The sequence below is a fragment of the Oncorhynchus nerka genome, linkage group LG8 (genome assembly GCF_034236695.1).
Source record: "Oncorhynchus nerka isolate Pitt River linkage group LG8, Oner_Uvic_2.0, whole genome shotgun sequence".
Classification (NCBI taxonomy): domain Eukaryota; kingdom Metazoa; phylum Chordata; class Actinopteri; order Salmoniformes; family Salmonidae; genus Oncorhynchus; species Oncorhynchus nerka.
In genome coordinates this window covers 35,330,354-35,618,711 of record NC_088403.1, presented here as the reverse complement: position 1 = coordinate 35,618,711, position 288,358 = coordinate 35,330,354, and the positions used below count along the sequence as shown (strand labels likewise).

Genomic DNA, 288,358 nt, shown 5'->3' with positions numbered 1-288,358 from the left:
ACCATCTCCCTCTGTCTCTCTCCTTCTCCCAGTGTGCGAGTGTAACCACCACTCCAGGTCATGTCACTTTGACATGGCTGTGTATCTGTCTACGGGGAACGTGAGTGGAGGAGTGTGTGATGAGTGTCAACACAACACCATGGGGCGTCAGTGTGAGCAGTGCAGACCCTTCTACTACCAGCACCCCGAAAGACACCTGAGAGACCCCAACATCTGTGAACGTATGTCACCGTCTCTCTGTGCCCTATGACAAGGGCCAAGAGTTTGCTGGCCTCACCTATGACCTCTGACCTATCAAGGTCAGAGGTCATACTCTCAACTCTCCCTTTGATCTCTGTCTCTGAACGTAACACTCTTAATGTACTGTTGGAGTCTCTGTTCTCTTCTTTTTCTCCCCTTCGTCGCTCCCTCTCCAATACCCCCCCAAACTCTTTCTGTTTCTGTCTCCTTCAAGTGCCTCATCACTCTCCCTCCTACCCTCCCTGTCCCCTCGCATTCCTTCCTGTCTTTTTCTCTCACTCACCTCCCTCCCTCTCCCCCTGTCTGTAGCGTGTAGCTGTGACCCGACGGGCTCCCTGCAGGGTGGTGTGTGTGACGGCAGGACAGACGTGTCCGCTGGTCTGATAGCAGGACAGTGTCGCTGTAAGACCAGTGTGGAGGGAGAGCGCTGCGACCACTGTAGACAGGGACACTACGGCCTGGGACAGGGACCAAACGGCTGCCTGCGTGAGTCTAACACACACACACACATACACACATTCCTATCTTTTTTTCTCTCATTGTTTATTTGACACATTTGTGTGTGTGTGTGTGTGTTTTTGGCAGAGTGTACCTGTAATCCCCTGGGCACACTGCCTGGAGGAAGCCCATGTGACATGGACACAGGAAACTGCTTCTGCAAACACCTTGTCACCGGCAGGAACTGTGACCGGTGTCTGGTGAGGGACTTACCGACCACATCACTGTGTGTCTGCAGTGTGTGTGTGTGTGTGTGTGTGTGTGTGTGTGTTTATTTATAACTCTATTATTTTGTTCCTGCAGCCGCAACACTGGGGCCTGAGTAATGACATGGACGGCTGCAGACCATGTGACTGCGACCAGGGCGGAGCCGTCAACAATGAGTACGTTTTAACCGATCACATCATGCCTCTACTCATATGATCTAATCACAGCACAACTAGTCTTCATAATTCCACCCCGCCCAAAAATGCATGGTTGCGGAAATGTATTGGATATTCACTAACAATCCGTTTTTCGCATTCTGTTGCTCTCCCTATTTATCTCTTTCCCTATTGTCCCCCCTCTCTCTCCCTCCATCTCTAGTTGTTCTCCGATATCAGGCCAGTGTCAGTGTCGAGAACACATGTTTGGGAGGCGTTGTGACCAGGTGGAGTCAGGATACTACTTCATCGCCTTGGACCACTACACCTACGAGGCTGAGGAAGCCAAGCACGGCCCTGTGAGTGTGTGTGTGTGTGTGTGTGTGTGTTGACCTCTCGCTTTCAGTCTCTCTGCCTTTGTCTTTCGAAATGTGTCATATCTCTCTCTCCCTCCCTCTCTCTCAGGGTGTGACGGTGGTTCCCAGGCCCTATCCTCTGAACCGTAGTCCTACCTGGACAGGGGCAGGGTTTGTCAAGGTACCTGAGGGAGCCCACCTGGAGTTCCACATCAACAACTTACCTGACTCCATGGACTACGACATGCTGATTCGCTACGAACCACAGGTAAAACATGCACGCACACGCACACACACACACACACACACACACACACACACACACACACACACACACACACACACACACACACACGCACACACACACACACACACACGCACACACACACATGTACACAGACACACTTGTCTTGTACAGCTAAACCTAACCCTAACCCATTCTCTTACCCGAACCCTAACCTTAACCCTAACCCTAGCTCCTAACCCTAAACCTGAAATGTACCCTATCTCCTAACCTTAACACCTTCACCTAATTCTAACCCTGACACTAAATGTAACCTTAGCCCTGTGTTGCTGTAGTTGCCGGATCAGTGGGAGCAGGTGGAGATCAGAGTGATACGTCCGTACTCAATGAGAGTGGGGCAGCCAGCCAGTCCATGTGAAAACACGCTTCAAGGAGGAGATCAGCAGTTGGTGTCTCTTCTTCCAGGATCCAGGTAGGTAACCAAGTGACACACATCTCCCTGGTCCCTACAATACACCCTTGCCTCCACCTTCATACACCATCTTCACACACATACACACATGCACACAAACACACATACACACACCGACACACCACCTCTACCGTTTCAACCGTACTCTCCTCTGCGTGTGTGTTTCAGACATGTGCTGCTCCTGAGGCCTGTGTGTCTGGAGAAGGGGCGGAACTACACGGTGCGTCTCAGTCTGCCTCTTTACTCCTCTCTCAGTGACGTCCAAAGCCCCTACACGCTCATCGACTCCGTAAGTAACAGTCACAAACCACGCTCCATACAGTCTGATAAACTGTAGTTTCCACTAGCACACGAGTCATTATGGAAAACATCCCTACAGTAGTCATGTTATAGTCAATGGAGTGTGGAATAAGAGACTTGTACTATCTCTAAGACAAGCCCTCGGCCTTTATCTGTCTCTTCCTTGCTCTCCTCCTACCCTTCCCTCCCCTTCTCTCTCCCTCCTCCCTCTCTCTCCCTGTAGTTGGTGTTGATTCCGCGGGTGCGTGATCTGCTGTTGTTTGAGGGTTCTCAGGGTGAGGGGGCGTGGGATACGTTCCAGAGGTACCGCTGTCTGGAGAGCAGCCAAAGCGTCATCAAGAGCCCCATGACGGACATCTGCAACAACTACATCTTCAGTGTGTCTGCCCTGCTACACCAGGGGGCTATGGGTAGGAGACGGGGCTGTGGGGGGTGCATGTCTATGAGTGCATGTTTTCCGTGAGTCTGTCTGTTTAACATTAATAAACAATAATTTGCTTCCTGAAGCATTCCTAATACTCAAACAGCAACAACAACAACTCTCATTTCTGCATTCCACTCTCTCTCTCTCTCTCTCTCTCTCTCTCTCTCTCTCTCTCTCTCTCTCTCTCTCTCTCTCTCTCTCTCTCTCTCACACACACACACACACATCTTCCCTCCTCCCTCTTCTCCCCTCCCCTATCTTTCCCCCTCTTTTACTCTCTCCCTTGCCCGTTCCCCCTTTCTCCCCCTTTCTGCCCCCTTTCTCCCTCTCCCTGCTCTATAGCGTGCCAGTGTGACTCCCAGGGCTCTCTTAGTGCAGTGTGCGACCCCAGCGGCGGGCAGTGCCAGTGTCGGCCCAATGTGGCAGGCAGGAACTGTGACCGCTGTGCCCCCGCCACCTTCCTGTTCAGCCCCTTAGGATGCAGACGTGAGTGACAGACAAGCATGGGGTCAGGGGTTAGAGGTTAGGCAGAGGGTTATTTTGAGCCTGCGGTTGAAATTCCAACTTCAAAAGTGTGGTATTTTTTTTATCCCTTTCCCACTCTCTTATCTTCCTCTTTGCTCCACCCCTCCTTCCCCTCTCCCTATTACACCCTCCCTTCTCTCCCTCCTCTCTCCCCAGGCTGTGAGTGTAGTCCTACGGGCTCTGTGAACGCTTTCTGCCACGAGGCTACAGGTCAGTGTGAGTGTGTTCCAGGGGCGTCAGGGCGTCAGTGTGCCCACTGCCTGCCAGGCTACTGGGGCTTCCCTCAATGCCAGCCCTGCCAGTGCAACGGCAACAGCGACTACTGCCACCCTCAGACCGGGGAGTGCCAGGGCTGCCGCGCCTTCACCACCGGGCACATGTGTGAAAGGTACTGTGTGAAATTATACCAGATACCATCTTAAAATTAGAGCCAGCTAATATACCACACACCAAACCACAGTGCAGGGCACAGCTGCATATTTCACTGTCATGCTTCCTCTTTATCAGTACCAAGCGCGCGTGTGTGTGTGTGTATGTGAGTGTTTACCTTGCCTCTTATCATGTCTTACCCCGTGCCTACAGGTGTCTGGATGGTTACCATGGCGACCCCGTGTTGGGTTTGGGGGGTCACTGCCGCCCCTGCATGTGTCCCGACGGGCCGGGGAGCGGGCGCCAGTACGCAGACAGCTGCTACCAGACCGCCGACAACTACCAGCTGGTCTGTGCCTGCAGCCCTGGATACAGAGGTTAGACACACACACACACACACACACACACACACACACACACACACACACACGGACACGCGCGCATGCACCCACACACACCACATCACACACAACACGCCATATATTGTTCTCCCAGTCCTAGTACACATTTTCCCTGAAATGACAGAGCTAGCAGAATACCCTCTGCTCCTGGTCATAATGGGCAGGTAGTAACTACAGGGACAGTGAGTGTCTGTGAGAGATCCCACAGATACCGCTCTCACTGGAACAGGAGGCCAGTCCACTGCCTGTAACTGTTTACGACTGTTTACAATTGTTCTATGACTGTTTGATGAGTGTTTACAACCTTGCCATGACTGCAATGTACTACTCGCTGCAGCCAATGGACAGTTCTGCTTTCTTACGGATTAATAACTGTAGGTGTGTGTGTCTGTGTGTCTGTGTGTGTAAACAGTTCGGAATTCACCTTTCCTTCTCTTCCGTAGGAGCCAGGTGTGACGAGTGTGCCCCAGGTCACTATGGTAACCCCCAGGTGCCCAGCGGGCGCTGTCTGCCCTGCCAGTGTAACGACAACATCGACCAGCTGGACCCGGTGTCCTGCGACGCTCGCACAGGTGTCTGCCTCAAATGCCTGCACCATACCGAGGGCTATGGCTGCCAGCGCTGCAAGCTGGGTTACTACGGCAACGCCACCAGCCAGAGCTGCAGGAGTGAGTACAGTTAGACAGTGTGTGTATATATGTAGTGTGTGTGTGTGTGTGTGTATGTGTGTGTAACTGTCATTCTCTCTCTGTAGGGTGTATGTGTTATTCAGTGGGCACAATGTCGGAGGCGTGTCCGTCTCCGGGGGAGTGTCACTGTGACCTGCAGACTGGCCAGTGTCCCTGCCGGCCTAACGTGATTGGCCAGAACTGCGACCGCTGTGCCCTTGATACGTTCAACATTGGAAGCGGAAAGGGCTGCCAGACCTGTGACTGTGACCCAACCCACTCCTTTGGGACGTCGTGCAACGAGGTGAGAGCCACAACTGTCCTCACCCTTACCCGTTCTGCCAGTCACATTCTGTTAAAGGTCCCCAGAGCACACACATCCCTGGGTCGCTCGTCTTTTCAGTTCGCTGCAGCTAGCGCCTGGAACGAGCTGCAACAAAAACACTCAAACTGAACAGTTTTATCTCATTCTCTTCATTCAAAGACTCAATCACGGACACTCTTACTGACGTTTGTGGCTGCTTTGCGTGAAGTATTGTTGTCTCTACCTACTTGCCCTTTGTGCTGTTGTCTGTGCTCAATAATGTTTGTACCATGTTTTGTGCTGCTACCATGTTGTGTTGCTACCATGTTGTTGTCATGTTGTGTTGTCATGTGTTGCTGCCTTGCTATGTTGTTGTCTTAGGTCTCTCATTTTGTTGTGTTGTGTTGTCTCTCTTGCCGTGATGTGTGTTTTGTCCTATATCTATATATATATTTATATTTTTATCCCCCGTCCCCACAGGAGGTCTTTTGCCTTTCGGTAGGCAGTCATTGTAAATAAGAATTTGTTGTTAACTGACTTGCCTAGTTAAATGAAGGTTAAATCAAATAAAATACCCCCATCCTTCCAAAGCAACTCTCACACCCCATGTTGTCACCCAACTCATCTACACACAGCACACACACATTTGGCCATCCTTCCAAAGCAACTCTCACACCCCATGTTGTCACCCAACTCATCTACACACAGCACACACACATTTGGCCAGTGTTACCTGGTGTTGATTTTCAATGAAACATTTTTACACTCAGTGGTGTAAAAGAAACCCAGTGTTGGTGTAAGTTTAACCAAAACCACGCCCCATCTTTATCATATTTCCCAGCATGCTCTATTGCAGGAAGATTTTTAGAATTGTTTGTTTCAATATCTATGTTTTTGCATGTGAATTGATGCTACACGAATATAAATAACATACATTTTCTAACCGAATCCAATCTGTTACTTGGATTTATTTAACCCGTTACTGAAAAGGTTTCTCCAGTTTAGTCACTTTAGCTCAGGGATCATCGACGATGTTTAGCCGTTGGATGTTTTTTTTCTTAAGTGGATGGCCAGGGGGCCGGGAACATAATGACAAATCATTTGCAATAATATTTGACTAAAACAGAAGAATTTCAAAGCTTGCTTTGAATGAATGTGAATATTTTGGAACAGATTTCCAAAATAATAATCACTTTGAGCTGATTTACTGGTGTTTTTACAATATTTTATGTTCAACAATAAAACATTTTTTTAAAAATTGGATCAGAAAACTAGGTGGGCCAAACGTGGGCCGCCAGTTGGGGAACCCTGCTTTATGTCGTCTCATGTCTTAGTCTTCCCAACCCTGGCAGTTATCCTGAGTGCAGGTTACGGGTGAATACAAATTCCAAATGCTGGATATCCCCACTCTGGCTGGATTCCAATAGGAATTACACAACACTTTACCAGCCAGCACAATGTGACTTGCAGGCCTGATGTGGTCTGTATACCACGAGTTTCAATACGCTGTATTAACGTAAACACTTATCTTGACCTGGGATCTTATCCTAGGTCAGCACTCCTACTCTGAAACTCTGTATACAATACAGGCCACTGGCCTTTGTACAGTGTGTAGCAAGAATACCCTCCTCTAACCTGGAGATGGTACACTGAGTGCACGAAACATGATGCTCTTTCCATGACATCGGCTGACCAGGTGAATCCAGGCGAAAGCTATCATCCTTTATTGATGTGACTTGTTGAAACTTCTTCGGGATCGGTGTCCCTTCCACGGGACAGTTGAGCTCATGTAGGCTATAATGCGATTCAAATGAGGTTGTAAGTAACAAGACCATTTCCCAGGACATAGACATATCTGATATGGGCAGAAAACTTACATTCTTGTTCATCTAGCTGCACTGTCCAATTTACAGTAGCTATTACAGTGAAATAATACCATGCTATTGTTTGAGGAGAGGGTACAATTTTGAACATGAAAATGTATTAATAAAGGCACTTCCATCAGTGTAGATGAAAGGGAGGAGGTTAAAGGTTAAAGAAGGATGTGTGTGGGGGGGGGGGGGCAACTCAAAATTAGGAAGGTGTTCTTAATGTTTTGTACACTCAGTGTAAATTGCATGTTCATAATGCTGACATGTTGTCTTGTATTGTCTTGTGTGTTTTCTAGCTGTCAGGGCAGTGCTCGTGCAGGTCAGGTTTCGGGGGAAGAAAATGCAACGAGTGCCGAGATATGTTCTGGGGAGACCCTGAGGTCAAATGTCAAGGTAAGTAACTCTGGCTGGGATTTTGAGTTGCAGTAGAAAGTACAAAGTATGTGTGTGGATTCCTTCCCATGACTGCCTTAAACATCATGAAGCTGAAACATGTGCAACAGGGTATCGAAGAGCGCCATTGCTTCCTCTCCAAGTGGGTCTCTCTCTGAATTTACTGGGGTCTGGAGAAACACTGTTAGAGAGGGGTTCTGTGTGTTTTGCATCGGTCTCTTTGAGTAAGCAGTCTCTCACGGTCTCGTTCTCATGACCGGTGGTTCCCATGAGTGACTGGGCTGGAAGCTGGGTTTTATATATTTTTTTTGCGTTACAGTTTTCTCACAGTGTGTGTTTGTGTGTGTGTGTGTGTGTGTGTGTGTGTGTGTGTTATCAGACTTCAGCGGAGTGGATGTCTCTGGAGATACTGAAGTGGCGTTCATGCTTCCGTGTTGTTTTAACATTGTGTGTAATGCATGAGTCTGTCTCTGTGTGTTTGTGTGCACGTGTGTGCGTGTGTGTGTGTGTGTGTGTGTGCATTCGTGCGTATGTCTGTCCTTGTATCAGTGTGTGCATGTGTGTCACCAGTGTGGTGCTAGTTGGCTCTAAATTACTCCTCCCTGTCTATATCTCTATATGGTCTATTGCCTGCTGAACAACTGACTGATAAACAGGCCAGTTTCAATCAATCACCGCATCTGGAGAAATGTAGGTCTTATAGAAGTTGGCACACCCTCAGAGAGACAGTGAAAGAGAGAGAGTGGAGAGAGGGGGAGATTTTGAGAGTGAAATTCTGGGAATAACTCCTTGGCTCATGTGAGAATCAGAGGCAGATGTTCCCAGCGATCAGAGAAATCCTGTCGTGGTCTTATTCCTGTGGCTTAGGAATTCCTGCAGCATTCCCAAACTGCCTGTAAAGTTAGTCTGGCCTCCTGGCTCTGTCCTCGCCCTATCATCGCTCTGTGTGTATACTGCATGCATGTGTGTGTGTGTATGTGTATGAGTGTGTGTGTGTGTTTGACATAGAGAGATAAAGAGAGACACTTTTGAGGATTGACACATGACCCTCTTAACCCACATCTGGGTTAAGAGGGTCATGCCATGGTCTGATTTAAGAGGTCAGAGGTTAAGGTGACAGGCTTGACGACGGCATCTGTGTGTGTGTGTGTGAATGAAGATGTCACGGCCGTTGGTACAGGCTCAACCCAACCACGTGTGTGGCTGTGATTATCGTGTTATCTGTTGTGTATAGTGGTGTGGTCACTCATGTTACTGTCAGCCGTTCAAGTCATGTTTAGGTTCACTACCGTCACAGTAGGTATCAGTAGTATGTGGTTGTGTTTACAGTGTAACAATAGCGGTTGCAGTCCTAAGCCTGAGCACTCTGGGTCATGGTGACCATATAAGCAGGGCTCAGCCACAAGGGTGTGTGTGTGTGTGTGTGTGTGTGCGTGCGTGTGTGTGTGTGTGTGTGTGTGTGCGTGTGCGTGTGTGTGTGTGTGTGTGTGTGTGTGTGTGTGTGTGTGTGCGTGCGTGTGTGTGTGTGTGTGTGAACTGTCCTCAGATAAAAAAGACTAACTGAGAACAGCCGTTACAGGTGACTAACTCCAAAAGGAATTACACATCACTTTGCAAGCCAGGATAATGTGACTTGCAGGCTGTAAAACAGGAGTTTCAGACCACTGTGTTAGGATGTAACTAGGCCCTCAAAGAAAGGCCTTACGATGTACGCATGTAATGTATTGTCATAAAGAGTTCATTTTACACTGGGAAATATACAAATAATGTAGAATACATGCTCAACTTGAATTGTATGTTCACTCAACCTAAAATTCAAAGTTGAGTGAACATACAATTCAACTTAAGAATATATGTTGGTTCAGCGACACTGAGTGTTCAAGACTCCAAACGTTTGCACTCAGAACAGCCTCAATTCTTCGGGATTCTACAAGGTGTTGGCTGGATGTCCTTTTGGTTCGTGGACCATTCTTGGTACACACGGGGAACTGTTGAGTGTGAAAACCCCAGCAGCGTTGCAGTTCTTGGTACAAACCGGTGCACCTGGCACATACTACCATACCCTGTTCAAAGGCTCTGAAATATTTTGTCTTTAACCATTAACCCTCCGAATGGCACACATGCACAATCCGTGTCTCAATTGTCTCAAGGCTTAAATCCTTCTTCAACCCGTCTCCTCCCCTCCATCTACACGGATTGAAGTGGATTTAACAAGTGACATCAATAAGGGATCATAGTCAGTCTATGTCATGGAAAGAGCAGGTGTTCTTAATGTTTTATACATCAAATGTTGAGCAAACTCACAATCCTATTGCAGCTGGTTGCTTTATGATTGTATGTTGAATATTTTTATTTTTTTGGTGCATCAATCACCTTCTTGAAAAGCTTAGGCAACAGTAATGGCTGCTAACCGCGTATACACACCCTTTCCTGTTCTCCATTCCCCACATTCTTTCACTGTGACTTACTCCATCACTCTATTCCCCGCCTTGTCCTCTCCTCCACTCTAACAGAGGTTAGAGGGCTTGTCTCTGCTGTGCTTCAGACTGGGGGGGGGGGGGGGGGTCAAAATGGTGAGAGTTTATAGGTCACGGCTACCTGTGGGTTTATTTACTCGCAACGCAGGACTGTTGAGACGTTTTTCAATACCTCTGTTTCCCTAGGGGGGGCTTTTAAAGGGCACAGACCTGTTATCATATTACTATGAGTTCCTTTCCTTGTACACTCATTTCCTTTCCATTATCACAACTGTTTTCACCTCAAGTCAACTATAGGTATGTGTGTGTGCTTAACCCTTTTCTCTCTTCTCCTCTTTCCGCTTTCTCTCCCTCCAGCGTGTGACTGTGACCTGCGTGGCATCGCCAGCGAGCAGTGCCACCGTTCGTCCGGCCAGTGTGTGTGTGTGGAGGGTGTGTCTGGGCCCAGGTGTAACCAGTGTGCCAGAGGGTACCATGGGACGTTCCCCGCCTGCGAACGATGCCACCAGTGCTTTGCCGAGTGGGACCGCGTGGTAGGGGAACTGTCCAATCAGACTCAGCGTTTGAAGGATCATGTGACAGAGCTCCAGACCAATGGGGTGACGGCGCCGTACAAAGACACCGTTAGCAGTCTGGAGATTAGTGCAAATGCTATCAGTGCGATAGTAGAGAACAACCCTGCTATACAGAAGATGGAAGATGTACAACAGATGATGCAGCAGGCCACGTATGTACACACAAACACTCACCTGCATACACACATTTACACGTTGAAATGATCTGTTCGGATGCTTGATGTTATGGTCAGTCCATGTCAACTCTAATGAAAATACTATTCTCTCTGTGTGTGTGTGTGTGTGTGTGTGTGTGTGTGTGTGTGTGTGTGTGTGTGTGTGTGTGTGTGTGTGTGTGTGTGTGTGTGTGTGTGTGTGTGTGTAACAGTGAGCTGGTGGCAGACCTGAACGAGAGGCTGAACGTCTCTGAGGATTCCCTGTCCCGTCTCGTTGTCAATGCCAATGACACCGAGGCCAGTCTGGACGCACTGAGAAAGCAGGCCCAAAAGCTAGAGAGAACAGTCACAGACATTCGAGACCACATAAAGACTGTGAAGAACTCTAACATAGAGGGTGAGAGAGGAGGGAGAAAAGAGAGGGTGTACAGTATGCATGATATCATTACTAGTTCTGACACACCCCTGTGCCCTGTGTGTGTGTGTGTGTTTTATTTGTGTATGGCAGGAGCGATGGACACCATCACCAAGGCCCACTTGGAGTCTAAGAGGGCGGAGATCCGTGCCAATCAGACCACCAGTTACCCCGACAACACTTTGGAACAGTCGGCTACACTACGGCGTGAAGCGGAGGCCAGACTGAGCCAGAACCAGGCAGAGTTTGACCTGAGACAACAGAAACACACAGAGAGACTGGAGAGGCTCGCCACAGAGCTCAACACTCTTGACCTATCAGAGCTCAGCAAGCAGGTAAGTCTGACCTATCAGTAGCCAATTATCATCGCACTTCTTCACCATACTGATTTTTGATTGGTCCCTGGTTTTACAGTGCTCTTACCTGATTGGTGTGTGTTCTCTCTGTACAGACATGTGGAGCAGCTGGGGGGGAGGAGGGGTGTGCTGCGTCCCCTGTGGAGGGGTGGGGTGTGTGTCGGAGGACGGCAACCTTCGCTGTGGTGGGGAGGGGTGTGACGGTTTATTCACACAGACACAAAGCACTCTGAAAACAGCCAAGGACTTCGACCAGGAAATCCTCTCCACCCTGCAGGAAGTGGACAAGCTCTCTAGGATGGTGGGAACTGTAGTTTTTTACACTCCAGGCTGAATCCTAACTTGAGATTCACGCATATAACTTTGTGTAACACAGCTGATGTTTGGTTATGATTCAGCCCTACATGAATATAGTCAGGTCATCTTACATGATTATCATAGTAACTAGAGCATAGGATATCTGCTTGCTCCAGCACAAGCATTGGTCTGTTGAGGAGTGTTTACCTTAAGTTAACTCCTGTGGCGCCCTCTAGGTGTGGGAGGTGAAGGTGCGTGCGGACAAGGCCAAGCTGAATGCTCAAGAGGTGCTGCTGAAGTCCAACCAGAGTCGAGATAGAGTGGAACAGAGCAACGAGCAGCTCCGCAGCCTCATCAAGGAGATACGAGGCCTACTCACTAGTGAGTGTACACACATTTTTCAAAGAGCAGGCCTCAATCTTTCAGTGTACTGTACAGACTAACTAAATGATCACTGATTCATAGACAATCAGGGCTCCAGCTCTTCTTTCCTCATGATTGGTTATGCTTGTGATTAGAACTGATTGTAATTGATTGTGGTAGATCCCCTGTGTATGGCTCTTTGAGTCTAATTAGCTCTGTTTCCACTGTGACAGACGACCGTGCCAAAGTGGAGGTTATTGAAGCGGTTTCAAATGAGGTGTTGGCCCTGGAGATGCCCACATCGCCCGAGCAGCTGGAGGCCCTGACCAAGGAGATCAGAGACAGGGTGGGAACCCTCACCAGCGTGGAGGACATCCTCAGTCAGAGTGCCAACGACATACACACTGCAGAGAGGCTGCTGGAGCAGGCCCGCACCGCCAGGTAAGATGCACGCATGCACACACACACACGTACACACGCATGCACACACACACACACACACGTACACACGCATGCACACACACGTGCACACAAATGCACACACACACACAAACACGTACACACAAATGCACACACATAGCATGCACGAACGCAGGCAGACACAAACACATACAGACCCACACACAGGCTAACACACACACACTCCCCAAGCTGACAAGGTAAAAATCTGTCGTTCTGCCCCTCAGCAAGGCAGTCAACCCGCTGTTCCCTGGGCGCTGAAGACGTGGATGTTGATAAAGGCAGCCCTCCGCGCTGCTCTGATTCAGAGGGGTTGGGTTAAATGTGGAAGACACCTTTCAGTTGAAGGCATTCAGTTGCACAACTGACTTTCCCCTTTCCCTAATAAATGCACACAGAGCCACATTGACAAATTCACATACAATCTCCTCTCAGTCAGGAGGTGTCTGAGATGAAGGAGACAGCTGCCCTGGTGAAGGAAACTCTGGAAACGACTGAGCGTGCTCAGAATGCTGCCATCGATGCCGTCAAACAGGCCCACAACAACACCAGGGGAACACTTGACCTCATCACATCTGTAAGTCACCTCTGACCAGGGCTTCAGTTGTGTCTAAGCACACAGGGGCACTTCTCTTGATTGTGGTTTTATTATAGTAGGCTCATGTTTTTAGAGTTTTATTAGGCTCATGTTTTTAGAGTTTTCAGGCTATGCATTGAGAGATATGTGGGAGTTTTGTAGAAATACACATTCCATACAAGGTCTCTAAAAGTGTGTATTGTGTGATGTGTGTGCTTGCATCTGTGTGTGCATGCTTACATAAGTGTGTGTGTGTGTGTGTGTGTGTGTGTGTGTGTGTGTGTGTGTGTGTGTGTGTGTGTGTGTGTGTGTGTGTGTGTGTGTGTGTGTGGGTGGGCTGGTGACTCCTTGTTGGGACAAAAATTTCCCATGTCCCCATGAGAACAAAGGCTATTTTAAGCTTAAGAGTTAGGGTTACAGGTTAAGGTTAGTGTTAGGCGTAAGATTAGGGTTAGGCTAATGGTTAGGGGAAATAGGTTTAGGGAAAATAGGATTTTGAATTGTAGGTCCCCACGAGGATAGAAGACTAATACATGTGTGTGTGTTTGCGCCTGTGCTTGAATACATTTTAACATGTGTTTGTGTGTTTACAGGTGGAGTCGGAGACGGCGGAGTCGGAGCTGCGTCTGAGTAACGCCACACTGCATCTGCTGCAGCTGGAGAGAGACGTGACTCTGCTGAGAGAGAGCAGCCTGGGCACCAGCCACCACACACAGCACACTGAGAGACTGTCTGAGACCGCTAGGCAGGACGCAGAGCAGGCCCTGCAGGTACACACACACACACACACACGCACACACACAGCCAAGAATTTTACCTGCCAACCCATTCTCAATGTGCTTTCTGCTTTCTGCTTTCTGCTTTGTGTGTGTGTGTGTGTGTGTGTGTGTGTGTGTGTGTGTGTGTGTGTGTGTGTGTGTGTGTGTGTGTGTGTGTGTGTGTGTGTGTGTGTGTGTGTGTGTGTGTGTGTTTTATTGCGTGTAGGAGTTTGACTTGGAGGTGAAGGGTAAATACAGTGTTGTGGAGGGCTTGGTAGTGACGAAGGCAGAGGGCGTGTCTGACGCCAGGAAGAGGGCGGAGCTACTGCAGCAGGAGGCCAAGGAGCTGCTCACCCAGTCCAGTGTAAAACTACAGAGATTCAGAGGTAACACACACACGCACACCCACACACGCACACATATGCATACACACACACACAGACACACACACACACACACACGTGTGCTAACACACGACACAAGCATGCACGCACAAGCGTAAATTTACACATGCATGCATATGCACATGCACACATGCACACACGCGTGCACACACACACCTACTCTCTAATGACATCACTGTGTGTTTCCAGAGTTGGAGAGGTCGTATGCGGCCAACCAGCGTACTCTGGAGGCCAAGACAGTTCAGCTGGCCGGGCTGGAGAAAACGGCACGCCAGCTGCTCAATGACATCAGCCAGAAAGTAATGGTCTACAGCACCTGTTCTTAGGGTAACCATGCCAATAGCATCCCTGGCAATGCCTGCCCGGATGTCATACCAGAGATTATGACGATGTCTTCTTTAGTGCCAAAAAGATAATATGACAATCACTCAGGAGAGTCCAAAGACCAAAAGCAGTATTTTACCACTAAGAACCAAGTATTCCATTAAAAAAAACTGTTTCTGTATGAAACGGGTCTCTAAGCCATATAAGCTATTATCACAAGTAATACATGTTTTAACCATAAGAGTGCACATAGATTTCATGATTTTAGATTCTATGGAAATATTTTTTATAATCGTGTCTGTAAAGATATTAAAATGTGTCTGGACCGAAGCATACGAGAGCCTATTCAATTGTATGATACAATTTGTACCCATCAACCTATTGCTGTAATTTCACTTTTTAATATAAAGTAATAAATGCATCTTAAAATTTTTTTGCAAAAAATGCCTAGTCAACATTGCCTAGTTCACCTCACCTAGTTCACCTAAAATGAGATACTTTTGAAATGTACAGTATTTGGTGTTTGCTTTCCCCTAGTGGCAATCTTTCTGCTGCATTTTCATAATCTCTAGGGAGTAGCAAGCACATACACAATTTCAGTTTAGTTTTCCGTTATGGAGTCCAATTCAATTACAGGCAAATGCACTTCCATCACGTTTAACTGTAATAACATGCTATCCACTCTGCCAACTGAAACAACCTTACTCATTCACTGTCATTGTAGGCTTAACTAGACAATCCATTTCCTACATTTGAAAATATAGCCTACCTTCTTATCAATTTGGGCAGTTAGAGTTCTGCTTGTCTTTCTCCTGCCTTTTCTCTTACACCCTCAGTGTCTCTGCCCCCCCCCATCTCTCGCATTATGCAAGGTGATGCAAGGTGATTTGTAGATCAGTGATTCTGAACAGTTCTTTCCTCAGGCTGATCCTGTTGAGCATATGCATAATGAACATCTCTCTCATCCTCCCATGAATCCCTCCTTCCTCTCCGGAGGGTTTCCTCCTCTGTGACCATCACACTGTGTCTCCACCCAGTGACTCAGACTTGCTCTGAGCAAATGAGATACAAATGGCACCAGCAGTGTTCTGCCTGGACCTCTTCATCAAACGAGATTTGGCAGGAAGCAATCAATATGGCGGCCTTCCCTCCCTCTGAAATTAGCTCTTTCCATTTAGTGCTGCAAATCAGTCAGGCATCACTGTTTTCCCTTACATATTAACCCCACTCCAGCATATCTGTGAGATAAATTGCTTTCGAAAGTGGTTCAGCCAGTTCCTTCCCCTGTGTACAGTATTTATGGTACAGTGGTTTGACTGCATGATGTGAATGCTTGTACAATTATATCATTTTTAATACATCACAAAAGTCATACTGCAGTGCAATGCCTCATTCTAGACACATATTCTTTCATCAGCTGGCATGGATGACTCTCCGAAAACCTTATACCATGCCTAACCTCATCATCCATTTGCAGAACAGCTAAATAGAGCTATCCTGTAAAAAAAAACACAGCTGTGCCTTGCAGGCTGGTCAGCCCATCCATCGTACGACAGTAAACAGCCATTGACCTTAACCGGCCCTAACATCACCTTCCTGTTTGGACCATTTGATTAGAAGCCACTTGGCCTTGAGACGGCTACAGCTGCCGGGCGGATAGGAGAATGATGTGGTTCCCATGTAGCTGGTCACGGGGCACTTCTCAATATCAGCATGTGTCTGCAAGTGTGGTAGAGCGTGGTTTTCCTGAATTGATGAGATATTAATTAAATATGACTCCTCCTTCCTCTCTCTCCTTGGCCCATTCCCACTGGGGTCTGAGATGTGTTTACCTTACTTTGTGCCGAGTCATTGTACTGCCGATGACGCCGCTCTGATCTCTCTCGTACACTTACAGCAGGAAGATGGTGAGGAAGCATTTTAGAGCAGCCGCCAGACCACAGAAGGGCTGCAGAGAGGAGAGAGAGAGAGAGAGGGAGAGAGAGGTAGGGAGAGCAAGTTAGAGGGAGAAAGGGAGAGAGAGAGAATCAATCAATCAAATAAACATTTGATTTAATTAGCACTTTTGAAGAAAAAAAAGTTTGTCACAAAGTTCTTCCCAGTAACCCAGTCTGCTCCAAAGACAAGGCAGGTTGTTGCAGAGGAAAGTTGGAGAGGGCTTGGAAGTCAGTCAGGTCACTGTTTCTTTATGATTAAGGTCTATGGCATGGACGACACTTTCCTATGAGGATCCGTTGTAGTTTCTCATGACATGGGTAGGTGTCTGCTGATTTAAACGTGGGATGGCATTGTTGATTAAAATCATTGGACACTGTGCAGAACACACGTATTTTCTGTGTCAGAGCTAGCCATCATACACAATTTGACTCAATACTGGAATGTACAAGGTGCTAAAACATTCAACTATCAATTACTGGATATAGAGAGACTCCTAAATATCATATCCAAATAAAAAAGCAAAAAGCGTGGTTTCCCTCTGCAGTGAATCATTTAAACTAATATGCTCTTTATTAAAGAGTCTCCTCTGGCAGTGGTCTACTATTGATTGATGTGGTAAATCTCAGTGGACACAACAACAACAGCGACAAAAAATGGCAAGTGGGCTGGGTGTCAAAAGGGCTTTGAAATCAAAAGCTGAACTTTGGCAGAAGCTCCAACGTTGCAGTCTGGGTATTAAATCAAAGAGTTGTTGCATTTGAAATATTCAGAATCAATTTAGTGTTTGTTGTTGTTGTCACTGAACTTCTGAACGCTCACTCACAAAGAAATGACAACCCCCTCGGATCAAGCCGTGACTTTGATAAAGGGAGTAAGTCACACTGTGCCTCTTGCATCATACTAATACTATGATCTTGAAACGTTTCAAACCACTGACTTGCTATGAAGCTCAAATGCAATAGACATTGAAACTCTTTGAATGTTTAATAGTTACATTCTAATGCCTCTGTTATCAACCCAACGAGCAATTGATATTTGTATTATGCCTGAAATGAATTAGTCTGCTTATAGGGACAATGATATATTTTACTAAGGGAATCAATGGGAGTCAGCATCTGTGAATGTACTGTGTTTTTCCCTGGAAGGATGAGCAAGGAACTGCTCACTAAATTCGAATTAGCATATACACTTTCCAATATTTAGGCTTTAGTTAATTCAGTCAGCATTGTTTTAATTAATTAAAAAAGTTTCCAATCCAGTCACCCTGGAAAGTTTCCAATATGAGGCAACGTCTTTTCATATAGCCTACTAGAAGAGGTGTTTCCCCAATACAAATAAAACATGTAAATGTTTATAATAACAATCAGGAATTTACGTCATTATTAGTTATTACACAGCACTAAGCAAGGGCATTAAGTTTGAGAGTTAGAGCTTTGACTCATTCAATCCCGGAATGATCATTGAAAGTAGTGGTGAAGTGTACTCTTGTGTGACAGGTTTTCTGGCACTACACGCTTAGAAAAAAAGGTGCTATCTAGAATCAAAAAGGGTTCTGTGGCTGTCCCCATAGGAGAACCCTTTGAAAAACCCTTTTGGTTCCAGGTAGAACCCTTTTGGGTTCCATGTATAACCCTTTTCACAGAGGGTTCGACATGGAACCCCAAAAGAGTTCTACCTGGAACCAAAAAAAAGGTTATCCTATGGGGACAGCTGCAGAAGACTTTTGGAAGCCTTTTTGTCTAAGAGTGTCTGGGATAGGGAGCATTGAGACAGTTAACAAGTATGTTACAATTGTGGATGGCATCATTTTGCAAAGGTAATTGAATTAATATTTGCCATAAAGAGATTGTGGTCTGACTCTGGATAGGCTAAAACACATCGGTGTCCCAAGAATATACATAACAGAAATGATTACTTCTGTCTGAAATCCAAATAATTACTAAGCCTATATACAAGATATATGATTCCAAATTAATATAAATATTTTCTGTGTTTTTTTCTGTGGTGTGTGTGTGTGTGTGTGTGTGTGTGTGTGTGTGTGTGTGTGTGTGTGTGTGTGTGTGTGTGCAAGGAAGTAGGGCTTCCCTGGAAATCAGTAGCCCATAAAACACCTACCTGGAGTCTCTCTTATCACTCAGCACTGGATTTGTCTGAACTGAAAATTCAATACTGCCACATCCTATATTAAATATGAATATTCCACAAGTCAAAGAAATTATGAGGGATGCTATTAAATACCACAAATTAATTGACCAATGAGATAACCAGGAGATCTCAGGAATGGATGCATTTTGCAGCTCCCAGCATGCATTGTGGGATACAAAGGAGACTGGTGGATTCTGAAGCGCGAGCTGGTGAGGATTGTGACACGAGCGCAAGGGGAGCAGCATCCAAACACTTTGTGTTACCAGATACCCAGGTAAACCATTACAGAAAAATGTATTCGGCACGTAGTTCAATGTGGTGCCTCTGTGCATGTATTTTTTAATTATCGGTCCACCGCTCTCAGCTGAAATGGATCATTCACCATACTAACGAAACGGTTACTTCGAGTACGTTAGCGTATTTCAGCCGCTGGTTATATTTATTTGCGCAGGCTAATTAGCGCGTTGCAGTCAGGGCTGTTTGCTTGTGACAGTACACGGGGTACCGGGTAGTCGGTAACGGTGTGCGGCAATAATTTGTTCATTAATATCTTGTGATTTATTGATTGGTTTGGGTTGAAAAGGGAATTCCAGCATGCAGCTAGGACATTGTTACACGCACCTGCGTTCCTAATTGGGCTTATCAATCAGATTTTCTTTGTATTTATTGAATCCCAACCGTCTGCATCAACATATTTGGCATGTTTTATACAACAATTATGTATAGCAAAATGATATGATATACCAAAAGAATGCTATTTTATGCCGAGCGAGTGAACGCACTTGTTGAAAATGTCACGGTTCCGGTTTTCTTTTTCATTCCAAGTTGATAGGAAACATCATGCAGTTTGTCTATTAAGCTACTGAAGGCTGTATGAACATGCTTATATATTTTATCTATAGAATCCTATCCATGTCTATAGATGTTGTCATTGCTGATTTAACTCAACGTTGTGCATGTGCTGTCAGCCTGTGACTGAGTAGATTAGATAGCTAGTGAGCTGTAGCCTGGATTCTCTCTGCCAGTGTTTCCCTTTGATTCTTTAGTCCGTCTGAGAATCCAAAATGTTCAATTGAATTTATTGGCTATGTACCACAGACAAAATCGGTACTAGTGAGTCTTTCTTTAGGCTCTGATCTGGGATTCTTGACAATCAACAGGAAGCCATAATCTGGTGAATAAACACCATTCAATATTGAATAGCTTCTCCTTGAGATAGCTGGGAGTGTTCTGAGTGTTCAGTCTAATGAAGAGCTGTTCATGTTTAATTTGCTGATCTGGATATTTGCCCAATTTAGCTGTTTTTGCAGGAAATCTAGAAATGCTGATGGCTAGTCCTTGTTGCAAATGAAAGTACAATAAGACAAACCTTTTGTGTACTTGCCTGCTGATGGGCCATCTGCAGTAAGTGGAGATCTGAGGTTGACACCTGTTATGTCTTTCTGTGGCTGTGAGGTGATGATGATGCCATGCCTCTGATTGACCCTCTTGAGCCACTGGCATGCAGGGAAAGGCACAGTCCAGCCCATCCCAGCCCCAAACATGCTGTGTAAACCCCTCCATGGATAAGACAAAGACATTGAGCAGGGAATATTAAGCTTTTAATGACGTCATCCATGTCTATGTATTTTATACACACACACACACACACACACACAAAACAAATACATCGCAGTCCATGAAAAACGAATGGAAAATCCTTTAGTTAAGGAGAGAACTGTTGATGTGCATTTAGGTATATTTATGTATCCTCTTCTGCCTCCTAACTGTAGGACTGGTCGCTTATGATGAAGTGGTGAGGGATTGGTTAAGTGGTTTGTGCCTATGGTTGTGTAGCCCTGGCACTGTAGTGGTAGGCTGATAGGCCATCTAAGGTCACCACCCTCTGTGTTCTCTAGGTGGCTGAGAGGTGATGATACAATGAGGGGATTTGGTTAATGCCCCGGGCCTACCCTGGGTGAATCAGGTATCGGGTTAGCGTCGTTTGCATTAATTTTGGAAGCGGGCTGCTTCCCGGGCATGAGCCAGGTTCCCAGTTTTGACTGATGGCGAAGTGATGTAGGTTAAGCATGTGTAGTAATGAGAAATGTGGCTCTACCTCAAAGCACAAGAGGATTTCTGAAATTGTTTCTGTGGTTAGAAACATAAGAGAATACATTATTTTGTTAAAAGATTATTTGAACTCTGACAAATTAAGCTAATTGATTGTACCAAAATTGGCTATTTACATTTATAGGATTCATATAATATTCAATAAATATAATGCCCAACATCCGATTTTGGTGATCTTTTTAGTAATGATTTAAGATGTGAGAATAGAAATAAAAATCCACCCACAGACTTCCCAAATCTTACACCAAAGGCAAGTTCTGTGTTTAACAAGTAGTATGACTCTGTGGCTTGGAGTATTGTTTATTCATACTATGTAATGTATTCTCACTGAATTTTGTGATTGGGTTTTCCCCCCTTCAGAGAAATTAGCCATTAAAGTCGCTTGCATTTCCCCCTATAAATTACTGTGAAGGTACTAGGTTTTGCCAACTAGATACTGCTGTTACTGCTACGCCCTTTCGTCAATTTAGCTAGTTCTCTTGAGTTTATTAAATGGATCACTTTTTTTAAATGCAAATTTGGGTAGAAAACCAATGGCTTTTGCTCATGATGAAAATAGTGTGGTCATCCTCAAGTCAAGCCAGTCCTCCATGAAACCAATTCAGTTTGTCCTCTTAGCAACCTATTGCTTTAATCCAACTGTTCCCCAATAGTCCAGCAAATGGCAGCTGTCTAAGAGGGCTGTCCTTATGGTGCAATTCTCATATGAAGACTTTTCCTACAAGCCCAAAAATGTGATGGAAAATGGGCAAGTGACTTCAATGTTTCGACAATCCTAATAAATTAATACGACTAAACCATTACATACCAGTCACATGTTTTTCAATGAAATTATTAGGACATATCTATGTTTGATTAGTGACATTTATTATTAAACCCAAATCAATACCATTGCAAAACACTATACATAGGGCCCAATAAAATCTGTGTAGCGGCGAATGCAGACATGGAATCATTTAAAATTAAAACAGAATTCAACAATTTAAAAACATGTATTGACCTTATTAGAAATGTATTCATTTGACCAAGTTAATCATAAGACATGAACAACATGCATCAGTGATTTCATATTTTCATGCAACTTTCTGAAATGGCATAGGAATGCACTTGTGTGTTTGCGGTGCACGTGTATGTCTGCCCTTAGTGTAGCATTGATGCTAATGATTGATAACTTTATTCTGGTAGAGATGGAAAGGCTTTCCCAAAAACCTTTTTTAAATTAAATGTTAACTGCAAAGTAGCTTACGCCTACCTGGCAGAATGAAATCATGATTGTTTGCATTAATTCAGTGGCGATTTGTTTTGCGTATTCTGCAATCAGATGAGCTCTACAAAAACATTGCAAACCAAACAACTGTCTATTGCTGGTGCAGACTTGCATTAAAGGGTAACTACACCCAAAAAGAAATTGGATGTAGGATATTATATTTAATGAATATTATATGAATCCTAGAAATTGAAATGGCCAATTTTGGGAAACCATTCAGAACAATCTGCAATAATGGGTGTTACGATTCTTATCTGTGTTTCCACATGTAAAATTGGTAGCTTTAGATAAAGCGTTTTTAATTTGATTATTTTATCAGCCTTCCCAATGAGATGTATGCTTCTGAATGATGCATCATGCTGCCACGTTGACAACATGACCGAGCGGTGTAGATTAGTGTTCAATTTGTGAAGGGCGCTCCTCCCTCACTGCTTTTGCACGTTGACGTCATGGGCCATAGTCCGGTGCACTAAATCACACTCCCTCAATGCTTCTCAGTGGTAGTGACCCTCATGTCTTGTAGAGCTTGTGCCTCATTGCTGCCAAGCCAAGGCTGCATACAGAGAAAGGCCCAGCCCGGCCCAAACATGCTGTGTGATAAGACATTTACATTACATTTAAGTCATTTAGCAGACGCTCTTATCCAGACCTTCAGAAATTGAGCAGGGAATCTTGAGCTGTTACTGACTTTATCCATTACCATCAAGGACGAAAGCATCTATCATAGTCAAAACGTGTACGCTTACGGACAGCAGGTTATTACAATATTGGACCGTTGGCTTTCATACTTTTCAAATTCTCAGCACTACTCAAGCAATTTCTCCAACTGTCAGCACATTCAAGTTGAGTACATGGCGCTGCATTAGTTAGGAAGTTTGTATGATGGTCTCAGGCATGTAGTTACTGTAGGTCACAATGGAAAGCCGGACTATCTCATGTCAGCATCTGTGGACTAGGGATTTGACGAATGTAAACATTTTCTTACTGCCTTTTCTTCCCCCTTTTTAAATGTTAAGAAATTAATAAAATTCCACTTGAATTCACAATGAAGCTGTGCTGCCTGCAACGGTTTGGGTCCCTTTCAGATGGTTAAGCATTGCACCTGTACTTCCATTACTGTACCTCAATTCCACCTCTCTTCTCATTTAACTTCTCAAAGTATTGCCATACAGGATTTAGCTTCCATCGCTTGACTTTCTCTGCGTGTCTTTTGTAGAAATAAACATTAGTTTTTCAGTAAGGAATTTTTGCTTCACATTAACGATTCCAATTTCCTTCAAACGTTTAAATGTTCACACCCCTACTGTGTGGACTATGATTTATGTTTAAGACTGCGTTCACACAGGCAGCCCAATAAGTATCTTTTCCACTAATTGGATTTGGCCAATCTGATCACCTCTTTTGACAATAATTGGGCAAATTGGGCTACCTGTGTAAGTGCAGTCTTAACGCCAGTTACATTTTAAACACATAGTAAACCCAGTCCATTTAATACATTTGTTCATTCAAATGTCTGTATCAAAACAAAAGTACAGTGCATTTGGAAAGTATTCCGACCCCTTGACTTCCACATTTTGTTACATTGACAGCCTTATTCTAAAATGGATTAAAATGTTCTTGGTGGTTCCAAACTTCTTCCATTTTAAGAATGATGGAGGCCACTGTGTTCTGGTGAACCTCCAAAGCTGCATAAATGTTTTGGTCCCCTTCCACAGATCTGTGCCTCGACACAATCCTGTCTCGGAGCTCTACGGACAATTCCTTCAACCACATGGCTTGGTTTTTGCGCTAACATGCACTGTCAACTGTGGGACCTTTTTATATAGACAGGTGTGTGTGCCTTTCCAAATCATGTCCAATCAATAGAATTTACCACAAGTGGACTCCAAGATGTAGAAACATCTCAAGGATGATCAATTGAAACAGGATGCACCTGAGCTCAATTTCGAGTCTCTGAACAAAGGGTCTGAATACTTATGTAAATAAGTTATTTTCTTAGTTATAAATTTGCAAAAAATTCTAGGATCCTATTTTTGCTTTGTCATTATGGGGTATTGTGTATAGACTGAAGAACATATTTTTTATTTAATCAATTTTAGAATAAGGCTGTAACGTAACAAAATGTGGAAAAAGTCAAGGGGTCTGAATACTTTCCGGAATGCACTTTATCCTCTGTTTCCTTATTTTCATGATGACTAATAATAAGGTGGTAAAGGTATTCGGCGAAGATGGCACTAGTGAGAATAAAACAGCTGACTCTTCGTTGGTAACCCTATAGCATGCCATGTGGTTGACGTATCATGATGACTCTCAAATACGGTATGTCATCACACTCTTCTGATCCCGTGCCAAGTTCCTTTTAGACTAGTCATAAAAAAGGAACTGGTTGCTAAGCGACTGCTGTGCCAGTTATCTCACTAAGTACTAGGGGACCAGAAACGTGTGCTACGTACGGGTTGGGTAAGAGTGTGCGCATGTGTAATTTTAAAGTTGGATGAGCTATTAATATAAAGCTGAATTGTTAGAGGGAGGCCCAAACCCCATTGTATCGTTATGCTCTTGCTTTTTAGATTGCTTTTAGATGTGCTGCTGTTAATTCGTTATTAATGGTATTTTTCACATATTGTTACAGGCAATGCAATTCCCATACAACTGTTATCCTCCACAGTGCTTAGGGTCTTTCAAGTCCCAGTCAGCTGTACTCCTACCCACCATCGTGATTTCCCCTCATTTAAGTAATGACCCAATATATATAACGGTCCATATCCCTGATCTCCGACACATTGACCGCCATGAATAATACAAGCTCTGTAATGCCGCTAACATGCTAGATGCACGGAAGGGAAGACGCTCAAGCTCCCTCTGCTCACTGCATGTGCTTTTAATATGGAAAATATGCTCTACCACCCACTTGGAAGCAAGATGGACTTTTCTAGGTTCATATCCCCATCCCTTCACATACGAATTCTGCCAGAACACCTCAGGACTATTTCTGTGAGTCACCTTTACCTTGTGTGGAGGGTATGAGGGCACCATTCCTCTTCAGCAGTGCTACACATCATTCTTCTATGATACTCACTCAAAAGGTCAGAGCTTCTAATCCACCCCAGGTACCCCTTTCACCCATGGCCTGTGGTCCTCTTGGTCTGCCCATCGCCTGACCCTGATGCCATCAACCCTATTATCGTCACCATGCATCAACACAGACCCCCCCTCCCCACGGTCTTTAACATTGCCTTAGTCTAGCATTATCCTGCTGTATCCATTAATTACAGAGGAAAGACTACCGTAACTGCCTTCCCTAGCGCAATGCAAACCATTGCTGCCTGCCTTAGAGGCTAGCCTGGTACTGCACCATCTGTCGTTTACAGAGAAGGCTAAGAGAGAGGTGATCAGTTGGGGCCCTGGGGGGTTTATAAGCCTCACTTCTGCAAGGGCTTGTTGAAACGGTCTGTCTTTAAAGAGAGAAAGGGTTGGCCCCTAAGGCTTTAACAGCATCAGATACTGTATGTGCAGAGGGATGAGAGGAATGTTGCTTTAAGGCTGGTGAGAAAGTGGGGGAATGCACCAGTAGTGGTGTAAAGAAGAGATTGATGAATCTCTGAGGATGGGCTCTAATGGTTTCAGCACCACCGAGAGTGGACAGCTCCCAGAGTAATCTGTCACCTTTCAATGCCCCTATTTGCTTCCGTATTAATTGTATTCAATCTTTTCCTTTATGTCCCTGAAAAGCCAATGGCATTAATGCCGAGCTAAACATGTTCTTTGACACGGTTTGAAAAATGAACAAACATATGTCCTTTGAGGGGCATGTTCTATGCAGTATTCTGCTATAGCAACATATTCTACATGTCGTGTGCAGGCAAGTTGCCATTGAACATTTCACACCCTGGGTGTGCTATGCAGTCTGGTAGGCTGTCTGTGGTCTGAGCTAGTGCCTTTTAGAAAATTTATGTTTTGATTTCCCACAGTTTCTGTCATATCCTTTCCTCACTCCTATTTTTCTCCCACACAATCCAATTCTGTATCCATCAGTGTCTGAGTCCTCAAACCCACCCCATAACACGCCTTATCTCCCCCATACAGCCCCCTTCTTTGACTATAGATGAATATATGTTCTTGAGGCGCATACTCGGTGTCATAACGCAAGCTCTCACTCTAATCAGCACGCCTCTACATCGTCCTCTTAGTCAGTGCAGCCGATCTGAGTGACGTTCTTTTGGATCAAGCCCAGTATCTCACGACCTCCACTCTGTATGCAACTCAGTTTGTTAGCACTTTGATGGTTGGAATCAAAAATGCATTAAGGCCGCTACAGTCTCCTCAAAAAGGTTTGAATTGTGCATCCCTCCCTACATCCTTCATGACATGAGGCTACTCCCTATCCTAGTACTGTACCAACTGTTTAATATGCAGATAGTTAGATTTAAATTTAAAGTTAAAGATTTAAAGTTAGATGGTTAGATTTAAAATGCATGAGGTGATTGGGGGACTCTAAGTAGGCTTGTATAAAGGCCCTCAAGTCCATCCCACCTAGAATCCCCCCTTTAACATGAGCCTATTAGTAGTATCTCTGTTCAATATGCAAAGCCATTGAACAAAGCCCCCCTCCCCACCACCTAAGGCAATAGCTCATGTATGTGTCTGAGGCCGTCACTGTGGTTCCAACAGGGTCCTACTTTAGTTCTTCATCAATGATTGGTCGCTGGCCGGCTGTGTTTTATAGAACAGTGTGTTCCTTTGAGAGCTTAGCTGACATGAGTGACGCTGCCTTCTGCTCCATACTCCTGTTCCAAATGCATTTTATATGGGAAATGTTACAGGAGAATATAGAATTTGCGTGTTGTGCCAGAGGGAAAACAAATTATTGTTCATTATTATAAATTTGTCACAATAATATCTCTCTTCCTTCCTCTGTCTCTCTCTCTCGGATCCCACTGTCTACCCTTGTCCAGCTGGCCTCAACGACCGACCCACCAGTTACCATGAACTACCTACGCAGGCGTCTGTCCGACAGCAGCTTTGTGGCCAACCTCCCCAACGGCTACATGATGGACCTGCAGAGTGGGCCTCGCCCCACCCCGCCCTCTTCCACCTCCAATCCCGCCTCCCCAGCCACAGAGAGGCGAACGCCCCCCAGCCTGCCACCACAGGTCCCGCCCTCGGGCTCGGCCTTAGGCTCGTCCCCGGCCCCGACCCCCGGGGGTTTCCTCAGCTCCTTCTCCAGTGTGGTGAAGACCGCCCAGTTGGCACAGAACGCTGCAGCAGCAGCCAAGGCTTCAGCGGCGGCGGCAGAAGCTGCCAAACCTGTCATACGGAAGCCCAAGATTCTATTGGTCATCGACGACCTGCACACAGACTGGTATGTTTCTCTCCCATAGAAGTGACCACTAAATCAGTATATTACACAAGCCTAGGCTCTATTGCAAGTGTTATTTGATATCACAACTTATTTGAATTGGCATTAAAAGCACTGTGCTTAAAGTGTTTCACATACCCTCTGCTCACTTGGACAGCACATGGAATTTGCCATCAAATAGCTAAAGTCTATTCTTGTATGCAGCATTAGTCATATTAATAAAATTAAACCAGTTCAGAAAGGGAACGGCTGATATGGCACCAGTTAGATGCTAGTAACAATCATGCATTGCATTGGCGGTCTATTTAACCCCCTAGAGTCGATGTCTGTCAAATTAGCCTAATAAAAACATCCCCATAAAGTGTAAGCTAGAGATATCTGTTTTGATGCGTCTAAATTGGAGGTTGACCGATTTAATCGGAATGGCTGATTTAATTGGGGCAGATTTCAAGTTTTAATAAAATTCAGAAAACGGTATTTTTGGACAAAATTATTTTTTATTTTACACCTTTTATTTCATCTTTATTTAACTAGGCAAGTCAGTTAAGAACACATTCTTATTTTCAATCACTGCCTAGGAACGGTGGGTTAACTGCCTCGTTCAGGGGCAGAAGGACAGATTTTCACCTTGTCAGCTCGGGGGATCCAATCTTGCAACCTTACAGTTAACTAGTCCAACATAGTCCAAAATCTGTTCCATGTAGTGAATCTGTTGTTTAATGCGTTTGTATTGGCTAATAGCAGTAAGGCCCCAAAATATTTTGGGGGGATACTTCAAGGGATCTTAAAATTTCAAATCAAATAGCAAAATTATCCTTGTTATGACCTTCTTAGAACAATTCCATATAGGTTAGTAGAACCATCCTCCGCGGGCTTAGACTCTTATGGGTTAAGTCTGACTAGAATATCTCTCTGAACTTGGCCGCTGCCCTCTGCTCTCCATTAAGGTTCTACACTACGGGGAGGCCTGACTGGTCTTGGAATTATTACTAAGTTATGTCCCAGCAGACTATGCTGTCCGTGTGCAGGACTTAAATCTTCTCCTTCTTAAATCTACTCCTTTTTAAAGCCCATCTGGGATCCTAAAATGTCTCATTCCCTTTCATCTTATCGCGTACGCTGTAATTAAGCCGTGCAGAAGAAGCCCTTCATTATCTACTGTAGATTCTCTAGGCTGAGTCAATCACTCTGTTCTCTAAGGAGCTCACTGCAGCTTTATACAGTACACTCTGCCTATGACAACTCTGCAGTGTGTTGTATTTTATTTTGTCCACTGTCTAATTATTTGTAGGAGATGAGATGACTGACACATGTTACTGAGGATGTATTATAGAGCTTTTGAGTTGCAACCACAATGCATTTGTTAATGGTATAATAGTATGAATGTTTCATTGGCCCATGTCTGCACAGAGGACCTAACATTAAATACAAACATACTGGATACAATATCAAAAGAATTGTGATTTTAAGCGTCTCAATTAAACTTGGCCTTGACCTTATCATACACAGTATAGCAGACGTCCCTTGTTTGTACAGTGTAGTGGGCCTTTGTGTTCATATCTGTTTGCCCAGGCACCATGTCCATTTTAAGCTTAGGTCTATAAGTGAACATATTAAGTGCATGTATTCCGGTACAAGTGCTCAGCTGTCAGTGAGAAATCCTTTTCCAAGCATACCATTATGCTTGTGTGTATGGTATCAACCTTGCGTTATTCTCTTTATCGTTTGGCGACGTGTGGAAATGGCTGGTAAAAGGCTGTAATAAATATCGGTCTTGACGTTTTTTTTAATGCATGTTTGATATAAACAGCATTGGCATATTACGATATGAAAACTAAGGTGTTTCATTTTTGGCCACACTGAGGCACTGTAGTCCACCTGCCGCAAGATCACAACCTACATGAGTGCTGGTGTGTTTCTCCACATTCCCTGCATCCCTGTGTGGAGTAACACTGAGTTATGAACAGCAGGTGGCGCTAGCTGATAACCTATTGGAGAACTCAAGAGAATATGTACCTGTGCTGAGCATTGCTCCCTGGGTTACCTCTAACCATTCAATACTACCTGTGAACACGCGTGATCTGCCACCACAATACAGATCTGTTGAAGTGGCACATACATGGTCTTATTCGGCAGGGTAGCCTAGTGGTTAGTGTTGGACTAGTAACCGAAAGGTTGCAAGTTCAAATCCCTGAGCTGACAAGGTACAAATCTGTCAAATCAAATCAAATTTATTTATATAGCCCTTCGTACATCAGCTGATATCTCAAAGTGCTGTACAGAAACCCAGCCTAAAACCCCCAAACAGCAAGCAATGCAGGTGTAGAAGCACGGTGGCTAGGAAAAACTCCCTAGAAAGGCCAAAACCTAGGAAGAAACCTAGAGAGGAACCATGCTATGTGGGGTGGCCAGTTCTCTTCTGGCTGTGCCGGGTGGAGATTATAACAGAACATGGCCAAGATGTTCAAATGTTCATAAATGACCAGCATGGTCGAATAATAATAAGGCAGAACAGTTGAAACTGGAGCAGCAGCACGGCCAGGTGGACTGGGGACAGCAAGGAGTCATCATGTCAGGTAGTCCTGGGGCATGGTCCTAGGGCTCAGGTCCTCCGAGAGAGAGAAGGAGAGAATTAGAGAACGCACACTTAGATTCACACAGGACACCGAATAGGACAGGAGAAGTACTCCAGATATAACAAACTGACCCTAGCCCCCCGACACAAACTACTGCAGCATAAATACTGGAGGCTGTCGTTCTGCCCCTGAACAGGCAGTTAACCCACTGTTCCTAGGCCGTCATTGAAAATAAGAATTTGTTCTTAACTGACTTGCCTAGTTAAATAAAGGTCAAATAAATAATTATTTTGTAATCGTTCCATTTCGAACACATGGGGATGAACTTGTTTACTCAGAATAGAGTGAGCAGTGTACCATCAAAGATTGAGCTTTGTAGTAGCAGCGTGGCCCATTTTCATGTAGACTTACACACTTGGTGTAATTTGTCCCTTGAGGTTCTTCTCTTTTTATCATCTCTTTAAATCACTGTAATTCAGTACAACAGACTTGCCTTGCCATATTGAATCTAAACCTACTTCAATAGCCTGGTCCCAGATGTGGTAGAGTTGGCAAGACAGCGCAAACACATTTGGGACCAGGCTATCATATCTAGGTGGCGTTGGAGTGGAGAATACATTTACATTTACATTTAAGTCATTTAGCAGACGCTACCATTGAGCAATACCCCTGAGAGAGAAGTACAACTAGTAAGAGCCTTTAAATGCTAAATATTTGGCTGCTGCTTTGGCAACGTGTATGGATCATGGTGCCTCTTCTTCCCCCTCACTATTTGTTTAAGACGATGTGAAACATTCAGGCATGCTAGTTTTCTCTCTTCAGGTTAACGTGTGGATGAATTGATTGCAGTGTAGTGCTACTACAGATGTCAGTTCTCTGTGAACCCTCCTGCGACCGTCTGTCTCCATTCTATTCCATGTACTTGGCTGGCGTTGTAGGGGAAACCTAAAGCTCCAGAAGTGTTTAAATGGGCCTCCTTTTCCATTTCCGATTTAGTCATTTTGCAGACACTAAATTTAACAGGGTCTGGTAGAATTGTGTCAACACCATTCTGTCAACTACCACAATAGATGCAGCAGTAGGTGTGCAGATGGTAAACAGGGTTGAAATGAAATGGATGTCTTATTCAACATGAGAAAGTTGACTTCTCTTTATTTTAGTTTAGCACACGTGCTAGGGATGCTATGGAAAGCTTTATAAAACCCTTAAAGTATGGTAATAGATCATGGTTTTAGATGAAATCTAGGGCTTTAAATCTGATTCCCATTTGAAAGGTACAGTAGTTCATGAAAAGTTCACTTTGTGGCTGCCTAAGCTCTCCGATAGTCCTCAGATGCCTTTGTGTTTTTACTGCATCTCCATAAATCAACATTGATCCTATCTCCCGGCACTTTTATTGTTGCTACGGTTGCCAACACAAGTATTTTATCTGGAGCAAAAACCTTTAACACAAACTGATAGCTTGGAGAAGGTTGCCCCGGACCGCAGGCGAACGGCCATGAGATAAATAACCACAATAAAACCTTATGATTACAGGCGTCCATTCCCACCAGGCAACCAGAAAAAGATTTTGTAATTCAGGATCAATGTTTGTCTGATGTTTGGTTTCAAACGCCCAGGTTTCATTTGTAGACTAAATGGGACTAGTGAAATTGGTCAGTTTTCTCGCTTTGTCTCTGTCGGTACCTCAGTGCATTAATCTGGTTTTGATGTGCTTTAATAGCAGGTTAATTCCGTATTAAGGTGAGTTATTGTAACACCATTTGACCAACATCCAAGCCTTGGGATCCTGTGGTGTAATGCAGACAATGACACTTTTCAAAGCTTTAGTGATTCATGATTACCCAAATATCTTAGCCAAGTATGAGAATTACATTTTTATAATTTATGATGCACTGATGGATGGCTTATTAATGGCTGATAGGATCTCTTATCTGAAATGGGTTTGATTTACACTATTACACTAAATACCAATCACTGTTACAACATTTGTGGTAGCTTTACCACAGTCTTTATTTATGTGCCCTGAATTGACATTTTATCATATTTAATAGAATCTCATAGCTGACAGAACATGACTGTAATATTTGTCTCCTCTTGGGAGGTGTTTGCACAGACAGCTGGATTAGAACTAGTAGCTCAGTGCTGTATATCCAAGTTATTAGTGTCTTTAGTTGTGGGTGAGGGTTAGTGTTGGTGAGGGTGTCCCATGTCCATCCATCATTGCCCTCTGCCTCGGGGCCACATTTCCTCCAGAGCATACCAGAGGAGAGGCTGCTGGTCTCCGGGGAAACGCTGGGCTCCCCTGACAGGCCTGGCCTCCAACTCTGACTGGGGCACAATGGTGGTGCACACACACACAGCAGCTTTCACCATCCTCATCACTTTCTCTGCTTCTCACTCATCTCTTTCCTTTCCCTCTTTCTCTCTCTTCACTTCTCATTCTATCTTTCGCAAGCTCTCGATCTCTCACTCCTGTTTTCACCTTTTTTTCTCTCACTGTCTTTTGGAATCTTTCATTCCCAGGATTCCCTCTCCTTTCTCTTGCTTACCGCCTCGTCCCCCTCTCTCACCATATTGCCCTCATCGGACTTGCCATTGGCTCCCTGTCATACCACACCCTTCTAAGAATGCCATGCCACATGACATTCTGCAAGCCAAGAAACTGTCAGTTTGTTGTTTGAATCTGAACAATGTACCGGCTCTTGAATGATCCTATATTAGATTACTCTATCCAACCACTCTTTGGTAAATGCAGTACAATCACTGATGTCATTGTCATATCTGCTGTCAAAGTGAGGGTAATTGTGATGGCTGTGGGAAAAATCTGGCTGTGAGTTCTTATTGTCATATAGCATAACCCATGTTGACTTGTAAGAATGAAGGACAAATTTCAGATTTCGTCTGTCAAAATACACTGCTCAAAAAAATAAAGGGAACACTAAAATAACACATCCTAGCTCTGAATGAATGAAATATTCTTATTAAATACTTTTTTATTCACATAGTTGAATGTGCTGACAACAGAATCACACACATTATCAATGGAAATCAAATTTATCAACCCATGGAGGTCTGGATTTGGAATCACACAAAATTAAAGTGGAAAACCACACTACAGGCTGATCCAACTTTGATGTAATGTCCTTAAAACAAGTCAAAATGAGGCTCAGTAGTGTGTGTGGCCTCCACGTGCCTGTATGACCTCCCTACAACGCCTGGGCATGCTACTGATGAGGTGGCGGATGGTCTCCTGAGGGATCTCCTCCCAGACCTGGACTAAAGCATCCGCCAAATCCTGGACAGTCTGTGGTGCAACGAGGCGTTGGTGGATGGAGCGAGACATGATGTCCCAGATGTGTTCAATTGGATTCAGGTCTGGGGAACGGGCGGGCCAGTCGATAGCATCAATGCCTTCCTCTTGCAGGAACTGCTGACACACTCCAGCCACATGAGGTTGTATTAGGAGGAACCCAGGGCCAACCGCACCAGCATATGGTCTCACAAGGGGTCTGAGGATCTCATCTCGGTACCTAATGGCAGTCGGGCTACCTCTGGCGAGCACATGGAGGGCTGTGCTGCCCCCCCCAAAGAAATGCCACCCCACACCATGACTGACCCACCGCCAAACCGGTCATGCTGGAGGATGTTGCAGGCAGCAGAACGTTCTCCGCGGCATCTCCAGACTCTGTCACGTCTGTCACATGTGCTCAGTGTGAACCTGCTTTCATCTGTGAAGAGCACAGGGCGCCAGTGGCGAATTTGCCAGTCTTGGTGTTCTCTGGCAAATGCCAAACGTCCTGCACGGTGTTGGGCTGTAAGCACAACCCCCACCTGTAGACGTCGGGCCCTCATACCACCCTCATGGAGTCTGTTTCTGAACCTTTGAGCAGATACATGCACATTTGTGGCCTGCTGGAGGTCATTTTGCAGGGCTCTGGCAGTGCTCCTCCTGCTCCTCCTTGCACAAAGGTGGAGGTAGTGGTCCTGCTGCTGGGTTGTTGCCCTCCTATGGCCTCCTCCACGTCTCCTGATGTACTGTCCTGTCTCCTGGTAGCGCCTCCATGCTCTGGACACTACGCTGACAGACACAGCAAACCTTCTTGCCACAGCTCGCATTGATGTGCCATCCTGGATAAGCTGCACTACCTGAGCCACTTGTGTGGGTTGTAGACTCCGTCTCATGCTACCACTAGAGTGAAAGCACCGCCAGCATTCAAAAGTGACCAAAACATCAGCCAGGAAGCATAGGAACTAAGAAGTGGTCTTTGGTCACCACCTGCAGAACCACTCCTTTATTGGGGGTGTCTTGCTAATTGCCTATAATTTCCACCTGTTGTCTATTCCATTTGCACAACAGCATGTGACATTTATTGTCAATCAGTGTTGCTTCCTAAGTGGACAGTTTGATTTCACAGAAGTGTGATTGACTTGGAGTTACATTGTGTTTTAAGTGTTCCCTTTATTTTTTGAGCAGTGTACATTACTCACTTTGGCTTTATGGGAGACTAATGCATGGTAAGTGTCATGGTAAAGATTCTGGATTCCTCTGCATTATGTTTTTGCAATGGGTGTGTGACTGTAAGAGTGAGTGTTTGGGGAGAACATGGGCCAAATCCTGTCTGGGTGTCTACTCTTGGAACCATGCGATGGGCTGCTCACCTCACAACTTTTTAAAGTCCAACTGACTGTACATTTAATTGATCATTTGAAGTGATGACAAGTTGCGCAATGAATTCCTTGGCTTGAAAACATGTAATTCTTAGTACATACGCAAGCCTCCTGGTCTTGCTTAATTTCTCATGCTCTACTACTGTCATGGTGAAGGTAAGTGTGGCCCTGGGTGACAGAGCATTGGTCAGACTTTTTCAAAGGTTCACCGCTAACTAAATGACAAGGAAGTATAACCATGGATCTTATAGTCAACAGCTGGAAAACCTTAAGAAGATCGGTGATGAGATTAACCCCATTTGCGTCTGTTACTGTAAAGCAGCATATGGAAAGCAGGGATATGGGGAATTCTTACCGGTACCCCCTGTATATAGCCTCGCTATCTTTATTTTACTGCTGCTCTTTAATTATTTGTTACATTTATTTGTTATTTTTGTAGGTATTTTTCTTAACCAAAAGACTCATCAATCTCTGATTTATAAATAAGCGGAGTGAGCGAAACAACAGCTCCTCTCTTTCTCGTTGTGTATCTGATGCTGTCTGGACAAACAAAATAGTATGGCATGTCATCTTTTTACCCAGACAGCATCAGATACATGGGCTATATATAGTAAGACAGAGGGGTGCTGTTAAGCTCATTCGGATGCTTTCTCCGGTGAGAGTTTCTTCTCCTGATAGTTGAAGGGGCCATGCCCAGTTGATAATCACCCTGATAATTGCCTCAACTGAACCTAAACTATACCAAAACAACCAATTGAACAGATATAACAACATGAAATAAATGAAGTAAAGTATCATGGGGGAGAAAGGCAGGGAATGGGTGAGTTGATGAGTGAGGGGAAGCTAAAGATAATTATGTAATCACCAATTTATAAATGAGGAACAGGATGGGCATTTATATTGTTTTGATCTATTCTAATCTCAAAATGGTATGTGCGCTATATCAGTACACCGAATCCAAGCTGTCTACTCTGGCCTACTTGGAGTACACAGTGAGAGCGTGCGTCATCTTCAAATGGCAAGAAGACTAAGATGAATGGATGCACATGCTGCATTAGCATTGCTACAAAATCTGACTCTGATGGCGGGGAAGAAATTAATCACAGCATCTCTGATTATTCTTCTGATTCTGAGCCTCCGCCTGAACCTGCACCTCTGAGGTCTAAGCGCAAAAAAAGCCAGAACAGTGCACACTAAGCAGATGCCTGCGCCACCACCAAGTGAAACAGGAGAGAGGGACGGCCTCGTTTGGCTTGAACAAGCAGACGACAATGCTACTGGCCGACTTATCAGCTCAAAATGTCATCATTGAGAGACCAGGCCCTTACATCTCAAGTAAAAAACATTCGCAACGCATTTGCCAGCTTTCCTTGTTTGTGACATGGACATGCTCTAATGAGCTGACAATTTACTGTTTTTGACTTCTGTCATATCGAGCCTTATATTAATTATGATGCCATTATTGCTTTTGTGCTGATTTTCAGTAGTTATCAAGCACACATGGCGCATGTTTAGGCTACTGATGTTTTCATTATTTGACTAAGCGTCTTGGTGGTTTGGGGTATTTCGTTATAGAAAGAAGCTGTTACCACGTCCCAGCACATGCTTTCTGTTTCCTAGTTGTAACAAATGCAGTCTAAGAGTGTTGAATGTTTTTTTTAATAGCAGTGGTCTCCAATGGGTTCATCGCAAGCACCCAATAGCTATTAGCCCAGCTATAAGTAGCTCACCAAATATTTCTGAAAAAAGCAGCGCCATCGTGCTGATTTACGACAATCATTCATATCATACCATTACACAGCATAGGAGTCAAGTCATACATGCCTTTTTTTAAATAAAATCAAGCGTTTTTATTATTATCATGTATAAGGCCGGGCGGTCAGGCCCCGTCTGATTTGGGCTGGGAATGAGAACTCAACCGCAAACTGAGTGTCAGACACCTTAAGCTCCTGGCTACTATCCAATTGAATCCATTTTGACATTATCCCTAGTTAGTTTAAGGCAATTTGAACTAAACGTAACACAATTCATTTCCAGCAATGTTGCCCCTGTGTGTCTGGTGTGTGTGTTTGTCTCAGTCACTTAGCCAGTTAGCGTTAATGATGCCGTAAATTTACCTGGCAGAATTATATAACGATTATTTGTATCAATCGGATTGGTGTTTGTTTCGCGAGCTCTGTCATGACATATACAGCAACACAAACATCTCACAAAATGCACAAACAAAGGGGTGTTACACAAAAAAATATGTTTTGTTTTTTCCCCGCCCTAACATTATTTCTTCTGTAATTTAAGCATTGAAATGGACTCTGAAGCTCCAATTTCATTGATTCTCTAAGAAATCATTGTTAATATTAGAGTGAAAATCTGGAGAAAAAAAATCCCAAACCAAGGAAAATGGAATTCAGGAAAATACAAAGTGCTTATGAAATATTCTGAGTTACTCTGAACATGTTTCATCATTTTAAAAGTAGCTCTTGTGCTAGAAAAGGTTTGAGACCTGTCCAACAGTAACAAACATATATAAAAATGGTATTCTGTTACCCAAGAAGTGATTTTTCCATATAGAAAATGTATTAATCACACTGTTAAAATGTTGCAGCCATAATGACTGCTCATTAGCTTGAAGCGGGTCTATCGAGGCCCAGAGGTTCTATTTTTAATTTTATTTAAAAAATAATAATAATTGTGCAACGTGCGCGCACACAGGTGGTCCTTTAAAATGGATTTTTATTTTTTAAACCCCACTATGGGAATTAAATGTCCTTCCAAGTAATTTGTTCTTGGGCCAGCCATGCAAGAAGTGATTAGTAGAAAGAGCCCGGAACGAATGCGAGAAGCTTGGATGACTTTTTTTTTCTGTCACTGAAAAGACACCAAGAGAAAAATGTGTGAGAACAGAAAATGTGCTATCCCAAAGAGAAGTTTAGAGGCAGTTACTCTAAATCCTTAACAGCCTGAGCGAGCGCGTGCACACACACACCAACAGCTAGCATGTAGCCCTTGACAGATTGATAACCGGCCCAGGCCTGCTAGGGTTGAGAGTTCACCGGCTGGACCCACAGAGTGTTGGCAAAGACACAAGCTATAAACATAAAGCTCTTAACGCCCGAAAGTGTGCACGAGAGGTAGTATATCTGAAATGTCCAGATTAATGTGAATGTCCACCCCCTTCGCTTTTTGAAGTGACACCATCCCCGTCGGTTTCTGCCTCGTTTGTTCCTTGTGTTTTTGTGGGTGTGTGTTTGTTTCAAGGCTGTCTAAAAGTGTCATCAGGTTTCCTGCCTATGGTGGTTGATGATGCCGGTGAAGCCTGATGCCTGGCCTGTAAGGATGTCACGGTTAGGAACAGGAAATTATGTTTTCAGACAGAAAAAGGGCACCACTGTTACTGTTTGTGTACAGGGACATTGAGTCCTATTCAGGGGCATTGAGTTATATCTGTAATATACTTTTGATTTGAGATCCGCCTCCCTTTTCCCCGCTCGCTGTTTCTTGATGAGGTGCCTTAATAGGTGGCAGAGATGATGTTCTGACTGATTATGATGCTCAGCCGGTTTTTAGTCTGGGAAAGTTTGCTTGTATGGTACTATACAAGGACCACAATGCTGTAATCATGGAAACAAATATGTCAATGGTCTCAAGCTATATTGGAAAACTTGACGTTTCAGCCTTCCTCAATCAAATCAAATTTATTTATATAGCCCTTTGTACATCAGCTGATATCTCAAAGTGCTGTACAGAAACTCAGCCTAAAACCTCAAACAGCAAGAAACGCAGGTGGCTAGGAAAAACTCCCTAGAAAGGCCAAAACCTAGGAAGAAACCTAGAGGAACCAGGCTTCTGGCTGTGCCGGGTGGAGATTATAACAGAACATGGCCAAGATGTTCAAATGTTCATAAATGACCAGCAGGGTCAAATAATAATAATCACAGTAGTTGTCGAGGGTGCAGCAAGTCAGCACCTCAGGAATTACACTGGCAATACTATAGTGCCTATAAGAACATTCAATAGTCAAAGATATATAAAATACAAATGGTATAGAGAAATAGTCCTATAAATACTATATTAACAACCTAAAACCTCTTACCTTGGGATATTGAAGTCTCATGTCAAAAGGAACCACCACCTTTCATGTGTTCTGAGCAAGGAACTTAAACGTTAGCTTTTTTACATGGCACATATTACTTTATTCTCCAATACTTTGTTCTTGCACTATTTAAACCAAATTGAATGTTTAATTATTTATTTGAGGCAAAATTGATTTTATTGATGTTTTATATTCAGTTAAAATAAGTGTTAATTCAGTATTGTTGTAATTGTCATTATTACAATTAAATAAAAATAAACAAATCGGACGATTTTTAATCGGTATCGGCTTTTTTGGTCCTCCAATAATCTGTATCGGCGTCGAAAAATCATAATCGGTCGACCTCTACCCCACACCACTAGAGGGATATCTTCAACCACCAACTTACCATCCTGAGACGAGGCCGGGTATAGCCCACAAAGATCTCCGGCACAACCCAAGGGGGGGCGCCAACCCAGACAGGAAGATCACATCAGTGACTCAACACACTCAAGTGACGCACCCCTCCTAGGGACGGCATGAAAGAGCACCAGTAAGCCAGTGACTCAGCCCCTGTAATAGGGTTAGAGGCAGAGAATCCCAGTGGAAAGAGGGGAACCGGCCAGGCAGAGACAGCAAGGGTGGTTCGTTGCTCCAGAGCCTTTCCGTTCACCTTCAAATGAACAGATTATTCTGAGGTTGTTTTGACTGCATACTGTTGTGACTACATACTTTTCTCTGTTGGTGAAAAAAAAGTAATGGTATACACAGGTGGCCACTACAACGGATACCTTTTTCTAATTATACAGAATTTAGGTGATACTGGAGAAGCTATTTTTCTAGTCGTCTCTACACGGGTCATATCAAGCCTGTAGAGAATCTTTTCCTGTCTAGAAACTCACCTAGGCTACTGTGTGGTGAAAGGTTATAAGCTCTGAAAGTTGTGATCTTGTCTCATTAGTGTTTCTCCCATTTCTTTCCTCACAGGGCCAAGTATTTCCGAGGGAAGAAGTTGAACGGGGAGTACGACATCCTGGTGGAGCAGGTTGGTGGCGTTAGAGCTGCAGGGACTGATGACTTCTCCATGTGGCTGGAGATGGCTCAGATGAGGGATTGGGTTATGTTAGCTCAGCTGATTCCCCTCCTGGGTGACTGACTTGACCCACATCTTTCACAATTTTTATTTTTTTTTTACCCCATCATCCACTAGGAATCCAAGCTGTTTATTCAAGAACCATTAGGATAGCATGTGAGAGCTTTAACAGCTGGGTAGCAGCAGGTATTACATACTTATTAGACACTAAGTACAAGGCCTTTTTACTCCCATGCCCCAGTTAGCCTGTTATCATGTTTGCATGCTCTGTGTGTGTGTGTGTGTGTGTGTGTGTGTGTGTGTGTGTGTACAGTATGTACTTGGCTGCCTGATGGAATGTATTTTTATGTACTCGTCTTCTCAGCATTGGATTACATGCAGGGAGGATTTAATGTTTATTGGACTCGTGTCAGAAGCAGTCCCTTACAGTTCTGAGTCAACGCTTTTTATTTTAATCAGAAGCTAGCAATGACCGTAGTTTGATTGATTTCATTCTGCACTGTGTTAAAACATCCTAATGATTTCTCTGATTCTCCCATCAGGTAGCTCTTTTACAAATGTTTTGTCAGACCAACTATCCCCTGAAGTAACCAGTTCATAACCCTGTAGCACAAAAACGGCAGTTTTTTAATGGCATTTATATAAAAGAATATATAAATATATATGAAAATATGCCGTCAGTGCCAATGTATATGCAAAAATACGCAACTGTTTAGACATAGTATTTTCAGTGGGTAGATAACATCTAATTTCCCTCTTAAAATTTTGGCCATACATCCGCAAGCGATTGGGCAGACCGGAGTCGATGTCTTTGAAATTAAGTGGTGGGATTTATTTGGAGAAGGAAAAAGCGAATTACAAAAGACCAGACCAGGGACTTTATACGCTGTCTGTTTGCTCAACACTCTGTTGTTTTCACATCTCATTCTCGGTAATATTGAGACTGTAGCCGGACTAGTGGGGCTTGGAGTTCTGAGTTAAAATCATGTTTTTTTTTTTTAAAGAGATGTGAAATATGGGGGCTCTGCTTTTTTGTAGCAGTTTGTGGCGTTGCTGAGAGCAAACCCAAATAAAAACATGTGGCGGCTCTTAATTAGGACCCTTAAATCAAGAGTGACGGGACCGCTATGGGGGGGGCGCACCCTCAAGCCCCCCAGCCCCAACAACCCTTGTTCTTTTTGCCAGACCCTCTGCTGTTTCCCAGAAGTCCTCCTCGCAGGGTAACAAGTCTGATGCTATTTGCCCACTGCCTCCAACCTTCCCGCCCTACACAGCCCAGCCGGACCCCTCGCCGGTTGTTTGTAGTACATCTAACATAAAGCTCAAGGATGAAGGAAACCCAATCCCTGTGTGAAAAGTTGGATCAATGTGATGGGATGATGAGCCCTTTTTTTTTTTGAAAACAACAGTTAAAAACAGAGCCACCTTGCTCTCTCGCTCTTTTCCTCCCTTTCCTGCATCCTTAGCTTAGCTCTGCAGTGCTGTCTCACTCTGCTCTGAACTCAACTTGTGCCCAACGCCAACCTAGCTAGCTCTCTCCTGCTCTTCACCCAGCTGCTGCCATATAAGGTGCCAGTCTGAGGCACAGGCAGTGTACAGGCTACCCATAGCAGCGTCTGATAGCTGAGGGAGAGAAGGAGGGAGAGGCCTATTGAGGTCTGGTACACTACATGAACAAAAGTATGTGAACACCTGCTTGTCGAACATCTCATTCCAAACTCATGGGCATTAATATGGAGTTTGTCCACCCTTTGCTATAACAGCCTCCACTCTTCTGGGAAGGCTTTCCACTAGATGTTGGAACATTGCTGCGGGGACTTGCTTCCGTTCAGCCGCGAGCATTAGTGAGGTCGGGCACTGATGTTGAGAGATTAGGCCTGACTTGCAGTCGGCTTTCCAATTGATCCCGCAGGTGTTCGATGGAGTTGAGGTCAGGGTTCTTCCACACCGATCTCGACAAACCATTTCTGTATGGACCTCTCTTTGTGCACTGGGGCATTGTCATGCTGAAACAGGAAAGGGCCTTCCCTGACCTGTTGCCGCAAAGTTGGAAGCACAGAATCGTCTAGAATGGCATTGTATGCTGTAGCTTTAATATTTCCCTTCACTGGAACTAAGGGGCCAACCTAAACCTTAACTGCCCCAGACCATTATTCCTCCTCCACCAAACTTTACAGTTGGCACTATGCATTGAGGCAGGTAGTGTTATTTTGGCATCCACAAAACCCAGATTCGTCCGTCGGACTGCCAGATGGTGAAGTGTGATTCATACTCCAGACAACGCGTTTCCACTACTCCAGAGTCCATTTGCGGCGAGCTTTATTGTGCTGACATTGCTTCCACAGGCAGTTTGGAACTCCGTAGTGACTGTTGCAACTGAGGAGAGACACATTTTTACGCACTTCAGCACACTGTGGTCCCATTCTGTGTTTGTGTGGCCTACCACTTCGCAGCTGAGCCGTTGTTCCTCCTACATGTTTCCACTTCACAATAACAGCACTTACAGTTGACCGGGGCAGATCTAGCAGGGCAGAAATTTGACTAACTGATTTGTTGAAAAGGTTGCATCCTATGACGGTGCCACGTTGAAAGTCATTGAGCTCGTCAGTAAGGCCATTCTACTGCCTATGTTTGGTTATGGAGATGACATGGCTGTGTGCTCGATTCTTATACTTGTCAGCAACGTGTGTGGCGGAAATAGCAGAATCCACTCATTTGAAGGGGTGGGCACAAATTTGTGTGTATATATAGATATATATATAGATGTATAGATAGAGATAGATAGAGATATAGATATCTCTCTTGATATGTCCCTTTCCCCAACCCCATTACAATATTTCAGTTGTGAGCATGTTGTCATAAATCACTCCTCCACACGGCCGAGGCCCTGCTTTGAAGGTTTACTTTCTTGAAGCCTTGACATGTATAAAACACTTAAACACAGATTACAAAATGTCTTCAACACACTACATTACACTATGCAGATTACAGAGCTCTGGGCCTTTTTCATATTCAGCTTATAGCTAAGCTCTATATCGGTGTCACCTTGTGCCTGAATAGTCCTTGCATATACTCTTCACGCTCATGTTTCACTGGGTTGCATGAATAGAACTGAGAGCAGTGCATCTATTGCAAGTTTGGTCCCACCTAACATTAATCAAATGCATCATTGTGCTCCCTAAATTTCACAAGTTCCATAAGAATGAGCATCTTCTAGCGTGTGAACAAATCTCCCCCCCATGTCAGTTTTCCAAGCTGCAAGTTCAGTAAGTAAAAAGATGTTGTCTGATTTGCTAGACCTTCTTGAGGCCAGATGTTGCCCTAGGTACCACAGGTATCCTGCCTCATGCCAGATGTTGCCCTAGGTACCACAGGTATCCTGCCTCATGCCAGATGTTGCCCTAGGTACCACAGGTATCCTGCCTCATGCCAGATGTTGCCCTAGGTACCACAGGTATCCTGCCTCATGCCAGATGTTGCCCTAGGTACCACGGGTATCCTGCCTCATGCCAGATGTTGCCCTAGGTACCACAGGTATCCTGCCTCATGCCAGGCACATCCAACTGAACTCGTTCCCAGGGTTTTCATTTGGCACAGATCTGCCTTGAGCTGCTGCCCAGATCCTCATTGACTTACCCTCTAGGAGTCTTATCAATCTCTCAGTAAGTGCTCCAAGATACCCAGCACTTTTTCACTGTGCCCACTCTTATCCTCTACACACTTGTGCTAGGAGATATTGTGTGTGTTCAGTTTGCTGATGTGCTCTAAAGGGGTATACACAGGGCTTATGTTTTTTCCCCGATCTCCCACAGTGCCCGTTTGTCTCTCTTTGAAGTCTATTGGATGTGTGCTGCTTTTCTCTGCTTGGGGTCTAAGCAGTGCCAAGCTGAGGATCTCGATCATGACTTTCAGTTTTATTCCCCGGTGAGTGATGTTTTTTCCCAAGGCTGCTTGCTTGCTTCATCTGCGTCAATGCGACACTAACGTCACAGACATGATTCCAAATGGAATAATAGCCGTCTACTGGGTGCATGTTGGTACTCGACAACCCTTGTTCATGAGTAGAGGAGGGGAGTATTACATTTTACGTAATTGGGCAAATTACGTGATTAGAACGTCCGGGAGGTTCGATTGCGACTGTATAAAAGCCTGTTTCTCTTGGTTCCCATCCACCGTCCAACGAGTTCTAGACGGGTCAGAATGGAAAACATCTGCTCACCAGGCCTATGACCTCAGTGAGGACAGAATTCCTGCTCTGCTCCCCTCCACCTTGTTTTTCCTTACCCTTAGTAATTGTCTCACGTCCCCCCCCGGCAAGAGGTTCAGGGCATCTGTGTTGATGTTGTTACAAGATTGATGTTCAGCACTGGCAAACTGTACAAAGACTCCTGCTGCCCTTTCTTGACCAACTTGAGCAAGTGCAGCTCTGCCCTATATAGGCGATACGAAGGTCGCTATTATGGAAAGGTTGTTGCTCTCCTCAGACTCCTGCCTTACTATGCTGCACACGTTGTTCAGATAAATGAGGTGAAGTGTATCTAGTCCAAGTAAACAAGTCATTTCTGCTGTAGAAAAAACGGCTGTGTTTGGACCCAAAAGAAACCACAAGATGGGTGCCTTCCTTTGCCTACCCCACATCTATTTTTATCACCAGGAGCTATTTTAGGTTTCCCACTCTGACTGTTGCTTTTGTGTGTGTATATATATCGAGAGGGATCTGGTCAGGCTGTTTATTTTACAGGAGATATAATGGGCCCTTTAATGATTGGATGGTAGGGGGGAGGAGCAGGCGGTTAAGGCTAAATGCAGCTCAGACATGAAGGGGTCAGCAGAGAATCCTTTCTGTGAAAGAGGGTTTGCCACAGTTCTAGGAGATTGTTTATCAGTACCCTGTGTACGAAGAGCATGACACCTCATACAGAACTGAATTGTTCTAGAACTGTTGCAGATGTCAATATCAATCACAGGCTTTTTGCCAGCAGAAGCTGGCGGAGTTCGAGTAAAATCACTTATCGCCCTATGAATGTTGGGATAATTCTTTAGATTTGCATGTGGTTTTACTCCAGACCACCAAAGTTCTCGTTTACACGTTTGTCACCTGACCATAGCGAAAGGCATCTTGTGCACCTGAACCTCAATGACACCCATTAGCAGAATTCTAAAAATACTCCCAAGATTTCAGATTAGCGTTGTGTGATGTTAGTGAGGGCCAGAAGGGGAGATGAGGGGGGCATATCTGTGTGTTATGTGCTGTCCACTTGTCCTGGGGCCCTGTGTGTGTGGTACAGTTGGGCAGAGTGCTCTCAGCTGTTCAGAGGGCCTAATAGACTTTAAAATACACAAACACTCTCATACACTAATTCAAATAAAATTGTACTTGTCACATGCCCCAAATACAACAGGTATAGACTTTACAGTAAAATGCTTACTTACAAGCCTTAACCAACAATGGAAAAAATACCTAAAAAATAAGTCACAGATAAAGAGCAGCAGTAAAATAACAATAGTGAGGCTATATAATCAGGGGGTACTGGTACAATGTGCGGGGGCACCGGTTAGTCGAGGAATTTGTGCACAAGTTAGAGTGCACGTGCATAAGATTTGCCCGAGACCGCTACAAGGATGGAACACTACAGAGCCCTGAGAGACTTTAATCAGTTAAATCCTGGAACACTCTTCTTGAGGCCAGGGTAGGGTTTTAACAACAAAACATTTAGGACAGGAGTACTTCAGATCCTGTTCCTCGACTATTAAAAGGTTGTGGTAGACAACTGTTTCCATTATTTGGTGTGAGTCACATTTAGGCACTCTGAGAAGAGTCCTAGAAAGATGGCTTTCTGGCCGGAGTACTTGGTATGTTGGGTACCAGCATCCGACTGTACTACAGCCTCCTGGCACATTTTTAGAAATACTGCAATTGTTCTGCCAACACAGAGATCCACCTTTAAATGACCTCAATGACGATAGCAGTGGCGGTTAGAGGAAGGCAGATTTTGTGCACTGGGGGCAGTTAAAGGGGAGAGAAGGCAGTTCCCATGTGTCCTGTTTTCCTTTCCCAGGGTGAGAGCTGCTCTAACACACAACTGAATCTATTACCCTGATGGTAACCATGGCACTGTCAAACGGCCCCGTGTCCCGGGCACTCTCCCCAGTCACACAAATTTCTCATCCATAACTGTCCCATGACATAGGGCCTCACCCAGCCAGCCAATAGCAGGAGTTGTGGAGCGTTTTTGGTTGTTGCCAGAAACTAGCCCACTCTTCTGGTTTTATCTGGTCTCAGCAAACGTCTGCATCTCTTGAGGGATTGCAATTTGCCAGATTGCAGATCTGTATACTGGAATGTGTGTAGATGTTTGTGTGTTTCTCTGTGCATTTGTGTGTGTCATGTCTTTTAAGAGTCTTTCTTGGCGACGGCAAAGCATTGTGCCGAGCACACAGATGTTTCGTTGAGAGGCGGGTATCAGTGGAGAGGAGCTAAGGAGAGGAAGGGAGCCAGGTTCCAGTGTGTTGTGTCTTTGAGGCACATTGGGAGTGGCGCCTTGCTGTCCTGTAAATAAGATTAGGGCATTTTACTCGCCCCCTGCTCTCTACTCCTCTGTGAGCGCAACACAATAATAAAAAGGGGGTGGGTTCACAGGGGAAAAAAATACTGTTTTCTTAAGTTGGCACATTGTTCTGGAAGACATGCACTCTCATAGTTGTGCTGGCCACAGAGTTGAAAGGAAGGCATTTTTTTATTGAGCATTTTGATTAGGATTCTGGAGTATATTGGTTGCAACAAACTGTACAGAAGACACTGTTTTCTATTCAAATAAATGCAGGCCTTAGCCTGCATCCTTTCCTACTAAGTATCCACTCTGCTGAGACTCATATAGCTGAAGGGCTTTTGCTGGCAATGCTGGTGCACAAATAACAAACACTAGAAGTTAAGGAAAGTTATGGTCTCTTCAGGTTGTGGCCTTTTTCAAGATTGCCACATATCCGTGAGGTTTCAGAATGCTTTTCAGGTTCGAGGACAAGCTCATGTTTCTCCAATACTTCAGAGGCTGAACTCACAATGCCTGAATGGGAACTTTAAGTCATCCATGTTCTGGGGCGTTTTTGTCATCCACGTTCATCGGCCCAAATACAATGCTTACACCGATGGCTTTTGTTTTTCTATTTGCATAGCACATGTTCTAACGACTTTCTGTGGCTTTACTTTGACAAAGTTCGTATTAACACTAGAGCAGCTAAACCATGTCGGTCCCATCTTGTTTGACTACCACGATCTGAATATACAAACATAAAGAACACCTTTCTAATATTGACCTAAACCCCCTGCTTTTGCCCTCAGAATAGACTCAATTCGTCAGGGCATGGACTCTACGAGGTGTCGAAAGCGTTCCACAGGGATACTGGCTTTTAACGTCCTTCTTTTAAAGTCCTTCCTTCATCTACACTGATTGAAGGGGATTTAACAAGTGACATCAATAAGGGATCATAGCTTTCACCAGGTCGGTCTATATCATGGAAAGTTCATAATGTTTTGTACACTTTGTGTACCTTGTTTATTCAGATTGGTGTCTCATTGTTTAACCATATAGCCTTTACGAATAGTGAATTATTGAATTTGGCCCACTACGATCCCATGTACATTCCTCTTATGACAAATGACGATACCACCACGCTCTCTGTAATGTTGTGTTTTGGGGTCAACCAGATCTGCTAAATTTAGATTTTTTTTTCATAGTTGAAAAGGGACAGGACTACACATTGAGAACCCATTAAAATTCCTGCATTAAGTGTCACTCTACATACTTAAAAGTGATCAATCTGACACATGTTACCGCTAGAAGTCTGAGGTCAACATCTTGCTGATCTCTCTAATGGGAGCACCTAGCTAGGACTTGGAGGGCTTAAGACGAGCTCTACTTTGACTTTGTAACATTGGCCTGTAACATCCCACACTGCAGTATAGGGACTGAAACCAATCCTTCTTGACCTTTGACCCCTAACCCTCACCTCACCTTCCATCCTGAGTAGACTGTCCTCCTCAGTGACTGGTCTCCATCTCCACAGCGCTAACATGTTGGAAGCATGTTCACAGTAAAGTAGGGCAGGAATGTTGTATTTTTTCTTTAGGATTCATTTGCTTTTTGGCCCTCAGTGAAGCTAAATCAAATCAAAATGTATTTACCACATGCGCTGAATACAACAAGTGTAGACTTTACCATGAAATGCTTACTTACAAGCCCTTAACCAACAGTGCAGTTAGAAAATATTTACCAAGTAGGCTAAAATAAAAAGTAATAATAAAAAGTAACACTAACGAGGCACCGGTACCAAGTCTGTGTGCGGGGAAACAGGCTAGTTGAGGTAATCTGTACATGTAGGTGGGGGTGAAGTGACTATACATAGGTAACAAACAGTGAGTAGCAGCGGGGGGGGGGGGGTCAGTTAATATAAATTGTCTGGTGCCTATTTTTATGAATTGTTCAGCAGTCTAATGGCTAAGCGGTAGAAGTAGTTAAGTTTTTTTGGTCCTAGACTTGGTGCTCTGGTACCGCTTGCCGTGCGGTAGCAGGGTAAACAGTATAACTTGGGTGACGGGGGTCTCTGACAATTTTATGGGCTTTCTTCTGACACCGCCTATTATGTATGTCTTGGATGGCAGGAAGCTTGGCCCTAGTGATGTAATGGCCATTTTCACTACCCTCTGTAGAGCCTTATGGTCAGATGCCGAGCAGTTGCCATACCAGGCGATGAGGCAACCGGTCAGGATGCTCTCGGTGGTGCAGCTGTAAAACCTTTTGAGGATTTTGGGACCCATGCCAAATTTGTTCAGTCTCCTGGGGGGGGGGGGGGGGGGGTGTTGTCGTCGTCGACTGTCTTTGTATGTTTGGACCATGATAGTTTGTTGGTGATGTGGACACCAAGGAACTTGACACTCTCGACCCGCTCCCTACAGCCCCGTCGATGTTAATGGGGGCCCGTTCGGCCTGCCTTTTCCTGTAGTCCACGATCAGCTCCTTTGTCTTGCTCACATTAAAGGAGGTTGTTGTCCTGGCACCACACTGCCAGTTCTCTGACCTCCCTATATGCCATCTCATTGTCGGTGTTCAGGCCTAACACTGTTGTGTCGTCAGCAAACTTAATGATGGTGTTGGAGTCGTGTTTGGCCACGCAGTTGTGGGTGAACAGGGAATACAGGAGGCGATTAAGCGTGGCAGATGTATTGTTGCCTACTCTTACCACCTGGGGGCGGCTCGTCAGGAAGTCCAGGATCCAGTTGCAGAGGGAGGTGTTTAGTCCGAGTCCTTAGCTTAAGGATGAGCTTTGGGGGCACTATGGTGTTGAACGCTGTGCTGTAGTCAATGAATAGCATTCTCACATAGGTGTTTCTTTTGTCCAAGTGAGAAAGGGTGGTGTGGAGTGCGATTTGAGATTGCATCATCTGTTGGGAAGGTATGCGAATTGGAGTGGGTCTAGGGTGCTGTTATGGTACCAACACCCAAACAAGGTCACCAAGGCCAAAAACAAAGACATGAACCCAGCATATGATCAAAAACAATCCCAAACTGAAATAACTGCAGGGATTTTATTTAATTTTGAAAAAATATGTAATGTGTTTTTAAATGTAGAGTTTAATTCCTTCCTGATTCCTGGTTTAGGACAGCATCATTCATTGGCCAGTCTCTCTGTGGTTCTCAATAATAAATAAGGTGTATTTTATCAGCCCTGACTTTAGCAGACATGCCATACATGGAGAATGTCATGCGTTTGGATATTATGCTCTTGGGTTCACCATGGATGGGGAAAGTGGCTGTCTCAATACCAAGTTTCCCCAAAGGGCCACACCCATTGTGCATGTTCCTGAATGTACTGTGCACTATTTACCCTGCAGCTAAATGTACTAATGGCTAATAATGTATGTGACCTGTGTCTGGGCTGAAGTGGCTGTATGTAGATTTGGAATCTACTATGAATTTATTAAATTTGGGTGCAATACGCGTTTAACACGTGTCCCCTTGCAAGGTGCTGTCCTGAGAACACGGTCAGCAAGTGAGAGACTAAAACCGGATTCATTGGAGCTAAATCTCTGGAGCAAATCTATTTCAAACCTGTAATTACATGAGACAATGGAGGCACTTGTCCCCTAATGCCCCATTCTAGTCCCTCTCTTCTCAGAGCTCTCTTCCAGACAGGCCACGCTGCAGTGTCCCTTCCCCTCCAGAGAGGATCTCTGCTCTGCCTGGGAGTTTGATCAAGTCATTAAGTAGCTGCCTGGGCTCAAGCCTCCCTCCCTGTCACAAGGCCTCTGCTGCCCTGTCCTCTCTGGGAGGCCACAGACAGACTCTGGATAACTTGATTAGTCTCTCTATCGTGAAGCTCTCTCTCCCACCCCACCCATCACAGAGAAATAGTATAGCTAGCTGGTCTGCCATAATATAATAGAGACATATCTAGCTGGTCTGACATAATATAATAGAGACAGTAGATCTAGCTGGTCTGCCATAATATAATAGAGACTGTAGATGTAGCTGGTCTGCCATAATATAGTAGAGAAATAGTATTACCACCCATTGACTTGGGGTTTCTCGTTATAGTAACTCTATTTCTATGGTCCCTCATGCCCCTAGAGAAGGGGTGACTGGAGCTTAAGTGGTAGAGCCTACCACTCACATGACGACAGGTTATCAGTGATGGGTGTTATCTGTTGCAAAGTACTTTGATGTTTCACACTCATATCTAAGCGTGTGTGTGTGGAATGTTTTACTCATATAGTTCAAAGATGTCTTCTTTTTTTTTTACAGAAAGCCAGAAAGGCTTTTTTTGTTAATGTTGAAAGTTAGGACTGTTTTTTTGATGTTTCAGGCCTTATAGACACACATGTAAATTGTGTTTTACAGTAATTTGATACTTCTATCGCCCAGTGAATGTGTATAACTCAGCGTGGCGTTTTTCTCCTTGTTTCACAGGCGGAGTTCTCCGAGATCAACCTGGCTTCGTACATGAACTCTGGGTGTATGATTGATATGCAGGCCATAAGAGGAGGAACCAAAGTGGTCAGGTAAGGTAACAAATAGATGGAGAGAGGCAAAGAGAGCGGCCCCTGTATGTCAGTCAATAGCGCTGTTCTGACGCATTTGCCCACGCATCTTCAGTCTGCCTCAATGGGTCCGGACAATGGCTCCAGTTATTCCCTTCAACAGCCATCAGCTACATTGTAGTTGTGTGTGTGTGTGTGCACATTTGCTTTCAGTCACAAAAAGGGATGTCACAATAGATGATGGAGCCGGTGGGAAATTATATGACAAGGACTGGCTATTACTGTCATGCAAAACATGTCTGTGAATACCTCTGAAAAGAAGTTCAGTATCGAAAGCACCCAACCTTTTTACCTCTGTATCCTTCCTCTCAGCTCAAACACTACTTCTCAGACTTCCAGAATTCCCTCCTCAATTTTGCTCTGTGTTCCATACTACAGCAAGATTCCAAAATGGAATAGTCTTCACACAACTTCTTTACATACCAACTTCTTCCTCTGTGGGCTGTGTTTCTGGTAGTTTGGGAGTTGATGTCAACGCCTGCCTCTCTCTTCCTTCATGTAGCAGGGTTTAAAGGTCCTGATTTAGTCAATTAGATCAGCTAATGAGGTGCATGCTGCTATGGAGCGTCAGACCACTGCTTGTTTCACAGCCTTCTGGGGAATGCACTAGCCTGGTCCCAGATCTGTTTGTGCCGTCTTGCCATCTGCATAACATTGATCTGGGACCAGGCTAGTAATGTACTACTCGGCTCTATGCTGGCATTGCTACGATACTTTATCGCGATAATGAATGTTTTTCTTCTTTACACATCTGAAAAAATGACCTACTGGGTTGGATCTGGCAGTTGTACAGGAAATGTTAAGGAAACATTCTGGCCTTGTGTAGTTTGAAGTTAAGTCAAGGATACACAGTGGCTAGACTAGACGGGTTGTAGGGTTGTGTATCATGCCTTTCTGTCGTAGCTTGTCTGGGAGGTGGATGCCTGCCTGGCTGTCCGTCACTGAGGTTATTGTATTGCTTGCATGTGTTATGTAGTCAATTACCATGGATTGACTGCAATAAAGAGTCAATGCCCACATGAAAAATACTACCGTAATTACTATAGAATTCTGTGGAATACTATACTTCACACCAAGGGCTAATCCCAATTAGTCGACTGTTCAATTGTTTTAGTAGAGCTTTTGGAAACAACTGCTCATTCAAAGGTTTTTTATTTTTACTGTTTTCTACATACATAAATAACACAGAATGAAGTAACCAAGAAAGTGTTATAAAATATATTTTGATTTGTTTATATGAGATTTTTCAAAGTAGCCACCCTTTGCCTTGATGGCAGCTATGCACACTCTTGGCATTCTCTGAACCAGCTTCATGAGGTGGTCACCTGGAATGCATTTCAATTAACAGGTGAGCCTTGTTAAGTTAATTTGTGGAATTGCTTTCCTTTATGTGTTTGAGCCAATCAGTTGTGTTTTGACAAGGTAAGGGTTTTATACAAAATATGGTATTTTAACAAATCGGGCAAATGATTAACGCCTTCCAATAGGAAAAAATAAACAATTTAGTTACGAATTGAACTTTAAATACGTTGACTTTTCACATGGGATGATTTCACTGAACATCAAAAGGGAATATTGAATGATCGCATCTCCCAAAAACTTTCAACATGCATCTGTAAAACGATAGTCTAGAAACTAAAGCTTTGGTTGTCTTCCTCTCAGGCTTCCATCTCTTCACCTTGGACCTCCTCAACGTCAGACTCTGAGGCCTCATCTTCGCTGTCACTTTCCAACCTTGTTGAGGATGGCTTGTCAGGCTCAAAAAGCCTAATTTTCTCAGATGGCCACCAATGTTTCAACCCTTGTATTGGTCAGGCTGTGTGTTCCTAAACGAGGACTAGTTGCGCTCTGAGGCGGCTGATGTTGGTGGGATTTGAAGGGGGATGGAGGCAACAGAGGAAAGAGCCTCAGATCCACAAAGTCCCTTTCACCGGGTGGCTGATGAGATGTTGGCACGACTGCCATATTGCTTCTCCATCCCAAAGCCCTTGCTTGGAAGTGTACTTCGCCAGACTGCCACGAACCTTGCCCTCATCCAGGCCAAGGTGGCGAGACACGGTAGTGATGACTCCATAGGATGCTCTTGCCAGCATACTTGGGGTCCAACATGTGCGCTGTGGCGTGTATGGGCTTCAGGCAGAAGTCTTCACGCTTTTTGATGTATTTCAGAACTGCAGTGTCCTCTGCTTGGAGCAACAGTGAAGTGGGCAGGGCAGTATGGATTTCTTCTCTTACATCTGCAAGCAGAGTCTGAACATCAGACAGGATGGCATTGTCTCCCTCAATCCGTGCAATGGCTGCTGCTATAGGTTTCATGCTGCTTACCACTCTCTCTGAAAATACATAATCCAGGAGGATCCTGGATGGGGCTGTCCATATCGGCAGACTTTGATATGGCCATTTCTTGGAGAGACTCCTTCCTCTCCAGGAGACTGTCAAACATGATGTCAACACCACCCCAACGGGTGTTGCTGGGCAGCTTCAATGTGGTTCTATTATTCTTCTCACTGCTTGGTGAGGTAGCTTGCTGCTATAACTTGATGATGCTTCACATACCTAACCATTTCCTTGGCTCTCTTGTAGTGTGTACCCATTGTTTTCAGTGCCATGATGTTCTTGAGGAGCAGATTGAATGCATGAGCAGCACAGCCAATTGATGTGAGGGTAGGACACCTCCACTTTAGACCAAGCAGCCTTCATGTTTGCCGCATTGTCTGTCACCAGTGCAAATGCCTTCTGTGGTCCAAGGCCATTGACTGCCTTCAGCTCATCTGCAATGTAGAGACCGGTGTGTCTGATATTCCTTGTGTCTGTAGAATACTGGTTGAGATTATGTAGTTAATTATTCCTTGTGTCTGTAGAATACTGGTTGAGATTATGTAGTTAATTATTCCTTCCCCACGAACATTCGACCACCCATCAGAGATGATTGCAATATAGTCTGCTTTCTCTATTTGCTTGACCTTCACTTGAACTCTGTTGACCTTTGCATCCAGTAAATGAATAGATAAACCATGTCTGGTTGGGTGTATGCTGGGCAAAGAACATTCAGAAATCTCTTCCAATACACATTGCCTGTGAGTATCAGATGTGAACCAGTTGCATACACAGCTCGAGCAAGACATTCATCAGCATTTCTCTGACTACTTTCCTACATTGAGTTAAATTAAACTTCTGATTCCAGGAGGACCAAGAGCTGTTGCTATCGATAAGGTGTCTGACCTCGAATAGAAGTAGAGGGACTTTTGTCAGAGGTTGCTTGTTGTGAGCGCTGAGGGAACTTTATGCACTTGGCCAGATTATTCTCCATATTTTGTTGCGTTCTTCACATATGATTTGGCACAATATTTGCAAATGGACACAGCTTTTCCTTCTACATTATCTGCAGTGAAATGTCTCCACACATCAGATGTTTCCTGTGGCATTTTCTTGTAAAGATTGGGAAAAAATGAGTAAAACTAACCCAAATACAATTCCATGTACAGATAAATAGTTAAGCAGTTAGATTAAACAACTCCTTTGTAAGATACATGTTTTAAAATTAAACATGTATGGAAACAGGTGAATTAACACTCAGTTGGCAAGCTATAACCCACATGGTAGCAAAAACTAACAAACAGAAATTGTTAACCAGTTAGAAATTATTTAAACACACTGCTGTAGGCTGCTATTTACTAGTTAACAAAACATAGTTTAAAATGTATTCACCCCACCCAGTATTGTAATCAAAACTTACCAGAATGCAAGTAGTCCTTGGCTCAGACAGTGTAGTAGTGTGGGCTCAATAGCATCTCATTAGTGTGCAAGATCTTGAGAATTATCTGCACATGTGATGGAAGAGTGCACTGTGCATGCAGAGGTTTTCAATTCCATTGCATCAGGGATAGTTTAACAAACTATTCCACAAGACCTAGAATTGCCATAGTGAACCTTTGTGGGTTACACATGTTATAAGCTAACTTTTTTTGATGAATTTAAGCAAAATTCCCCCAATTCTCGAGCTTAACTTCCCATGGAAAAATGCCAGAGAAATTCCGGAAATTTACTGGAAAGTTTCCGACCCTTTGCAAACCCAAGAAACACAAGCGATGGACATCAGGACCGGTGGAAATCTGTCCTTTGGTCTGACGAGTCCAAAAGTTGAGCTTTTTGGATTCAAACTGCCGTGTCTTTGTGAGACGCAGAGTAGGTGATCTCCGCATGTGTGGTTCCCACCGTGAAGCGTGGGGGTGCTTTGCTGGTGACACTGTCAGGGATTTATTTAGAATTTAAGGCACACTTAACAAGCATGGCTACCACAGCATTCTGCAGCGATACGCCATCCCATCTGGTTTGCGCTTAGTGAGACTAATTTATTTTTCAACAGGATAATGACCCAACACACCTCCAAGCTGTATAAGGGCTATTTGACCAAGAAGGAGAGTAATGGAGTGCTGCATCAGATGACCTGACCTCTACAATCACCTGACCTCAACCCAATTGAGATGGTTTTGGATGAGTTAGACCGCAGAGTGAAGGAAAAGCAGCCAACAAGTGCTCAGCATATGTGAGAACTGCTTCAAGTCTGTTGGAAAAGCATTCCAGGGGAAGCTGGTTGAGAGAATGCCAAGAGTGTGCAAAGCTGTCAAGGCAAAGGGTGGCTACTTTGAAGATTCTCAAATTGATTTGTTACTTTTCTTTGGTTACTACATGATTCCATATGTGTTATTTCATAGTATTGATGTCTTTACGATTAATCTACAATGTAGAAAATAGTAAAAATAAAGAAACCCTTGAATGAGTAGGTGTCAACTTTTGATCTGTACTCTTTTTAAATAATATTTATTTATTTGTGCCCATATCAGTGAACTAATAAATTGTGGAGGCCTAGACTAAAAGCCAATATATGCTTGATTTGAAAATGTGGTAGGAGGCTCCATATGGGGGGGTGTGATGCAATTGCGGAGCATGCAGAGGCCAAATCGATCTCCGTACCGTATCGCCATGCGCCTCATAAATGTTGTAATAACGCGGAGGGCTCTGTATAGCTCCATATTGCCTCCATATTGCCATGATTGGTTGATGGTATGTTGGTGGTACATCCTGTATTAACGCAAACTCACTTATTTGACAACAGCTCTGCACTGCTCCGAGAAGTATGAATGACCTGATATCACCGTAAATGCTGCTTGGCCAATGTAGACATCGGATTGACCATGCGCCCAGATGCACATCTCTCTCCCACCAATTTATGCACATTTGTTTCATAACTTCATTTTGTGAATTATTTAATTTTTAGTGTATCAATTCCCCATTTACATATATCACCAGTAATACATTTACCTTTAATTCATATCATTTCTAATCTACAATGTTTGTTACTTTGGTTATGGTAATTTATTTGAATGTATTCAATATTATTCCAGTCTTCCCCTTCTCGTAGAAGTAGGCTACTTGGCCTGTTCACAAACGTAGGCAAATAAATGTGCCTATTTGGGGATCTGATAGTATTTCTGATTTGCCTTACTGCACCACCACTAATGAGCTTTGAAGCTTCTCAGAGTTGTTTTCTTCACCTCAAACAGCAAGCAAACAAAGTCCATTGAGAATAACAGTAGTGCAATATATTTGAAAAATCTTTCCAGCTCTCTCCCTTTTGATAACCACTCAGCGTGAAAGGGTAAAATGTCATGCTCTAGTCCAGTGGAAATAGGACTGCCTGATTTACTTGTCAGTACTTGACTTGGACTGAAATAGGTTCTGGGTATTCATTTTGGGTACTAGTACTGTTTTATGTTTAGGTGCAGGAGCTCCACAACACTTTTGGGGCTAATTGACTTTAAGAGGAACAGGGGCTCAAGCAGTAGAACATTTTGAGGTGCCGGTGCGCCGCTCTGGTGAGCTCCTGCCCAAGTTAATCACTGCTTCTTATCCCTTGCGCAAATAGCTTACAGCTGTCTGTCCTGAGCTCACTGTTGCAAGAAACTGAATATTTTATACAATGTTGCAAGCTTCAGGCAGACACAAGTTGGTTGGTCAAATGTTTAAAGTTGCAGCCAGGCCACATGTCGCCAATGTGATTTTATAGGACATTTATTTTTATCAGGAGATTTCCTACCTGCAGGCTGCAATATTTTTTATTCGTTGGCTTTGTCGGCTATTTTGACATAGTTGGCAATGGCAATAGACGTTACTTTTTAGGGGTTGTATCATTTTCATTTAGATTTGGATAGAATTTTGATTAACCATATGACAATGATTTTGAGCTATGTTATTAAATTAAACTTTCACCAGAATTTGTAAATGAAAACCGTAGCTGGCACACAGACGGTAGAAATTGTAAGATAAATTGGCATTCCACATGAGAAAGGTTGCAAACTCCTCCTGTTGCTTATTACCGGCAACTTCATGAGAGGAATGGCAGAATCTGTTTTGGGGCCAGTAACCGAAAGGTCAGCTTGGGGATTTGATCCAACAACAAGGTAAAAATGTGTCATTCTGCCCCTGAACAAGGCAGTTGTGGCTTGTGGCGGCCAAGCGTTCATAGCGACGTCGCTTTTTGATCCTTTGATGTCGGCTCTTCCTATCATTGTGAAGCAGAATTCACCAAGCGTTGGATTGTTCACCCACTAACAGGGAACGTGAGCTGGGTTTAGACTGTCGTGAGACAGGTTAGTTTTACCCTACTGATGATGTGTTGTTGCAATCATTGTAAATAAGAATTTGTTCTTAACTGACTTGCCTAGTTAAATAAATATATATTTTTTTAAATCTGCAAAAGCCAGCAAGACTGAGAGGAGGATTTTTTTAGTCTTTTTCATCTGGTTATATAGATCTCTGGCGCACTCCTGAGGCATTTGTCTTAGTTCATCAAACTGTAAGATTAAAGCATTTTAAGCTCAATGCAGAGTTGATGTTATTAACACACATAAGGTGTGTCTACAGTATAGTGCCTAGAGAAAGTATTCTGGTCCCTTGACTTTTTCCACGTTTTTTCTAAACTGGATTCAATTGTTTTTCCTCATACACAATACCCCATAATGACAAAGAAAAATGTGATTTTTTTTTTTTTTTTACATGTCACATTTTATAAAAATATAAATAACTGAAATCACATTTTACATAAGTATTCAGACCTTTTACACAATAGTTTTTTGGAAAACCTTTTGGTAGTGATTACAGCTTCGAGTCTTCTTGGGTATGATGCTACAAGCTTGGCACACCTGTAATTTGGGACTTTCTCCCATTCATCTCTGCAGATCCTCTCAAGCTCTGTCATGTTGGATGGGGAGTGGATATTTTTAGGTCTCCCAGACCATGAAAAACTAGATTATCTGGTTTGATGAAACTAAGATTGAACTCTTTGGCCTGAATGCCAAGCATCACGTCTGAAGGAAACCTGGCATTTGGGAGAGGAACTTGAGAGGTTGAGAGGATATGTAGAGGAGAATGGAAGAAACTCCCCAAATGCAGGTGTTCCAAGATCATAGCATCATACCCAAGGCTGTAATTGCTGCCACAGTTGCTTCAACAAAGTACTGAGTAAAGGGTCTTATTTTAATTATGTAAATGTACCAATTTTTTGCTTTGTCATTATGGGTTATTGTGTGTAGATTGAGGGGAATCTTTTTTCTTTTTTTTGGGGATAAGTAACCAAATGTGAAAAGTCTAGGGGTCTGAATACTTTACAAATGCACTGTATACTAAAGTTAGCTGTAAATACTGCAGTTGAGTCTGCAAAAACACTACCGTGAATACTACAGTTTTTATTCCATAGTATTTTTTTCATGTGAGTGGTGAGAGCCAATGGTGGGAAAATGTAGATAACTTCATTAAGATACGGCTGTTGTCCTTTGCTTGACACACATTCCCCTAAGTCATACAGTAGTATAGCTTATCACTGCCTACTCAGGATTTGGTGCAGTCTATAAGCGAGTCTGTATTGGTGCCTAAGCTGGGCTAATAATGACTACTTGTGAAAATGTTCCATTTTATTCTTAGCCGGAAGACTAACTGAAAACAAATCTTAAAAATCCTATATGCTTTGAGACACATTCCTGAAGATAACCATATCGGATAAACGGCATGTTTCCTAAGGACCTCAGATTAAAGGCATTATGTTTTATAACATAAATTGTGTGTGACATGTACTGTACATGTGAGTAGTTGGTTCGCACGGCTCTCAAACTGCTCTCTGTGTCCGTGCGTGTCCTGGTCGGTTTATAGGGCTCCTGCTGTTCCGTCCGTGCAGGGCTGCATAAAGAAGGGCCATGATCCGTTCAGCATTCTGACCCTTGACATCTGGCTACGGGTGCGCTCCCTAAACACTTCCCCCACCTCCCCTCTACTGGCCTATCAAGGGAGCACACTTTCTCACAGTTCTGTGGTTTCAGACTTTTTTATCCAAGTGGAACTTCTTAGAAGTGCATGGTTTTCGCTTGTTTGTCATATATCAACTAAACCGTAACAAGTGCACTATTACTCTGTGGGTTTTGATGCGGCCGATGCCAATGTAACTGCACATGCACTTATATGGGAGCACAAACAGCTTTTACATTTAGATTTTTTTAAAGCATAACGTGAAGATGCACGCTTTTGTACATGACTTTGTACTCTTATGATGACATTAGTAGGACCTGCTGTTACTGGCTATCAGATGACTTCAAGTGGTTCTGCCCTTGTTATTTTCTGCCATGGCGTAGAGGTAGGCATGTTTTTGAGCATATATGGTGCGTTCTCGTTCGTGCAAGAGTCTCGTCCAAAACGTGCCGTCACCTGTTTTTTTTTTTTGCTTTTCTTTTGCTATTTCTGCCAAACCCCTCCAGCCCAGCTGCTGAACTTTAACTTAAAGCAGAAACACTGGTCTGGCAAAGTGTTTCACGATTATAGCAATGGAGCATGATTAGCCACAGCAAAAGGACTCCGATCAGCACAGCCAAAGGTTTCTTCTCCACAGTCCTGCTCCTCCTGTGACGAATGAACTGAAATCCAATCAGGGAGGTGATTAGGGTAATGGGAAACAGCATCCTGCCCAGCCATGCTGGCAGCAATACGCTGTGATGTGAATGAGAAAATGCCTGTTTACCTGTTATGTGCATGCAAAGTACAATGAAAACACCCCCACTCACATTATAGGTGCTGGATTAATTAGGTCAAGTGAAGGGCCGTTATAGAGGGCAGGATCGGTTATACTGTTTGACAGCTCCCAGAGACCTCACTATGCCTGTCTTATCTGACTTGGGGTCCCTCAGGGTGGTGTAAGTACCCAGCTGTGTTTAGAGGGCAAAGTGCTTTTCAGGCATGCCAAGGACAACAGGCATGTTTTGGCAAAGCGATTACTAGTGTATATAAGAGTCTGTTTTTTAGAGAGCTACCACAGGACTAGATCAGGTTGACCGTTGTGCTGTCGGTCATACTAAAATGTCAAGTGTAAATGTTTTACATACAGAACTCATATTACTGTATTGAATTAGAATATAATTGTACATAAATGTTATAATTATTTGTTACATTTGACTGTAAAACCTAGCAGTACTACTTATTTTTCTGAGTGTAAGGTGAATGAATACCATTTAGCAAAATACTTTATGAAACCAAGTTATTTTAAACAAATGCATATCTGTCATTGAACAACCCTATGTCACGATTAGATGGTGAAACGCACCGTTCTCTTTCATAATTTCTATAAACAATAAAAGCTTATTTACATTTTCACAAATGTTTGTATATATAGCGTTTTGGCATTTTAAACTCTTCAATTGAACACAGTAAGTTCCTCCATACCTGGAGACGTGTGGATTTCACTGTCCTTGAACACTTCCAGAGACTAGAACAAATTTGTCTCTGTAGATTTGTTTTTGATTTACATACCATGCTCACCTGCTTTTACATTTTGTATGTTCATGCATTGTGTAGCGCCAAGACCTAAACTGAATGCCAATGCACCTTGCTTATCCAGAGCCATACTATTTTGTGGGAGTTCCTAACCCTGTCATGGTTGACTGCAGGGGCCCGTCCTCCCTCTGCATTCCTCCCTGTCCTCACCCCCCCACCAGACCTGCGGTCAGTCTCACAGATGGAGCTACTGTACTTCAATCAGACCTTCTAATACCTCAGATGCGGTAGTCTTATAACATAGCAAATGAATCCAGCTCACAGACAGACACGCTGAAGTCAGGCATGTGCTTAACAAACCTCAGGATGATTTCCCCCAAAAGCACCACCACCAGACTTTAATACAAATACTATACAGCTCAGAATTAGTCCTGATGCCAATTCTGTAATGTTTTCATGAATACAAATGGTCCCTCTAAACCACTCTAACTCATAACACAAATTTCCCTTTTTGCTATAGGTAATTTACTAGTGCTATATCTCTGACTCGCTCCTGCACCGCAATTCACATCTGATGCTTTTCATATTAACAGTGGAAGTGCGCAACTTAATTTGTCTCATGTAGACCGACGATCACATTTTCTGCTGGAATTAACGGTCTCTTACCCACTACACTGAGTGTACAAAACATTAGCAACACCTTCCTAATGTTGTTGCACCCCCTTTTTGCCATCTGAACAGCCTCAATTCGTTGGGTGCATGGACTCTACAAGGTGACAAGTGTTCCACAGGGATGCTGGCTCAGGTTGACTCCAATGCTTCCCACAGTTGTGTCAAGTTGGCTGGATGTCCTTTGGGTGGTGTGCCATTCTTGATACACACAGGAAACTGAGTGGAAAAACCCAGCAGCGTTGCAGTTCTTGACACACTCAAACCGGTGCACCTGCTACCATACCCTGTTCAAATGCACTTAAATATTTTGTCTTTCCCATTCACCCTCTGAATGGTGCATACAGAATCTATGGCTCAATTGTCTCGAGGCTTACAAATCCTTATTTAACCTGTCTCCTCCCTACACTGATTGGAAAGAGCAGGTGTTCCTAGTGTTTTATACACTCGGTGTATGTCTTGTGTTTTCTTGCCAGGGTAAGAGGTGTATTCACCATTTCTCTGACCCTCTGTGCTCCATAGGAGCTCTGCATGCATTCCTCACTGGACCATGGCCAGAGCAGTGGTCTTTACTGGCAGGCTCTACCGCATGACTGCGCCACCGCCCATCATGGTCCTGAGCTGCAGCCAGGTCTGCCTGTGACCGTGACAGTACAACCGCTGCTCCGAATAGTCCAAATGGTCCAGAACATGTTCCTCTCCCAAATGCATATTTTACTGTACTCATTCTCTCTCACTTCACTCTTTTTCTTTGTAGTTAAAGACATGTTCCGGTACTTTGGTGACAAAGTATCTTTTTTTAAATTTACTTTTTTTTAAACCTACCGCTTTGGAAAGGAAAGGGGGACACCTAGTCAGTTGTACAACTGAATGCATTAAACTGAAGTGTCTCTTCCACATTTAATCCAACCCCTCTGAATCAGAGTGGTGCAGAGGGCTGCCTTAATTGACATCCACGTGTTCGGCACCCAGGGAGCAGATGTGTCAATGTGTAGTTCATACATGCATAGTCTATGAGCAGAATGAATGCCTTACCTCAATTTGCCACGAAATCCAGGACCTATATACTAGCCATGTCAGAGGAAAGCCCCCAAAATTGTCAAAGCCTCCAGTCAACCAAGTCATAGATTGTTCTCTCTGCTACCGCATGGCAAGCGATACCGGAGCGCCAAGTCTAGGACCAAAGGGCTCCTTAACAGCTTCTGCCCCTAAGCCATAAGACTGCTGAACAATTAATCAAATGGCCACACAGACTATATATATATATATATATATATATAACTCTCTTTCTTGAACTCCATTGTTGGTTAAGGGCATTTCACGGTAAGGTCTACACGTTGTATTTGGCGCATGTGACAAAGTTTGATTTGAAATCCCTAGTTCTAGCCAATGAGCTTCAGGCCCTCGCATTTGAATGACCGCTATCAAGAGACCTGCACAGCGTTATCCAATGACGTGGCAGGGCGGGCGCAACGGCTGAGTGAGTGATGCTCCATTACTTTTTAGCCAGTAGTTCTAAAAGTAGCACTCACAAACCAAAAGTGGTACCTGAAAATGGTGTACTATGTCACATACGTATGTACCTCGCACACCCCCTGCTCTTTCACTCTCCCGTCATTCTCCATCCATTCTTCAAAGCTGGTCTGGGCTTGGTGTGTGGCGATAACTGTCCCTTACGGACGCTCCCTGTAGACCTAACGGGTGCACAATAACACAATGTCCTCTTGTTCTGAGCAATGCGCTGCAGTCAACACGCGTGACCTTTTGTGGAACACTTTGTGAGGTTGAGCCGTATTACCCTTATCAACCTGAGTCAGACAGATTGGAGGGAGATTACTCTACCAGTGGACCTTTTGAGGCTGGCATGAGGGCATTACAAGGATAAATGTACATAAATTGCAATTCCAAATAGATCTCCCAGAGGAGTCGATGAAAAGGTCAAAGATGTGGAAGATGCATTTACTTAGAGAATGGAATGGCAGGAGATTGTCATGTTTGACTGGTATTCCCCCTCCCCTGACATGCTTCAAGGTCTGACGAAAACAGCCATGGCCACAAATGTGATTGTTTATCACGATGGTAATATCCTACCTCCCTGCCCCAGTAGCACTGACTTCACACATGGGGACAATCTGCTCCCTGATTCAACACTGCACCAACACAGAAACGGCATCTACACTGAAAGCCCAATTACAGGAGTAAAAGGGTAAAGCCAAGTAAAGTAATGCAACTGTTCCAATAAATCCTGTCCCACAGTTTGCTGCAATTTAAAGCAGTTGCGATGGTTACCATCAAAGCCAACTGACCTGTAACACCCGCCGAACATGCACCAGCAAGACGCCCAGTAGAAGTGACTATGGCCTGGACTAGTGTGTGTGGGACCGATCTGTTGTGTTTATAGCTCCCACTCTGCTCACCCCCTCTCCCTAAGGAACCCAATTCCATTTGGCTAATAAAGCAGAACCTTCAATTCCACATAAATACAGCACATCCCTACCTCACATCTCGGCATCATCATCTCCGTCCCCATTAAACATTCCTTTATTGCAACACTGATGAACAAATTAAAGGGTGCATTAGCATATTGGCTATGAAGTGATCACCATTGGGCCTGAGCGATTTGGGATCGTAAAGCACAAAATACATTTAATACACAGCTTAGATGTGATTCACAACCCACAGGGAGCATTACTCGGGCAGAAGGACTGATAACAAAGTTAATGACTGGAATAAGTGTGTTAATGCTGTAGCTTTATAGGGCAATGCTGCTATTAGCTGTAGCCTGGCTAAAAACAATCGCATGATCACAACCTGCACTTCTATGCTAATGATGAGCAGTAAATAGGTTGTACAGATCGGTGCATGCAGCATAAGCCTTTGGCTGCTCACATAAACCGCTATTAGCCGTCTATCACAGTGCCATCAGTTTTGTCACCAAAGCCCCTTATACCACTGCGACCTGTATACTCTAGTCGGCTGGCCCTCGCTACATACTCGTCGCCAGACCCACTGGCTCCAGGTCATCTAAGTTTATGCCACCTTCTCACCTCACTGGTCATGATAACAGCAGCCACTGGTCATGGAGCACGTGCTCCAGCAGGTATATCTCACTGGTCATCACCAAAGCCAACAATAGCTTTGGCCGTCTTTCCTTCCAGTTCTCTGCTGCCAGTGACTGGAACAAATTGCAAAAATCGCTGGAGACTTGTATTTCCCTCACTAACTTTAAACATCAGCTAATTGAGCAGCTAACCAATCACTGCAGCTGTAAATAGCCCACCCAATCTACCTACCTCATCCCAGTATTGTAAGTGAAAGTGAAGTTCTATTAAAAGGACAAACTTGGTGCATCATATACCAGTGCATGTGATGTGGGCATGGTATGCGCAAGGTTTGTATCAGTCTGTCCCTTAATAAACAGATGCAGAAATAGATCGGCCCTTGGTCCAGTGCCACTACTGTGGCTGAGCAGTGTGCAGTGAGCACTTGGTCCAGTGCCACCTTGGCTGAGCAGTGAGCACAACATTTTAAAGAGAGCAGCTGTAGTCTTCGTGTCGCCGTGACCACGACAGCTCTCACTGATCCGCTGAGTCCTGAGTTGTCTCAAGTCGTCTGTCTTACATAAGCAACACTTCCATGGCTCCGTGTGTGTGAGACCAGTTGGTAAAGCATGACGCTTGCAACACCAGGGTTGTGGGTTTCGATTCCCACGGGGGACCAGTACGAAAATGTATGCACGCATTCCTGTGAGTCGCTCTGGATACGAGCGTCTGCTAAATGACAAAAATGTAAATATAGCAATCTCAACTCAATCAACACCAAGTACTTTTGCCAGAGCTTTCTAGACATTGATTCATTGAGAACAGCTAAAGTCCACTGGAAATAACTTTCAACAGCTTATCAAGTCGAAGCAATGACTTCAGACGGATACATCAAAATGGTACCATTCACCAAACTGTAAATTACAATAATCGAGCATTCCTAACAGTTGACAGCCATCTGACAGAACTTAATTTACATCCCTCAGCTCAGCCAGCACAGATCCATCCAAGATAGCCCACCTACCTGAATCTAAGCTGAATTAGCCTTTTGGGGAAAAAAATAAACATCCCTGTATACCTGCCTTAAAGAGTGGAATTTTCTCCCTCTTTATCTTAATCATAGCCAGATGTGATACAATCCTCCCGGGTCCCTGATGGGTTACTTGGCCCTGTTCCCAGAACAGTTTGTAATGAGAGGGATTAGGCTGCGTTAATTGGCTAGATGGTCAAGAAGATTAGCTTCTCTGACCAGCGTTCCTTTGTTCGCACTCCTCCTACGGCCTTTGAATAATGGAGCTTTTTTCCAACTTGTAAATAATGAGCTGCATGTAATCTTAACGCGTTAATGCGGTGACAGATACTATCGGTCTGGGCTCTGAGCAGTTACAGCTGCTGTGTTGGACTTTGGAAATGCTCTACGATGGCTACTGTCGTTATAGTTCGACTGCTTGAGGTCTGGAACTTGAGTGACGAAGTCCGTAATGAAGAACAGTATGCATGCACCAATCTTGGTAATTTACTGTATATACTAAAGCTAAATTCGTATCATTATCCAGGTCTCCTCTAAAATGCCCTACTGACAACAGGTTGGCTGTCTTTACAGTGTAATGAAGTGTCATCAGCAGTCACAGGCACACGCCACTGGGCGTCAATTCCAAGGAGGTTCGATGTAATTTCATTGAAATGATGTGGAAACATTTGATTCAACCAGCGTGTGCCCAGTGGGACAGATGTTAGCTGACATTAATGCGTTCTTCCTGTTTGTATCAATGTTTTGTTAATTGGCGAAGCAGATTATGTGAAAGTCAGGATGGTAGAATGTGCCCTTTTTACTTAACCTTGACATCAGGAACGAAGAATGTTGTTGGTTTCCGTTATCTCATGTCCCACTTTGTTTTGTCTTTCTCCAGATCCTTCAAGCCAGACTTTGTCCTGATTCGCCAGCATGCCTACAGCATGACTCCGGGTGAAGACTTCAGGAGCCTGGTGATTGGCCTTCAGTATGGGGGAGTCGCCAGCATCAACTCCCTGCTCTCCATCTACAACTTCTGCAGCAAACCCTGGGTGGTGCGTGATCCATAACCTGCCTACTTACCTCCTTTCCTCCCTCCATCACCCCCTACATCTTAACCATAAAGAAGAAGCCCTTAGCGGCAGCCGCAGACAGATTTATTTGGGCTATTAAAAGGAGCCATAACGCCTGTCTCTGAAACCGCAAGACCAGGGTCCTCCAGTAATACCTGTTATTATTCACCAGGACAGAGGTTTAACAGGACAGAGGTTACCTGGCAAGGTGCGCTGGAGCCGGGCCATGTTACATTTGTACCATGGCTAGTCTTTAAAACCCAGACAAAACATGTTGGTGGTAGTAGACAAAACATTCCGGAACTTACCTTTTTTAGAATTCTCACAATTCCTGAATGTTTTCGAGGTCAAAGTTTCTACCTAAAAACCTTTTTAATGGATAGGGCTGCATTCAGCTTTAAAGGTGTCAGTTAAAAAAAAATAAAAATCAGTGCAAACGTCCAATGAGTGTGTTTTCTTTGGTGCTATAAATTCCAGATAACTACAGATGTAGTCTAAGACGCTTTCTATCCTGCCTTCTATATACAGTAACTACTATAGCTTGGCGTCTCGTGTTTTGTTTCTGCTTGCAGTTTTCCCACATGATTAAGCTCTACCACTCCCTGGGCCCAGAGAAGTTCCCACTGAACGAACAGACCTTCTACCCCAACCACACACAGATGGTGAGCGCCTTCCTGACACACTGTTTCTAATGTGTGTTCCTCTTTACTACATTACCATCTTCATATTGACTGGGAATGTATGAACTCTGTATGTTTTTCAGATAATCTTGATATTGCCCTTGTGACACTTGTCTAATTTGGGGTAGAAAAAGCGAGAGAGGCTAAATTTCCTTTGGCGTCAAGTGTAAACATTCACGCTGAATGTCTCAGCCAGAGTTCTGGCAAACAACTCCTGTTTGCATAATGCCCAACTTCATATTCTCTGGTTGTAGCTTCCAATCCCCGTCAGTTGAGTTTATGGTACTTCAAGCAGCGAAAACACAGACCACTTAAAGAATGTTGTCCTCATAGTAGTCGTAACAATGATTTTGTTATGTCTCAGTGCAACACTATGGGCATCACAACACTAAACCCCATAGATCTTAGAGAGACAGTGGCAGTTAAGTAGGCTTAAGGTTGCTCCAAACTATCAAGTGTAGCAGCTGGGCAATTTTTTATTAACATATTTTCTAGGCCAATGCCAAACAGGTGGGATTGATTAGTGTCTTAGTGAGAGCCTTGTTGGCGCTTGCTACCACGTTATCAACAATTTATTATGGTATTTATAAAGCAATATTTAATGTGTTAACTATTTACTGGTGTAATCTAATGGATGCAAAGTTGAATGTGCAAGTTGGAACAATTGTGTAATTCCATTACGTAGTGTAGCTCCTGACGAGACAGATTTGTTTTATGATATCGCTATAAAGGTCAGGTCCAAATTTGCCTTGTGACTGTGATAAAATACTGAGCTTGAATCATGACCTAGTGTGCTACTTTCAGTTCAAGAAATCAACAGCACAAGAATCGATGCAAACTCATAGTCCATTTTTCATTAAATCTTTTTATTATAAAAATATAAAACACAGAAATGAAGTCAAAGGTTTCTGCAACCCCTACAAGGAAACGTTCGCTCACCCCCCCTTTTTTAGGAATCAGTGTATACACACACACACATGGTACACAGCCTTTTGCCAGCTTCCTTTTTAATGCTCTCTGGATCGACTTGACCAAGTGTTTCTGGGTTAAGCAGACAGTATATTTACACAAACATGAACCACAAAAAAATACAGATGCAGAGATGCCAAGGCCAAAGAGAGTGAACCTTGCAAAACCAGTTGAGGGAGATTTGGTAGAGGGAAACAACTAGACTGACAACCAGAGAAGTATGTCAATGAAGGCTGAACATACAGAGGAAACCTTCCCAGTATTCTTACTAAAGGATGGAGTGGATGGATCTACATCGTCCGGGACTATCGGGCTACACTCATTGAGCCCACCATTCTCTCAATGCTAAACCAGTTCTACTACTGTCTGAGGTGAACAAAAACAGTGCTGCTGATGTGGAACGTTGAGGCTTTCGTGATATCGCTGTGGCATAGGACCACTATCACACTACTGAGGATCTGCCTCTGGATTGCGTTTCAAGCTCAGCCAAGGCCTGGAGGAGGTGTCAACAGAAGCTCAGCAGTGGGGAAACCTGATGAGACTGATGTACCTCCTCTCCTTTTGAAATGGTCGCAAATGTCGAATTCGGCATTGTTTTGATATAATTTTCTGTTCTACATTGTTGAATGATATAAAGAACGCTGACTTTCTGTAAATATAGTGCCTGAAATAATTGCATTTCACGTAAGAAGTGCCTTGTGGAGGAGGCAAGATTTAGATTTAATTTGAATTCCTCACATTACAATAGATTACATGTATAATAAATTGACTGACTATATTTTAGTGGATTTCCTTCTAAACCTGGCATGTCAGGGCTGTTACTCTATTCTGTTCAACACCAACTTGGCATGGCCTTTTCTGAACATAATGGAAAAGTGGGCATAGCTGCGAGACTGGGCAAAGACTTCTCACTCCTGCTGAGGCATCTCTGTTTCTGACGGAATGGACTGAAGATACTGAACTGGAAAACTCAAAGTAGAAGAGTTTAGTGACAATAGTGTTATTTTCATCAGTTTCATCTGAAATAGTTAAAATACTTACAAAAATGGAGTATACATTTTTGAAAACACTTTGTCTGAAACATCTGCTTTAAACTCTGATGCAGTGAAAAAAGTTCCTTACCTTGTGAGAACCAGAATGAGAACTGTGATTGGACAAAAGTACCATCATTCAAAATCTGCTGAAGGCGGATCTAACACAGAACTAACATTAAGTCAATGCTTTACAAACACAATTTGGGATTCTGGTCCTTCATGATAGCCAAACAGGGTATTGATGGTAATACAGTTTTGGCCAGATACAAAGATGTATATCTATATTTGCTATTGTAGTAGGGTGTTTGTAGTATTTGCATGGATACTGTCTGATTTGACAAACACTGATAAATACATCTACTACAGAGGTTTCGGTCGAGTCAACTGTTCATTATTTTGTAACTTATCATATACAGCAACAAAAAAATTAAATAACTTGCATTCATGTCTCTGCGAAAGATTCCCTGTGCTTGAGCTGTAAGGGTCATTCTTAGTTGTGGTTAGAGACCAATATAGCTATGCTCAACTCATTGTCCGATATCAGCAACGCATTCATATAGTGTGATCTGCTAAATGACTAAAATGTAAATGCAATTTAATACAACCAAGAAACTTTTACAGTGCAAGCAGTCAGGGTGGCAAAGATTACATCATTCATATAAATAGACATGTTGACAGCATAAACTGTGAACATATACACTTTCGTGTGATTTCAAAATCATTTAAATATCTATTGTGTGACTGGAGGAAGAGTGCTTTTGAGGTCATACCTCGTGTTGGCATTATCCTTGTACTGGTGACAATGTGTCTGGTTACTGTGCATAACTTGTGTTGAGAATAACGTTGTTGCAGGAGCTTTGTTGATACTGTTTGTACGCCACACTTTAATATTAGGATCATTTTCAACCATTATGGATTGCTTGAAACTGCAGCGCTGAAATGCCATCCCACCCATAAGCCTTAGGATGGTTTGAAAAAGGTATTGCTTTTTAGAGGGCCATTGTTATTGCATTCTGAAGAAAGTCTCATTTCTGTTCATTGATAGCTCGCGAAATGTAGGAAAAGGAAGGTGGGAGAAACTGAAATGTACAGCATGAAACAAAAAAGGTATTGTTTACATCAGAAGTGCTACTTCTATGATACAGCCAGGCACTGATTTATTTTAGTAGTTGTATATTTCGTCAGAGGGCGTGGGAGTGGTCGCTCAGGGCCAGTACTGTACGTTTTAAGAGTTCTGTAATACTCTTGTTGACAAGGGGAGTTGTGGAGTTTGGGAAAGGTGTAGAAGAGTGAGGATGAGAAGAAACTCAGTTGCTATGGTTTGGGGCTTGGTTGTGGTTTACACTCAGGGGTCGGTGGAGTTGATGGTGGTTTTGTCACGGCCGGCCATCCCCCGGTACCAGCTGCAGTAGCCCTCTTTCTGCTGGATACAGGCGTAGTGCCGGGACTGGTAGCCGGGGTAGCCGAAGTGGGACAGCATGTCCGTCCACAGGCACTCGTTCTTTGAGGTCACAAAGCAGGGCAGGTAGTGGCAGGGCTTAATCTACAGAGGGAAGAAGCGAAACTACAGATGTAGCCTTAAAGCAGGAACATTTTATCGAGTAATGCTACAGCATACTGGTGAAGGCTCACTGTGTTTTACAGTTAGTCTTGAATGAAGTTCAATTGTATCCTTTTTGATTAACAAAAATTCTGATTTAGGGTATGTGACAGATTTTAGGATGTTTTATTTTCTGTGAATTGTTTTTAAATATTGACCAATTCAAAGCACAGTGAGTCTACATTCAGCAGTAAATGAACAAGGCCAAGACAGAATTAGCATTTCAGGAAAAGGTGAAGCAATGCATAATCTTGTACACAATACTTCATTTGTGGAGAATAAGATATTGATTAGGAGAAAAGGTGATTTAAGTATAAATCCCTCCAGATAATTGGGTCGAATCAGCAAAGGGTGAGTGAGTCAAGTTATTTTTGTAGTTTGTAATTGATTATATTACAATTTAGAAACTAATGCATTTTATACTCCTTGCTATACAGCAGGGGTGGGCAATTCCTGTCCGAGGGCCTGATTGGTGTCAGTTTTGCCCCAGCTAACACACCTGAATCCATTAATCACCTAATCATGATCTTCAGTTTAGAATGCAATTTGATTATTCAGCTGTGTTTGCTAGGGATGGAGAACAAGTTTGACACCAATCAGGCCCTCTGACTGGAATTTCCCACCCTTGCTCTACAGGATGAATGAAAATGAATGGTTACAATTCAAATATACTTTCCTGTACATAAGCCAGTGGAGTTCAAATATTCATTTAATTGCTAGCCTCTGAAATAAAAGTCCCCTACTTAGTTTGTAGTTTTCCCAAAGGGAATGGAGGAGAAAACCAAAGGGGCAGAAATCTGTATTGCACTGCAATTCCGTCAACATCCTTTAAACTTCTCATTTCCTTCTCACATAGTGCATTCGGAAAGTATTTAGACCAATGGACTTTTTCCACATTACAGCCTTAATCTAAAATTGATTTTAAAAATACATTGAAGCATTGAAGGTCCCCAAGAACATAGTGGCCTCCATTATTCTTAAAGATGTTTGGAACCTCTTAGAGCTGGCCGCCGGCCAAACTGAGCAAATCGGGCATTGGTCATGGAGGTGACCAAGAACCTGATTGGTCACTGACGGAGGTCCAGCGTTCCTCTGTGGAGATGGGAGAATCTTCCAGAAAGACAAGCATCACTGCAGCACTCCACCAATTAGGCCTTTATGGTAGAGTGGCAAGATCAAAGCGACTCCTCAGTAAAAGGCACATGAAAGCCCGCTTGGAGTTTGCCAAAAGGCACCTAAAGGACTCTGACTATGAGAAACAAGATTCTCTGGTGTGTTGAAACCAAGATTAAACTTTGGCCTGAGTACCAAGCGTCACGTCTGGAGGAAACCTGGCACCATCCCTACGGTGAAGCATGGTGGTGGCAGCATCATGCTGTGGGGATTTTTTTTCAGCAGCAGGGACTGGGAGAATAGTCAGGATTGAGGGAAAGATGAACGGAGCAAGGTACAGAGAGATCCTTGATCAAAACCTGCTCCAGAGTGCTCAGACTGGGGACGAACGTTCACCTTCCAACAGGACAACAACCCTAAGCACACAGCCAAGACAACACGGGAGTGACTTCGGGACAAATCTCAATGTCCTTGAGTGGCCCAGCCAGAGCCTGGACTTGAACCCAATTGACCATCTCTGGAGAGACCTGAAAATAGCTGTGCAGTGACACTCCCCATCCAACCTGACAGTGCTTGAGAGGATCTGCAGAGAATGGGAGAAACTCCCCAAGTATAGGTGTGCCAAAAATGTAAAATAAATAGCAAAGGATATTTACAAACAAATAGGCAGGGTACGTGCAGTTTCATAGTCAAAGTGCAATTAGTCCAAATGTTAAGTTGCAGAATTGCATTCGGAATAAGAGTACTTGGCCCTATTTTTATTTTTTAACCTTAGTCTGTGCCTGCGGCCAGAGGGAAGGAGCTAGAATTCAGGGTGGAGTGGATGGGAAGAGTCAACCGCAATTTTATTCGCCTTATGGAGGGCTCTGCCCAGGTAGAGAGATGAGTTCTTGCTGTTGCTGCCCCATTATTTTTCTGCAAGTCCTGACTATCTTACCCAACCTATTTCTGTGCAACTTTGATAGGACAAGTATTGTGTGTAGATTGATGAGGGGGAAAAAACTATGTAATCCATTTTAAAACAAGCCTCTAAGATAACAAAATGTGGAAAATGTCGAGGGGTCTGAATACTTTCCGAATGCACCGTATAGCCTGCCAAATGTCTTTAAAGGTGAAAAATTTGAAACTGACAAAATACTCTGTTTTAGAGAAATCCAAAGAGGTGTTTCAGTAAAGGCTGTGTGTACTGTAATGAACGAGTCAGAGGAATCTACAGCAGAGAGCTTGAGGAATATGGGTGAAGCTGAACGCATTCTTTATGGTGCAAGCATTTTCTGTGAAGTTTATCTGGTTCTGGTGTTCATAGGGCTGTTATGGACAGTTGGCTTTTTAATCATTTACTGACGCCAATGGTTTCTTTATGCACTGCAGTGTATTTTCACATGCTTCCTGCATTCCTTAGCTGTAAATCATCTTTTGTTGAAGAATGCAAAGGATGACAAACTAGTTTTAATGATTTTGGCGGGAGCGTCGGTGAAGTGTGACGTTCGCACTCTAGGAGATTCTTGCACTTGATATAAAACCACAGATGGCTGTGTCTGCACTGCCTGTGTCTGACTTGTCTTCTCAGACAGTAAGCATGCTGGTTCATAGGGGTTCACACAATGAGGTGTTGTGTAGCAGCATCCTATAGCTAGAACACAAGTGGGCTTTTGTTTTTCCCCCCGATTTTTAAAGATTACGGTTGAACTGAAATAGGCAATAAACTAAAAGAAAAACGCTTCTACCATGGAGAGTTCTGTCCAAGTTTGTTTCTCATTTCTGATGCTGACTTGCCATGTTTGGTCACAGTCATACATTCCCCTCCACTGTTCTGCGTTGGCCTCAGACTCACTGTACGTCTAACGTGTCTTAACATTACAACCCTTTCTGCAGTTTGGGTGTGAGCAGTTTGAAAGGTGTTAGCCGGCATTTGGACTGTGTAGCTACTCCGGTCTCCTGTCTGACGGGAGCCGGTGATGGGCAGACCAGATGGTGTGTCTGGAGCCATGCAGTACAGTAGGATATTTATGAGCCTGGATTGGAGCTGCACAGGAGCAGGTTCCACATAAAGGGGATCCGTCCCAGCACGGAATTCAGGCTTTGGAATAACAGGGAAAGTGATTCCGGTGTAGTTAAATGTAATAACTCAAAGATCATTATAAATCTCTTTTCTCTCCTTGTCTTTCCTTCTCTCTTCACTTCCATTCATGGATGTGTATTATCCGTTCTGATGCCAAAAAGGAAAGGGGACAGCTAAAAGCTTACATTATCAGTCAGCCACTGTCAGGAATTTAAAAGTATGTCCCTACAATCAGAAAAGTTACAATAACATAATCAAAATGATTTGGTATATATTTTGATAGTCGTTATTGTATTGTACTACACTTAAGGATAGAGGGAAACATTTTAAATGGTTTGGCAATGATTTCATAATTGGTTGCAGTTTTATCAGCATAATCTATTTGACCCAATATATGCAAGGCCACTAAAGCAATTATTATGGTCAGAAAATGAACACAACCAATATCCGATATCTAATAACATATGGAGATTATGAAGTGCCTTGTCATTTTCTGTGGTAAGATGTCTTCTAGATGGAGGAACAGATGCTCAGAGCAGGATGGTATGCTTTGCAGTAAGCAGGGTGTTCTGCCTGCCTCTGCCCCTCTTTTTGGCTCCTACTCCTCCATCTTGGCTCTGCTGCTGTTGGGTTGCTTTAGCTTCCTTATACATATCCATCTTATCCATATTCTCCCCGGGAGCCACTTCATCCATATTCTCCCTGAGAGCGCAGTTGTTGCCACTCACCCTGCAGTTGCAGCCCAGCTGGTAGCGGTGGTTGATGCCCTTCTTCTGGGCCAGCGAGAGGCGCTCCCATGGCTGGTTGAAATTACACAGCCCGGTGTAGACCTTGCCGTCAAACACGCGGCCTGAGGGGGAGAGAGGGTTGGTTACAGATCGGCTTTTGTTATGCATTACATCATTCGTGAATTTTTTTTTCATGACTTAGAAAACATTCATTACAATGGTTTGTTTGTTTCCCCAAAAAACAGACTGAAAAACAATTCATGTCATATTCCCAAATGCCATGGGAGAGAGTCAGATGTCCAAAGAGTCAGATGTCATTCTTAGCCTATTTTTGGCTAATTGTATAATTGCCATACCTCGCCTAGCATAAATACACCAGTCAAGCAAGTGGTCCAAAGCGTTTGAACTATGGTAAGACCATCTTGTACAGTAGGTCCCATATTAAACCAACACCCCTATTTCAGAATTCCCAAAAGGTTTTCTAACTTCTATTTTTATGTTTCTATTAGGCTTCTATTTTTAGGTTAGGTAGGTTCACCCTACACTGTAGCCCGCCAGCTAGCACTCAAACATGGTTGTTTGTAACAGTGTATCTATCCATTGCCAGTGCTACACTGTCCTGTTGTCATCACACACTGAGCTGAAAGCTGGCAAACACACAACTCTTAGAACGACTTCCATATGGATTATTGGCGTCTATGGCAAAGTTATTAGACAATGGTGAGAGCGGCATTAGCCTGTTCCTAAATTGTTGTTGGTAAGACAGCATAAGCAGATCTGGGAACAGGCTAGTGCGGCATCCCTCTTCAAAGCTAATCAGGTGGCCATGCTCTCACTCTGGGTTGATCAAAGCCCAACCCGTGGAGCTAATCTATTAGGCCTTGACGTATTTAACATGGCTGTAATTGAGTCCTGATACAGTATGACCCAAGATCCAATTACAGGCTCACTCCCCAAACCAGAGCTAGAGCTGCTGCCTGGCCTGGATGACTGTGATGTCATCACCCAGCCACAATAAACACACTTGTGTTGCCGGGGTGATTTCCTTCCTCATGTTTCATTGGCTTCGTAGGGCATGTTTACAGGTTTGGGACGTAGTGATGGAAACATTCAACACACAGCTAAACAGTATGGCGGCCTTAGGTCTCACTAAACTGCTCTCCAACTTCATAGCAACTCATAGGCTCAGACAGTTTCTATCTACAAGCCATCGGACTGCCAAACACTTGAATTGGACTGACCACTTGCGCTGACTCTCCACACCTTAGCACACATGCGCTCACGCACACACCCACACTGACATACTCCACACACACACACACACACACAATTGAAGTCGGAAGTTTACTTACAACTTAGCCAAATACATTTAAACTCCGTTTTTCACAATTACTGACATTTAATCCTAGTAAATATTCCCTGTCTTAGGTCAGTTAGGATCACCACTTTATTTTAAGAATGTGAAATGTCAGATCAATAGTAGAGAGAATGAATTATTTCAGCTTTTGTTTCTTTCATCACATTCCCAGTGGGTCAGAAGTTTACATACACAATTAGTATTTGGTAGCATTGCCTTTTAAATTGTTTAACTTGAGTCAAACGTTTTGGGTAGCCTTCCACCAGCTTACCACAATAAGTTGGGTGAATTCTGGCCCATTCCTCCTGACAGAGCTGGTGTAACTGAGTCGGGTTTGTAGGCCTCCTTGCTCGCACACGCTTTTTCAGTTCTGCCAACAGATTTTCTATAGAATTGAGGTCAGGGCTTTGTGGTGGCCACTCCAATACCTTGACTTTGTTGTCCTTTAGCCATGTTGCCACAACTTTGGAAGTATGCTTGGGGTCATTGTCTATTTGTAAAAATCCATTTGTGACCAAGATTTAACTTCCTGACTGATGTCTTGAGATGTTGCTTCAATCTAACCAACTAATATTTTGTTCTCGTGATGCCATCTATTTTGTGAAGTGCACCAGTCCCTCCTGCAGCAAAGCACCCCCACAATATGATGCTGCCACCCCCGTGCTTCACGGTTGGGATGGTGTTCTTCAGCTTGCATGCCTCCCCCTTTTTCTTCCAAACAGTTATATTTTTGTTTCATCAGACCAGAGGACATTTTTCCAAAAAGTACCATCTTTGTCCCCATGTGCAGTTGCAAACCGTAGTCTTTCTTTTTTAGAGGTTTTGGAGCAGTGGCTTCTTCCTTGCTGAGCGACCTTTCAGGTTATCGATATAGGACTCGTTTTACTGTGGATATAGATACTTTTGTAACTGTTTCCTCCAGCATCTTCAAGGTCCTTTGCTGCTGTTCTGGGCTTGATTTGCACTTTTCGCATCAAAGTACGTTCATCTCTAGGAGACAGAACGCGTCTCCTTCGGTATGAAGGCTGCGTGCAGTTTATACTTGCGTACTATTGTTTGTACAGATGAACTTGGTACCTTCAGGCGTTTGGAAATTTCTCCCAAGGATGAACCAGACTTTTTCTGAGGTCTTTACTGATTTCTTTTGATTTTCCCATGATGTCAAGCAAAGAGGCACTGAGTTTGAAGATAGGCCTTGAAATACATCCACAGGTACACCTCCAATTGACTCAAACAATGTCAATTAGCTTCTAAAGCATGACACCATTTTCTGGAATTTTCCAAGCTATTTAAAAGGCACAGTCAACTTAGTGTATGTCTACTTCTGACCCACTAGAATTATAAGTGAAATAATCTGTCTAAACAATTGTTGGAAAAATTACTTGTCATGCACACAGATGTCCTAACCAACTTGCCAAAACTATAGTTGGTTAACAATACATTTGTAGAGTGGTTGAAAAACGGGTTTTAATGAGGCAACCTAAGTGTATGTAAACTTCCGACTTCAACTGTGCATTCATGCAAGTTAGCATTTCGTTGGATGGTGTATCCTGTACATACAACTAATGAATTGAAGTTGAACTTGATAAATGCCTTCCTGCACTGGAAATGCCAGACCTTCTCGCTAGAACTGTTCATTATAAGAGAGGAGAGAAAGTTCTGCTGTTTATGCCCCAAAGGATAAGGAAATGCTTCAAAAAATAAGTTCCCCCCCCCGCCTCTTTCGTCTCTCACAGACGCGAGGTTATATATAGTGGGAAAGTTTGTCAGAGCAGTCAAGAAGTCTTCAGGGAGGAGGGGGTTGCATTTTTAAAAAAAATAAAAAAAATGTGGCTGCTGTTAGCAACGCTGCCATTGTTGTGGGACGTGCTGCAGAGAGGGAGTTAGGGAAATAGGCCTGGGAGAACAAGCTGGCATCAACTCCACTGATGTGCTTGCTTGCCTCGCTAATTTGTTTTTGGTCATGTGCTCCTGAGGCAGCTCGTGAGGCTGTTTTTTATTGCTTATTAATAGCTCTGAATGGAAAGACATTGTTTCTGGCACCACCATGACAACTGTGCAGCCCGCCAAGTACAGATCAGTGGTACTGTATGGTGGCATATTGACTCACCTGTGATCAGATACTGGTACTTGTTGATGTCGAACTTGACTCCACACAAACTCTCAGATGCATCTGTGTAGATGTGCTGAACGTGCTGCATTTTGTTGAATCCTTTGTACATCTGCAAAACAGACCATGACAAACAGTATGTCATAACGATTATAATCTGGAATGAAGAGCACACCTCTGGCACTTGTTCTTGCTTCTGACGCAACTGGATTTATTGAGTTCTCGAAGTTGTCAGGATTCCACAACAATAAACAAGCGCAGTATAATGATATTGCTTCCAATATTTCAGTGTAGTAGAGGAAGAGGCCACTGATGCTATCATTTAACCACATGAAAATGAACATAATTACAGGACATAATGAAGACGTGACTTTGGGGTTGAACCGTGGGTCCACCCATTGAGTTCAGGTGCGGGGAACACAAACGCTGCCGGACAAAGTAAATGTTTGCCCTGGGATTTGTTGTGTTTGGTCCGTCGTGATTTATTTGTCTGGGAACAACAGGAAATCCCTGTTTAGACACTGCTATTCTTGGAAATAACAGGACAAGCCGTGAAAGAGGCGAGCCATTGGGACCTAAAACGGGGGATTTCTGGGGAAATGTTTCTAGGGGCAACAAAGCCCACTCTTCATGATTTATTTACTGAGGCGATTGTCTTTAGGCCATTACGACTACGTTGGATTCCTTTGGCCAAACAAATATTCAAACACACTTAACTTGGATTAGCCAAACCTTCTTGCCACAGGGCCAAACTTTTTAAAGGTGATGATGAAAACAATGTCTAATCCTCTAACATACTCTTGTGGCACTTAATGGAAAAGCTTGGCCATTTCACAGCATCTGTGAACTCATGTTTTGGTTATAAGAATTAGGGATTGCACTATAACTTAAGTGATACTGCTGCAGTTGCCTAGTCATACACTTATCATTTTAGTAGGCCTACAGTGTTAAAACTGGTCTCCTAGTTTCAAAGCCTATGAACTTGTTAGTGATTCTTATAGCCTTGTGTGGTTATGCTCTTCAAGGTATGGGCCAGATTATGAAAAATTCAGGCTGAATGATGCGATGACGGCTTACCTTCATCTGTTTGACCGTGTAACGCATGGTGCCAAAAGGCCCGTCCTTCAGTAACTTCTTGCCCACCACTTTGGCACGGATCACTGTAGACAGAAGACACAAGCACAGAATTAGTCAATTTTGCAATGGACAGAGATTGGAAATCCTCTAGCTGCCAAATCCAGCATATTGGATAATTTCCCGTATTTAGGTCACATCAGAGCAAGTCTTGTCCCTGTCCCTGACACCTGGAGCCAGGCTGATGTTTGTGTGAGCATCAAAAAGAGGAGCCTAAATACAGTAGTAAGTCCAATGTGTTCAACATATCACCCTTACAGATGCTTTAGCTAGAAGTACCTCCCGATTAGGACCCTAGAATGCATTGGGCTGCTCATTGCTTTTCCAAAGCCTATTTAAAACCCAGCCCCTAGAGGAGAGACCCATGGAAGATTCTGGAAGGGTTTGGCTCAGTTTATTATCTATTAATTTATTTTTTATGGATTGCTTCTGCTTGGCAAACAAGTCCAATGGAAGGCTAGGGTCTAGCATTTGAATTTGACTGAGGCCAAAGCAGTTCTTCAGGACAGTGAAAATGTGGCCACAGCTTTACTACTACCTCCCTTCTGCCTTATCCTTGTATCGTAAAACCATGCGTCTCCACTGTTTTATACAACCTCCTTTCTTTACATTCAGCACAGGGTGGAAAAAGATCTTATCAGTGCTGCTCACCCTCATGTAAACAGCGGCTAGGGGACACAGTTTGGCTGTGGAATCACCTTGTTTGCTTTCGCTCCTTTTAAAGTAAGTGGGGTCCATTGTTAGGGGGAAATCGGCTTACGAGCGAGGCCTCATTTAGGCTAGTGAATCGGGTCCTCCCCAGAGTACTTGTATCAGCGCTCTGGGGCCCCCCGGGGGAGAATGGGTAGTCCACATGCAGGCGCAGTCGACTTGAGTCAAGTTCACCTGCTCCCCGCAGCCTGACAGCCACAGACATAACTAATGGTGGGGATGTTTATCTTTCCTCTCCGGAATGTTCTTTCTACATTCCTTTGAGGTTCACATTCTCGAGGCTGTGAGGGGGGAGAAAAGGGAAGCGTGTCTCACTCCTCTAGATAGAGTGAAGGGATGTACTGTAACATCTCTTATAGCGTCATAGTATGTATTTAAGTCCCAGACACAAAGGGAGTCTAAAGGACAAGCAGTAATCGTGGTGGTTTATGAATAGAAAAGTATCCTAGAAGATGCCGGTGAGGTGACATCAACACCTTCAATGGAGCTCACATTTTCACCTGCCAGTTTAGAATGACTAGAGAATCAGCCATCCAATTTGATAGCTTCTACATCCATGTAGAAGGCATCGATTATGTTCAACCTAATTCGGGTTATCTATTCTCCTTGTGTTCTTGGTGACTTTTTTTGAGCCAATGTACCCAAGGACATCTGCTCTATTAATCTATCAACTCGCATATTATGAGCCTCAAAGCATTGTTACCTAACCAGTCTCTGCTATGCAGAGTCAAATGGATGGTACTTTCACTGATGTAATTGTATGGAGCAAAGGCACTATTACTGTGGAATGTGAATATATGAAACATTATGCTACTCTGTGATGTTGATGCACTGATCCCTCAAACTATTTTCAGAAGCCAGTAGCCGAAAACCTGCCTTCCCCTTAAAACCTAAACTCCATTGCAAAGACTGCTTTCCCCACCCAAAACGATAAGACTCCAACTCCAAAGAGCTTTGCGTTGAGCCTTCAAGTGTTATTAGGCGTAGGAGTCATAGGTCATATCGCTGAACAAGAGTCCAACAGTAACACCAAACGCTCTGTGAGGCGGGATACGCTCGCCACTGGGCGGGCAACCACTAATTGGGTGGTGCTGAAGTCATTGCCTGGTGGAATGTGTGATAGGCCGCAGCTGCTGGTGAGACCGAGGATTTGTGTTATTCCCTACAGCGACCCTTTTGACCTCCAAGGGAAGGGCCCTGAGTAGATCTCAGAATGCTAGCTATATTTACTCCTGACCACAGAGTTCTCTTTCAATATGCCTCTTCAGGCTAGGTCTGGTCCCCAGTGTCTGAAATATGACCAAATTGTGAGTGTTTATGTAATCCAATTCTAAGCCCAAGCACTGCACAAGATATCCACCTGATCAGTACTGTTTTGTTTAGCTGTAAACGGCACTGCAGCTAGACGTCTCTTGCAGCTCTAGAGTGTGTGCCCCCTGTCCTCTCTGTGTGTGCTGCAACACACAAATAGCAATTACAGGCGAGTGCTATTCTCCTGTTTCTGCCGCATGCATATTAATGTTTTGCAGTGGATTTGACATACATTCCCAGTGGAAAGTAAATGGATTTTTCTTAATAAGGAGAAGTAACTGGGGTATGACAGAGAAAGTAATTGAATTAATTTAGCACAGTATCTCTTCCGACGCATGGGATTACTAAACTATGCATTCAAATGCTAATTGCAACACGAGTGGGAATGTAATTCAATCAAGCAGTTTAAACCTCCTCCTGCTTTCCATTTTGCCTGTGAATCTTGTGAGGCACCTCAGGCTAAATAGTGATTGCAGCAAACAGATTGCGTGATGAGGGAAAAGTCACCATGACAAGGTTGAAATAGATGGTCATATGAAGAGGGGAAGAATAGGGGGAAATAATATGGTTGTGTATAACCAGAGTTGTGAACTGTGTGTGTGGTGATAAGCGAGGGCGAGCGAGATTCTGAACATGATCCGAGTGTGTGGGGGGGAAACGATGCTACTTAGTATGACACACTCACTGAGTGCTCCACTCAAAAAAGAAACCACTCTTAAGTGTTCTTCCTCTTTTTCGAGCTGACCACACCCGCAGTGGGATTACACTTGACCTGAATAGAAAAGTCATGTCCGCACCAGTTCACCGACGTGATGGAAGCAACTTACCCAATGTGTGTAGGTCTGATTTAAAAAGATATGCACTATATAGGGAACAGGGTACTATTTCAGAAGCAGTCATGGACTACACTGGTGATTTTTGAAGTTAAGCGGTCTGTAGAAAAGGGATGGCTTAAACTCTCTATGCCTGTCAAACAGGGTGTACATGTCAAACATTCAGGGAATCTTGCACCTCTTGACCTGTTTTAACAGGAAGGAACACTGTGCGTATGGAATGAAGCTGCTTTGAATGCACCGAGCTGATCCCAAATGACGTAATGTTCCTCATAATATGGGACCATCTATGCCCTCTGCCAGTTGGGAAGAGTATAGTAGAGAATAGGATTGGTTTTTGCATTATTGCAACCTATAGTAACTGTAGCTCATTGCTTCCTTCGCCAGGTCTCCCAAGAGAAAGGACAGGGTAACTTGAGGACCTCCCTCCTCACCACTCTGAGAACTAGCTTACACCAGGCTAAACTACTGTACATGTTTCTCCAAGGTTATTATCCCAGGCCAAGTCACACTTACCCACAGCAGTAATCTTCTATATTGAATCGGTGCATGGTACGAGATTGTAAAGTTCTGCTCCTGACACCTCAGCTCCTTGGGATATTAAACACCAGGGCTAAAAAGTGTAGCTAGGGCCGACCGAAACGCTAATCTGCTGCATGAAAAGCTTTAGAAAAACAGCCTTCCCCTGTTCCAATGTGAATGGGCTGTTTCAGCCCAGTAGGTCTGCTGTGCACCAAAAGTAATCTCTCTGTCTCTGTCCGTATGCAGCAAGAAAAGCATTGTCAGGAAATGGTTGACTGTTGTCTAGAAATGCAAGGAGGGGTTCATTGCGAGAACGTATATCAGTATATCAACTCCTTACGTTGATTGCAAAGTTACCCTCGGGTTATTTGGAGTTGGTATTTGACATGTTTTTTCCACTTTGTTGTACCCTAATTTCCTCAATTCAGAATGTCTATCTGATACATCTATTAGAGCTGGTGCTGCTAGTTATTATGGAGCAGGGCCTACCAAACAACGGGAGGCTTTGAACTCAACTCTGGCTCTTAAAATTGGGATGATTGATGTTCTACAGTGTCACCTTTTTGAAGTTGATAGTGGAAATTAGTCCCTCTCCTCACTCAGCGTTACACCTGAGGGGAGTTTAAGGTCATCATTTGTGTTTTAATCCACATCTAGATATTCACTGTGTTAACCATAGCCGTTTGACCATAGTCCTCAAATAAGTTAGCTGCCAAAAACCCTTGGGCTATTTTAGATTTAGCTTTAGTCTTAATCACATTTGTCATTTCGTCCTTCGTTAGTTAGTCAATTTAAAATTAAGGACAATTTTAGTCTAGTTAGGTCAGTGCATTTTTTTCTCTCTATTAAAAAATGAATATTTAAGCTACCTAACTTTCATCATGTGCACATTCAGATAGCCTTGGCCAACTAGGCCTCTATCCCCTGGTATACCTTAGATGGCAACGTTGATATTGTGGTAGATTGTATCCAATGCCGAACATAATTAACCATATAGGCAATAAAGCCTTGGCTACAGGTGAAACAATTTACAGCTCTGATTTTCTGCCCATCACAACCATAAAGGGGATAAATAAGTGGTTTAAGGGTAATAAGGGGAGAATTTGAGCTTTAAAAAAATGCCAGAAGTATTACTGTACTCCTAATATTCAACGAATAGCATTTGTTTTTACCATTGGGGGGGGGGGAGCAACCGCAACTCGCATTTACAGACCACTGTGCGAGAGCGGCAACAGAGATGAATGAATAACAGCGCGCATGGGAAAATTGAGCTTCTGATGTCAGAGAAAAAAATTGCCTACATAGAAGAGTAAACATTGAGTATGTTTACATTCGCACTAATTTGATTTTAAACTGATTATAGTAAAAGGCTGAGTATGGCATTAGTCATGTAAACACCTTGTCTTAATCAGCATGAGGCCATAATTGAAGTAGGCATACACTGATTAAAACACCTGGTTTTCTGAGCAATATTTTGAATGATAAGGACATGTAAACAGCTTAATCGGCGTTCCAGTGGTGTATTTGATCTGCGCATGTGCCTGCACCTGGTACTGCAAGCTTCCCTTTTATGCGACTGAAGTGAGTTCAGAAAAACTGAATGTTTACATCTAAATAGTTCAAACTTTACAATGGATTCGGAAAGTATTCAGACCCTTAACCTTTTCCACATTTTGTTACGTTACAGCCTTATTCTAAAATGTAGGATTTTTATTTATTTAATCAATCTACACACAATACCCCAGTATTCAGAACCTTTGATATGAGACTGTTTCCATTGATCAGCCATGAGATGTTTCTACAACTTGATTGGAGTCCAACTGTGGTAAATTAAGTTGATTGGACATGATTTGGAAAGGCACACACTTGTCAATGTAAAATCCCACAGTTGACAGTGCATGTCAGAGTAAAAATCAAGCAATGAGGTCGATGGAATTGTCCATAGAGCTCCGAGACAGGATTGTATCAAGGCACAGATCTGGGGAAGGGTACCAAAACATTTCTGCAGCATTGAAGGTTCCCAAGAACACATTGGCCTCCATTCTTAAATTGAAGAAGTTTGGAACCACCAAGAGGTGGCCTCCTGGCCAAACTGAGCAATCGGGGGAGAAGGGCATTGGTCAGGGAGGTTACAAAGAACCCGATGGTCACTCTGACAGAGCTACAGAGTTCCTTTGTAGAGATGGGAGAACCTTCCAGAAGGACAACCATCTATGCAGCACCAATCAGGCCTTCTAGTTGAAGTTAGTTACAAGTCAAGTGTCCAGGATTCGCATCAGTTCAGAAGATTGACGAGTGACTGAAGTGATTGCCTGGAGCTGTGTGGGAGAGCTCAATCAGACTGCGCAACTGAAATATGTGAATTCTGCCAATGAGAGGATAGCATGAAATATTCTGCATGCATGCTTGGAATTGGACAAAACTGATAAATTTGCTCCATGTCAAATGAAATGTCACAGGGAATTCTCGTCACATTTGTCAACTAAAATTAAAAGTAATTTGTAATAGTTTGTTTTTTCCTCCCATGGCATCTCGTCTCATTATCATAGTTTTAGTCAGGAAAAATGGGTTGTTGATGAAATAAACAGTCTTTGTTGAAAGTAATGTTCATATGAAATGGGGAGGAAAGATGAGGATAAATGCACATTTTATAACTCATATCTGTCATAAGGAATATTTTGTAGGTATAGATCTGCAGTATGTTTTAGGGGTATTTTGAAACTAAGGTTTATCAAAGGTGACATTTTCTTAAAACATTCATCAAACCCCAGTGAAGTGATGCAATGCAAGGCCATATGAAGCTTTTGGAACTGCGTTTCGTCCCAGAAAATGGACTTGTGCTTTTATGGACAAGACTGCAGCACATGTTTGTTTGGACATGCCCAGGGGACACAAATCAGAATATCCATCTTAACTCTAGGTGTTGCCAGGAGATAACTGTTATCCTTCACTATCCAAAAACATAATGTTCATGCCAAACTCCATTTCCAGTTGGCTTACAACCTTACAATCTTGCCTAAAGATGTCATCAGTTGCATAATAATTATGCAATAGTCATAAGCTTACATGTTCATGATAACTGCACTAAAGCTCTATCCTAACAGAAGTCCAACACTATCTTCATTTACTGTCTAACTGAATGCAATAGCCTTCATTATTGCTCAATGAGCAGAAGATGGGTATAAGGTTAAATAAATGGGGGGGGGGTAAGTATGCATGTTACTCCCATAGAATTATCTCAAGCTTTTTCCATGGCCAATTGTCCCACTTGTGAAAAATAGCTCTACAGTTGTCATCTACATGATGAAATGTGATCCTGGCTTTGGCATTATGGCATGTTTACAGTGTTATGTTTTATCGGGACTACTGTGACAAATGTCCCTTGCAATGAGAGGGAAGAGGCATCCCTAGTTCTGTGCACGCTACAGGCATTCGTGGTGCACTTCTGGCTGAACCAAGACCTTGGAAATGGAATTTGGAGCACTTGCAGCCATTAAAGCCAGCCCTAGATTCTGGCCCACTAGGCTCCACTCCTTGCCAATGAGATGAGCCAATTTAGGGGACATGACAGGGTGACACTAACATTTGTAATACCATCTTCAACACAATGGAACCAGGTCACTAACTAGCATAAGCCACAATAATTATAAGAGGCAATGCTCATCGATGCTGAGGAAATGTTTGCATAAATATGTTTGTGTTTGACATGAATGGTCAACCTGCCACGTGTGTGTGTGTGTGTGTGTGAGGGTATTATTTTTAAACTGTTGCCATATGTTGAAAAGTACACATCGCTTTTTCTCCTCTGACCTCATCAGGCTTCAGTCATAGTTCACTGGCTGGACTAGGGATCACTGCAGAAAAAAACATGACATCATAGTTGGAAGACTCCACCCATGGAACAGCTCTGATGTCCACTTCTCCTCCGCTCCGAGGCATTGGACCACGCTTTGCTACCCTAACTGATGTTTGATGGCTGTGTCTGACAAAGGTGTGTGTGTGTGTGGTGGATGACTGGTCAAACCCACACTCTGCCTGCTGCCAGCAGTTCCGTTCCACAATACAAGAGAGCTGCACACAGTTGTCCTAATACCGTATATATAGCAGTGGACTCCTCTCTTTAACTCTACCTTCTCCCTCCTGCTTTAGATCCCCACAACACTAATTATTGCTCAGGCTTATCAAATAATCCTTTACTCCCTTTCAGGAATGAGTCTCCTGCAGCAACAACTGAGCGCCAGGACCCACCTGGTCTTAACAAGTGTTATCCAATAACACTGCTCAGGTTGGACTGGCATTCCTCGATAACAACAGCTGAGTTAATGTTATTCTGGCATAGCCTGTGCATGCATGACCCAGTGGTAGGTACAACAAGCTTTACAAAGCCACCCTCAGAGCAGGAGGCCAAAGAAATCTCTGCTACAAGTGGGTCCGAGGACCAGCCCCAAAAGAAAATATACCTGGTATCAACACAGAAAATACCAGTGCACCTAAGTCAATAACCAATACTTATTATACCAATATCAAATGCGTGAATGGAATGAATCAGCCCCCTTTTTGGAAAGTAAACATGTGCTTTCATAGAAGAGCACAAACACTTGAAGGGCAATGCTATACCAATAGGACTGTAGAACTAACACGTTGATTGCAATAGCACTTGCTTAACATTCCTAGCTAAGTCTTGGCTCTTACATCTTATGGAAAGCCCAACTGAACAGAAGAGCATCCAAGAACAGTAGCTAGTCTCCACTTCAAATCTGCCATTGGTAATCTCCACACATGGGTGCAATATTCAGTCAGCAGTAAAACCCCTTGGCTGGCTACTGTCTGCCTGTTCTGTTTTGGTTTATTGCTCAGCAAGTGGTCATTTAGCTCTGAAAGACATGATCAGTGGGACCTGTTTCCATGGATACCGTTCCCATTTAACTCTTCCCTCTCATCGGAGCAAGGGGAAATAAAGTAATGCTGCCTCTCTCTTTGACTCACTAATTTGAGAGATGACGCATTTATTTAGACTACTCAGAAAGCGTGCTGTTGTAGTAAACCGTTAGCCTACGAGCCATCTGATACTTGCAAACTGGAATATTCTGACAGTCTGTTTTTAAATGGGCTTTTAGGTTTAGGTGATGGTTCCATTTTATGCATAACTTTGTTTGGCAGAGATTTACCCATTACTGTAGGTCCCACAAAGTTGCATTATACTAACAACAGTTTCTTATTCAAATATAGTCCATGTATGCAGAATATCACAAAACCACTGCAAACATACATTTCAATAGAGAAAATATTTTAGTTGGCATAACATATAGACATATGTGGCCACAAACCATACGACTTACCTATGTCAGAATTGCAGTACGCATCTTGCGGGTGCGACAGAGCACACGAGCAAGCCTCTGTGAGTTGATAAATCTGAAGGCTGCTGAAAACGAACAGCAAGCTGAGCAGTTGGTGACAGAGGGACTGCATTTTTAGTGCGTAAAATCTCCCTCGCTGTCTTTACTTTACAACAAAAAAGTTATGTCGCCGAATAGTTATTCAAAGTCTGTCCCGAGTTAAGCTCTTGTCTGCTTCAGTGGGTATGTCCAACTGTACTCTCCCGTCAGGGTATTGCCTGTCACTGGGTCTCCGAGCGCGAGTCACAAATTACATATAGTGCGCGAGACGCTGGAACGCCACCCACCTCGCCAGATTTCGCGGCACGGACAGCCAATCACGACTCGAGCCGTCGATGATGTCAGCAAAGAATAACAGATGCATGACATATTGGAATTGATTTGACAATGAATTGACTTTACAATATTATATTTCCCCTTTTCACGTTTGTCAGCCCTGAAACATTCCAGTCTGAGTAAAAACCGCTGGAAATTGCTAATTGAATGGAAAACCATATTTTAAAAACTTTTATTTAACTTTATTTAACTAGGCAAGTCAGTTAAGAACAAATTCTTATTTACAATGATGGCCAAACCCAGACAACGCTGGGGCAATTGTGCGCCGCCCTATGGGACTCCCAATCACGGTTGGATGTGATACAGCCTGGATTTGAACCAGGGACTGTAGTGATGCCCGTATAAGCCTGGTGTAATGTTTCATACCTACAAGGAGCATTTATTTATCATAATTAATGGGAGACTTGCCACTTGTTTTTATGTTGTTATTACCATGTTTTGTTTATGTTAACAGTGAAACAGCAACATGTACAAATGAGGTTTCCTTTGGGTGTATCAGAAAGACATGGTTTTGTGGTTTATCCAGGCTCACCACTGAATGTCCATTTATGTTCGGTGAACTTCTGTAGCATTTTCTGGTCAGTGATCAAGGCTCAATTCTAGGCAGTAATGAACTTCATTTGTTTACACCATACCTTTTCATGTAGTTCAAAAAAAACTTGGACTCTAGACAGTTTTGCACCTGTTGTATAAAACTGTGTATGCTTATGAATACACCTCTGTGAGAACCACAGAACCCTTTTATACCTTTTGAAAAATCACTTCTGCGTATTGGCATTAGTCTCACAACCAGCCTCATTTTCAAAAGCTTCTCATGCTGAAGTTGACAGAGAGAAGTGTTTTTCAAGTGACCCAGTGTGTGTGCTGGTAAAACCCTTCACGCTGGCTACAATCTCTAGAATTAGACAAATTTTAAGTTTAATCCGTTTTTTCTCGCCTCTGTTTTTATGTAAGGGATCAGGAACCTGAGTGGAGATATCGCTGTGTGTGGAGGCTGATCTGTGGAGAGTTGAGAGATTTCTATAACAAAGCCAGAGTAATCCCAGGCTACTGAACTATGACCCTATAGCCCCTCTCATGATCACCTTTTAGAACGCTCTCTGTTAACCTCAATAGGAACAGGCCCAGCAGGCAAGCTGGTGGAAATTACATCATTACAATAAGCTAACAACCCAGAACTGGTCAAGTATGTTTCTTTTTTGAGTTTTTCTTCCTTTAGGTTATGTGGCCCATAAAAACATACAAGTGGTGTGTGCAACAGTGTATCGCATGCAGTAGGCCTTTGTCTGTCTGTTTCGTTTAACAACAGTAAAGGACGTAATTGTTGGCAAAGTGTGTCTGTCATACGCAGATCATGTTGTGACTGTACAGTAAGGGGCACACTGCAAATAAATATTATATTAATGTATTATTTCAGAATTATACAGTTTCCTGATCACTATTTCCCATATAATCAACCTGTGTTTGTTCAGGAGGGCATGTACAGTATGTATACCCTGGAAATTCTTGGTATCCTTCCTCTAAACCAAGGGGGGGGGCACTTCAATCTGGCCCGCGAGACATACATTTTTTTAAACTATAAAAAAAACATATCTATATACACTACCGTTCAAAAGTTTGTGGTCACTTAGAAATGTCCTTGTTTTTGAAAGAAAAGCACACCAGTCTCAATGTCAACCGTGAAGAGGCGACTCCGGGATGCTGGCCTTCTAGGCAGAGTTGCAAAGAAAAAGCCATATCTCAGACTGGCCAATAAAAAGGAAAAATTAAGATGTGCAAAGAACACACACTGGACAGAGGAACTCTGCCTAGAAGGCCAGCATCCCAGAGTCACCTCTTCACTGTTGACGTTGAGACTGGTACTATTTAATGAAGCTGCCAGGTGAGGACTTGAGGCGTCTGTTTCTCAAACTAAACACTAATGTACTTGTCCTCTTGCTCAGTTGTGCACCGGGGCCTCCCACTCTTTCTATTCTGGTTAGGGCCAGTTTGCGCTGTTCTGTGACGGGAGTAGTATACATCGTTGTACGAGATCTTCAGTTTCTTGGCAATTTGTTGCATGGAATAGCCTTAATTTCTCAGAACAAGAATAGAGTGACGAGTTTCAGAAGAAAGTTATTTGTTTCTGGCCATTTTAAGCCTGTATTCAAACCCACAAATGCTGACGCTCCAGATACTCAACTAGTCTAAAGAAGGTCCGTTTTATTGCTTCTTTCATCAGGACAACAGTTTTCAGCTGTGCTAACATAATTGCCAAAGGGTTTTCTAATGATCAGTTAGCCTTTTAAAATTATAAACTTGGATTAGCTAACACAATGTGCCATTGGATCACAGGAGTGATGGTTGCTGATAATGGGCCTACACTGTATTTCTGATAAATTTGATGTGACCCCAAACTTTTGAACGATAGTGTATATAGATATATTTTTTTACACCTTTTTTCTCCCCAATTTCGATGTATCCAATTGGTAGTTATAGTCTTGTCCCATCGCTGCAACTCCCGTACGGACTCAGGAGAGGCGAAGGTCGAGAGCCATGTATCCTCCGAAACACGACCCAGCCAAGTCGTAACTGCTACAAGACACACTGCCTACTTAACCCGGAAACCAGCTGCACCAATGTGTTGGTCGCCAGGTGTACGGTGTTTCCTCCGTGTCAGCGTGCATTTGCCCGGCCTGCCACAGGAGTCACTAGAGCGCAATGGGACAAGGAAATCTCGACCTGTCAAACCCTCTCTTAACCCGGACGACACTGGGCCACCTCATGGGCCTCCCAGTCATCTCCCAGCTGTGACACAGCCCGGGATTGAATCCGTGTCTGTAGTGACGCCTCAAGCGCTGCAATGTAGTGCCTTAGACCTCTGCGTCACTCGGGAGGCCCCTGCAAATTGATTTTAACAAACAATTGGGCCCCCCAAAAATGTGTCTCCGTTGAATTTCTAAATCCCGACATGGCCCTCGAGCCAAAATGTTTGCCCACCCCTGCTCTAGACATAAATAAACAAGTGCATGACTAACTTTGGAACAGAATCAGATGACCACAGCTAAAGTCCAGTTTTTATAAGATACATTTTTTTTTATATGCAGATGGGATGGCATGTCAGAACTTCATGGTGAGCATCCAAGGAAAACAGGAGATATGCAAGGCCATTGTTAACCATTAATGACATAACCTCTGAGCCATTGTGTCAGGTTGGAACATGACTGAGTCGTCATCATTTGTTGCATTCCTTGTCGGGTCAGACATTGGAGACTTATTAGCTTTTTCTTGGTGGGGGGCAGTTAGCGGTGACGTTTATCATTTTCTTTTAACTGAGCTTCTCAACTCTACCAGGGTGGTGTCCACCATTTCCATCTGATGTCCCTGAGGATTCTTCAAACAAATACTCCAATAACCACATTACGTCTTTGCTTATTTCACCATGACCTCGATTTTAAGCCTTTGTCAATGTAACTTTTTATAGTTATTATCTAACATTTCTGAAGTCACTTTATATAAAAAGATTGTGACAAAAGAGAATAATGGCATGGGGAGGGAGGCGCAGCCTTGCATGCTCTCTTTGTGATATCACTCATGACGTTTCCTTATGACCCCATCTGTCCTTTACACAAAAATACGCCATTGGACCTTCTGGAAATGTTGTCCTAATTAGGCCAACATACTGTAAGCATAATGCAGGCGCACAATCTCATCTCTAAAAATCTATGTATAGAAAAAAGTGCCTGTTATTTAGTGCAAGCTGCCCAGCCAGCCTTCGGGGAGCCTGGGGAGGCATTGTGTGCTAAAAGGTGTTTGAAGGCTCTATGTGTGGTTCTGTAATGACAAAGGGGACCAGGCGGTGAAATACCTTTTCATGCGACTGACAAGCCGTTAAATAGACACAGGAAGAGGCGAAAGTTGAAAAGATAGCAGCGCCGAGAGAGGATCTCCGGGGGATCACATCCAAACATGCATGACTCACTGGGGTTCCTTCCTGTTGGTCCTCCTACGCTACTCCCTCTCCTACATGCCATAGTGCTTAAGTGGGACATGGCCCCCTTTTTGCTTTACTGCTGTTTATTTTAAAAGAACCTGTAAAATACTTCAGTATATGAGATGAGCAATGTACATCGTGTAAGGTTGTAAAACCAATGAAGGTTGGCAACACTCAAGTTTCCACTACATTCCATCCCCCTAACCAAACGCAATGGCCTGAGTGAATTCACTTAGGCTAACTCACCCACACATACAGTGGCTTTAGACATTGGTAGACATTTCCACTGCGTGCCAAACAGGCCTGTGAGACTAATAGAGTGTAAGTGAGAGATTATTTAATTGAAACTTCCTGGCCGTCTGGTCCTGCAGGTCAAACAAACACCCCATTCAGTCAACTGGTATCGGACTTCATTTGTGAGTGAAGATAATAGGTGTTGGGCTTCAATCTTTAATCTTGTCACCCAGAATCAAATGTCATGCTGGCGGGCTTCTCGATATGCCACGAGAGACTACATAATCTTAAATGGTAGAGTCGTTATCAGTTTTTTGCAGTATAAAAGGAAGCCACTTCTTGTGCGATAAAGTCAAAGCATTCTATCTCTGATCTGTCAGCACAGTGTGATGCCCATTGTTTAGATGATTGTGAAGCTACCCTTGGATCTACTTCCTATCCTCTAGGAGGTCAACTAGGAAACCTGGAAGCATTATCGTGACCCGGAAATGTTTTCATCTCCGTATTTATCAGCAGCTCATTCATCTACACCGCTCTTTAAAACATTTCATCATCAAAGCAAGATGTCACAGACAGCTCCTTAGCTTTTGATGGTGATACCCATTCTATCTCTATGGTGAAACCACTGTCCGTTCACGGTTCCCATTAGCGAACAGTGAGATTATGGCTATCAGTTCATGTTCAATGGAGACCTTTGACTACTAGGAAAGGGAAACGCGTCCCTGACCTGTGCTCTCCATCTCACTCATTGGACTCCTGCTCCCAGCAGGTAAAGTATGATGAACCGTCAGTGACTTCCGACACATTAGGGCCAAGTAACAACCACAGTGCTTCACTGCTCTGGCCAGAGTCCCTCTTCCCTCTCTTGCATACTGTACAGTACATATTTGGTGTACTGTCAAACCATCAGTCAGAGAAACCCCCAAAATGACTGTTGCCTTACGCCATGAGACACCGCACAGCAGTTGGGATACCCAAGACGCATGACAGTATGGAAATAGCTCCTTAGAATTCCAGGAGGCTGAGGGAATGCAGGGTAGTCACGGTAACGGGCAGTCCTATGCTGAGCACAGTAAAAATGACTTTTCTATTTATTTTGGTCATATAAGGCTGTCTCATTGACTGACCACTGAAAGGCCTGGGCTGTTAGGCATTATTTAGGTTTACCATTCCAATGATCTATGTGCTGTCAAACTAGAAGATAAACCCAGTAACCCAGTGTACACTGTTTTATGAGTAACTGGAATCGCTGTCATTGGGTGTTTTTATATTGTTGACTAGCCTTCTTAACCTTGCAACATGCCAGGGACACTAAAGGGGATACCTAAGTCAGTTGCACAAGTGGATACGTTCAACCAAAATGTGTGTTCCGCATTTAACACAAACCCTCTGAATCAGAGAGGTGGGTGGGGGCTGCCTCAATCCACGTTCACGTCGTCGGCGCCTGGGGAGCAGTTGTTGTGGGTTAACTGCCTTGCTCAAGGGCAGAAAAGCAGATTTTTTCCCCCTCCTTGCCGGCATGGGGATTTGAACCAGCAACCTTTCGGTTACTGGCTTTAACGCTCTTAATCACCAGGCTACCTGCCATCTCCAACCAGTGTGTTATTGTACTGGTAATGCACTGAGCTCCTATGCATTCATTGGCATCTAGTTCTAGTAGGATTCCACTGGCAGTTTAAAATGGGCCAGTACGTGTGTTTCCTCTTACTTAACCAGCAGTCCTTCCCATAAACAGTTAAGGAAGGTGAGTGGGAGGAGGGGGCTTAGCTAATCGGTGAAGGATGGTGGATGGACTGGAGACCAGTGATTCATGGGTAGGGAGGTTGGAGGGCCGTGGATTCACCGGATGTAGACGTCACACTGCGTGGAGGCAACCATATGTTCCTAGGGAATTGTGGGAACCTAAATATAGACATGATTTCACAGGAATACCCCTATTAGTTGCTGTTTTCCATATACGCATACCATAGCATGTGGTCACTATGATATCGCACTGTATGACTTACCGGTATTAATATCTGCCCACTACTATAATTACACTGAATGTGTTCACTGCATTATGTTGCGCAGATAGGGTCTGTGATATTGCGTACAATATCCTCTATGTATTGCATTTACAAGGACCCATGGCTTACATGCCGCAACCCTAACACACAGACTTCATTTTTGCGGGTGTGGGGCTTACTGTGGCCTGTGAGTTATGGAGTATTGTCCTTTTATCCATCAGCATGCGGTCATTGTGCTTGGCTCATCCTCTACTCCCCCTCTGGTAGTGGTGAGCCAGGCCAGACCATGGCCCGTTGGGTGTGTGTGGACCGCAGTGTTACCGGACAAACTGCTGTGTGAGGTACCGCTGCTCATCCCAAATCCAGATTTACAGCACCACAGGAGAACCTGCACAAACATTTATTCACAGCATCATGGGAACATTGTGCTGTTTCACACTAATGTCCTCAAATTGATAGTGATGTTTGGGCAACTGAGGATGACTAGGCCATTTTAGAAAGAGAATATGTCATAGACCTTTTTAGAGTTTCGATAAATGTTTTGTCTCACCATTACAATGGAACAGTGTTTTTGTGTTTTCCTTCAACTGGTCATAAAGTGGCTGTAAGTGTTGTATATATTTGGGGAATTGGTGGCTGTAAATTCAGTTTTAAAGCAAGTAAGCAAGTATTATACTTGGTTGTCTATAAAGGACAGTATACAAAGTGCAGATCGTGAGAAAGCAGCTTGAGATTGCTTTTGCCTAACCCAAAAATGATAAATGTTGTCTTTAGAGACAGGGCGTAGAGGCACACTGAGAAGACTCCCTCAATTTATTGCTTTACTGGACATGTAGCAATATATTCAAACCACACTCAAAACCCTCACGCCACACTTGCAATTCCTTGTAGCGCCCCATTGTCCCTGAGTGACTCCCTGTCACTTCTTCTTACACAGTGTGCCCTATCCAGCCCATCCTGGGTAAAAATAGGTCCGGTCAGGCGAACCCTTACCACTCTTCTACTCATGTTGTTCTCTAGACAAACCGTTTCCTTCGTCATGCTAAACGGAGCCCTTTTCCAGGTGAGGAAGTGGAGCAGCCCTGGGCTATGAGGATGGAGCAGCCCTGGGCTATGAGGATGGAGCTGCCAGGTCAGGGTTTGATTTGAGTGAGACATCAAAAGCGAGGCGGCCAGCTGCCCGGGACTCATTCTACGGTAGAGGTTGGCTCTCTCGTTCCCTTTTGCCGGTATAAATAGAGCAAGGGTGTGCCGCATCCAGCTGTTCCAAAATATTTTTTTCCCCCCCTTGATGTTCCCTTCCCTCTCTTTCTTCCTCTGTACTGGGGCCTCATTGAAAGCAGTGGCTGTGCTGAGATTTGGGCTCTGGCTTTGTGTAGTCTGCAGAAGATTCCCTTCTTTTGCCAAAAGGAGCTGCCTGTTCCTTCTATTGTTTTCCTCAGGTGTGCGGTAGAGTAAGAGCCAACAACTACATGCATGCACTCCCTTGTGTATGATCACATGTACTTGGCAATAAATCTTGTGAAATACAGTATAGGTCAGAGGGTAGAGCTAATATTGCACGAAATGACAACCTTTTATGGCTTATGTACAGTGTCTTTGGAAAGTATTCAGACCCCTCGACTTTTTCCACATATTGTTACATTACAGCCTTATTCTAAAATGGATTACATTTTTTTTTATCCTCCGCAATCTATACACATTACTCCATAATGACAAAGCAAAAACAGGTTTTTAGAAATAAAAAACATAAATACCTTATTTACATAAGTATTCAGACTTTTGCTATGAGACTCAAAATTAAGCTCCAGTGAGCAATCGGGGGAGAAGGGCTTTGGCAAGGGAGGTGACCAAGAACCTGATGGTCACTCTGACAGACTTCTAGAATTCCTCCTTGGAAATGGCAGGACCTTCCAGAAGGACAACCATGTTTCCCAAGTGGCGCAGCAGTCTAATGCACTGCATCTCAGTGCTAGAGGTGTCACTACAGACCCTGGTTCGATTCCAGGCTGTATCACAACTGGCCGTGATTGAGAGTCCCATAGGGCGGAGCACAATTGGCCCAGCGTCGTTAGGGTTTGGCGGGTGTAGGCCGTCATTGTAAATAATAATTTGTTTTGAACTGACTTGCCTAGTTAAATCAAATTAAAATCTCTGCAGCACTCCTCCAATCAGGCCTTTGTGGTAGAGTGGCCAGACAGAAACCATTCCTCAGTAAAAGGCACATGACAGCCCGCTTGGAGTTAGCCAAAAGGCACCTAAAAACTCCCAGACCATGAGAAATGAGATTCTCTGGTCGGATGAAACCAAGATTGAACTCTTTGCCCTGAATGCCAAGCGCTACATCTGGAGGAAACCTGGCACCATCCCTACGGTGAAGCATGGTGGTGGCAGCATCATGCTATGGGCTATTTTTCAGCAGCAGCGACTGGAAGACTAGTCAGGATCGAGGCAAAGATGAACAGGGCAAAGTACAGAGATCCTTGATGAAATCCTGTTCCAGAGCGCTCAGGACCTCAGACTGGGGGCGAAGGTTCCCCTTCCAACAGGACAACGAGCCTAAGCACACAACCAAGACAATGCAGGAGTGGCTTCAGGGACAAGACTCTGAATGTCCTTGAGTGGCCCAGCAAGAGCCTGGACTTGAAGCCGAATCGAATATCTCTGGAGAGACCTGACAATAGCTGTGCAGTGACGCTCCCCATCCAACCTGACAGAGCTTGAGAGGATCTGTAGAGAAGAATGGGAGAAACTCCCCAAATACAGGTGTCAAGCTTGTAGCGTCATACCCAAGAAGAATCTAAGCTGTAATCACTGCCAAAAGGTTCTTCAACAAAATACTGAGTAAATGGTCTGAATACTTGCATAAATGTGATATTTTGTTTTTGGTAAAAATTAGCAGAAATGTCAAAAACAGTTTTTGCTTTGTCGTTATGGGGTATTGTGTGTAGATTGATCAGGGGTAAAAACTATTTAAATCAATTTTAGAATAAGGCTGTAGCGTAACAAAATGTGGAAAATGTCAACGGGTCTGAATACTTTCTGAAGGCACTGTATATCCAATCATATTTTCATGCTTGTTTAAGCTTTAAAACTTGACCCACGCTTCCTAAAGTGAGCATTAGCCCGATTGGTAACAACAACATCAATTCAGGAGAGTACTCTCACCCTTACCTTTAGGCTTATCTCACCCCACCTTAGGTGCTAATAACCTTGTAATGGGCCTTGCATGTTATCAGGCTACATCATGCTGGGTATATTATTCACACAGTAATGTAGGTTGAACATTTAAGTGATAATCAACAACGCATGTACAGTACGAATTTCAGCTCAGTGAATCTATGGCAGTTGATGCCATGAATCACCCAATTGGTACAATGTTTATTTTTCGATTCAGTCTTACATTATCTAAACTAATTTCATTCAGCCCAACACCATTTATACTATAGTTATGCTCGCAAATACAATACTTACTAAATTATAATAAGTTGAGGACCTACGGGCAGAGTCCCAACCTGGAAACTGTCTGTCTTCAGTCCTCGGCTTTCCCATTTAACTCTGAGTGGCGGACTGCTACGTCAGAGTGGCCACTCAGTGGTGGATTTCCCAACAGCCCTTCTCTTCCTGTTCAATAAATGTCCTGGGGCAACACCAATCTACTACAACACCGACCTACTACATCCACTGTGTGTCCTGGGACTCCTGACTGTGTCAGAACAACTCTCTCCTTTCCCTTCTAGCTGGGGGATTCTTGACTCTATGGTCTGTACTTCCTCATCCGGACAGATGTTAATAGAGAAGGAAACCGTCACTTTCCAGAGGCCTATAGAACTCTACAGTATTAGCACCTGTTCTATGTCCCGGCCTTGTTTCATTTGCTTAGCCCACTTTCTTTCTTCTCTCCTTATTTGTTAATCCATTGGGCCACTTTAGGGCTTTGGCTCTGGATATGGATTTGACTTTTACAGTGTATTAGTCCTAGAGGGAATGGTGCTTTTAAGGGCAGGGTGTGGGGGGTTCAAAACCATTTCCTTTGCTCCTCATTTAGGCCTTCACTATAACACACTTTCCAGTTCTCTTACGCTCCACTACAACTAAATAGTTTTGTTGTTGTGTGACTGTAGAGTCCCCTCATTGGTCAGTGTTTTGGAGGGATACTTGAGTATTTCAATTTGGCTGTCCTATCATCTTAAACCTGTTTGCAAAATTGGGTCATTTACTGTTACTGTTTGAAGGCCTACCTCTGACTTTCAATGAAACTTTCTAAACCCTCTCAGTGCAAATTGCCTGTTGAACCTCCCCCCTTTTAAATTGAGTAAACAAAGTTTGATACCAGTCGTCTGTTCTATCAGCAACCAGGACCTCGACCATCTGCTCCAAACTCCCGTTGCCAAATTGACTTTTGGAATGTTTATTTTTACCCATCGCCTCATTAGCATATTGTATAAATGAAAAACCCATCAGAGCTGTGCAAAGACAAACACCCAGCAATCTGTCATGTAATGTGTTTATGGGCTTGCGTGAAATTGGGAAAGTCGTTCAAATTGTTCAACTTCTGGACAAAGCTCATAAACACATTTTACTTTTACTTTCCCGAAACTTTTACTGCAATTTCTAAACATCATAAATCAATCAAAACATGATAAATCAACAACTGCATCACAAGAAGAGGTATGAGTAATTACATAAACTGTCAAGTTGTGTACATGAAACTGATGCGAAAACTGGTTGTATGCCAATTCCTCGTCCAAACTATCTGTTGAAGACCTTTCGGGCAGAAACATAATGTTTTGAACTAGAACGCCAATAAAAGTTACATTTTCTGCTATCAAACAATGTTTTCTCTGTATGCCTCCACTAAGAGGCCAATGACCAGAGGTTCACAGCTTTCCTGATCCCAGGATCGAGTGATTTTGCTGGGTGTAATTGCATACATTGCCTCCTTACTTCTGCTGACACTTTTCCAAAGACCCAGTGTATTGTAGCCTAACCCTGGAAAATGGGAATGTGACATCTCTTTCCCTTTTAGACGGAGAGGAATGCCCTGCAGCACTGATCGTTTTTGCAAGACTGGTGCTGCCAAAGGCCCCGTCTGTCCCAATTATGTTGGTTCTCACTTTTTTCAAATGTGGAAGCCAGCTGAAATGTAGCTAGGTTAGTGAATTGATTAGCACTAATAGCCCTGCTGCATGACTCTTACTGAACCACCACAGCAAAGTTGGATTGAAATAGCAACTGTTTTGGTAGTGGTAGTGTTTATTCTTCTACTTAGGCTATGCATTGGGGGGTATGACATAACCTACACGCATATGTGTTGACCTAAAATAGATGACCTCTGAGTGAAGTTGTGGCCATGTTCTGTTATTAAATCATATTGAATCATGACTTAGTATGAATCATATCCATTTGCACAATATTTTCTCAACATTTGTCAGAGTGTATTCCTCAGAACACTGTGCAGATGTGCGAAGATGAAGTGCCATGGACATTGCATACTTCTAACCTCTTCCTTGCCTCTCTTCCAAACCCATGAACCATTCGCAGGTGCATTGGCCAAAGTGTTCAGAATCTTCACCATCAAATGCATCCCCATCACAAACCTGGTGTTCGGTATTCTCAGGAAACTTCCACTCTGGAAACTTCCATCCCTGAAAATAGGGATGGAAGTCTGTCTGTTTTTTCCAGACAGATGTTTCCCTCATGGAAACGCACTCCGATCAGGATGGATCCCAATGGAAGCCAGATGACCCTGAATTCCATGACAATAATGATCATGTCCCATTAGCAGTCTAACGACTTACGATGTCATACACTGAGCATCCGATGTATAGTTTGCGGGGGCTCATCAGTAGCACAAGGCTTACCATTACTGTAAATGCAACTTAAACGGTGTGTTGTCTGGTTGGGAGATGTGTGTTATGTCTACGACTTAATTCAGTTCCTTTCTGGAAGTACAACTACAAAGGCCGTGGCACGTTTATCTCGTGTCGTGACTTGGCTATGATGAAGTGTAGTGGTTTGCTTACAAAAGTTTACAGTGTACATGTGGGTCTGAAGATGGCGATGATAGATGGTTGGCTCTAGGTTAAGAGTGTTTTCTTGATGCCCAAACTCTTGTGCATTTACCACACCAAGCACAATAAAAGACCTCAGAGAAACCACTGAATAACCTGATGAACAAGAGGATGTTCTGACAGTCTGGTATGGAATCTGTAGTTAACCATCCACTTACCCGTTAAAATTTCTATGGAAAATATTAATCCTCCTTTTACTAGATTTAATCTTGGTTTTGTCAAAGTTTCATCAATCCGCCGAACACTGTTTCAAGTTACTACGACACATACATATATAGTACGGGAATAGTTCTGAGTTTTTGCAATGCCGATTTCAAACGGGCAGATCAAATCCACTCAGGCCAGGTGTGTGATTACAGTCAGTTATTTGTGTGTTCTTTAATCTTCTTTTTTTTAACCTTTTTTTTTTACTAGGCAAGTCAGTTAAGAACAAATTCTTATTTTCAATGACGGCCTAGGAACAGTGGGTTAACTGCCTGTTCAGGGGCAGAACGGCAGATTTGTACCTTGTCAGCTCGGGGATTCGAACTTGCAACCTTTCGGTTACTAGTCCAACGCTCTAACCACTAGGCTACCCTGCCGCCCCCCCCTTGAGCAGGGTTTTATGTGAACAGGCTGTCTTTGGTTTTGATGCCAAGAGATCTTTTTGAACAGCGGCCTGGGTCAGGGTCCCCCTGCTCTCCTCCTCTCCTCGTCTGCTTAAGTCTTTTCGCTGTTGTCCGCTTCCTTGATGTGGCAGCTTTGAATGGCCATCATAAAAATGAAGAGATCATACATATGCGGGGATGGATGCACCATGTGTTGCGTTGGATAATTGATGCGCCCCCTTAGAATGACTCTACCCCCTCGAATCAGAGCTTAATAAGTACCTATTTACAATTTTACATTAAGTACTTATCCATCTGGCCACTCTCCTCGCTAATGGGCTAATGTGGTGGAGAATGTGTTTTGTTTGACCTTTCACCTGCCCTCTTAGATCTCCTTTTTGTCTAGCCGCTCATTGTTTTATTAATTGCCAACCAACATCTGAAGTTTTACGATAAATGTTTTACAGTACCACTGTTACATTGTACATTATATTAGACCCAGACCTCGACTTCACAAGGATCCTTGGGCAATTATAATGGTCAAATAACTTTTTAGGTCCCTCCATTATAAATGTGGTGATGCACTAAGGATGGCTATTTGGGCACAAAAGTTACGTGACAATTTTCTCGTCCAACATGATGACACTTGCAAAGGCAGGGTCGTTGGATGACTCATGTCCCCTCTCAGTTCAAAGTGTTGCCCTTTAGTTTGTGGGAAATTCCATGGGTCCAACAGACTGGTGCAAACAAAATTATTCAATGTTTTATCTATTTTGTCTACATGCCGACGACCCAACGTTCCACTGAGCTCAACTTTATAATTGAGTGAGGTGGGGGGGATTTAAGAATGTGATGGAGGTGTTTGGAGGTTAGGGAAGTGTGATTCATGACAGCCTTCGGCCCTAAATGATCCACTTGTCTGACTTTCACACACAAAAAAAAAAATATATATATATATATATGTGACTGAGTGTTTTGGCCCGAAGGATGGGCTTCCCTGAAGTATGTGCCAGACCTGGTCGTCTGGTGCGTTACTGTAAATGACGGCAACCTCATGTTGTGAAACCAAACCTAGACTGGTGAAATCACTGGCCGTATAATTAGATTTTGTGTGTTTTCTCAATTACTTGACCATACTGAACCTATTGTTAATGGTTTTCGGGTGGGAACAGGAAAGGCAAGTACAGTAATTCATGCAGCTGTAAAGAAAACAAAAGCCGAGACAAAATCAAAATGTACACGTCTGAAAGCTCATAAGCACGTCTCCGTCTGAGATGGTTTTATGCCAGGTTTAGTGCCCAGACGTATTTGATCTTCCTTCTGATGTTCCGTGCTGCCAGTGTAACCTCATTAGATAGGATGTGGTCTCTTCCCTCCACCGTGTCTCCCGTCATTGCCACATTGATGGGAATGACTGGGAGATTTTCAGATTACACATCCAGACAGAGTTGGCGGCCACAAATCTGCCCACCCAAAACCACCTCTGTCATTTTAGGACAAGCCCCCACAGGGAAACCACTGTCCTCAGTCATTCTCATACACATGTTATATCAGGTGTCTCCCTGCTACATAGCTCACATGTGCCGAATACAAAATAATTCAGCTTGCGTCTGAGGCGTAGTGAATGTGCTTTTCTCTGGCATTGATGGAGATTTCCATCTAAAAAATGGAAATACCAACCACAAATGGCCAGGAGAACTGTTGATCGGTAGGTAGCTTATTCTTCAGAATTTAAATGATGAATTGAGAGGTACATTGAGGAGTCCATTTGTCTTTCTATGAGCCAATGTGTTTCACCTAAACAGAGGATACTTATTACCTGGGTCCTGAGGCTCTTTGTACCATTTTTTTTTAGGGATTTCAAGTGGTTGACTCACTAGTATTAATAGATTGTGTAATCATGATTTAAAACGCACAGTTTGAAAGTAGATTATAAATTCACAATTACACTTCCAACTCACACAGTTGTTTTCAGCCTATTATGGATGCAAGTTAGATTGTGTTATCTTGTACAGCTTGGGGCTGTAGTTTCACGATCTCTCAACACGGTTGGCACTGATGTCCTAGCAACCTTGTGTCTGTCGATGATTAACACTAACCAGACAACATCCAGACCGGGGGGGGGTCTTCTCTGTTCTGTTCAGTCCTGTCCACTGACAGCCAGACGAGGGGTGGATAAAACGATAGCAGCAGCTGCCTTTGCCCTAGCAGATCTGTCAGGCTTGAGCTCACAGCTGTGTGCGTACTCTGGCTGTGTGCCCTCTGCTCTGACTGAAAATCTCTCATCTGCTTATCTAAATCTTTTCTCTCGGAGTGTGCCAGGAAGAGTGTGTTCTTATACCCAGGCCCACGGTATAATGCTGATGTTATATTGTACTGTAAGATTGCAATAAAAATGTAAGTGATGTTACATACACACCCCATTCGTGTTGTTCAGGTAATGTACTTTAGACAAATGAACTGTTTTTACCATACCACGACTTGATATGCCATATTATTAACACCACCACTGTTAACTGACCAGGTTTCTCTAGTGTCTGCCTAGTGTAATATACAGTTGAAGTCGGAAGTTTACACACACTTAGGTTGGAGTCATTAAAACTTGTTTTTCAACCACTCCACAAATTTCTTGTTAACAAACTATAGTTTTGGCAAGACGGTTAGGACATCTACTTTGTGCACGACACAAGTAATTTTCCCAACAATTGTTTACAGACAGATTATTTCACTTATAATTCACTATCACAATTCCAGTGGGTCAGAAGTTTACGTACACTAAGTTGACTGTGCCTTTAAACAGTTTGGAAAATTCCAGAAAATGTCATGGCTTTAGAAGCTTCTGATAGGCTAATTGACATCATTTGAGGCAAACGGCGTGTGCGAGGAAGGAGGGCTACAAATCTGCCTCAATTACACGAGCTCTGTCAGGAGGAATGGGCCAAAATTCACCCAACTTATTGTGTGAAGCTTGTGGATGGCTACCTGAAAGGTTTGACCCAAGTTAAACAATTTAAAGGCAAATACTAATGGAGTGTATGTAAACTTCTGACCTACTGGGAATGTGATGAAAGAAATAAAAGCTGAAATGAATCATTCTCTGTATGTGAACTTCCGACTTCAACTGTACGTTTGTCGGAATGCATGTAACTGATGTGATTGCGTTGATACAGTCTAATCTAACTAAAGGGGGCTGTTACATTGAGACTCAAACTCAAACTCTCCAGTGAGTCTATCATCCCTGTGTGCCACTTCAAACAATAGGAGATTTAGAAATTGGTTTCAAACTGGATAAGCCCTCTCTTTAGATTACATTTCCATCTAACAATGGTATCGGGGGATCTATCAGTGGCAAGAATGTGTTTTTAAAGACCACGTTTGAAGTCGTCTGTTGACGTTTCCTCCTCCTCTCACATTGCACACCATGCTATGAGAGCCCATGACGCCTGCGGTGGGGATGGGTTGTCTAAACGCATCCCAAGAAGCTTTGGCTTTGGTCTCGCTCTTTCTCGTTTCCCAGAACTTCTCTTTTGTGTAATAAACCAACATTTTTCAGAAAATACCTCATGCTTCCCTAAATTGGGTGGCTTTAAGTTCAATGCGGTAGTTCGATAATGGTCTTTGAGAAGTCTTTGACTTTAAATTAGGTTTTGATTCTATACCATACGTCAGGTCTGAGCTATGCCTCGCAATTACGTTTAGGCAGGAACTTGTGTTTTGCTTTTAGTAGTCAGTCACTCACATGGACAGCGCAGTTCAATCATAGCCAAGTCATAGTCTTGGAGCCCTTGTCAATCAAATTAGGTATAGATAGATAATTATTTGGACCTCAGTGTAGCTCTAAAATGCTTTCCCTGCTTCACAGTCCTAACACGCTACCCATTTACGATATCAAGGTAGTGCTCTTCAGAGAAACCCTCCATCCACTTAGTTGGTATTAGGATTAATGCATACTGCATGTTCTCTCCTCTGCCAGTGGTTTTTCAGACTGACTAACAATCTACTTTGTCTTCTTTCCCAGGTGACAACACCAACGTTCCCTGTGGTGGTCAAGATGGGTCATGCCCACGCCGGCATTGGCAAGGTAAGCCTCCCTGCGACGTTGATTCGCGCGCGCACACCACCACAACTAAGGTCTGGGCACTCCCTGGCTGCCCATCTCTCCACTTCACCATTGCATGTCTGGTCTTGATTTGTTTGTTATACTAACCTATCACATACTGTACAGTTAGGAGTTGAGCTGTACATAACAGACCAGGCTCCTTCTCTCTTCTCAGTGTATCTCTGAGCGTGATGATGGCATGACATCCCTTCCATAAGCAGACTATCAGTCTTGGAGAGGAGGTGGAGAAGGGTGTGAAGCTGCAAGCAATGATTTCACAGTGTGTCTGATAGGAAGGGACTTTGGGGGCTTTTTCAGGGGGTTTACATGTTCATAAGGAGTTAGGGAGGAGTAAGTCGCTCTGGATAAGAGCGTCTGCTAAATGACTTAAATGTAAATGTAATGTGGGAATGACATGGGCATCGGCAAGCTGATCAGCATCAGGATCTGAAGACCTCCTAGTTACCTCATAAAAGCCTGGATATGCTACTGTTTGGCCTGTTTCCTACGATGTCAAGAAAAGAGGCACTGATTTTGAAGGTAGACCTTGAAATACATCCACAGGTACACCTCCAATTGACTCAAATTATGTCAGTTAGCCTATCAGAAGCTTCTAAAGCCATGCTGTACTTTAGATTATTTTTCCAAGCTGTTAAAAGGCACAGTCAACTTAGTGTATGTAAACTTCTGACCCACTGGAATTGTGATTAAGTGAAATCTGTCTTTAAACAATTGTTGGAAAAATGACTTGTCATGCACAAAGTAGATGTCAAAACCGACTTGCCAAAACTATAGTTTACTAATAACAAGAATTTGTGGAGTGGTTGAAAAACACGTTTTAATGACTTCAACCTAAGTGTATGTAAACTTCTGACTTCAACTGTATATGTGTGTGTGTGTGTGTGTGTGTGTGTATATATGTATACATATATAAGCACACAATTTCAACAGCAATGCAGTTCAGTGAACAGCCAACCAAAGCGAGTGATTACTAGCCCAAATGGAGCCCTCCTCACATATAATACAGGACCTCCCGAGCCAAGTCAGTGTTCACACAGTACACAGGGGAAGCACTTCCTATAACTTCATCCCCCTTTCCATATAAAAGACTGGGTTGGGTTTCCTCCATTACAGGAACCTGGAGTGCTATAGAGTTCCCACATGCCCTCTGGATCACTTAGCATAGGCCCATTGTAGACCAGGACCTCACTTAACCCCCCTGACCTTAAAGAGGACTGAGAACTGGGGGTAGAAGAGGGCCTGGATGTAGGCCATTCAAGTGCTTCACATGGCTTTTAAGTTGAGCTGAGAGACTCTTGACAAAAGACATTTGGTTAAAATTCAAGTATCTGGTGTTATGGAAATTGGGACTAGGACTATGGCTAGTGATGGTGTTAAAACAACTGAAAATCCTGTTTGTTTAACCTAATGCCCTTATTAGATTACATGTAATAAAGCGCAGTGTTTTCACTTAAACAGTTCTTTATAATCTGTAGCCTAAATTAAATGTTACGGCAAAATATTTTAGTATGACGAGGTGAATACAGCAAAACAAGTCAATGATTGGTTACTTCTAACTTTAATCCATTTAAAAAATTAAAAAATCATATCAAATCTCCGAAAGAGACCGTTACAGCCTGACCATCGCATGGAATTGTTTATCCTGGTTGGGGAAGTTACGAATGGCTCACTAAAGGGTAGACTGATTTAACTGACACTGGAGAATATTTCTCAACCATTTGAAACTGGCCAGTGTCCAGAATCACATTGCTTTCCACCTCACCCAGCTCTTGATCCAACTGCCAGTGCATACCCTCTTAATTACCTTTATGGTTTCTGCTTCCAGTATTATAGTTTACTTTATTTACTCAATGGTTCATCTTATTCTCTGCATGGCTTCTCATATTTACACCATGGTTTGGCTCCTTTTTCTCTGGCTCTCCAGAGGTATTGGGTTACACCTTTTGGAACCACAGTGGGTAGCCAAGTACACAAATACTTTCCTCGTGAACAAAGGATAACAATTTCCCCCTTGTCTAGCTACCTCCACCTCTGTCAAACATACTCAAGATGCTATCTTAAAGAGTAGTTATGACAGCGAATGAAATGCCTGATCCAAAAAGTGGGCAAACTCCTCCCCCAGATCTTTACCATAGTAGACTTTTCCATCTCACTTGAGAAGAAGAGATGAGCTGAAAGGAGAGAGAGGTGGGGGTGGGAAAGTCCGTCCCTGTCCACGACAGCCCCTCACTGTTCCCACTGACTTTCACCGCATGTTGGATGAATCATAGTGCCAAGGATAACAGCCAGAGGGGATGATAATGAGAGTCAATGGAGGGAATATGAAGGGAATGTCTAGGACTCTGGTTGCTATCATCATACATCATATGGTTGATATAAATTCAGATAGCTATACATTACAGGCTGTTGATGTATGGCTTTCTACTACTCCTTTGCCCCTTTTCCCAGGGTCTAAGGCAGTTTCAGTTTCCCTCTTTTTATCAATACAGACATATCTGGTTGGTAATGGGGCGTCTTCGACTTAGTGTGCCTGTCAGTTTCATTTAATCAGTATTTAATCAAACCTGTTTACATAAAAGATACAGCAGATTAGCATTTACTGTTCAAAAAGGAATCTACAATTGTTCTCTTTGGATACGTTGTGGGTCGATTGAATTTAGCTATTGTTTGTCATCTCCATCAAAATGTTGTCTAGCATATTAGTGGTGGAAGAGGTGAGTTTACTCCCTTAATATGTAATGCGCTTTTGAGCACCTACTGTAAGTGGAAATGCGTAATATCAATCAATTATTACTGTACTGTCTGTATATAAAGTCACTGCGTACCTGATGAACTCACATGGGTGTGAGAATTTTTGGAGCTGCACGTTTCTAACATTTTCCAGAGACTAAGCTTTTCATTATCCTGTCTGTGTTGGATTTACATTCCTGTGGGATTCTATCAGTCTACTTCAGCTCCTGTCTCAGCTTTTATAGCATGTTTGGTAATTAACCATCACAAACTACCAATTATGCATATCTTCCTGCTGATTTAACTAATTAGTGGCGTCTTCCTGTTTCAGATCAAAGTGGAGAACGAACTTGACTTCCAGGATATTACCAGTGTGGTGGCGCTGGCCAGAACCTATGCCACCTCTGAGCCATACGTCCTGTCCAAGTACGACATCAGGATCCAGAAAATCGGCAACAACTACAAGGCCTACATGTAAGTATGATGTAGTCTCTATGCTGTGTACACTGGGTTTTGTCTGTGACTTGGACATGTCAGCAATGATTGTGACTAGAATGAAACTATATGGCTTGCATGTGAATGACTTTACCAGAGAGAGGGGGGAGAGAAAGACATGGAAACAGAGATGGATGAAGGGAAACAAAAAAAAAGATGGATAGAGAGAGAGAGAGACCCTAGAATAGTCCAGCCTGCACGCCAATGTGAGTGTGGGAAGAGGCCCATGGTACACCCTTCAGTCAGTGGAGGCGTGCAGGGCTCACCCATACCACAGCACTTCCTTCTCTACCAAGGGACAACGACTAGGGTTGCACCCTGCACTGGCATTCCATTCTGTCTCCCAGAGGGAAGTGACAGCATCGGCCAACGTGACCGTGACCACAGGCCAAATTCAGCCTTAGTCTCAATCTTAGCTTGAACTAAAATAATCTTCTGAGTAACCAGCCACTTCAATTTCAAATGCTCAACAGCACCCTCTTGAATACAGCAGACCTCGTGCAGTAAATGTAAAACACCATGTACAGTAACAATGAAAGTATGAATCTACGCCCTTTCTACTTTCATGTCTCTCAATCCGAACAATTATTGCTTGACTAAGAGGAGTGGAATTTACTTCCTTATCAACTTATTTCCTCGGCACCAGTCATGAAAGCACGTCTCCAATTGACCTTGACACAAACATAATGTAGGCGTACATTGCAATCATCAATGTAGAATTCAGCGATAACACCCCCCCCCCCCCCAGGGTCTTCTGTAGAACTACTGTACAAAAACAAAACACAATGACTAAGCTAGCTGACCATTGCTTTCCATTCCAGTCCAGAGAATAGCTGAATGCCTGATTAATTTCCTTGATTTTCACCTTTTCTAGGAGGACGTCCATCTCCGGCAACTGGAAGGCTAACACAGGCTCAGCCATGTTGGAACAGATCGCTATGACGGACAGGTAAGCTGGCCTATAGACTCTTTGTTAGACATAATATAACAGATAAGCTTCATTATAATACATTCTGAATGCTTATAGATGTATTATTGTGTTCATTAATTTGTACACAAGTAAATACAAGACAAGGTGATGAGAGTTTAGAAGACAAGTGAAAAGTATGTGCAGGAGAGGTGAAAACTAACAAACCTGAGGGGCTTGTATGACACCTCCCCCTTTCAAATATGTATAGAACAAAACAAACAGGAAATGATATCCTGATGTGTTAAACAAGTTATAAAGCATTATACCTGCAGGCTTTAAGTAAAGTGTTACCAAAATTAGTTTCACTGCCACGGTCTGTTTTGTAATTGACAATGACAATCAGTTGTGGATGTCGCTGTGTTCCAGATATCGTCTGTGGGTGGACTCCTGTGCCGAGATGTTCGGGGGACTTGATATCTGTGCTGTGAAAGCCGTCCACGGAAAAGATGGCAATGACTACATTATCGAGGTTAGTTCATTCTTAGCATGTACTGTCAGTGGCAATTTTGGCATGTAAATCTTAATGAGTCCCCCCAAAAATTGTGGGATGCATTCCAGCAAAGCCACTACACAACACTAAACAATACATGAATTGTACTATAACGGTAACAAACGGTGCCCACAAACTGTTAGGGTCTACATAAAGCTGTCTCAACAGCAGAGTCTCAACAGCAGTCCCAACACCTTACCACTGCTACACCTGTCTATCAGCGGAGCCTTGTCTGGCAGCGGAAGTTTATTCAGCCTCATTTACTGACTATAAAAAATATATAGCTGATATGGCTGACTTGCTTAAACAAATGTGGTTTCTACTGACAATTGAGATGTACAAACGATGGCATAAGGGCATGACAAGCGGAGGAGAGGCATTGTGTAATTTCTATTAAGACATTAATGAGAGAGCTAGGACAGATGTAGTCTAACTATTTGTTCAGCACTTGAAATGTACAGCAACAGAATTCAGAACATGGGCCTTTCTTACAGTGTTCTCCCTGTACACCAAGTCAAAACCGTAGGATAAATAAAGGGGGCATATAAGCAGACAATGAAAACTCTTACAATATTCAATGATTATATTTCTCAAAAACAGGTTATGGGTTACATATGCACAAGTCAGAACAGTTGGTGAAATTAAGAGGTGAAAATATACAAAATTATTGGAGTGAGGCACATGGGCTACTAACAGCTAGCTAACTAACAACACACTTAGTATTACTTTCTTAGCTACAGTATACATGTCTGCCTGGCATATTACATCATTTATGCAGCAGCATACAAGACTAAATGTGCCCACCTGTTCAAGTGAGCACAAGGTGAGTCCCAACATTTTTTGAACTTAACTTGTTGTGCTTTGCTCACTTGAACAGGAAGGTGGCGCGGCAGTCCTTTGTGGGCAAATTTTGTCATAAGTCTGGCATTCTCTGGATTTATGGTGCTTTCAAGATAACTAGGAACTCAAGAGAAAGAAAAAAGTTTGAATCATGATGAGGTCAGTGATCTTCAGGTCATAGCTCTAGAAAATGGCCCGAGTTCCAGATTTACAATTCCGAGTTGGATGAAAGTTCAAAGCGTATTTTCCCGGTCGTAGTTCGTTTTTCCAGAGTCCCCAGTTGTCTTGAACTCACTAAAGTCATATTTTGCAGTTCAGAATTGTTGTTTGATGAACCATGCTTCATTGTCAGCAATGGCCAATTGAATGTTTATCATTTTAAACTAGAGACCCTTAATCTTAGATTTGGGACCACACAGCCAAGCCACTAAATAGCAGGCTAATGGTTGCTTTGCAATGCTTGCAGTTAGCCACTGATTCTTTCCAAACCCCTCATTGTTGAATTTGCAATTTCCAACTTGTTTAATGGTCGACGAGCACCAATACATTTTATCTATATTTTCTCTTCATTACTTCTCTTCATATGACAAGGATTAAAAAGGATTTGCCAGGAAATTGTCAACTTGATTCATGATGATGACTGCTGGCTAAGATTTTGAACACTACTGTACATATGTGATATGACGTCATTTTATCTGTGGACAATGACCTTGAGCCGCCTTGGATGGGCACTTCTAATGTAACCCGATGGCAGCACCCAAGAGGCTTGAATTTTCTAGCTCTACCCTTAGACTTGTCGGTGACGTAGTGTCCCCATGAGTGACAGAACACTGAGCCAATCACGGTGCAATGCTCCGTATTTTCTGCTGACTTGCCCCACCACCACATAAAGTGCCGAGCTAGGCTGTGTCGTGTCTTTGGCTATGCCGGATTAATATGATATGACATGCTATTCTATAAAATAATTTCTCTGTAATTAATATTACCTGATTAAGCTAATCAGGTAAATGTAATTAACTAGAAAGTCGGGGCACCACAAAATAATCTTTATAGAGTTGTTATCTTCCGAATAAACTCTTAACTTCTTGCGTCGAGCCATCCCGGATCCGGGCTCGTGACTACAGCCTCAAGCTATTACCATAACGCAACGTTAACTATTCATGAAAATCGCAAATGAAATAAATATGCTAGCTCTCAAGCTTAGCCTTTTGTTAACAACACTGTCATCTTAGATTTTCAAAATATGCTTTTCAACCATAGCAAAATAAGCATTTGTGTAACAGTATTGATAGCTAGTGTAGCATTTTGCGTTAGCATTGAGCGGGAAACATTTTCACAAAAACAAGAAACGCATTCAAATAAAATCATTTACCTTTGAAGAACTTCGGATGTTTTCAATGAGGAGACTCTGTTAGATAGCAAATGTTCAGTTTGTCCAAAAAGATTCTTTGTGTAGGAGAAATCGCTCCGTTTTGTACATCACGTTTGGCTACCAAAACAAAAATGAAAATTGTCATCAAAACGCCGAACTTTTTTCCAAATTAACTCCATAATATCGACTGAAACATGGTAAACGTTGTTTAGAATCAATCCTCAAGGTGTTTTTCACATATCTTCTTTGATGATATATCGTTCGTGGAAGTCTCCTCTCTCCCCTGAATCACATGGATGAATGCATGCAGCTTGGAGATTGTCGAAATTGGTGCGTGAAGGACACCGGGCGGACACCTGGTAAATGTAGTCTCTTATGGCCAATCTTCCAATGATATGCCTACAAATACGTCACAATGCTGCAGACACCTTGGGCAAACGGCAGAAAGCGTAGGCTCGTTCAGGGCACATTCACAGCCATATAAGGAGACAATGTAAAACAGAGCCTCAAATTCTGCTAATTTCCTGTTTGAAGTTTCATCTTGGTTTCGCCTGTAGCATCAGTTCTGTGGCACTCACAGATAATATCTTTGCAGTTTTGGAAACGTCAGTGTTTTCTTTCCAAAGCTGTCAATTATATGCATAGCCGAGCATCTATTTGTGACAAAATATTGCACTTAAAACGGGCACGTTTTTTTTTATCCAATAATGAAATAGCGCCCCCATAGCTCCAAGAAGACCTAGTAATCTTTTACATCAGTAGCAGTCAATATTTAATCGTAAATTTATTCAGTCTCATCTGAAAGTTGTAAATTCTTGGTTATCTACACGAACCCTGGCTAACAAGTTGAATCAGCAATACAAAATGTGGTTTATTTATTTACTAAATAATCACACAGAATTACATCTACACAGAATGGATCATACATTGATTACAAATTGTCATAAAGGAAAATGTCCCTAGCTGACGGAACCGATATGACGGCTGGTTACACAAAGAAAGGGGGTTTGAGTGAAATAGTGGGAAGATTGAGGAACAAAAAGGGTTTTGTCTCTCAGGCCATAGGCAGCTATGCTAAACTGGATACGTTGTAGTATCGTTGTGTGTTAGACTTTCCTAGCCCACGTTTACAGCGGCTGCTGCGAACTCAACAGCTAGGAGGTATCACTTCTGGAATGAATAAGAGTTCAAAGTTCATACCAAGTTGCCATACTTTTAAGCTCGTGCTATATTCTGGCTGGTATAGTCGAAATTCATGCTTTCGGCGTGTCGATCATCACCTTCACATTGAACATGATGCTAATTTTGTTCTGAGCCCTTTTAATGTAGGACCGTCGTCCTCACGGCCTCGGAACAGAACGTTTAATTTTCATCAACGGGTTTATATAGTGGTGTTTCATAGTTTACAACGAAAGTCTGTTCACTTGGGCGGGGCCTGGTAGTGAGCTGAGATTCTCTATGACAAACCGTTCTCTCATTTAAGAAGCTAAAATTACATTTCATCGTTTCACAAATAGTTTCATATTTTAACATTTAAATTGTGCAACAATTCCATGTGAATCTGATAACTAGAATGTGTCGACTTTCCAAGATAGGTTGTCATCCTGTCATTAGTAGTAATGTCTCAGACGACAAATGATCTGGGATCACATTCATTAAGTACCAACGCATATTTTCAACTGGTTGGATTACCGAAATATGATTCAGTTTCCCACCTTTCGATGTTACCAGACTCTCTGTTACAAAGGCTTTACAAGAGTCAACTCTATAAAGTAGAGAGAGAAAAGGGGAAAGGTGTTTATGGAGGTCATAAACATCCCCCAACAGGCCAACAAAACAAATAGACCATGTTTGTATGCAGCTTTATTAACTCAATGATAAATATATTTTTTTTTACATTGTTTGCAAATTGATATGTGACATGTATGAATGCCAAAATAACATGCCCCCCTAATGTGAGGCTCAAAACAGGGTCACCACTGTGTACTGTATAAGCAAATGGGACAGAAACTCTAGGCCTTCTCCTTCAGGGTAAAAAACAAAACTCAAGAAAAATCTCTAACAAACAGCCCATATCATGCTCAGTGTATGTGTGCCTAATAAATATGTCCCAACCTACATACAGCTAGAAGTACATTGTAGTATTCTGAAGGATGCTCAGGCAACGTGGTGTTCAATGTGTATGCTAACCCAGTTTGAATTGCATGAGTTAAAATACACTCTTTGAACTGGGTGTGAGTAACAATGGGTGATGATGAAAGATCATGTAAATTCCAGAAATATGTTGATTTTAAATCAGATTTCTCAGGTGGGCGATAACATTTTCAAAGTCATCAAGTAATAGATTGCATTGAAAGACGAGTTGCCGGGCGATGGTGGAGAAAGAGGGCGCAGCCGAGAATAGATCAGGCATGATCAGTCTGAGTCGGAGCAATGAAAGAATAATTAAGCTTTAGACCAAACACAACGATCTGAATTCAAACAAAGGCATGGCTAGCTGGCTGCCTACGCTGTCTGTTTGTATGAAGTAATAGATACTTGAGGAACACCGCTTTCCTCAAGTTCGTAACATTTCCTCAGCTGGTTCAAATGGCAGAACAGAGGAGAGGATATAAAGAAGGACCATAGAGATGAAATAGTGTTCTATTCTGTGGGGAGGACTGTGTGTATTCAAACCTGAAACTCAAGATGGCTCAGACACCGACATACTGAAAAACAGAGATCGTTGGAATGAGTTGTGGTACACTTACAGTGCCTCTAAGAAAGTCTACACCCCCCTTGGATTTCTTCACAATTTGTGTTAAAGTGCGAGTCTAGAATTGATTTAATTGTTCTTTTTCGTCAACGATCTACACAAAATACTCTGTCAAAGTAAGAACAATGTTTTTTAAAGATGATTGAAAAATAACACTAATGTATCTTGACTAGATAAGTATTCACCCTCTGAGTCAATACATGTTAGAAACACCTTTTCCGAACGATTACAGCTGGTGAGTCTTTTTGGGTATGTCTAGTAAGAGCTTTGCACACCTGTATTCTGCAATATTTGCCCATTCTTTTCAAAATTCTTCAAGCTCTGTCGGTGTTTTGTTTTTGGGATCATGGCTTTTCAGCAATTTTCAAGTCTTGCCATACATTTTCAATAGATTTAAGTTAAGACTGTAACTGGACCACATTCACTGTTGTCTTGGTAAACAACTCGTGTAGATTTGGCTTTTATGTTGTTGTCCCTATGAAAGGTGAATTCCTCTCCCAGTGTCTGGTGGAAAGCAGACTGAAGCAGGTTTTCCTCTAGGATTTTGCTTGTTCTTAGCTCCATCCCGTTTTCTTTTCAGCCTGAAACTCCCCAGTCTTTGCCGATGTCAAGTACACACATACCTTGATGCAACAACCACCATGCTTGAAAATAAGAAGGTAGTTACCCAGTGATGTGTTGTTGGATTTGCCCCAAACATAAGGCTTATGCATTTAGACCAAAAAGTGATTTCCTTTACCGTATATTTCTGCAATATTACTTTAGTGCCTTGTTGCATATGTAAGAATGTGTTGAAGATAAATACACAACGCAGAGACAGAGTACGAGCGGTCAAGAGGACGAGAGTCAATAGAGTACTAAGGATCAATGAAAATGTTTTTTTTTCTGTAATAGGGAATTATTGATTAATGGTTCAGAGACATGAGAGGAATATGCCTTCTGAAATAGGATACTTGTTATTTGGCCATTGGCTGGTTTTATTGCAAGCAATTCTAATTGGTCAACCACAGGCTAGCGCTGGGTAATAAAACTACATGCTGTTCCTTTGTTCTGGGGAGAGAGAACCACTGGAGAGAACATCACTGAGGACAGGGGAGAATGACAATCTACCTCCCCGTATGATTTGTCCTCTGCGAGTAAAGCTATTTTCCTCCCCCTGATTTGCTTTGGGGTTTGTGTTATTGTAACATAAATTGCTAACACATACATATGCATATTTTGAAATATTTTTCCAATATTTTTATTATTTTACTCTGTCATTTAGGTCATTATTGTGGAGTCATTACAATGTTGTTCATCCATCCTCAGTCAATGGCCTCATGGTGACATCCCTAAGCAGTTTCCTTCCTGCAGCTCATTTCAGAAGGATGACTGCATCTTTGATGTCTGTGTATGCTTAAAGATATATTCCATGTCTGATTTGTTATTGTTACAGCCTGCTCCAGCCAAGAATTGATATGTAATGAAGAATGCTTTGTTACCCCTACAATATTGACTCCTGTGGATATTTTTGTTGATCTACTAATCACTGCTCTTCTTTGAGGCTTTCTAAAAGCTCCCTGGTATTTGTAGAGCTTGAAATTCAATACTGACTGAGGGAACTTACAGATATTGTATGTACTGTATGGAGGACAGGTGTAGTCATGAAAAAAAAAAATTCACACAGTTTGAGTCCATATAACTATGTGATTTGTTAAGCCAAATGCAACGTCTACACTAATGTATTGTCTAAACAAAGGGGTGAATACTTATGCAACTATTTTAGTTACTGAATTTGTATTAATTTGTAAAAATGTGTAGAATTTTCTTTGCACTTTGACATTACAACATTTACAGTTAAATCTATTTCAATTCCACTTTGTAATGCAACAAAATGTGAAACATTTCAAAGGGTTGTGGACTTTCTACAGGCACTCTATTTAAATGTGACCGACCGGCCTGATTTGGTCTTATGTAGTGAAATTATGAAATCATGTTATTTTTTACATTGGATAAAAGTAGAGACTCCGAGCTAGAAAATGGTAAATCATACACTACAGTTGAGGAACAATGAGGAGTGTAATTTTGCTTTGGAAGTTGATAAACTTGCAACCCCACTTTTTAGAAAATGGCCCTTGAATATTTTGGTACACCTACTGGAGAGCTCTTTGTCTACACCCATTCAGCATCATTCACACCCTCTACAGCCTTAGCCCCACCCATCACTTTAAGGACTCACATGTGAGGCCATGTGTTAAACAGAGTGAGTATGGTAGTGTACTAAACAACCAAAGATTTCAAGACTAAAGGCTGGTTTATTCTACGTCTATCGACATGTCTGTAGACCGTTGTCACAGTGACATCATGAATATTCTATTGTCGTCCGACAACTTGTCCTTGTCGTTATGAAAAAGTATGAACACAAAAACAGGCTGCATGACATCAGCAGCCTGGTGGTCCAAAATAGTATAACTGGTGTATTTTAACACCAATAAACCCATCCATTTAAAAATGTATTTACTATGTCAATCTAGCAAACCAGGCAACTAAAAGCAACTTTTCTAAACAATGTTTTTGTACGTTTCTAGCTTGTTAGCTAGCTAGCCAGTTCAAATAATGTACATATCATATAGCTGACAACGTCTTAACTTTAGCTAATTTGTATTCATTATTACAGGAAAATAAACTCTCAAGATCATTATTTACAATTAATGGAGAGCTAATTACAGAAAATAATGTGACCAAATAAAAGCAGGGCATTCTACCATATCATTTTTGAACTTGGACACTTTCTTGCCTAACATAATATCCTAAATTGACTTTGGTGCAGGTCATGTTGTTTTTCACATTAGTCTCTAGTAAACACAGACTATATAAAATAAAATCCAATTTTATTTGTCACATGCACAGGGTACAGAAGGTGTAAACGGTACAGTGAAATGGTTACTTGCATAGTGGAGTCTTTAGATTAGACATGTAGCTAGCTAGCTAAACAATGACCCATAATCCCAACTCATAACCTTAATACCGTGCATGAATCTAGTGAGCCAGTCAGCTAACGTTAGCTAGCTAACAGTACGCTATAACTTGCAATGAAAACAACTTTCTGAAAATGTAGCTACCATGGATGAACGCTTCTCCCTCTCTGCCATGGTTGCCCATTGTTTGAAGATGGAATCCGGAGACAGGTGTTCTATACAACAGCCTTCTGCGTGTTCTCTTTTCAACTCCCTCTGCATATTTGCAATCAAAGGCCAGAATTTTCTCCATCTCCTTAGCTATCATACACTGTTTCCACCGGGCATTCCACTTATTTCAAAACTCTGTCATGCTACATGGTAGACCAATCCAAACTCATCTCGGCATGTCCAGCCCATCCATTATCTCAGCCAATCATGGCTAGCAGGATGGTTCTGGTCTTTTTTCCGTGGCTAAACCTACTAGGCTCATAATTTTAACAATTGTATTCATATTTACAGATGGCATACACATTTGTTATTAAGGCACATGAAAGTTCACGTTCCAGGAGGCATTTCTAAATGTTTACATGAAAATGCTTCTCCTTTGAGAAGCAATATATGCCTAGTTTCCTGAAAAGTGTCACAAATTATCATCACAGTCTTTGTGTTTTCTAGTTAAAAAGTAATTTGGAGAAGAGGAACGCTAGGTTGATTTAATGTCTTAATAGATGAACAGATCATATTAAAATTCAACCCTTTTGAGGCATTTGTGTTTTGGAGCTAGTAGAACTATGTTGTACTTCACACTTTTTACACTTGATTGTCAAGGGTTAAAGCACCTGCAATTCGATCACTACCAAGCCACTGACTTGGGAGAACCACCCAGTGAGAGTGGTCCAGTAAGTGCCTCTGTTCAACAGACATTATCACAGCCTATCACCCCATAACAACCTCTGTCTGGGTTTATTTTGGGCTGCTGGGCAGCACGGCATGGTGAGCACTTGTTGCTGTAGAACACATCTGTTTAAAAGGAGCAGATGCACCGTTACACCGACCAGGCACTTCCTGTTGTTCCACTTAGCTCACACTGACTCCAGACCAGGCCTATAGCTACACACATGCACAATACACATGCCACACACACAGAGATAACTGCTTTGTCCTAACCTGACGTTATTGGACAAGCAAAGAAACGCAGGCACACACATACACAGAGGGTAAAAAGAAGCTTCGGCAGACCGAGATACATGGATGGTCGTGACCTGACGTACTGTATTGGGACTGGTAAAAACATGACGTAGTGCAACAGTCTCAGTGCTTAGGTAGCCCCATCTCGCACAACCAGCCCAGCCTATCGTTTCCTCCAGACAAGCCTGGTTTATCTCCTCTCACAGGGCAGCTTATGGACGACCGGTGGGAAGGGATGGGAGGAAGAGGAAAGACCTGGTTGTGTGAGTGTGTCCATATGGCATGTGTTTATGTATGTCAGTGCTGTGGATTGGACAACAGAGACAATTCAGAGGGGTGTGTGTGCTCGCATGTGTCTGTGTGCATATATGTATGTGTGCTCGCTCGCACCTGTGTGTGTGTGTGTGTGTGTGTGGTGCACAGTTGATTTACAGTGCAACTGGCAGCTGTTGTGAGTAACTGTCCCTGGTGCAGCAGGCCAAGCTGAACCCATTTGTAAGCCACTGTTTTTGATGAATAGTTCTGTTCCCAGTGTTTAATTTATTTCATATATCAGGCGTTACCTATACTTTTGATCTAATGGAAAATACAACGCCAATTTAACCTATTATTTTTCTTGGTTGCATTCCATAAATCATTAGACTTTTCCAGTTGCAGAGGGTGATTAGACATAATTTCAGTGCTAGCCTGTTTGTGATATGGCGAACTATAGGCTGTTCTGTTTATGTATCTACCACAGTGTAACTTTGTCCAAAACACATTTTCTGGCATTCAACGGTCCATATTAAATATGTCATTAAACTCACTGTACCACTGAAAGGAGGAAATTAAGGACACGCATACAATGGACTCCTCTGTGCTTTTCCTCTAAACACATTACCATGTACTAATGCAGCAATGGAAGTTAGGAACACTCATGAATGTTAGCTAAAATGAGATAAACACAGGAATGTTTTCATACCGAAACCAGTTTTGCTTTCAATGACCTTTTAACCTTGAGATTACCAATGTTTTAGCTTTTACTCATGCACATACCCTTCTCAACCATTTTGAAAACTGTATCTCCGATCTGCATGCTCATCACAGATCCCACACAGCACTCTCCAATGTGATGTGTTTATGTGCAATCCCCTCGTGGGAAGTTTGATTTAAAATTCCTCTCATCCCATTGTCTTTGATCCATACTGACGCATACGGCCCAGTGCTCTGAGATGTCCATATTTAGCCTGCTCTCTAACATGCGTCAACATTCTCTCTTAACCTGATGTTTCTAGGGTGGAGGCCAGCCTCCCACCTACCAATCTGTCATCCTCTTTCTCTCTTCCCATTGTAGGAAGGGCTTATAACCAGTGTGGCTATTGCAAGAAATCTCCACAGGCTCTCCTGAGACTGTGTGTGTGTGTGTAACACTGCATTCTTATTTGAACGGCCCACAAGGTCTGAGACAGACAGGGACCGCAGCAGTGACACAGTCACGTAACGATGTTGACAAGGAGAGTTCTACACACACACACACACACACACACACTGTGGCGGCAGGTAACCTGGCGGTTAGAGCATTTTGCCAGTAACTGAAAGGTAGCTAGTTTGAATCCCAGAGGCAAAAAAAAGTGAAAAATCTCTCTGTGCCCTTGAACAAGGTCCTTAACCACCAGTCACCGTTGATAATGGCACCAAATTAAATTCCTCCAAATTACACACACCCCTCCACTTGGTGGAATTTAATTAGTGTGAATGGGAACATAGTAATATTGCATGTCCCTGGCAGTGGAAACTTGTTTGTGTTCCAGACAGACATTACACATGGTGACACCTCCCATTAATGAAAAGTAATGGCTGTTTACATTCGCTTCATATAGAATCCACTGGTATTGATCTCAACATGTGGGTCATTCCACTAATTTGGTGCCTTTTGAGTTGTGTAAAACATGTTTTTAACATTTTGTCTCTGAGCAAGAACAATTTCATAAAGACATGCATTCAGATCTCGAGGTTAAATACAGAAATTACTATAGTAAGAGCCTATTAAGTACCAAATAAAGTCACAGGGTTGACAATTTCATCTGAAATCAGCCATAAATCCCCTTGTGACGGGAATGGAAGCTTGTTGTGTGCAAGAGGGAATGGCAGGAAATGGCAAAAAAATATTTCTAGTCTGCATCTATGGCTATTCCAGGAAGCCTGGGGAGGTTCCATGGCAGAAACCTGCTAAAGAGAGGTCAGAACCCATTGTAAATCAGTGATGCCTCATAACACATCAAACCAATCAAATGCCTTGCTTGGGCGGTGCTCCAATGAAGCTCACCAGATTAGTGCCGTTGGAGCAACAGTGTGCGAGGACAAAAACAAATTAAAACAACCACTGGTGACAAAACATTTTAGAAAATTTGTGGCACACTGGTTTTCACAGTATTTATCTTATTTTGAGATGAGCTAAAGCTGCAGCAAGATGGGAGAAATGGCCTACAATGCTGACCATATCAATTTTTTAATATTGATGTTTCTGAACTGTATTTGGCCTTGAAGGCTAGCGTGAGGGACACGAAGTAGCTTGCCACAATGAGGTTTGTTTTGAGAAAAGTCAACTAACCTTGAAAGCTACGTAGGTATAACTAACTAGCTAGCTAGCTACTATCTAATTCACTTTCTCTCTCTCTCTCTCTGCGCTTTTAACGGACCTCTGAGACGATCACAGTGCAGGTGCATTTATACGGAGACTTGATTACACACAGGTGGATTGTATTTATCATCATTAGTCATTTAGGTCAACATTGGATCATTCAGAGATCCTCACTGAACTTCTGGAGAGAGTTTGCTGCACTGAAAGTAAAGGGTCTGAATAATTTTGCACGCCCAATTTTTCAGTTTTTGATTTGTTAAAAAAGTTTGAAATATCCAATAAATGTCGTTCCACTTCATGATTGTGTCCCACTTGTTGTTGATTCTTCACAAAAAAATACAGTTTTATATCTTTATGTTTGAAGCCTGAAATGTGGCAAAAGGTCGCAAAGTTCAAGGGGGCCGAATACTTTCGCAAGGCACTGTATATATAGTTGATGTCAGAAGTTTACACTTATGTGGGAGTAATTTTTCCAACAATTGTTGACAGGCAGATTATTTCACTTATCATTCACTGTATCACAATTCCAGTGGGTCAGAAGTTTACATACAGTAAGTTGACTTGGAAAATTCCAGAAAATTGTCATGGCTTTAGAAGCTTCTGATAGGCAAATTGACATCATTTGAGTCATTTGGGTGTGTACCTGTGGATGTATTTCAAGGCCTACCTTCAAACTCTTTGCCTCTTTGCTTGACATTATGGGATAATCAAAAGAAATCAGCCAAGACTTCAGAAAATAAATTGTAGACCTCCACAATTCTGGTTCATCCTTGGGAGAAATTTCCAAACGCCTGAAGGTACCACGTTCATCTGTACAAACAATAGTACGCAAGTATAAACACCATGGGACCACGCAGCCTGTCTCCTAGAGATGAACGTACTTTGGTGCGAAAAGTGCAAATCAATCCCCCCCAAAAATTCACCCAATTCATTGTGGGAGGCTTGTGGAAGGCTACCCAAAACGTTTAACCCAAGTTAAACAATTTAAAGGCAATGCTACCAAAATACTAATTGAGTGTGTTAACTTCTGACCCACTGATGAAAGAAATAAAAGCTGAAATAAATCTTATATCTGACAACAAGCTCCTCCTAACTGAAACTTGGCAACACACTGGTGATTTATTTTCTCTTAACCAAGCTACTCCCGCTGGTTATGGCTACCTGTGTCACCTCCGCTCCACTGGTGGTGGTGGCCTCGCTGTACTGTACAACTCTAAAATTGAAATAACCTACCGTCTATAAATGACTGAACTGTCTCTCCCTACTGTCTGTAAATGACTGAACTGTCTCACCCTACTGTCTGTAAGGGAACACCCCTCTGAAATGGACAAAAATGAATGGGAAGTCATTGGCACCGTACGAAACATACACGGTGTCCAATACCACTCAATTCGGCGTTGTTTCATTCAAAGTTTATTGCAAATGCCATATGGCAAATGCCAAGTGTAACACTCCAAGAATCCAACAGATGGCGAGTGCGTTCCACCGTGATTTTTCATATTGCAAATGTAACACAAGTCAAGACCCAAGATTTTTTTAAAGAAATCGAAAGAATTTCAAAAAACGGTCCAGAAAGCACTTTAAGGGGGTGATAAGTTTTTGAAAAACATCATTTGGTGATGTTTTTCACTGTTGAATCATATTGCAAATGCACTGTGAGTTTGCAACATGTTTTAATGGGCATTTATCATCAAGAATTTGTCATGCTCAAAAATACTGCAGAAATGTGATGGCCGGGCAGTGTTTCTGGTTCCTCTCCATCGCTCATTGGTGTTGATTTCAGAATGTCATTTTGGTGATGGTACTGTTTAAACATAAGTCACCGTCCATTACACAGGAAGCTGAAAGTGAACACATATCCTCCTTGGGGTAGGCACTTATAGAATATCGAGTTTTAAGTCTTTATGTTAAGAACTGACTTATTTGCAGAGGGTTGAATGAGTGTGTGTTATTTCAGAATCACAGAAATCTCGCATTGCTCGGAAACACAATTCAAAAAGATTTGTCTGAACACGCTGCAACTGGATCTGTAACTTTAAAAAATTGACATTGTACGATTTCTCTTAAATTACGATAGATAAATGGCTGGTTCTTTTTTATTGACACCGTAGGTTCATTTACTTGGACGTGAAGCGGAACATTTTTCTATTTTCATTTTTTACCTTTAATCCCAGAAAAATGGCCATAACTCAAAAACCGTTGAGGCCTAGACGCCATCTTGTTCGGGGCCAACTGCCCATTATGCCAAACCTATGCTCACCAAGTTTCGTCTTTGAAATCTTTTCCGTTTAGGAGAGAAGGCCACGTCGTGATTGGTGATGTTTTGTACGTTTGCAATATGATTCCATTTGCCCTCTTGTGGGATTTACCGGGAGAGCGGAAAAATGACCAAAATTGGAAAAATTTATAAAACAGAAACTGAATGTCCGAGAGTTCGTTTGATGACTTCCTGGAAGACCCGGCCCTGCTGCATGGCCCGACGCCGTCCGCGAACTTTAGAAACGTTGTCGGACGTCTAGGAAGGGACCGTACATTTGCAATGTGGACTTTCTCACTAACCATATGGCGAATGTCAAAATGTTTCCTTAAGGTATGTAAAGGACTGAACTGTCTCGCCCTACTGTCTGTAAAGGACTGAACTGTCTCGCCCTACTGTCTCTTAAGCACTGAACTGTCTCGCCCTACTGTCTGTGAAGGACTGAACTGTCTCGCCCTACTGTCTGTGAAGGACTGAACTGTCTCGCCCTACTGTCTGTGAAGGACTGAACTGTCTTGCCCTACTGTCTCTCATTTGAATACATTGCTTACAACCCCCCCACTTAATGTTGCTTAGTGATATGAATATTCATGTGGACTCATCAAACTAAGAACTTGTCCCCGTTTTTATTGCTGTTCTGGACTGTTTCAATATTACCCAAGATGTAAATTTTCCAACTCACATCAATGGACACATACTTGACCTCGTCTGCTCTGTTGGCCTCAACCTAACTCATATTTCGCCCTCCCTGTTCCCACTGTCTGACCACACGATCCTTAATTTCTCACTTACCTCATACTCACAACACTGAACATCAAAGTTGTTGACCCCCTCCAACTCTGATGCCATCTACCCTGCCCTGCCCCTTGACCACGCCCCCAACTCACCTAATGAACTAGCTGCCCAATTCAATACTACTCTATCTGACTCCCTCAACTCTCTGGCCCCCCTCTAAACTAAACCGGTCTCCTCTTCCCCTTGGTTTACCCCTGAGGTTCATGCCCTGTCAAGCAAGCTGGCTGCTGTCTGGAGTGCCTGAGCAGGAAGTCTGGCCTCACTGTCCACGCTGAAGCCTACAAACTACACCTCTCCACCTACAGAGATGCCCTCCGTGATGCCAGGGCCACCTACTTCTCAAACTACTTCAGCCCTGTGATGACACCTTCTCTACTCCCTCCACTGAACTCTGCAACTCCTTCTTTCAGGTTTTCAAGGACAAGATCACCAAAATCAACTCATTACTGACTGATCAATCTCCCTCAGCCACCCCTCTCCCTGTCAACCTCCCAACAGTCACACCTGAAACCTGGCTCTCCAAATTGGCCCTATTTGACTCCTTATATCTAAAAACTTGTCAAAACCCATGTATTCCAAGTGTACAACTTGCTCCATGGATCATCTCCCCACTGTTCTCATCAAATCCTGCCTTCCTGTTGTCTGTCCATATATCACACACATTGTCAATCTCTCCCTCGCTAACAGAACTGTCCCATACAACTACAAAACATCTGCAGTCACCCCAATCTTAAAAAAGACAGGACTGGACACTACCCTCCTCAAATGCTTCCACCCCATTTCCAACCTCTCCTTTCTTGCCAAGACTCCAGAACCTACAGTTGCCTCCCAATTACAAACCCACCTGCCAATCAACAACCTGTTTGAGTCTCTCTAGTCTGGTTTCTGCCCCTCCACAGTATTGAAACTGCACTCCTCAAAGTTATCAATGACCTCATCTCTGCTGATGCTGGTGCCCTCAACATCCTGATTCTCCTTGACTGGAGTGCCGCCTGGCTACAATCATGCCTTACAAACCGGACCCACATCTCCCTCAATGGCCACACCTCAGACTCAGCTGCAGTTATACAGGGTGTTCCCAAGGGCTCTGTGCTGGGTTCCTTACTCATCTACATCCTCCCTCTTGGTCAGATCCACCGTCACGTCAACCTTGACTTCCACGCCGATGACACCCAGATCTACCTCGGCACCAAATCCCTCCTCAACCCACCTCTGACGAACATTGAATCCTGCCTCTCTACAATAAAAACAAAACTTCCTTAGGCTCAACAGTGATAAAACAGAACTTCTCCACCCTCACCAAAGCTGGCAACCTCACCCTCACCATTGACGACACCACTGTCTCTCTCTCCCTCCATGCACAAAACCTTGGCGTCATCCTGGACTCCACCCTTTCATTTGAATACCACATAAGACAGACTGTTTAAACCTCATTCTTCCACCTCTGAAACATTGCCACGGTCAGGTCGTTCTTCTCCCGTCCTGCCACTGAAACCCTCATACATGCATTCATCTCCTCCCTTCTTAACTACTGCATCTCACTACCCTCCGGCATCAAATCAAGCTCCCTCCATAAGCTCTAAATGGTTCAAAAACTCTGCAGCCCATCTCCTCACCAACACTAAGTCCTGACAGCACTTTGGCGACAGGGGCTTCTCCAGGGTTGCTCCAGCCTCCAGCCATCTGTGACTCGGAGTCCATCCCTATCTTTCAGGCCCTCCTAAAGACCCACCTCTTTGGCAAGGCCTACCCCCCAGCACATATACAAGCAAAGAAATACACTACTAAGACACTCCTCTCTTCACCATTCTGAGCAGTACCTAAGCCTTACCCTACCACTTACCCAAACCTGCTTCATATCCAGATCCCAACCCTCCTCATACACTGATCCATTTATTAATGTTTAGTCTGATGTTTTGATTTGACTCCTGTTTTGTTGTTGTTTTTCGTTTCTATAATTGTAAAGCGACTTTGGGTCCTTAACGTGCTATATACGTTCCATGTATTACTAGCAGTATTCAACGGAAAATCGTTTGCATGGATAGTTCAACAACATCTGTGTGAGAATTTTGGCACACATACTTAGGCGTACATCTGGCACTTGCCATTTCACATACAAAATGTTGCACACTATCATAGAAATCTCTTAGCTAACGTAAACAAACAACAATAGCCTCTTTGGAGTTTCTGTATTGTCCGGCCGAATACAGAGTTCACCATTTCCAACCCTTAATCTTTCCATTCCAGAACACAGTGTCCAGACCAGCAGCAGGAAAGAACATTGTGCAGCCCAATAAAAGAGGAGAAAAACAACACCTCTCCATGTTCTAATACTAAAGGGCAACTAACTGCAGCCTTGTCATCTGCTAGATGAGTCTATATCCCAATAAATCACCAGGGTGTAACCGGTACTCTGGCTGCCACTGCACCACGTTTGAAGTGGCTCCTGGCTTGTAGTGGGTCCCGGCTGCAGCTGCCAGTCCTCCAGGGCTCAATCAGTCCCAGTCCCTTATGGTTATGTCCAGAGGTGGAAAAAGTACCCAATTGTCATACTTGAGTAAAAGTCTAAAAGTATTTGGTTTTAAATATACTTAAGTCTCAAAAGTAAACCAGACCTCGTAATTGTCTTGTTTTTGTTTTGTTTACAGATAGCCAGGGGTACTCCAGATAGCCAGGGGTACACTCCAACACTTAGACATCATTTACAAACAAAGCATGTGTTTAGTCTGTCAGATCAGAGGCAGTGGGGATGACCAGGGATGTTCTCTTGATAAGTGTGGGAATTAGACCATTTTCCTATTCCGCTAAGCATCCAAAATGTAACAAATACTTTTGGGTGACAGGGAAAATGTATGGAGTAAAAAGTACATACTTTTCTTTAGGAATGTGGTGAAGTAAAAGTTGTAAAAAATATAATTAGTAAAGTAAATTACAGATACCCAAAAAAAATACTTAAGTAGTACTTTCAAATATTTTTACTTAAGTACTTTACACCACTGGTTATGAAAAAGGGGCAACACCAACAGGCACATCACCCGCCCAGTTCTCTTCCTTCTACCCATCTCCCAGCTGCGCACACACACACACACACAGACACTTGCCTGTGTACAAGGGGCACATGGATGAAAGGACTTCTGTCTGTTTACAGTGTGCTCTGGCCACAATGCGTGCAGCGGCCTGATACCGCTCTGGGGACACAACACATGCATTCTGCTGGCAAAGTGTTCCCTCCGTTCTCTCCCTCAGCCTGTGAGACACACTTTCCTCTGTTTGTTTTGGTTCTCATTTGGTGCGGCATTGGCACAACCCTCTCATGCGGAGGAAAGCATGGCTGTTGGATCGATGGAGAGCCACCTGCTTTGCGGAGATGGTTTCAAACAAAGCACATGTATTGTGAGTTGAAATGCTACGGTGTTGAGTCAATTATCTATGTGGCCGTGCCATGTCCTGACATCCAGTGTCCACCCATAAGTTATGAAATAAGTACTAAATGTACTAAAATAATGACCGTAATAATATGGGGGAAGTCACAAGTCTCATGTTTATGCCTATATTACTGTATACACATTTCAGCGGTCAATAGACTCCTTTAATCATTGTGCTCTAACATCAAAACTGTAATGGTTTCACCCCCTCACCATCATCTTCATTAGGCCTAGCTACTCAAATAAGATGTACAATACTGCTCTCTAGTGGCAAGAATGAAGTCAATCATGTTAAATGGATTTACAGTGAATTTCCCATTTACTTGCATTGACTCAGTCCAGAATCCCTGCTTAAACTGTCCGTGTTGTTCTTCACTCTGATTGGTGTACCTCTCCTGTGTCATCAAGGTGATGGACAGTTCCATGCCTCTGATTGGTGAGCACGTGGAAGAGGACAGGCAGCTGATCACTGATCTAGTGATCAATAAGATGTGTAGCGTGCTGCTCGGTATCAACACACCACAGCCCAGTGCTGTGAAGGTAAATCTCTTTCACCTCTTCTCCAGAGTGTAACACTATGGATTTGTATTTGAATTGATTATGTAGATTCGATCTCAGAAGTAATGAACAATTGCTTCAAATAAGCCCTTGTGTAGGGAGTATATCAAACCAACCATGCATCATGCACTATTACTGTCCATTTTCAATGCTTTTCATTTCACAGCCACAGACGACCCAGCCAAGAAGGGCCCAAGGTAAAGAGACCTCCATCGACATCTTATCACCAGTTTGATTACTACAACAATTGATTGCTGTTGTGGTGAATATGAATATTATGATAAGTGTTGAGAAATACACATAGTAGTGCCTTGAGTGTCTCAGACGAAACATGAGTGTGTGTTCGCACTGCAGGTGGGCATCGCTCTGGCTCTGGTTCTCCCTCCCAGTCAGCTCAGGGTTCTCCTCAGCGAGCCCGCTCAGCTAACACCTCTCCCAGCCAGGCCTTCCAGCCAGGACCCATCCCACCTCCCGCCGCCACCGGCCCTGGCTCCCAGAAACAACCTCCTCAACTGAAGTAAGTGATCAAATGCCTCAAATCTCATTTCCATGATCAAGGCTGATGTTTACACGGGTGTGTAATACTAATACTAACTCAACAGAAGAGTATAATTAAGGCATAAGGGGGTGTGTTATATGGCCAATATACCATGACTGCCTGTTCTTACGCACGACTCAACGCGGAGTGCCTGGATACAGCCCTTAGCCGTGGTATGTTGGCCATATACCATCAACCCCCAAAGTGCCTTTTTACTATTATAAACTGGTTACCAACATAATTACAACAGTAAAAATTCATATTTTGTCATACTCATGGTATACAATGCGATGTACCACATCTTTCAGCCAATCAGCATTCAGGGCTCGAACCACCCAGTTTATAACGTCTTATATTGGCCATATACCACACCTCCTCGGGCCTTATTGCTTAGGATCTCTAGTGAAAGTTCTGTGAAAACCTTAAACTGTCTGATCATTAAAACCTTCTCGGTGAGTACTAGGAATGTATCTACTTGCAGAGCAGATCTGTGCAGATGCCACAAACGGCTGCTAGATGGAGACATTGTATAAAGATTTTACCGTACATGCTCCTGTAGCTCGACTCTTCTTGTTTACTAAAATACTCTACTATAATCTCTGACATGCCAACTTTTGTTCCTGTTTAATGGCTGTTAATAATGGCCTGCATTTACAGGATGCTCAGCTCCAGTCACCTCTTCAGAAAATAATATGTGATAAAAGTGAAACTACCTCTAGTTTTGATTCTCTCGTAACTCCTCCCTAGTTCAACATGGATTGGCTGTACATGGCAAAGGGGTTGTCGGTTGGGCAATTTGCAACTAGATTTCTCCACAACCATTCCTCAGTTTGCCTCCTGGCTCGGATACACATCTAAAGTTTGACTGTATTTCTGTCCATGTCGTTGGCTTTGCTATAATAAACATTAACATGTGTCTTCTAAGACATTAAGCTCCTTTGTAAAAATGTTGTTGGCCTTAGAGAGCAAAGTGCACTAGTTTATTCCCTATTGTGTGTGTCGTTGGCCAGCCTCTGTTGATCAAACTGTGCAGTGGCGAAGTTGGCAGAATACGATGCCCTCGCCCCTCTTCACACATGTGCATGCATGAATGCACGCAGATACATCCACCTTCTCCATGTTGCATGTCCCTCAGGCCTCAGCCTCACTCTCACTTTCGCTCCTTGCAGCAAATCCCAGTCGCTCACCAACACCTTCACTGAGACCCTGAAAGGGAACGCCACGGACGATGAGGCCAAGGCAGAGACCATCCGCAGCCTGCGCCAGTCCTTCGCCAGCCTCTTCTCCGACTAACTTCAACAGACTCCCCATATCCATCCGCCTACTGTCAGCCATTGGCCTCCAGAAGAGCTCCAAGATACCATTATTTTACAGGGCGCGCGCTCAGTCAACCCACAGAGCGGGATCTTCCTGTCCACCACTTCCTACTTCCTGTTCTTACCCATAAATGGCAGGTTCAGAGCGTCCACCTCTCAGAATCATCCGTCAATTTTTTTTTATTTTTTAAATACTACATTAGGCTATAGTTAATCTAGTAGTGCTTTGTTGGTGTAGTTGAGATGTATGTTTGCATTCAATTTGTTCATCTGATTCATTCTTTTGGTCATATTTGTGTTTTATCAACTTCAAGGATGTTGATATACTTTGGGAGATAAAGGCAATATTACAGTATTTATAAATGACCAATAATAGTGTATGAGCTAGGTTTACCAGCAATGCTTAGCATTTTGCCAGTCTCATTTCATAGAAATACGATTGCCATGTCTTGTAGACCCATACATATTGATTGGCTGATATTACAATATAATGATTTGTGATTTTGCTTTGGCCTTTGAGTAACAAAGTATTTTTGATTTAAAATTCCTTGCATTAGGTCAAGATAGTTTAGGCTATATACTGTACCTGTCAATTTGCAATTATACGAGGCGGAAATATTATCTTAAGTCTTCCATCACAGACAATTCTTCCCTAAGTTCTAAGCATTTATGAACTATCTAGTGTAAATAGCGCTATGAATATTTGATTTATTATTATTATTGGGCATTTGATTCACTACTATTCCCTTGCTGTGTATTGAAAGGTGGGAATTATGTACATAACACAGAGAAGAAGAGCTGACGTCTTTGCTTCAATGGTTATAAGATCAGTTACCTTTTAATTCTGTACATTCCGTAAGGTTGCAAATACTCCTGGGAGAATTACATGTATTTCTGATCCTTGGGTTTTGAAGCGTTGTCGACCTAAGAATAGACATGATTTGCAATGTGTTGGTATGTCTATAGCTTATATCCACTTCAGGAAATGACAGTCGTCTTGTAATACTCAGAATATGTGCATATGTGGTAGCTATCTACGCTAACGATACTATCTGATAGCTGAGTGTCCATATTATCCCACCCCCCCATCTCATTATAATAGAGAAGGACAGACCAATCACATGACTGGATTGTTTGTTCTTTTGACTTAAGTGCAAACATTTTAAGTCTCTGCGCCCAAATGGATTTTCTTTTTAGGGTAACATTTTTGACTGGTATGAAAAATGCCAATTCTATTTCATGGATTGAATATTATTGTCCCCATACTTTCTTTAGTAATTGCACTTCAAGTCGCACGATCAGCAATATGGGTGAAATGAAACTCTCTCCATCTTGATTTAAATGCATTTTTAAACAGTTAAGATTGTCTTTTCACTTTCAAACTATTTATTGTCCTAAACATATATGCCAATCATAGTAAGGTATTATTATCAAAATGGACCAAATGATATGTTTTGTATTGTAAAACCTGTGTGTTTTATTTATTTTGTCTGTTGAATGTGAAATGCTTCTACAATTCAAAGTACCGACTACTATGAAAAGCCATAACAAAACAATGATTTACTGAAAATCTGTTTTTTTTGTTTACTCGTTATCACTGTGAGTGTTAGTTACGCTTCTAACGATTCAATCATTTTGCTTCTACGAGTGTTGATTTATCGTGTACATAGGTATAATGCTGTAAGCTTGTGAATGCCACACATCCATAGTGATTTATTTAGTCATTTGTTAATTGACCATTTCAGTAAGCAAATAATGTTAATTAGGCACTGAAGAAATTCTGAATTGAGTGGTGAGGTCATCTAGTAACTACCTCAATTCCAGCAAGCTGTGCTGCTAATAGTAGTTACCACTAATGCTCTGAAGTGGGTGGAATTAAGACAACAAAAAAAACGAATGGCTTTCACTTGACCTAATCTGTATGTCTGCATGTAATCCTACAATTTTAATCCTAATGTTCATACAGTAAATTTGATGTACTGTCACTCAAGTAGTTATTTCCTGTGAGTAAAAGGCAATAGACCCATAAATGAGTCTATCTACGGTCAATAACTAAATGAATATGACATGGTTTTCATATCATGATTTACATTTACATGTCATTGCAATGGAGAACTAATGGCAATATCCCTTAAAAAATGTATGCTTATTAAAGGGTGCCCTATGCCATTCAACAGATGCTCAGAAGTCATCTACACCAGCGTTGAATAGCCGTCCTCATCTCTTATTTTCTAATCTAACAGAACCTACTGTCATATATCCTCTTATGATGAGCATCTGCTGGAAGGCATTGTGTGCCCCCCTGTGTGTTACTGATATACGTGTGGCATGAAAACTGACCCCTGGTGTGCCTCTGGTGTAACAATATTGTCATGTAAATAGTTGCTGTTGTCTGGCTGCTTATACTGTATGAAGTGTGTGATGCATAATGTGTGGTAGTGTTATAGATGCAAGTTATTTTAACATCGTTTTGTTATTTTGTTCAGTTTTTATTAAAAGTGACATATTTTATTACAGTTAGTGGTAAGTCTTTTTATTTTTCGTATTGACAAAGCATTGTTATACAACCATGTAATATCCCATTCTCCATCTCAGGTACTGTAGAATGCATAGCATCATGTCCCCGTTGTCTTTGTCATAAGGAATACCCAGACATGGGATCTTTAGGGCGTGAAACTCATAGAACACCGAGGATTTACAAGGTGAGTACCCACAAATCAATTTACGGCAACATTGGAATTATCAGCACTTTCCATTTTCTCTGACTGTCTGTCACTTTGCATTTAAAGCATACAACTTTATTAACTACCACCAACCCACTTTCTGAAGTCCCAGATTTCAGTGTGAGTGTCTGATCACAGACAAGTCTTCTCCATTTAAGGCTGTTAGTGAGTCCTCTGACTTCTCTTGAAAGCACACAACTGTCAGGATATTTATTGATAATCCCCAAATTCCTTTGACTCAGATTTGTCATTTATTTGAGTTGGCGTGAGGTCTGGGTCTAGGAGTTGGGCAGGGGTAGGAAACTGTTCCTGAGTGCCCGGAGGTACTGCAGGATTTAATCCCAAATAGGCACGAAATTTAGCTACTTATTGATCCTGTGGTTCTAACAAAGAATTTAGCTTTAAGATGCTTTTGGGAAACCGGGCCCAGTTCAGTGTTTGCCTAAATTAAAACCGGCCTAGGTTTCCAGGTCGGATAAATAAATACAAAATATAGTGCCTGTGGCACTCCAGGACCAGTGTTGCCTATCCCTGGAGTAGGAGATTGGCAACGGCCTGGGCCCATTCCAGAACAAATAGTTTTCTGAATTACTTACTTTGCTATGATCTGGACTGTTAAGAAGTGAGTAAGTGAGTGTTTAAATTTAGTCTCAGGTGAGTATTCCTTTGACCTCTTGGTTAATTTAAGATGAGGATTAAAATCAGGCTTAAAAACTTGCATACCTGTACATATCAGCTGAGTAACATTACACATAGGGCCTGTCTCTGTAAGGAGTTTTCTTTTTAGTCAAAGCATTCGTTTCAGTTAACTCCATAAAATGAAAATGACCTCTTGCCCCTCAGGTGCAGGTGACTAGTGTGAGGTGTCATATAGGAATATAGGTGCTGAAAGAACCCATACCATGGTTTCACCCTCATAGTTGTGGAATGTGTAGAAATTATAACTGTATCCTCACTGTCCAATTCTGAGTTTTAGGGTGCCAGGGTGTAGACAAAGGGACTGCCTGTGCATGTCACGCATAAGTACATCGTCATTAAAGGTGATGACATAAGGCCACAGAGTTATTTGACTGGCCTCTTGCAAGTGATATTTAAAGGTGTATATAGTGTTCTTCATAAAATACCTCTGATGGAATGTTGATTTTTGCATTCACCTGTAATGAAAAAATATTGTAGAATTCAGACGAGGCATATTCTGTATTTCCAGATTTGTTACATAATACTTGTAATTATTTATTCACCTGCGACATTAAACTAACATTTCAGTTTCACCCATGTGTAAAAGCAGTGGTGAAAAAAGTACTCAATTGTCATACTTGAGTAACAGTAAAGAAACGTTACTTATACTAATAGAAAATTACTCAAGTGAAAGCTACCTAGTAAAACACATCTTGTGGAAAAGTCAAAGTATATGGTTTTAAATGTACTTAAGTACAGTGGTTGAAAAATACTGAACTCATACTTGAAGTAAATGCTATAAATCAAATTCCTTATATTAAGCAAAGAAGACCGCACAATGTTCTTGTTTTTAATTTACGAAAACGTCAACATTCAGACAGTTTACAAACACAGTATTTGTGTTTAGTGAGCCCGTCTGATCAGAGGCAGTAGGGATGACAATGCGTTATATTAATAGCTGTGTGCAGGGTTCTACACTTTTCCACTGGTGGCACTGGTACTGCTACCAACTCTTTCAGTGGTGGCACCAGCATACAATTGGGTCACACCAATTTTTTATTTTAGATAGGCCAGGTCATTATCAATTATTTGGAAAACTGTGTCCCATAATGTGCCTGCATTCCATACAGAACCAGGCTAATAATAACTAGCCATATTTTAAAGTAGCATGCCCTTGTGTCCTTACATTGATTTGGTTAAATTTACTGTAACAGCAAAGAAAAGTCTTTAAAGTGCAAAGTGTATTTATTGCAGATTTCGAAGTTCCATGTGTTTCCTCTAGAGGGCAGAATTTGAAAAAACAATACCAAAATGATACCACAGCAGCAACAACATGTTCAGGTTTTCGCATTCAAAAATGTGAATTCACAGAGATACCATGACGAGATCCTGAGGCCCATTCTCGTGGCATTCATCCCCTGCCATCACTTTGTTTCAACATGATAATGCACGGCCTCATTTCGGGAAGGATCTGTACACAATTCCTGGAAGCTGAAAATGTCCCAGTTCTTCCATTGCCTGTATACAGGTCATCCATTGAGCACTTTTGGGGTGCTATCTCCAGTCATGTGAAATTCATAGATTAGGGCCTAATCATTTTATTTAAGATGACTCATTTCCTTTTATATGAACTGTAAAACCTTTGAAATTGTTGCCTGTTGCATTTATATTATACAAAAGACAGTATTTTGCAATGTTTTTATTGATCCATCTTTGAATCTTGGCATCAAGTTTATGTTATGTGTAATGTTCCCTGTGAATTGCTGTACCCGCTTTGTTAGTTTTAACAATGGTGAATTAGGCTACTGTGGCTATTCAAATCAAATCAAATCTAATTTTATTTGTCACATACACATGGTTAGCAGATGTTAATGCGAGTGTAGCGAAATGCTTGTGCTTCTAGTTCCGACAATGCAGTGATAACCAACAAGTAATCTAACTAACAATTCCAAAACTACTGTCTTATACACAGTGTAAGGGGATAAGGAATATGTACATAAGGATATATGAATGAGTGATGGTACAGAGCAGCATACAGTAGATGGTATCGAGTACAGTATATACATATGAGATGAGTATGTAGACAAAGTAAACAAAGTGGCATAGTTAAAGTGGCTAGTGACATAAGAATGCAGTCGATGATCTAGAGTACAGTATATACATATGCATATGAGATGAATAGTGTAGGGTAAGTAACATTATATAAGGTAGCATTGTTTAAAGTGGCTAGTGATATATTTACATCATTTCCCATCAATTCCCATTATTAAAGTGGCTGGAGTTGGGTCAGTGTCAATGACAGTGTGTTGGCAGCAGCCACTCAATGTTAGTGATTGCTGTTTAACAGTCTGATGGCCTTGAGATAGAAGCTGTTTTTCAGTCTCTCGGTCCCAGCTTTGATGCACCTGTACTGACCTCGCCTTCTGGATGATAGCGGGGTGAACAGGCAGTGGTTCGGGTGGTTGATGTCCTTGATGATCTTTATGGCCTTCCTGTAACATCGGGTGGTGTAGGTGTCCTGGAGGGCAGGTAGTTTGCCCCGGTGATGCGTTGTGCAGACCTCACTACCCTCTGGAGAGCCTTACGGTTGAGGGCGGAGCAGTTGCCGTACCAGGCGGTGATACAGCCCGCCAGGATGCTCTCGATTGTGCATCTGTAGAAGTTTGTGAGTGCTTTTGGTGACAAGCCGAATTTCTTCAGCCTCCTGAGGTTGAAGAGGCGCTGCTGCGCCTTCTTCACGACGCTGTCAGTGTGAGTGGACCAATTCAGTTTGTCTGTGATGTGTATGCCGAGGAACTTAAAACTTGCTACCCTCTCCACTACTGATCCATCGATGTGGATAGGGGGTGTTCCCTCTGCTGTTTCCTGAAGTCCACAATCATCTCCTTAGTTTTGTTGACGTTGAGTGTGAGGTTATTTTCCTGACACCACACTCCGGGGCCCTCACCTCCTCCCTGTAGGCCGTCTCGTCGTTGTTGGTAATCAAGCCTACCACTGTTGTGTCGTCCGCAAACTTGATGATTGAGTTGGAGGCGTGCATGGCCACGCAGTCGTGGGTGAACAGGGAGTACAGGAGAGGGCTCAGAACGCACCCTTGTGGGGCCCCGTGTTGAGGATCAGCGGGAGGAGATGTTGTTGCCTACCCTCACCACCTGTGGGCGGCCCGTCAGGAAGTCCAGTACCCAGTTGCACAGGGCGGGGTCGAGACCCAGGGTCTCGAGCTTGATGACGAGCTTGGAGGGTACTATGGTATTGAATGCCGAGCTGTAGTCGATGAACAGCATTCTCACATAGGTATTCCTCTTGTCCAGGTGGGTTAGGGCAGTGTGCAGTGTGGTTGAGATTGCATCGTCTGTGGACCTATTTGGGCGGTAAGCAAATTGGAGTGGGTCTAGGGTGTCAGGTAGGGTGGAGGTGATATGGTCCTTGACTAGTCTCTCAAAGCACTTCATGATGACGGAAGTGAGTGCTACGTTTAGCTCAGTCGTTTAGTCGTTTAGCTCAGTTACCTTAGCTTTCTTGGGAACAGGAACAATGGTGGCCCTCTTGAAGCATGTGGGAACAGCAGACTGGTATAGGGATTGATTGAATATGTCCGTATTGTATCATAATGTGCGTTTACCAGAGTAGACTACCACCAAAAACAATATAGAAAAATGCATTCCAGAACATTTTAACATGGAAGTAGATCGTTCAACTTGCAGTAGCAGCAAATGTGTTGTTCAATGTAGGCCTACATTCCATGAGACTTTTGAAAAAACATGCAGGGCTCGACATTAACCTGTTTAGCCCCTTGTCCTTTCAAACAAGGAGGTGACTGAAAATGTTGGCTAGAAATCAACACATTTTGTGCTTTTGTAGGAAGCAACCACCCCCATTGTTGACAAGAAATTAGCTATATAACTGGGCGAATAATTCACAAACTACCAAAGAATATGAACAGGTGGCTACATGCAGTTCTTGCCTTTGTTCTCGAAACAAGCGCACCTACTGGCGACTGCTCGTGCAGTAAACAGATTGGCACAGATCCATATATGGCTATTTAATTTGCATATAGGCTTACTGCAGCTCTGATTGGCTATGGTGCATCGGTCTGTGTAGAGTGAATTGTGCTGCTTGTCAATGCAATCGAATCCTACTCCGATGCGCTGTGCCTACAAGAACATCTATTGCATAGTTCGTTTAGTATGTTAAATTGGCTAATATTGCGTTGATTCGAGCTCAATTCCCACAGTAGATCGCAACGTTGGTAGTGTTATCTAAAGAGGGAAACTTGACTGAAGTTCAATCTCCTGTTTCTCTGCATTCGCTGATATGTCTTATGCATGGCAGTCGAAGGGGAGTTGCGCGCAGTTTTTAGAGGGAACATTGATAATGTGTTATTATATTGTGCAATACTTACTATGTAACCCATGCTGTTTGCTCCCCTCAGTGTCATAGATTGTGTCCACCAATTCCTGAAGAAACTCCAGTCTTCTTCCACCTCATTCATTGCCTCCATGCCCTCATCCTCCCACCATGCTGCAATGGTTCTCAATCTTCTGTTTTATCCAGCAGCTCTACAAATCAAATGTCTAATGTATTTATTTATTTATAAAGCCCTTTTTACATCAGCAGATGTCACAACGTGCATATACAGAAACCCAGCCTAAAACCCCAAACAGCAAGCAATGCAGATGTAGAGGCATGGTGGCTAAGAAATCTTCCTGGAAAGGCAGGAACCTAGGAATAAAGCTAGAGCAACCAGGCTCATTCTGGACACAGAGACATATGAATGGTATCCAAGGGTTCAACTGACTCTGAAGTAGATAAAGGGTATCGTTGTCAAAACCCCAAAGTATCCCGTTAATTAAGGAATGGATTTTGACAGCTGAAGCGCCGCCTATCCAGCAGTGACACACAGTGCCCATATGCACATGGAACGATATAGATGTGCTTTTTGTGCCCCTAAACCACGTATTTAGAAACACAAACTGTTTTTCCACTTTTTCCACAATAGCCTTGACTAATTGGCGAATGCATTTGGCAGGGCCAAAAAAAAGAGGCTTCATTGAAATGAGGGGATGCTTGGTTTTTAATCAAATTAAACAAAGGGTTTGGCTCATGAAACCGCTTTGAAATCTTAATTACCAGAGCTAAATTATTTTAGCCAGCTCCTGTTATTATTTTGGATGTGCGTAAAAACCCTCATGTACGTTATATGTACCATGATGGGCATATGGACGAGAGATTAGCTGATGCCAGAGACCATATTTTAGAAACATTTATTTTCCTTTTAACAATAGCTTGTTATCCGTTTCATGTGATTAAATAACAAGCCCTCAGTGGGAAAACGAAATTTGTTTCGACAGCAATGCATCAGGTGTATGTATTATCCTGGCCATTCCTGGCCAAGGAGTGTAACGGTTTTCTTGCGCTGAAGGAGAGGACCAAAATGCAGCGTGGTTACTATTCATGGTTCTTTAATAAAGCAACTACACATGAACAAACTAACAAAACAAGAAATATGAAAAACCGAAAACAGCCCTATCTGGTGCAAACACAGAGACAGGAACAATCACCCACAAAACCCAACACCAAACAGGCTACCTAAATATGGTTCCCAATCAGAGACAATGACTAACACCTGCCTCTGATTGAGAACCATATCAGGCCAAACATAGAAATAGACAAACTAGACATGTAACATAGAATGCCCACTCAGATCACACCCTGACCAAACAAAACATAGAAACATACAAAGCAAACTATGGTCAGGGTGAGACAAGGAGCCTATGCATAAAATGTTTCTAAATGGTCTACTCGTGAGGCTTTTGCAATATTCACAATTCACATAGTCCTACCTACAGTGCAAACTGCATTCGGCTTGTATCCATCCCAATATCCAAAGTGCACCTCTTGTCCGGTTACCAAAGACGCGCTCCACCAAACATATTCAAATTATTCAGTCCTGTAACGCCGTGTCAATGGTAGGCTTTAGCGCCTTGCTTATTGAGAACGTGCCTCACAGGTACAATACAATTTACCAGGGGCGAAAATCTGATATCAACTTTGGAGGGGACAATTACATGACATTTTCTCAAGAGGGGGACACCAAAAGTAGTGCTGTAACACACAGCCTACGTTGTAATATGTTAAATGTATATTGAGGAACCATAATTACTACTACTGGATAATTGATAGGTAGTTAACTGAGGGGTTGTCCCAACTTGTTTAAATATTTAAATCATTCTACTACTACTACTACTACTAATAATAATAAGTTATAGCAGTGTTCCTTATCAGTCCAGTATGTATGCAGGTAGTTGTATTTACAACCAGCAAGACCAAGAAAGGCCAGTAGGTGACAATGGTACTGTACACTGTATGGGTGCAGTTTTCGTAAATACAATGAGCATGGTGCAATCTCATCTAAAATAATCTCCATTGAGAACCATCACAAAGTTGGTCTCCGTATTGAATTTACCTTTTTATTTCACTTTTTCTGATACATTTATATAGTCATGAGTCTACTACAATAGCTTTACAAGAACAAAAAACGCTCAAAATAAGTACAGTTCTAAAAGCGAAAGAACTACTTCAATGAATAACCCAAACAAATCAACCAAAATATCCTTCAAAAATACTTGTTTATTGTTCAGTCAGTGCCTCAACTCTCCAAACAGCTATAGACAAGCATGTCACACAAAGTATGTCATTTTAAATAAAATAGCATAAAATAAATCATTAGTAAGTGTACTCTCATGTACTGAAAACTACTAAACAAAAGAACAAATATCATACTATACACCAGGGGTTCTTAAACAGGGGTCCGTGGACCCCTAAGGGTCCCTGGTGTAATTGCAAGGGGTCCGTGAAATAAAAAAAGGGTAATGAACGTATTCAGTACGACAAGGTTTCCAGTAACTTTACATATATTATAAAGGGGGTGGGGGTCCCTGAGGACCGCTTAAAACCTTGCCTGCCTTGCCTCAAAATATGCAGGGGTTCCAGTACCCTAAAAAGGTTGAGAACCACTGCTATACACACTACTGAACTAATGAACAAAAGAACCGAACATATGTTTGCGGGTTTCAATGGATCAAACAAATTGCTAGCAGATATTTTCCCTCTTGAGACTGTCCAGCCTGTCTTTATGTACATTACAGACAACTACGCCGTTCAGTCTCTCTTGGCCCATGCTGGCCCGTAGCCAAGTCTTCAACCTGTGGAGTGCACTGAAATGCCTCTCAGCCTTACATGAAGACACTGGCACCACAAACAAAATTCTGATCAGCTCCTCAACTTGGTCAAACAACCCCCTACCTCCACTGGAAGCCTCCTGGGGACCTCTGCTGCCTCTCCACTGCTGCTACAGGGGTATTTGTTGCAAATGAGGGGCAACTGCACTGAAAGATAATCTATATTTAGCTCAGGGTACTGATCGAGAGACTCGTCCAACTCACCCGTGAGATGCGCCCTAAGCCATGACCGCACACTCGACTGCAGCCTGCATACCAGAGACAGCCTGAGTTTTCTTCTGGAGTGAAATGTTTAGGCATTCAAGCTCTCCAAGAACAGCATAGGCAAGTGTGAGGCCCAACACAGTCTTGCCTTTGCTGAAGTGCTCAAAATAAGCCACTAGCAGTTGAAGCTGTCTTGGATGCAGTTTTTTCCATCTCCTCTAGGTTGCTTAGTACCCGCTCGTACTGCCCTAGCACAGCTCTAATAGCAGTATTCTGCACAGTCCACCTTGTTGGACATAGGGGTTTCAGGGTAGTCAGATGTGTTTCTTCGGACGTGGCAATTGATTAAAAAATGCTCTTAAACTTTCCTGACTGGCTATAGAGGACACCTAACTGATGGACCCAGGAAAGGGAATCCCGGATCAGTGGGGAGGCTGAGCAGCCAGCCTGTGTTATCAGATTTAGATTTACAAGGTGTGCTCAACAATGCACATAGAGGGCTAATGGCTGCTGCCTCCTCACAATTGCCTGTGCACCTGTGTATTTTCCTGCCATGTTTGAGGCACCATAGTGACTCTGCCCACGTAAGCCAGATATGGGCAAATTGAGCCTCAACAATACATCAGTTGCAATTCCCATTGTCATCCGTGTGGCCTCTAAAGACTTGTTCCTGTCTTGCTACATGTCGCACCGAACTAACAATTTTCATCAAGCAATGCCTTGCCGCTGTTTCCCCCACGCGCTGGATAACTGGGCACTGATTGGATTTAGCTGGTGTGCTGTTAGTTACAAAGTGGCGGTGGGTTTGGCAGTTGTGCTGTGAATTTTACAATGGCTTTTCTCCAGGTTCTAAATCCTGCACTAATGAAGGCAACATCTGCTCTTTGACCAAAAGATGGGGGGGGTGCAAGACTGAGTTTGGGAAACCTTATTTTAAGTGACCTGGATGGAATGGAGTCAAATACAGTATGTGGTTTCCATATGCTTGATGTTTGATACCATTCCATTTATTCCATTCAAGCCATTACAATGAGACTGTCCTCTCATAGCTCCTCCCACCTGCCTCCTCTACATTCCATCCCTCTCTTTTCTCTGGAAACCACCAGAAAACAGAGCAGACTGAGTATCTACTATCTATCTAGATCTATGATGATTATCACTGTGCTGGGCCAGCGTGGTCTTGCACTTGCATACTTCAGGGAGTCTATTTACAGTAGTCACCCATCTGCCACTGAGCACTGCGTCTGGCCCCAATGGCCCTCAGTGAGACACACATGGACTGGTTGACTTCCCCCTTAAAATAATAAACATATTTTCAGTATCAATTGATTTGACTTGCTTTAGTGGCAACTAATATGATCATTTTCTCTGGAAACTACCAGAAAACAGCAGATTGAGTATCTACTATCTATCTAAAATCTACAGGAAAGAAAGTGTGCTTGCATTGATTTTAGTCTGTCAGTAGAAGGCACTGCTCCTCAACAAACCAATCCAAACCTACATTTACAACCAGAGTACTTCCAGCACGCTGTCAACTTAAATTACAAGGACTAAGTACTTTTTGTATTCAACTTTCTAACTTTTCATGATCATGGATTGCACGGCAGCTATTCAGGATTGTTATTTTTCAGGTCTCAGTGAAGTTAGTGATTCATATGTCCTATCTGAATAAATTGATATTTGGAAATGATCCACTGCGATGTGCAGTTATCCAAAACTCCCACTTAATGTTACATATGCTGATTGTTCATTCAGAATCTGCTCAATTACATTATAAAGTAGAGAGTGGGAGTAGGAGAACAAAACATTCCTCTGTACCATTCCAAAGGAAGGAATTCTAGTGAACCCACCTGTGAGCTATGTATAGATGCCAGTCTTGTCCCTTCCATCCAAGTCTCTAACCACACTTTCCCCTCCAGGTCTGAACATGCGTCACAGCCTCACAGGGGTCCTTGTTTCATATGATAAGATCCTCCCACTCTTGGGCATGATGTGTGTGTGTGTGTGCCTACGCTATCTCCCAGACCTGTATATTGTGTCGGTCACCATAGAGAGAAAGGGGGGAGGGGGAGGGGGGGAGAATCTCCTTAGGTTAGAATCAAGGGAAGGCCTTGGTCGTCATGGTAACTGCAATGAGAGAGAGAGCGAGCGAGCTTAGGAGTGTTGAATGGAAGGCCACCAAGATGTCAATTACCCGCTAACCAATTGTTGTGGTTATCTCTATGTGCTTGCATTTATGAGATGGAAATATTTCCTCCTCTGCCTGTTGTCCGTAGCCTCTTGTCTAAGCCACCGTCCCGTCAGTGCTTCTTCCCATCTATATCTATATCTAATATGACCTTATAAAAGCCTAGGGAATAGATATTGTGCCATGTGTTATGCTTATAGATTATGATATATCAGGGCTATTCTGATATAGTATGTAGGCATAACATGACAATCAAACAGCAATACATTGGTGAATCGTTCCTGTTGAATAGCACGCTACTGAATGCTACAGGCTGGTCCCTCTGTGAGAATAACATGTGGTGTTATATGACTGACTGCACATGTCATTGTGAAAGATGACATCAATTCTTATCTCTGTTAGGTATTCATCAGGAAGTCAGAACAGTCTTTTGAAGTAAATTCAAGATAATTCCCTGTGTATTTTGTCTGCAGCACTCGGTAGCTATTATATATCGATTCATATAGTCTGCCTGTTATTGACGGAACATTGTACCCTGACCATAGTGATTTCATTTCCTCTTCTGACAGTGTATTTCTTCTGTTTATCCTTTCTGGGGGTTTTTACACCCCCCCCCCCCCCTCATCATAAGGGTCTGGAGAATGTGGAAATTGGATGAGAGCATGAAATATGTTTTAATGAGTTTGTGTGTGTGTTGTATGCATGCATGTATGTGTGCTGCTTGAGTGCATTCATTCATGTTCATACTCAATTTCCTAGATTTGATTGCAAATGGTTCTGCAAATGTTTGCTATTTTCCCAAGTTAAACAGGATGTCCAGAATGGGGATTCTGACTGGCCTAGAGTAATACAACTAGACAGATTTAGCCAAGTCCTTTTCACAATAGGTCACTGGGCAGAACCCAAGAGAATATATACAGTATTACTTGAACTAAGTAATATACATGTAATTGTTATAGACGACAACATATTTCCATGGCAGCTCAGTACATTCTTAATTGCAATAACAGGTAAGCTACCAGCAACTGTTCATACTAGAAACAGCCATTCCAAAGGGACCAATTTTGACCATGGCCTTATAATAATAACTGTGATTGAAACATGGAACATTATTTGTGATACAAATAAGCAACAAAATTGTCCGTTTGAGTTCAAGGCCAGATGACGGCAACATAAAACAAAACTGTCCTTTGATGTGGCACTGTTGTATCTGCACTGTTGACATGCATTTAATGCCAAAGATATGAGTTTAAGGGAGACGCGCACACACACACACACACCCAAGCCTCCTGGAGCCGTTAGTCTGCTGGGATTCTGGCCACTGAAAGAGTGTTATCTGCCTGCAGAGGTAAATATGGTAACATGGACCCAAGGCAGACACAGCAGGGTGTTACTGTATTAGCAGGAAGAGTTGCAACTGGAGTGTGTTGTGCTGAATGACAACAGGCGGGCTTACCCCCAGAGCCCTGAGAGCCGTCACATTTAGGCAATACATATAGATGAGATGTGTCGCATCTGCACTCGGTCCGCAGGTAGTATTACATTTCATTACATTTCATTATAGTACAACGGTTTGATTTGTCTAATCTTAGCAATTACTTCTTAGCTAGCTACATAGCCGTCTTTGTATCATAGATAATTGCGTAATTATCGTATTTCGTCGTCCTAACGCAGTCTACACTGCCCTGCAGCTAGCCAGCTAGCTAACGTCCACCGTTAGCTAGTCCACCGTCTACCGATTAGCAGCACAACTATTACACTCAACTGAACGACTTGATTAGTGTAGTGTTAGCTAGCTACATAGTTGTCTTTGCTGTCTTCGTATCCAAGATAATTGTGTAGTTTAGAGTGTGTAGTTTTATGTCGTCCTTAACGTAGGAGACTCTGCTAGCTAGCCAACAGCTAGCCAACGTCTACCGAACAGAACTTCTGCACTCAACAATCCGGTCGCATTTCGCTTCGCTCCACAGGTAGTATCACATTTTTCATTTCATTTCATTACAGTACAACGGCTTGATTTGTTTGATCGTAGCTAGCTACATAGCTAGCTACATAGCCGTCTTTGTATCAAAGATAATTGTGTAGTCTAGAGCGATTTCCTAGGTTAGCTAGCCAGCTATTGTCGTTCTTTAACGCAACGTAACGTAATCAACACTGCTAGCTAGCCAGCTAGCCCCGAACAGCAGCACAGTAGAAACTATTACACTCAACGGAACGACTTGATTAGTGTAGTGTCAACAACGCAGCCAATGCCAGCTAGCCTACATAGTCAACAACGCAGCCTCTGCCAGCTAGCCTACTTCAGCAGTACTGTATAATTTTAATCATTTTAGTCAATAAGATTCTTGCTACGTAAGCTTAACTTTCTGAACACTCGAGACGTGTAGTCCACTTGTCATTCCAATCTCCTTTGCATTAGCGTAGCCTCTTGTGTAGCCTGTCAACTATGTGTCTGTCTATCCCTGTTCTCTCCTCTCTGCACAGACCATACAAACGCTCCACACCGCGTGGGCCGCGGCCACCCTAATCTGGTGGTCCCAGCGCGCACGACCCACGTGGAGTTCCAGGTCTCCGGTAGCCTCTGGAACTGCCGATCTGCGGCCAACAAGGCAGAGTTCATCTCAGCCTATGCCTCCCTCCAGTCCCTCGACTTCTTGGCACTGACGGAAACATGGATCACCACAGACAACACTGCTACTCCTACTGCTCTCTCTTCGTCTGCCCACGTGTTCTCGCACACCCCGAGAGCTTCTGGTCAGCGGGGTGGTGGCACCGGGATCCTCATCTCTCCCAAGTGGTCATTCTCTCTTTCTCCCCTTACCCATCTGTCTATCGCCTCCTTTGAATTCCATGCTGTCACAGTTACCAGCCCTTTCAAGCTTAACATCCTTATCATTTATCGCCCTCCAGGTTCCTCGGAGAGTTCATCAATGAGCTTGATGCCTTGATAAGCTCCTTTCCTGAGGACGGCTCACCTCTCACAGTTCTGGGCGACTTTAACCTCCCCACGTCTACCTTTGACTCATTCCTCTCTGCCTCCTTCTTTCCACTCCTCTCCCTTTTGACCTCACCCTCTCACCTTCCCCCTACTCACAAGGCAGGAAATACGCTCAACCTCATCTTTACTAGATGCTGTTCTTCCACTAACCTTGTTGCAACTCCCTCCAAGTCTCCGACCACTACCTTGTATCCTTCTCCCTCTCGCTCTCATCCAACACTTCCCACACTGCCCCTACTCGGATGGTATCGCGCCGTCCCAACCTTCGCTCTCTCTCCCCCGCTACTCTCTCCTCTTCCATCCTATCATCTCTTCCCTCTGCTCAAACCTTCTCCAACCTATCTCCTGATTCTGCCTCCTCAACCCTCCTCTCCTCCCTTTCTGCATCCTTTGACTCTCTATGTCCCCTATCCTCCAGGCCGGCTCGGTCCTCCCCTCCCGCTCCGTGGCTCGACGACTCATTGCGAGCTCACAGAACAGGGCTCCGGGCAGCCGAGCGGAAATGGAGGAAAACTCGCCTCCCTGCGGACCTGACATCCTTTCACTCCCTCCTCTCTACATTTTCCTCTTCTCTCTCTGCTGCTAAAGCCACTTTCTACCACTCTAAATTCCAAGCATCTGCCTCTAACCCTAGGAAGCTCTTTGCAACCTTCTCCTCCCTCCTGAATCCTCCTCCCTCCCCCCCTCCTCCTCTCTGCAGATGACTTCGTCAACCATTTTGAAAAGAAGGTCGACGACATCCGATCCTCGTTTGCTAAGTCAAACGACACCGCTGGTTCTGCTCACACTGCCCTACCCTGTGCTCTGACCTCTTTCTCCCCTCTCTCTCCAGATGAAATCTCGCGTCTTGTGACGGCCGGCCGCCCAACAACCTGCCCGCTTGACCCTATCCCCTCCTCTCTTCTCCAGACCATTTCCGGAGACCTTCTCCCTTACCTCACCTCGCTCATCAACTCATCCCTGACCGCTGGCTACGTCCCTTCCGTCTTCAAGAGAGCGAGAGTTGCACCCTTCTGAAAAAACCTACACTCGATCCCTCCGATGTCAACAACTACAGACCAGTATCCCTTCTTTCTTTTCTCTCCAAAACTCTTGAACGTGCCGTCCTTGGCCAGCTCTCCCGCTATCTCTCTCAGAATGACCTTCTTGATCCAAATCAGTCAGGTTTCAAGACTAGTCATTCAACTGAGACTGCTCTTCTCTGTATCACGGAGGCGCTCCGCACTGCTAAAGCTAACTCTCTCTCCTCTGCTCTCATCCTTCTAGACCTATCGGCTGCCTTCGATACTGTGAACCATCAGATCCTCCTCTCCACCCTCTCCGAGTTGGGCATCTCCGGCGCGGCCCACGCTTGATTGCGTCCTACCTGACAGGTCGCTCCTACCAGGTGGCGTGGCGAGAATCCGTCTCCACACCACGTGCTCTCACCACTGGTGTCCCCAGGGCTCTGTTCTAGGCCCTCTCCTATTCTCGCTATACACCAAGTCACTTGGCTCTGTCATAACCTCACATGGTCTCTCGTATCATTGCTATGCAGACGACACACAATTAATCTTCTCCTTTCCCCCTTCTGATGACCAGGTGGCGAATCGCATCTCTGCATGTCTGGCAGACATATCAGTGTGGATGACGGATCACCACCTCAAGCTGAACCTCGGCAAGACGGAGCTGCTCTTCCTCCCGGGAAGGACTGCCCGCTCCATGATCTCGCCATCACGGTTGACAACTCCATTGTGTCCTCCTCCCAGAGCGCTAAGAACCTTGGCGTGATCCTGGACAACACCCTGTCGTTCTCAACTAACATCAAGGCGGTGGCCCGTTCCTGTAGGTTCATGCTCTACAACATCCGCAGAGTACGACCCTGCCTCACACAGGAAGCGGCGCAGGTCCTAATCCAGGCACTTGTCATCTCCCGTCTGGATTACTGCAACTCGCTGTTGGCTGGGCTCCCTGCCTGTGCCATTAAACCCCTACAACTCATCCAGAACGCCGCAGCCCGTCTGGTGTCCAACCTTCCCAAGTTCTCGCACGTCACCCCGCTCCTCCGCTCCCTCCACTGGCTTCCAGTTGAAGCTCGCATCCGCTACAAGACCATGGTGCTTGCCTACGGAGCTGTGAGGGGAACGGCACCTCAGTACCTCCAGTCTCTGATCAGGCCCTACACCCAAACAAGGGCACTGCGTTCATCCACCTCTGGCCTGCTCGCCTCCCTACCACTGAGGAAGTACAGTTCCCGCTCAGCCCAGTCAAAACTGTTCGCTGCTCTGGCCCCCCAATGGTGGAACAAACTCCCTCACGACGCCAGGACAGCGGAGTCAATCACCACCTTCCGGAGACACCTGAAACCCCACCTCTTTAAGGAATACCTAGGATAGGATAAAGTAATCCCTCTCACCCCCCCTCCCCCTTAAAATATTTAGATGTACTACTGTTCCACTGGATGTCATAAGGTGAATGCACCAATTTGTAAGTCGCTCTGGATAAGAGCGTCTGCTAAATGACTTAAATGTAAATGTAATGTGTGCAGCCCTCAGGATCAACTAGTCACAGATTTACTTTCTACTCGATCACTAGATAGATCCAATGTTCGATCCAATGTCCTACAAGTGTGCTAGATATGATTTAAAGGTCCCTAACAGTCATTCTGATTCCCATGTAAAACAGTATTTTGCGTTACTAAAATATCACCCATAATATTATATTCATGAGTTGACTGACAGCTCTTTGAAACGCCTATGTCAAGCAACGCGGATACAGTGAGCAGTGTTGCAGTAAAAACATCAAGCAAATGTACTGATACACAAAGCAACTCAAAACAACATTGAAATTGCACCAATGACGTCAAAAATATTTTACATCCCCCGTTTGGCATGTCTCTTAGTGATGCAGTTTACAGCAGCACAAACGATGTGTTGACTTGACAAATGTGTCAGAGTTTTGAACGACCCCCCCCCCCCCTCCTTTGTTCCATGCTGGCTGAAGACCTAGATAGCCAGTATCTAGCTAACACCAGACACCAATGAAAGGGCAAACATATAAGTATCTTTGCCATAGATGAATAGGGTAAACATTTAATTATATTTGTTGACACCCTAGAGTCAAATTTTTCATGAGCTGAAATAAAAAAAATCCCCCGAATTTTCCATATAAACAAAAACATTATTTCTCTCAAAATGTGTCTACAATTTTTATTACATAGCCCTCTGCTCTTTTCCTCAGGTAGAAGCACATTCCTAACACCTAGACAGATTTAAAGAACTTGGGAAACTCCCAGCCATCATCTTGTTCTCTGAGTTTATTCTCAATGTTAGAGAATAACGTGTGGATCTGTTTATATCATGCAGAATTGTAGTTAAGCTTGTAACTTGGGAAGCTCATTCAATAATACAGATTTGGGTGATTTCTGTCCCAGGGGACTAAACTGTGTGTATGTATTTGTTAAATTTAGACTACAATTAATTGAATGTGGTGTTAGTGAAGTACTGGAACAAAAACCTTTACACTCCTGTATAAAGAATATATGGCTGTCATGACTTCAATTAACTAAATACTGTACAGTCACCAATTTACTTTGTTAATCTATGCAGGTTTGATTTCTAAGAGCCTGGTAGAGATGGATACAACCATACTACAAGGCAGGACATTTCCCTGCATCCAGGTTGAGGCCTGCTACCAGCATGACTTACTGTCAGTGTCAGTAAGTCATGCATATTTTTAGATATGTACAGTGCATTCAGAAAGTATTCAGACCCCTTGACTTTATCCACATTTAGAAAAAATGTAAATATACATGACTTTGACTCAGTACTTTGTTGAAGCACCTTTGGCAGCGATTACTGCCTCGAGTCTTCTTGGGTTTGACGTTACAAGCTTGGCACACCTGTATTTGGGGAGTTTTTCCCATTTGTTTTCTGCAGATCCTCTCAAATTCTGTCAGGTTGAATGGGGAGCGCTGAACCCGTCTCCTTCCTGAGCGGTATGACGGCTGCGTGGTCCCATGGTGTTTATACAGATGAATGTGGTACCTTAAGGCGCTTGGAAATTGCTCCCAAGGATGAACTAGACTTGTGGAGGTCTACAATTTTTTTCTGAGCTCTTGGCGGATTTCTTTTAATTTTCCCATGATGTCGAGCAGAGAGGCACTAAGTTTGAAGGTAGGCCTTGAAAAACATCCACAAGTACACCTCCAATTAACTCAAATGAAGCTTCTAAAGCCATGACAATTTTCTGGAATTTTCCAAGCTGTTTAAATGCACAGTCAACTTAGTGTATGTACACTACTGACCCACTGGAATTGTGATACAGTGAATTATAAGTGAAATAATCTGTCTGTAAACAATTGTTGGAAAAATTACTTGTGTCATGCACAAAGTAGATTCCCTAACCGACTTGCCAAAACTGTAGTTTGTTAACAAGTATTTGTGGAGTGGTTGAAAAACGAGTTTTAATGACTCCAACCTAAGTGTACGTAAACTTCCGATTTCAACTGTGCGTGTATATACACTGCTCAAAAAAATAAAGGGAACACTTAAACACAATGTAACTCCAAGTCAATCACACTTCTGTGAAATCAAACTGTCCACTTAGGAAGCAACACTGATTGACAATAAATTTCACATGCTGTTGTGCAAATGGAATAGACAACAGGTGGAAATTATAGGCAATTAGCAAGACACCCCCAATAAAGGAGTGGTTCTGCAGGTGGCAACCACAGACCACTTCTCAGTTCTTATGCTTCCTGGCTGATGTTTTAGTCACTTTTGAATGCTGGCGGTGCTTTCACTCTAGTGGTAGCATGAGACGGAGTCTACAACCCACACAAGTGGATCAGGTAGTGCAGCTCATCCAGGATGGCACATCAAGGAGGAGCAGGAGGAGCACTGCCAGAGCCCTGCAAAATTACCTCCTGCAGGCCACAAATGTGCATGTGTCTGCTCAAACGGTCAGAAACAGACTCTATGAGGGTGGTATGAGGGCCCGACGTCCACAGGTGAGAGAACACCTAGATTGGAAAATTCGCCACTGGCGCCCTGTGCTCTTCACAGATTAAATCAGGTTCACACTGAGCATGTGACAGATGTGACAGAGTCTGGAGACGCCGTGGAGAACGTTCTGTTGCCTGCAACATCCTCCAGCATGACCGGTTTGGAGGTGGGTCAGTCATGGTGTGGGGTGGCATTTCTTTGGGGGGCCGCACAGCCCTCCATGTGCTCGCCAAAGGTAGCCTGACTGTCATTAGGTACCGAGATGAGATCCTCAGACCCCTTGTGGGACCATATGCTGCTGCGGTTGGCCCTGGGTTTCTCCTAATGCAAGACAATGCTAGACCTCATGTGACTGGAGTGTGTCAGCAGTTCCTGCAAAAGGAAGGCATTGATGCTATGGACTGGCCCACCAGTTCCCCAGACCTAAAATATCCAATTGAGCACATCTGGGACATCATTTCTCGCTCATGCACCACAGACTGTCCAGGAGTTGGCGGATGCTTTAGTCCAGGTCTGGGTCTGGGAGGAGATCCTTCAGGAGACCATCCGCCACCTCATCAGGAGCATGCCCAGGCGTTGTAGGGAGGTCATACAGGCACGTGGAGGCCACACACACTACTGAGCCTCATTTTGACATGTTTTAAGGACATTACATCAAAGTTGGATCAGCCTGTAGTGTGGTTTTCCACTTTAATTTTGTGTCACTCCAAATCCAGACCTCCATGGGTTGATAAATTTGATTTCCATTGATAATTTGTGTGTGATTTTGTTGTCAGCACATTCAACTATGTGAAGAAAAAGGTATTTGATAAGAATATTTCATTTATTCAGATCTAGCATGTGTTATTTTAGTGTTCCCTTTATTTTTTTTGAGCAGTGTATATACATATAGATATATATACTGCCGTTCAAAAGTTTGGGGTCACTTAGAAATGTCCTTGTTTTTGAAAGAAAAGCACATTTTTGGTCCATTAAAATAACATCAAATTGTTCAGAAATACAGTGTAGGCATTAATGTTAATGCTGGAAATTGCTGATTTTTAATGGAATACCTACAGAGGCTCAAAATGACCAGAAACAAAGTACTTTCTTCTGAAACTCGTCAGTCTATTCTTGTTCTGAGAAATGAAGGCTATTCCATGTGAGAAATTGCCAAGAAACTGAAGATCTCGTACAATGCTGTGTACTACTCCCTTCACTGAAGAGCGCAAACAGGCTCTAACCGGAATAGAATGAGGAGTGGGAGGCCGTGGTGCACAACTGAGCAAGAGGACAAGTACTTTAGAGTGTCTGTCCATCTTGTTATTTTCTGTCCCACCCTTTAGCTCGACTCAACCCCTCCCATCTATCTCTCAACCCCATGATTTCTATTTGCCATATATTTTTCAACTGTGCTGTGATGTTTCACAAAAGTTCTGAACCTTCCAATTCTCATAGTTTATACAGAGTTTCTACAGATTGTAAAGATTGCAAAAATATAGTATTATTATTATATCATTGATTTGACTGACTTTTCAAATCACTGGGATGGTTGTATCCCCCATATATATTTTATTTTATTTTATTTGCATTTAACCAGGTAAGCCAGTTGAGAACAAGTTCTCATTTACAACTGCGACCTGGCCAAGATAAAGCATAGCAGTGCGACAAAAACAACAACACAGGGTTACACGTAAACAAACGTACAGTCAATAACAAAGAAAAATAGAAAGAATCTATGTAGAAGAGTAGGGAGGTAGGCAATAAATAGGCCGAAGTGGCGAAAATAATTACAGCATTAATACTGGAGTGATATGTGCAGATAATGATGTGCAAGAAGAGATACTGGGGTGCAAAAAAGCAAGAGGGTAGGTAATAATATGGGGATGAGGTAGTCGGGTGTGCTGTGTACAGGTACAGTGATCGGTAAGCTGCTCTGACAGCTTATGCTTAAAGTTCGAGAGGGAGATAAAAGTCTCCAGCTTCAGAGATTTTTGCAATTCGTTCCAGTCATTGGCAGCAGAGAACTGGAAGGAAAGGTGGCCAAAGGAAGTGTTGGCTTTGGGGATGACCAGTGCAATATACCTGCTGGAGTGCGTGCTACGGGTGGGTGTTGCTATGTTGACCAGTGAGCTGAGATAAGGCGGGGCTTTACCTAGCAAAGACTTATAGATGACCTGGAGCCAGTGCGTTTGGCGACGAATATATAGTGAGGGACAGCCAACGAGAGCATAGAGGTTGCAGTGGTGGGTAGTATATGGGGCTTTGTTAATAAAACGAATGGCACTTTGATAGACTACATCCAGTTTGATGAGTAGAGTCTTGCGGGCTATTTTGTAAATGGCATCACCGAAGTCTAGGATCGATAGGATAGTCAGTTTTACGAGGGTATGTTTGGCGGCATGAGTGAAGGAGGCTTTGTTGCGAAATAGGAAGCCGATTATAGATTTAATTTTGGATCGGAGATGCTTACTAATGTGAGTCTGGAAGGAGAGTTTACAGTCTAACCAGACACCTAGGTATTTGTAGTTGTCCACATATTCTATGTCAGAACCGTCTAGAGTAGTGATGCTAGTCGGGCGGGAGGGTGCGGGCAGCAATCGGTTGAAGAGCATGCACTTCAACCGAAGCATTTAAAAGCAGTTTGAGGCCACGGATGGAGCGCTGAGGTATTGGCCGGGGTAGCCAGGTGGAAAGGTGTATCAGTTCATAAACCATGTGCCATGGAATATTTTGCAATCTATATGGCACAGTTATCATTTTTTTGGTCCTTAAATGGAACTAGTATACTTTATTTAACACAATTTTCATTAACCTCTTTTGGTCTTTAATGCAGGACCGAGAGACAAGTTTCTTACTTTCTCCCCCTTCGACTTGCCTCTTCCATTTTCGCGGTAATGCTGCAAATAGTTGGTTGTCATTTTGAGTAGAGCAGACATTTCCATATATTTTTGTTAACTGCATGTGTGACAACTCTACCAGTCCTATTTATGATATAATTTACAAAGATGTTGTTTTTAAACATTATTTCCAAATATATTGTTTTTTTTAATCAATTAGTATATTTGAGTTTAACCCTAATATTTGTTCCGTTTTTTTCTGGTGGATTAAACTGAAAATGAAACCAACTTTCTATAGATTTTTAAAAACAAATGGCTATATTGGAATAGAGAGGGGGAAAAAGGCCATTCTTGATCATGGGGTGAGACATTCTTACTAATCTTCTTGAGAATCAGATCAGGGTAAGTGTACCTTTTCTATGACTGAAGCCTTTAGTCAGAGGTCTAATGCTTTAATATTTAGTCATTTCTGCCCTCTGAATTCAGTCATTATATAAATAGACCAGTTTAATTTTGTCTGGCTTGCTGTTCCAAATAAAACTTAATATTTCATTGCTCATATCATTTTAAAAACAAGTGTAGGCAAGGCCAGAAGCAACTAGCTAAACTTGGATATGACTAAAGAGTTAATCAGGGTGATTTTTCCACAAATAGACAGTTATTTTACTTTCCATGGTAGCAAGATCTTATCTATTTTTGTTAACTTTCTATTAAAATGTATTGCAGTTAGATAATTTCCTTCTTTCGGGATATGAGTACCGAGTATGTCCACTTCACTGTCAGACCATTTTATTGGTAACTACACAGTAATGTAAAATGTATATTTATTAGTGATACAATAAGTATTATAAACTGGGTGATTCGAGCCCTGAATGCTGATAGGCTGACAGCCGTGGTATATCAGACCGTATACCACAGGTATGACCAAACATTTATTTTTACTTCGCTAATTACGTTGGCAACAATAAGGCACCTCGAGGGTTGTGGTATATAGCCAATATACCACAACTAAGGGCTGTATACAGGCACTCTGCATTGCGTCGTGCATAAGAACAGCTCGTAGCCATGGTATATTGGCCATATATCACACGCCCTCTGGCCTTAAATATAGTACACTTATCATAATTAGGTTGTAATCCATAGAGGATAGAAAAGGTATCTAGATCCTCTGAGGCTGTGGTGGGATTGAATCATGTATGCTGAATCATCAGCATACAATGACACCTTTGTTTTTAAGCCCTGGATTTCTAGCCCCTTGATATTATTGTTGGATCCACATAGCTAACATTTCGATGGCCATAATTAATAAATACACCGACAGTGGACAACCTTGTTTTACTCCTCTTGACAGTTTAATACTTTCTGAGAAGTAGCCATTATTTACTATTTTACACCTAAGGTTACTTTACATAACTTTAACCCGTCTTATAAGAGATTCTCCAAAATTGAAATATTCCAGGCATTTATATATACATTCCCAGCCGTACATTATCATTTTCAAAGTCAGCCATGAATACCAGACCTGGTTTCCCTGATTTTTCATAGTGTTCTATTGTTTCCAGTACTTGTCTTATATTATCTCCAATGTATAATCCATGTAAAGAACCTGTCTGACTCGGATGAATAATATCCAACAATACCTTTTAAATTCTATGCGCTATGCATTTTGCTAGAATTTGTGCATCACAACACTGAAGTGTAAGGGGCCTCCAATATTATAAAAGGACTGGATATTTATGTTTACCACTTTGGCCCTGTTTCAGTAAAAATGAAATCCGACCTTGTTGAGTATCTGAAAATCTACCATTTTTATGGGAGTGATTAAAACATGCTAATAACATTCCTCTGAGTACATCAAAAACGTTTTGGTATACCTCAACTGGTATGCCATCCAGCCCTGGAGTTTTCCCAGACTTAAAAGCTTTAATTGCATCAAGAAGTTACTCCTCTGTACTTTGGCCTTCACATGAGTCTTTCTGTACAGCTGTTCATTTTACATTATTAAAAAAACTCTTAAAATTAACTACAGTTAGTGGAGAAGGAGGAGATGGAAATGTAAACATACTGTAGCTTAAAGTACATCGCATCCACTTTCAAAATATTGTAAAAAGTTTCAGTAAATTATTTTTGGTAGCATTTCTATGTTGAACATTTTAAAAAATGGATGCTTATTTCCCCATTCTATCCAGGTACCTTTATTTTTTTATAATATATTAGATTTGATCTTTCTTGAATAAGTTCCTCCATTTCTTGCCTCTATGGTACAGTTTTTATTTCTATCTATCTGTACTGTTAGTCCCTTTATTTCCTTTGTTAATATTAATTATTTTGACCTAAATTGCTTTTGTTTTAAAGATTTGTAGCTATTGAATTGCATGGCCTCTAAAGGCACATTTAAAAGTTTCCCATAAAATAAGGGGATCTGCTGTACCTATATTATGTCGGAAAAAGTATGTTATAAATTCTTCTGTCCTGGTTAAAACCTCTCTGGGATATGCATCCCACCTCGCTAACAGCCAGTGAAATTGCAGGGTGCCAAATTCTAAACAACAGAAATCACATTATTAAAATTCCTCAAACATACAAGTATTTTACACCATTTTAAAAATACACTTTTTGTAAATCCAGCCACAGTGTCCGATTTCAAATAGGCTTTACGGCGAAAGCACACCAAATGATTATGTTAGGTCAGCACCTAGTCACAGAAAACCCTACAGCCATTTTCCAAAGAAGGAGAGGTGTCACAAAAGTCAGAAATAACATTATAAATATCCACTTACCTTTGATGATCTTCATCAGAGTGCACTCCCAGGAATCCCAGTTCCACAATAAATGTTTGTTTTGTTCGACAAATCCAAACTCACAAGGCGCGGGCAAGTACAGGCAAAGGTTCAGACGAAAAGTCCAAAAAGGTATATTACAGTTCGCAGAAACATGTCAAACGATGTATAGAATCAATCTTTAGGATGTTTTTATCATAAATCTTCTTTGTCTTTAGAAATGAAAAGGAACATAGCTACCACTCACAGCCACGCGCATGATTTAGCTCATGGCATTCTGCCAGACACCTAACTCAAACAGCTCTCATTCTCTCCCCCTTCACAGTAGAAGCCTGAAACAAGGTTCTAAAGACTGTTGACATCTAGTGAAAGCCTTGGGAAGTGCAATATGACCCCATAGACACTGTATATTCGATAGGCAATGACTTGAAAAACTACAAACGTCAGATTTCCCACTTCCTGGTTGGATTTTTTCTCAGGTTTTTGCCTGCCATATGAGTTATGTTATACTCACAGACATTATTCAAACAGTTTTAGAAACTTCAGTGTTTTCTATCCAAATCGACTAATTGTATGCATATTATAGCTTTTGGGCCTGAGTTGCAGGCAGTTTACTCTGGGCACCTTATTATCCAAGCTACTCAATACTGCCCCCAGTCCCGAGGAAGTTAAAAACAAGTTGTCATCCAATAGGCTTTGATAAAAATTTCCAATATCCTCGACCATGTGGAAATTCCGTAAGAGTAATGTAAATGGCAATAATTTGATGGTCCGACCGCATTCTGTCCCCTATCAAACACTTTAAAAAAAACTTTTGGTGCCAGCAAGAATGACATAAGAAATTAGTCGAGGACTAGCTTAATTGAGCCTCCGCCATGTATATCTCACTAGGTCAGGATATTTAAGCCTCCACATATCCCCTAGTTTCAATATGTCCATGATATTCGTAATTTCCTTCAGTGCATAAGGGTGATAGTTTGTAGTGTGATTTCCTTTATGGTCCATCGAGGTATTCAGAATTGTATTATAATCTCCCACTGGAATCTTGTATTGTTTGTAGGCTTGATATATTATTACATATATTTTCAAAAAAGTGTGGATCATTTAATTGGACCGTATAGATTGAGCCAAATTGGTTTATGTTCAAATAACATATTTAAAAGAATCCATCCAACTTGCACATTCGGATCAAAATTATTGGTAATTAATATCATCATCCCTTTTGAGTTTCTTCGAACATGGGAGAAGTATATTTTGCCCCGGACCTTTTCCAACACAACTTCATCTAAAATTGATGAATGAGTTTCCTGTAAACAATAGATATTATATTCCTTCTCTTGAGCCAGGTACATACTGATATTTTTTTTCTTATCAGCTATGCATTGCAATTATAACCATTAATCATAATGCGATATGAGTTTCAAAACTATTTTTTATAATATACAGTACCAGTCGAAAGTTTGGATACACCTACTCATTCAAGGGTTTTTCTTAATACATTGTAGAATAGTGAAGACAAACTATGAAATAACACATATGGAATAATGTAGTAACCAAAAAAGTGTTAAATCAAAATATATTTTATATTTGAGGTTTTTCAAAGTAGCCACCTTTGCCTTGAGTGTGGTGTGTCCAAACTGGTACGGTATATTTTTATTTTTGAGAAACCTAGCTAACATTAGCCACACTGCAGTGATGACAGTGGGAGTTAACTAGTTAACTTAACTCAATTTAGCTAGATATCTAGCTAGCTAATGGCATTTCTAATCAACTTTATCATTCAGATGGTTAACTAGCAAATATATTTGTTTTCCCTTCTAAAGCTGCCTGATAAAGCTAGCCAGTTGATTGTAAAGCTAGGATGAATGAGGCCAGCTAGCTAAGAAAATAGCATCTGCCAATGCAATAGCTGGTCTGGAGTTCACCTGAAATGTACCATTATATTTCACATGATAAGAAAACTACTGTCATACCTTTTCACAAAATTATGCAATGAATATAGATAAGAGACACTTACTTTCCAGCAGATAGTTTTGGTTTCATTTACTTCATCCTCTCTTGTGCATGTGGGTAGCTACTTCCTGAGATTTGATTAATGGAACAATCCAGCCAATGGTTAGGTTGCTGTGGTTTTGGCAGAGGGAACTGATTGGTCAGGAGTAAAAAGTCCTGTCTCCAGAGTGCAAAGATTTTTACTTGGGAATCTCTTGACAAGTGACGGCGCATGCAAGTGTATTTTTGATTCACAGCAGAATATTCATACTCGTAAATTGACTTGTAATAATTCTGAAAATAAATTATACTTGCAAATTGTATTGAATGTATTCAGATGTCAAGTTACAAGTTTGCTACCGTTGTAAAATCTTTCACACATGATACATGCTTGCAAAATTAAATTACACATTTGGGAATCAAACTTGCGACCATGAAATTCTAAATGCAAACTCATGCAGTTCTGTCATATTTATAATCCCATAGATACAGTATCTTTCTTCTCCAACTGGTCTGTGTCCAAGAATACACAGCCAAGAGACATCATCTAAATGTACAGTCTACATCTGCAAGCTATGAATCAATCTACAGGCCTGTAGTATTCAACCAGTCATTGGATGGACAAATGTACACATGTCTGCGAACTATTAATCTATATTTAGGCCTACACCGGTCACGTGATGGGGAGCTAACTGTCTCCAGCTGTGTGCTACTGGTTAGGGACTCCAGAGGGAGGAGCACTGGGGTTGTAGTGGTCCTCTGGTGCAGTTATTTTGAGAGATTCACTACTTTGTAATTACAGCAGGCTTATCCGCCCTGAGACTGGACACTCCTAAACAGCACCCAAACTCTCCAAGACTTTAGTGTGTTTTCTTTCTGAGGACTACAGGGTTTGTATTGTGTTTCCTTAACTGCCCAAGCAATAAAATGTTGTTTGGGTCACATGAATTACACATTGATTTTTGGTAAAAGTGGTAATGTTTTTGACATTTTGGGAAAAGGATTGCAGGGTTTGAAATAGCACTTTGCCTTGTAGCCTTTGAGAGTGGTTCCCCCGTGGTTCGATTCATGGAGGGCACCTTTCATTATGATTGACAAGTATTGTGCAAATGTGACATTTCCGTCACTCTAAACCATAATATGAATTATACAGCTTCGTTAGACTGTCAAAAATAACAAACAATGAAATTTGTTTATGCATGACAACATACTGTTGAAGATTAATCAGAAAAGAGACATTTTCAAACTTGTCTTGGATATACATGTATCTAATGTTTAATTACAATTGCACAGCAAATTTGTCCATTTTAACCCCATTCTCAAAACTCAGTCAGCTCAGGTACATTCGATAACAAAGGAACAGCATTTGGTTAAAATATAGGAGACATGTCGACCATTTTGTCTGCCTCTGGGTTATGTACTGTACACTCCTTTGAGACAAATGATAAAGGCAATATTATACATAGTTTACAATTAAGGTACATTTAGAACGTCCCCGGAATTTGAATGATGGATGGACGATACCATGAAACAGTATTAGCGTTGATTTACAAACTGAAAACTTTGGTCTCCTCCTCCTCTATCTTAGGTTCTTTAGATGAAAAACATATTTGAGATAGGATCTCTATAGCCCTGTCCTATGCTTGGTATGAGATGGGGGTTGAGGGAGACATTGTTTGATGTCATAATAGTATGGTGGACAATTGTTTATTTGACCAATCGTGTCACAGCTCAAAGGATATGTCTAAGGTCAACAAGTACCCAAGGCCAACAGAGCTCTGCAAACGGACGACATAATGTTCTAAGACCATGAAAACTCTGTTGATGTTTCATGAATCCTTTAACGCGGCTCAAAGAACATACATCCGTTGACCTAGAGACGTGTTTCCCAACACCGGTCCTCGTACACATTTTTGTTGTAGGCCTGGATTAACGCAACTCATCGAGGGCTTGATGATTAGCTGACAAGTGGAACCAGGTGTGTTTGTCTAGGTTTACAATAAGGATGTGTACTGAAGGACCAGGGTTGGGAAACAATGGCCTAGAGCATATCAAAACATTATCCCACAAACAAGCTACAGGAAACTACAAATTGTTTGTCCATCATTTCTAATAAACAAAAGGGTGGGTTCATGGACAATATTTTCTTTAAAGTTGGTGGAGCTATAGACACAAAACTGGGGTATTCACCATGCTGCTCAAGAAGGAAGAGTGAATTTCAGAGATTTGGGATTTCTGAATAACGGACTCTCCCCGCTTCCTTAGCAGTATACAGAAATGTCCCAGTTGGCTATGAAACAAAAGCATCTTCACCTCCTTCACGGACAAAGTAGTTCCCATCATGTGATTATTATGTTCCCCTTTGTGCTTCTGACCTTAGTTGTGGAGCATGGTCAAAGAGCGAGTAATAATGGCCTAGAACCTTCCCCTTTAGAATCAGTGTTGAATGGAGAGTGATTTTTGGCACACTGTATCAATGCAAATCTTCATTGATTGTGCATTGATACTAAGTACGAAGAGGTTCGCTGTTCATTCATAATTTTATATTTGTGCTCTTTAGGAGCTTTGATGGCTGCATGATATTTCTACACATCTAAACCCTTGAAATCAGTCACTTTGTTCTTTAGTTCGTCTTGAGTTTATCCTCTTTGTGGAGTGTGCTCAGCGGCTCCCCCTAGCTGCTGATCTTGGTCAGCATCTTGTTGATGGCCTGCTTGACGTGGGTGGTGGAGCTACGGCGCCTGGCCTTGCCCTGGACCACCTTGCGGCGCCTCAACTCGCGACACAGCTCATGGAATGCTTCCGCCACCATGCCACCCTCGTCGGCGCACGCCGAGCACTCGTAGAAGGCGCACGCCATCTCGGCAGCCAGCCGCTCGCCCTCCTCTGTGCCCACCTGTCGGGCATGGTCTAGGTCGGCTTTGTTGCCCACCAGAACCAACGGGACATTCTTGGGTTTCTTGACTTCCTCTAGGAGGCCTCGCAAAGGAGCCACTTCGTCAAAGCTGCCCCGGTCAGTGATGTCATAGACAATGACGAAGCCATCGCCCCAGCGCATGTGGCTCTCCTTCTGCTGCGTGTCCTCCTGAGGTAAAGATACAGGAGGGCAGGATATTTTTTTAGCAACAATCTTTCGGCAACTAGCTAGCTAATTAGAGTACTGTTGACCAATAGGCCCACTTGTTGTCTGGCATATCCACAAGGCAAAGAAACAATAACTCTATGCAAGCCTTCATTGAACAAGTGATGGAGAATTGAGGCATCTGAACAGAGCTTTTTATAAAATAACTTTCACTATGTTTTCAGCGGATTCAAATGCTTTATTTCTCCTTTCTCAACATAACACTTTTTAAACCCCCCAGATTTGAACAGTCGGCTACCCTTCTGAAACTGGGTACAAATTTCAGCAGCTGCTCCTGATTTCATCGAGTCGGTACAGCCAGTCCTAAGGACTGTCTTAACAAAACTGACTAGTCGTGTGTTGAAAAAAAATTAAGTCTTAAACTTGCATGAGCCAGCGATATTCTTGACCTCAACTGTTATTGGTAATAATAACTTACTTTGTTACAATAACTATTGCATAACTCACATTGAACATAGTGATACTTGACATCTATACAACTGACCGACTTCTGAACTTATCTGATTTATGAGGTATAAGGATGCCTTCGGGGTCCAAGAAGAATCAAAAGGCTTGATATATGTACTCACCACTTTCAACAGCTTTGAAGAGAACGAAGAAACCTCAGCTCTACACTGGCTCTCTGACAGAGAAAGACATGTCTAGCAACGCTTGGTTAGGCCCTCACCTAAACTCTCACTCCCTGCACTCTCAAAATAGAATACAATGTAATGAGCGAAGGATGACTTGGCTTGATGTTTCACAGGGGAAATTAGTAGCAGGCAGAACACCTACGTACTCAGACTAGCAGCAGAACAGGTATCGTATAATGTGTTTACCCAATGGCTGATTAGAACAGAATAGAGCAACGCTAACGAGGATTTGGTTTAGCTAGGACTGCTACTGTGAATAAACTCTAAGTCATCATTATACAGTAGGGTTGAACGGGGATATTCAATTGACTATGAATGATTCTTATTCTATTGCCAGTCAGAGTATAAACATTTCTCTACACAAATGTCGGTTTTCTGTGCAAAGTTGCTGAAGCTCCAACCTGTCCGGCTGTGTCAAGGATCTCCATGGTCACAACCTCATCGTCTATGGTTGCTTGATGGCGATATGTTGATTCTGGAAAGAACAAAAAGACAAACCCCATTTAGAAGATGGTAACATGTTTATGTCTATCATGCACCGTTGAGCCCACCTGGTTGTTTAGGTGGTCAATGAACCCGGATGAGAGGTGGATACAGATGTGAATGCTGGCTATGACCCTCTTTGTTATACCTAGATGAGGAGTAGTTTACCTGAAACGTCTCTTGTAAAAATAAATAAAAATCTGTGTAAACTCTCAAAAACCCTGAAAGGCACTTCTCCCTGTTCAAAACATGCTTTTTCAAGCATGGTGGGCAGCTACTATTGGAGACGGCGGGGGTCTGGAGTTTAACCGCCAGTAACACTAGAACGCTCTGGTTGGGTGTTAGTTAGCTGTGCGTGTCATCATCCCTGCCTCTACCCAGGTGCCCTCTGGGACGTAAAACACTGTGTGCGTGTGAAATGTCACCCAGCGCGACTGCTAGGGTGTTGATTTAATGCCTTCTATAGCTAGAGGGTAGCACGGGTCTCACAGGACGTCCCATTTCAGCTGCCACATCCACACACGTGCAAGCGCACACCTGAACACACACACACAAGTACACACACCTACTATGTGTGTTTGGGTATTGGCAGCATGAACAGGGGGGCTTGGGGATGATTTAATGGTCCAACCTACATATCTGAAGATCTTGAGGGCCAACACCCCAGTCATTTTCCTGGCAGCAAATAACTCATATCCTAGCGAGAACCTGGAGCTGCTGTTGGTGTTATTTTAGAATGCTGAAAGAGAAAGTCTCATACCAGAATATTAACTGGAAACATCAACAGATCAGCCCCCATCTCAAGCTGTTTGTACTTTTAACTACTACGCCTCTTAGAAATGTGTTTTCTTGTTCTTCTCACTCACTGGATTGCCAAGCATCTGCTTTCCTATTTGTTTCTATCTGTGATATTTATTCCTGTGATTGTGCAATGTCATATGACCTCAATAAATTAGATTAATAGTCGATTTCTAGTAGGTACTAGTTATTGTAGTAGATTTCTCTGCCCCTTTTATTGAGGAGTGACTTGGTAAGACTTCGTTTCATGAGGTAAATAAGATTAGATCAGAGGGGGGTATAAATTGTTGTTCACAGCTACTTTCGGCATCGGCACGAACACAAAGGTAACTTTTTGTATTAATGACAAGCCAACTTACATAATTACACTGCTCACATTGAGTGACAATTAATGGAATTCTCATATTCCTATTCTACGGTAGAAGGATAATATTAGCAGTTGTGTGTGTTAGCTGGGCAGGGTGGAGTCGGATAAATAGTTTACAATTGAACAATAAAAAGAGAACCACCATATATGAAAGACCATAGAAATGTAGAACTGTTTTTTAATTGTGGGGGAAAAGTCCTGACAAGACTGCCGCAATGAGCAGGGTTTGCCGCCATTGTCAAATTATTGGTGTCATGGCAACAAGCATGACAATGCTCCGGTCCAGAGCCAGGAAAACACATTCCCTAGTGGAGGCTGCAGAGGGGAGGACGACTCATAATAATGGCTGGAACTGAGCCAAAGGAATGGCATCAAACACATGGAAACCATGTGTATGATACCATTCCTCTGAATCCGCGCCAGCCATTACCACGAGCCTGTCCTCCCCAATTAAGGTGGCACCAACCTCCTGTGGCATTTACCCACATAGATTATATGACTATGGGAAAAGGGTATGCTTATGTAACAGTATAGACTTTACGTCCGTCCCCTCGCCCCGACCTGGGCGTGAACCAGGGGCACTCTGCACACATCAACAGTCACCCTCGGAGCATCGTTACCCATCGCTCCACAAAAGCCGCGGCCCTTGCAGAGTAAGGGGAACCACTACTTCAATGTCTCAGAGCAAGTGACGTCACCGATTGAAACGCCACTAGCGCGCACCACCGCTAACTAGCTAGCCATTTCACATCGGCTACACTCACCCCCCTTTTGACCTCCTCTTTCCGCAGCAACCAGTGATCCAGGTCATGGCACCAATGTAACAGTATAGACTTTACGTCCGTCCCCTCGCCCCGACCTGGGCGCGAACCAGGGACGCTCTGCACACGTCAACAGTCACCCTCGAAGCATCGTTACCCATCGCTCCACAAAAGCCGGGGGAAGGGGAACCACTACTTCAAGGTCTCAGAGCAAGTGACGTCACCGATGGAAACGCCACTATCGCGCACCACCGCTAACTAGCTAGCCATTTCACATCGGCTACACTTATGTATTTATATTGAATTGTGTATCTCCATCCCCCCCAAAAAATATTTTCCTGATGTTAGTCACTGTAGCAGTCTTTTGTAATCATATTTAATTGATCCCCTTTGCGCAGGTTAAATCCTAATTCCTAAACTCTGATCAGAATTGAGGGAACATCAAAAAAGAACAAGGTTTCAACATATCATATTCCTACAGTTGAATTATGTAACAATATAATAATGAAATGGAAAGCACTCTGTTGTACAACAGCTTCATTTTGCACGGCTGTCTAATTCCCCCCCAAGAATCTGATAAAACAAATTAGCAGATGGCATCTCTTCAAAGTAAAGCGAAAGATGTGGTAGAGATTTCCTCCAGATTTCGTGTTATTATCATAGCTTCATCAAATCCATTTGTATGTGCAGACTGTACACCTACGCAAACTAAGTGCTTCTTGAATGTCAATCGAAACAGATTGCTGCTCATTTCATTACAGGCGTTTTGAGATGCTTGGTGGTTGATTTAATCAGAGGGCTCCATTTTAGGGGTTCTATCATCATATGATGAAATTACCAATTTGGTAGACTACAAGGCACGTTATTAAAATCATATTACTTTTCTGGACTCGCATAAACCACAGAAGGATATGTGTAACCTACAGTATTACAAACACTGCGTACTGTTTGCAAAAACGTGATTAAATTGCTTCCAGACCCTGTTCTGAAACTAAATGAAATTAATCTGTCTGGTGTTGTAATTCAATATTCTCAACGTCCATGTTTCTTACAGAGCGTTGAGCGCTGTGTCTCTAACTCTCTCAGCCCAAAGCATTCAGCTTTCATTCAACCCTTGTGTGATGTCAGGAAATACGCTGTGGTGGGTACTAGGTTATACTCTTGAATGCTGTTCGAATAACAAGCACATGAGCCTGCACCAAAACGTACGTCACATTCAGGGGGAAAATGGGGGAACTGTCAATGGGAATCGGAGACGTGGCTTGCAGTGAGAAAATATATATAAATATCTGCCGGATCCAATTCCCTTTCAAGCTAATTGTTTGACAGCATGCTATAAGCATATCTTAGACCATTGGTATTTGTAGGAGTATATGTGTATATATAGCATCCATCACATTGAAATGTCTGCATGCAATGAGGCTTAATGTCTATATCATGTTACTGCTCCCCCCATGCCAACAGTTGGGTCTGTGCCACGGTGTTATTCAACTTCTAATGAGGCTGACTCTGTACATAGCATGCCTTCGGACCATGAACCGAACAACCCCAATATTGTTCTAGCTTTAAGCAAAACATGCCACAATAGGATTTTCCTGCCAATGACGGTATGTAGGCTTACTATACGAACCTCCCCTTGCACGGTCACTGTGGTCACTTAGCCTATATATGAACCTGATTAACCGACAACTGGTGTGAATGAATGACGCTTCGCCTCGCCCTAAACGTAAGGCATTGCCTCTATCCCCGTCTTATAATCACATAGCATTCATAGCATGTTAAATCACCGACCAGGCTAGGCTTGTGATGTAGTTTTTGCTATAAAAACGAGGTCAGGCCTAACCTAAAAAGGCATATTGTCAGGAAATGAATCTGTATGATATGTTGAGGAGATATGGGGGAAATATACTACCACATGGGAGTGATTATTATTACTTCGGTTGCTATCTTGATATGATAACTCGCAGCGATAGAAGGCTTTGACCAACGCAGCACGGTCATCTCTGGATCAAAACAGCCTTTGAGGTCAGATAAAGCCTTTGATACCCAAAATCATAGGGAGAGTGCTTTACTGGCTGCACAAAACACACTGAGACTAGTGTTGTGCAGGTTCTTTTCAATGTTGCCTAGGACAGCAGGAGGGGAGCAGGAAGGGTGTCTTACCAAGTGTTGGGTCATACTCCCAGATGAAACGTCTGGTCAGAAACCTCACCACTAGAGCTGTAGAGAGGGATAGATGGGGAGGGAGGGAGGGATGGGGAGAGAGAGATGGATGGGGAGGGAGAGATGGATGGGGAGGGAGAGATGGATGGGGAGAGAGAGATGGATGGGGAGAGAGAGAGGGAGGGAGGGGAGGGAGGGAGGGAGGGAGGGAGGGAGGGAGGGAGGGAGGGAGGGGGAGGGAGGGGAGGGAGGGAGGGAGGGAGGGAGGGGAATTAACATACTGTGCTGTAATGTAATTCAATCAATCAACTTAAATATAGAGCAAGTGAAAACATGAAGATAGGACTATGTCTTGACAGACAGGGGTAATCAGTTTGGGTGGGATGGAAAACTCTCCCCACTCGGTATCAGATGCACAGAGTGCTCATCTGATTACGCAACAATTTATTCAGTTCAAAGGGACAACAACCTCGCTTTTATATGCACATCTAATCAGAGCCACTTACAAGCAGGAATGTATTAGAGACAGATGCTTGTAAGCCTTAAAGGAACTGTGTGCATACAGATACAGCAGCATGTCGTCTGAATTGTTTTACATCTTCAAATACAGTGTGTTCAGAGACAGCCTGCTAGACCAGACATCCGTTCCCCAAATATCTAATTACCATTTACGCCTAGCTTCTTTTCACTTTGTGTCTTTGTTGTCATAAATGTGAAATGCATAAGACCATTCTATCCAATGATAGTCATTCCCATAGAAAAGAACACTACACTCTAAAAAATGCTGGGTTGTTTGGATGACCCGACTGCTGGGTTGCCAGGCATTAGGATATTTAGTTGGGTTGTTTTCTTTAATAACTGATGGGTTATTGATCCTGGGTGCTGGGTTATTGATGCTGGGTTATTGAGATATGACCCAGCAGTTCAGATCAGAAGACTGGAGGGGTGACTTAATAGGGATGTGTGTTTCAGGTAGTTACTTTTGGTCACCCGTGAGAGTAAATGTTAATATGTTCTGTTGTATTATCACATGTTAAGGTTGAACACTGAAACCTTTGTGGCTTAAATGAGGGTTACAATGTGAGTTTCTAAAGAGCCTATGCATATACCAATGTTGGGATAAATAACACATATCCTAATATTGTACCTCAATGTTGTGATATGTATATAATAATGGTATGAAATGTATTAGAGTTTAATGTGCAAAATATATTCAAGAACATTTTTTAATTTTCAGTGTTTAAATTTATCACGATGAACAGGAATTACATTTGCTCTCACGGGTGTCCAAAAATAACTATCTGGAAGCCACGCCTCATGAAAATAACCTATGGATTACATCACCCAGTGTGTGTTCTGTCCAATATTTACCCAGCGCTGGGTTACCAAATAACCAAAATTGGGTTGTTTTTAACCCAGCATTTTTTTAAAGTGTAGCGCTATCGTCATTCTGAAGGTAGAGTCTCAGTTCAAATGATGAAATATCCTTATGTGCCACAGGATTGGAACTTTGACTTCCTGTCCTTATTGTAGAATTATAAACCCACTGGATGTAGTCACTGTAGCCACTTCCCTGTGGTTTAGAAGAGTGTTGTTTTACCAAAGGTAAAAATAGCTTCTGAGGAAAAGAAATAGCTTTCTACCTATGATTAATCCCACTCCTCACTTCAGCTGTACCATAAATTATTATCAAAAAATGTTAAGCAATTTAATTTCTCTTTATTAGGCTACTGAAAGGCTGTTTATTGTGATCTGATATTTTAATTGCATGTAGTGCCTTTATTTGACACTAAGAGATCAAATAAGTGTTGTAGAGTGTGTTATTTACAGAGTTGATATTTCAGTTGATAGTCTATTAACTCCAAGTAAATACAATAACTTTGGACACTGCAGACATAATTGCCATTCAATTAGGTTGAGATGTGAAGATAACCGCTTGGTAATTATATTCAATGTGTTAGCTATGTAATAGGTATTCGAGACATTAAAGAAAAGTGTTTTCCACAAGTACATCGAGTAGCCAGCCAAATAGAAAAAGTAGCCAGTCGCCCCCCAGGGTTCTAAAAGATTTTCAAATCAAATGTTATTGGTTATCAGATGTTAATGCGAGTGTAGCGAAATGCTTGTGCTTCTAGTTCCGACCATGCAGTAATATCTAACAAGTAATCTAACAATTTCACAACAACTACCTTATACACACACAAGTGTAAAGGAATGAATACATGTACATGTAAATATATGGGTGAATGATGGCCGAAAGGCATAGGCAAGATGCAGTAGATGGTATAGAGTACAGTATATACTTTCAAATGAGCTCTATATTGGTGGCCTCTGGTACATTCTAATTCCTTGAGTCTGTATACCCAGCTGATTAGCCGATGGCCGAACTTGATGTCAAAACAGTTAGGGACAGTTCTAAATTTACTGGGGTGGTCTAAAATAGGGGAGGGTGGCAGGTAGCCTAGGGGTTAGAGCGTTGGGCCAAGCAACTGAAAGGTTGCTGGTTCGAAAGCTGACCCGTCAAAGGGAAAAATCGGTGAATGTAGCACGAAACGTAACCCTAATTTGCTCTAGTGGCGCTCTACTACTATGGCTGACCCTGTAAAACACATTTCATGCATCTATCTGGTGTAGAGTGAGGGAAAAAAGGATTTGATCCCCTGCTGATTTTGTACGGTTTGCCCACTGACAAAGAAATGATCAGTCTATAATTTTAATGGTAGGTTTATTTGAACATTGAGAGACAGAATAACATTAAAAAATCCAGAAAAACACATGTCAAAAATGTTATAAATTGATTTGCATTTTAATGAGGGAAATAAGTATTTGACCCCCTCTCAATCAGAAAGATTTCTGGCTCCCAGGTGTCTTTTATACAGGTAACGAGCTGAGATTAGGAGCACCTCTTAAAGGGAGTGCTCTTCATCTCAGCTTGTTACCTGTATAAAAGACACTTGTCCACAGAAGCAATCAATCAATCAATCAGATTCCAAACTCTCCACCATGGCCAAGACCAAAGAGCTCTCCAAGGATGTCAGGGACAAGATTGTAGACCTACACAAGGCTGGAATGGGCTACAAGACCATTGCCAAATTGCTTGGTGAGAATGTGACAACAGTTGGTGCGATTATTTGCAAATGGAAGAAACACAAAAGAACTGTCAATCTCCCTCGGCCTGGGGCTCCATGCAAGATCTCACCTCGTGGAATTGCAATGATCATGAGAACTGTGAGGAATCTGCCCAGAACTACACGGGAGGATCTTGTCAATGATCTCAAGGCAGCTGGGACCATATTCACCAAGAAAACAATTGGTAACACACTACGCCGTGAAGGACTGAAATCCTGCAGCGCCCGCAAGGTCCCCCTGCTCAAGAAAGCACATATACATGCCCGTCTGAAGTTTGCCAATGAACATCTGAATGATGGGTGCAAGTGTTGTGGTCAGATGAGACCAAAATGGAGCTCTTTGGCATCAACTTAACTCGCCGTGTTCGGAGGAGGAGAAATGCTGCCTATGACCCCAAGAACATCATCCCTACCGTCAAACATGGAGGTGGAAACATTATGCTTTGGGGGTGTTTTTCTGCTAAGGGGACAGGACAACTTCACCGCATCAAAGGGACGATGGACGGGGCCATGTACCATCAAATCTTGGCTGAGAACCTCCTTCCCTCAGCCAGGGCATTGAAAATGGGTCGTGGATGGGTATTCCAGCATGACAATGACCCAAAACACACGGCAACAAATGAGTGGCTCAAGAAGAAGCACATTAAGGTCCTGGAGTGGCCTAGCCAGTCTCCAGACCTTAATCCCATAGAAAGTCTGTGGAGGGAGCTGAAGGTTCGAGTTGCCAAACGTCAGCCTCGAAACCTTAATGACTTGGAGATGATCTGCAAAGAGGGGTGGGACAAAATCCCTCCTGAGATGTGTGCAAGCCTGGTGGCCAACTACAAGAAATGTCTGACCTCTGATTACCAACAAGGGTTTTGCCACCAAGTACTAAGTCATGTTTTGCAGAGGGGTCAAATACTTATTTCCCTCATTAAAATGCTAATCAATTTATTACATTTTTGACATGTGTTTTTCTGGACTTTTTTGTTGGTATTCTGTCTGTCACTGTTCAAATGAACCTACCATTAAAATTATAGACTGATAATTTCTTTGTCAGTGGGCAAACGTACAAAATCAGCAGGGGATTAAATACTTTTTTCCCTCACTGTATGTGACAATAAAACATCTTCAATTGTCAAACTTCTTTTTTCGCTTTGGGTTGTGCTGTTTTATATTGTGCACAGGGGAAGCTAGTGTGTTTTCCCCCTGGTTTACATTAGAGGTCGACTGATTATAAGTTTTCAACGCTGATACCGATACCGATTATTGGAGGACCAAAAAAGCCGATACCGATTAATCTGACGATTAAAAAAATATATATATATTGTAATAATGACAATTACAACAATACTTAATGAACACTTATTTTAACTTAATATAATACATAAAAATCTATTTAGCCTCAAATAAATAATGCAAAAACAAAGTGTTGGGGAAGAAAGTAAATGTGCAATATGTGCCATGTAAAGAAAGCTAACGTTTTAAGTTCCTTGCTCAGAACATGAGAACATATGAAAGCTGGTGGTTCCTTTAAACATGAGTCTTCAATATTCCCAGGTAAGAAGTTTTAGGTTGTAGTTATTACAGGACTATTTCCCTCTATACCATTTGTATTTCATTGACCTTTGACGATTGGATGTTCTAATAGGCACTTTAGTATTGCCAGTGTAACAGTATAGCTTCCGTCCCTCTCCTCGCTCCTCCCTAGGCTCGAACCAGGAACACAACGACAACAGCCACCCTCGAAGCAGCGTTACCCATGCAGAGCAAGGGGAACAACCACTCCACTCCGAGTGACGTTTGAAACGCTATTAGCGCGCATCCCGCTAACTAGCTAGCCATTTCACATCGGTTACACCAGCCTCATCTCGGGAGTCGATAGGCTTGAAGTCATAAACAGCGCAATGCTTGACGCACAACGAAGAGCTGCTGGCAAAATGCACAAAAGTGCTGTTTGAATGAATGCTTACGAGACTGCTGCTGCCTTGCACCGCTCAGTCAGATACTTGTATGCTCAGTCAGATTATATGCAACGCAGGAAACGCTATATAAACTAGTAATATCATCAACCATGTGTAGTTAACTAGTGATTATGATTGATTGTTTTTTATAAGATAAGTTTAATGCTAGCTAGCAACTTACCTTGGCTTACTGCATTCCCGTAACAGGCAGTCAGTCTCCTTGTGGAGTGCAACGAGAGGCAGGTGGTTAGAGCGTTGGACTAGTTAACTGTAAGGTTGCAAGATTGGATCCCCCGAGCTGACAAGGTGAAAATCTGTCATTCTGCCCCTGAACGAGGCAGTTAGCCTAGGAACGGTGGGTTGTCATTGAAAATAAGAATGTGTTCTTAACTGACTTGCCTAGTTAAATAAAGGTGTAAAAAAAAATCTGTGTCCAAAAATACCGATTTCCGGGTTGTTATGAAAACTTAAACAGCCCTAATTAATCGGCCATTCCGATTCATCGGTCGACCTCTAGTTTACATTCACTCTTTTGCAGGTTTTACTATACCATTTCTTCCATCCTAGCCAAATCTCCTCATCTGCTTGCATGCGCCTCCCTTATATCAAGGCGTTTTGGTATTTCCCTTATGCACTATGCTTTTCCGCATGCTAACTTTTACTATACCACAGATCAATATAGCCTACCAGTCTGTCTATCCTGCCTTCTATCCACCATTCATAGTGATATTGGTAAGTGGATCATTTGTAGAGATCTGCAATAGGCTAACTACCAATCAAACCCCACATAAAAGCATTGAATCCACATCAACAAATAGGAATTGCTGATAGGCAGTGTAGAGGCCTGGTGCATCATTGAGCATGAAAGAATAGTGAGGACATGACACACGCAGCTCAGATAGCTCCCTTATTGATTTTGTTTTGGGACAATATACAATTATCCTACAATACCACAATACAATGAATCATTGTATAATTGTTTTCAAGTGAGTACAAATTTCTACTCTAGGCTGCAGTGAAAATTTAATTTGAATAACGGTGCTGGCCCAACGCTCTCTTCTTCTGATACGGAGATGCGCTATCTGTTGCAGATCATCGTTCTCCCAAGTAGACCTATAATAACGTGGCCACATATGCTCCCGGCAGGCCCAGTTATTCAGGAAAGCTTAACATGCGTTTTGCCTCTCCAATCCAACAGGCTATCCCTAGCGCACATAGAACCTAACACTTCAATATAGCCAAAATGTTTTTATGTATTACCTTTTTTTGTGGCATAAACACAACCAGTCAATGTTTTAATGTAATTCGGCTAGTCCAGAAGTCTCCTGTAGGCCAGGCATGCGCATGTTCGTCCAAAATAAAATTCAACATCCTCAAAATGGCTGGACATTAACCAGGTTTCCATCTTTCCAATGTTTGATTTTTCATAGCATGGGAAAGAATGCATTTTATTCAGATAGATTAAATACATTATGATGAACTTCACAGGGTGGGGAAAGTTCACGGTGACGAGGTTGATGGATGCTCATTTCAATAAATATCGAGGGTCTTATTCTGGTGACATGATGATTGATGCTTGGCAGCCCCAAAAGTTGAAAATGCGATATGTAAGTTTATATTGCGTAAATGTCATTTTGATGTACACTGCGTATACACGAACAGACATTTTTCCGCAACAAGTCAATTTGATGGAAACACAACTCTGATGGGGAAAAGTGCATATTGTTTTTTTGAATACTTTAGAATATTCACATGAAAATCTGTCGCCAATTGGATGGACACCTAGCTATAGACACCCTAAAGACTCTCCCAAGTGCTGTAGTCCAGTGTCCCTTTGATTCTGCCTGCACATCATGATTCACCAGCAGCCCCAAACATCTAAAAATATAAGCTCTGGTAAGAACACATTTTTATACACTGGTGCTGTTGTGTGGAACAAACTACCACAGCAACTCAATTACAACCATACCCACTTTTAAAAAGCATGTCAAAAGCTGGCTAATGTGTTTAATTTTTTTTTGTCTGTATCTCTGCAATGTGTCTGTATCTACAGTGAGGCAAAAAAGTATTTAGTCAGCCACCAATTGTGCAAGTTCTCCCACTTAAAAAGATGAGAGGCCTGTAATGTTAATCATAGGTACACTTCAACTATGACAGACAAAATGAGAAAAAAAAAACAGAAAATCACATTGTAGGATTTTTAATACATTTATTTGCAAATTATGGTGGAAAATAAGTATTTGGTCAATAACAAAAGTTTCTCAATACTTTGTTATATACCCTTTGTTGGCAATGACAGAGTTCAAACGTTTTCTGTAAGTCTTCACAAGGTTTTGTTGCTGGTATTTTGGCCCATTCCTCCATGCAGATCTCCTCTAGAGCAGTGATGTTTGGGGCTGTTGCTGGGCAACACGGACTTTCAACTCCCTTCAAAGATTTTCTATGGGGTTGAGATCTGGAGACTGGCTAGGCCACTCCAGAACCTTGAAATGCTTCTTACGAAGCCACTCCTTCGTTGCCCAGGCGGTGTGTTTGGGATCATTGTCATGCTGAAAGACCCAGCCAGGGAGGGAGATTATCAGTGGTCTTGTATGTCTTCCATTTCCTAATAATTGCTCCCACAGTTGATTTCTTCAAACCAAGCTGCTTACCTATTGCAGATTCAGTCTTCCCAGCCTGGTGCAGGTCTACAATTTTGTTTCTGGTGTCCTTTGACAGCTTTTTGGTCTTGGCCATAGTGGAGGTTGGAGTGTGACTGTTTGAGGTTGTTGACAGGTGTCTTTTATACTGATAACATGTTCAAACAGGTGCCATTAATACAGGTAACAAGTGGAGGACAGAGGAGCCTCTTAAAGAAGAAGTTACAGGTCTGTGAGAGCCAGAAATCGTGCTTGTTTGTAGGTGACCAAATACTTATTTTCCACCATAATTTGCAAATAAATTCATTAAAAATCCTACAATATGATTTTCAGGATTTTTTTCCTCATTTTGTCTATCATAGTTGAAGTGTAACTATGATGAAAATTACAGGCCTCTCATTTTTAAGTGGGAGAACTTGCACAATTGGTGGCTGACTAAATACTTTTTTGCCCCACTGTAATTAGTAGATTTGGATAGAAAACACTCTGAAGTTTCTAAAACTGTTTGATGTCTGTGAGTATAACAGAACTCATATGGCAGGCAAAAACCTGAGAAACATATCCAACCAGGAAGTGGGAAATCTGAAGTTTTTCAAGTCATTGCCTATCGAATATACAGTGTCTATGGGGTCATATTGCACTTCCTAAGGCTTCCACGAGATGTCAACAGTCTTTAGAACCTTGTTTGAGGATTCTACTGTAAAGGAGGAGAGAATGAGAGCTGTTTCAACCAGAGGTCTGGCAGAGTGCCATGAGCTGATCACGCGCGCCCCCGTGAGAGTTAGCTGCGTTCCATTGCATTTCTAAAGACAAAGGAATTCTTCGCTTGGAACATTATTGAAGATTTATGATAAAAACATCCTAAAGATTGATTCTATACATAGTTTGACATGTTTCTACGAACTGTAATATAACTTTCTTGACATTTCGTCTGAACAAGTGATCGTGCATTATGCATTTGGATTACTGGGCTAAACGCTCAAACAAAAAAGGAGGTATTTGGACATAAATGATGGACTTTATCGAACAAAACAAACATTTATTGTAAAACTGGGATTCCTGGGAGCGCATTCCGATCAAGATCATCAAAGGTACGTGAATATTTATAATGCTATTTCTGACACCTCTCCTTCTTTGGAAAATGGCTGGATGTTTTTCTGTGACTAGCACTGACCTAATACACTGCTCAAAAAAATAAAGGGAACACTAAAATAACACATCCTAGATCTGAATGAATGAAATATTCTTATTAAATACTTTTTTCTTTACATAGTTGAATGTGCTGACAACAAAATCACACACAAATGATCAATGGAAATCAAATTTATCAACCCATGGAGGTCTGGATATGGAGTCACACTCAAAATTAAAGTGGAAAACCACACTACAGGCTGATCCAACTTTGATGTAATGTCATTAAAACAAGTCCAAATGAGGCTCAGTAGTGTGTGTGGTCTCCACGTGCCTGTATGATCTCCCTACAACGCCTGGGCATGCTCCTGATGAGGTGGGGGATGGTCTCCTGAGGGATCTCCTCCCAGACCTGGACTAAAGCATCCGCCAACTCCTGGACAGTCCATGGTGCAACACAGTTGGTGGATGGAGCGAGACATGATGTCCCAGATGTGCTCAATTGGATTCAGGTCTGGGGAACGGGCGGGCCAGTCCATAGCATCAATGCCTTCCTCTTGCAGGAACTGCTGACACACTCCAGCCACATGAGGTCCAGCATTGTCTTGCATTAGGAGGAACCCAGGGCCAACCGCAGCAGTATATGGTCTCACAAGGGGTCTGAGGATCTCATCTCGGTACCTAATGGCAGTCAGGCTACCTCTGGCGAGCACATGGAGGGCTGTGCGGCCCCCCAAAGAAATGCCACCCCACACCATGACTGACCCACCACCAAACCGGTCATGCTGTTCTCCACGGCGTCTCCAGACTCTGTCATGTCTGTCACATGTGCTCAGTGCAAACCTGCTTTCATCTGTGAAGAGCACAGGGCGCCAGTGGCGAATTTGCCAATCTTGTTGTTCTCTGGCAAATGCCAAACGTCCTGCACGGTGTTGGGCTATAAGCACAACCCCCACCTGTGGACGTCGGGCCCTCATACCACCCTCATGGAGTCTGTTTCTGGCCGTTTGAGCAGACACATGCACATTTGTGGCCTGCTGGAGGTCATTTTGCAGTGCTCCTCCTGCTCCCCCTTGCACAGAGGCGGAGGTAGTGGTCCTGCTGCTGGCTTATTGCCCTCCTACGGCCTCTTCCACATCTCCTGATGTACTGACCTGTCTCCTGGTAGCGCCTCCATGCTCTGGACACTACGCTGACAGACACAGCAAACCTTCTTGCCACAGCTCGCATTGATGTACCATCCTGGATGACCTGCACAACAGCATGTGAAATTTATTGTCAATCAGTGTTGCTTCCTAAGTGGGCAGTTTGATTTCACAGAAGTGTGATTGACTTGGAGTTACATTGTGTTGTTTAAGTGTTCCCTTAATTTTTTTGAGCAGTGTATAATCGCAAGGTGTGCTTTCATCGTAAAGCGTTTTGAAATCTGACACAGCGGTTGCATGAAGGAGAAGTTTATCTATATTTCCATGCATAACACTTGTATCTCTTATCAATGTTTATTATGAGTATTTCTGTAATTTGATGTGGCTCTCTACACTTTCACTGGATGTTTGTTTGAGACAATACATTTCTGATCATAACACACCAATTTCAAATAAGGTTTTTGGACATAAATATTAACTTTACCGAACAAAACACACATTTACTGGGTAATATGAAGTCCTGTGAGTGCCATCTGATGAAGATCATCAAAGGTTTGTGATTAATTTAATCGCTATTTCTGATTTTTATGAGCCCTCTCCTTGGCTAGAAAATTGCTGTATGGTTTTCTGTGACCAAACATAATCATTTGGTGTGCTTTTGCTGTAAAGCCTATTTGAAATCGGACACTGTGGCTGGATTTACAAGAATATCTTTAAAATGGTGTAAAATACTTGTATGTTTGAGGAATTTTAATTATGGTATTTCTGTTGTTTTGAATTTGGCGCCATGCAATTTCACTGGCTGTTGGCGAGGTGGGACGCTACCATCCCACATATCCCAGAGAACTTAACAAACTATAGTTTGGCAAGTTGGTTAGGACATCTACTTTGTGCATGACACAAGTCATTTTTCCAACAATTGTTTCACTTATAATTCACTGTATCACAATTCCAGTGGGTCAGAAGTTTACATACACTAAGTAGACTGTACCTTTACCTGTACCTGGCTTGGAAAATTCCCGAAAATTATGTCATGGCTTTAGAAGCTTTTGACAGGCTATTTGAGTCAATTGGAGGAGTACCTGTGGATGTATTTCAAGGCCTACCTTCAAACTCAGTGCCACTTTGCTTGACATCATGGGAAAATGAAAAGAAATCAGCCAAGACCTCAGAAAAACAATTGTTCCTCTCTGGGAATGCCCAAAAGGCGTAATGGGACCTAAATGACGAACATGCGACAAACTACGACGTACTCAAACGTTAGATACTCAGCTGCTACGGGTACAGCCTGGCCCATCGTCCTCAACGGTTCCACGACTGGAGGTTTGCATCTGACGCATCCCCCCCGAGCCCAGATGAGCAATCTACTGCGCGTCACTAGGGCACTGCTCCTCGCCGACGTATCCACCCTCTCCATCCTTAACAAAGTGGTCCTGGACATGAAGAGGGCCACGAGTCTATATGCGCCCCAGACCTTGGAGGGCCTCCTGGAAGCAGTGGAGATACATTAGAACACTCAGGCACTGCTGAGTGGGAGCCGGGACGAGTCGGCGACCCGTCTGAGGGGACTGAAGGACAGCCCCACCGCGATGTACCCCGAACCGACAGTTGGCAGGGCCAAAGGACGGCAAACATGTGGAGAGACAGCCGGAGTAGGGCCGACCTGCCACCGATGACCGCAGGTAGATAGAGACCAAAGGAGGTGTTTTGAGTGTGGCGCCCGGGGGCACAATGCCTGGAATTGCCCGGCCACAAGGGCGCTGCCAGATGAGGGTGGGTGCAGTACCAGAGCTGCCGGTACCTCTCCTAGTGGGACTGGATTGTCCGCTGTTCACGGCCCTATGGGGGCACGAGTTGAAGAAAAGATATGAGCCGGCCGAAGAAGGGAGCGGGGACGACCCCTCGCCAGTGCGGCCCGGAAGCCACCGGTTAACCAACTTGACTCTACGGGCCCGGAGTCGGAGGGGGAGCTGGAACCCGGACCCCCTGGTGAACCACTGGAAGAGGAGCCCAGCCTCCCCCTCGATTTTGAGGGGCCAGTCGAGACCCCCACGGGGGGCCAACTGAGGGGACAATTCGGGGCAGCCCAGTGGGGGGATCCGAATTTGAAAGCTGCCGCAGCCCAAGTGATAGTGGTGGATGGACAGCTACCCGGGAACGGAAGACCCGGGAATGGATCGCCGCCCGGTTTCACTGGCATGGGATGAGGAGGGCCGCGGAAGACTACTCTCACAGCTGCCCGGAGTGTCAACTCACTGCCCTGAAAGCACACTTCCGAAACCCTCTGGTCCCCCTGCCAATAATCGGGTTGCCCTTTGAACGCATTGTCATGGACATAGAGGGACCCCTGGTGAAGACTGCTCGAGGACACAGGTACATCTTGGCAATAGTGGACTATGCCACCCGGTATCCTGAGGCCATTCCCCTACGGGCGGCGGTGTCCAAGGGAATCGCCTGGGAGCTCAATCCAAGAAGTACCCCAATCCTCCACTGGGTTTTCCCTGTTCGAACTCCTCTATGGGAGGAGGCCACGCAGCCTACTGGACCTTGACAAGGAGGGGTGGAAAGCCCAACCGACCCCCCCCCCCCCCCCCCCACGCAGCGTGGTAGAGCACGTGGAGACGATGCGGGAGCAGATGACAGCCATATGGCCAGTCGTGAGGGAACATATGGAGAAGGCCCAACGAGCCCAAGCCTACAATCGGGGAGCCCAGCTCAGAGAATTCCAGGTGGGAGACAGGGTGTTGGTCTTGATCCCCATGGCTGAAAGTAAGTTCCTGGCAACATGGCACTGACCATACGAGGTGATCGAGAAGCTTGGACCTGTCAATTACCGCGTCGGAAACACTAACAGATTTACCACATTAATCTGTTGAAGAACTTGCACGAGAGGACAGCCTTGGCCGTGTTATTGTCGGGACCCAGGTCGGCAATGGTACCAGTGGAGGTCCCGAGCAATGAGGACCTCGACCTGGCCCAGAAGCACTTCAAGTTCAACTGTCGGAGTCAGTTGGAGCGCAAGCTATTGTTTATGAGAAAAATCCAGTACCCTCCCCCCCATAAAAACACACAACCCTCCCAAAGCAAAAAGACAAGGTTTGACAATCTTCCCCTATGTGTTGCTCTCATTCACTGAGTTGTAAAAGGTAGCAGAACAGAAACGGGTTACTCTTTAGTTGACTGATGTAGCAGGCAAGGTAACTGCTGTTTAGCTTAACAAAAAACAAAAAAAATAGTGTTTGTATGGAAATGTTTTGTCCCGTTTCAGAAGTAAATTAACTTTCGCCGTTTGATGTACCATTAAAAAGAGCTGGTCAAAAGTTTGCTTACGTTAGCTATTATTTTTGCCTCAATCAAACTAGACCTGAAATAAACAATGAAACAAATCGGCCAAATGATTTAAAATTGATATTCTGACGTTTTTTCAGTGTAATGTGAGTTGTATTAGTCAGTATGGCAATGTAACTTTATTTATATTTTATTTTCCCTAGATAGTTCTCTACTTTTCACACTGAAACAGTCGGTAATAAACAGCTCTAACCTTGCACGCTTCACTGTCATGGTGCACAGTAGAGGTCTGTGTGGGAAATTCACTTGCCAGCCATGATCCCAGTAATTTTGCACCCTATAGGCAATATCAAATGTGCAAAAATAACTTAAAATAGGTTAGTTTACCAGAGATTAATATAGTAGATGTAGTTTGAAGGGAGCATAATAGGAGAGACTTGCACTTTCTCTTGAGCTACCTTTTAAGAGTGAGAGGATTCCCAGCAGGGTCAGACAGCCAAGGAAGACCAGTCTCTAGGGAGCACAGGTGAATTTTGCAGTATATTCAGTGAATGATAAAGTTCCATCTTGAATTGATGGGTAGACCTACAGTAGCTACATGACAGCAGCTTAAGCTTAAAGCTACAGTCTAGGAATAATGGTCCTTTCAATTATTGAACCATTTATTATATTCTTGGATAATGTACACCAAAGTAATTTTGTCATGCCTCATTTTATGAGGATCAGATGGTGACAAGTGTCAGGCAGCCAGGGAAGACCAGTCTGTGACAGAGGTGATGTGAATTTGAGGATTAAACACATTATTCTCTCTGTGCAGCAAACACTGGACAAGCCAGACGCTGACAAACCTCGAAAGTTGATTTCCAAACTGTATCAAGGTTTGATAGACTTCTCCTGATGACACAGAACATGAAAAACAAAAATGTGAGGAAGACCTGGGAGATGCTATTGATGATGATGATGAATGGATACAACTGTTAGAAAACCCAGTCATGTTCATATAAATTACTGCAGTTTAAGACCATCCATAGAACGTACTATATGCCAGTGAAACTGAATATCATGCACTCAGAAATTGTATTATTCTTCTGGAGGTGTAAAGCACAAAAGAGGACATATTTGCATATGTTGTGGTCTGGTGAAGGCTGGCTGAATTCTGGCAAAGAGAATGTTCTTTTATCTCAGCATGTCTACAGATTCCCCCTTTTCCCTGTTTTTGTTTGCTTGTAAATATTGCTACTGGAGACGTATCAGTTCCCGAGTGTTGCAGTGGTCTAAGACACTGCATCTCAGTGCCAGAAGTGTCACTCGAGTCCCTGGTTTGATTCCAGACTGTGTAATATCTGGCCGTGATTGGGAGTCCCATAGGGCGGCGCACAAATGGCCTAGGTAGGTCGTCATTGTAAATAAGAATTTGTTCTTAACTGACTTGCCTAGTTAAATAAAGGTTACATTTAAAAAATAAGAAGAAACTGTGTAACCTAGCATTTATAGTGACTAATAAATGCATTGCCATTAATTGGAAGAATAGTTATCCTCCCACAATGTAGTGAAGAAATATCAAGTTATGTACAGTATCACTAGATTTGCTTTAAGATTAAGGGTATACTGTGCAACTTTCATAAGGTCTGGATGCCTTATATGGAATACTGTACGACAAAAGGAGTCTGTATTAAAAACATGCCCACGTCAACAGAGATGCCTATTTAGGCAATCCCTAGCTGCTGAGCTGCATAGTCCTGGCCCTGGGGGTCTGCTGTACTGATGTCACTCTGGCCGTTGCCTAACACACCTGAAAACAATAATGAATGTTTCACTAAGATCCTAAAGCTGAGTGGGTTGTGTTGGGTTGGGGCGCTACAGGGCCATGGACCCCTAGGGGCAGCTCGGGGTGACCCAGCTATATTCCGTGAAAGGAAAAAGAGCTCTACAGTACTATTAGGCCTATGATATGAATTATATGGAAGGTGTACTGTTTCTGTGTGTTAATGTGTGCTTTCATTCAACTTTTGTTTTCCAAACCTTCTCTGAGTCATAAAAACATATCAAAAGATGGGGAGAGAGAGATCAGTTATTGACAAGACTGGTGGGGGTCGGGCGTGGTAGACGGCTCGGGTTGGATGAGCGGTCTGGCTGAAATTTGATATAGAGGATGTCTTAAAAGACAATTCAAAGTTAAGTCTGTGCTTTATTTATAGGAGTTGCTCATTTGTTAGGCTATTGGTTAAAGGTGCAGCACTATATTGATTGAATTATCATGATGAGTTCAGTCATATCACTTCATCTCTTTACCTAGCTTGATGACTGGGGGCATTTTTGCTTACTTTTTGTTGTTCTTAAATAGATGGCTAGAAGGGCCATGGGTCATATTAGATTGTGTAGAAACACAGGAAATTTTCAAGTTATGCCCCCCCTCTGGAAATAGCATTGCTAGGTGAGTTAAAAGTCATCAAATCGATCAATAATATAATAATATACTTAGCAAAAATATGTAGAATCTATGTGAATAGGAAGATTCAGAACTTTTGTGAAACATCACAGCACAGTTCAAATATATTGCAAATAGAGATCAAAACTGGATGGTGTTCAGAGATGGATGGGAGGTGTTGAGTGGAGGTGAAAGATGGGACTGAAAACAAACAAAAGAAAACTATTGTAAAATATACTGTGTCCGTAAAATGTATATAGTGTTTATAAACTGGAAGTAAAAGCCTAAGTGGGGTTGGCCATTAGTTTACTCCAATTAGGGGGAGGGATCATACGGTTAGTGGATAATAAAGGAAAATATATATTTTTTAAATATACATTTAACTAAAATATATATGGGTGGTTGGAAATGATGCAGACAATTACATTGATGGAAGCCACAATCTGCAATATTAAAGCTGATCTACCCCCTAAAAATCAAATAAATACAAATGATGACTCCCCCACTTCTAAAATCAAAGTTGCGCCCCTGATTTTTATGAACATATTTTCTCTCCATTCCAATCTAAATTGGCCTCTTATTAGTTTCATCACATTGAAGATAGTAAACAATCAACACATTATCAGTTTCACTATTGAAGCTTCTTACAAAGCCTTCATTAGTGAAAGTGAAGCCACAATGTAACGCTTTTACAGTAAGTTCCACAGAAACTCTCAACGGTCACGCAATTGAGTGGATCTTCACTAAATTGTGCTTTTCAATACCTTGTTTGACTTACTTCGGTTCTGCTTGGAAGCAACACATTTTGCCACTAATCTGGTTAAAGTAAACTCAAACAGCAGCTAGAGTCATGCAAATAGCAATTAGTCCCAGACCAAGGTCATTGCAGAGCACCAGATCATTTGTCGTTTTGGAGAGCAGGTAGCCAGAGCTGTCCAACTAGACTACCGGACCATTTTTCTTTTCTTCTTCTCTTGTTCGCCTGAAATTCCCCGGTGACCGTCTAGGTCAAAAGAGTTGTGCCTTTTTCAGGTGGAAAGCACAAGCAATGGAGTGTGAAGCCTTGTTCGAGGTAACATACCATATCTGATGTCTGTGCTGTTCAAATTGAACCAGACTCAAAATGCTCAAAAAGGCGTCGGATTAATTCCTAGAAAAGTAGAGCTTTTACCGATAAGGTGCTTCCTTCCATTAGAGCTCCTTTTAAAAGCAAGAGTGTTATTGTAAATGTCTCTTCTCAGTCCTAGTCTAAAACCACAAGCTTACTGAAAAACATGGCGCAGGGCTCAAAAACACAATAATGGCTACTCCACTCTTTTCCTGCCAGGCTTGTGTTTCAGTAGGCCAGGCCGTATTTTAAAGTTCTTATAAACCTGAATTTTTATTAGAACAGGCCAAGGGAAAAGAGCTTAATCCTCGCCATCTGAATGGTTCCGCGGCTGCTACACAATATCTAGTGACTATCTGTCTGACACACTGACTACTAGATCAATAGCCTCTGAGGATTGAGGACTGTGGCCTGTTATATCTGGGCTGTCGTTAAGATCAATAGCTGAGCCTTGTGAAAGAAGAAGATCAGAGCAGATTTCACAATAAAACTGAAAAACAAAACAAGCTCAGACTTGTTTGAGAATTGACTCAACATGTAACCTAGGGAGGGATAAAACAATTTTAAAAAACGACCAGTTTTTATAACCTGGGTCAAAGCATCAGAGTAGGAGTACTAGGATAAGGTCCCCTCTGTCCATGTAATCTTATTCATTATGATCTAAAAGGCCAAACGGATCCTAGATCAGCACCCCTACTCTACGGGCAAAAGACAGAGAGAGGAGGACCTTTAAATTTGCTGTCCAGTGTCAACATAGCAACCATGGGAGGTGATTAGCAACAGGTTCCTTTTGTCTCGGGGTGAACTAATTACCTTTATAACGTCAGAGGGAGAATGTCCGTCTGATAAACAAAGCAGAAGCAATTAGCAACTCCCAAGACCTTGTTCGAGATCGGTGCCAGTGTTATTCATTGAACAGGCCCCTATTGATTCCGCCACAGCCACCAGACAGACACCACATGGCCCCAGGGTTTCAGCATGCCTCCCAGGGTCACAAAAAAATGCTGTGAGGTTCCTCTCTCCCATGACGACCTAATCTCTGTCTGGTGGGTAGTCTACACTAGCCTCGTTGAACCTGAGTGAACTTGAGTGTAGTGTTCAGTCTAGTTTTACCAGGCTAAGCCTCCACAAGTATTTACAAATAATCCCCCCCCCCCCTCTGTGTTTGATATTTTAAGGCAGTCTGACAAACTTTGAATGTTGATTTCCAAACTGCCTCCTGAGAATTCGTAGGCGATCGAATAAACTCCCACTTCCTTCCATTCTGCTAGCAAACGTGCAATCTTTGAAGAATAAAATTGACGACCTGCTCGGACGATTAAACTACCAATGGGACATTCAAAACTGTAATATCCTATGCTTCACGGAGTCGTGGCTGAACGACGACACTATCAACATACAGCTGGCTGGTTATACGCTGTACCGGCAGGATAGAACAGCGGCGTCTGGTAAGACAAGGGGCGACGGACTATGTATTTTTGTAAATAACAGCAGGTGCATGATATCGAAGGATGTCTCGAGCTATTGCTCGCCTGAGGTAGAGTATTTTTTATATTTTAAGGCAGTCTGACAAACCTCAAAAGTTGATTTCCAAACTGTATCAAGGGTTGATAGACTTTTCCTGATGACACAAAACATGTAAAACAAAAATGTGAGGAAGACCTGGGAGATGCTATTGATGATGATGATGAATGGAGACAAATGTTAGAAAACCCAGTCAAGTTCATATAAATTACTGCAGTTTAAGACCATCCATAGAACGTACTATATGCCAGTGAAACTGAATATCATGCACTCAGAAATTGTATTATTCTTCTGGAGGTGTTTTATGACTACAGAGCTGTCATGCTTGTTGCAGGTCCATTTGGGACATTGCTTTCTCATGGTTTACATTAACTGGCCTGGCGCTGAGATCCAATCAAAGCTGAAGTAAATCATTAACTGGAGGGACTGTTTGGGTAGTTTTAAAAGCATTCCTCTACACAGTATCCTGTCATCTCACTGCTGCTCCATTGAAATATTGACTGACTGAAAACATGTAACTTGTATGCTGGTCACCAATCTCTTATAATGAACTCCTCCACAAAAGAAACTGTGTTCCTCAACTCAACTATATAAAACACACACAAAATGTGTTCTTAAAGCAATTGAACTACAATGGCGCTGGAGAAGAAGGCGCCAAAAGATTGTGTTTTTTGTTTGTTTATTTGCGTTGTTTCTAACTTATTTTGTACATAATGTTTCCGCTACCGTGTCTTATGACCGAAAATAACTTCTGGACATCAGGACTGCGATTACTCACCACGGACTGGCAGAATCCTTTTTTTCCCTTTTATGAAGTCTGACGAGCCCGATGCGAACGATATACTGCTTTCTCGGGAACAGACCCAGATCCCCATGATTTGCGTGAAGAGGAGGCGTAGAAAAAGGAGCCAGAGGGCGGGCTGACTCCTGAGAATTCGTAGGCGATCGAATAAACTCCCACTTCCTTCCATTCCGCTAGCAAACGTGCAATCTTTGAAGAATAAAATTGACGACCTACTCGGACGATTAAACTACCAATGGGACATTCAAAACTGTAAAATCCTATGCTTCACAGAGTCGTGGCTGAACGACGACACTATCAACATACAGCTGGCTGGTTATACCTGACGGAACACGCCCAGGTGGTAAGGGTAGGTAACAACACATCTGCCACGCTAATCATCAACATGGGGGGCCCCTCAGGGGTGCATGCTCAGTCCCCTCCTGTACTCCCTGTTCATTCATGACTGCACAGCCAGGCACTCCAACACCATCATTAAGTTTGCCAATGACACAGCAGTAGTAGACCTGATCACAGACAACAACCTCTCCCTCAACATGATCAAGACAAACGAGATGATTGTGGACTACAGGAAAAAGAGGACCGAGCACGCCCCCATTCTCGTGGAGCAGGTTGAGAGCTTCAAGTTCCTTGGTGTCCACATCACCAAAAAACTAACACGGTCCAAGCACACCAAGACAGTTGTGAAGAGGGCATGACAAAACCTTTTCCCCCTAAGACTGAAAAGATTTGGCATGGGTCCTCAGATCTTCAAAAAGGTTGTCAAACTGGTTGTCTCACTGCCTGGTATGGCAACTGCTTGGCCTCTGACCACAAGACACTACAGAGGGCAGTGTGATCGGCCTAGTACATCACTGGGGCCAAGCTTCCTGCCATCCAGGACCTCTATACCAGGCGGTGTCAGAAGAAGACCCTAACAATTGTCAGACTCCTGCCACCCTAGTTATAGACTGCTCTCTGCTACTGCACAGCAAGCGGTACCGGAGCGCCACATCTAGGTCCAAGAGGCTTCTAAATAGATTCTACCCCCAAGCCATAAGACTCCTGATCACCTAATCAAATAGCTACCCAGACTATTTGCATTGACCCCCCCCTCCCCTCTTTTACACTGCTACTACTCTTATCATTGATGCATAGTCACTTTAACTCTACCTAGATGTACATATTACCTCAACTAACCGATGCCCTCGCACATTGACTACAAGGGAGTAACGGTACAGTCTCACTATTGTTATTTTACTGCTGCTCTTTAATTATTTGTTACTTTTCATTCTTATCCATATTTTTTTTAACTGCATTGTTGGTTAGGGGCTCGTAAGTAAACATTTCACTGTGAGGTCTACACCTGTTGTATTCGGCGCAGGTACCTAATAAAATTTGATTTGAAATGTATGAGATCACAACCATGGGAAAAAAAAAAAATTTAGCACAGCTGAGAACATGACTGTGTGTAATGTAAAAAATAAAGCTTATTGGCTACAACACAGGTCCAATGGGTCATGCACTTCATGTGGCCGCCTCGTGACATTCACCCTCCTCTCGTGTGACAAATGGATTTCTAGATCAATTACGGCTAGGGTTGCATGTAGGCCGGGCCCCATAGATCTTACAGCGATCACCATGGCGATTGATTGCTGTTGTCCAACAGATCTCCCCTACACAGGAACCAGGGCTGGTGGAAATCAAATAACTGTCTATTTAGTAGGAGGAGTAACAGAGGAGGTGTGTGTTTATATTGTTTTCCCATTGCCGTCTCACCAGTCATTTGTCTTTGACAGTAGGTGTAGAGTTGGAATACCCCATTGATCAAACCTGATCTGAAAAAAAGTACCGTCTCTACCTACAACTACTTACTTCAGAGAATAATAGCAAAAACCGAGATGTATTTAAGATCTAAGTGTGTTCTGGCAAATATAGACTGGGCTCATTCAATTTGATCCTCGAAAACCTTACAAACTTGATGCCAACTGTGAGGATGATTTACAACTACAGGATGCTAGCTAGCATGTCATCGGGTTTACGGAAAATAAATGGTATGCAATGTAGAATTCAACTGTACAGAATACTGTAGAAATATTTCAATATGCGGCCTCAAGTTAATTTATCCTTTGAATAACAAACCTGTACACTACCATTAAACACTGCATTATTTATGCTTCCATTTCTAACACTGTTCTGTCTGCCTCTTTATATGCAGCTTGAGTTATATGTAGCAGGCTTTTTAACAAGGTGAATATAGTGAACTGGATTGAGCTTTATATTGTAAAGAGCAGTTGGAGATCCATTAGTGGCACTCGAGGCTTTTTTCTTTATTCAATAGAGCGACAAATTATACTGTAATTGTGGGTATAAGGGCAACACACAGAGATGCACATAGCGATAAAGTGACAGCTCAGTTAGCAAGCCTTTCGAACATCATAGACTGTAGTAGTTAGGACCAACTCGACCCATGCTGCTGCAAAAAAAATATATATATATATCCTGGTCACTTCCTGTGAACACGAGGTCACGGCTCTGTGTCAGTCTCCGCGTCCAGCGGGAGCTTTCCCAGAAGCCTCTTTCACCGCCAGACGCTCCCTCTTGGGCATGTTTATGTTCCCTGGGTTTACAAGGCGCTCCAGATCCATTGATAAACAAGATTTGTAGGGACATCAACTACAACGTTGCTAGATAAACGAAAATTGATACGCCAAAGGAACTTGTTAAGTCAAGAGGCTCATCAGGTGGAGACATGGACGACTTCCATGATAGGCTACGTCGTTGGCAGCGCCAATGATAGTCTGTGGGCCTAGCAAGAAGATCCTTGTTCAGATTATTTTGTAAATCATTATCGCCAATTAACTGTAGTGGCCCTAGGAAGAGTTGAATTTGCATGAGTCAACACATTTCTTTCTAGGGCCTCTCTGCTCATTAGTGGGTATCATGTCCCTGGTTTCGTGACAAAAACGTGTACACTATAACTAATAGGGGCCCAAACAAATATAATGACAATGTGCTATGCCCCAAACAGTTATCCCAACCCCAAAGAGATGAGATATTAGGGTAGGTGATTGATATTTTATTAATATCTCATGTCATAAAATGCTTAATTAGTAGGCCTAACATTTACGGAAGAAGTGCCCAATCCTATGAAGTGCAAACACAACACATTTGTTCATTACTAATTTGAGCTACAGTATGTCTGAGAAGCACTGCCTTCTTTGCCAATTTCCCCGGACTCTGATACCAATCATCTTCCAAAAACAGAACAAATAAATTACCTCTGTTACGCCAAAGCTCTGAGCAATGTCACAACACTAAGAATAGCAAATCATTCCTTTAATTTAAAACCATCGTTAAATCACAGAATGTTCCCCCTGAAAGCTGCAGCTGGGGAAAATTAATATCTCCCTTTTAAATACCAGTGTGAGCAGCCTGCCTCCAAAACTGGCACATCATGTAAATGCTGTGTTTGTTTACACACACCAGTGATGTGCAGTCAGGGTGTGTATAATCTCATTTTTAAAAAAAAGCTGTTTTGAAAAGCCAAATAAAAAAGGAAATTATATATTTTTAAAGTACATTTTTGTGTTATCTAATGATGTTCAGTATGCTTCAAATCCCCAAATTTGTTGAAACTGCATCAAAACATCAGTCGCCAGGGTATTCATGCCTTCCTTCACATCCATTCAAATGGTTGACGCATGCGGCCGTTCCTTACGTATTTTGCGTATGCGTATTGCCTAAACATGGTGTGTGGGTAAGCTTTGGGCGTGCTTACATAATTTGGCCCTCACATCCCTTGAACTGAACAACTACCTGACAAATGGACACCATACTGCACCTCAAACTATTTTCCAAGTTGGATTTCCAAGGAAAGCTTGGTATAATTCAGAGAGGGAGACCAACACCTATGCTTCCTGACCTTCATCAGAGGAATGGACAGAAAATCATCCAATCGAATGCAGCACACTCGACCTGACAGACACGTCAACCCGGAGCTGATAGTCGATCACAGATGAGAGGAGAGGAATGTTTTACAACATGTTGGACAATAACAGTGTTCAAATGAAAGCCAGATCATTTTGACATTTTTTGTTCTTCAATGGGAGAATAGTCAATGACGAAGGTTTGGCTCTCTATCAGCTGCAATCAGAACCTGGCCAGTCTAGAAAATATGGCTTATATGTACTGTACGAGTGCAGACAGATACACACGACCTCTGTACTTTTCCATATACAGTATGAGGTCACAGAAGAGGCAAAGGTAAACCATGCTATCTCTGCATCAGCTGGTGATTATGGGTTTACCTCGAAGCGAGCCCTCTCGAGTTCAGTCACAACCTCACAGGCTATATCATTCCTGTTTGATCACAGCATGTAGACCAATTAGAGAAGCTCTAAATGCACAGAATGATGTTAAATGTAGCCACGGGACATGAAAAATAACCATGCACTCCATTCGACCTGATACACCTCATCCCTAATTATAGTATATACTGTATATCCTTAAATGGGTGTGTAATTACTCACTTGTTCAGTCAGATCCTTTTGATACACCTTTATGGGCCTAAAGGACTATGAAGGTCAATGGAGATAGATTGCTTTTGATTGTATTAAACAGGTCGCTGTACAGGAAAGCCTCTCACATTTACTTTGAATGACTGGGAGATCCCCCGAAGGAGGGTCTGACCAGTGTCGCTCAACTTGGTACGTGTTCCAGCTCTTTATAAGCACACAAACAATGGGGGGGATGAGAAAGAGAGCCTTTCACTCCTGGCCCCTAAGGCAGTGTAATGTAGGACATTTAGGAGAGTACGATTTCCCCCTTTTCTAAGGGTGCAAAGGACCAAAACCCGGGATATTGTCGGTTGGGACTCTGGGAAGGGCTTAAGGTTTCTGATACTCCATTGGATCTCTAATCTGGCCAATAAACAATGGGGATCTACTCGTATTCACCCTGGCTCACATCTCTCCCAGGTGATCCCAGTACACATGATTTGACATTGTGTCAAATATTTGAGACTCGTGAGTTTGAATATTACCTGTGACATGGAGGTTACTAAATAGATGACTTCGCAGGGAATGGATGACTATGAATGGAATTGTTTATTATTATTTTTTAAATACTTGAGTTTAGATATACACAAAACAGGTGATCTATTGCTCAACTATTCCTACATGTAACCAGACGTTTAGCCCAAAATAACCCTAGTACGGTTGATACATAATTGCATAAACGTGATTTTGTCTTGTGTTACACAGGACTTAAAATATTTATGTTCTGCATTGTGCTATGGACAACACCTGGCAACATATATAGTATTATATTAAATCAGCTAAAAACCTCCATCCAGACGATAGAGCTGAACAGACCTTTTTGTCTACCTAATGACAGCACTTTTTTTTTTCTAAAAGTGTAATCTAGAACCTAAAATGGTTCTTTTGCTATCCCCATAAGAGAACCCTTTGAAGAACCCTTTTGGGTTTCAGGTAGAATCCTTTTGGTTCCAAGTTCCATGTAGAACCATTTCCCCCAGAGGGTTCTACATGGAACACAAAATAGTTCTACCTGGAACCAAATAGGGTTCTCCTATGGGAATCAGCTGAAGAAACCTTTTGGAACCATTTTTGTTTTGTTTTAAAGAGTGTAGCATTCGAGCATTCGAGACAAGCGTGTGTTATTAAGAGAGTGGACAGACCCACTTAGGAACTCAGCCATTCAAAGCCACTCAATTTGTCAAAAGGGTGCCAGAGGAAAACAAATACATTAACCGGAGCGTTTCCTCACAAGCCCTGTGTCTTAAAAAGTAAAAGAAAGCAACAAGAAAATGCTTAATAGATCCACCATTAAATTTTAAAAGCCGTCCTAATCTCCCGAGACACAGCAGGGAAGGCTGTTAAAAGGGAAAGAATTGCCAACGATGACTCACTCGTCACTAAGGAGACCAGCGGCATGGAGAACTTGTGACGAACTGGGGGCGAGCATAGCAAGGGAGAGGAGTAGGTAGACCTACGTACTCTACCGTTTAAAAGTTTGGGGTCACTTAGAAATGTCCTTGTGTTTGAAAGTAACATTTTTTTGTCCATTAAAATAACATTCAATTGATCAGAAATACAGTGTAGACATTGTTACTATTGTAGCTGGAAACGGCTGATTTTTAATGGAACATCTACATAGGCGTACAGAGGCCCATTATCAGCAACCATCACTCCTGTGTTTCAATCGCACATTGTGTTAGCAAGTCCAAGTTTATCATTTTAAAAGGCTAATTGATCATTCGAAAACCCTTTTGCAATGTTAGCACAGCTGAAAACTGTTGTCCTGATTAAAGAACCAATAAAACTGGCCTTCTTTATACGCCTATGTAGATATTCCATTAAAAAAAAGAAAAGCCATTTCCAGCTACAATAGTCATTTACAACATTAACAATGTCTACACTGTTTTTCTGATCAAGTTGATGTCATTTTAATGGACCAATTTTTTTTTGCTTCTCCTTCAAAAACAAGGACATTTCTAAGTGACCCCAAACTTTTGAACGGTAGTGTACGCATGGACAAATAATCTGGGAGAGCAATTTAGAGTGCATGGTCTAAAAATGGATAGGCTCTTTGTCCATGATTTCTTTATTTATCAACCTATCTCCCTGTGATGGAATTGCTCTAGAGAGAGAGGGAGTGAGAAAGACTAGGAGCTAGATGAGTGGGTTCAGGGGAAGTGTGTGTGAACGCTGAGTTAGGCGGAAGAAAAGCAAGGTCTTTTGACAATTCAAATAGAGGTAAGCGCTGTGAGGACAAAAGGATGCTCTGGGGTGTATTTAATACGTTCAGAGAGCAAGAGGGAGGAAGGAAAGAGGGGAGGAGATGCTGTTGGAATTGTCGATGCAACATGTGTGCCAATATGTGGCAAGCATACATATACTGTAAGCCTTGTTTATACCTGGTACTAACACTTTGTCCTGATCTTGTCCACATCCTGATTGTGCTCACATTTCTTGGACAGGTGTAGACAATTATAAAGACACATTGTGATCAGATTTTCCTAACCACACACACATACAGTGCCAGACCTGTATCACCTGGCCACACTTGCAGTAACATTCCAGCATTGTAAACGAACACCACCCGACAGGCTGACGACACCCACCTACCCTCATTTCGCCTGTCTAACCCTAAATCATTTCCCATCCCACCTCTTCTTCACTTCTCCTTTTCTTTGGCCCATTTGCTGTCACCAAAGCAATCTCTTATCAGGACAAATGACTGATGGTAATGTTAGCTGGCAGGCTCAGTCCCTTTACTTACTGAGGAAAAAAGGTGACAGAAGAAACACTGACAGTGTGTCGATTCATACAGTAGAGTCTTGGTTTTACTTGCTTACCAACGGAATAGCAGGATTCTGTTTCCTAAGATTTAGTCATACATTTTGTTTGAGTTTGCGCCAGCAGACAGGCAATTCGCAAGCCCGTGAGGAACCTATGACGCTACACAAGTAGCTATATAATTTATATATTACAATGCAATGTCTCACGTTATTAATGGATGGCCATAAAAACCAATAGCCTGCTAATTATATCTTGCCCTAGCCTGCAAAGTACAGTGTATTCGGAAAGTATTCAGACCCCTTGACTTTATCCATATTTTGTTACGTTACAGCCATATTCTAAAAGGTTTTACATAATTTTTTCCCCTTATCAATCTACACACAATACCCCATAATGACAAAGTGAAAACAGGTTCTGAAATGTTGCAAATGTATTTAAAAAAAAATGTTAAACAGAAATACCTTATTTACATAAGTATTCAGACCTTTTGCTATAAGACTCGAAATTCAGCTCAGCTGCATCCTGTTTCCATTGTTCATCCTTGAGACGTTTCTACAACTTGATTGGAGTCCACCTGAGGTAAATTAATTTGATTGAACATGATTTGAAAAGGCACGCACCTGTCTATATAAAAAGGTCCCACAGTTGACGGTGCATGTCAGAGCAAAAACCATGATGTCGAAGGAATTGTCCGTAGAGCTTCTTGACAGGATCGTGTCGAGGCACAGATCTGGGAAAAGGTACAAAACATTTCTGCAGCATTGAAGGTCCTCAAGAACACAGTGACCTCCATAATTCTTAAATGGAAGATGTTTGGAACCACCAAGACTCTACACCTAGAGCTGGCTGCCCAGCCACACTGAGCAATTGGGGGAGAAGAGCCTTGGTCAGGGAGGTGACCAAGAACCCGATGGTCACTCTGACAGAGCTCCAGAGTTCCTTTGTGGAGATGGGAGAACATTCCAGTAGGACAACCATCTCTGGTAGTGGCCAGACAGAAGCCACTCCTCAGTAGAAGGCACATGACAGCCCGCTTGGGCACCTAAAGGACTCTCAGACCATGAGAAACAAGATTCTCTGGTCTGATGAAACCAAGGTTGAACTCTTTGACCTGAATGACAAGTGGCATGTATGGAGGAAACCTGGCACCATTCCTACGGTGAAGCATGGTGGTGGCGGCATCATGCTGTGGGATGTTTTTCAGCGGCAGGGACTGGTAGACTAGTCAAGATCGAGGGAACAATGAACGGAGCAAACTACAAAGAGATCCTTGATGAAAACCTGCTCTAGAGCAGTCAGGACCTTAGACTGGGGCGAAAGTTCACCTTCCAACAGGACAACGATCCTAAGCACACAGCCAAGACAAACACAAGTCTCTGAATGTCCTTCTGTGGCTCAGGCAGAGCCCGGACTTGAACCGATCGAACATCTCTGAAGAGACCTGTAAATAGCAGCAACGCTCCCCATCCAACCTGACAGAGCTTGAGAGGATCCACAGAGAAGAATGGGAGAAACTCCCTAAATACAGGTGTGCCAAGCTTGTAGCATCATACTAAAGAAAACGAGGCTGTAATCGCTGCCAAAGGTGCTTCAACAAAGTACTGAGTAAAGAGTCTGAATACTTATGTAAATGTCATAATTCAATATTTTTTATTTGCACAGATGTCTAAAAACCTGTTTTTGCTTTGTCATTATGGGTTATTGTGTGTCGATTGATGAGGGAAAAAAACTATAAGCAATTTAAGAATAAGGCTGCAATGTAACAAAATGTGGAAAAAGTCAAGGGGTCTGAATACTTTCCAAATGCACTGTATGTCTAGCCTTACAGCATATAACCTGAATATTAAGCCCTTGTCTGGAAAAGAGACTACTGTAGAATATTTACTCCCTGTTGTGTCTACGCTTCAAATCACTCTGGTTATAGATCAACAGAACAGGAGTGGTGTGAGTGGGTCAGAATACCAGCACCTTCTATGAAAATGTTTTTAACATTCTAAAAGCTTATGTAGCTTATCTGTCTGAACTCAAGTTACCGGTATAGTCAATCAATGTGTCACATTTGTAGGACTACTGTAAATCTCAGTCCTTGAGCAAAAACACTCATTGAGATTAGAATAGACATTACATGACTTAGTACACTCGGTGTACATTACTTAGTACACTCTGTGTGTAGGGTTTAGGGTATTATCCAAGTGAGATAAAGACAACATGATCAAATGATGAAGCGATAGTGAGACAAAGATATAAATATACATAAATAATGCACTAATTTGCTTGATTTGTCAGGGTTCTGGAAAACACGCAATTTAATAAACAGACCAGCGTGCCAATACCCAGTGCGTTCCATGGGTAAATTCACACATTTCCCATAACCACCCTCTGATCTCTTTTAGTCTCTAAATCTAAATGCCTAGATAACATGCTGTATGCATAAGTCGCATAAACACATTACATGGATCAGAATTCAACTGTTTTCTGTAGCCGTGCCAACACGTACTGGGTACATATCACTGAAAACCTTGCATGAACCTGGCTCGCCTCTCGGTTTTAGAAGTTTGCCCGAAACATTCTAACCACGTCTTTTTGAGAGACACTTGTATGCCTCTCCAAGGATCTTATCTCAGGAATGAAAATGCCAGAAACGATTGTTAATTAGTGCACTTGTGCAGTGGAATAATGGCCATGATGAATCACATCTTATGCCCACAGGACCACTGTGCCATCAATATAATGAGGGTATTCCAACAGCATGCCAACCGGTCTAGACTTTCTTGAAGGTTCTTTCACAGGGCTGTTCAGTGCATATCAAAGAGCTATGGGTAGGGCTGTGGCGGTCATTACATTTGGTCCGCCAGTGATTGTCAAGCAAACAACTGCCGGTCTAATGGTAATTGACCGTTAATTAATATCAACACATTTAGCATCTCCTGGCTTCCACGCATAGGCTACAAACCACTGATGCAGACCACAGGAACATCTACATTTTAATAAATCCATTTCATATAGCCTACACCATCACAAATCCATTATTTAGTTTAGACAGGTTTAAAGAAACATGATATAAAGAAAATGTAGTCTATTTTAGAAGAACAAAATAGCATACTCTGAGTTGTCCCTGATCTGGCTATGCCATATTGATGTGGGATAGTTCACTTAGCAGACAAGATTTGCTTAGAATTCAGAGGCATTATTTTATACAATTGAACTAATCTGAATAAAATAAAGGATATTTTCTCCAAATATGGTTTCTGAGGGAGCGCACACATACAGCTATTCTGTGTTGAGCGGTTAAAACTCCTTTGGGATCGGTGTCCCTTCCTACGGGACGGTTGAGCTAACAAGCACATTTCCCAGGACATTGACATATCTGATTTTGACAGAAAGCTTAAATTCTTGTTAATCTAACTGCACTGTCCAATTTACAGTAGTTATTACAGTGAAATAATATCATGCCATTGTTTGAAGAGAGTGCACAATTTTGAACATGAAAAGTTATTAATCAACAAATTAGGCACATTTGGGCAGTCTTGATACAAAATATGGAACAAATGCAATGGTTCATTGGATCAGTCTAAAACTTTGCGCATACACTGCTGCCTAGTGGCCAAAATCTAAATTGCACCTGGGCTGGAATAATACATTATGGCCTTTCCCTTGCATTTCAAATAAAATGACAAAATAACAGTTTTTTCCCCCTTTGTGTTATATTCTCCTACATTCCTTTCACATTTCCACAAACTTCAAAGTATTTCCTTTCAAATAGAACCAAGAATATGTATATCCTGGCAGCATCCCCCTTGTGTGGCCGTAATGCCCCCTAAAAAATCTATGCCCTTTTCAGCCAAAGTGGCAGTTGTGCCCTTGGGCTGAATAAAAACAATTATAATTCACTTATCCCGGCTGTCAATCGCCGTGCTCCGAAGCACCTCTCACTCACATGGCTTTCTAAGATATATCTCAAATCTTATTAGCCCATGCCCCTCACATCGGGTCCTTCTCACAGGCATCTCAGCTCTAAAGTAGGCTACAAGTCAGACAACTGCGCGCATTCTTATCGAATTCCGAGGCACGTATTGAAGATGTTAAAAGGACTGTCCACATTTACTTTGTCAGCCAACAAGATGATTAGGCCTAACGAACAGCAAAAGTACGGGCCCATGTCAATCTACTATCCCCCATAGTACAATAGTTAACCTATTCCATTGGTCAACTTGTCCTGTGCGAGAAATAAATATTCCAAAACATACTCTGGGACAGTTGTGGGATGCAATAGACCCCAAATTAATACAACCACTCGTATCCAATTGTTTTCTCCCAAAGCAATGAGACTGATGCAACAGTTCCGAAAGTTTAGCTTAAAATTGAGAAACTAGTAGGCAATGTCTTCACACTATAAGCGCAGTAATGCACACACGACAGTAGGCTAAAGTGCGAATGTTCCAAAATGCAATCAATTAGCGGGAAAACACCATTCTCAAAAGTGACCGCCAATGCGACTATGCATGTAATGCTTTATTATAAAAAGGTGCATTTTTAATGGTGAAAATGATCTTGCCCAAACTTGAAACTCACACGCCGCCTATGTATGCCAGTAAGGCTCTACACCGGTTGTAAAGCAGATTAATGTGCTTCATTTAAAGAAGTTATTTGGCCACCGTAGTTGTGATACTGTAAGGGTTTGGTTCCTTGTCAATCATTGGCTTATTGGTGAAAACAGTCAGACAGACAATATCTTCTTTAAATAAATCAATTCAACCTTTATTAATGCAATTGCAGAGAGAAGTTGACAATGGAAACACAGCACGTATGTTTCAGAGTAAGTTCTGCAAAATAAAACAGTTCAAAATTGCTTTAATATACTTGCAGTCAACCCCTAGTGATGTAACTGCCTACGTCAACACCTTCTACTCATGAGACCAAGCCCATGCATATACAGTTATACAAACTTGCAGGAAAAAACAATAGTCCAGTGTTTTCTAAGGGCTCAGCAGTAATTCTCCATTCACGAGTGACTTAGTGGTATGTCTGACTTGTCTCTTATCTATTTTACTTCCCTGCCGGAGTCTGTGTCTATGTATCTCTTTTAGCCTTGAGGCACTTTCTCACAGACACCCAGTGTTGACCGCAATGGCTCACACATCTGCTCAGACCGTTTCTATAAGAGGCAGAGACTAGAAAAGAACTGTGGAACAGTATTAAACCTTATGCCTATATTGGTCATCTGTGGTCCAGGACCCTATAAATGTAGCGGGAAAGGGTTTTATAACCCTTCCCCTTTTATTAATACTACATAAGCATAATAAATTATTATAATACATCCATCATTTTGTGCAGCCCCTATCATGACCCCAAGGTAACCCCCAGCAATACAAAGCGTATCAACATATTGGCCTATGGGCTAGGCTACATGAAGTGTGACTATGATTTGAAAAAGTAGCACAAAAAAAAGGAATGCGCTGTTTCTTGCCTTACTGCACATGCTGGGCAAAAATTCACAAGTGATAGCATAATACATCATTCACAAGTGATAGCATAATACATCCTTCACAAGTGATAGCATAATACATCCTTCACAAGTGATAGCATAATACATCATTCACAAGTGATAGCATAATACATCCTTCACAAGTGATAGCATAATACATCCTTCACAAGTGATAGCATAATACATCCTTCACAAGTGATAGCATAATACATCCTTCACAAGTGATAGCATAATACATCATTCACAAGTGATAGCATAATACATCCTTCACAAGTGGTAGCATAATACATCATTCACAAGTGGTAGCATAATACATCCTTCACAAGTGATAGCATAATACATCATTCACAAGTGATAGCATAATACATCATTCACAAGTGGTAGCATAATACATCATTCACAAGTGGTAGCATAATACATCCTTCACAAGTGATAGCATAATACATCATTCACAAGTGATAGCATAATACATCCTTCACAAGTGATAGCATAATACATCCTTCACAAGTGGTAGCATAATACATCATTCACAAGTGATAGGCTGATGTCACCCATCAGACTGTTCTTAATTAAATCTGGTCTTTACATATACTAAATAATGTGTGTGAAATGAGTTTTGATTTAGAATGGACCATTATCATGCACCTGTTTCAGAACAGGGGCAGGAGAAAATAATACATGTCATATAATGAAATTTGCTTAATATCAGGAAAGTTGAGAAATAAATATAGCAGGCTTAGCCTCTTTTTTAATAGAGCACATCAAAACTCTTTTCTCACGCAATTACATAGCCTATAGAAATGTTGTGCAACGTGAGCTCATGGGAGCAGCAGCATCAGAGCTTGGAGAAGCCTAGTTACCGTGACTAAACGGTCATGTGGAATTTGACTGCGTTCATGACTCGTAACTGCCAGTGTGGCGGTAAGATGGTCCCTGTAACAGCACTAGCAATGGAGGTGAATCGTAACTTTCACTGAAGTGAAATTTTCACTTCGATGCCCCATTTGACATCAATGCACAACTTAAACAGAAGTTAGGATTTACCCTTCAAGTAGTACATCACAAATGACTTGAGATGGATCAGTGCATAGCCATTCTCTTTTATCCTGTTCAGAAACAATTCTACACTAACTGAATTCACAAATGACTGTCAATCGATGAGGTTATCGGTGTCCTTTAATAGTTAAATACAGGCATTGAGAAACACTAACATGCACATATTAGCTGCCTCAATTTTAATCCGGATTAGAGCTTCTGCTATCTGTTAATTGGCATTGGTTGTTCAGGGAGGATTATGAAAGAAGAAGTTGAAAAAAAAAATGCCATTACTTTCAAGACTAGCCGTCTCGGGAAGCTACTCGTGTAATAATCATTTTGAAGAGTTAGTCTTCTTCTGTTTGGTGGTTTTTGCCTTCCCTGATGACAGCAATTTGCTTGTTCTCAGTTAACTGAGCAGAGCTGGCAAGTTTCTATCAGAGTAACTGGCTGTAGACCATGTGGCCATTCTATCTGGTGTATCCTCCAAAGAACGTTGGGTTTTAATGTGTGTGCATGTACTTGTATTAGAGGGGCATGTCATTAAAAACAAAGACCTGTGGGGGGTCCTGTTCCCAGAATGTCATTAAAAAAAGACTACAACAAAACAACACACTGACTGTGTGGTCTATAATATAACCACCTGAAATGTAGCGGATGTTCATCTTCGGGGCAGCAATACCTGCCAGTTTCTTTGTTTTCCAAAGGCCCAACTCCTCATCCTTGCCCTTTCGGCGTGAAATACTGTTTACATCTCTCTTTAACAAGACACTTACATTAAGCTGATTCATGGTCTTCTTGAGGCGCTGGGTTGGAAACCATAAACAGCAGTATTTCTAGGCTGAGAGGAGAAGAGGAGAGCAGGAGACTTTATTATTGTTATCTTTTCTTCTCCGTCAGGCAGGGATGGAGGGAGCGGAGGGAGAGAGGCAGGATGTTCAGGGATCTAGCAGACTGGCCCATTTATGGGGCCACATTTCGCACTCAATAAACCTTGTTTCCACTTTATTTGGACTCCCAAATAAAAACACCACACTGCCGGAGCCACGCTGACATCTCACGGCTGTGTGTGTGTGTGTGTGTGTCAGTTTGTGTGCATGCCAGTGTGTGTGTGTGTGTGTGTGTTTGACAAATAGCATCTCCAGACTCCAGCATCTCTCCAGTGAGTCAATAAACCAAAGCTTGAGAAGTGCTGGAACAGACGATCCACACAGTCTGTCAATATACTCTGTTGCTTTATTAGACCTGGGTTTATGTGTGTCTAAGGAGATCAAGACATCTCTCCAACCAATCAAAACCAAGTCTCACAAACACATTGTTCTCAAGCCAAGAAATGTCCCTTGCCATTCCCTGAACAAACCAATCCGGGTTAGACAATACTCTTTATTAAACCCGAGTGTCTGTGTGTAAGATTTTTTTTTTAACCAACCAAGTCTCACAAACATGTACACACACCGTCCTCCTCAAGCCAAGAAACGTCCCTTTCCCTGAACCAACCAATCTTTTGATTACGATGGTAAATGTTTTCTGCTGGCCAACAACCCAGTGATTGTGCATGTGTAACGTTTGCATGCAGTCACACTCCCGTTCCCTTACAGAAATAGAGCCCATTAATATCATCCGGTCTCCAGGAGACCAAGAAGGAAAGGGAGGTGATGCTGACTGTCTGAAAATCTATTGGAAACAGAGGCAGAAGATGTACTGTGTACTCCAATGTAAGGAGATTCCTTTTGAGGAAGGGGGGGGGGGCAGGTTTGGACTGAAGCCATAATGTTTTTGTGCCAACTCATACTGCAATAACTAATAAAATACCTTTGGGCCTACATCTTCACATGCTATTCTCCTGCACCCATATAGTCTGTGGGATGTGTGTAACTGTGTATGTTATCCTGACTATCATCGTCATAAACAACAGCCATATTTGTGAGCTCTGAAAGAGGTCTGAGTAACCTGATGTTATGCACCCCCATCGAGACTCTGTGTTCAACTTATTGAAGAGACCACAAAAAGAATCATCCCCTTTCAAGTGTGCGAGTGTGTAGTGTACCTCACATATGCGACTCATAGTAAGACTAAGCAATGAACCTATTAAAATGTTTCTGACTTCATAAATATTATTTTGCAATATGGAAGAGACTATAGTTAAGTTACAATACTAGGCAATCAAGAAATACTTTAATTTAATTCTAAATACAAGTGTATTTAATTACTTTGTAAAATGAATGGATTCACATGCAAGGCATAACACTTAAGTTACAAGGAAATGCTGACATTAACAAAAGCATTCTAGGCATATAGAGCCTAAGGTTAACTTACAAGACAAAGCATGAACAAAGAGATGCCTAGGAAATGGGAATTGATCATACAACCTTCCTCCATGGAATGGATACAGGATAAGAGAGGACAACATGCATTTAATTCAATTTATAACATCTGAAGTGGTGCAGCGGACTAAGGCACTGCATCTCAGTGCTTGAGGCGTCAGTAGACACTACAAGTTAGAATCCAGGCTGTATCACAACAGGCTGTATCGCAACCGGCCGTGATTGGGAGTCTCATAGGGCGGCGAACAATTGGCCCGGCGTCGTCCGGGTTTGGCCGGTGTGGGCCGTCATTGTAAATAAGAATTTGTTCCTAACCGACTTGCCTAGTTAAATAAAAGGGTCAATTATTTAAAAATTCAATAAATAAAAACAACCACCAATGAAACGATACCAAGTTTACAGTAACCTGACTACCAGGCTCAATCTCCAAATGGTGTCACAGCATTTAAAGACTTGTATGAGGGATAAGACCAATGTAAATCATTCCTGAGAGGAGAATAAAATCCCTTTGCATAGAGTCATTTAAAATTCACCCTGTACAAGTAACCACAGAGATCATACATACATACATACATACAGATAGCTTCAGAGTCCTCTTTAGGGGACAAGATTCAGATAGGATAACACTATAGTATCCATGTCTGGTATCATCACACATTCAATAGTCAAAGGAGAGACACATTTTGGCCACTCAGAGGGGGAATGGCTTACTTTTCCTTGGGCATTGTCCTTTTGTGTTTTCCTTGTGTTCCTGCACCATTTGCCATGCAGCTCCAGGTGACAGAGAACACATAAATTAGGGCAGAGCCTAGAAGTGCGTCCGTGCATGCATGTGTGTGGGTCAGTGTGGGTTGTCAGAAGAGTAATGGGCTACTGCACTTTCTACTCAAACCCTAAAATCCTTAATGCAAGTGTCAATTTGCAATTAATCTCCGGGTCTTAGCTTCCTGGAAACACTACAGTGGTTCTGTCAGGTTAACCAGGCTACCGATATATTCTCAGAAAGCAATCACACCCACCCTCTCTGACTCAAACTCTCTCCTCATCCACTGATAACCCCGGTCTTGCTGAATGCAAGTAAGCCTATATGGTTGAAAAACACAACATGCACAGTATATCTTCCTCTACTTGCTAAGTTGGGTTCATAGCTGGGTATAATTGACATCGGATTCTGCAGAATTGTTCAGAAAATTAGAAAAAGCACTTAGCTTTAGCCAAGTGCCAATGTTTCGTCATACTCATTTCACTCGGTGGTAACTTTCTCTTGTAATTGACGTTGGAGGCGGCTGTCACCAATTTTCAGCTGCCATTCGCTCTCTTTGGTCAAAGACCTCAGTCTCAGATTTGCAAAGGCTGAACCTTTGAGAACCATACTGATACGTTGGACCTCTTCTTTCAAGTTATTTGACTTTTTATTATTAACCCTCTTTGAAGGACATATATTTTTATTGTAGCTTTTTTTTGCTACATATACATACAGTTGAAGTCAGAAGTTAATATATACCGTAGCCAAATACATTTAAACTTTTCACAAGTCCTGACATTTAATCCTAGTAAATATTCCCCGTCCTAGGTCAGTTAGGATCACCACTTTATTTTAAGAATGTGAAATGTCAGAATAATAGTAGAGAGAATGATTTATTTCAGCTTTTATTTCTTTCATCACATTCCCAGTGGGTCAGAAGTGTACATACACTCAATTAGTATTTGGTAGCATTGCCTTTAAATTGTTTAACTTGGGTCAAACATTTCAGGTAGCCTTCCACAAGCTTCCCACAATAAGTTGGGTGAATTTTGGCCCATTCCTCCTGACAGAGCTGGTGTAACCGAGTCAGGTTTATAGGCCTCCTCGCTCGCACACGCTTTTTCAGTTCTGTCCACAAATTTTCTATAGGATTGGAAGTCAGAGCTTTGCGATGGCCACTCCAATACCTTGACTTTGTTGTCCTTAATCCATTTTGCCACAACTTTGGAAGTATGTTTGGGGTCATTGTCCATTTGGAAGACCCAGTTGCGGACCAAGCTTTAACTTTTACTTGAGATGTTGCTTCAATACATCCACATAATTCTCCTCCCTCGTGATGCCATCTATTTTGTGAAGTGCACCAGTCCCTCCTGCAGCAAAGAACTCCCACAACATGATGCTGCCACTCCCATGCTTCATGGTTGGGATGGTGTTCTTCGGCTTGCAAGCCTCCCCCTTTCTCCTCTAAACATAACAATGGTCATTATTGTCAAACAGTTCTATTTTTGTTTCATCAGACCAGAGGGAAAAAAAGTACGATCTTTGTCCCCATGTGCAGTTGCAAACCATAGTCTGGCTTTTTTTATGGCGGTTTTGGAGCAGTGGCTTATCCCCTACCGAGCGGCCTTTGAGGTTATGTCAATGTAGGACTCGTTTTACTGTGGATATAGATACTTTTGTACCGGTTTCCTCTAGCATCTTCACAAGGTCCTTTGCTGTTGTTCTGGGATTGATTTGAACTTTTCACACCAAAGTAATTAATCTCTAGGAGACAGAACGCATCACCTTCCTGTGCAGTATGACGGCTGCGCGGTCTCATGGTGTTTATACTTGCGTACTATTGTTTGTACAGATGAACGTGGTACCTTCAGGCATTTGGAAATTGCTCCCAAGGATGAACCAGACATGTAGAGGTCTACAATTGTTTTTCTGAGGTCTTGGCTGATTTCTTTTGATTTTCCCATGATGTCAAGCAAAGAGGCACTGAGTTTGAAGGTAGGCCTTGAAATATATCCACAGGTACACCTCCAATTGACTCAAACAATGTCAATTAGCCTGTCAGAAGCTTCTAAAGTCATGATAATTTTCTAGAATTTTCCAAGCGGTTTAAAGGCACAGGCAACTTTTTATGTAAACTTCTGACCCACTGGACTTGTGATACAGTGAATTATAATTGAAATCTCTCTGTAAACAATTATTGGATAAATTACTTGTTTTATGCACATAGTAGGTGCCATAACCGACTTGCCAAAAGTATAGTTTGTTAACAAGAAATTTGTGGAGTGGTTGAAAAAGGAGTTTTAATAATGACTCCAACATAAGTGTATGTAAACTTCCGACTTAACTGTACATTTTACATACATGGTACTTTTATATAAAGCAGTCACATAACAATAATACTTTACCAACATAAGCTATTTAATCCCAACCCTCAGCCACTCTCAGACCATCCCACCTACCACCATAGACCACCCTCATTTGGTTTCCATGTGCCATATATTTTACAATTGTGCTGTGATGTTTTATATAATTTTGTTCCTTTCTAAATCGTATAGTATCCACAGATTGTGAGCTAAAGATAAACCTTTCCTACGAGTATTATTTATTGACTGACTATGGCTTTCCAAATTGCCCATCACTGCTATTTGTAAGGTTAATTTTAAGTGCATACTGTGATTTATTTACCATTCCTGAACCTGTGACCAGAAACAAGCTACATACTGTAGGGGCAACACCAGAATAAATAACCTATTGACTCTTCGCAGCAAAATATGCAGAGCCGAGATTGTTGTATGCCTCATATATATATATATGAGGCATACAACAATATATATATAGCATTCTGTTGGTGGCAATAATTATATATAATACTTTAAATTGAAAAACTAAGTGTCGAGTCAAGTGTGGTTTTGTACCCGTTCATAAACCATATGCCATGGAATTGGTACATCAAAACTCTTTTCCCATTTATTTTGTAACCTGTATGGCGCAGCTGTCAACATTTTTGTTCTATCTTTTCTGGAGAATAAAACTGAAATTGTAACCAGCCTGTTTAAGAAAAGGGCAATACTTTAAACAAAATTTAATTTTCAATTAGTCGGGAAATGAGAAGTTGTAATCTGTATAAAAAGGCCATTTTTGAACAAAGGAAGAGCCTTTCTTAATAATCTACCTGAGAACCATTTTGGGTTTGAATATAATTCTTGTCTGAGTGAAGCTTTTAGTGAGAGCTTTAAAGCTTTAATATTTAATCATTTTAGCCCCCAAACTTATATTCATTATATAAATAGGCCAGTTGAATTTTGGCTTAACATTCCAAATAAAATTATTTTTTTTGTTGCTCAAATGATTTAAAAAATGAGTCATCATTAGTAAGTAAGTAAACTGTGATAGGACCAAAGACTTGTGATTTTTCCATAAATAGACAAGTATTTACCTCTCCATGGTTGCAGAATCTTAACTATTTTTGCTAATTTTCTAGTTCATTTATATTTTTTGAGATGTGAATACAAAGTATGTCTACTTCACCATCCGTCCATTTTATTGGTAAACTACAAGGTAATGTAAACACTATTTTTAACGATCCAATACGTAATATGGTACACTTGTCATAATTAGGTTTTAATCCAGAGAGGCTAGAAAAGTGATCAAGATCTTCAATGAGACTGTGCAGGGATCCAGATTGTGAACTTAAGAAAAAAAAACTAGTCATCGGCATACATTAACACTTGTTTTTATCCCCAGGATTTCTAACCACTTAATGTTCTTGTTGGATCTAATTTTAATAGCTAGCATTTCAATGGCCATAATAAATAGATATGGAGACAACGGACAGCCTTGTTTACCTCCTCTTAAAAGCACAATACTTTGAGAAGTAACCATTATTTACTATTTACATCTAGGGTTGCTGTACGTAACTTTAACCCATTGTATAAGAGATTCAACTAAATTAAAGTAATCCAGGCATTTAAATATAAATTCTAGTCGTACTTTATCAAACGCCTTTTCTAAATCTGCTATGAAGACCAGGCCTGGTCTCTTCAATGTTTCATAATGTTCAATTGCTTCAAGTAATTGTTGTATATTATCTCCAATATATCGTCCATGTAAAAAATAAAAAAATCTGGTAAAACCTTTTTTATTCTATGTGCTATGCATTTCACCAGGATTTTCACATAACATTGAAGTGTTAGTGGCATCCAGTTTTTTAAATGTACTGGATCTTTATACTTACCACCTGGGTCATGTTTTAGTAGTAATGAAATCAGAACTTCTTGTTGGGTACCTGAAAGTCTACCATTTGTATAAGAGTAAAACATGCTAATGCTGGATCTTTGAGTACATCAAAAAAAGGTCTGATATACTTCTACTGGTATACCGTCAAGCCCTGGTGTTTTTCCAGACTGAAAAGATTTTATTGCCTCAAAAAGATCCTCTTCTGTAAGTTGGCCTTCACACAGGTCTTCCTGTATATTTTAAACGTTTTGCTTTCTCTCAAAAGATAATTTGGTAAACTCTAAATTATTTTTGGTAGATTCAAGAACAATTTTGTGCATTTTTCACCATTTTCCATCCAATTCGCTTTATTTATGTAATACATTACACTTGATCGTACCTCCATTTTCTTTCAAGTGTAGATGGAGTCAAGGGAAATTGCTTCACAAACTGGTGCCTGATACATCCCAAAGCTGCTAGCCTAAACGTCTCCTCACTCCTTTTCCTCAGACTTTTATCAGTACAGTATGTGCTGGAGAGTAGTACTTCTCTCTCATTTATTAGGAGTAATGTGTTGAACGTCATGTGGTTTTGAATATTTGTTTCTGAGAAAGTCATACAACATGATCAGAAGTGAAATTCTTACTTACAAGCCCTTAACTAACAATGCATTAAGAAAAGAAAATAAACAAATAATTAAAGAGCAGCAGTAAAATAACAATAGCGAGGCTATATACAGGTTGTACCGGTACAGAGTCAATGTGCGGGGGCACAGGTTAGTCAAGGTAATATATACGTGGGTAGAGTTATTACAGTGACTTATGCATAGATAATAAGAGAGTAGCAGCAGTGTAAAAGAGGGGGGGGATGCATATAGTCTAGGTAGCCATTTGATTTGATGTTCAGGAGTCTTATGGGTTGGGGGTAGAAGCTGTTTAGAAGCCTCTTGGACCTAGACTTGGCGCTCCGGCCCCCGCTTGCCGTGCGGTAGCAAAGAGAACAGTCTATGACTAGGGTGGCTGGAGTCTGACAATTTTTAGGGCCTTCCTTTGACACCGCCTGGTATAGAGGTCCTGGATGGCAGGAAGCTTGGCCCCAGTGATGTACTGGGCGTATGGCCCAGTACATCAATGACTGCATGATCACAGTCTTCAGCTGATGCTCTCATGCATTTTTCAGTGTTACTTGCCTCGAAGCGAGCATAGAAGTAATTTAGCTCGTCTGGTAGGCTCGTGTCACTGGGCAGCACTCTGCTGTGCTTCCCTTTGTAATCTGTAACAGTTTGCAAGCCCTGCCACATCAGATGAGTGTCGGAGCTGGTGTAGTACGATTCGATCTTAGTCCTGTATTGACGCTTTGCCTGTTTGATGGTTCGTCGGAGGGAATAGCGGGATTTCTTATAAGCTTCCGGGTTATTTAATATTACATTTTTTTAACCAGGCAGGCTAGTTGAGGACAAGTTCTCATTTACAACTGCGACCAAGATAAAGCAAAGCAGTGCAACACAAATAACACAGAGTTACACATGGAATAAACAAACATACAGTCAATAATACAATAGAAAAAGTATATATATATATATAAAAAGTATATATATATACTTCCGGGTTGGAGCGAGCGGTCGCATCTGCACTCGATCCGCAGGTAGTATTACATTTCATTACATTTCATTACATTTCATTATAGTACAACGGTTTGATTTGTCTAATCTTATCAATTTCTTCTTAGCTAGCTACACAGCCGTCTTTGTATCATAGATAATTGCGTAATTATCGTATTTCGTCGTCCTAACGCAGTCTACACTGCCCTGCAGCTAGCCAGCTAGCTAACGTCCACCGTTAGCTAGTCCACCGTCTACCGATTAGCAGCACAACTATTACACTCAACTGAACGACTTGATTAGTGCAGTGTTAGCTAGCTACATAGTTGTCTTTGCTGTCTTCGTACCCAAGATAATTGTGTAGTTTAGAGTGTGTAGTTTTATGTCGTCCTTAACATAGGAGACTCTGCTAGCTAGCCAACAGCTAGCCAACGTCTACCGAACAGAACTTCTGCACTCAACAATCCGGTCGCATTTCGCTTCGCTCCAGGTAGTATCACATTTTTCATTTCATTTCATTACAGTACAACGGCTTGATTTGTTTGATCGTAGCTAGCTACATAGCTAGCTACACAGCCGTCTTTGTATCAAAGATAATTGTGTAGTCTAGAGCGATTTCCTAGGTTAGTTAGCTAGCTATTGTCGTTCTTTTAACGCAACGTAACGTAATCAACACTGCTAGCTAGCCAGCTAGCCCCGAATAGCAGCACAGTAGAAACTATTACACTCAACGGAACGACTTGATTAGTGTAGTGTCAACAACGCAGCCAATGCCAACTAGCCTACTTAGTCAACAACGCAGCCTCTGCCAGCTAGCCTACTTCAGCAGTACTGTATAATTTTAATCATTTTAGTCAATAAGATTCTTGCTACGTAAGCTTAACTTTCTGAACACTCGAGACGTGTAGTCCACTTGTCATTCCAATCTCCTTTGCATTAGCGTAGCCTCTTGTGTAGCCTGTCAACTATGTGTCTGTCTATCCCTGTTCTCTCCTCTCTGCACAGACCATACAAACGCTCCACACCGCGTGGCCGCGGCCACCCTAATCTGGTGGTCCCAGCGCGCACGACCCACGTGGAGTTCCAGGTCTCCGGTAGCCTCTGGAACTGCCGATCTGCGGCCAACAAGGCAGAGTTCATCTCAGCCTATGCCTCCCTCCAGTCCCTCGACTTCTTGGCACTGACGGAAACATGGATCACCACAGACAACACTGCTACTCCTACTGCTCTCTCTTCGTCTGCCCACGTGTTCTCGCACACCCCGAGAGCTTCTGGTCAGCGGGGTGGTGGCACCGGGATCCTCATCTCTCCCAAGTGGTCATTCTCTCTTTCTCCCTTACCCATCTGTCTATCGCCTCCTTTGAATTCCATGCTGTCACAGTTACCAGCCCTTTCAAGCTTAACATCCTTATCATTTATCGCCCTCCAGGTTCCCTCGGAGAGTTCATCAATGAGCTTGATGCCTTGATAAGCTCCTTTCCTGAGGACGGCTCACCTCTCACAGTTCTGGGCGACTTTAACCTCCCCACGCCTACCTTTGACTCATTCCTCTCTGCCTCCTTCTTTCCACTCCTCTCCTCTTTTGACCTCACCCTCTCACCTTCCCCCCTACTCACAAGGCAGGAAATACGCTCGACCTCATCTTTACTAGATGCTGTTCTTCCACTAACCTCGTTGCAACTCCCCTCCAAGTCTCCGACCACTACCTTGTATCCTTTTCCCTCTCGCTCTCATCCAACACTTCCCACACTGCCCCTACTCGGATGGTATCGCGCCGTCCCAACCTTCGCTCTCTCTTCCCGCTACTCTCTCCTCTTCCATCCTATCATCTCTTCCCTCTGCTCAAACCTTCTCCAACCTATCTCCTGATTCTGCCTCCTCAACCCTCCTCTCCTCCCTTTCTGCATCCTTTGACTCTCTATGTCCCCTATCCTCCAGGCCGGCTCGGTCCTCCCCTCCCGCTCCGTGGCTCGGACGACTCATTGCGAGCTCACAGAACAGGGCTCCGGGCAGCCGAGCGGAAATGGAGGAAAACTCGCCTCCCTGCGGACCTGACATCCTTTCACTCCCTCCTCTCTACATTTTCCTCTTCTCTCTCTGCTGCTAAAGCCACTTTCTACCACTCTAAATTCCAAGCATCTGCCTCTAACCCTAGGAAGCTCTTTGCAACCTTCTCCTCCCTCCTGAATCCTCCTCCCCCCCCCCCCTCCTCCCTCTCTGCAGATGACTTCGTCAACCATTTTGAAAAGAAGGTCGACGACATCCGATCCTCGTTTGCTAAGTCAAACGACACCGCTGGTTCTGCTCACACTGCCCTACCCTGTGCTCTGACCTCTTTCTCCCCTCTCTCTCCAGATGAAATCTCGCGTCTTGTGACGGCCGGCCGCCCTACAACCTGCCCGCTTGACCCTATCCCCTCCTCTCTTCTCCAGACCATTTCCGGAGACCTCCTCCCTTACCTCACCTCGCTCATCAACTCATCCCTGACCGCTGGCTACGTCCCTTCCGTCTTCAAGAGAGCGAGAGTTGCACCCCTTCTGAAAAAACCTACACTCGATCCCTCCGATGTCAACAACTACAGACCAGTATCCCTTCTTTCTTTTCTCTCCAAAACTCTTGAACGTGCCGTCCTTGGTCAGCTCTCCCGCTATCTCTCTCAGAATGACCTTCTTGATCCAAATCAGTCAGGTTTCAAGACTAGTCATTCAACTGAGACTGCTCTTCTCTGTATCACGGAGGCGCTCCGCACTGCTAAAGCTAACTCTCTCTCCTCTGCTCTCATCCTTCTAGACCTATCGGCTGCCTTCGATACTGTGAACCATCAGATCCTCCTCTCCACCCTCTCCGAGTTGGGCATCTCCGGCGCGGCCCACGCTTGATTGCGTCCTACCTGACAGGTCGCTCCTACCAGGTGGCGTGGCGAGAATCCGTCTCCACACCACGTGCTCTCACCACTGGTGTCCCCAGGGCTCTGTTCTAGGCCCTCTCCTATTCTCGCTATACACCAAGTCACTTGGCTCTGTCATAACCTCACATGGTCTCTCCTATCATTGCTATGCAGACGACACACAATTAATCTTCTCCTTTCCCCCTTCTGATGACCAGGTGGCGAATCGCATCTCTGCATGTCTGGCAGACATATCCGTGTGGATGACGGATCACCACCTCAAGCTGAACCTCGGCAAGACGGAGCTGCTCTTCCTCCCGGGGAAGGACTGCCCGTTCCATGATCTCGCCATCACGGTTGACAACTCCATTGTGTCCTCCTCCCAGAGCGCTAAGAACCTTGGCGTGATCCTGGACAACACCCTGTCGTTCTCAACTAACATCAAGGCGGTGGCCCGTTCCTGTAGGTTCATGCTCTACAACATCCGCAGAGTACGACCCTGCCTCACACAGCAGGAAGCGGCGCAGGTCCTAATCCAGGCACTTGTCATCTCCCGTCTGGATTACTGCAACTCGCTGTTGGCTGGGCTCCCTGCCTGTGCCATTAAACCCCTACAACTCATCCAGAACGCCGCAGCCCGTCTGGTGTTCAACCTTCCCAAGTTCTCTCACGTCACCCCGCTCCTCCGCTCCCTCCACTGGCTTCCAGTTGAAGCTCGCATCCGCTACAAGACCATGGTGCTTGCCTACGGAGCTGTGAGGGGAACGGCACCTCAGTACCTCCAGGCTCTGATCAGGCCCTACACCCAAACAAGGGCACTGCGTTCATCCACCTCTGGCCTGCTCGCCTCCCTACCACTGAGGAAGTACAGTTCCCGCTCAGCCCAGTCAAAACTGTTCGCTGCTCTGGCCCCCCAATGGTGGAACAAACTCCCTCACGACGCCAGGACAGCGGAGTCAATCACCACCTTCCGGAGACACCTGAAACCCCACCTCTTTAAGGAATACCTAGGATAGGATAAAGTAATCCCTCTCACCCCCCCTCCCCCTGAAAAGATTTAGATGCACTACTGTTCCACTGGAGGTCATAAGGTGAATGCACCAATTTGTAAGTCGCTCTGGATAAGAGCGTCTGCTAAATGACTTAAATGTAAATATATATACACATATATACACAGTGTGTGCAAATGAGGTAGGATAATGGAGGCAAGGCAACAAATAGGCCACAGTGGCAAAATAATTACAATATAGCAATTACACACTGGAGTGATAGATGTGCAGAAGATGAGTGTACAAGTAGAGATACTAGGGTGCAAATGAGCAAAATAGATAAAATAGATAACAGTATGGGGATAAGGTAGTTGAATGGGCTAATTTTAGATGGGCTATGTACAGGTGCAGTGATATATGAGCTGCTCTCACAGCTGGTGCTTAAAGCTAGTGAGGGAGATATGAGTCTCCAGCTTCAGTGATTTTTGCAGTTCGTTCCAGTATTTGGCAGCAGAGAACTGGAAGGAAAGGTGGCCGAAGGAGGAATTGGCTTTGGGGGTGACCAGTGAAATATACCTGCTGGAGCGTGTGCTACGGGTGGGTGCTGCTATGGTGACCAGTGAGCTGAGATAAGGCAGTGCTTTACCTAGCAAAGACTTAGATTACCTGGAGCCAGTGGGTTTGGCGACGAATATGAAGCAAGGGCCAGCCAACGAGAGCATACAGGTCGCAATGGTGGGTAGTATATGGGGCTTTGGTGACAAAACGGATGGCACTGTGAGAGACTGCATCCAATTTGTTGAGTAGAGTGTTGGAGGCTATTTTTTAAATGACATCGCCGAAGTCAGAACCGTCCTGAGTGGTGATGCTGGGCAGGCGGTCGGTCGGGCAGGTGTGGGCAGTGAGCAGTTGAAGAGCATGCATTTAGTTTTACTTACATTTAAGAGCAGTTGGAGGCCACGGAAGGAGAGTTGTATGGCATTGAAGCTCATCTGGAGGTTAGTTAACACAGTGTCGAAAGAAGGGCCAGAAGTATACAGAATGGTGTCGTCTGCGTAGAGGTGGATCATAGACTCACCAGCAGCAAGAGCAACATCATTGATGTATACAGAGAAAAGAGTCGGAGTCCCGCTCCTTGAAAGTGGCAGCTCTACCCCTTAGCTCAATGTGGATGTTGCCTGTAATCCATGGCTTCTGGTTGGGGTATGCAAGTACAGTCACTGTGGGGACAACGTCATTGATTCACTTATTGATAAATCCAGTGACTGATGTGGTGTACTCCTCAATGCCATCGGAGTAATCCAGGAACATATTCCAGTCTGTGCTAGCAAAACAGTCCTGTAGCTTAGCATCTGCTTCATCTGACCACTTTTTTATTTATCTAGTCACTGGTGCTTCCTGTTTTAATTTTTGCTTGTAAGCAGGAATCAGGAGGATAAAATTATGGTCAGATTTGCCAAATGGAGGGCTGGCTTCGTAGACATCTCTGTAAATGTGGTTTGGACATTTTTGCCTCCTTTGCTTGCACATTTAACACGCTGGTAGAAATTAGGTAAAACGGATTTACGTATCCCTGCATTAATGTCCCCGGTTACTAGGAGCACTGCCTCTGGATGAGCATTTTCCTGTTTGCTTATGGCCTTATACAGCTTATTGAGTGCGGTATTAGTGCCAGCATCGGTCTGTGTTGGTATGTAAGACAGCTATGAAAAATACAGATAAAAACTCTTGGTAAATAGTGTGGTCTATAGCTTATCATGAGATACCTCAGGCGAGCAAAACCTTGACTTCCTTAGATATCGTGCACCAGCTGTTATTTACAAATATACATAGACCGCCACCCCTGGTTTTACTAGAGGCTACTGTTCTATCCTGCCGATACAGTGTATAACCCGCCAGCTGTATGTTATTTATGTCGCCGTTCAGCTACGACTTAGTGAAACATAAGATTACAGTTAAAGTCCTGTTGGTAGGATATACGTGCTTTTCGTTCGACCAATTTATTATCCAGCGATTGCCATCTGTACTATTGGCCAATGTACAAAGGCAGATTAGCCACTCGTCGGCGGAGCCTCACAAGGCACTCCAATCTCTTTCCGAGATACCTCTTCTGTCTTTTTCTCCAGCGAATGACGGGGAAGAGGGCCTGTTCGGGTGTCTGGAGTAAATCCCTCTCGTCCGACTCATTAAAAGAGAAATTCAAGTGTAGTGAAATGCTTGTACTTCTCTATGGAATAAGAATATGTACATATAAATATACGGATGAGCAATGACCGAGCGGCATAGGCAAGATGGTATAAAATACAGTATATACATATGGGATGAGTAATGTAAGATATGAAAACATCATTATTAAAGTGGCATTAATAAAGTGACTAGTTATTCATTTGTTAGAGTGGCCAATGATTTCAAGTCTATGTAGGCTGCAGACTGTTAGTGATGGCATGTTTTCTGGAGGACAAAGGAGAGTTGAACAAAAATAATCTGAATGCTCAGAAAGCCACTTTGGGAAATATTAATGTATAAGCCACTCTGGGACTTGCCCTTGTATCAACGAGAGAAATTGCACCGTCTCCTGCCAGTGCTTTGAACTTTGGCACAAATTATGTGAGAACAACCGAGACACTGGTACAGGTGTTCACTGGTGAGGTATTTGTTTTTTTAAGAATGGTCATTGTGGAGAAGACTGATTTACAGCTGTATGTGGAGCCAAACATGGTCAGGATGTGTAGTACCAGTTTTTTTGAGAACAAGGACATCAACTGCAGGCACCGTCTTTCCCCAGAAAATGACAGGGTCCCAATCACAAGCCTGCTTCTTCAAAGCCACATTTTCTTGCAGCTCAATCAACTCCATTTTGGGGTTCTGGATGAGCAGCAGTAGCTCTCTTCCAACAGTGAAGTCACCAAAGCAAGCCTTGAAGTTATCCATTAGCTTCTGGATGAAATCAACATGGTTGGGAACATCTTAGTCTCCCTGCATTTGTACCAGAAGATTGAGGAAGTGGACAAGTTCTCCCTGGAGATCATTCTGGAAAAGCTCAAATTTCCTCTGGAAAGCCTGGACAGCTGTTATATCACACACTGTAGTCCCGTCCCTGCACCGTAACATTGTTAAGGTGTGATGTAATGTCTGTCAAAAATGCAACTGGTCAGCAGTTCCAGTCCTCTCATCTTCCAAAAACTCAGACAACAGAGTCGCCTTCTCACTCTTTTGCTCTAATAAGAAAGCTTGCATTTCCTCCCGAATGGCCCAAAAGCATTCCAAAACCCTGCCTTTGCTGAGCAATACGATATTGTGCAATAGTAAGTAATAAAAATGGCATTGGTCTCTGTCAGAGAGCCTCGTAGCAGGCGGTGTTATAGGGATGATGTTACTCTCAAAAAGTTCATCATCGTGTTGTCATGACCTTAGAATACTCTTTTCCCAGACTGGCACACAGGACCGATTGATGGGTGATGCAATGGTATGTCGTCAGGTTTAGGGTGGTCCTCTTTCAAAACGTGCAACCAGCCACCCCTCTCTTTTCCTATCAAGGCTGGAGCGCCATCTGTTGTGATGGAGACCACGGACTTCAGATCTGTCCCCCTTTTTGTCAGCACCCCTTTGAAGGTCTCATGGGTATCCTCTCCCCGCCCGGGTGCTTCTAGATTTGTTAAGCCCAACAGCTCCTCACAGAATTACTTCTTTGCTTCATTATACAATCTGACAAACACCAGAAGCTGGGCATTACCAATGTTATCTGTTGATTCATCCACAGCCAATGAAATGCATGGTGCATTCTGAATAGCCTCATCAAGTTGTTAAGTCAAATCTTCAGCTAATATTTCAGTTCTCATTGCTATGGAATCTGACAGTGGGATCTGATCTTTCCCTAAGCTAATTATTTTGTTACATTTACATTTAAGTCATTTAGCAGACGCTCTTGTCCAGAGCGACTTACAAATTGGTGCGTTCACCTTAAGACATCCAGTGGAACAGCCACTTTACAATAGTGCATCTAAATCTTTTAAGGGGGGTGAGAAGGATTACTTTATCCTATCCTAGGTATTCCTGAAAGAGGTGGGGTTTCAGGTGTCTCCGGAAGGTGGTGATTGACTCCGCTGTCCTGGCGTCGTGAGGGAGTTTGTTCCACCATTGGGGGGCCAGAGCAGCGAACAGTTTTGACTGGGCTGCGCGGGAACTGTACTTCCTCAGTGGTAGGGAGGCGAGCAGGCCAGAGGTGGATGAACGCAGTGCCCTTGTTTGGGTGTAGGGCCTGATCAGAGCCTGGAGGTACTGAGGTGCCGTTCCCCTCACAGCTCCGTAGGCAAGCACCATGGTCTTGTAGCGGATGCGAGCTTCAACTGGAAGCCAGTGGAGAGAGCGGAGGAGCGGGGTGACGTGAGAGAACTTGGGAAGGTTGAACACCAGACGGGCTGCGGCGTTCTGGATAAGTTGTAGGGGTTTAATGGCACAGGCAGGGAGCCCAGCCAACAGGGAACAACAGGTAACAACAGTTACCTTCAAGCAAGGTGTCAGCAACTTCACACATGATTAATTTTACCATCTTGCCATCAGAAAATGTTTTTTCGTGTTTTCCCAAAACCCAGGCTATCCTCAGTGAATACTCCATTGCATGTTGTTGGGCTGTCAGGGAATCGACATGGACTTTGGTGGACCTCTCATATTGGGATTTGAGTTGGTTAATCTTGTTTCAAATCACATTTTATTTGTCACATACACATGGTTAGCAGATGTTAATGCGAGTGTAGCGAAATGCTTCACCCCAGTGTTTAGGAGATACATCGGATCGATATTACTATTGTCGTAACATTGGCACTTTTCACAAGGGCTACGGACTCACTGTATATTAGGCACATTGGTTGTGGGAAGAATTACATTTTGTTTTTTAAAGCCATCTAAAAAATAATTTACTTTTATAGAACTAAATGATGTTTCGGTCCGTATTGACCCTTAACTGGGTCTGGAACCGGACCACGGTCCGCCAGTTGAGTTTGGCTGTCACAGGAGGATAATGTGTGTGAAGTCTTGCAATATACAGGGCTGGGCTGTAAAAGATACTTCCCTTTTATAGAAGCGGTAATCCTTATTCCACATGACCTATTAGTGGTTAATAATACATGTTCAGTGCAAAACAACCTGCTGTACAGTACTTACGGTTCTATACGGGTTTTCATGGAATCATTTGGCATCTTTCCACAGTTTCCAAAACAGTCCCTTATTTGACCTTCACAGACATCAGTGTTACATAATGGCCTTCTTAAACATGGATAACATTCAAATAAATATCTTCCAACACCATCGAGAGCAATCTGTCTTCAATTGTGCCGTGCAAGAGACATATGCTCTTCATTATCTTGTTAGCTACTGCAGATATCATAATAAACAGCATACTAAATATGGTGACCCCTGTTTGACATGTGCATTAGGATATACAGGAGAGTTTTGCCAGTTTGTGTTGAACTGATTCAGAATGTGTTGAATTGGCTTGGGTAAAGTAAGGCACTTCAGACCAGAACAACAATCAGCGGTTGATTTAGTAGATAGTTTATTGTGTAATCGTCACTGAAACGTGGGAACTAAAACAAATACTGCTCTTCTAACAAAAAAAAGCCCACAAGCGATATATCTCACTGACTAACTCCAATAGATTAACAAATAGAAAGACAAACATGGAAAGACACAAATATGGAAAGACACACAGTCAGTCAGTGGTCCTCCTACCTGATTTACCCACTCCTGCTCTACCGAAAACGGCCAGCTTCATCTCGGGACTCTTCGCCATGGCAGCAGGTAGCGACTGGAACCAGAACGGACCAATCACAGAGCTGATAGATCACACAGTGGGTTCCGGGTTCAGCCACCCATCCTCAGTTCCAGACACGGGAGCTGGGATGTCTGGGAAAGCAAACCATCAAATATGGGATTAAGGCTTTAATATGAAACAGCTTGTCACAAATGAACTTAGATGTATTTCCTGCTGGGATCTGAAGCAATGTGAAATGACAGGCGAGAAGCCTTTGATATACAATTTCCAAGGCAGTGAGTCGTAAAAATGGAAAAGGCACGCGATTCGAGGTCATCTGGTTTATGTGGGATGAGGTCTGGATCTGAGAAAAATATTTTATGTCTAATGCATTAAAGAAATATATCATATGTGTAAGTGTTGTGTTCTCTATAGCTTTCTTTGTATTGAGAACCCAGGTGTAATTTATTTTGAGGCTGTGAAATGGCTGTCAATGGTGTGCTAATTAAAATACCCCCAATCTGCTGGAAGCCATTTTGGTTCAAGGGAACAGGTGGCTGCAGGTATTTCTGGTTATCCTCATTCTGATAGTCTTTTATTATATGAACGAGCTCCATATCACTGGGGAGGGTGAGGCAAAGTGAATCTCTCCGAAAAGCTGTGGATATGTCAGGGTACTGTGGCTCCTGTTTATCAATGGCTTAGCCCTGACACACACAGACACACACATGCTCACACCTACTGAAGTGATGGATGAGGCCCATCTGCAGAAGCGTTACCGCGGGCAACAGCATCACCACTGATATGAGTCACATACTCCTTTTTTTTGCGTGGAAGGCTGTTAGCAGCTGCATTAGTATCTGAGCTGGTGTGGGAGGGAGAGCATATGTGGGAGGGCAGTCTTCTGAATTATTCATTCAGAAATAAAGCAAATGGTTCCGTGCTCTAAATAGCAGTCAATTCTGCACTAATCTCTTTAGCTAGAAACCAGCCGAGCTGTGTTGCTGCTGGCGCTGAAGAAAATGGACAGAAATAAACTCTAAACATCACACGCAGTGCATCGCTTCACCTTTTGACGGGGAATGACAGGAAATGAATGCACTCTAGAGAAATAAAACACTTTTAATTATCACATAGTGCAAACGTATGTCTAAGTCCTGGGCTGGCAGCCCCAATGATGTTCTAGCACTATGTCCCCCCACTCATTTAGAAAATGGTTGCTGCTCAGTACACCAATATATACAGAGTGAAATTGTCTGCGTTGCAAATGGCACCCTATTCCATACATAGAGAACCACTTTTGACTACAGTGGATGGGCCCTGTACACTATATATGGAATGCAGTTCAATTTGAGACACAGCCATTGTTTATTTGACACCAGGTTGGCTGAGATCAAGAAGTGCGCTGAATCACCTCCCATTAGCCAATCGCAATCTCGCTCAGATCCTGGCACGGGTGCCATCGACAGCCATCCCTCAATACCACTCACTCCCTCACTGAATTGTTGTGTACAGTCACACAGCACTCTCCTAGCCTTCCCTCTCAAATTGAGCCCTTATATGGTATGATTGTGCACCATCTGTGCCCTGTCCTAGCCTGCTGAAGGTGCTCGAGTGGCAAACGAGTGTCTCAGTCAACATCGCTGAGGTCATCCTCTCCATCCCTCCCATCATCTATCCCTCCATTTCCCCATCCAGACCCAATAAACAGAGAGCCAGGAGACCTCTGTCTGAGGCCACACCACCACTCTGGGTTTATACAGCTCTATGCTGCTGCACTAGGCGCTGCAGTGCCAAGCCCTGTCGCTCTCTCTCCGGAGCTGTGTGAGAAATGAGCATCATCTATCTCACAACTTTCTCTCTCCTGCCAAGGGAAGCTGAAGGTTCTAGACGGGAACATCCCGGTCTATCCGTTTGGCGCCAACGTCGGTCTCAGTTTGGGGACAAACGTATTGCAACGTAACAACAACATTTAAACAACATTCCCCATCTGTGAGGATAACATCTTCTGAGCACCCACCCACCTTGGTCAAATAGACCCGAGGAGAAGGGGACGAGGAATCCATCACTTAAGTCCCTCGCCCTGCTAACGTCAGTGTCACTTCCCTGGCCCTTGGCCATTTATTGGCTCAACTTCATGTACCACAGGTTCCCCCACGGCCCACACCATCCTATCTGTAATCAAATGACGTCTCCTAAAGGGGAGGCCAGATGAATAGCCTCAATAAGGCCTGTGATGGATTGCGTTAAGTGGCTGCTAAGTGGTCAGGTGGGAAAAGAGGCCGGGGGAGACTTGGTGACAAATTGAACACATCTGGAGTTTAAAAAGAATAACGAATCCTGCCGTAAAGAGCCTTGGGCGATAGTGAGATCTGAGCATACTGTATGGTGGTGTGTGTGAGAGAACGATACGGAGAAGAGAGAGCTGGGAGTAGAGGGAAGCTATGGACGATAGGTGCATTGCCTCTCTGTAAAACGGTGTTCTACACTACCTTAAGATCCATCGCTTAAGAAAATACCATCAAAGTCTGTTAAAAGTGAGGGTGAGGAAAATTAAATGTGCTGGCATTTCACCTGAGGGCTGTACACTCGAGACCTTGTCTAAATATTCAAAATAAGCACATTTATTTTTCTTTCCACACCAAAGCCAGAGCTCTGTGCCCATGCCATTTAACATCGAGTCAGCAGTGAACGTGGTGTGTGTCGTAGTTACTTCAGTAGACAGATTACAGGCTGAATGTTTCCAAACCCTGGGTGGAGACCTGAGTGAGTGCTTTGAGCATAGCGCACCACACGCTAAAGAAAGACCTCCAAAAACCACAGCTTTTCCAAAGGGACACTAAAAACCTGTCTGATGTGTGCACTGTTCATAAATGCACTGTTCATAAACGCACTGTTCATCAGAGTCAATGTGGCAAATGACATTAGCAAAGATGTAATTCGATGTTCAATTTCTGTTGAAGTTGTTTAAAAGGTTAAACGCTAAATTGTGTGTATTTCAGTAGGCTGCACCCTGCCTGAATAATATAACATTCTAATTTTTCCAGATGGTAAGCTGAAGGACACATCATGGGATACACATTCAAACCTGTGTTGAACTCTGCTCTGAGAGAGAGTGTGTGTGTGTGTGTGTTCTGAGAAGATCAGATCTGTTACACAACACTCCACACAGCCAGCTCAAGTCTTAGATGACATGAATGCGAAATGAGCAGCAATGTGATAATTCTCACTGCTTGGCTTGCACAGGCGATGGGGGTAACTGACATATTAGACCATCTTGTACATTAAAGCCAGAGTATGTAACATTTCTAGTTGTTTCAATTAATGATATACCCGTATACCCAAGCCCTTATTGGGCTTACTACAACTGTATTGCCTTACCAAAACAAAGTTCTCCATTGTTTGTTTTTATAGTAGGAAAAAAATGTATAGCTTCATTTAATGTTGCTCTCATGAAATGTCTTTCCTTGAGCATTTTAATAGACCTACAGATATAATATAAATACACTTATATTTGCATGTGATAATACAATGGGATGCATTTGTTCAAATGTCTATCGCCCTTTCTTTAGTATATAGATGTTTTATGTCACATACACCAGATCAGTGCAGTGAAATGTGTTTAACAGGGTCAGCCAGAGTAGTATGGCGCCCCTGGATCAAATGTAGGGTCAAGTGCCTTGCCCAACGGGCACAGCGACAGATTTTCACATTGTCGGCTCGGGTATTCGAACCAGCTACCTTTCGGTGGGTTACAAGCCCAACATATTAACCACTAGGCTGCCGCATGTGACAAGAGTGTGCTTTAATTATTTGTTCCTGTTCAATATGAAACGTAGAAAATATATCATAGTTGTTGGCAACAGGTAGGTAGGAGATGTGTCACATCATTAGTCTACAGTTGACATTGACATGCTATTGACGTGGAACCAACGCGTATGTGGAAATAGAAAGGGAGACTGCATAATAACTTTAGAAAAATAATGAGAAATACATGTGAAATAAAATAAAACTAAGCTGACTAACTAAGTCGTTTTTACAGTTGTAGCCCTATGAACAACCAGGTGACTTCAGTTAGGTTACTTTTGGACACCAATGTCATTCCATACAGAAACAAGAAATCTTCATCTCATAATAAAAGGTGGACTCACCAAACGGTTGGTCAATGTAAAACAATCCTTGTTCTGAAAGCAGCTGCGATGGAGGAACAAAAGTTAATCAATGTTTCTACAGCTTGTAACAAGGAGAGGCGATATCTTGACTCGAATCCAACAGATTCGGACCCAGCGTTCCGAAGAGAATCCAACAACTTCGGACCGAGGGTTCCAGAAGACAGGAGCACAAGGTGGACACCGCTACTTGTCCTCTGATCAAATCAGTCTGAACCGTGGTCAACCACAAGCACTGTCAAGGTATCTCCAAACGAGGGTCAGCTGCAAGACACGGAGTGACGCTGCTGAACTTGAGCTTTTGATAACACATTGGCGTGCTGCATACCGTTGCATCTGTTCCAGACGGAAGCGGAGGACACTAGGGCCCTCTACCGTCAGTAAAATGAAATAAAACACTCAAAGGTGAACAAATATGTAATTATGTTACAATGTCATTTGAATAATCAATTAATCTATCATGGTATTGTATTGAAAGTAATGACTGGTTACTAATTTAAAACGGATATTGTGGGAAAGTGCAAGAGCATAGCCTCTCTCTCGCTCTCTGTAGCCTAATTTTGCAGCAGGTCTATATGGTTATGTGCACACTATTTGGACGAGGTTGATCTTACTGAGGTTGGATGTATTTGAACATTTAAAATGTCACGTGCTGTAAATTGGTCGGAGAGGAAATGAGTGTTGACCTGTCCTGTTTTCTTATCATCAGAATCCTTAGTTACCATTGCTTACATTTATTTTGCTTAAGTAGTTGATAAAGGCTTTGTAAGGTGACCTTCATTCCATTTGAAATCTGTTGTGCAGTTTGGGAGAAAAAGAGGGCTATTTTATCTTTTTTTGACATTCCCTGATACACAGTGATAGTTAGTTTGGATGAGAGGAACGTTTTCTCCAAAGTCCACCAGACTGGCGATTACAGAGAGCAACCCTGTTGGTCAGAATTCCAGCTTTATATTCAGATACAACTCTGGAACCATATGAGCAGGGCCATGTACAGACCTTTGGAGGGGCAGGTGCTCAAAGTGCCCCCCACAAAAAAAAGAATTGACTGAAACGTCTTACATTCATAGCTAATTATCTAATGCTCCTGAAGTCAACATTTAACATATACAGTACCAGTCAAAAGTTGACAAACCTACTCAGTCAAGTGTTTTTCTTTATTTTTTACTATTTTCTACATTCAAAACTATAAAATAACATGTAGTAACCAAAAAAATGTTAAACAAATCAAAATATATTTTACGTTTCAGATTCTTCAAATTAGCCACTATTTGCTAACTCTTGGCATTCTTTCAACCAGCTTCAAGAGATAGTCACCTGGAATGCATTTCAATGAACAGGTGTGCCTTATTGAAAGTTAATTTGCAGAATTTCTTTCCTTCTTAATGCGTTTGAGCCATTCAGTTGTGTTGTGACAAGGTAGGGGTGGTATACAGAAGATAGCCCTATTGGGTAAAAGACCAAGTCCATATTATGGCAAGAACAGCTCAAATAAGCACAGAGAAACGGCAGGTCATCGTTACTTTAAGACATGAAGGTCAGTCAATTCGGAAAATTTCAAGAACTTTTACGTTTCTTCATGTGCTGTCGCAAAAACCATCAAGCACTATGATGAAACTGGCTCTCATGAGGACCACCACAGGAAAGGAAGACCCAGAGTTACCTCTGCTGCAGAGGATAAGTTCATTAGAATTACCAGCCTCAAAAATTGCAGCCCAAATAAATGCTTCACAGAGTTCAAGTAACAGAAAGGTGGAAATTTGTCCTTTGGTCTGAGGAGTCCAAATTTTAGATTTTTGGTTCCAACCGCTGTGTCTTTGTGAGACGCAGAGTAGGTGAACGGATGATCTCCCCATGTGTGCTTCCCACCGTGAAGCATGGAAGAAGAGGTGTGATGGTGCTTTTTTGGTGACTGTCATGGATTTACTTCGAATTCAAGGCACACTTAACCAACTACCACAGCATTCTGAAGCAATACGCCATCCCATCTGGTTTGCGCTTAGTGGGACTATCATTTGTTTTTCAACAGGACTGTGACCCAACACACCTCCAGGCTGTATAAGGGCTATTTGACCAAAAATGAGAGTAATGGAGTGCTGCATTAGATGACCTGGCCTCCACAATCCCCCGACCTCAACCCAATTGAGATGGTGTGGGATGAGTTGGACCGCAGAATGAAGGAAAAGCAGCCAACAAGTCCTAAGCATATGTGGTTACTCCTTCAAGACTGCTTGAAAAGCATTCTAGGTGAAGCTGGTTGAGAGAATGCCAAGAGTGTACTGTATATTATTAGCCTTTATTTTCTGCAAAATACACTCATCCCACTGAAAGCAAACTTATAGCCTACTGCTCAAAAAGGGGTGATCATAGCAAAAAAATGACATTAACTTGACTTACATTTCTTACATTCATAGCTAATTTAGCCAGGTCACCCATAATACAAGTCAGTATTCAACGTCCATCCATGTCTGACTATGTCAGGAAATGATGTGGAAACCAGCCACTAGGGGCAACAGTGAGCGATGTTATCTTCAAATAGCTTTTGCTAGGGCATTGTGGACTGGCATGGCATGGGCGTAAACATCTATCAATCCAGCCATAGAAGTTGTTTTAGAGATTTTTGTTTCAGATCATTTTGTTTTAAGCCTATCCCAAACCGTAACCCTTCTGAGTTATGCCTAACCTTAAGATTTAGGAGTTAATGCCTAAACGCTAACCAGTCTTTACCTGTGATTGTTTATAGTTTATTCTGATACGGACATCTGCTCCGTGTTTTTTTCATCATGTGTTTGTCATTCATACGTACTTGTCTCTGTAATTCATTAATGATAATGAGTGACAAAACTATTTACCAAGTTGGAATCAATAAGTAAGTACTACTCTACTCTCAGACCTACTAACAAACGTTCAAAATAACTTCTGACTGCTGGAAGAGTGCAGTGTGCACACTCGTGTGGATACAGAGAAGCGGGGGAAGGAGGATAGATCCAAACGGTGTAAAGTAGCTAGTTTGATGGGAAATTCTTTAAATTAGGCTATCAAAATCAAAATAAAGAGAGTCACACACTATATGTAAGCTCTCAAGAATGTATTGGGTAAAACACCAATGTTTCGTCATCACTGTAGCTTCTTCAGGGTAATGTCATGAAGGCCTGAAACAGGTTATGTAGGCCTAGCTGAGGAATGCTCAACTTGAGTTTTGATAACTAGTCACGTGATTTGCTAGCAACAACATTGAGTCGTCTATTCTTGACATTTTTACAAGTATGAAAATGTTTACCTGTTGGCCTATCTATGTTTGTCCAACTGCAATCCTTCAGAGGGGTACTGAAATTTACAATTTTTATAAAAACTTTTAGGGAATACAACCACTGACTTTTTCCTCAACTGTGATTGAATAGGTCTATATTGGGCTATTATTTCATAATCTTATTGCAACATGATTAGATGCTTTACATAGTATTAACATCACCTATATACACACACTACATGACCAAAAGTATGTGGACACCTGCTCATCGACCATCTCATTCCAAAATCACGGGCATTGATATGAAGTTGGTCCCCCCTTTGCTGCTATAACAGCCTCCACTCTTCTGGGAAGTCTTTCCACTAGATGTTGGAACATTACTGCAGGGACTTGCTTCCCTTCAGCCACAAGAGCATTAGTGAGGTCGGGCACTGATGTTGGCCGATTAGGCCTGGCTTACAGTCGGTGTTCCAATTCATCACAAAGGTGTTTGATGGGGTTGAGGTCAGGGCTCTGTGCAGGCCAGTCAAGTTCTTCCACACCGATCTCAACAAACCATTTCTTTATGGACCTCTCTTTGTGCATGGGGCCATTGTTATGCTGAAACAGGAATGAGCATTCGCCAAATGTCATTGTATGCTGTAGCTTTAAAATTTCCCTTCACTACAACTAAGGGGCCTAGCCCAAACCATGAAAGACTGCCCCAGCCCATTATTCCTCCTCTGCCAAACTTTACAGTTGGCATTATGAATTAGGGAAGATAGCATTCTCCTGGCATCCACAAAACCCAGATTTGTTCGTCGGACTGCCAGATGTTGAAGCGTGAGTCATCACTCCAGTGAACGCATTTCCACTGCTCCAGAGTCCAATGGCGGCGAGCTTTACACCACTCAAGCCGACGCTTGGCATTATGCACAGTGATCTTAGGCTTGCGTGCGGCTGCTCGGCCATGGAAACCCATTTCATGAAGCTCCCAATGAGACAGTTTGGAACTCAGTAGTGAGTGTTGCAACCGAGGACAGATGATTTTAATGCGCTACGCGCTTCAGCATTCACCAGTTCCGTTCTGTGAGCTTGTGTGGCCTTCCACTTCGCGGCTAAGCCGTTGTTACTCCTAGACGTTTCTACTTCACAATAACAGTACTTATATTTTGACGAACTGACTTGTTGGAAAGATGTCATCATATGACGGTGCCACGTTGAAAGTCATTGAGCTCTTCAGTAAGGCCATTCTACTACCAATGTTTGTCTATGGAGATTGCACAGCTGTGTGCTCGATTTAATACACCTGTCAGCAACGGATGTGGCCGAAATAGCCGAATCCACTCATTTGAAGGTGTGTCCACATACTGAAGGTGTGTCCTCAGAGGAGGACCATCTTTCTCAGTGAATTTCATGAATTGTAAAACATTAGTTATTATTAGGTATAACTATACTAAATATAATCGCATCACCAAATAATTGATTAAAACATTGTTTTGCAAAGGTCTACAGTAGCCTCAACAGCACTTTGTAGGGTTGTACAATGATGTAGCCGGAGGATGTCCTCCAGCCTACCAGAGATCTTGCAGCATGAACTGACATTTTCCACCCAATCAAAGGATGAGAGAAATCATCTAGTACTGAAAGCATAAACTTTAGCTAGCTAGCACTGTGTATTGTGTATAAAATGTGGTGAGTAGTTGACTCAAATTAAGAAAAAGGCAATAGTTGAACAGTTTTTAATAAATCCATTTCTTCCAAAATGGAGATGCAAGACAGAAATAGCGAAAGAGTGTCATTTTTTCCCAGTTTCACTTACTTAGCAAATGCAGCTAGCTTGTTTAGCATACTGAAACACCCTCCTCAAACAGAAGGATGCTATGTTAGCTTGCTGGCTATGACTTTCCAACACAACACTGGAACTCTTCCAAGTCAAGGTAAGCTTTTGGTATTACTAATTTATTGCCACCGGGGCCCGCCGGTGTAACTGCTCACTGTACACTGTAACGTTACTGCATGATTGTAGCGGGTTTACTAACACTTTAGTTCTATTAACTATGCTGACATTACTTTAGCTAATATGGTGACAGCGATGTAGGCTGTGTATAACGGTTTGGCTTGGAAAGGTTTTTTCGCCTGGTCACAGAGCTGATGTGTTGTGCATTGAAGTCCACACGCGAAGGGAAGAAGTGAGAAGAGATGCGAGAAGGAATGCAACTTGGCTGCTATGAAAGTGAACCGTGTTAACTCGTGATCAGGGATGTATTCAATCCACCAATTCTGTTGAAAAAAAATGTATATATATATATCTTAAACGGAAGCAAAGGGAAAACGGGGATAAACATACCTGAATTTGTCTAATAGAAACTCTCGTTTTCAACTGTTGGTCTAATGATTACACCCAGGATCAGCTAGATGGAGGCCCAAACTAATGAATTATTTTCAATTGACTGATTTCCTTATATGAACTGTAAGTCAGTAAAATCTTTGAAATTGTTGTATTTTGCATAAATTCAGTCTACATCCATTTTTGGACTTGATATGAACCCATTGATTCTTAAAGAATATACACCTATAAATGCTTTCTGAGCTTAGTTTAAAGGGCAATTCCGCAACTTTTCAACCTCAGTCGTCATCTGCAGCACCAAACCTGTCTACATACTGTATGTGTAAACGGCGTGCTTCTATTTTTTTTAAAGCTTCTTTGTGACAGGGTAGGGTTAAAAATAAACCTTCAACAGGTTTCCAGCCCAAGGGAGGCTATTTTTGTGCTCCCCTTGTCACTGCAAATGTCACTACTTGTCACTACAAAATCCCGGATTATTTCCCCCCTCAACAAAACGCCTTTTTGCATGTTAACCCTGGTATTGTGCTGTAAATAATTACAATTAAGTTGAAGTGCTGGCATTGCCCTTTAACTGTCCTGTAAGAACCCCAAATATAAGCTTGCTTTCTCCAGGGTTTGTAAACAAGGTCGATGTAAACAAAAGTGTATAACCTCAATATGGTTAAAACTAGAATTTTGATATCAAGGATGGTGTCTTAACATCTACAGCTCTGTAAATTAATTTGAAAGTGATTGAATGTATCCAATAGCGGGGAAGATTGTCTGGGCTGCCCCAGCCCGGCCCCTAGAGAGCCCTCCCAATAACATCAACAAGATGCTATTCAGACGAAGAGAAGAGAGCAGGACCTGTAAGTTGAGTTCACAGCCACCTACACAAAGGACCTGACTACAGAGATATGCGGGATGATGAAGAGGCTGCTTCACACTGGCGCAGCCTCCGAGGTCCACAGGAAGAAGCTCACTCCAGGGACCCTCTGAAGATTGAGACCCCAGGCACACAGGCAAAGACATGCTGGTGTAGAAACCGGAGATCTATGAGCTGGTGCCATACACCTGGGCGACCACTGACTTGCCCACCTATTGATGCAGATGCCCCTGCTATGCTGCCCAGCCCTTGTACTACTGCAACACCTTAATGAGCTACCCCCAGTATGGCTATGTACTGGAGATCATCGACGAGGACGTCATCTTACGTAGCAACTGCTGTTTGCACCTTTAGGAGCTGCCTATAGGAGTGCAGTCAGGTCTCATTATTAGTTCAGCATTTTTGATTCAGTGGCCAGATCATTGGATTCACCAATGTTCCCTTTTTTTGTACAATTTAAAACTTTAATAGATGAATTCAGTCCTTTAGAGAAGGCCACATTTGGTAACAATGCAAAAAAAAAGACAAAAAAAAGAAAGTTACCTACAAAAATAAATCTGCATCATCAATAATATAAATAGAATATAGCAACATTTTTTTTCATTATAACATGTCGGTTCAATCCCGTCTCCTCCAAGCTGAGCCCACAGCTGCTGTGTTCATCCACATCCTGGTACTGAACCATCACTAACACTGTCAGCAGAATCATTCCAGGTATAGATCTTACAGTCGCTGCATATAGCACTGCAGCGTCAAACATTAGGGCATAGCTGAAGAGACAGGGGGCCTAGTAATCTTTGGCAAATAACAGTTATGCATCTAACTAGTTTATGTTTATCTATAAAAACTTTCATACATTTGCAAGTTCAACAGTACTGGCCTCTGGTTCCTAAGAGCCACATAGTAGACCTATATGCATTAGGTGTAGATGATGCATGCGTTATAGTATATTTATATGGGTTACTTTAGCAGTCATCCTCCTACATCCCACTTAACAAAGCTAACCAGAGAGCGCTGCCCATGATACAAATTGAAGATAAACCAACTTTCACAGTCTAACAAATCATACAGGAGCTTGTACAAACACCTTACATCTTTCATAAAAGCCACTCATTTCAATAAGGCCTAATTATGAAACATTGTGTAGAATTATAATAGTGGAAGATTGGCATCTGGTAAATGGAGAAGGCAAAGAAAAATCCCTGAATTAAAAGGTAAAGTGCCCAGAAGCTTCAGTAGATCGTAAACTGGTCCGATAGAAGCTCTGTAGATAGATATTAACTTGTCTGATTCAAAGCCCTGATGCTGAGATGTGCAGACCTCTAACTAACTCACACAGGGCCAGTGGTATCTGTCAATGTAACACTGTGCTTTGCAACACCATCTAGCAAGGCTTGCAAAGAAAATGGCTTTTGGATAAAAAAAAATGTGATAGATTTTACCATATCTAATTCCATTAACCCAGTGTTTAAACGTAAATTAAGTTCTGGGTGTGTAACCCCTTATAATAAACTCTAGCTATAAAATGTTCCCTTCATTTGAGGCCTCTAGGAGCATCAGGCAAAACCTAAAATAAATCCAAACATTTTATAATAGCTTCGGTTATAGAACATGAAAACATAAGCAACAGCACATCATATCACCAACAGGCAGACCGAGAGGACAGTTACAGCATTTATCCATAAGGTGGGGCTATATAACCACACCACTACTCTTTCTATAGAGATAAACATGGCAACTAATGCAGTACCATCAGAAAAAACGTCATATAGTACTTGCAGATAAACAAGGCTTTTAAACATGCCAAATCAACATATATTCTTGCATTTGGTCAGTGTGTTTTGATACTGTGCCGAGGGTTGATGGCCCAAAATGCGCTCACTAGTTGCTCTGTCCATTCAATTCATTGTCCATCTATTCCAAAGTACAGTCTCTGTTCAAATGACCTCTCCTGTATCTACCAGAAAATCGATACAACCCTGGTAGATGTAAATACAGTACTGAGAGAGAGAGAGAGACGGACAGGGAGGCAAAATGCGAGAACTTCAAAGCAACAGGTTCTAGCCGCTTTCTCCTAGTCTAGGACACTGAACACATGGCCATGTGACGTCACCTCTACAATAAACTGACTTTATCCTACCAGCCCTGAAGCAGATTAGGACAGATGTAGCCATGTTCAATGACTACCAGAGGAACAGAAATATAGCCATTGTCCTTTGCTGTGATTCCTGACCATGTTATCTGTGGCCACTGGCCTGGCGCTGGCTCCAAGAAGCCCTGAACTTTCTCAGCATAGAAAATCTCTTTTAACATGGAACTCCAAAAACTCTTGTTTGTCACATCCATTTCATTTGTTGTTTTTTTTTTTTACAGTCTTACTTATCTACTTCCTCTAAAACCATTAGTCAACTTCCTAAAATCGTTCCATTCTCACAGCGCTAACCTCTTCTCCTCTGATACTAGTCTCTGTCCAGAGGTCAAAGGTGAGCGGTCAGCTCAAACTCCACTGTCAGTCTGGTCACAAGCGGTCACACTTCCATCCTGACCTCTAAACCCCAAACAGCTTGTGACTGTCAGACTAAAACTGCACCAAATATGCTCCTCCTTTCAAGACCATCACAACCTTCAGTTTAAATACACCACTCTTATTCTGGTTTGTATCATTTGCCTTTTCTAGTTTCTATTTCATCCAAGACTGTGTCCTTTCCATGATAAACCAGTCTAGCCTTTATGTTGCTGATATGTTTTCTGTGCATTAACCCCGGTGAGAGAAATCAGTGAGCACACGCTTTGGGGGTTGGATTGCTGCCACGCCTTCATAGAACACAATAAAACAATTTCTGCAAAGAAACAGAACAAAGCTTCACCCACATAAATTAAAAAAACAATATGTACAAACCCTTGCATCCACCAATTAAATAAAAATGCAAAATAAATGGATTCAAATATTCGGGGGTTTGAATCATTCACGTGTTCAAAAAGGTCATTCTAAAAGAATTTAAAAAATGGCAATAACCAGAAGGATCAAAAGAGAGTGAACAGAAGTGGATATGGCACACAGGGGTGTAGGCCTACTCAGTAAAGACATGGAGCTAGTCTCTTGAGTGCTTAATGCCAAGTCCAGGCTGAACGCAGTGGAACCACAGTTGCCCTCTAGTGTCCATCTAGTGTATTGCACATAGGGTCCACAGGTAAAATCTAGAGTTTATTCCAGCTCTCCAGTTTCTGAATCAGGTTGGACCAGTTTCCCCCTCAGTGTCCCTTAGACTGGATTCTGGTTCCCAGCCCTCTCTCCTCCGGGGACAGTAGTTACCCCGGCCCCCCTGCTGCTCTCATGGCCTCCTGCAGTTTGAGTCTGTAGTTGTCGTAACGACGCGTCACGGAACACACCCGCTCAGTCTCCTCCTTCTCCAGCATCCTTAGGAAGTTACTCAACTCTGCGATGGAGAACGCTTCCCACTGGAAGAGGAGAGAGGTATGGTTAATACAGGGAGCATGAGTGTGTGTTTAGTGTGTGTGGGAGTTCAGTGTGCGTCTTACCATGACCTCGCCAGTCTGCTGTTCTCTCAGGACAAAGCCCAGCGTGTCGGTGTTGGGACCTGCTAGCAGACGCAGGAACAACGGATGCTCTCCCTCCGACAGCTTACACATGTACTCTACAGGAGGAAACACACAATAATATTCTGTGGTTATAATTCATGATTATTAGGGTTTATTCTACAGAAGGGTTCAATGTCAAGTCGGGGGGGTGCTGTAAAAACACGAATGAGAGCTTTAGTAAAAAATAATATATTTTTTTTAGTTTTGGCTACATACCATGGGGGTAAGCACACACGGAAAGCAGCCCGGTCAGATCAGAGAGACCGACGTCTTTCATGCGAGTCAAGTCACCAGGCAGCCCTAAACCCTCCTGCATGCTCCATATCCAGAGACAGCAGCTCACGCCACTACATGCTCTCAGCCTGTCCCTCTACAGTAGAGGCTCCCGCCTGCCTGCTAGGCCAAGCCTACAGGCTCTCCTATTAAAAACACAGCTGCTGAAAGGGACTAGCTCTACACAGCTATGTACCAGATGGTGCCATGGTAGTACAGTACTTTAGCCGTCCATCTCAGCAGGACTGGGAGAGACCCGCGTTCCATGCCAGATTCAGACATCACCGTGGCATTTCTTGCGGCAGGCAGGGGCTTTAAGTTTACACCATCGGAATGGGTCATAAGTTAGACGTGCATACATTTACCATTCCTCATAGATCACGCAGTAACCACAGATCTAGGGTCAGAGTTATGACGCCTCAAATCCTGACCATTTCGAACTGAGTCCGTGCCCCATACAGCCCAGCACACACAAACCCCCCCCCCCCCCCATGTTTTTAATTGGACCACAGTATATACTGTCTAGACAGACATTAACAGGCTCAGACCTCTTCATGTACCGAAGGGAAAACACTGCAAACACGCACAACGTCAAAGCTAGCGTCCAAGTCACGCTGTCCTAGAGGTCTGGGATAGCGGGTGTGCGCATTTCCCTTGACATAATGAAGAGCTGTCAGATTACACAACAGTGTGAGATTGTGCAGTCTGTCACGGTCTGTCTATTGTCGGCACTGCAACTCGGCTGGAAGTCTGACCTATTCACAACCATAAGCTACCTGCACTCCTATTCCCGACTACTCTACCCCTAACCCCACCCAGTCTTCAGTAAGATGGGTTTATCTCCTGCTCTGTGGTATAGGGACTGATCCATCTTTGCTTGTCTGCTGGTGGTCTCAGACTCTGAGCCGGGTGAAGGTCCATGCTGAACCTCACCAGCGAGTTGCCCTCTCCATCTTATTTAGCAGAGCCCTCTCCATCTTATCTAGCAGAGCCCTAAAATAGGAAGAACAGTAGCGGGGGGGGGGGGGGGGGGGCTCTCCACAGGCTGGCTGGTTGAGAACAGCTGCTGCTGTACACGGTGTGTGTGTTCCTTCCCTGGTGGGGCATTCCAGCCACAGGGGTGAAAAGTAATGTGTGTGTGTGGGCAGCCCTGTGGCATTCAGCAACATGAGGGCGAGGCGTCTAGAAATACACACCCTAAACCCTACAGATACCGACACACACTATGTTCAGACACCAGCCCAGTTCTGGCATGCATGCTATCCAGCCAGCTAACAGACTGGCATCTATAGCATGACAAACCAACTACAATGTCTCCTATAGCCAGAAAGACAGACCACACACAAACACTTACCTTGCTCATCCCTGCGGCAGCGTTTGTACAGGGCATATTTAGCAGGGTTGTCAGCTACAGTGAACTTGGTCAACAGGGCCTGAATCACCTGATGGAAACAAAGATTAGCATCAGTGTTCATATATAATTATAGCCATTTTCTACTAAATCACTGCACGCAGGTTGTACGTAACTGTGTGCGTGTGTGAGACCCACCTGTCGTACGGTGTTGTTGGAGCTGATGTGAAGAGTGTTAATCGCCCCCTGGGGGAGGTAGAAGGCTTCCTCTCCTCCCTGGCCCCCTCGTACTGTGACGGGTCTCCTCAGCTCCAACTGCACCTTAATGAACCCCGTATACACACCACTGGGGTTCTACAGGGAGGGAGGGAGACCGGTTAGGATACTGCAGGGCAACACAGAACAGGTACACAAGCACTCATGTTCGCACACAGTAAGCTCTGTCATGTCTGTGTGAGAGATGACCAGATGATGGGGTGGGTGGGGGCTTCACATTAATTACCAGATGGAGCCCAGATTTGTGGGCTCATCTTTAAACCCATTACTTCACATGCCATCCCCCTGTGGACGTGACAGCACTGTGCGAGAGAGCGTGTTTAGCAGTGGTGTAAAGGTACTTAAGTAAAAATACTTTAAAGCACTACTTAAGTTGTTTTTGGGGGTTACTTTACCATTTATATTTTTGTCAACTTTTACTTCACTACATTCTTAAAGCAAATAATGTACTTTTTTACGCCATACATTTTCCCTTACGCCCAAAAGTACTCGTTACATTTGAATGCTTAGCAAGACAGAAAAAGGGTCCAATTCACGCACATCTAAAGAGAAAATCCCTGGTCATCCCTACTGCCTCTGATCTGACGGACTCACTAAAAACAAATGCTTTGTTTGTAAATGTCTGAGTGCTGTAGTGCGCCTCTGGCTATCTTATTATTATTATTTTACAAAATATGGCACCGTGTGGTTTGCTTAATATAAGGAATTATCCATACTTTTAAAACCAAATACTTTTAGACTTTTACTGGATGACTCACTTCTACTTGATTCATTGTCTATTAAAGTATCTTTACTTTAAGTTAAAAAAAAAGAAAAGAAAAAGACAATGGGGTACTTTTTCCACCACTGGTGTTTAGAAGAAGGTTATTAAAGGAGAAGAGATGAAACGCATCAATCAGCTGACTGCCACTACTAAAATGCACCATCACGGAGTTTTGTTTCTATAGAGAAAGAGAACAAAGAGTGACTTGTGGTTGTGATAGATGGACAGATCAGGGACACAAAGAGAGGCGAGAAGTGGGAGCAAACAAAGACATTCTAAAAGACAACAAGACGGCAGTAGAGTCATTATGCCAGCCTGACTGCATGTTTTAGATGAGACTGACAGGTCTGATCGCATGGACTAGATGGACATCAATGTGAATCAAAGAACAGTGGTTTCGAACTTTGACCCAGAAGGAAATAAGTATGCTAGTTATTCATCTGATACATCTCTCTCAGACAGGCCTGTTCCAGACAGCTAGTCTGGTGAACATGTGCTGTGTGCCACCATCATGCCCGCAGCTTGGTGAGCAGTCAGTTAGACAGAGCTGGTCCTCTTCCACATAACAGGGGAGGTCAGGACAACAGAGCTTCTGTTCAATCATCATCCTTATCATTAGTAAACAGAGGAAGGAAGGAGCGATGTGGTGGAAACATGCAGCAAGCAAACGTGTGTGTCACGTCTCTTGTGGATCAGGAGGGGATAGATAACGCACAACACGTGAGAGCTGAATGAGCCTTTACAGTTCAGCTCTGAAGGCTGGCAGAACCACGCACACACTCGTGGCAGAGATAACCATCAGAGCCTGACGGTCATACAAGTTCGTTTAGGGATGAGGGGGTCAAAAGTGGGAAGCTAGGTCAGAAGGGATGATAAACCGAGGTAGCCTAATGTCTGATGGAGGAGTTGGGTTATGGGTTAGTGGATGGGGTCAGGGTTAGAGGTCACTTACCAGGGTCATTTTGAGGTGGTCCTTGGAGGAGGAGTTGTACAGCTCGACCTTCTGTCTGATCTCCTCTCTGCTGAGATGAGTCCGTAACTCCCTTTCCTGCTCCACATCCTGATAGACAGAAACAGAGAGAGTTAAGTGGTGTTATTACATGTGTTATGGCCTGAAGAGATTGGTAAGATCAGCTGATACAGATCGACATAGAGCACACACACACTGACAGGCCTCCAGCCCTGGGCCTGCCAGTGTTGTCCTGACCTTCATTTGGAGGACCTAGATAAGGGATGTTCAACTGGCGGGGCCCAGGCCAGATCTAGCCCGTTTATTATTTTATACTGGCCCTTTGATTAATTGTGCACATTAATGAAAGATCTTTAAAATAATAATAATAATAATAATAATAATAATAAAAGCCAATATCGGACGTTCAGTTCCAGAACGACAAGCACTATGGTGGTTGTCTATAGTGTGGTTTCTAGCGCCTATGTGGCATGTTGATTCTACATATGGAGTCTAGCGTTTGAACGGATTAAGTTACAAAATATTTATATATTATTATATATTACCACATTTCTAAAAGCTACGACTAAGGAACAGATACGTGCCTTCTATTTCCCTCATACACACAAGGACTCAAAAGGTAGTGTGACAAAACATGTCTAATGACTGAGGGAAATTAATTCAAAGCATACTTCCTTCAGACTGGAATTTTGCATTACCTAACGACACACTGCATTCTTTGTTATTTATTGAGATGCTTAGTTTTCAGATGATTTTAAAACGACCTATTTACTTTTAGAACCTTATAATATTTGTTTAAATAAAACAAAAAGTGAGCATCAATGTTTGTTGCACCTAGACTCACGTGACTTCTTTCCTAATTACTTTTGGCAACATTTCCTTTTAAGAAAAGTGCTTCATTTGTGGTTATGCGTTGCTTTCTTTCCACCTGACAGGTGTGGCATATCAAGAAGCTGATTAAAACAGCATGATTACACAGGTGCACCTTGTGCTGGGGCAATAAAAGGCCACTAAAACATGCAGTTGTCACAACAATGTCACAGAGGTCTCCCTTGAGGGAGTGTGCAAATGGCATGCTGACTGCAGGAATGTCCACCAGAGCTGTTGTCAGAAATGTTTGTTAATTTTCTACCATAAGCCGCCTCCAATGTTGTTTTAGAGAATTTGGCAGTAAGTCAAACCGGCCTCACAACCGCAGACCAAGCTCAGGACTTCCACATCCGGCTTCTTTTGGCTCCCGTGTGGCACAGCGGTCTACTGCATCTCAGTGCAAGAGGCATCACTACAGTCCCTGGTTCAAATTCAGGCTGTATCACATCCGGCCGTGATTGGGAGTCACGTAGGGCGCCGCATATTTGGCCCAGCGTCATCCGGGTTTGGCCGTCATTGTAAGTAAGAATTTGTTTTTCACTGACTTAGTTAAAAAGGCAATACACCCCAAAAAATAAATGTTTAATTCTTCACCTGCGGGATCATCTGAGATCAGCCACCCGGAGAGCTGATGAGGATTATTTCTGCCGGGAATAAAGCCCCTTTGTGGGTAAAAACTCATTCTGATTGGCTGCGCCCCTGCCTAGTCATATGAAATCCATAAATTAGGGTCTAATGAATACATTTCAATTGACTGATTTCCTTATATGAACTGTAAATCAGTAAAAAAAAAAAAAAATTTACATTTACATTTAAGTCATTTAGCAGACGCTCTTATCCAGAGCGACTTACAAATTGGTGCGTTCACCTTAAGACATCCAGTGGAACAGCCACTTTACAATAGTGCATCTAAATCTTTTTAGGGGGGTGAGAAGGATTACTTTATCCTATCCTAGGTATTCCTGAAAGAGGTGGGGTTTCAGGTGTCTCCGGAAGGTGGTGATTGACTCCGCTGTCCTGGCGTCGTTGTCCTGGGAGGCGAGCAGGCCAGAGGTGGATGAACGCAGTGCCCTTGTTTGGGTGTAGGGCCTGATCAGAGCCTGGAGGTACTGAGGTGCCGTTCCCCTCACAGCTCCGTAGGCAAGCACCATGGTCTTGTAGCGGATGCGAGCTTCAACTGGAAGCCAGTGGAGAGAGCGGAGGAGCGGGGTGACGTGAGAGAACTTGGGAAGGTTGAACACCAGACGGGCTGCGGCGTTCTGGATGAGTTGTAGGGGTTTAATGGCACAGGCAGAGAGCCCAGCCAACAGCGAGTTGCAGTAATCCAGACGGGAGATGACAAGTGCCTGGATTAGGACCTGCGCTGCTTCCTGTGTGAGGCAGGGTCGTACTCTGCGGATGTTGTAGAGCATGAACCTACAAGAACGGGCCACCGCCTTGATGTTAGTTGAGAACGACAGGGTGTTGTCCAGGATCACGCCAAGGTTCTTAGCGCTCTGGGAGGAGGACACAATGGAGTTGTCAACCGTGAAATTGATGCATGTTGCATTTAGATTTGTGTTTAGTAGTTGGTATCGCCCTACCCTAGTTGATTTTGGAAAATAAATCTAGGGGAAACACTGGAATCACACGCATACAACCGTCATGCATCTCACACACCCTGTATCTTATTGGGTCTCCCCCTCAAGGCAAGGGTCCACCACAGCAGAGACGACTCATCCATAGGACAGAAGTGCACCAGGCCCAACCCATAGTTATGTAACCAATGTTCTCCCCAGATCCAGAGAGAGTCTTTCTGCTGAAGGCTGTGACCGTCACACACAAAGTTTAAACTCCTAGAAAGTAGAAGGATCTGACTTCAGAGTTCGTTGATAACGATAACTGAATTTTAGTCATATTTCTTAATGGACATGACTGCAGCTTCCTCTCCATTTCACCCTGGATCATGCAGTCATAGCAGACACGCGACATTCTCCGTGTGTGCCTGAAGGTCCAAAGTCCAGACAGCGCTGTGTGTTCTTACATGGGCATAGTGCTTCTCTGCTCTAAGGCTCCTAGATACTAAAAACAAACCTAAACCCCAGTCAGTATCCTGACAAGACCTAGCAGGCACTGGACACCTTATAAGGCCACACTGCACGAGAGACCAGGGTGCCAACTTGTGTGTACACACACACACACACACAGAAGAGTCCACCTTAGGCAATAACATTGATTGTGGAGTGGTATGGTTCTAATAGCTAATACTAGTGTTCTCTTTCATGTCAACATCAAGGCAGTAAAAAGAATGCATGCCCTTCTGGAGGTGCTTCTGATTGACTTGTTTTTACTGCCTACCACAGAGGACAACAGGCTCATAAAGTAACAGAACAGAGCTCCTTACTGTTACGGTTAGCAATGGATGTGGTCTAATGCTGTGGTTTAGACTCTTGCCGCAGCCAGCTGTCTTCGCAGACTGGGAACTGGGCTTGGTGGAGCTGTAGTAGGATGGGCCTTGACTGTTGGTCAAGTCCACCTAGGTCACAGCTGATTCAGGTGGCTCACAGTAAGACCCAGGGGATTATGGGTAGCCACAGAGAAAGAGGTTGGTGATGGTTTTGACAACACTTAATAGCCGCTATTGCATGGGCCATAACCACTCTTGGGTTGTGAGAGAAAAGATTTGGGTTGGTTACTGTGTTAAAAATAATTTGTCTTCTCATCCTCTCCAACCAGCTCTATAGGATTACCTCTGTTTCAAACAGAACCTCGCAGACGTCATGATCAACTACATCAGATGACTCCGCACTGAGCCAGTTCATGACCGCGGTCTTGAACAAACTAACATCAGTATCATTACTTTGGGTTACGAGGCAGAGTATATAAAAGGGAGTGTATTTGAGTCCATACAGACAGATGAGGATGGGGCAGACAGGAGAGGGTTAAGAGGAGCACCAGTGAGACAGAGCATGACAGGCAAAAGGCTAAACAAACAAACATCCCAATGAGGTAATGGACAAAAAAAAAAAAAAACAGCCTTCACTCCCACACAGTGTTTGTTATAGCCACGGGCCACTACACTGCAGCCGGTGAGGGGGAGAACAGAAAGACAGCAGAACAGACACTCCCTGAGAGTTCAACCTGTTGCTCTTTCTTCACCCATCACTGTAGTTACTGCAGCATCAAGGTTAATGAATGCCAGTCGGATTAGACTCCGTTAAATGAACTACAAGCCTATACTCTCCCTCTGTACTCGGATTGAAGTAAGCAGTTAAGCAACTTTTCCTGGGGCAGGCAGGGTTAGCTGGGGTGGCAACGGTATAAGAGCAGGACTGATAAAGAGAAAGAGAAGTAGTTTTTAGGGTAAAGAGTCAGTAGGCCGAGCAACGAGGGATAGTGGTCGGTAAAGATGCTCTGGGATTGACTGCTTAGAGTAAGCCTTAGTAAGTAGAGTTACAATGAGTTCAGTTAAGTAGAGGTGTTGTAGCTTAACGTGTGAAGTAATGTGTGTGGTGTGTTCTAAGAATAGAGATAAGGCTATGCTTTGTGTCATCAGACTGGTTTCTCCAGCGCTTCTCTCAGTCAGGCGAGGAACAGGTTTGACTGACTAATTAAGATAACATCAGCTATGTAGGTAATCCGTTTACAGACGGACAGATCCAGAGCAAATATATATATAGGAAAAGCTGGAAATAGACTAAACACCCCTGACTTAATCTACATCTGGGTGGGCATGGATATTGTTCTACATAAAGATCTGGTATGGGAAGAGCAATTTGACCATGTGTTATGGTATTTTGTGATGACAGTCTCAATCAGTGCCACAGCACTGTAGCAACTATCCCCCCCATGTGAGACTTCCTCTGCAGCTTAGAGGGGAAGTCCACAGCAGCCACGCCTTTCCTCCGCATAACAGACATCGATAATCCTCAACTAATGCAGGTTATGTAGACTTAAATCAAGCATACACCTCATTCAGTACAAGCCCACTTGGAGAGCTCCTATACTACCACTAAACCACAGCCAATTCCCTGACACCACACTTCAAAACACAGTATTAATTTGGACCTGGAGGGGTTCCAACAGCTATTTGCCGTACTGGAGTCCGACCCAGTACTGCATGCACAAACACACAGAATAGCATAGGACAGACTAAATCACTCCAATGACTGCAGCAGGAGTGTGTGATCCATCCCTTAGTGTCCCACAGGGTAGACCAGAAGTGAATTCCTGCTCAGTGGGCTCAGAGTCAGGGTGACAGTGAGCAAGTCCATCCTGCCTCCTGTGGTGTCGATGGACTCTCATAACTGAAAGTGGCTTTACTTAACCTCTTGAAACTAGGGAGCACTATTTTTATTTTTGGGAAAAATAACATTCCCAAAGTAAATGGCCTATTTCTCAGGACCAGATGCTAGAATATGCATATAATTGACAGCTTAGGATAGAAAATCAAGTTTCCAAAACTGTCAAAATATATGTGAGTATAACAGAACTGATATTGCAGGCGAAACCCTGAGGAAAACCCAATCAGGAAGTGCCTCTTATTTTGAAACCGTTGTGTTCCTAATGCATCCCAAATTGGCCATTGAAAGGGATATCAACCAGATTCCTTTTTCTACGTATTCCCTAAGGTGTCTACAGCCTTTAGACGTAGTTTCACACCTTTGTTGAAGAATGAGCGTAAACGACTACATTGCATAAGTGGCCAGCTGAGGGCTCTGTCAATTGCCAATTGTCCCAGTTGATATATTATCGAATAGATATTTGAAAAACCACTTGAGGATTGATTATAAAAAACGTTTGCCATGTTTGTCGATATTATGGATATAATTTGGAAAAAAAATTGGCGTTGTCGTGACCGCTATTTCCGGTGAATTTCTCAACATAACCAACAAACGGAGGTATTTTAGGTATAAAAATATTGCTGTCTAACTGGGAGTCTCATGAGTGAAAACATCTGAAGATCAAATGTAAATGATTCATTTGATTGCTTTTCTGATTTTTGTGACCAAGCTTCCTGCTGCTAGCTGGACATAATGCTATGCTAGGCTATCGATAAACTTACAAATGCTTGTCTTGCTTTGGCTGTAAAGCATCATTTCAAAATCTGAGATGACAGGGTGATTAACAAAAAGCTAAGCTGTGTTTCGCTATATTTCACTAGTGATTTCATGAATATGAATATTTTCTAGTAATATTTTTTGACCGTTGCGCTAGTGTAGTTTATGACAATTCTCCCGGATCCGGGATGGGTAGTTCCAAGAGGAGTAAGGAGATCAATATTTTTGCACTAGTTGGCTGTACATGCAGCATCCCAGTACTTTTTCTTCTTTAATTGTTCTGTCTTTTTAAAAATAGGGAGCCAATTGGTTTTAAGTAGCATATAACTGACCTAAACACCTGGAAATGTTAAGTTCACATTTGTATCCATTGCCTTAAAAACGCATCTCAAGTGCAAATGCACTGTTTAGCGCACATCTGAAGGCCGGGGGGCATTTAGGACGTCTACTGCGAATTGCTCAAATATCCTAATGACTATGATTAGAGGTCGACCGATTAATCGGAATGGCCGATTAATTAGGGCCGACTTCAAGTTTTGAAAAAAACATAATCGGTTGACCTCTATGATCGCACTTCCTCAATTCAAATATTATGGCGACACTAAACCAATGATAGTTTGGTATGGTTTAGGAACTTGGGAACCAAGCTCGAGTTAGTGTAGTCCTGTTATTGCCTGGACTTGTTGAATATCTTTGCCCCTAGGAAAAAAAAATTACATTGGAAAAAAGAGAATTTGAGGGGGCAGTTTGGAAAAAACTAATCCAGTCAGAATCATCCTGTGGAATAACAGACATTCTGGGTTAATAACTACGTAACCAACGTTCTCTAGTAATACAAGTCCCGTGCGAATGTGCCTAATTGTCTAAGAAAATTGAGAGCGCAAACCAACTTAATTAGGTTTATAATCAACGGCGTAACTGTTAAATGTGCCTATCATTATAAATCATCCACATATACAGTACTAGTCAAAAGTGTGGACCACACTCATTCAAGGATTTTTCTTTATTTTTACTATTTTCTACATTGTAGAATAATAGTGAAGACATCAAAACTATGAGAACACATGGAATCATGTAACCAAAAAGTGTTATAAAATTTGATTTGTTTTTATTTTAGATTCTTCAAAGTAGCCACCCTTCGCCTTGATGACAGCTTTGTCATCAAGGGGTCCAAACTTTTGACTGGTACTGTACATCTACAGAAATAAGACATAGCTTGCTTCTGTTGCCTGTTTGAGTGTTTGTTTATTAGCCTACTGATTCCTCATGCAAGTGCAAAATGTTGAATAAAAGTAATTTCACAGATTTGGCTGTTTTAAATCTTTGCAATGCTGTAATAACGGCTATGCAATTAGGCCTAAGAGCGTGTCCTGCTTGGTCTTAATACCATAACTTACTTAGGCGTATATTTCAATATCTAGGCTACTGTGTCAATCAATCAATTATTAATTCGTTCATGTCATCACACAGGGAGCTTGTAATCTAACAGCAACTGTTTGGCATGCATCATACTCTCATACCCTCCTTCTTGAGCTCCAGTAGTTTCCACAACTAAGTTTAATGTCTTCCACAGATCTGACTTCCCCTTTCCCTCCTGAACAACCAGTAAACATTTGCCCGTTTCGAGTTTATTTTTCACATCCTACACATCCATTTTGCTGCTTGTTATAAGCAATTTCTGTGATTTTGTAGGCTATAGGTCACATGCATGCAATGCTTACATGTTTCACGTAAAGAGAGCAAGGGTTAATGGGAGGTTCTCTAAACAAATTGGGGATTTTGGTAACAGAAGTGGTGACAGTGCAATAAACACTATGGTGCCTTTTCACTGCAGTAGGGAGGAGAGAAAGACAACATGCACCAGTCACACAGGCACTTGCTGTCATTTTTTTTTAACAGTGTGACTATTGGGCTTGGAGTCATTTGTGTCTATTATTTAATCAAACAGACAAGCTCAGTGCATTTGCAGTTGGTTTTATTCAAACAATGTGTCTATATATGGAAGAATACATTTAACAGTGACCATTCGATTGGTCGAAAGAACAGGACGACTCTTGGTCGACCACGATTATATATATATTTTTGATTACAGTTACTTATTTTATAATAAAGCCTTCGTATCCAAATTAAAATTACACATGATCTAAAAGTAACTTCTATTGCCAACTTTGTAAAAATAGACTACATAAAGCCCAAAAAATTATAATATTGCAGCCTGCATGTAGAAAATATCCTGATTAAAATCCAGGAAGCTGGTGCTAACAAACTTGAAGCATCGTGTAAAATATTCTGGGCCCTCGGAGTTATCCCACACCAGTGAGCACCAGACAGACACATCTGTAGCCTATTTGCGCAATAAGAAGCATAAGAAGTAAATCAAGTAGGCATATTTTATGAAGTTTCCACTGGATAAGAGCATGATTTTATTTGTACTTTCCCCCCCAAGCTGAGAGAGAGCTGGAAATGGATGTAAAAAGACTTTGTTAACTTGCCGTATGAGGTGAAAAAACAATTAATTTGATAACTCACTCCCACTAATGAGCCGTGGAGCTTAAGACAAATCAGAAATACGATCACATTTATAAGCCTACATTTGCGCGCAGGCCAGGTAGCCGAGGCCTACTTCTACGCGTAATCAGACGCGCGTCCTTACTTAACATTGACAGGAGTGCTCCAAACAAAACACAATGAATATATTGATAACTCGTAAACTGAACGAAACAAACCAAAACTTGTGTAGCCTAGGTTGTGCGCTCTGCAAACAATGTGTCCACTCTAACAATGAAAACTGTACGAGACTAATAATCTCATATATACACACACACACATACACACTGGGGCAAAAAAGTATTTAGTCAGCCACCAATTGCGCAAGTTCTCCCGCTTAAAAAGATGAGGTCTGTAATTTTCATCATAGGTACACTTCAACTATGACAGACAAAATTAGAGAAAAAAATTCCAGAAAATCACATTGTAGGATTTTTTATGAATTTATTTGCAAATTATGGTGGAAAATAAGTATTGTGGAGCCCCAGATCGAGGAAGATTATCAGTGGTCTTGTATGTCTTCCATTTCCTAATAATTGCTCCCACAGTTGATTTCTTCAAACCAAGCTGCTTACCTATTGCACATTCAGTCTTCCCAGCCTGGTGCAGGTCTACATCCAAAGAACACCATACCTACATTCTTCCTAATCTTCTTCTGGATCATCCAAATTCTCTCATCTTTTTAAGTGGGAGAACTTGCACAATTGGTGGCTGACTAAATACTTTTTTGCCCCACTGTATATATAAAATACTGGTGAGCCATTGGCGTGGCCTCCGCAATGGATTATGCCACAGACAGGTGTCAATCAAGACGTTTTAGTTGTTGTAACTCAATCAAGACGTTTTAGTTGTTGTAACAGCGACGAAAGAAAATAAAAATTCTAGGCCAACCAAAAGCTTATTGCCCAAACAATCGACCAGCCGACTAAAGGGGGTCAGTTCTCCGCCAACACAGCTGTAAAGCATCACCACACAAGAGTGCGCTGATAATGCAACTCTTCGCCCCTCAACCCCAAGTGGCTTCTTGCCAGGATGTTCCAGCACAGGTATTGGTTTTCTAAGACTCATGAAATATAGGCTTAATATCAGTGTGCGGAGTACGACTGCCTGGACAGACAGGTTTCATTACAGCAGCACATGGCCTAGGCCTGTAATAAAGACATTACATCACTGTGGTCCAATAACAAGACTGTTCTACTTCCTCACGCCTCAGCTCCTCAGGCTTTTTACCACACCCCATCCTCCCCAATCTCTTCATCTGATCAGCCACTGTTACCCAACTCCGTGTGTGTTTTTCAACAATGGGGAGTAAGCATGGGGTGGTGAGAAGTGACATTATGAAAGGCAGACTTCCCTGTTCTTCAGTAGCCATGTTAGTGTGTGAGGCAATATAACATTTCACAGCACTGAAAGACCAGTCCTTTGAGAACCCAGGTCAACAATAACCCAGACTTCCACTGTTGAGTTTTATTAGCTGGCTCTGTGGAAACCTGGACCCTGCACTACAGACCACAGACACACACAGGCCTGTTAACGAGGGAGACAGGGATGATTGACAGTTCACATAACTGCCTGGGGAGGATTCATCATGCATCAAACCAATGTGCTGGGTCAGCTTGTGGTTAACCTAATGTAGCAATACACACTGGCTATAGTATGTAGCCTAGGCCTATAACATGGCATTGAGCAATGAGAGACACATGGGGAATACAGTAACAAATAGCACTAGGCCCAGCACTGTTCCTCTGTCTTCCTGATCCACTTCTTGCTTTAGAGTGGATCTCCATCTCAGAGACAAAACAGGCTTGGCTTCAGACAGGTCTAGTTACAGTAACATGGAAAACATTCCTATAGAGCAACACAATGAGGATAATAAAGAGGGATGAAAAACAGGTGTGTCTGTGGCAAGAGACAGGAATACAATAGAACACACAAGAGAGCAGAATGTGGAATATGGGGACAACTGAGCAGATGTGATACTATGTGGTTCACTCGGGGAGGAAGTAGACTTGTCTGACTAACGACTCATACAGTATCTACCATAAAAAACTGCCACGGAGGTATGAAGCGGCAAGGAGCTAGCCTGTAGAACTAGTCTATGGGGAGTAGCATAGACCCACTCTCTATCATGTCTAACTCGCACTTAGCAAAGACAGACAGGAACCATTCTGCAGAGAGCGTAACAAGAGCAATAGCACCAACACGCTCCGCTAGACCACTCAGTCGGCATGGCTGCAGGGAACCTGCAGTGGAAAATGAATTGAAGGTCCTTGGCTGCAAGGTACAGACTGTCACATCAAACACAACCTCTGGGAAGCTACTGTACTAACAGTTCCAAGCCAGTCAAAACAGGCTAACACTATAACTGTAGACTAAACTCTGACGATCAAAACTGCACTACTGTAAATCAACGTTGATGAAAGGCTCTCAACTGGAGTATGGAGACATTGACAAGCCTCTCATAGTGAAACTGAAGGTCTGATAATAATATTGGCCTAAAGGCAGCTAGCTAACCGGCATTAACTAACTATAGGCTACTCTCCTGTGACAATAATTAACTCAGCCTGCCTGTGTGTGTGTGACATTAGATAGATAAGCGCCAGTAGCCTACTACAACTATAGCGGCCCTGTTCCGAGAAACACAGTAGTCACGTTTTACCATGAACATGTTCAAAACTGAATAAGTGCTGAATTAAATCCATTCAAAATAGAAGTAAGAACACATGATACCAGGGTTGTGTAACGCATTAATGCATGCTTAGACCATAGTCAGGCACTAACCAAGTGCAGAAACACAGCACACAGAGGCTCTATAGGGTTACAAAGCCACACTTACCAACCTGTCCACGCCCTCTGTGAGGGAATGGGACAGGGGTGTGTTGTTGCTTTTCCTACCATGAATAAACCCATACAACTTGGACATGACAGGTCACAGACCCCCGAGGCTCAGTCACCTCTAAGCACTAATAGAAACCTGAACAGGCCCGTCTCTGGCACAATGGAGTGTGATATGAATGGTTTGGCTGACGGAGAGGACTGTGCTGACAGAAGCCGTAGCCAAAGCCTTCACTAAAATCAGACACAGCTTCAGTACTAGCCAGGGCGGAGACCAGCAGCTATAGCTACACAGTTCAGTGACTGTAGCAGCCAGCCATAGCGGGGCGGTGACTGTAGCAGCCAGCCATAGCGGGGTGGTGACTGTAGCAGCCAGCCATAGCGGGGCGGTGACTGTAGCAGCCAGCCATAGCGGGGCGGTGACTGTAGCAGCCAGCCATAGCGGGGCGGTGACTGTAGCAGCCAGCCATAGCGGGGCGGTGACTGTAGCAGCCAGCCATAGCGGGGCGGTGACTGTAGCAGCCAGCCATAGCGGGGCGGTGACTGTAGCAGCCAGCCATAGCGGGCGGTGACTAAAACCCAGAGAAAAATAATAAGGCTCAGTGAAGACACCAGTAATTGCACCTTTATCTGTTGTTTTACAATGCCACAATCCATAGGCATAATTGGTCCCTGTGCCCAAGAACGCAAAGGTAACCTGCCTAAATTAGCACCGCCCCGTAGCACTCACGTCTGCAGCCATGAAGTACTTTGAAAGGCTGGTCATGCCTCACATAAACACCATCATCCCGGAAACCCTAGACCTATTCCAATTCGCATACCGCACCAACAGATCCACAGATGATGCGATCTCTATTTCACTCCACACTGCCCTTTCACACCTGGACAAAATGAACACCTATGTGAGAATATTATTCATTGACTACAGCTCAGCGTTCCAACCCCACAGTGCCCTCAAAGCTCATCAATAAGCTAAGGACCCTGGGACTAAACACCTCCCTCTGCAACTGGATCCTGGACTTCCTGACAGGCAGCCCCCAGGTGGTAAGGGTAGGCAACAACACAGGTGTCCCTCAGGTGTGTGCTTATTCCCTTCCTGTACTCCCGGTTTACCCACGACTGCATGGCCAAGCACGACTCCAACACCATCATTACGTTTGCTGGCAACAACGGTGGTATGCCTGATCACCGACAACAATGAGACAGCCTATAGGGAGGTCGTCAGAGACCTGGCAGTGTGGTGCTAGGACAACAACCTCTCCCTCAACATAAGACAAAGGAGGAGGTGACAGTGGACTACAGAAAGGGGGAGGGGCATCGAATATGCCCCCCTTCACATTGACGAGGCTTAGTAGAGCAGATGGAGAGCTTCAAGTTCCTTGGTGTCTACATCACCAACAAACTATCATGGTCCAAACACACACCAGTCAAGGGCACCACTAACACATTACTTTCACTAACCTGTACCCCCGCACATCGACTCAATGCTGTGAGGGCTGGAACACCCATGCGAGTGTATTGAGAGTGCTGGGATACCCACCAACAAAGCAATAAACACATTAGGCCCACAGTAAAGAATGGGTTTCCACAACACTCTGGCCTGAGCAACTTCAATCGCATCTCTCCAAGACGTCCTGTTTCATGGACCTACAAGTGACATGATTGAGCAGCTGATACACTGTATACATTTAAATGTACACATGTCAATGGGTATAGCTAGCAAGTAGCTACGAGATCCAATTTACTCCATGCGGTTGGCATGTCCTCCCTTTCTCGCTCTCCTCTCACGTAGTGTGCAATGGTGTGTGTGGAGCTTGTACGTAGTGTGTAATGATGTGTATAGATACCATGCGCAGTGTGTGTGTGATTGTGGTAGAGTAATTACAGCCACATCCAATTTCTCTAACTGCTCCCAGAAACAGCATATGGTAGCCAGGGATCTTCAAGGATAGTGACCCACAACCCTCTGCTCTGTACCAGTTGGCTTCTGACCCTAGCCAGGGGAAATGAGAGGGTGGTGGCTGACACCAATCAGTTAAATGACCACCTGGATACCCTTTCTAGTGTGTAATAGACACCTTTAGGCCAGGTGTCTTCTGGGACCTATGAGTAAGAACCAGCTCCTATTGGGCCTCAGTAGTTCTAATACAGGGCATTATTCAGGATAATGATAGTTTGTTGTCCAGAGGAGAGGGGATTCTCTCACAGACAGTGAGGGGGTGTGTCTAATAGACCACCTGTTCTGTTGTCTTGCTAGGATGGGACATGACCACAGGTGATACAGTTCAGTAGGTCTGGAAGCTTGATTAAGTGCTGCCGTTCCATAACTGATGTGGCTGTGCATGCACGAGTAGTCGAGCACACACACGGGTCCAGTGTTTAACAAACACCTCATCTGCTCCATGACGCAGGCAGTCTGAAAGGTAATCATATTATCAAGGAGCCTGCTCTGTGTGCGCGTGGTAGGGGGGGGGGGGGGGGGGGGGGGGAAGAGACTGCGATAGCAACCGGGGCCATTGCAAAAACAATCAAATTGAGTTTCCTCTGGAACAGAACACTTAGAGCAGCAGGCAGTTATAAAAAGGGCTTTATGTAACATGCAGGCAGGTCAAGCAACAGCAACATAAGAGAGGAAGACTGGCCACGGATCATGAAGCAGCCTACTCCCATGCCAACTCCCTGCAGTAAAACCCACCTTTGGAGCAGTCTTTTTTTCAACATGGCTCTGTTTGGTATGTAGGCTAGATGACGTAGGGCCCCGTTTTGCATTTCTAAACTAAGAAGCACGTTTCCATAATCAGCCTTTTTTTTTTATCAGTAGCTGTGAGGGCTGAATTGGTGGAGTATGCTGTGTGGGTCTTGCTTTGTTTAGCTGAAGTATGAAAACAGAGAAACGGTTGACATTCTCTCCTTTCTGCAGCAGAACAAAACTCACAACAGCAGGAAGGAAACAGGCCTGCATGGCACCCATTGACACAAACACACGGTGCACAGGCACACACAGCTGAGTCGAGCTGAGCAGTGTTTATGGCTGGCTAGGTTGTGAACATAAACAGATGAAAGCCTCAGGGACTCTTCTTCAAACAGTCTGTACCTCAAGTGGTGCCCCGAGCCCTCTGCCACTGCTTAGCCATGCTATTCTATCTCCTATCATTAACACGACCATATCGAAACACACATAAATAGACACGAAAAGTTTGGTGTAAGGTTGATGAAGGTACAACTGCTTGGACAGCAAGTATTCACCGCTTGGACAGCAAGTATATATATAACTTGTTAATTACACAGATCTATTGGAGATCTCCCTGGAGCAGATCCTACATTTTGTCTAGGCTGGATGTGCCACAGACAAACTCTTCATCTCCAAATCTGAAGACTCAAGTCAGAGGAGTCATCCCTCTCTCACACACACAGACCGGTATGCTGGAAAAAACAGACACCCAGTCCCTGAATAGCAGAGACAAAGCTCTCAGGCGTTCTCACTTCTTCTGGGACAGGCGTCTGGAGAGGTCTGGCTGCCGTTATGTAAACTCACAGCAGACTGAAGGTTCTAGTGTGAGTTTGAGATTGGCTGGGGCTCCTGGAAGTCTTCTCTTTCACTCAGACCTTTTCCACTCCCTGAAAGCTAGTGCTAAGTAAACACTAGCACAGTACGGCCCAGAAGGAAGAGCAGGCCTGGTGAACAGGTTTGTTGTATGTACCTTGGACTTGCATGTTTGTTTACATTTCCTCATTTCCTACAGCAAGATGACAAGCAGGACAAAATTGCTAAATGACTTAAATGTAATGTAATGTAAATGTGATACTGTAATAATTAGGGCAAGGACGATACCAATAGCGCAATATCTTTTGGATTTCAAAAACGAAAACACGAAGCAGACCAAACTCCTTGGTCCTTTAAAAACCTGCAGTATGTAAAGTATTGTGTGCTATTGCTTGGGAAATTAATGTGACTCTGGATGACAACATAATGGTGTTTGTTTTCAACATAAGTGACTGGTGGACTTCTCATTTTACCCTACCCCCAATCTAAGCCTCAACCATTGAGAGTTAAAATGCATAGGTGACCTTAAGTTCAACTTTAAGTTCAACTTTAAGTAATACTATTGCCACAATACTAACATGGCAAGGAAGTTAGTCCCAGCTCTAGGAATAATGCACAACTTGTCGCAGTGCTAACAACATCACTACAGATCCTGGTTCGATCCCAAGCTGTGTCAAAGCCGGCCGCGACCGGGAGACCCACGAGGCAGCACACAATTGGCCCAGCACCGTACGGGTTAGTGGAGGGTTTGGCTGGCCGGCCGGGTTTGGCTGGCTGTCCTTGTCCCATCGCGCTCTAGCAACTCCTGTGGCAGGCCAGGCGCAATGCACGCTGACTAGGTTACCAGGTGTACGGTGTTTCCTGGCTTCCACTTTAAGCGAGCAATGTGTCAAGAAGCAGTGTGGCTTGGCGGGGTCATGTTTCAGAGGATGCCCAGCTCTCGACATTCACCTCTCCCGAGTCAGTACGGGAATTGCAGCGATGGGACTAGACTGTTACTACCAATTGGATAGCACAATTATTATTATATTATTTTTTTTTTAAATACGTTATGCACAACTTGAACTGAAAGTGACAGCAAACAGAGAACTAGATACAATCAGGAACTGTAACACAATAGCTGAGGGACTAGGGGTTGCAGAGGGGGAGACGCATGAGGGAGGGTGTGTTAATGAATTGTGTGGTTGATCAAGGTCCTGACATGCGTTTGCACACCATGCTGCCAGGTAATGTCATAGACAAGTCAAACCCAGCCTCCCTGAACGTGTGTGGGGGGCACTGCCACTGCCATCAAAACCCTCCTGTACTTACACAGGAATATAGTCTGCGGGACTGAGATCCAACTAAAAAGGGGCCTTTTCCCACCAGCAGCAGCAAAGACGGGAAGGGAGGCTAAAGCAGCTTCTTTATCTGTAGCAACACAGAAAGCATGGGTGTGATTCCATCCCCTTCTAGTAATCTGGGGCATCCTCTGGTCCGGACAGAGCAGTGTTTCTGATGTCTGAGGAAGACCGATACTAAGCTGTTTCTTTCCCTCCCTCTGTTGGACAGATCTCCCCCACCCTCTCCATCTGGAAACAGAGAGCACTCAAGGAGAGAAACTGAAATGCATTATTGTTGTACAGCACCCTAAACACACAAACAGCCACCGCTTGTACTCCACTCCACTCAACCCAACAGCCCTCTCTGTGACCGAGGCAGCCTATAGTTTTATACAGGAAGACTGCCAGAGGAGATAATGCGTGATGATTATCTTACATAAGCGTCTGCCGTTGTTGACGTTGGAGCAGAGCAACAAACAGCAGCCCTCTCTTCCTACACGGCTGCCATGTTAGGCCAACTCACTCCTAAACAGCTCTACTAAAACCTAACTATTTTAAGTATTTATTTAACTAGGCAAGTCAGTTAAGAACAAATTCCTATTTACAATGACGGCGTACCAAACCTTAACCCAGACGACGCTGGGCCAATTGTGACCCCGCCCCATGGGACTCTCAATCACGGCCGGTTGTTGATACAGCCTGGAATCAAAACCAGGGTCTGTAGTGACGCCGCTAACACTGAGATGCAATGCCTTAGACCGCTGTGCCACTCAGGAGCCAATACGATAACTATAACTAAGACTACACACACTTATTTTTTTATTTTACCTTTATTTAACTAGGCAAGTCAGTTAAGAACAAATTCTTATTTTCAATGACGGCCTAGGAACAGTGGGTTAACTGCCTGTTCAGGGGCAGAACGACAGATTTGTACCTTGTCAGCTCGTGGGTTTGAACTTGCAACATTCCGGTTACTAGTCCAACGCTCTAACCACCTACTATTATGACTAATGTACTATACAGCAATATATCTATCACATAGCTCCACTACAAACCCATTAGGGTTCTCTCCTCCCGTATACAGAAAGAGGGCTGTGAGTTACTGAGTAGTCCACAGTATTAGCTAGCTACCCTGGAGACACAGAGACTAGCTGAGGAGGGTTATGAGGCCCCGTCACTCAGAAGCTGTGCCGCCGCCGTGTGTGTCTATTGCAGCTGTTTCCCAGCAGCCCAGGCAGAGTCAGAGTTTTGAGTGTCCATGGTGCTAAGGGGTAAACAGAAAGACTAGAGGCATATTGAAGCTGAAACTTTGACTTGTAAAGACACACACCACAATGAACATGCACTCTTGGTTAAACATGGGCCAAGGCCAACAGAGAATCTAAATCGTCACAAAAACCATTGCGCAAGAGGAGACATTGCTACGGAAGAAACTAACTAGCCCCTCATCTTTATCATTAACTGGTAGTTTAACTGTTTTTTGCTGGGGCTGTCAGGGGGGAAAGGAAGGAGAGTCATCTAAGCCCATGAAACCTATTTGAAACAAATAGCAGTGGCATAACCAATGGCACCATCAAGAATAGTACATTTAAAAAGAAGGCATTAAGTCATCCACATGGTACTGGATGAATAGAACCCCATACAGCAGGATTTGAGCTGCTGGAGGGTTAACTGGAGCAGCAACTATGAGAGACCCCCTGAGTGACGTTTCACTCACAATAACACAATTGTGGGTGCAGACACAGCATTATGCTTAGTGGGCAAGTCCCTTCATGGCATAGTGTGTGTTGCATGGGACACTTTGTCCACAGCCTGGCATGGAATATGACTGTGTCAAGGTCATATGGAAATATGAGAAGTCAGGCTGAGAAAAGTTTGCAAGCTCAACACACACAGTGAATGCAGTTGTGTGTGAGAGACAGGACAATAACTTACATTATATGCAGAATCTTGAGTCTGGGAGACAGACCAGTATTGATGAGCACAAATTGACCTACTAATGAGTTCCAGAACCCATAGTCAGTATGTCATGGGCTTTAACCCAATCAGGGGCTAAAGGTCTCCTCTGGCATGCACGTTAACCAACTCTTCGACTGTTTAAAATACAACTATACAATTTAATTGTTGACTATAGCTCAAAATATAAAGTGTTAGGGGCACCTAAAATTGCTATCCTATCAAGGTATGATCCCACGTGGTTCTGAAATATATTAGCTGCACGTGCCACTCAGATTACGGCTATAAATTGTCCACCATCAGATTAGCTCCATTCAAATCTAAAATCATAAAGCCTGGCAAACCAATACGGATTTAGCCTAAACAAATAATTGATAGCTAAAGTTAGCTCATGAGACGGCTAGCCAGCCTCCCTGCCATTGGTTACGTTGAACATACTGTAGAGCAGGACTGCACGCGAAACTGGTAACTCCTTCAATTAACGCGTTAGCAACAGGTTGCTAACTTTATATGACAAAACACAGTTGCTAACAGGTGAGACGTTGGCACAAATTAAAGTTCATGTACCTTGCACTGGGTTGGTTTCCCTGAAGGCTTCCTGAAGAACGAAGTTCTGGCGGTGAAAAAATACTCTTCGGAGTCCTCCTCTAAACTACTGTAGCCACTACTCATGGTGCTAGTCCACGTCATTTGAGGAGAAAACTAATCTCTTCAAATTTGGCTGCAGCAAAGCAACAACTTGAAAATAAAGTTGGCTACACCTCCGCAAACTTGTTTTGTGAACCGCAAAAAGCCGAACACTTTCCAACGCTCGAATCCTTCGTTCACTCTTCAACCAACTACTGATGAATCCTCACACTCTAGCAACTATGGAGCCGCTCTCTGTCAGCCGCTCTGAAGACACGCCTACTAGAATTCATTGAAAAGTCCTCTTTCGAAATCACTGACTTTCTTCCTCTTCTTCTTCGTGTGGTTTTCCGGCAGTCTAGACGCTGTGTTGCTGCCGTTTACAGGTCGGAGAGCAGATTGCACATTTTGGTCACCCCCAAAAAAGGGAAAAGAGGAATTGGGACAAATTTAAATTGGACCACCATCTAACCATGCAACTATACACTATCCCCAAAAACCCACCACCCCATTCCACTATTTTTGCCCGATGGATGGAACCCCTTCTTTCAAACCTTCCTGTAGAACTGCTGCACTAAAATCTCTCACACCCAAATATTTCTCTGCTACTGCAACTACCACATCTATCTTCAGTGGTGTCTGTTCCATCAGTGAAGTGCAGTTGATCACCATGGCTATAACCGCAAGAAATCCAACCTTACTAAAACTTATCCTCTCTGGCTCGCTCTCTTCATGCCTGCTCACTGGGGGGCTCCCAGTCGACTCACTCACCCTCGGGCTATCCTCTATTCTCTTCGCTGCCTTAGCATAGGAAACTTTCTGACCCACTCGAACCCTGGCAATCTCAACCTGTCTCTCTTTCACAGGGCACTTCGTATCCCCAGCTGCATTGGCACCCTCACAGTTGACACACAGTGCTTTCTCTATCCCAACAGTACACTCCCTCTGACTATGCTCTCATGCACATTTCTCACATCGTGGGATTTTACTGCATTACTGCTGCAACATGTCCAAAACCTTGGCACCTAAAGCACCGTAGCGGGTTCGGAACATAGGCCCTCACAGAATAGCAAATATAACCTAACCTTGACTTAAATGTAAATGTAACAGGTAGAAACTCTGGGTCAAAGCTCAACAAAACAGACAGGGTATTTTCAGTCTTGCCATCGGGTCTACATCTCACCAAATGGCGGAAGTCACAAACACTAGGAATCTTCATTTTCATTTGATCCACCTCTACATTCAACACTTCCCCACAGGGCACCCCTTTCAGCGGTGCCCTGCTCCGGAGAGCAAAGCACACCACAGGTTGAACCCCGAGCTGCGTGACTTAAAGCACCCGCTTCCTCTGGGAGGCAGATACATAAAAAATCTAAACAATTCCACTTCTCAAAACTTCAGATGTAACCATTCCCAGTTTATCCTTTACCCAGCTTGACACAACGTATGGGTTGCCCAAAAAGCCGGAATCAACTCTTTTCTAAAATCTCACTCCGACCGGTCCAAAATCATCTCTGGTAGGATTCTCGGGGCAAACGTTGAAAGACTCTACCACACCTGCTGCCGCAGGTAGGACCACTACATCCTGGACTGGCTCAACTTCAGAGTGCTCACCACTGCTGACTGACTCCATTTCAAGATCCTCAAGGTTCTCAAGAGAGCATGAAGACCTATAAGTAAGATGATTTGGTTTGTAATCAGGAGACGTATGTACAGTATGTACTCCTCAAACTCAGGAGACAAACCTCTGATCTTAGGCGCCATTCTTGCGCTTTCGCGTCATCGCACCTCTTTCGCCTCTTCCCAACCTACAGTTTCCACCGGCTTCTCCATTACATTCACATCAATGAAGTGAAACCCATAGTTATTTCATTCTTTCTTGCTTGCTTCTCTCCTTCTGCCTCTCATATTTTCTTTCCTTAGTCAGTGTGGCACTTGATGAGATACTCCCGAGTGGTGCAGCGTTCAAAGGCACTGCTTCTCAGTGCAAGAGGCGTCACTACAGTCCCTGGTTAGATTCCAGGCTGTATCACATCCGGCCGTGATTGAGAGTCCCATAGGGCGGCACACAATAGGCCCAGCGTCGTCCGGGTTTGGCCAGTCATTGTAAATACGAATTTGTTCTTAACTGTCTAGTTAAATAAAGGTGACATTATTTTTTATACTGTAGGTCTATATGCTCAGCACTTCCACTCATCATCAAATAATCCATATGAATCCATAGGTGCACACATCCTAAAGAGACAACATAACATCTGCCTGCCACTTACCTCAATGAACATGCAGCACAGCGAAGCTAGCTTTCTTATTTTCCTTCCCTGCAACATGCTGCTTTACCCGAGCTCCAGGACCAACTAAACTAAAAATGCAGACCAAAGGCATTTAATACTTTAGACTTACATACGCCCAGATGAATGGGTGGAACATCAGGCGTTCAGTCAGACCAACCTTTTAAAATTCCCAGTGACCCTTGATAGTTGTGGTAGTGTGTGTTTGTGTGTCTCTAAGTGTGTACATGTCAAAAACCCCTGCCTATCTACCAGAACCACATATAACCTATATATAAAATCAGAATGTCTTGCCCCTTTCTAAACTCTGCATAGGCCTATGGGATCCACCCTAACACAGCTCAATGTGCTCGGACGGGATTCTGTAGCCAGGGGCAACATGACATCATCAGTAACCAGGAAATGGGACACGTGAACCCTACGCAGGAACTCCGGTTCAACTGCATTCTCACCTTTCAATCCAAACTGGTCAAGGCATTGGTATAGTGACCTGGGGTCCATCTCTGGTCCATCTCTACCATCTGAGGACAACATTAGTTATGTAAACGTTTGGCATGGATGAAGAAAAGCTGAATAAAAACACCCAAATTAAAGCCTTGTTCTCTGTTAGACATGAGACTGGTTTGGGTTCTAGCCAGGAATAAACCCCTCTCTGCTACTGACTCTCATTCCCTGATGTTGGTTGGCTTTCTCTCCTACTGGCATTGATCACAGCGAGTCATGAAAATGTAATCAATTCAGCAGCAGCTTCTCATGCAGTTGTTACGACAACCACCCATGCAGTGTCAGATAATCTGTTGTATAAGTATTAATAAACATTCTTAAAAACACATTTGGTGTTTGACTGTGGGGAGGCTAGCTGGCTCCTGGGTTTATTTGGTTATAAATGTGTAATATGTTTTTTATTCATGTTTTAACTCAGTGGTGGTGTTTTTAGTGTCTGATAAAGTTGTCTTGCATCAGTCAACAAATGGAACCCATTACTGCGATTCTCAGAGAGCAGAGCTATAATGCTTTAACAGCCATAATGAAAAGTGCATGCAGTTAATTTCTATTAGGATTTTAGTTGCCTAAGGCTTTTTTCTAAGTACATTTCTACATGGCTCCTCCTGTGTGGCCTGTTCTTTAACACACTAATATCATACAACTAACTAGCCCACCCAGTCACTAGAAAGGATGTTACAATGTCAGATACTGGGTCAAATGTATGTAACATCTGTAGTGAATAAGGCGTACAACCCTTATCCTGACCACACCCAACACATACTGTAGCAGGCTTCTTGGGGGTTTATGGAGGGACAGCCCTAATTTAAACCCAGAGTGCAGAGGCGACCTAAAAATAACCTAGGAGCACTGGAACAGCCAAACCCTTCAACCACACCACAGCCTGGCCAGAGAAGAATCATACAGCTGGCCTCTCTGTCCAGTTCTCTTTTGCAGTCTCAGAGCCAACTGCCCACATGTCTGTCAAGGACAAACTATACAGTCCACTAGAACCCTGTCTAACCAACAGCTTCTGGTCAGGTAGAGTGATGGGCACTAGTTGTTATGGCTTCCGTGGCCTGTATTCCTGTAGTACTGTGCTGACTTTGGAACCAACAGATTGGCTCCTGTAGGTGCATGGGAGCGTGTGAAAAAAAATCGCAGAGAATGTCTCAGACACATGGAAACTCATTTTCAGTCCCAACCCCCTCAAACTCCCTCTCCCTTCCCTGGTGTAAAACAATGGACACTCGGCTTGAACCCCGCCCCCCTTCCCGATCTCCACAGAGAGAGAGAGAGCGGTCAGGCAGGCCAGGCTAGAGAGAGAGAGAGGTGAACCTTCACTAGGCCTGTAGTCTCTCTGGCTGAAAGCTACAGCCCTTGGCAGACATTACCCACATTCCTCTGCAGACAGGGGGTTAAGGTTCTCAGCACACTGCTTGTTTACAAGCTGCAGATTTAGTTAGTTATAGGTGAAGGGGTAAGAAGAGGTGAGGGTGAGGTAAAAGGGGTAGGTGCATAAGGAGGTGAGTGGGTGAGGTCGGGGAGGCGTAAGGAATGTCCCATAAATGACTCCATAAATGAGACTTCCCACACAAAGGCTAGTCTGTGGAGAGAGTGTTGTGAGAAAACTGACACTCTCTACTTCAGGCTAATCAGTGAGTGTGGGAGTCCGAGTTCCCCTACCTTTATCATCTAGAATGACGACATTGTTGTAATAATTCACCCTATTTTATTATCAGGAAGTACAAAAAATATTCCTATGAGCAATGATATATGATGTGCTTGAGATAAAACACAGATGAGGAATGCTCACTCATAAGAGTGATGGATAGCTAGTTTCAGTATTCTGTATACAGTGCATTCGGAAAAGTATTCAGACCCCTTTCCTTTTTCCACATTTTGTTATATTACAACCTTATTCTAAAATTGATTAAATACATTTTTTTCCTCATCAATCTACACACAATACCACATAATGACAATGAAAAAACAGGTTTTTAGACATTTTTGCAAATGTATAAAAAATGTAAAACAAATACCTTAGTTACATAAGTATTCAGACCCTTTGCTATGAGACTCGAAGTTGAGCTCAGGTGCATCCTGTTTCCATTTATCATCCTTGTGATGTTTCTACAACTTGATTGGAGTCTTTGGAAAATTCAATTGATTGGACATGATTTGGAAAGGCAAACCTATCTATATAAGGTCCCACAGTTAGTGCATGTCAGAGCAAAAACTAAGCCATGAGGTTGAAGGAATTGTCCGTAGAGCTCCAAGACAGTATTGTGTTAAGGCACAGCTCTGGGGAAGGGTATCAAAAACAATTCTGCAGCTTTGAAGGTCCCCAAGAACACAGTGGGCTTCATCAAATCATATCGAATTTTATTTGTCACATGCGCCGAATACAACAGGTGTAATCATATACCGTGCAATCATTCTTAAATGGAAGAAGTTTGGAACCACCAAGACACTTCCTAGAGCTGAGCAATCGGGGGAGAAGGGCCTTGGTCAGGGAGGTGACCAAGAACTCGATGGTCACTCTGACAGAGCTCCAGAGTTCCTCTGTGGAGATGGGAGAACCTTCCAGAAGGACAACCATCTTTGCAGTACTCCAACAATCAGGTTTTTATGGTTGAGTGGTCATACGGTAGCCACTCCTTAGTATAAGGCACATGACACCCCTCTTGGAGTTTGTCAAAAGGCACCTAAAGGACTCTCAGACCATGAGAAACAAGATTTTCTGGTATGATGAAACCAAGATTGAACTCTTTGGCCTGAATGCCAAGCGTCACGTCTGGAGGAAAGCTGGCACCATCCCTATGGTGAAGCATGGTGTTGGCAACATCATGCTGTGGGGATGTTTTTCAGTGGCAGGGACTGGGAGACTAGTCAGGATCGAGGGAAAGATGAACAGAGCAAAGTACAGAGAGATCCTTGATGAAAACCTGCTCCAGAGCGCTCAGGACCTCAGACTGGGGTGAAGGTTCAATTTCCAACAGGACAATGACGCGAAGCACACAGCCAAGACAACACAAGAGTGGCTTCGGGACAAGTCTCTGAGTGTCCTTGAGTGGCCCAATCAGAGCCTGGACTTGAACCCGATTGAACATCTTTGGAGAGACCTGAAAATAGCTGTGCAGCGATGCTCCCCAACCAACCTAACAGAGCTTGAGAGGATCTGCAGAGAAGAATGGGAAAATCTCCCCAAATAAAGGTGTGCCAAGCTTGTAGCGTCGTACCCAAGAAGACTCAAGGCTGTAATCGCTACCAAAGGTGCTTCAACAAAATACTGAGTAAAGGGTTGGAATATTTATGTAATACATATTTCAGTTGTTTATTTTGAATACTTTTGCAAACATTTCTAAAAGCCTGTTTTTGCTTCATCGTTATGGGGTATTGGTGTAGATTGATGAGTTTTTTTTCAACACCTGTGGCCATATACAAGGTTAGATTACACCACAATAGTACTGGATACCTGTTCCTACCCCCCTTTGACTTCGCCAAATAAGGCCTGAGTGACTCAACTTTGACTTCTCCTGTGTTTCTTCTGAGGCACTGAGTGCATTGGAGGGAGTGTGTGTGTTGAAATATATCTGCTGCCTCTCTTCCTCTGAGGCACAGTAACTCACAACATTCTCTGACAGCCAAGAAGCGCCACTCACTCATGAGCAAACACCATAGGAATGCTTGGATACGGACACTATGCTACCGTAATATATTCCATCTTTGCTTCTGTAGTTACCTAATTTTCACAAGCTCACAACAACAACAAAAAGTTCTTAGTTATGTGCAGACTACTGTATTTCACTTAACTGGTTTCTGAGCTACACAAACCACCCTCCATTTTGCACTTCAAACGGTAAAGAACCTGGCACCCAACGTTGACCCCGGAGAGATCAAAGGGACAATTATACTGGGTAACATACTTACTCTTTGGGGAGTTGAGCTGCTGCCCATAATTCTACACTCGTCGTTGCCAACACAGCCAGATCAACACTATCCACTTCACACGCTCTCGGTTTTCTCAAATCTAGTTGAATCTCAAGTCTTTCAACGTTCATTTTGTACATTTATACCTTTATCAGTGACGAATGTGTGCCATTTGCAGTGGAAGCTTATTGGAGAGGAGCGGGAGGAGGAGGCAGCGATTAAAGGGGTAGATACGGTGGGCAGAGTTCAAGGCAGCATTGTAAACATAAACACACACAGACCCGATTCATACCACACCATTGGCTACCCTACGATCAGCCCATAGGCACAGATCTATAAATGTATAGGGGCAACTTTATCCTACTCATAACTGCAGACAACACAGGAACAGCTGCTGCTCACAGGCATAATACTATAGGCAGGTCAGGACTCGCTTAAAGAGTCACAATAGACCTGCTCTCTCCCTGCCTTATGCCCCATATACAGTAACTAACTGTGGCTCCTTTGTCTGGCCCTTAGATGGACACAGGGCTTAGAATCATCAGGTCCCCACTCTGTCTGTATATTTGAGGGGGAAGCGCAAACACTACCTATAGACACTGAGGGGGAAGCACAAACACTACCTATAGACACTGAGGGGGAAGCACAAACACTACCTATAGACACTGAGGGGGAAGCACAAACACTACCTATAGACACTGAGGGGGAAGCACAAACACTACCTATAGACACTGAGGGGGAAGCACAAACACTACCTATAGACACCGAGGGGGAAGCACAAACACTACCTATAGACACCGAGGGGGAAGCACAAACACTATCTATAGACACTGAGGGGGAAGCACAAACACTATCTATAGACACTGAGGGGGAAGCACAAACACAACCTATAGACACTGAGGGGGAAGCACAAACACTACCTATAGACACTGAGGGGGAAGCACAAACACTACCTATAGACACTGAGGGGGAAGCGCAAACACTACCTATAGACACAGGGGAAAGCACAAACACTACCTATAGACACTGAGGAGGAAGCACAAACACTACCTATAGACACTGAGGGGGAAGCACAAACACTATCTATAGACACTGAGGGGGAAGCACAAACACGACCTATAGACACTGAGGGGGAAGCACAAACACTACCTATAGACACTGAGGGGGAAGCACAAACACGACCTATAGACACTGAGGGGGAAGCACAAACACTACCTATAGACACTGAGGGGAAAGCACAAACACTACCTATAGACACTGAGGGGGAAGCACAAACACTACCTATAGACACTGAGGGGGAAGCACAAACACTACCTATAGACACTGAGGGGGAAGCACAAACACTACCTATAGACACTGAGGGGGAAGCACAAACACTACCTATAGACACCGAGGGGGAAGCACAAACACTACCTATAGACACCGAGGGGGAAGCACAAACACTACCTATAGACACTGAGGAGGAAGCACAGAGACGCTACAGTTAAAACACACAGCCACTACAGGCAACATAAAACATCAGGTGAGATTATCCCCTCGTCACACTTGGATTAGACGCAGGCTCTGATGAGCTGTTGGCTCTGTCAACAACATGGACGTCTCCTCTGCTCAGGTCACAACACAATGACTCACTGATTACACTACAGACTGGCAGGAAAGATGGGAGACGATGGGAAACAGGGGAGAGGAGGTGCAGATAAGAAACAATAATACATCCAGTTTTTACAGGCTGACCTGGAAGTCCTCAGGCTGTGATCGTGATGGGGTTTTGATTGTGATCGTGGCACAGAAGCCACTCTGTCTTGTGGCTCGACATAAGGTTTTCTTGTAGGGCTGTGAATGATAGGGGAGCTAAGCTGGAACCATAAGGGACTGGGATGACCACTGATATATCGCAGACCAAATGAATATTGACTAGTAGTGATAGACATTCTAGTTCAATAGAGTTCACCGTAGAGTCCCAGACGATTCTTTGATCCAGACAGTCAGTCATGTCTGCTGATAGGAAACACTGTCTGTCAGAGGTAGCTGGGTTATGGGGAAAGCCTGGGGATGTCTGGTGTGTTGAAGATGTTATCATACATCTTTATCTGCCCAGTTTGACACAGAGAGGGAACATTGAAATAACTGGAACACCCAGTCTGTAAAACAGTAACATGATGAACCAATCTGGGCTGAACTCTGACCCCGCTCCCTCACAACAACCACGTAACAATAAAAACCCGACATCAACATCTACAGTAAATCAGGACCGGGTGTGACTTGGTTAACCAAGTCCTTTTTAACTGTGTTTCACAATATCCCTGCAGTTGAGGTTAAGTCACTAAAAGGTCAACTATCTTAAATTACAGCCCACTAATCATATAGAACAGAGCTGCTATGCAATATATGATTTAGTGGATTTTGTTTCCGAGTTTTGGGTTCTGGGTTGGAGAACGGTTCCAGGACCAGGCACTCTCCTGAGAGGTTGGGTTCTGTTATCAGAGGAGTGAAGGCCTATATCTTATAACGAGAGCCGTGTGACAGAGCAGCCTTTTAGTGATTAACATAGCAAAAGTGAAAAAGAGAGTCGTAACAGTGTTCGGGGGTTTTTCCACTAAACATTTACATTTTTAGTAATTTATCAGACGCTCTTATGACTTACAGTAAGTGAGTGCATAACATTTTCATACTTTTTTCATAAGGGTCCCCTGAGAGAATTGAACCCACAACCTTAGCATTACAAGCACCATGAAAAACCAACGGAGCCACTCAGAATTGTATTTAACATTTGGGGTCACTAAGGAAACAGTTGGCCATTTCTGTTGGCTGCACAGTGTGCTGTTGAGGAATCTTCATTCAGCATGAGGTCTAAAGCTTTGTTCGATCTATGTAGAGCCTTTCCTGCCCTCTTGTCTATACTTATGGTATCCTTTGATTTTGGCCCATAGCTTAACCTTAGTAATCAGTCGGTCTTCAGGTCAGAGTGGATGTTTTCAAGAGGAGCGATAAGATAAGGTAACCCAGCTAAGATAAGGAAGAAAAACTGACTGAAGCAGGTAAGATAGCATTACCTATGGCATGACGCAAGCAACCCTATAGGACGTACTACATTACCCCGCGCACGACAAATAGGAGAAGAGGGAAGGGAATAAGGGAGACCCCGTTAGTCTGAGAGCTCAGAGAGGTGTAGAGTCCCTGAGCATTCCGCCACAGATAAAGAGTTCTGTGAAGGTTTGTGAAGAATGCACATATTAACAAAGGTGTCACAAAGGTCAGAGGTTAAAGTTCAACAACTTATGCAGGTGTTCCTAAGCTAACATTTTGGGGTTAACGAGCAGCAAAGAAGCCCAGAGGGAATACATCAACATTCTTCTCCTCCTAACAACTGCCCCCCCAGGTCCCTGTGTTTGACTTTCCCATCGTACAGGAACAGGAAATAGACCTATTATTTACCACCTGTCTGGTTAGATAACCTACCAGAGGGCATGGCTCAGCCTATAAGAGTGCAGTAGGGGACATTGTCATATTAGTTCAGAGGTCACTCTCAGCACTGTGCATAGTCACTCAGTCAGAAAACGCATCCCCTCAGTCAGAACAACTACCTCTACAGCTAAACTTACTATACATGAACTAACTAAATCACACATTAACTAACCGAGTACAAATTATGTACTCGGGTGTCTTTGTGTGTAATTTCTTGCTTTAGTGTGTTAATTTTTGAGTTAGTGAGCTCTTGTTGTGTATAGACCTTTAGTTAGCGCTGACAGAGATGTAGATTGCATGTGATGCAATCATGTCTCTATGGTGAGAAATTGACAGTGACACTTGCCATTACCAAGAACTGTGTTTCAAGCCCAGTAACAGAGTTAGCCCATGACAGGGCAAGAGCTCTGGGTCAGACTTATGTCAATCTCTGTATTACTCTGTTATAGTCAACTCAGTGACACACTCCAGACCAGAACAATCACTGCTAGATGCAATCACTGATCTATTCAATCAGCTAATCACTTTACGCTCCTGCACGTTATGACTGAGTGCTGCCCCAGATATTGTCTCACTCGGAGGCTGTGTTACAGTGTGGGGGGCAACACAGACTTTCACCTCCCTCCAAAGATTTTCTATGGGGTTGAGATCTGGAGACTGGCTAGGCCACTCCAGGAGCTTGAAATGCTTCTTACGAAGCCACTCCTTCGTTGCCCGGGCGGTGTGTTTGGGATCATTGTCATGCTGAAAGACCCAGCCACGTTTCATCTTCAATGCCCTTGCTGATGGAAGGCGGTTTTCACTCAAAATCTCATGATACATGGCCCCATTCATTCTTTCCTTTACACGGATCAGTCGTCCTGGTCCCTTTGCAGAAAAACAGCCCCAAACCATGATGTTTCACCCCCATGCTTCACAGTAGGTATGGTGTTCTTTGGATGCAACTCAGCATTCTTTGTCCTCCAAACATGACGAGTTGAGTTTTTACCAAAAAGTTATATTTTGGTTTCATCTGACCATATGACATTTTCCCAATCTTCTTCTGGATCATCCAAATGCTCTCTAGCAAACTTCAGACGGGCCTGGACATGTACTGGCCTAATCAGGGGGACACGTCTGGCACTGCAGGATTTGAGTCCCTGACGGCGTAGTGTGTTACTGATGGTAGGCTTTGTTACTTTGATCCCAGCTCTCTGCAGGTCATTCACTAGGTCCCCCCGTGTGGTTCTTCAGTCTTCCCAGCCTGGTGCAGGTCTACAATTTTGTTTCTGGTGTCCTTTGACAGCTCTTTGGCCGTGGCCATAGTGGAGTTTGGAGTGTGACTGTTTGAGGTTGTGGACAGGTGTCTTTTATACTGATAACAAGTTCAAACAGGTGCCATTAATACAGGTAACGATTGGAGGACAGAGGGGCCTCTTAAAGAAGAAGTTACAGGTCTGTGAGAGCCAGAAATCTTGCTTGTTTGTAGGTGACCAAATACTTATTTTCCACCATAATTTGCAAATAAATTCATTAAAAATCCTACAATGTGATTTTCTGGATTTTTTTTTCTTATTTTGTCTGTCATAGTTGAAGTGTACCTATAATGAAAATTACAGGCCTCTCTCATCTTTTTAAGTGGGAGAACTTGCACAATTGGTGGCTGACTAAATACTTTTTTACCCCACTGTACGTCCATACATACATACATACATACATACATACATACATACATACAGACAGACAGACAGACAGACAGACAGACAGACAGACAGACAGACAGACAGACAGACGACCACTAGGTGTTTCATCTATTAATCGTGATAGTTACTGAGTAATATTGTAGAGGCCCTCTCTATTCCTAGTTTATTACAGACTCTTCTAAACTAGGATAAGGAGCTCATTGTCTTCCTGTGTCTGTGTCCTCTGGGTAAAACAGAGGCTGAGAAGATCCATCCATCCATCCATCCAGCCTCTCTCCGATTCCATTTCCTTCACCGAGACATTTCCTGTCTCATGGGTTCATATCATTATCTGTCCATTTCAGGAGAGTTGGAACCACAGACCACAGAGCAGAGACAGAGAGTTGGACAGAGATAGAGCTACGGTCTACTGGGAGGTTCAGAGTACTTTATATAAGGATAATAAAGGATCATATAAATATAGGAATCTGGTTCTGGGCAGTCACATGGGAGAGTTTGATCAAAACCCAACAATGCCTCCCGCTGTCTGACCCGGCCGCACGCACGCACGCACACACGCACATAGAGACACAGACGACACACAGACACACACACCCAACCACAGATTAACACAGAAACAGAAACACGACACTGTGAAACAACAACGACAGACATCTGCATGTCTCAGCAGCACTGTTCAGCACTGGTCCCAGGTTTCTGCTGAGCTAACATCTCACCACTAAACTGTTTCACTGCAGTATTGAAGCCAGATTGTTTTTGACAGAGTTGAAGATCCCTGACATGCTGAATATGTCACGCCCTGGTCTGTTTCACCTGTCCTTGTGATTGTCTCCACCCCCTCCAGGTGTCGCTTATTCTCCCCAGTGTATTTATCCCTGTGTTTCCTGTCTCTCTGTGCCAGTAGCTTATTCAAGTCAACCAGCGTGTATTTACCGTACTCTTTTTGCTATTCTCCTTTTGCTAGTCTTCCTGGTTTTGACCCCTGCCTGACTCTGGACTACTTTCCCGCCTGCCTGATCATCCTTCCTGCCCTGACCTTGATTCTGCCTGCCCTTTGGTACCTTTTGGACTCTGAACTGGTTTTGACCCTTTTTGCCTGTCCACGACCATTCTCTTGCCTTACCCTATTGGATTAATAAATATTGTAAGGCTCCAACCGTCTGCCTCCTGTGTCTGCATCTGGGTCTCGCCTTGTGTCATAATAGAATATGATCCAGAGGTGTGTCTATATGGCGTAATGCCCTTACTCTTTCCATCCATCCATCCATCCCACACGAGAGTTGTGTGTGTGTGCATGCTTGCGTACATTAGGTTGACCAAGGCTCATGGACTTAGGGACAGGCCCCCCCCACACACACACACACCTTTCGATTCTCCTGGGACCACAGAGGACAGAAATGTGTGTGAGGCCACCCAAAACAACCACCGCTATATGTGGCAGCCGGCTCATGTTGCTGTTGGGTGTGCTACAGGACCGGGTAGTTTAGAATGCGCACGCACACACGATGACTCCGGGGCTATTAGCTTAGTGGTTAGAGCATTATATCTGGAGTATTTCTCCTGTCTTATCCGGTGTCCTGTGTGAACTTAAGTATGCTCTCTCTAATTCTCTCTTTCTTTCTTTCTCTCGGAGGACCTGAGCCCTAGGACCATGCCTCAGGACTACCTGGCATGATGACTCCTTGCTGTCCCCAGTCCACCTGGCCGTGCTGCTGCTCCAGTTTCAACTGTTCTGCCTGCGGCTATGGAACCCTGAGCTGTTCACCGGACGTGCTACCTGTCCCAGACCTGCTGTTTTCAACTCTCTAGAGACAGTCTCTAGAGACAGCAGGAGAGGTAGAGATACTCTGAATGATCGGCTATGAAAAGCCAACTGACATTTACTCGTGAGGTGCTGACTTGTGGCACCCTCGACAACTACTGTGATTATTATTATTTGACCATGCTGGTCATTTATGAACATTTGAACATCTTGGCCATGTTCTGTTATAATCTCCACCCGGGCACAGCCAGAGTAAACTGAGTAAATGTCAGTTGGTGCATCAAAGCAGGGACCGAGAGACTGAAAAACAGCTTCTATCTCAAGGCCATCAGACTGTTAAACAGCCACCACTAACATTGAGTGGCTGCTGCCAACATAGACTCAACTCCAGCCACATTAATAATGGAATAATTGATGTAAGAAGTTAACACTAGCCACGTTAAACAATGCCACTTAATATAATGTTTAGAATACCCTACACTACTCATCTCATTTGTACAGTATATACTGTACACTATACCATCTACTGCATCTTGCCATCTTTATGTAATACATGTATCACTAGCCACTTTAAACAATGCCACTTTATGTTTACATACCCTACATTACTCATCTCATATGTATATACTGTACACTATACCATCTACTGCATCTTGCCATCTTTATGTAATACATGTATCACTAGCCACTTTAAACAATGCCACTTTATGTTTACATACCCTACATTACTCATCTCATATGTATATACTGTACTCTATACCATCTACTGCATCTTGCCTATGCCGTTCTGTACCATCACTCATTCATATATTTACATGTACATATTCTTCATCCCTTTACACTTGTGTGTATAAGGTAGTTGTTGTGGAATTGTTAGGTTAGGTTACTCGTTGGTTATTACTGCATTGTCGGAATTAGAAGCACAAGCATTTCGCTACACTCGCATTAACATCTGCTAACCATGTGTATGTGACAAATACAATTTGATTTGATTTGATGAGGACTGGCCACCCCTCATAGCCTGGTTCCTCTCCAGGTTTCTTCCTAGGTTCTGGCCTTTCTAGTGAGTTTTTCCTAGCCACCGTGCTTCTACACCTGCATTGCTTGCTGTTTGGGGGTTTTAGGCTGGGTTTCTGTATAGCACTTTGATATATCAGCTGATGTAAGAAGGGCTATATAAATAAATTTGATTTGATTGGGCCAGTAACCGAAAGGTTGCTGGATCGAATCCCCGAGCTGACAAGGTAAAAACCTGTCGTTCTGCCCTTGAGCAAGGCAGTTAACCAGCTGTTCCCCGGGCCCCGAAGACGTGGGCCCCGAAGACGTGGATGTCTCCTCTCTGATTCAGAGGAGTTGGGTTAAATGCAGAAGACACATTTCAATTGAAGACATTCAGTTGTACAACTGACTAGGTATCCCCCACTTTCCATTTCCCTTTCCTATTATATAGAGAATGACATGGACAGCTGGTCTCAAAGCATTGGCCCCACCTAGCTAATCCCAAACACGCACCCTTCACTATGATACCATCAGAGTACCCAGAGCCAAGCCATTTATCCCCCCAAAAAACCCTAAGAGCAACACATCCCCCAAACAGTCACTCACTCCAGCCAAGAGTTCTATGACAAGAGATACAGTATAGAGACAGAGAGAGCGTCATCTGGTGGTACATTGGTGAACTACGTCTCAGTCACTCACTGTAATCACAGGCAAGGCGAATACTCATTCTATGCACTCTACCGCCCCCTTGTGGTAAAACACACGAAATACAGTCATAATGTGACCATCACAGAATATAATATCAGCACTCATCTCAAGGAACAAAGTGTTGACCCTTTAATTAGACAACACAGACACACAGAGGGAGTGAGAGAGAAGGTGGGTACTCACAATGGCCGGTGTATTGTTGTTAAGGTGGTCCTGGCTGAGGGGGGTGTCAACGGCAACAGGACCACCGGGGTGACAGTCCAATGACACTCGCTCCCGACACTCTGGGTGACACGTATACTTACACCCTGGAGCAGGAGGAGAGGAGCTTGTTAAATAATTGTAAAGAGCACACTCTGACCTGACCTGGCAGACTCATAGAGCCTGCATTGTCTCGCGGTGTGGGTCAACGGAGCGGGCGGCGTTCAACACTGCACCAAATACCCTCGTTTCATACTTCTAGTTATTCTTCCACCTCTTGAAGACTCCTGCCACTACCTTGCCAGAAGGAGTTCAAATATTTCATCTGTGTTTGACTCAATAGCAGCGTGATCATTAACAGAGACCCGTGGATTCACTCAGGTCACAAGTACTATGTGAAATACTCCGCCAACCCCTAACAGGTTTCATCCATAACCAAATAACTAATGTATAACCCAGCCACTAACTTATTTAATCTGTAACGCAACCCCAAATTGCCACGCAAGTATTCCCTGGGACTCCAGGCTCGGGTCTCCAGCAACAGCAATGAATAAACCAGACGAGGTTGTGTTGTGTCTGGAGGGAAAGGACGAGATGGAAATGAGCTTGTCCACAGTATGCAAACACTCCCACTGACCCCGTTCACAGTCACCATTGCAAAAATCTCTCACCTGAGCTCTCGAAAACATTCAGCTCAGCCAAGTGAAACAGAAGTCACGATGCCAAACTATTCCAAGTGCAAGAAAAATGTAAACGTGATATAATACATCGGAGTGACAAAGAACAAGGGGAACTGTTCCGCTGCCCTTCGATCAGGTCTGTCTGACAGGCCTGGGGAAAAGTCTACAAGTGACACACAAACTTCCTCCCGTGCACACTGTGACTCCGCCGCGGCAGAACAAAAAGGTTGATGGAATCTCTAATGTGTCCTCTCTTTCTTTCTCTTTCCCCTCTCGTTCTCTGCGCCGGCTTGGCCAGCATCCAGCAGCCCACTTAGAATTAACCCAGTGTGGAGGAGAGACAGGGAGAGACCGCTAATAACACAGAATACATTACACATCACTGTGACACTCCCTCTGCAGAGTACAGAACATCCAGCGAGTCCTCGTTGTTAGCACCGGTGTACAGGAACAGAGTTGCCTGTGCGCGTGCGTTTGTCTGTGTCTCCTCTCTTACCTGAGGACCTCCTCTTCACCTGCCGGCTGAGCTTCACCGACAGTCTACAGATGGCTGCTCCCATCCCCGACCAGCACACCATTTCCCTCCTGCCTCACACACTCTTCTCGCTGAAGCTCTCCCTCACTGCTCAACCAATACTCCTTGACCACTGCGCACACTGTACCACCACTGGCCAGTAGCAACAGGCCCAGCTTCGACGCACTCACTCTCTTACACACAGGCACAACAAGCATCAGGAACAATAGCCTGTATGGACTGGGAACCCCCCACCTCCCTCGCCAGCCCAGACCTACACAGAGACTCATTTGCCTAGCTGCTACCACTCTCTCTCGCTTTCTCTCTCACACTCACCCACTCACTCTCGGTCTCCCCCTCCCACTCTCTATGTATGGTAGTGCTGAGTGGGTGATTTGCCTGTCAAATGGAGGCTCAGTGGGTCACAGTGATGGACACACAGACAGTAGGAGAGAAGAGAGAGGGAGAGATGGAGGGGGGAGAGAGAGAGAGAGAGTGTGTGTGTCCGAGCGTGCGTGCGTGTGTGCGAGAGAGTGTGTGCATACGTGTGTGTGGGTGTAGGCCAGGGATGCTCCTCTCTGAGCTCACCAGCACACAAAGAGGGTGGTCAGCTCTTGTCTGCTAGGCTTCCTGCCCTAACACTCGCTAACCCTCTGTAGCTCTCGATACAATTAGGCAAAGCCTGGGTATTGTCTCAGCTAGGCCCTGGCGCTGGGACAGAACCAGAGAGGAAACGTTACACTGTCCGTCCACGACGCCATGACATAATAACAAACACCACCACAGGCTATGTCATCAGACATAAGGCCCTATGCCTGTGATGCATGAACTTAGAGGAGATTTGTCTCGCCCCAGTGGGGAGAAATAAAACACACTTCCATGTCTTACACAACTGCAAAAGACTGACATCTGATGATGATTTTTACTGTCTGTCTGATGAGTTAAGCACTTTTTTTTCTCTCTGGGAGTCTCCTGGGCCTGTGGGGAGTGTTGTGTGTGTGTGTGTGTGTGTGTGTGTGTGTGTGTGTGTGTGTGTGTGTAGTATAGCTGTGCTGTCTCATTGATAGTAGCCCTTCCTGTAATCAGCCAGGCAAAACCAATCAATCGGACTTAATCAGTGGAGCTGAGAGGAGAACAGAGCGCAAGTCAGCATCTTCCCACACTCCCACAAAGAACAACAACACACTCCACAAACAGATGCGTGCCAACACCACTCGCCCCTGAGCCTAGCCAGTGTCAGCTGTGTGTAGTATTTAGAGCTGGCTGTCTAACCATGTCTCTGTGTGCTGGGAGGAGAGATGAGGAACCTGTGGCGACCTTCTCACTGACGTGCCAAGAGCCAATTCAGCCAAACTCTGCCTCCCCCTCCCCACAACACACACATCTTGCAGTATCAATCCCAACATGTAAAGACCATAGCCTTGGTTTTAAAAGCAAGTAAGAGAGGGCCAGAAGACATAACAGTACTCAAGCCTACTCTTCTTGGAGTCCCGCTGTGACCAGGTAGACCTGTGTGCGTGTTTGGGGATGGTGTGTGTGTGTGTGTGTGTGTGTGTGTGTGTGTGTGTGTGTGTGTGTGTGTGTGTGTGTGTGTGTGTGTGTGTGTGTGTGTGTGTGTGAGTGAGTGAGATATAGTTTTCTTATCCTGTAATCAAAGCTGGAGTGAAGCCTTGTGTTTCAGTAGGCACAATAGCTGTATCTGAGCTATGGGTCGACGTGATCAACTTACTGAGGCAGTTGGTATGACACTAAGGCTCTGGACTGTAAATAGGAGTAGAATGTTCTGGGGCTGGAGAGCTGTGTGTTTGTGTGTCTAGTCCAGACAGGTGGTGCGTTGTATTTGTTCCTGCGCTTTCTTTAGACTGTAGAAAATAGATATCCTTCTTGGAGCAGCATTGCGCAAACTTAACAGCCCTCTTAGTTCCCCATTCCACATTCGGAGACTTCAATTCGGAATTCCACGTCTCTCATTCCTATCCGGCTCCACTCAGGCCCCCACTAACAAAACACACCGCACTAAAAACACACATACACACTGCCAGGACAGCAGGTGGTCTCAGACCGTGCTGACTGTCAGTGGAGGAGACAGAAGGGTTGTCATTCCACTGTGGTAGTGTTGTTTTCCTAAATCAACGGTAATCCGTTCCCCATAGACACCAGCGACGGGACTAAACCCATTCCCTCAGCACTTAAGAGCCTTTTCACACATGGCTGCTAAACACCTAACTGAAATGCACACACACTTAATTATGGAACGTGCATATCTTCCACTCTCCCTCTCACGGGTATCCCTTCCTCTGTCTTTCGGTCTCTCTGCAGAGTCTGTCTGTCTGTTTACCTGCCTTGTCTTCCACACAAAGTGTTTGTGCTGAGTCTCGGGTGTTTCATGACAGGTCAGGGATGACATTGAGTGATCTGTCTGTGGACACAACACTGCATCTGTGGACCTGAACTGTAGGTCCCTAAACAATGTGTTTATACACTTATTTTATCTCTCAGCTCATGGCCTCTAAGGGACACCAAACCGTCTGTCTGCCTTACCACCATGCTCTGGGGTTGGCTAAACACAGGCCCAGATACACACACTCTCCTATACAAACGTACTCACCCACACACGGACACACACACAGACACACACACTCACCAGAGTTCCTCCAAAGCAGGCTTAGTTCCAGGCGTCCAGAGCGGCGGATCAGTTTGGGAACACGGAAGAAGAAACCTGATAACCTCCTCAGAGTCCTCCCAAATCCTTTAGCCAGTCCCATTGCTCATTCACTCACACAGAGCTCACACACACTCATATGCTCACACACCCAGGTTCCAACGCATACATAGTGGGCTCCATTTTGCAGAGAGCACTGCGCAGATCCAACATAAGGTTGCCCCGGTCCTGCAAATCCCAGACTGTCTTTCACTCTGGCCCCTCTCTACCCTCTTTCTCCTCCTCTCTTTCTCCCCCTCTATCCTGCCCTGTCTGGCTTTTCTGTGTCATGTCTGGCCTGTGCTAGTCCCTCCCCTTACTGTTGCCCCCCCATTCACCCTGTGCGTGCGTGTGTGCGTGTGTGTGTGTGTGTGAGGATTACTATCCTCGTGAGTACTGGAAATCCCCATAAGGATAGTAAAACAAGGAAAAAGGCTATTTTAGGGGTTGGGTTAAGGGTTATGGTTACAATTAGGGGTTAGGTGAAGGAGTTAGGGTTAGGGGTTAAGGTCAGGTTTAGGGTAAATAGGATTATGAATTGAAATACATTTTAGGTCCCACAAGAATAGTAATACATAAAGTGTGTGTGGTCATTGTGATGGGTCATTAACCTGTCACAATGAGAGAGTAGTGTCTTCTGGAGCCACACTGTCACTGCACCTGCACAAACAGCAGCTGGGCGCTAGGGCAAACACACACGCAGGCAGGCAAGTACACACAGAGACACACACAGAGACACACACAGTCTTCAGTGGAGAATGAAAACTGATCTAGTCATGGGGAATTACAACAAGTTATTTCCAATCCAGGAGCACAACAGGTCTCTAACACTTCCCTGTGGTGAATGAATGGTCATGTTAATCCCCCATCTCCTCTGTGTCTAATCTAATTTCACCAACTTCTCACCTCTCCATGTAAATGGCTTTGGACGAGGCCCACAGGCCTAGCTGACCATTTGGGCTTATAAGGCCAATGGTTCTGTGTGAATGACAGGGATAAATACCACCCCAATATATCCACGGGTGATACAATTGCCATCGCACTGCACTATCCATCTGGACATGAGGAACACTTATGTAAGAATGCTGTTCAATAACTACAGCTCAGGCTTCAACACCATCGTACCCTTCAAGCTCGGGGCCCTGAGTCTGAATCCAGCCCTGTGGAACTGGGTCCTGAACTTTGTGACGGGCCGCTCCCAGGTGGTGAAGGTAGCCAACAACACCTCCACTATGCTGATCCTCAACACAGGGGCCCCACAAGGGTGCGTGCTCAGCTCCCTCCTGTACTCCCTGTTCACCCATGAATGCGTGGCCACGCACAGCTCCAACTCAATCATCAAGTTTGCAGACGACACAACAGTGGTACGCCTGATTACCAACAATGACGCGGCAGCCTACAGGGAGGAGGCAAAGGTCCTGGTGGAGTGGTGCCAGGAAAATAACCTCTTTCTCAACGTCAACAAAATGAAGGAGCTGATTGTGGGCTTCAGGAGACAGCAGAGGGAGCAAGCCACCATCCACATCTACGGAGCCACAGTGGAGAAGGTGAAAAGCTTCAAGTTCCTCGGCGTACACATCACTGAAAATCTGAAATGGTCCACCCACACAGATAGCGTGGTGAAGAACCTCACGAGGCTGTAGAAATTAGGCTTGACACCTAGGAATCTCACAGACTTTTACAGGTGCACCATTGAGAGCATCCTGTCGGTCTGTATCAACGCCTGGTAGGGCAACTGCGTCGTCAGCAACGGCAGGGCTCTCCGGAGGGTGGTGCGGTCTGCCCAACGCATCACCGGGGGCACTCTGCCTGTCCTCCAGGACATCTACAGCACCTTGTGTCACAGGAAGGCCAAGAACATCATCAAGGCCACCCGAGCCCCGCAATCAACCAGAAGGCGAAGTCAGTACTGGTGCATCAAAGCTGGGACCGAAAAACAGCTTCCATCTCAAGGCCATCAGACTGTTAAATAGCCATCACTAGTCAGCCTCCACCCAGTACCCTGCCCTGAACTTAGTCACTGTCACTAGCTGGCTACCACATGGTTACCTTAGAGGCTACTGCCCTATGTACATAGACATGGAACTGACATTTCATCCTAGTAAAAATTCCCTGTTTTATTTTAAGAACGTGAGATGTCAGAATAATAGTAGAGAGAATGATTTATTTCAGCTTTTATTTCTTTCATCACATTCCCGTGGGTCAGAAGTTTACATTCACTCAATTTGTATTTGTTAGCATTGCCTTTACATTGTTTAACTTGGGTCAAACGTTTCAGTTACTCTTCCACAAGCTTCCCACAATAAGTTGGATGAATTTTGGCCCATTCCTCCTGACAAAGCTGGTGTAACTGAGTCAGGTTTGCAGCCTCCTTGCCCGCACACACTTTTTCAGTTTGGCCCACACATTTCCTATAGGATTGGAGGTCAGGGCTTTGTGAGTCATTTTGCCACAATTTTGGGAAGTATGCTTGGGGTCATTGTCCATTTGGAAGACCTGTTTGCAACCAAGCTTTAACTTCCTGACTGATGTCTTGAGATGTTGCTTCAACATATCCACATAATTCTCCTACCTCATGATGCCATCTATTTTGTGAAGGGCACCAGTCCCTTCTGCAGCAAAGCACCCCCACAACATGATTACTGCCACCCCCGTGCTTCACGGTTGGGATGGTGTTCTTCGGCTTGCAAGCCTCCCCCTTTTTTTGGGGTCATTATGGGCAAACAGTTTTATTTTTGTTTCATCAGACCAGAGGATATTTCTCCAAAAAGTACGATCTTTGTCCCCATGTGCAGTTGCAAACCGTAGTTTATTGTGGTTTAGGAGCAGTGGCTTCTTCCTTGCTGAGCGGCCTTTCAGGTTATGTCGTTAAAGGACTCGTTTTACTGTGGATATAGATACTTTTGTACCTGTTTCCTCCAGCATCTTCACAAGGTCCTTTGCTGTTGTTCTGGGATTGATTTGCACTTTTCGCACCAAAGTACGTTCATCTCTAGGAGACAGAATGCTTTTCCTTTAATGTGTACTTTTTAATGTGTACCGTAGTCTGGCTTTTTTTATGGCGGTTTTGGAGCAGTGGCTTCTTCCTTACTGAGCGGCCTTTCAGGATATGTTCGATATAGGACTCGTCCACCCAACTTATTGTGGGAAGCTTGTGGAAGGTTACCCAAAACGTTTGACCAAAGTTAAACAATTTAAAGGCAATGCTACCAAATACTAATTGAGTGCATTCAAACTTCTGACCCACTGGGAATGTGATGAAAGAAATAAAAGCTGAAATAACTCATTCTCTCTCCTATTATTCTGATATTTCACATTCATAAAATAAAGTGGTGATCCTAACTGACCTAAAACAGGGAATTTTTACGAGGATTACATGTCAGGAATTGTGAAAAACGGAGTTTAAATGTATTTGGCTAAGGTGTATGTAAACTTCTGACTTCAACTGTATTATGCACACACTCACTCACATAGAATCATCATATACAGTACCAGTCAAAAGTTTGGACACACCTACTCATTCAAGGGTTTTTCTTTATTCGTACTATTTTCTACATTGTAGAATAATAGTGACGACATCAAAACTATGAAGTAACACAAATGTAATCATGTAATAACCAAGAAATTGTTAAATAAATCCCTGGTTCGTGCCCAGGTAGGGGCGAGGAGAGGGACGGAAGCTATGCTGTTACACTTTGAAACCATCAATGTACAAGCAATGCTTTTAAACGTGTGATGACTGATGGACCACTCTGGGCACAGACGTCAGTTCAAGGTCGAGTTGTCAACTAATGTGAAATCAACAAATGTCACCATGTCATTGGATTTAGGTTAAAAGAAATGCCCTTAAATTGATGACTTTTTGCAAATCCAATCAGTTTCCCACATTGATTCAACGTCATAACATAGATTAGGGGGATTGAAATGATGTGGAAACAACTTTGATTCAACCGGTTTTTGCCCAGTGGGGAGTAATGCAGCAATGATAGGAGTAGCAACAAGAATGTACTGTATCAATCATCAGTAAACAGGTGCCTGGGACATTAGATCGAGGAAGTGAGTGCCTATCAGTGGAAGAATACAGAGAAAGCTGAGCCGAGAGGAAAGCATGTGTACAAATGTACAGTTTATAAACCAGTTTATCAGCACGGTGTGAGTGTGTGCGTAGAGGTAGACTGTACGTAGCCATCCTGAACATGTACAACCAACATAAAGTATTCCCAACCCTTGACTTTTTCCGTGGTTGTCGAGCAATGATCAACAATCAATTTGACAAAGCTTGAAGAATTGTTTTTAAGAATAATGGGAAGACACTGCACAATCCAGGTGTGGAAAGCTCTTGGAGACTTAAACCAGAAAACACACAGCTTTAATCGCCGCTGCCAAAGGTGCTTCTACAAAGTATTGACTCAGGGGTGTGAATACCTGTGTATTTGAGATATTTCCGTATTTAACTCTGAATACATGTCTTAATAAATGTCTAAAAAACATTGTATAGATGGGTGACAAAAAAAAACATTTTGAATTCTAGCTTAACACAGCAAAATGTGTAATAAGCCAAGGGGTATGAATATATCTTAATATCCAGATTGTATGGAGCCTGTAAGAAAGTCTAGTTTCATAAGGCAGTTTAGGTATCCAGTTGATAAATCAATTAAATCGATAAGCTTCATACCTTGAGGCTCTCTGTTAACCAGTATGTTGTCTGCTGTAGTAGATGATATTGATGTTAAGACAGTCAAGCTATCTCAACTGAAACATAATACAGTTGTAGAACTCACCTGAACACATCAGGGAGAAGTGGAGGATGTATACGCGGCAAACATCGCACCATGCGCCCGAAAGACCAAGGTAGAAGGTGTGTCCCTCCCCCCTCATCTGGGAGTCTCTCTCACTGGGGGAGAATATGGTCCTCACATCCGGGGGCTTGAACCCCCTTTTCCTACTGCCGCGGACAGGGCAGCCGTTCTCCGCGGGGTTCATCACCTTCATCGGCTCCGGTCTTCTCTCTTCGAGGTTTGGTAACGAGTCCGCTCTGATCTTGCACCAGACCGCCTCGATGTTTTCCAGACTCCTGCTTGGAGTAGAGGTATGCCTTCGGTCGGCTCGGACTACCTTGACTTTCGAATTGTACATCCTAGGCGGGTTGACAATTCCCCTCGACTGTAGTTCAGTCTTCAGTGCTGATTTATTAGCGATATCCACAGCTAACTGTGATACGCCGATCAGGCGATGTAGCGCATCGGTGAGTACTTCCTACTTTGGTGCATGATCTTACGCACTCTTTCGGGCACACAGGCGACAGCAACGACGAGTCTTCTTCGCGCGCAACACAGATGAGATACAGAACAAGGTGTTTATTTTAGTACATGTTACCTATATGTTGAAATCCACATTGTGTGAATAGATGACAGTTTCCTCGCTCTGACCTGTTCTTGTTGTCTGTAAGCAGGTGCAGGAAACCGTTTAGGTTCATTTCAGTACAGACCCTAAGAAATCCCCCCTCCCTCCATGAGTGACGTACCTGTACACAATACTTGCACATGAGTGACATACCTGTACATGCATGCTGTGCGTGATGATTCTGAGATTGCATTTCAATATAAATTACCACTTGGTCCTAAATCATTTTACACAATGTCAGGAGTCTTCAACATATCTATTTTTATTCAATAAATATTCAATATTGAAACAAATCAGTCACAAAGCTGTCTAAATCAGTGTTAACATTGAACACTATAATCATAACATGGAATTTGTTTAATTATTCCTAAACAAGTCAGACATTCCAATGCATAGACTCAGCACACAGAATGAAAGTGTGACCATATAGTGTAAGAATAGATGCACTTCCATACAGTATATGTAGGCTACAGTAGCTGCCCCAGTCTTTGGTCCAGTCATGGTTTAACCATGTAGTGGTTCAATCTCTGGATCAACTGAGGACATAAGTCCTGGAGGTCTGGTATGTTGATCTCTTTGACTTATTTGCTTTATGTAAACATTATTTGGATCAGACAGTATAGGCTACATCAATAGTCGACAGTCTCATCATCATTATTATTCTAACAATAAAAAATAAAATAATCAAGTAAATATGTTTTTGTGTGTGTTTTTTTTTACATTCCTATAGTCCAAATTAAAATGTTAACAAAACACCTGAATACAGTACTTTCACATACATTCTTATATCATATCAATGTATAATTCAAAAAAAAGGAATGGGGTTTGAGATGTACATTTTCTTATATACTATGGCTCTGGAAGACAGTCGATATTTCTATGTGCATGTTTCTTTGTGCAAAATCAATGTTAAATTGGGCATGCAATATTAACCTGAGTTGAAACTTCTCTAGGGGTTGGGGTTAGAGGGCGACATCCCAATTCTCCACCCTTTCCCATCATGTATTTAACAATGGTGGAAACTCACTTTAGCCAATAACTACACCAATGAAATTCTGATCCATGGAAGAAAGTGCGCAAGAGCATACTTTGGGAAAAGGGTGGATAATCAGGAAGAACCAATGTGTGTATAGGATGGGGAAAATCCCTCTGACTCAGTCGACTTCCTCCTCATCATTCACAAAAGCTTCCTCCTGTTGAGAGAGAAATGAAAGCTGTTTTGACCAACATCTCACAAAATAACATTGATATTTTTGTCAGCTGGAGATCATTGATAGGAACAAGAAGGTGGACCTCCAGTACTATAGGCGATATATCTCTCTGTATGTACGTACATATCCACCCTGCTGTATGGCCCAGGAAGAGAAGTGATCCTGCAGGTATTTCGCTCCAAATCCCAGCACCCGGCTCATAGGGAGGCTGTCCACCGCTGACAGGCGACTCGTCACCTGGTGGAGCAGAGGGTTGAGAGTTGACACAAAATGGCTGCCATGCAACCAAATGGGTATATATGCTTGTGGTACTCCAATGGGTGATTTAGCCGCATACAATGTAAAGCACTTACAGGGACAGTTTCTAAGACCCAGATTAATCTTATTTCTGGAGTAAAAAAAACATTCAATAGGGATTCTTGAGCATGCATTTTAGTCCAGGAGTATGTTCAAATATGTGTCTGGGAAAATGGCCATTAGTTAGAAAAAGGATTGAGAAAAAAATGTTTTAGGTAAATGTAATTCTGTCATGATTACCTCACAAGTCATGGCGATTTGGGCCGTGGGTGACCCCTGAGTGCCGGGGTCCGAGGTCAGGCCAAGTCTGCCGAGGAAGGTGGAGATGGTCCTCTCATACAAGCTGTAGCCAAAGAGCTCTGAGGACAGAGAGGCGTCCTTCAGGACCTGCCAGGGACATGATAGAGGACAGTAAAGTTTACACTCCAATCCCACAAGTATTTTCTGGGTGAATGCCCATGTGATGAAAAATTTATTAATTTTTTCCATTTCTCTTTGTGAGGGGATCCCAGTCTTGCAGATAGACTAATATTATCTGTGTGTAGAGGGACACCAAGTGGGCAGAGAACTACACAATCACACAGGTTCTACCTACAGAAACTGATATTTCCTGCCATACTTTACCTCCTCATTGAGTTTGTCTCCCGCTCCTCTCAGCAGAAGCCCCACCAGCCTCTCTATAGCATCTGAAAGGCAGAGATAAGAGGGTAAGGGTTAGAGGTCATAGGTAAAAAACAAAGAGGAGTTCAGGGTCGTATTGATTAAGGAACATTGTACTTGCGATTCTTATTTGACAAGATCAGGTAGTCCCTCCCATTTTCAGTCACTTTTCCATTTGGTGCCTAATGAATACATCCCATATATGACGGCTGAGTTGGTCTTATACCTTCCTCTCCGTCAGTCTCCAGGTCCCCATAACTGCAGGTCACTCCGTCAGCAATCTGAGTCAACCGGTCAGCTACCTCCCCCAGCTCATCTCTCGCTAAACCGGAAACAAACACACAGCTTTAGTATACTTGGCATGACAACAAACCATCTGCCTAAAGAAGAAACATACTTTAAAATGTAAGGAACAGTGTATTACACCAACACATGCAATCAAACAACCCTCCCGTCTCTCCTTCCCCTGATACAAACTCACAGTTGCCAAAGGATCTGAAGGAGGTCCTCTGGGTGCCCGTTGGTGGTGATGGTGTTCTTGGTGGTCCTGATGCTACAGCTGTACTGTCTCTGTGGGGTCGGATACAGCTCAACAAGCTCTGCAGCCTCATTCTCATCCCCTTCTTCTTCCTCTTCTTCTCCTTCTTTATAAATGTGTCTGCATGGCCCTCTAGTGTCTGTGCACCACCCGGCTGGGTGTCTGTGCCTTGAGGTAGCGGGCACAACACCTCCCTAGGTCTCCTCCTCTGGGCATACGCCATCATCAGCCTGAACTCCACACTGTCCTCCATGCCATCCATATCCCCTGGCAGCCCAGCTTTGGCACTCCCATTCACATTACTGTTGGTACTCCCATTGGCATTGCTGTTTGCCATCTCCCTAAACAAAAATAAACAAACAAACCAGGAACAGGAAGTGAGTGTATAGCTGCAACAGCCTATTACACAAATCCAACAACATTGATCTGTAAGTTTTCCAATGCAGTTTAAAAACAGTTTACTTTCCTGGAAGAGTGCAATGCACAGTCCCCCCAAACAGCACATTGGGAATAGAGAATGAGAATTTTCACTGAAAAAAAAACATTAAAACAACCTCTAGAGAGCAGCAGCACTCATGTGGTGGTAAAGGGCGTAACTGATGCCAAGAAATGGGAAGACAACATACCAAGGCACACCCTTTTGTCCTGTGAGTTCTGAGTCTGACATGACATCAATTAGGTGACAGGTAGCATAGTGGTTAGGGCTTTGGGCCAGTATCTGAAAGGTTGCTAGTTTGAAAGTGATAAATATGTAAATGTGACCGTGAGCAAAGCACTTGGAGTTGGGACATGCAAAAATATATATATTTCCTTCCAATGCGCATACAAGTACAACACACTTGTAGCTGCCTAAATGTGTTAAATAGGACAAATAAGTACCCACCAAATTATAATCATTTTAAATGATCCAGAATGTCTTAAATAGTAGTGTGTACAATCAAAAACGCATCTTTTGACCAATGTGTAAAATAAAATGTGTTAATTGTGGGGCGGCAGCGTGGCCTAGTGGTTAGCGCGTTGGACTAGTAACCGGAAGGTTGCAAGTTCAAACCCCCGAGCTGACAAGGTACAAATCTGTCCTTCTGCCCCTGAACAGGCAGTTAACCCACTGTTGTCAATTTTAAAAAATACTCCTCTAAGAAAGCCAATGGCTCAAACCTCATGTCGCCAACATAATTCGTTCAAAGGTTATTGGAGGGGATAATTCAATGGTGGCCTGAGGGGAAAAAATAAAGAATTCTGCCAGGGGGAGATTTTCGGCACAATATCGAGATAAGATATATCGACTTTGAGACATGTAGTATTTTCATATTAATGCGAAATTCTTGTTCGGAAGATCTCTCACAAAAACGTCTACTGTCAGGCGCGTACTGGGAAACCAACCGTACAGCAAAACTTTAACAAAGTTTAAGTTAATAAATCGGCACTTACTTATTTATCAAATAAAAAGCCATGCCTACTTACGTATAACAGTACTACGTCTGCGCTAGTTGCCAACGTTTTAAGTTATAAATTCGCCGGTGAATGAACGTTCTTCTGATTCTTAAAACTCTCGTTCTGCCTGCTAGCTGCTGCCTGTCCGACTGACTCCTGGTGTTTCTTTATAACCTGTCTTCCGTAAACGTCACAGCGACGTTTGTGTGTGGTCGAAATTGAAACCAAGTTGGCATGATGATTGTTTTACCTACATGTGAGAATCCCCAAATAGTGACACGTCAACCCCGTGATAAATGAGTCATGTTAAATAAACAAAACAATGACATTGCTATTTTATCTGTTCTTCTAAATTGATAGTTATTCACATATTAGGACACAATTATACAATCCGTTGGTGTTGGACTATTCCTAATGTCTATCAAATGTCTTCCAAAAAATAATACAATACAATGATCACAAGACTGCTTGCCAGTCTGTTCCCTGTCTGTATAGGCCATATCAACCTGCTGGCTGTAATGGGTAAAGGTTGTGACTCTATTGCAGGCATAGTCTATGACTGATATAAATCTCTCTGAGACTGGATAGAGCGATTCAGCCACCATCAAAATGGACAACAATAATATTCTATTCCTTAAGGAAATCCCCAGAGATAGCAGGCACCCATGATATTCAACCACCCTACTATCTGTCCTCTATCCCACTCTGAATGTTGGGAGTCTTTCACAGGCTTGTGTAAATGTGATTTCTCTTTTGCCCCACCTCAACAACAAACAATCATTCAAAACACAGGAAATAAAGTCAGAGGCAAGCAATACTATTTTCTCTTGGAAAATGTCTCCTGTGACATGCCCTCAGTTAGCCTACCACACACACATTGTCACATGTTTTGTTGTGAACTTGTGACTCATACTGTTGCGACTTATGAGACATTCACAGGTAGTGCTGGAAAATGATGACACCTTATTATATCAGTTCTAGGTACTTAGACCTACATTAAATGTTGTTGATCATTGACAGATACAGTGGGGCAAAAAAGTATTTAGTCAGCCACCAATTGTGCAAGTTCTCCCACTTAAAAAGATGAGAGGGGCCTGTAATTTTCATCATAGGTACACTTCAACTATTACAGACAAAATGAGGGAAAAAAATCCAGAAAATCACATTGTAGGATTTTTAATAAATTTATTTGCAAATTATGGTGGAAAATAAGTATTTAGTCAATAACAAAAGTTTATCATTCTGAAATTGCATTTTTGTCCCCCCAGTTTTATCATTGCAATGTGATTAAAAAAAATGTTGGCAATGGAGTGGTTTAGGACCATGCAGACTCTTCCGAGCGGCCGGGTAAGTTGTGTGAAGGCAAAGGATCTGGAAGGCTGGCTGGATCAGCACTGGAGAGTTGAGCATTGTTCAGTGTGTATGTGTTGTGGCCATTCACCAAGTTTTAAAGGCAAGCAGAGCAGAGACTGGCTCCTCTTTAGTTGACTGATGTAGCTGGCAAGGTAACTGCTGTTCAACTTTTATTTTATTACATTTTTTACCCCTTTTTCTCCTCAATTTCGTCATATCCAATTGGTAGTTACGGACTCGGGAGAGGCGAAGGTCGAGAGCCGTGCGCCCTCCGAAACACAACCCAGCTAAGCCGCACTGCTTCTTGACACAATGCCCACTTAACCCGGAAGCCAGCCCCACCAATGTGTCGGAGGGAACACCGTACACCTGGGGGCCGTGCCAGCTTACACTGTGCCCAGCCCGCTGCAGGAGTCGCTAGTGCACGAGGGAACAAGAACATCCCTGTTCCAAACCCTCCCCTAAACCGGACAACGCTGGGCAAACTGTGCGCCATCCCCGTGGGCCTCCCGGTTGCTGCCGGCTGCGACAGAGCCTGGACTCTAACCAGGATCTCTAGTGGCACAGCTAGCACTGCGATGCAGTGCCTTAGACCACTGCATCACTCGGGAGGCCCTAACTGCTGCTTAACATAACAGAAAAAAACTAAACTAGTGTTTATTCGCAGTGCTAAACTAGTATTGTAACTGATATGTAACGTTGGCTAATGTTTCATCCCCTCTCGACTGAGCTAGCTAGCTAGTACAGTAGCTACCACAGTCAGGTCAGCTCTAGCCTCTAGTTATCTGTCAGATAGCAGTATGAAGTAGCTACTATTACAAAATAGTGCAAAATATCTAAGGAAGTCTCAAGATTTTGCTCGCCTGAGGTAGAGTATCTCATGATAAACTGTAGACCACACTATGTACCTAGAGAGTTTTCATCTGTATTTTTCGTAGCTGTTTACATACCACCACAGACCGATGCTGGCACTAAAACCGCGCTCAATGAGCTGTATACCACCATAAGCAAACAGGAAAATGCTCATCCAGAGGCGACGCTCTTAGTGGCCGGGGACCTTAATGGAGGTAAACTTATATCAGTTTGACCTAATTTCAATCAGCATGTTAAATGTGCAACCAGTTGAAAACAAATTTTAGACCACCTTTACTCCACACACAGAGACGCGTACAAAGCTCTCCCTCGCCCTCCATTTGGCAAATCTGACCATAATTCTATCCTCCTGATACAGTGCCTTGCGAAAGTATTCGGCCCCCTTGAACTTTGCGACCTTTTGCCACATTTCAGGCTTCAAACATAAAGATATAAAACTGTATTTTTTTGTGAAGAATCAACAACAAGTGGGACACAATCATGAAGTGGAACAACATTTATTGGATATTTCAAACTTTTTTAACAAATCAAAAACTGAAAAATTGGGTGTGCAAAATTATTCAGCCCCCTTAAGTTAATACTTTGTAGCGCCACCTTGTCGCTTGGGGTATGTCTATCAGTTTTGCACATCGAGAGACTGAATTTTTTTCCCATTCCTCCTTGCAAAACAGCTCGAGCTCAGTGAGGTTGGATGGAGAGCATTTGTGAACAGCAGTTTTCAGTTCTTTCCACAGATTCTCGATTGGATTCAGGTCTGGACTTTGACTTGGCCATTCTAAGACCTGGATATGTTTATTTTTGAACCATTCCATTGAAGATTTTGCTTTATGTTTTGGATCATTGTCTTGTTGGAAGACAAATCTCCGTCCCGGTCTCAGGGTCTTTTGCAGACTCCATCAGGTTTTCTTCCAGAATGGTCCTGTATTTGGCTCCATCCATCTTCCCATCAATTTTAACCATCTTCCCTGTCCCTGCTGAAGAAAAGCAGGCCCAAACCATGATGCTGCCACCACCATGTTTGACAGTGGGGATGGTGTGTTCAGGGTGATGAGCTGTGTTGCTTTTACGCCAAACATAACATTTTGCATTGTTGCCAAAAAGTTCAATTTTGGTTTCATCTGACCAGAGCACCTTCTTCCACATGTTTGGTGTGTCTCCCAGGTGGCTTGTGGCAAACTTTAAACAACACTTTTTATGGATATCTTTAAGAAATGGCTTTCTTCTTGCCACTCTTCCATAAAGGCCAGATTTGTGCAATATATGACTGATTGTTGTCCTATGGACAGAGTGTCCCACCTCAGCTGTAGATCTCTGCAGTTCATCCAGAGTGATCATGGGCCTCTTGGCTGCATCTCTGATCAGTCTTCTCCTTGTATGAGCTGAAAGTTTAGAGGGACGGCCAGGTCTTGGTAGATTTGCAGTGGTCTGATACTCCTTCCATTTCAATATTATCGCTTGCACAG

The 288,358-nt window shown here is 43.2% G+C and overlaps 6 protein-coding genes across 8 annotated transcripts in view; 2 read left to right on the top strand and 4 right to left on the bottom strand.

Moving 5' to 3' along the window:
• Positions 1 to 15,019, top strand: part of LOC115133205 (laminin subunit beta-1-like) — a 26,289-nt gene extending 11,270 nt beyond the window's left edge. Inside the window, 26 exon segments of the mRNA XM_029666198.2 lie at positions 33 to 221; positions 550 to 726; positions 826 to 938; positions 1,042 to 1,121; positions 1,324 to 1,459; positions 1,566 to 1,724; positions 2,036 to 2,172; positions 2,341 to 2,461; positions 2,696 to 2,882; positions 3,239 to 3,382; positions 3,578 to 3,809; positions 4,004 to 4,167; positions 4,635 to 4,859; positions 4,946 to 5,163; positions 7,331 to 7,427; positions 10,262 to 10,631; positions 10,847 to 11,031; positions 11,143 to 11,384; positions 11,501 to 11,540; positions 11,543 to 11,706; positions 11,939 to 12,083; positions 12,299 to 12,506; positions 12,960 to 13,101; positions 13,695 to 13,871; positions 14,086 to 14,245; positions 14,453 to 15,019. Coding sequence (XP_029522058.2) covers positions 33 to 221; positions 550 to 726; positions 826 to 938; positions 1,042 to 1,121; positions 1,324 to 1,459; positions 1,566 to 1,724; positions 2,036 to 2,172; positions 2,341 to 2,461; positions 2,696 to 2,882; positions 3,239 to 3,382; positions 3,578 to 3,809; positions 4,004 to 4,167; positions 4,635 to 4,859; positions 4,946 to 5,163; positions 7,331 to 7,427; positions 10,262 to 10,631; positions 10,847 to 11,031; positions 11,143 to 11,384; positions 11,501 to 11,540; positions 11,543 to 11,706; positions 11,939 to 12,083; positions 12,299 to 12,506; positions 12,960 to 13,101; positions 13,695 to 13,871; positions 14,086 to 14,245; positions 14,453 to 14,589 — 4,349 coding nt within the window. The 3' untranslated portion in view covers positions 14,590 to 15,019.
• A 3,845-nt stretch (positions 15,020 to 18,864) lies between these two features.
• Positions 18,865 to 133,218, top strand: LOC115133203 (synapsin-3-like). Its single transcript, XM_029666195.2, has 14 exons — positions 18,865 to 18,944; positions 27,005 to 27,411; positions 39,712 to 39,769; positions 50,782 to 50,873; positions 66,346 to 66,502; positions 67,093 to 67,182; positions 105,309 to 105,371; positions 108,472 to 108,614; positions 109,510 to 109,584; positions 109,972 to 110,074; positions 128,695 to 128,826; positions 129,011 to 129,041; positions 129,199 to 129,361; positions 130,552 to 133,218. The coding sequence occupies exons 2-14, from the start codon at positions 27,035 to 27,037 to the stop codon at positions 130,673 to 130,675; spliced, it is 1,608 nt and encodes a 535-aa protein (XP_029522055.2). The 5' UTR covers positions 18,865 to 18,944; positions 27,005 to 27,034; the 3' UTR covers positions 130,676 to 133,218.
• LOC115133204 (metalloproteinase inhibitor 3-like) lies at positions 70,462 to 88,249 on the bottom strand. The gene is made up of 5 exons (XM_029666196.2): positions 88,024 to 88,249; positions 79,251 to 79,333; positions 78,174 to 78,285; positions 74,707 to 74,828; positions 70,462 to 70,746 (listed from the first exon to the last, which is right to left on the bottom strand). The coding sequence occupies exons 1-5, from the start codon at positions 88,151 to 88,153 to the stop codon at positions 70,549 to 70,551; spliced, it is 645 nt and encodes a 214-aa protein (XP_029522056.1). The 5' UTR covers positions 88,154 to 88,249; the 3' UTR covers positions 70,462 to 70,548.
• A 27,345-nt stretch (positions 133,219 to 160,563) lies between the features above and the next one.
• On the bottom strand, positions 160,564 to 223,590 carry LOC115133202 (ras-related and estrogen-regulated growth inhibitor-like). Of its 2 annotated transcripts, XM_029666193.2 has the most exons (5): positions 223,276 to 223,590; positions 219,103 to 219,276; positions 167,653 to 167,709; positions 163,482 to 163,555; positions 160,564 to 162,391 (listed from the first exon to the last, which is right to left on the bottom strand). In XM_029666193.2, the coding sequence occupies exons 2-5, from the start codon at positions 219,161 to 219,163 to the stop codon at positions 161,981 to 161,983; spliced, it is 603 nt and encodes a 200-aa protein (XP_029522053.1). In that variant the 5' UTR covers positions 219,164 to 219,276; positions 223,276 to 223,590; the 3' UTR covers positions 160,564 to 161,980. The 2 variants fall into 2 exon arrangements, with proteins under 2 accessions (XP_029522053.1, XP_029522054.1); XM_029666194.2 differs by lacking the exon at positions 167,653 to 167,709.
• A 4,658-nt stretch (positions 223,591 to 228,248) lies between these two features.
• Positions 228,249 to 280,314, bottom strand: rassf3 (Ras association domain family member 3). Of its 2 annotated transcripts, XM_029666188.2 has the most exons (7): positions 279,908 to 280,314; positions 271,214 to 271,338; positions 236,953 to 237,060; positions 235,160 to 235,315; positions 234,965 to 235,052; positions 233,278 to 233,393; positions 228,249 to 233,196 (listed from the first exon to the last, which is right to left on the bottom strand). In XM_029666188.2, exons 1-7 carry the CDS (start codon positions 280,260 to 280,262, stop codon positions 233,047 to 233,049), a joined length of 1,098 nt encoding a protein of 365 aa, XP_029522048.2. In that variant the 5' UTR covers positions 280,263 to 280,314; the 3' UTR covers positions 228,249 to 233,046. The 2 variants fall into 2 exon arrangements, with proteins under 2 accessions (XP_029522048.2, XP_029522051.1); XM_029666191.2 differs by lacking the exons at positions 271,214 to 271,338; positions 279,908 to 280,314 and adding an exon at positions 255,651 to 255,984.
• A 459-nt stretch (positions 280,315 to 280,773) lies between these two features.
• LOC115133201 (apoptosis facilitator Bcl-2-like protein 14) lies at positions 280,774 to 284,848 on the bottom strand. Its single transcript, XM_029666192.2, has 7 exons — positions 284,700 to 284,848; positions 283,179 to 283,576; positions 282,924 to 283,019; positions 282,662 to 282,723; positions 282,278 to 282,424; positions 281,864 to 281,977; positions 280,774 to 281,722 (listed from the first exon to the last, which is right to left on the bottom strand). The coding sequence occupies exons 2-7, from the start codon at positions 283,570 to 283,572 to the stop codon at positions 281,684 to 281,686; spliced, it is 852 nt and encodes a 283-aa protein (XP_029522052.1). The 5' UTR covers positions 283,573 to 283,576; positions 284,700 to 284,848; the 3' UTR covers positions 280,774 to 281,683.
• Between the last annotated feature and the right edge of the window lie 3,510 nt (positions 284,849 to 288,358).

Excerpts from the sequence above, each read along its gene's own strand:
- LOC115133203 (XM_029666195.2), top strand. The coding sequence starts at position 27,035 with ATGAACTACCTACGCAGGCGTCTGTCCGACAGCAGCTTTGTGGCCAAC. Across the intron at positions 66,503-67,092 it reads TCTGCAGCAAACCCTGGGTG|TTTTCCCACATGATTAAGCT; the intron begins GTGCGTGATCCA and ends TTCTGCTTGCAG. Across the intron at positions 128,827-129,010 it reads CACAGCCCAGTGCTGTGAAG|CCACAGACGACCCAGCCAAG; the intron begins GTAAATCTCTTT and ends TTCATTTCACAG.
- LOC115133204 (XM_029666196.2), bottom strand. The coding sequence starts at position 88,153 with ATGCAGTCCCTCTGTCACCAACTGCTCAGCTTGCTGTTCGTTTTCAGC. Across the intron at positions 79,334-88,023 it reads GTACTGCAATTCTGACATAG|TGATCCGTGCCAAAGTGGTG; the intron begins GTAAGTCGTATG and ends TTCTGTCTACAG. Across the intron at positions 78,286-79,250 it reads ACACGGTCAAACAGATGAAG|ATGTACAAAGGATTCAACAA; the intron begins GTAAGCCGTCAT and ends TCTGTTTTGCAG.
- LOC115133202 (XM_029666193.2), bottom strand. The coding sequence starts at position 219,163 with ATGGCGAAGAGTCCCGAGATGAAGCTGGCCGTTTTCGGTAGAGCAGGA. Across the intron at positions 167,710-219,102 it reads AGCAGGAGTGGGTAAATCAG|CTCTAGTGGTGAGGTTTCTG; the intron begins GTAGGAGGACCA and ends CCCTCTCTACAG. Across the intron at positions 162,392-163,481 it reads TCCTTGACACAGCCGGACAG|GAGGACACGCAGCAGAAGGA; the intron begins GTTGGAGCTTCA and ends TCTTTACCTCAG.
- rassf3 (XM_029666188.2), bottom strand. The coding sequence starts at position 280,262 with ATGTACAATTCGAAAGTCAAGGTAGTCCGAGCCGACCGAAGGCATACC. Across the intron at positions 235,053-235,159 it reads CCAACAACACCGTACGACAG|GTGATTCAGGCCCTGTTGAC; the intron begins GTGGGTCTCACA and ends TGTTTCCATCAG. Across the intron at positions 233,394-234,964 it reads CTGCCGCAGGGATGAGCAAG|AGTACATGTGTAAGCTGTCG; the intron begins GTAAGTGTTTGT and ends TTCCTCCTGTAG.
- LOC115133201 (XM_029666192.2), bottom strand. The coding sequence starts at position 283,572 with ATGGCAAACAGCAATGCCAATGGGAGTACCAACAGTAATGTGAATGGG. Across the intron at positions 282,724-282,923 it reads GGAGACTGACGGAGAGGAAG|ATGCTATAGAGAGGCTGGTG; the intron begins GTATAAGACCAA and ends TCTGCCTTTCAG. Across the intron at positions 281,723-281,863 it reads CCATACAGCAGGGTGGATAT|GAGGAAGCTTTTGTGAATGA; the intron begins GTACGTACATAC and ends CTCTCTCAACAG.